This window comes from Pongo pygmaeus, chromosome X (assembly GCF_028885625.2).
Source record: "Pongo pygmaeus isolate AG05252 chromosome X, NHGRI_mPonPyg2-v2.0_pri, whole genome shotgun sequence".
NCBI classification, from domain to species: Eukaryota; Metazoa; Chordata; class Mammalia; order Primates; family Hominidae; genus Pongo; species Pongo pygmaeus.
This window is the reverse complement of record NC_072396.2, coordinates 67,157,235-67,443,578: the sequence shown is the minus strand read 5'-3', so window position 1 is coordinate 67,443,578 and position 286,344 is coordinate 67,157,235. Positions and strand designations below refer to the sequence as shown.

At 40.3% G+C, this 286,344-nt stretch overlaps 3 protein-coding genes and 3 pseudogenes across 10 annotated transcripts in view; 5 read left to right on the top strand and 1 right to left on the bottom strand.

Moving 5' to 3' along the window:
- Positions 1-48,570: 48,570 nt before the first annotated feature.
- LOC129024715 (SHC-transforming protein 1-like) lies at positions 48,571-50,317 on the bottom strand (annotated as a pseudogene).
- Positions 50,318-86,573: 36,256 nt separating this feature from the next.
- MTMR8 (myotubularin related protein 8) lies at positions 86,574-224,420 on the top strand. 5 transcript variants are annotated; one of them, XM_054471897.2, is made up of 14 exons: positions 86,579-86,723; positions 127,195-127,317; positions 130,387-130,549; positions 131,785-131,942; positions 136,641-136,769; positions 137,930-138,064; positions 141,541-141,673; positions 143,002-143,111; positions 149,346-149,471; positions 150,616-150,665; positions 154,973-155,173; positions 157,829-157,957; positions 215,565-215,691; positions 217,594-224,420. In XM_054471897.2, exons 1-14 carry the CDS (start codon positions 86,700-86,702, stop codon positions 218,116-218,118), a joined length of 2,133 nt encoding a protein of 710 aa, XP_054327872.1. In that variant the 5' UTR covers positions 86,579-86,699; the 3' UTR covers positions 218,119-224,420. The 5 variants fall into 5 exon arrangements, with proteins under 5 accessions (XP_063516042.1, XP_054327872.1, XP_063516043.1 ...); XM_063659971.1 differs by lacking the exon at positions 137,930-138,064 and having other exon boundaries at positions 86,608-86,723; XM_063659970.1 differs by lacking the exon at positions 157,829-157,957 and having other exon boundaries at positions 86,608-86,723.
- Positions 186,275-187,923, top strand: LOC129024714 (importin subunit alpha-3-like; annotated as a pseudogene).
- Positions 224,421-253,583: 29,163 nt separating the features above from the next.
- ASB12 (ankyrin repeat and SOCS box containing 12) lies at positions 253,584-259,857 on the top strand. Of its 3 annotated transcripts, none has more exons than XM_054471900.2 (3): positions 253,584-253,627; positions 258,384-259,230; positions 259,590-259,754. In XM_054471900.2, exons 2-3 carry the CDS (start codon positions 258,408-258,410, stop codon positions 259,721-259,723), a joined length of 957 nt encoding a protein of 318 aa, XP_054327875.1. In that variant the 5' UTR covers positions 253,584-253,627; positions 258,384-258,407; the 3' UTR covers positions 259,724-259,754. The 3 variants fall into 3 exon arrangements, with proteins under 3 accessions (XP_054327875.1, XP_054327874.1, XP_054327873.1); XM_054471899.1 differs by lacking the exon at positions 253,584-253,627 and adding an exon at positions 257,218-257,341 and having other exon boundaries at positions 259,590-259,857; XM_054471898.1 differs by lacking the exon at positions 253,584-253,627 and adding an exon at positions 257,255-257,368 and having other exon boundaries at positions 259,590-259,857.
- Positions 259,858-261,360: 1,503 nt separating this feature from the next.
- LOC134739012 (uncharacterized) lies at positions 261,361-269,875 on the top strand (annotated as a pseudogene).
- An 8,466-nt stretch (positions 269,876-278,341) lies between these two features.
- Positions 278,342-286,344, top strand: part of AMER1 (APC membrane recruitment protein 1) — a 20,641-nt gene continuing 12,638 nt past the window's right edge. The window contains exons 1-2 of one of the 2 annotated variants that reach the window (XM_063659965.1): positions 278,368-278,528; positions 283,097-283,176. The gene's annotated coding sequence lies outside the window, so the exon portion shown is untranslated. Of the gene's footprint in view, positions 278,529-283,096; positions 283,177-286,344 lie in introns of both variants that reach the window. The other variant, XM_054471896.2, reaches the window with a different exon arrangement.

Here is a 286,344-nt window from a genome sequence, read left to right as displayed (position 1 = left end):
ACACCTTCCCAAGACTAAACCAGGAAGAAGTTGCATCCCTGAATAGACCAATAACAGGATCTGAAATTGTGGCAATAATCAATAGCTTACCAACCAAAAAAAGTCCAGGACCAGATGGATTCACAGCCGAATTCTACCAAAGCTACAAGGAGGAGCTGGTACCATTCCTTCTGAAACTATTCCAATCAACAGAAAAAGAGGGAGTCCTCCCTAACTCATTTTATGAGACCAGCATAATCCTGATACCAAAGCCTGTCAGAGACACAACAAAAAAAGAGAACTTTAGACCAATATCCTTGATGAACATTGATGCAAAAATCCTCAATAAAATACTGGCAAACCGAATCCAGCAGCACATCAAAAGCATATCCACCATGACCAAGTGGGCTTCATCCCTGGGATGCAAGACTGCTTCAACATACGAAAATCAATAAATGTAATCCAGCATATAAACAGAACTAAAGACAAAAACCACATGATTATCTCAATAGATGCAGAAAAGGCCTTTGACAAAATTCAACAACACTTCATGCTAAAAACTCTCAATAAATTAGGTATTGATGGAACGTATCTTAAAATCATAAGAGCTACCTATGACAAACTCACAGCCAATATCATATTGAATGGACAAAAACTGAAAGCATTCCATTTGAAAACTGGCACAAGACAGGGATGACCTCTCTCATCACTGCTATTCAACATTGTGTTGGAAGTTCTGGCCAGGGCAATCAGGCAGGAGAAAGAAATAAAGGACATGCAATTAGGAAAAGAGGAAGTCAGATTGTCCCTGTTTGCAGATGACATGATAGTATATCTAGAAAACCCCATCATCTCAGCTCAAAATCTCCTTAAGCTGATAAGCAACTTCAGCAAAGTCTCAGGATACAAAATCCATGTGCAAAGATCACAAGCATTCTTAAACACCAATAACAGACAAACAGAGAGCCAAATCATGAGTGAACTCCCATTCACAATTGCTTCAAAGAGAATAAAATACCTAGGAATCCAACTTACAAGGGATGTGAAGGACCTCTTCAAGGAGAACTACAAACCACTGCTCAATGAAATAAATGAGGAAACAAAGAAATGGAAGAGCATTCCATGCTCATGGGTAGGAAGAATCAATATCATGAAAATGGCCATACTGCCCAAGGTAATTTACAGATTCAATGCCGTCCCCATCAAGCTACCAAGGACTTTCTTCACACAATTGGAAAAATCTACTTTAAAGTTCATATGGAACCAAAAAACAGTCCTCATTGCCAAGTCAGTCCTAAGCCAAAAGAACAAAGCTGGAGGCATCATGCTACCTAACTTCAAATTATACTAAAGGCCACAGTAGTCAAAACAGTGTAGTACTGGTACCAAAACAGAGATATAGACCAATGGAACAGAACAGAGCCCTCAGAAATAATGCCACTTATCTACAACTATCTGATCTTTGACAAAGCTGATAAAAACAAGCAATGGGGAAAGGATTCCCTATTTAATAAATGGTGCTGGGAAAACTGGCTAGCCATGTGTAGAAAGCTGAAACTGGATCCCTTCCTTACATCTTATACAAAAATTAATCCAAGATGGATTAAAGACTTAAATGTTAGACCTAAAACCATAAAAACCCTAGAAGAAAATCTAGGCAATACTATTCAGGACACAGGCATGGGCAAGGACTTCATGTCCAAAACACCAAAAGCAATGGCAACAAAAGCCAAACTTGACAAATGGGATCTAATTAAACTAAAGAGCTGCTGCACAGCAAAGAAACTACCATCAGAGTGAACAGGCAACCTACAGAATGGGAGAAAAATTTTGCAACCTACTCATCTGATACAGGTCTAATATCCAGAATCTACAATGAACACAAACAAATTTACAAGAAAAAAACAACCCCATCAACAAGTGGGCAAACAATATGGACAGACATTTCTCAAAAGAAGACATTTATGCAGCCAAAACATACATGAAAAAATGCTCATCATCACTGGCCATCAGAGAAATGCAAATCAAAACTACAATGAGATACCATCTCACACCAGTTAGAATGGCAATCATTAAAGAGCAGGAAACAACATTTGCTGGAGAGGACGTGGAGAAATAGGAACACTTTTACACTGTTGGTGGGACTGTAAACTAGTTCAACCATTGTGGAAGTCAGTGTGGTGATTCCTCAGGGATCTAGAATTAGAAATACCATTTGATCCAGACATCCCATTACTGGGTATATACCCAAAGGATTATAAATCATCCTGCTATAAAGACACATGCACACGTATGTTTATTGTGGCAGTATTCACAATAGCAAAGACTTGGAACCAACCCAAATGTCCAACAATGATAGACTGGATTAAGAAAATGTGGCACATATACATCATGGAATACTATGCAGCCATAAAAAAGGATGAGTTCATTTCCTTTGTAGGGACATGGATGAAATTGGAAATCATCATTCTCAGTAAACTATCGCAAGGACAAAAAACCAAACACGACATATTCTCACTCAAAGATGGGAATTGAACAATGAGAACACATGGACACAGGAAGGGGAACATCACACACTGGGGACTGTTGTGGGGTGGGGTTAGGGGGGAGAGATAGCATTAGGAGATATACCTAATGTTAAATGATGAGTTAATGGGTGCAGCACAGCAACATGGCACATGTATACATATGTAACAAACCTGCACGTTGTGCACATGTACCCTGAAACTTAAAGTATAATAATAATAAAATAATAGCATTGAATATAAATGGACTAAACTCTCCAAACAGAATACATAAACTGTATAAATGGATGAGAAAAACAAAACTCATTGATCTGTTGCCTACAAGAAAGACATTTCACCTGTAAACACACACATAGACTGAAAATTTAAAAATATAAAAAGACATTCCATGGTGATGGAAACCAAATAAAAAAGAAAAGGAAAAATCACTATACTTAGACAGAATAGATTTCAACATAAAAACTATAAGAAGAGGAATCCATGTAGGAGGCAGTTCCAAAATGTCTGAATAGGGACAGCTCTGGTGTGCAGCTCTCAGTGTGATCAATGCAGAAAATGGGTGATTTCTTTATTTCCAACTGAGGTACCAAGTTCTTCTCACTGGGACTGGTTGGACAGTGGGTGTAGCCCATGAAGGGTGAGCCAAAGCAGGGTAGGGTGTCACCGCACCTGGAAAGTGAAAGCGGTCTGAGGATTTCATTTTCCCAGCCAAGGGAAGCTGAGACAGACTGTCTGGAAAAATGGGAAACTCCCACCCAAATACGGTGATTTTCCCACAGTCTTAACAACTGGCAGACCAGAGGATTCTCTCCTGTGCCTGACTCAGTGTGTCCCACACCCACTGAGACTTGCTCACTACTAGTGCAGCAGTCTGAGATTGACCTGCAAGGCTGCAGCCTGGTGGGGGGAAGAGCATCCGCCATTGCTGATGCTTGAGTAGGTAAACAAAGCTTCTGGGAAGCTCAAACTGTGCAGAGCACAACACAGCTCAGCAAAGTCTACTCCCTCTATAGACTCCACCTCGATGGGGAGGGCATAACTGAACAAAAGGTAGCAGAAACTTCTGCAGACTTAAACGTCCCTGTCTGACAGCTCTTAAGAGAGCAGTGGTTCTCCCAGCATGGCATTTAAGTGCTGAGAATGGACGGAGTGCCTCCTCAAGTGGGTCCCTGACCTCCATGTAGCCTAACTGGGAGACACCTGCCAGTAGGGGCCGACAGACACCTCATATTGGTGGGTGCCCCTCCAGGACGAAGCTGCCAGAGGAAGAATCAGGCAGCAATATTTGCTGTTCTGCAGCCTCCTCTGTTAATACACAGGCAAACAGAATCTGGAGTGGACCTCCAGCAAACTCCCACAGACCTGCAGTTGAGGGACCTGATTGTTAGAAAGAAAACTAACAAACACAAAGAAATAGCAACAACATCAACAAAAAAGACATCCACATCAAAACTACATCTGTAGGTCATCATCAAAGACCAAAAGTAGATAAAACCACAAAGATAGGAAGAAACCAGAGCAGAAAAGCTGAAAATTCTAAAAATCAGAGTGCCTCTTCTCCTCCAAAGGATCTCAGCTCCTCACCAGCAATGGAACAAAGCTAGATGGAGAATGACCTTAACAAGTTGATAGAAGTAGGCTTCACAAGGTTGGTAATAACACATTTCTGAGCTAAAGGAGCATGTTCTAACCCATTAAAAGGAAGCTAAAACCTTGAAAAAGGGTTAGATGAATGGCTAACTAGTATACGCAATGTACAGAAGACCTTAAATGACCTGATGGAGCTGAAAACCACGGCGTGAAAACTTTGTGACACATGCACAAGCTTCAATAGCCGATTCAATCACGTGGAAGAAAGGATATCAGTGATTGAATATCAAATTAATGAAACAAGGTGAGAACACAAGATTAGACAAAAAACAGTAAAAAGAAATGAACAAAGCCTCCAAGAAATATGAGACTAAGTGAAAAGACAAAATGTATGTATGATTGGTGTACCTGAAAGTGATGGAGAGAATGGAACCAAGTTGGAAAACACACTTCAGGATATTATCCAAGAAAACTTCCCCAACCTAGCAAGGCAGGCCATCATTCAAATTCAGGAAATACAGAGAACATAACAAAGTTGCTCATCGAGAAGAGCAACACAAAGACACATAATCATCACATTCACCAAGGATGAAATGAAGGAAATAAAGTCAAGGGCAGCCAGAGAGAAAGGTCAGGTGACCCACAAAGGGAAGCCCATCAGACTAACAGTGGATCTCTTTGCAGAAACACTGCAAGCCAGAAGAGAGTGGGGGTCAATATTCAACATTCTTAAAGAAAAGAATTTTCAATCCAGAATTTCATATCCAGCCAAACTAAGCTTCATAAATCAAGGGGAAATAAAATCCTTTAGAGACAAGCAAATGCTGAGAGATTTTGTCACTACCAGGCCTGCCCTACAAGAGCTCCTGAAGGAAGCACTAAACATGGAAAGGAACAACCGGTATCAGCCACTGCAAAAACAGGCCAAATTGTAAAGACCATCGATGCTATGAAGGAACTGCATCAATTAACGGGCAAAATAACCAGCTAACATCATAATGACAGGATCAAATTCACACATAAGAGTATTAACCTTAAATGTAAATGGGCTAAATACCCCAATTAAAAGACACAGACTGGCAAATTGGATAAAGAGTCAAGACCCATCAGTGTGCTGTATTCAGCAGACCCATCTCACATGGAGAGACACACACAGGCTCAAAATAAAGGATGGAGGAAGATCTACCAAGCAAATGGAGAACAAAAAAAAAAAGCAGGGGTTGCAATCCTAGTCTCTGATAAAACAGAACAAACAAAGATCAAAAGAGACAAAGAAGGCCATTACATAATGGTAAAGGGATCAATTCAACAAGAAGAGCTAACTATCCTAAATATATATGCACCCAATACAGGAGCACCCAGATTCATAAAGCAAGTCCTTAGAGACCTACAAAGAGACTTAGACTTGTAGACAATAATGATGGCAGACTTTAACACCCCACTGTCAATATTAGACAGGTCAACCAGAGAGAAGGTTAACAAACATATCCAGGACTTGAACTCAGCTCTGCACTAAGTGGACCTAACCATCTACAGAATTCTCCACCCCAAATCAACAGATTATACATTCTTCTCAGCACCACATCGCACTTATTCTGAAATTGACTACATAATTGGAAGTAAAGCACTCCTCAGCAAATGTAAAAGAACAGAAATCACAACAAACTGACCTTCAGACCACAGTGCAATCAAATTAGAACTCAGGATTAAGAAACTCACTCAAAACCACACAACTACATGGAAACTGAACAACCTGCTCCTGAGTGACTAATGGGTAAATAATGAAATGGAGGCAGAGAAAAAGATGTTCTTTGAAACCAATGAGAATGAACACACAACACACCAGAATCTCTGGGACACATTTAAAGCAGTGTGTAGAGGGAAATTTATAGCACTAAATGCCCACAAGAGAAAGCAGGAAAGATCTAAAATTGACACCCTAACATCACAATTAAAAGAACTAGAGAAGCAAGAGCAAACACATTCAAAAGTTAGCAGAAGGCAATAGATAACTAAGATAAGAACAGAACTGAAGAAGATAGAGACACAAAAAAATCCCTCAAAAAAATCAATGAATCCAGGAGCTGTTTTTTTTTGAAAAGATCAACAAAATTGATAGACCACTAGCAAGACTAATAAAGGATAAAAAAGAGAAGAATCAAATAGATGCAATAAAAAATGGTAAAGAGGATATGACCATCCATCCCATAATAAACTAGAAAATCTAGAAGAAATGGATAAATTCCTGGACACATACATCCTCCCAAGAATAAACCAGGAAGAAGTTGAATCTCTGAATAGACCAATAACAGGCTCTGAAATTGAGGCAATAATTAATAGCCTAACAATTAAAAATAGTCCAGGACCAGATGGATTCACAGCCAAATTCTACCAGAGGTACAAAGAGGAGGTGGTACCATTCCTTCTGAAACTATTCCAATCAATAGAAAAAGAGGGAATCCTCCCTAACTCATTTTATGAGGCCAGCAACTTTACCTATTGTAAAGGTGCTACAACAAACATAAGAGTGCAGATATCTCTTCAATATACTAATTTTCACAACATTTGTCAGGGTAAAAATTTCTTAAGCAATACCCCACAAGCACAAGTAAACTAAACAAAAAATGGACAAATTGGATCACATCAAGTTATAAAGCTTCTGCATAGCAAGGAATACTGTCAACAAAGTGAATAGACACTCGACAGAATGAGAGAAAATATTTGCAAACTACCCATTTGACAAGGTATTAATAACCAGAATATATAAGGAGCTTAAACAGCTCTATTGGAAAAAAAAATAATAATCCTATCAAAAAATGGGCTAAAGATTTGAATAGACCTTTCTCAAAAAAGGCATGTAAATGGTTAGTTGACATATGAAAATGTGCTCAACATCATTGATCATCAGAGTAATGCAAATCAAACTACAATGAGATACCATTTTACACCAGTTAAAATGGCTTATATTCAAAAGACAGGCAATAACAAATGCCAGCGATAATGTGAAAAAAGGAGAACCTCTGTACCCTACTGGTGGAAATACCAATTAATACAATCACTCTGGAGAACAGTTTGGAGGCTCTTCAAAACACTAAATATTGAGTTACCATATGATCCAGCAATTCCACTGCCTGGTATACACCCAAAAGAAAGGAAATTAGTATATTGAAGAGATATCTGCACTCTTATGTTTGTTGTAGCACTGTTTACAATAGGTAATATTTCAAAGCAACCTAAGTGTTCATCAACAGATTAATGGATAAGGAAAATATGGTATGTGTACACAATGGAGCACTATTTAGCCATAAAAAGAATGGAATTCATTTATTTGCAACAGCATTGATGGAACTGGAGATCATTTTGTTAAGTGAAATAACCCAGGCCCAGAAAGACAAACAACCCATATTCTTACTTACTTGTGGGACCTAAGACTCAAAACCACTGAACTAATGGACATAGATAATAGAAGGATGGTTACCAGAGTCTCAGAGATATAGTGGGTGGCCAAAGTGGGGAAGGCAGGGATAGTTAATGGGTACAAAAAATAGTTAAAAAAATAAATAAGACCTACTATTTGATAGCACAACTAGGTGACTGTAGTCAATAATAGTTGTACATTTTAAAATAAAGAGTGTAATTGAATTGTTTGTAACTCAATGGATAAATACTTGAAAGGATGGATACCCCATTTTCTGTGATGTGCTTATTTCACATTGCACGCCTATACCAAAATATCTCATATAATTCATAAATTTATACACCTACTATGTACTCCCAACAATTAAAAATAAATAAATAAAAGGAAAATATGGTACATATATACCATGGAATACTATACAGCCACACAAAAAAATGAGATCATGTCTGACATGGTTTGGCTGTGTTCTCACCCAAATTTCATCTTGAATTGTAGTTTCCATAATCCCCATGTGTCCTGGGAGAAACCTGATGGGAGGTAATTGAATCATGGGAGCGGTAACCCCCCTGCTACTGTTCTTGTGATAGTGAGTTCATATGAGATCTGATTGTTTTATAAGGGGTTTTGCCCCTTTGCTCAGCACTCATTTTCCTTCCTGCTACCATGTGAAGAAGGATGTGTTCATTTTCCCTGCCCCAATGATTGTAGGTTTCCTGAGGCCTTCCCTGCCATGCTGAACTGTGACTTAATTAAACCTCTTTCCTTTATAAACTATCCAGTCTTGGGTATGTTTTTATGAGCAGTGTGAGAACAAATTAATACAATGTTTTTTGCAGCAACATGGATGGAGCTAGAGGTTATTGTCCTAAGTGAACAATAATGCAGGAACATAAAACCAAATACTGCATGTTCTCATTTATAAGTGGTAGCTAAACTTTGAATACACATGGATACGTGTGTACTTGAAGGTGGAAGGTGGGAGGATGGAGAGCCTTGAAAAACTACCAGGTACTATGTTTATTATCTGAGTGATGAAATAATGTGTACACCAACTGTTACACTCAATTTACCTATATAAAAAACCTGCACGTGTACCCCTTAACCTAAAAGTAAAAAAAAAAAGGAAAGAGAAAGCGGTGATGGTTGTACAGTTTCATACATATACGAAAAATGATCAATCTTATACTTTAAGAGGGTAAATTTGATGATATGTAAATTATATTTCTATAGAAAAATTATATGAATGTTCAAATCAGTCCTGAAAAGCCACATATTGTAGAATTCCATTTATACAAAATTTCCAGAATAAACAAATCTATAAAGGCAAAAAGTTAACTAGTGATTGCCAAGTTCTGAGCTTGTGGGGAAGGTCTCAGGGAGACATAGTGAGTACTTGATACAGTGTTTCATTTTGAGTTGATGGACATATTCTTAAACTGATTGTATACTGTGAGTATACAAAAAAATTATCGAATGTTACATCTTAAAAAGGTGAACTTTCATTGGCAAGGACTTCATGTCTAAAACACCAAAAGCAATGGCAACAAAAGCCAAAATTGACAAATGGGATCTAATTAAACTAAAGAGCTTCTGCACAGCAAAGGAAACTACCATCAGAGTGAACAGGCAGCCTACAAAATGGGAGAAAATTTTCGCAACCTACTCATCTGACAAAGGGCTAATATCCAGAATCTACAATGAACTCAAACAAATTTACAAGAAAAAAACAAACAACCGCATCAAAATGTGGGCGAAGGACATGAACAGACACTTCTCAAAAGAAGACATTTATGCAGCCAAAAAACACATGAAAAAATGCTCACCATCACTGGCCATCAGAGAAATGCAAATCAAAACCACAATGAGATACCATCTCACACCAGTTAGAATGGCAATCATTAAAAAGTCAGGAAACAACAGGTGCTGGAGAGGATGTGGAGAAATAGGAACACTTTTACACTGTTGGTGGGACTGTAAACTAGTTCAACCCTTGTGGAAGTCAGTGTGGCAATTCCTCAGGGATCTAGAACTAGAAATTCCATTTGACCCAGCCATCCCATTACTGGGTATATACCCAAAGGACTATAAATCATGCTGCTATAAAGACACATGCACACGTATGTTTATTGCAGCATTATTCACAATAGCAAAGACTTGGAACCAACCGAAATGTCCAACAATGATAGACTGGATTAAGAAAATGTGGCACATATACACCATGGAATACTATGCAGCCATAAAAAATGATGAGTTCACCTCCTTTGTAGGGACATGGATGAAATTGGAAATCATCATTCTCAGTAAACTATCGCAAGGATAAAAAACCAAACACGGCATATTCTTACTCATAAATGGGAATTGAACAATGAGAACACATGGACACAGGAAGGGGAACATCACACTCTAGGGACTGTAGTGGGGTGGCAGGAGGCAAGAGTGATAGCATTAGGAGAGATACCTAATGCTAAATGACGAGTTAATGGGTGCAGCACACCAGCATGGCACATGTATACGTATGTAACTAACTTGCTCATTGTGCGCATGTACCCTAAAACTTAAAGTATAATAATAAAAAAAAATAAAAAAAGTAGAAAAAACATTAAAAAAAATCTAACATCACAACTGAAAGAATTAGGGAACCAAGAGCAAACTAACCCCAAATCTAGCAGAAGACAAGAAAAAAAGCAAAATCAGAGCTGAACTGAAGGAGCCTGAGACACAAAAAAAGATTCAAAAAATTAATGAATCCAGGAGCTGTTTTTAAAAAAATAATAGTAATAAAACAAATAGACTGCTAGCTAGAAAAATAAAAATAGAGAAGATTTCAATGAACATAATCAGAAATGACAAGGAAGATATTACCACTGAGACGTTAGAAACACAAACAACCATCGGAGAATATTATGAACACCTCCATGCACACAAACTAGAAAATCTAGAAAAAAATGATAAATTTCTGGACACATACACCCTCTCAAGACTGAACCAGAAAGAAATTAAATCCCTGAACAGAACAATAATGAGCTCTGAAATTAAGGCAGTAACACATAGCCTACAAACAAACAAACAAAGAAGCCCAGGACCAGACAGACTCACAGCTGAATTCTACCAGATTTACAAAAAAACAGCAGTGCAATTCCTACTGAAACTACTCCAAAAAAATGACGAAGATGGACTTCTCCCTAACTTATTCTCTGAGGCCAGCACCATCCTGATACCAAAACCTGACAGAGATACAACAAAAAAGAAAACTTCAGGCCAATATCTTTGATGGACATTGATGTAAAAATTCTCAACAAATACTAGCGAACTGAATCTAGCACCACACCAAAAAGTCTATCCACCATGACCAAGTAGGCTTCATCCCCAGGATGCAAGTTTGGTTTAACATACACAAATCAAGTAACATGATTCATCACATAAACACAACTAAAGACAAAAACCACGTGACTATCTCAATAGATGCAGAAAATTCTTTCAATAAAATTAAACATCCATTCATATTAAAAGAAAAAAAAACTATCTTCAAAGTAATAAGAGCCATATATTACAAACCCAAAGAATGAGCAAAAGCTGAAAGCATTCCCCTTGAAAATCAACACATGACAAGGATGCCCTGTCTCACTGCTTACATTCAACACAGTATTGGAAGTCCTGGCTAGAGCAATCATGCAAAAGAAAAAAAAATAAAGGGCATCCAAATTGGAAGAGAGTAAGTCAAACTATCCCTGTTTGCAGATGACAAAATCCTATATCAAGAAAACTTTACAGTCTCAGCCCAAAAGCTTCTTAAGCTGATAAACAACTATAGCAAAGTCTCAGGATACAAAATCAATGTGCTAAAATTACTAGCATTCCTACACACCATCAACAATCAAGCCAAAAGCCAAATCAGGAATGAACTTCCATTCACAATTGCCACAAAAAGAATCAAATACCTAGAAATTCAGCTAACTAGAGAAGTGAATGAAAGATCCCTACAAGGGGAAGTAAAAATCAATACTCAAAGAAATCAAAGTTGACACAAACAAATGAAAAAAAATTCCAAGCTCATAGGTAGAAATGAATCATATTGTTAAAATGGCCATACTGCCCAAAGTAATTTACATATTCAATGCTTTATTTCTAATAAACTATCACTGCGATTCTTCACAGAACTAGAAAAAAAATCTTAAAATGTATATGGAGTCAAAAAAGATCCCAAATAGCCAAGGCAATCCTAAGCAAAAAGAACGAAGCTGGAGGAATCATGCCACCTGACTTCAATCTATACTACAGGGTAGTATAACCAAAGCATCATGATACTGGGACTAAAACAGGCATGTAGACCAATGGAACAGAATGGAGAACCAGAAATAAGATAGCACAACTACAACTACCCGATCTTCAAAAAATCTGACAAAAACAGGGAATGGGAAAATAATTTCATATTTAATAAATGCTGCTAGGAAAACTGGCTAGCAATATGCAGAAGATTGAAACTGGATCCCTTCCTTACACCATATACAAAAAATAACTCAAGATGGATTAAAGACTTAAGTGTAAGACCCAAAACTAAAAAAAGCCTTTAGGACAACCTAGGTAATAAAATCCTGGGCATAGGCACAGGCAAAGATTTCATAACAAAGACACCAAAAGCAATTGAAATAAAAGCAAAAACTGACAAATGGAATTTAATTAAACAAATTAGCTTCTGCACAACAAAAGAAACTATCAACAGAGTAAACAGACAACCTACAGAAAGCAAACAAATATTTGCAAACTATACATCCAACAAAGATCTAATATTCAGCATTTATAAGGATCTTAAATAAATTTACAATAACAAAAAAACAAAAAACTCCATTGAAAAGTGGGCAATGGACATGAACAGACACTTTTCAAAAGAAGACATACAGAAGGCCAACAAGCATATGAAAAAAAGAAAGCTCAACATCACTGATCATTAGAGAAATGCTGCTCAAAACCACAATGAGATGCTATCTCACACCAGTCAGAATGGCTATTATTAAAAGCCAAAAAAATACAGATGCTGTCAATGTTTTGAAGAAAAAGGAATGCTTATCCACTGTTGCTGTTAGTGTAAACTAGTTCAACCATTGTGGAAGACAGTGTGGTGATTCCTCAAAGACCTAAAGACAGAAATACCATTTGACCCAGCAATCTCACTACTGGGTATATACCTAAAGAAATATAAATCATTCTATTATAAAGACACATTCATGTATATGTTCATTGCAACACTATTTACAATAGCAAAGGCATGGAATCCACACAAATACCTATCAATATGAGACTGGACAAAGAAAATGTGGTATGGGTACACCATGGAACACTATGCAGCCATATAAAAGAATGAGATCATGTTCTTTACAAGGACATAGATGTAGCTAGAGGCCATTATTCTTAGCAACCTAACACAGAAACAGAAAACCAAATACCACATGTTCTCACTTATAAATGGGAGCTAAATAATGAGAACACACGGATGCATAGAGGGGAACAATACACACTAGTGCCTATTAGAGAGTGGAGGGTGGGAGGAGGTAGAGGATCAGGAAAGATAACTAATGGGTACTAGGCTTAATACTTGGGTGATTAAATAACCTGTAAAACAAGCCCCCATCACCAAAGTTTACCTGTGTAACAAACCTGCACATGTACCCCCGAACTTATAATAAAAATTTAAAAAAATCACATTGTACTCTATAAATATATGCAAGGAAAATGGTGGGTCTAAAAAAAATAGAAATCTGGAATTGTTGGGAAAGGGGTTGTTAATTGTTTCACAATGGGTGTTTAAAAGGTAAACAATAAGTGTCCATTACAATAAGCTATCTTTTACTGAGCATGTCCTATATTCAAGAGACCAAAGACAGATTGATAGCAAGACCCATATGGAAGACAGATACGTGAGATACAAGGAAATTCAGGCAGGTATTTGGCATTTGGGACATCTCTCAGCAGGTAGCAGAACCCCAGCCATCAACTTGGGGCTTCAAGATGGACTCCAGTAGCTAAGAGTAAATGACAAGAACAAGCCTTGACCCTTGTTCGTGAGAGCTGGTAATTTTAGGCAGATTTCCAAGGCAATGGGGGAAAAAAAGTAATACAGGAAGTGAATGACTGACTAAAACCAAGATTTAAGGTAGGGGCAGTGTCTGGAAAACAAATTGGAAGCCAGTGAATAGTATTGTGATTCAAGATTAAACAAGGTTCCCAGCAAATGACACTTGATGAGGAATCTCATGAGCCATGCTTTCACTTCCCTTGTCTCTAGTCAGTGATAGTTCCAAAGGCCAGTGTGGCCTTCGACCTATAGGCAGAGGTCATGTGGCTCTAGATGTGAGAGATGAGGAGGCCAGTAAGAGCCTGATGCTATCCAGGACTCTTCCTTCCTTCTTCCAACTCATGGAAATCTGAGGCTGTGAATAAGATAACAGGGAAGAAGGGAAGGGAGGCTAGTCAAAATTATTTTGGTCGCCAGTGACAGAAACTCAATTCTAACTGGCCTAAGCAAACAAAAAACAAACAAACAAACAAACAGACAGAAAACTATTAATTCAGATACCTAAATAGACCAAGGAAATTTGGATTCAGAAGTTCAATTACATCTTAGAACCTGGCCTCTCTCTTCATAATTCACGTTCACCCTCAGACATCTCCAGCTCCACCCTCAGCAACTTCAGGCTTTTATCACACATTTATCTACAATATACCATTGTGGTAAAGAGCACAAGCTCTGGAGTCCCACTGCTGGAGTTTGAATCCTGGTTCTGCCACTTACTCTGTATGACTTTGAATGTTACTTGACTCTGTATCCTCTATAAAATCTGGATAATACTACTATCTACCTCACCAAGTTTTTGTGATGATGAAACAAGTTAATATACATAAAGGATTTAGAACAATAATAAATATTCAACAAGTACTTGCTGTTACTATCTTAATTTGAACATCTATTAATTCCAATGGAAATAAAATATACTGTTACCAATAATCCCAAAAAAGTCTGAGAGTTGATTCAGTTTTGGTCATTTTCCATCCCTGAACATTCACTGTGAGATCTCATTGGCCAGAGCTGTATTATGTACCAGCCCATTGGAGTCAGGAGGAGGAAGTGTATTAGCCCATCTGAACCACATGGACTTACAATAAAAGAGGATGTTCCCCAAAAGGAAATTCAGGAGGCTGTTACCAAAAGGCAAAAAAAAAAAAAAAAGGTACTGGGAATGTAAAAACAAACACTAATAACAAAGATGCTCATACTAAGGTCCATCTTGGCTGAGAAAGGAAAGATCTGCAAGGATAAAGGGCATTTTCAAGTAAGCTCTGAAATACTCCTTGTTCCCTCTTCTTACTCTAAAGAAATAATAGCATAAATACGGTGGTGTCAGTGATGATGACAATAACAAAGATGACAGTGATGGGGCAAAATGTACTAGACAGCTGACATTACAAGAAAGCAATGGAGGCTTGGGAGATTTTAAACTAGAAATGTGCTTGGAATTTTTTTTTTATAAATAGCAAGCAATTCTTCCAGATTTCATGGATGCTGGGTCATTTGACAAAAAAAAATACAGATGTTTTTGGTCACAATAATTTGTCTCAAATTTTGAGAATGAGGTAGCAGCCTTTTGAGACATCTAAAATCAGGCTTCTACTCAGGTTCAGAAAAATCAAAGAGCCTAAAAAATATATTCTATATATTTTAACATCCACAAGTATTCCTGCATGGACTTTTCTGATGTTTCATTGCATTAATTCAGAAAAAGGTTAGAGTTTTTTTTTAAAAAAAAAAAAAAAAAAAACAACAACAACAAAAGTGAGACCAGTATGCTTACTGCTTGCTTTTATAAATGCACATTATTTATCTCTCTCAGGTGCCTGTTAATTTTTATTATTTGTCTAAAGAGCCAGACATCTCTCTCCCTGACCCTAGTCAGCCTTTCTCACTCACTCTAGCCTCCATCAATGCAAATTACTTTTCAGCCAGCCATCATAGACAACCTGTTTTTTGTCCAAATGTTTTTGCCATTTTTTGTGCCATTGCTTAAACTATCCCCTCTATACCCAAAATTCTCTTCTGTTTGCTGCTTCTCACCTTTGACAGTTCTGCTCATCCCCATAACCACAACTCAAATTCCATTTCCTTCAAAATGTTCCACAAATTACTTCATTCTGGATTAATTTTTCTCACCTGTGGCCTCCAATTGAACATTCTTTGGCTCTTGTCATGGCAGCTACCACATTGTACCTCAAGAGAGCTACTCACGGGTAGATTTGGCTGCCTGACTGATTTATAAAGTCTCTCTTTCAAAAACAAGATAGAGACTCTATCTCCACCTGTGATGGTTAATATTGAGTGTCAACTTCATTTGATTGAAGTGTACAAAGTATTGATCTTAGGTGTGTGTCTGAGGCTGTTGCCAAAAAAGATTATCATTTGAGTCAGTGAGCTGGGAAAGGCAGACCCACACTTAATCTGAACGGACAAAATCTAATCAGCTGCCAGCACAGCTAGAATATAAGCAGACACCAAGTTCTTCAGTTTTGAAACGCGGACTGGCTGTCCTTACTCCTCAGCCTGCAGACAGCCTATTGTTGGACCTTGTGAATGTGTGAGTTAATACTTAATAAACTCCCCTTTAAATATATGTATATTCCATTATTTCTGTCTCTATAGGGAACCCTGAATAAAACAGAATTTGGTACCAGGAATGGTTCTAGAGGAACAGAATATTAATGATGGAGTTATTTTGTTGGTTTTGGTGTTTCTGGAGTTGGCTGCTTGATATGATTAAACCCAAAAGTGCTAAGGACTCTACTTTTAATAGTATAGAGAGCGCTGTTAGTCCTTTGTGTAAACTGTTTAGAGAGTAATACAAAAAATGCATTTGACACTGAAGATTAATTGCTCATGAGAGGCGCGGAGTTTAGTGACTCTATACATAATAACTTTGACCATACTTAGAGAACCAAGGGACATAATGAAGCTGGTTGGTTGCTTCTAAGTTCAGTGGACAAAGTGATGAAACAAAATGAACTCAGAGACTCTATATCCTGGCTTCAGAGGTAGATACTGAGCCTCAAATCTGCTAAGATTGCCCTGAGTGAGAGTCTTACCTCCTGTAGAGAAACAGCTGAAATTGTAGAAAAACAGACACAGCTCTTATCATGCAAGTGGCTGACATGCAATGAAAGATGTATGCACAGCCTCACCAGGTTTCTACTGTTAAAGTGAGGGCATTGACTGAAAAAGAGTGGGAACTTGCAACTTGGAATGAGGACTTGTGGGAGGACCCGGATGAACCTGGGGACACTGAGTTTGTAAACTCTGATGAACCTTTTTTGCCAGAAGATACAGCTCCACATCTGCAGTAGTGGTAAGGTCTCCTCCCCATGCATGTTGCCATCAGCCTTTCCACCTTTGTCTTAGAAGATAAACCCCGCACTGCCTGAGGCAATAGTGGTGGCCTCCTCTGAGGCAGTTGCCAGGCAAGGTAATATTGATTCTCCTCAGGAGCCACCTCCAACACCCCTCTTTGCTTCTAGACCTATAACTAGACACGAGTCCTGGTGGTCCCTAGTGGTAAGGTTGAGAGTGTAACCCGTGAGGAGGTGTATTACATGCAAAAAGAACTGCTTGAGTTTTCTGATTTATAGAAACAGAAATCTGGAGAACAGGCATGGGAATGGATATTAATGGTTTGAGAAAATTGTGGAAGGAACATGGAGTTGGATCAGGCTGAATTTATTGATTTGGGCCCACTAAGTAGGGACGCTGCATTTAATGTTTCAGCTCGGGAAGCTAAGAAGGTTCTAATAGTTTCTTTGCTTGGTCTGCTGAAATATGGATTAAAAGGTGGCCCACTGTGAGCGAGCTGGAAATGCTTGATCTCCCTTGGTTTAATGTAGAGAAGGATCAAAAGGCTTAGGGAGGTTGGGATGGTGGAGTGGATTAGTCACTTTAGACCTACTCATCCCAGTTGGGAGGGTCCAGAAGACATACCTTTGACCAATACCTTGTGAAATAGATTTGTGAGGGCAACACCTGCATCTTTGAAGAGCCCTGTAATTGCTCTTCTCTGTATCTCAGATCTAATGGTGGAAACTGCAGTCACTAAACCATAAAATTGAAATACAATGGGAATAACTAAATCCCAAGGTGGCAGGGGCCAAGTGGTGGCACCCAACTGTCAAAAGTGAGCTGGGCATAGCTACCATAATGGACAGCAGAGGCAAACCAGCAATCAGAATAGTCTGACTTGTGTAGAGCTCTGGCATAGGCTAATTAATCACGGTGTGCCTAGAAGTGAAATTCATAGGAAGCCTAATACATTTCTACTTAATTCATGCAAGCAGAAAACTTCTAGGTCAAATGTACAAAGGACTAATTTGAATTATAAAACCAGAGAATCATGGCCTCTCAATTTCCAGACTTGAGACAGTATATAGACCCAGAACTTCTTGAATAAAGGACAGGCCGGATTCCCTTGAGAAAGGACCCCACTACATTACTGACAATTTATGCAGTGAATCTTTCTCCCATCCTTCTCCAAGGAGACCTCTGGATTTTCACCAGGGTAACTGCATTGAGGAAAAGGAAATGATCAAACATTTTGGGGACTACTGGAAACAGGCTCTGAGCTGACGTTGATTCCAAGGAGCCCAAAGCGTCATTTTGGTCTGCCAGTTAAATTAGGGGCTAATGGAGGTCAGGTAATTAATGGAGTTTTTGCTCAGGTCCAACTTACAGTGGGTCCAGTGGGTCCCCCAACTTATGTTTTGGTTATTTCCCCATTGCCAGAATGTATAATTGGCATAGACACACTTAGCAGCTGGCAGAACCTCCACATTGGCTCCCTGACTGGTAGGGTGAGGGCTATTATGGTGGGAAAGGCCAAATGGAGGCCATTAGAGCTGCCTCTACCTAGAAAAATAGTAAATCAAAAACAATATTGCATCCCTGGAGGGATTGCAGAAATTAATGCCACCATCAAGGACTTGAAAGACACAGGAGTGGTGATTCCCACCACATCCAAATTCAACTCACCCGCTTGACCTGTGCAGAAGACAGATAAATCTTGGAGAATGATGGTGGATTATTGTAAGCTTAACCAAGTAATGACTCAAGTTGCAGCTGTGGTAACAGATTTGGTTTCATTGCTTCAGCAAATTAATGCATCTCCTGGTACCTTGTATGCAGTCATTGAATTGGCAAATGCCTTTTCCTCCATTCCTGTCCATAAGGCCCACCAGAAGCAATTTGTCTTCAGTTGGCAAGGCCAGCAATATATCTTTACTGTCCTAACTCAGAAGTATATCAACTCCCCAGCTTTGCATCGTAATCTTATTCAACAAGAACTTGATTGCATTTTGCTTCCACAAGATGTTACACTGGTCCATTACATTGATGACATTATGCTGATTGGATCAAGTGAGCAAGAAGTAGCAAACACACTGGACTTATTGGTGAGACATTTGCATGCCAGAGGATGGGAAATGAATCCGACTGAAATTCAGGGACCTTCTACCTCAGTAAAATTTCTAGGGGCCAGTGGTGTGGGGCCTGTTGAGATATTCCTTCTAAGGTGCAGGATAAGTTGCTGTATTTGGCCTCTACTACAACCAAGAAAGAGGCATAACACCTAGTGGGCCTATTTGGACTTTGGAGGCAACACATTCCACATTTGAGTGTATTAGTCTGTCCCATTATTGAATGACCGAAAAGGCTGCCAGTTTTGAGTGGGGTCCAGAACAGAAGAAAGCTCTGCAACAGGTCCAGGCTGCTGTGCAAGCTGCTCTGCAACTTAGGCCATATGACCTGGAAGATTCAATGGTTCTTGAGGTGTCAGTGGAAGACAGGGATGCTGTTTGGAGCCTTTGGCAAGCCCCTTAGGTGACTCACAGTGGAAGCCTCTAGGATAACTAGATATAAAAGGAGCAGATAACTCCCCTCCTTTTGAGAAACAGCTATTGGCCTGTTACTGGGCTTTGATGGCAACTGAATGTTTGAGTATGAGTCATCAAGTCACCATTGTCATCAAGCCAGCATTGTCATTGTCTTTATTTGAAGATTATATATGATCTCAGGAGATGTGTATGGGTTCAATTTGACCAGGAGGGCACTTGCGATGGTTAATATTGAGTGTCAACTTGACTGGATTGAACGATACAAAGTATTGATCATGGATGTGTCTGTGAGGGTGTTGCCAAGAAAAATTAACATTTGACTCCATGAGCTGGGAAAAGCAGACCCACCCTTAATCTGGGTGGGAACAATCTAATCAGCTGCCAGCATTGCTAGAATATTAGCAGGCAGAAAAATGTAAAAAGAGAAACTGGCCTAGCCTCCCAACCTACATCATTCTCTCGTGCTGGATACTCCTGCCATTGAACATCAGATTTCAAGTTCTTCAGTTTTGAAACTCAGACTGGCTCTCCTTGCTCCTCTGCCTGCAAATGGCCTCTTATGGGGCCTTGTTATGTGTAAGTTAATACTTACTAAGCTCCTCTTCGAATATATATATATATATATATATATATATATATATATATATATTCCATTACTTCTTTCTCTGTAAAGAACCCTGAGTAATATACCATCCATCTCATTTTCTCAGCATAGTCTAACATAACATCTGCTGCATAGTAGGCCCTTGTAAATCTTTGTTTTTTTTTTACTCATTCATTCTTTCAACAAATATTTATTGGGTACCTATTATGTGGCAGGCACTGTGCTAGTTACAGGGCTACAGCAGTAACTATAACACTCAAACATCCATATTTGTATGTACTTACACTCTATTATTGGATGATTTGGTTTGGCTCTGCCTCCCCACCCAAATCTAATCTCAAATTGTTATCTCCATAATCCCCACATATAAAGCGTGGATCTTGGTCAGAGCTGATTGAATAATGGGGGCAGTTTCCCTCATGCTGTTCTCATGATAGTGAGTGAATTCTCACAAGACCTGATGGTTTTATAAGTTTTTGACATTTCCTCCTATACACTCTTGTCTCTCAGGCCACCATGTGAAGAAGGTATTTGCTTCCCATTCACATTCTACCATTATTGTAAGTTTTCTGTGGCATCCCCAGCCATATGAAAGAGACAATTAGACCTCTTTTCTTTATAAATTACCCAGTTTGGGGTATTTCTTTATAGCAGTGTAAAATTGGACTAATACAGTAAATTGGGGCCACAGAGAGTGGGGTACTGCCATAAAGATACTTGAAAATGTGGAAGTGACTTTGGAACTGAGTAAAAGGAAATGTTGGAACAGTTTTGGAGGCTAAGAAGAGGACAGAAAGATATGAGAAAATTTGGAGCTTCCTAGAGACTTATTGAATCGTTTTGACCAAAAATGCTGATGGTGATGTTGACAATGAAGTCCAAGCAGAAGAGGTCTCACATTGAGATGAGAAACTTGTTGGGAATTAGAGCAAAGGAAACTCTTGCTGTGCTTTACCAAAGAGACTGAAAGCATTTTGTTCTGCCCTGGAGATCTGTGGAATTTTGAACTTGAGAGAGATGACTTAGGGTATCTGGTGGAAGAAATTTCTAAGCAGCAAAGTGTTCTAGAGGTAACCTGGGTGCTTTTAAATGTGTTTAGTTACATGCATTCACAAAGAGATGGTTTGAAATTGAAACTTATGTTTAAAAGGGAAGCAGAGCACACAAGTTTGGAAATTTGCAGCCTGATGATGTGATAAGGAAAAAAAAAAAAAAAACATTTTCTGGAGTGAAATTCAAGCCAGCTGCAGAAATTTGCATAAATAATCAGAAACTGAATGTTCCTCATTAATATGAGGAATGTTAATATCCAAGATAATGGGGAAAATGTCTCCAGGGCATGTCAGAGAACTTCATGCATCCCCTCCTGCCACAGACCCAGAGGCCTAGGAGGGAAGAATGTTTTAATGGGCTGGACACAGGGCCCCATGACTGCTCTGTGCAGCCTAGGGACTTGGCACCTCACATCCCAGCTGTGGCTAAAAGGGGCCAATGTACAGCTCAGGCCATTGCTTCAGGGTGTGCAAGTCCCAAATAGTGATGACTTCCATGCGGTGTTGGGCCTGCAGATGCACAGAAGTCAAGTTGAGGTTTGGGAACCTCTGCCTAGATTCCAGAGGATGTATAGAAATGCCTGGAAGTCCAGGCAGAAGTTTGCTGCAGGGGTAGAGCCCTCATGGAGAACCTCTGCTAGGGCAGTGCAGAAGGGAAATGTGGAGTTGGAGCCCCCACACAGAGTCCCCTCTGGAGCATGGCTTAGTGGAGCTGTGAGAAGAAGACCACCATCTTCCAGAACCCAGAATGGTAGATCTGCCCACAGCTTGCACTGTGCACCTGGGAAACTCAAAGACACTCAATGTCAGCTCATAAAAGAAGCCTGGAGAGGGACTGTATCCTGCAAAACCATGGGGGTGGTGCTGCCCAAGTCCATGGGAGCCCACCTCTTGCATCAGCACGACTTGGAAGTAAGACATGAAGTCAAAGGGGATCATTTTGGAGCTTTAAGATTTATTGACTGCCCACAGATTTTGGACTTGCCTGGGGCCTAAAGCCCCTTTGTCTTGGCTAGTGTCTCTCATTTAAAACAGGAGAATTTACCCAATGCCTGTAGCTCCATTGTATCTATGAAGTAACTAACTTGCTTTTGATTTTACAGGCTCATAGGTGGAAGGGACTTGCTTTGTCTCAGATAAGACTTTGGACTTGGACTTTTGAGTTAATGCTGAAATAAGATAACAGTTTGGGGAACTGTTGGGAAGGCATGATTGGTTTTGAAATGTAAAATGGATGTGAAATTTGGGAGGCATCAGGGGCAGGATCATATGGTTTGTCTCTGTGTTTCCACCTAAATCTCATCTCAAATTGTAATCCTTATAATCCCCACATGTGGAGGGCAGAATATGGTCAGAGCTGAATGGATTATGGGGGCAGTTTCCCCCATGCTGTTCTCATGGTAGTGAGTTCTCACAAGGTCTGATAGTTTTATAAGTCTTTGACATTTTTTCCTACACACTTTCTCTCTGGCCACCATGTGAAGAAGGTACTTGCTTTCCATTCACATTCCACCATGATTGTAAGTTTCCTGAGGCCTCCCCAGCCATGCAAAACTGTGAGTCAATTAAACCTCTTTCCTTTATGAATTAACCTGTCTCGAGTATTCCTTTATAGCAATGTAAAAACAGACTAATACATGGGATACAGATAATAAACAAATAAATATAGCATATGTAAGGTAGTGACAAATACTATAAAAAGTAAGCAGTGTAAGCGGCATAAAATTACAGGGGTAAGGTCTGTGTTAGGAGAGTATGGGAAGGCCTCTCATAAAAGATGACATTTGAGTAGAAATCTACCATAAGAAAGAGAATTATATATAAGGGTACCTGGAGAAAATGTGTCTTAAGTTGTGGATTCAGCAAGTGCAAATGTCATGAGGTAAGACCATGCAAAGGGGCCAGTGTAGCTGAAGCAGAGTAAGTGGGAAAACCAGTGTCAAAATACAAGGTCAGAGTAGTGCAGAGTCAAATCTCTTAGACTCTGTTGACAACAACTGAGTTAAAAATAAATTTAAAAGATGAGGATAGAAAACTGATGGAGTAGAAGCGGCAGGGCTTGTTGAAAGAATACTAAGCCTATGGCCAGTTTAGACTCCATGGCTCACCTCAGGCACAGGGCTTTCACCTTCTAGGGTTAGCTACTCACTTTTTGCTCACTGATCTTCAGACACCCACCCCATTTCCCAGGTGCTTACTGCCTGTGTCCCAGGTAGAGCCAAGTGTATGGACTACACTAGGCACACCCAAAATTCAATCCTAAAGAAGGATCTGAAAGCTGCTTGAGGCAGGAAATTCATAGAGTTTTCTGTTTTCTAAACTGAAACAGAGATTCAGAGCAGATTTCTAGAATTGAGAAGTGGTTTGGCTTGCTCTTTGTTGAGTCAATTACACTCTGGGTTATCCTCTTGGTTTGCCTAAAGAAGGGAATTCTCCCTCCTCAAATAGGTTCAATATCCAAAGAAAAGTGCATCTCTCTCTCTCTTCTCAGGCCATGCCAGAAGTAGAATAAGACCCTGTTTTTGTGGAGGGTGTTCAGTGGAGATGGACAAAGAGAGATGGAATAGAGTCTTGCATAGTCCTGGGGTGCTGCACCAAAGGAAATAGCGAGGAAGAGAAGGAGGAAAGACCCAGACCACAAGCAGCAATGTGACTATTTTTGTTACCAGCATTCGGTATTGAAACTTATTTAGTCAAAGGAAATTGAACAGCAGATCCACAAGATGGATAGAACCCCATTAGACATAAGATCCCCCTCTCATAGACTCAGTTCCAGAAATTATCTTGAAAAAAAAAAAGACAGAGCTTAAGTTCTATATTACTCCTGGCCCCTTGGAAGTGGCAATTGGCAATACAGCTGCTTCACCCTCTGGCTAGCTGAAACCTGGATGAGAGGTGGGGGGCTATGTAGAGGAAATATTTATGAAAGCAGACTTGGCCTCAGGATGCACCTGGTGTGGGATACAGCTCATTAAGAGAAATGTCAAACAGCTTATGGTTAAGAGGATAAAACAAAGGTGGCAAACTAGTAATTAGTGTCCTAATGACCTGAGGTCATGTGTGTTTTGCCAGCATGGTGTTTTAAAAAATATTAGCCTGATGACTTTTACATGGGGTATAAACTCTGGAGTCCATACCACTCCCTATTGTCATACCTGCTTTCTGAGAACCAGTATGTGCAATAGCTAAGAATACTGGGGCTCTGGTGTCAGATCTCCTGCTTACATAGCCTGCACCTTTCACTTACTATCTGTCCTTCAATTTCGTTATCTGTATATGGGGAAGATAATAGTGCCAACTTATCGTTGTGAGCATTTAAAGAGTTAATGTAATAAGCTCTCCATGGCTGCTATTATATTTGTCTGACTCCTGAAAGCATTTGAGTTTTCAACCTCTGTTATAAAGGGGAGTACTCTAGAGTAGGTGACAAAAACACTTCACAGAGGAAATGTTTGACCTAGGCCTTTAAAAATAGGGCAGAGGGACAGGCTCGAGCAAAATCATGGATGCATCAACCCTCAAGCTATGTTTGCAGGGCAGAAAGTAGTTTTGAGAGCTAAGGCAGAATTGTGTTTTGTTTGTTTGTTTGTTTGAGATGGAGTTTTGCTCTTGTTGCCCAGGCTGGAGTGCAATGGCACGATCTCAGCTCACCGCAACTGCCACCTCCCAGATTCAAGCAATTCTCCTACCTCAGCCTCCTGAGTAGCTGGGATTAAAGGCATGCACCACCACACCCAGCTAATTTTGTATTTTTAGTAGAGACGGGGTTTCTCCATGTTGGTCAGGCTGGTCTCGACCTCCTGACCTCAGGTCAATTGCCCGCCTTGGCCTCCCAAAGTGCTGGGAGTACAGGCATGAGCCACTGCACCCAGCCCCAAGGCAGAATTGTTTTCTTAAGGAATGGCAGATCTGGATCTGAAAAGAAAGTAAAAGATGGACTGCAAAGAATTTGCTATGTTCTGCCCAGCTGTTTCATATAGTTATCTGAAATCTCGCTGCTTATACTATAAAAATGTTGGGGCAAAACATCATTTATTTCATCACCAAGTGATAACCACATATTTACTTCCTACTTTCTGGGTAATAAGATTAATGTAATTGATCGTATCCCACCATTTTCTTGCTTATGGGGAAGCTCAGAACCTAGGGTAAAACTCAACAAGCACTGCAATCTTCATTTTATATTTTTTCTTTCCCTTGATCCTCATTTTCTGTTTGTCTTCTATTATTGTGTGTTGTGACTTTATTATTTACTATAATATTGTATGAGATATTTTATAAGTTGTTGTCTTTTTTTGTTGGAAAGGCAGAGTATGAATACATAAATAAAATATACACGATTTGAGCTTTCTCCTTTAAACAATAAAAAAGTTTAAATGCAGCATGACATGATTTGGACAACACTTTAGAAACACAATTCTGACTAACTGTATTGTGAAAAAATGAACTAGAGAGGAGTGAGATTGAAAGTGGAGAGATCAGTCAAGAGATTGTTTCAATTGTACAGCTGGGAGAAGATGAGGACCTGACTCCACGTAGTAGAGGGATGGAGAGGAGAGGGTAGAAATAGAAGAAATTAGAAACAAGGTAGAATTGATATGATGTAGTGATTGAATATGGGGAGAGAGGAGAAAAAGGATGCAACTAAGCAGATGATAGTCAAAGTAGGAAGAATTCTAAGATGACCCCCAAAACCTTTGTTCCTTGGTATTACTCCCATAATTATGTGACATTACATTGCTAAAGGGATTTTGCAGATATTGCTAATGTTACTAATCAGTTGACCTTAAGAAAGAAGATTATTCAGGTGGGCCTAACCTAATCATATGAGCCCTTCAAAAGCAGATCCAGAGGGAAGCAAAAGAAGAAGCCAGAGAGATTCAAAGTGAGTGAAATTTAAAATGAGGAAGATTTTTCATTTCTGATGTGGGGGAGGCCATATGAAAGTGCCTGAGAATGGCCTCTAGGATCTGATAGTGACCTTCAGCAGCTGATGCCGGCAATGAAATAGGTACCTCAGTCTTATAACCATAAGAAATTGAATTCTGCCAGTAATCTGAATGATTTTGGAAGTAGATTCTTCCTCAGAGCCTTCAGAATGGAGTCCAGCCTGGTTGACATCTTGATTTGAGCATTGTAAAACTTTAAGCAAAGAACTCAGCTAAACCCATCTAGATTTCTGACATACAGAACTGCAAGTTAATAAATGAGTTTTGTTTCAAACTACTAAATTTGGACAGGTGCTGTGGCTCATACCTGTTATCTCAGCACTTGGGAGGCTGAGGCAGGAAGGTCATTTAAGCTAAGGAGTTTGAGATGAGTTTCACCAACATAGCAAAACCTCATCACTACTAATATTTTTCCTTTAAAAAGTTAGCTTGGCATGCTGGCATGCACCTGTTGCCCTAGTTACTCCAGAGGCTGAGGTGGGAGGATCACTTGAGCCTAGAAGGTTGAGGCTTCAGGGAGTTATGATGGCACCACTGCACTCCATCCTGGGTGACAGAGCAAGACCCTGTCACCAACAAACAAACAAACAAACAAACAAAACTGCTAAGATGGTAGGTAATTTGTTTTACACATCAATAGAAATTAATGCAGTAGTTGAGCAGAAACCTTTGGAACCCACATCACATCCTTTTGAGCTACCTCTGAGTCTACCTGCAGCTGTGGTGGACAGCTCTGACTCACCCGAAGCTACTAATGTCCTACCTCAAGAACACAATAAACATCTTTCTGCGTTCTTCCCCACTGCCTTTTCTGATGCTGTAGAGCTTGCTCAAAAGTAGATTAGAAATGCAGAGAAAATTAATGGTCCCAGAGGCAACATTCAATTAGTAGAGAAAGGGAACTGATAGGATAAAGTGTATCTTCTAGCCCCTGAACGATGTTCAGGAAGACAATTCTTTTCTTAATTTTTTATTTCAATAGGTTTTTGGAAAACTGGTGATGTTTGGTTGCATGAATAAGTTCTTTAATGGTGATTTCTGAGATTTTGGTGACCTGTCACCCAAGCAGTATACACTGTACCCAATTAATGATCTTTTATCTCTAACCCCCTTTCCACACTTTTCTCCAAGTCTGCAAAGTTCATTGTATCATTCTTATGCCTTTGCACCCTCATAGCTTATCTAACACTTATGAGTGAGAACATATGATGTTTGGTTTTCCGTTCCAGAGTTACTCAAATTAGAACAACGGTCACCAATTCCATCCACGAATTCTTTATCTACTTGATTGAAGGGCGTTTGGTCTGGTTCTATATTTTTGCAATTGCAAATTGTGCTGCTATAAACATGTGTCTGCAAATGTCTTTTTGGTATAATGACTTATTTTCCTCTAAGTAGATATCCAGCAGTGAGGTTGCTAACTCAAATGGTAGATCTACTTTTAGTTCTTAGGAAATCACCACACTGTTTTCCATGGGGTTGTAATAGTTTACATTCCCACCAGTGTATTGAAGTCCCTCACTGTTACTGTGTTGCTGTCCATCTCATTTCTTAGGTCTAGTAATAATTCTTTCATATATTTGGAAGCTTGAGTGTTAGGTGTATATATATTTAGAATTGTGATTTTTTCCTGTTGGACAAGTCTTTTTATCATTATATAATGTCCATCTTTGTCTTTTTAAAGTGCTGTTGCTTTAAAGTTTCTTTTGTCTCACATAAAATTAGCTATGCCTGCTCACACTTGGTTTCCATTTGCCTGAAATATCTTTTTCTGCCCCTTTACCTTAAGTCTATATGAGTCCTTATGTGTTAGGTGAATATCTTGAAGACAGCAGATTCTTGGTTGGTGAATTCTTTTTATTATTATTATTATTATACTTTAGGTTTTATGGTACATGTGCGCAATGTGCAGACAAGTTACATATGTATACATGTGCCATGCTACTGCGCTGCACCCACTAACTCGTCATCTAGCATTAGGTATATCTCCCAATGCTATCCCTACCCCCTCCCCACACCCCACAACAATCCCCGAAGTGTGATGTTCCCCTTCCTGTGTCCATGTGTTCTCATTGTTCAATTCCCACCTATGAGTGAGAATATGCGGTGTTTCGTTTTTTGTTCCTATGATAGTTTACTGAGAATGATGATTTCCAATTTCATCCATGTCCCTACAAAGGACATGAACTCATCATTTTTTATGGCTGCATAGTATTCCATGGTGTATATGTGCCACATTTTCTTAATCCAGTCTATCATTGTTGGACATTTGGGTTGATTCCAAGTCTTTGCTATTGTGAATAATGCCGCAATAAACATACGTGTGCATGTGTCTTTATAGCAGCATGATTTACAGTCCTTCGGGTATATACCCAGTAATGGGATGGCTGGGTCGAATGGAATTTCTAGTTCTAGATCCCTGAGGAATCGCCACACTGACTTCCACAAGGGTTGAACTAGTTTACAGTCCCACCAACAGTGTAAAAGTGTTCCTATTTCTCCACATCTTCTCCAGCACCTGTTGTTTCCTGGCATTTTAATGATTGCCATTCTAACTGGTGTGAGATGGTATCTCATTGTGGTCTTGATTTGCATTTCTCTGATGGCCAATGATGGTGAGCATTTTTTCATGTGTTTTTTGGCTGCATAAATGTCTTCTTTTGAGAAGTGTCTGTTCATGTCCTTCGCCCACTTTTTGATGGGGTTGTTTGTTTTTTTCTTGTAAATTTGTTTGAGTTCATTGTAGATTCTGGATATTAGCCCTTTGTCAGATGAGTAGGTTGTGAAAATTTTCTCCCATTTTCTAGGTTGCCTATTCACTCTGATGGTAGTTTCCTTTGCTGTACAGAAGCTCTTGAGTTTAATTAGATCCCACTTGTCAATTTTGGCTTTTGTTGCCATTGCTTTTGGTGTTTTAGACATGAAGTCCTTGCCCATGCCTATGTCCTGAATGGTAATGCCTAGGTTTTCTTCTAGGGTTTTTATGGTTTTAGGTCTAACATTTAAGTCTTTAATCCATCTTGAATTAATTTTTGTATAAGGTGTAAGGAAGGGATCCAGTTTCAGCTTTCTCCATATGGCTAGCCAGTTTTCCCAGCACCATTTATTAAATAGGGAATCCTTTCCCCATTTCTTGTTTTTCTCAGGTTTGTCAAAGATCAGACAGTTGTAGATATATGGCATTATTTATGAAGGCTCTGTTCTGTTCCATTGATCTATATCTCTGTTTTGGTACCAGTACCATGCTGTTTTGGTTACTGTAGCCTTGTAGTATAGTTTGAAGTCAGGTAGTGTGATGCCTCCAGCTTTGTTCTTTTGGCTTAGGATAGACTTGGTGATGCGGGCTGTTTTTTGGTTCCATATGAACATTAAAGTAGTTTTTTCCAATTCTGTGAAGAAAGTCATTGGTAGCTTGATGGGGATGGCATTGAATCGGTAAATTACCTTGGGAAGGATGGCCATTTTCACGATATTGATTCTTCCTACCCATGAGCATGGAATGTTCTTCCATTTGTTTGTATCCTCTTTTATTTCCTTGAGCAGTGGTTTGTAGTTCTCCTTGAAGAGGTCCTTCACATCCCTTGTAAGTTGGATTCCTAGGTATTTCATTCTCTTTGAGGCAATTGTGAAAGGGAGTTCACTCATGATTTGGCTCTCTGTTTGTCTGTTATTGATGTGTAAGAATGCTTGTGATTTTTGTACATTGATTTTGTATCCTGAGACATTGCTGAAGTTGCTTATCAGCTTAAGGAGATTTTGGGCTGAGACAATGGTATTTTCTAGATATACAATCATGTCATCTGCAAACAGGGACAATTTGACTTCCTGTTTTCCTAATTGAATACCCTTGATTTCCTTCTCCTGCCTAATTGCCCTGGCCAGAACTTCCAACACTATGTTGAATAGAAGTGGTGAGAGAGGGCATCCCTGTCTTGTGCCAGTTTTCAAAGGGAATGCTTCCAGTTTTTGCCCATTCACTATGATATTGGCTGTGGGTTTGTGATAGATAGCTCTTATTATTTTGAGATACGTCCCATCAATACCTAATTTATTGAGAGTTTTTAGCATGAAGGGTTGTTGAATTTTGTCAAAGGCCTTTTCTGCATCTATTGAGATAATCATGTGGTTTTTGTCTTTGGTTCTGTTTATATGCTGGATTACGTTTATTGATTTGCATATATTGAAACCAGCCTTGCATCCCAGGGATGAAGCCCACTTGATCATGGTGGATAAGCTTTTTGATGTGCTGCTGGATTCTGTTTGCCAGTATTTTGTTGAGGATTTTTGCATCAATGTTCATCAAGGATATTGGTCTAAAATTCTCTTTTTTTGTTGTGTCTCTGCCAGGCTTTGGTATCAGGATGATGCTGGCCTCATAAAATGAGTTAGGGAGGATTCCCTCTTTTTCTATTGATTGGAATAGTTTCAGAAGGAATGGTACCAGTTCCTCCTTGTACCTCTGGTAGAATTCGGCTGTGAACCCATCTGATCCTGGACTTCTTTTGGTTGGTAAGCTATTGATTATTGCCACAATTTCAGCTCCTGTTATTGGTCTATTCAGAGATTCAACTTCTTCCTGGTTTAGTCTTGGGAGGGTGTATGTGTTGAGGAATTTATCCATTTCTTCTAGATTTTCTAGTTTATTTGCGTAGAGGTGTTTGTAGTATTCTCTGATGGTAGTTTGTATTTCTGTGGGATCGGTGGTGATATCCCCTTTATCATTTTTTATTGCAACTATTTGATTCTTCTCTCTTTTTGTCTTTATTAATCTTGATAGCAGTCTACCAATTTTGTTGATCCTTTCAAAAAACCAGCTCCTGGATTCATTAATTTTTTGAATGGTTTTTTGTGTCTCTATTTCATTCAGTTCTGCTCTGATTTTAGTTATTTCTTGCCTTCTGCTAGCTTTTGAATGTTTGCTCTTGCTTTTCTAGTTCTTTTAATTGTGATGTTAGGGTGTCAATTTTGGATCTTTCCTGCTTTCTCTTGTGGGCATTTAGTGCTATAAATTTCCCTCTAAACATTGCTTTGAATGCATCCCAGAGATTCTGGTATGTTGTGTCTTGGTTCTCGTTGGTTTCAAAGAACATCTTTATTTCTGCCTTCATTTTGTTATGTACCCAGTAGTCATTCAGGAGCAGGTTGTTCAGTTTCCATGTAGTTGAGCAGTTTTGAGTGAGATTCTTAATCCTGAGTTCTAGCTTGATTGCACTGTGATCTGAGAGATAGTTTGTTATCATTTCCCTTCTTTTACATTTATTGAGGAGAGCTTTACTTCCAACTATGTGGTCAATTTTGGAATAGGTGTGGTGTGGTGCTGAAAAAAATGTATATTCTGTTGGTTTGGGGTGGAGAGTTCTGTAGATGTCTATTAGGTCTTCTTGGTGCAGAGCTGAGTTCAATTACTGGGTATCCTTGTTGACTTTCTGTCTCTTTGATCTGTCTAATGTTGACAGTGGGGTGTTAAAGTCTCCCATTATTAATGTGTGGGAGTCTAAGTCTCTTTGTAGGTCACTCAGGACTTGCTTTATTAATCTGGGTGCTCCTGTATTGGGTACATATATATTTAGGATAGTTAGCTCTTCTTGTTGAATTAATCCCTTTACCATTATGTAATGGCCTTCTTTGTCTCTTTTGATCTTTGTTGGTTTAAAGTCTGTTTTATCAGAGGCTAGGATTGCAACCCCTGCCTTTTTTTGTTTTCCATTTGCTTGGTAGATCTTCCTCCATCCTTTTATTTTGAGCCTATGTGTGTCTCTGCACGTGAGATAGGTTTCCTGAATACAGCACACTTATGGGTGTTGAGTCTTTATCCAATTTGCCAGTCTGTGTCTCTTAATTGGAGCATTTAGTCCATTTACATTTAAAGTTAATATTGTTATGTGTGAATTTGATCCTGTCATTATGATGTTAGCTGGTTATTTTGCTCTTTGGTTGATGCAGTCTCTTCCTAGTCTTGATGGTCTTTACATTTTGGCATGATTTTGCAGTGGCTGGTACTGGTTGTGCCTTTCCATGTTTAGCGCTTCCTTCAGGAGCTCTTTTAGGGCAGGCCTGGTGGTGACAAAATCTCTCAGCATTTGCTTGTCTGTAAAGTATTTTATTTTTCCTTCACTTATGAAGCTTAGTTTGGCTGGATATGAAATTCTGGGTTGAAAATACTTTTCTTCAAGGATGTTGAATATTGGCCCCCACTCTCTTCTGGCTTGAAAGGTTTCTGCCGAGAGAGCCGCTGTTAGTCTGATGAGCTTCCCCTTGATGGTAACCCGACCTTTCTCTCTGGCTGCCCTTAACAGTGTTTCCTTCATTTCAACTTTGTTGAATCTGACAATTATGTGTCTTGGAGTTGCTCTTCTCGAGGAGTATCTTTGTGGTGTTCTCTGTATTTCCTGAATCTGAATGTTGGCCTGCCTTGCTAGATTAGGGAAGTTCTCCTGGATAATATCCTGCAGAGTGTTTTCCAACTTGTTTCCATTCTCCCCGTCACTTTCAGGCACACCAATCAGACATAGATTTAGTCTTTCCACATAGTCCCACATTTCTTGGAGGTTTTGCTTGTTTCTTTTTATTCTTTTTTCTCTAAACTTCCCTTCTCGCTTCATTTCATTTATTTCATCTTCCTGGGCTGATACCCTTTCTTCCATTTGATCACATTGGCTCCTTAGGCTTCTGCATTCTTCACGTAGTTCTCGAGCCTTGGTTTTCAGCTCCATCAGCTCCTTTAAGCACTTCTCTGTATTGGTTATTCTAGTTATACTTTCTTCTAAATTTTTTTCAAAGTTTTCAACTTCTTTGCCTTTGGTTTGAATATCCTCCCATAGCTCGGAGTTATTTGATCGTCTGAAGCCTTCTTCTCTCAGCTCGTCAAAGTCATTCTCCATCCAGCTTTGTTCCGTTGCTGGTGAGGAACTGTGTTCCTTTGGAGGAGGAGAGGTACTCTGCTTTTTAGAGTTTCCAGTTTTTCTGCTCTGTTTTTTCCCCATCTTTGTGGTTTTATCTACTTTTGGTCTTTGATGATGGTGATGTATAGATGGGTTTTTGGTGTGGATGTCCTTTGTGTTAGTTTTCCTTCTAACAGACAGGACCCTCAGCTGCAGGTCTTTTGGAGTACCTGGCTGGCCGTGTGAGGTGTCAGTCTGCCCCTGCTGGGGGGTGCCTCCCAGTTAGGCTGCTTGGGGGTCAGGGGTCAGGGACCCACTTGAGGAGGCATTCTGCCCGTTCTCAGATCTCCAGCTGCATGCTGGGAGAACCACTGCTCTCCTCAAAGCTGTCAGACAGGGACATTTAAGTCTGCAGAGGTTACTGCTGCCTTTTTGTTGGTCTGTGCCCTGCCCCCAGAGGTGGTGCCTACAGAGGCAGGCAGGCTTCCTTGAGCTGTGGTGGGCTCCACCCAGTTCAAGCCTCCTGGCTGCTTTGTTTACCTAAGCGAGCCCGCGAAATGGCGGGCGCCCCTCCCCCAGCCTCGCTGCCGACTTGCTGTTTGATGTTAGACTGCTGTGCTAGCAATCAGCGAGACTCCATGGGCGTAGGATCCTCTGAGCCAGGTGCGGGCTATACTCTCCTGGGGCACCGTTTCCTAAGCCCGTCGGAAAAGCACAGTATTCGGGTGGGAGTGGCCCGATTTTCCAGGTGCTGTCTGTCACCCCTCGAAAGGGAACTCCCTGACCCCTTGTGCTTCCCGAGTGAGGCAATGCCTCTCCCCTGCTTCGGCTGGTGCAGGCTGCACTCACCCACTGACCTGCGCCCACTATCTGGCACTCCCTAGTGAGCTGAACACAGTACCTCAGATGGAAATGGAGAAATCACCGGTCTTCTGCGTTGCTCACACTGGGAACTGTAGACCAGAGCTCTTCCTATTCGGCCATCTTGGCTCCTCCCAGGTTGGTGAATTCTTATCTAGTCTGTCATTTTGTACCTTTTCAGTGGAGCATTTAGGTCATTTACATTCAACGTTATTATTGAGATATGTGGTACTCTTCTATTCATCTATTCATTGTGCTATTTGTTGCCTGAATACCTTGTTGTTGTTGTTTTTATTGTATTATTGTTTTGTAGGTGTTGTGAGATTTATGTTTTAAGAATGTTCTATTCTTGTGTATTTCAAAGATTTATTTTAAAATTTACATCTGCTTTTAGCAGTTCTTGTAGTGCTGGCTTTGTAGTGGCAAATTCTCTCAGCATTTGTTTGTCTGAAAAATGACTGTATCTTTCCTTCATTTATGAAGCTTAGTTTTGCTGGATACAAAATTCTTGGCTGACAGTTGTTTTGTTTATGGAGACTAAAGATAGGGCTCCAATCCCTTCCAGCTTGCAGGATTTCTGCTGAGAAATCTGCTGTTAATCTGATATGTTTTCTTTTACAGGTTACCTGATGCTTTTGCCGCACAGCTTTTAAGATTCTTTCCTTCATCTTGACTTTAGATAACCTGATGACTAGGTGCCTAGGCGATGACCTTTTTGTGACGAATTTCCCAGGTGTTTTTTCAGCTCTTGTATTTGGATATCTGTATCTCTAGCAAGACCAGGAAAGTTTTCCTCGATTACTTCCTCGAATATGTTTTCCAAACTTTTAGATTTCTCTTCTTCCTAAGGAAAACCAATTGTTCTTAGATTTGGCCATTTAACATAATCCCAAAATTCTTGAAGGCTTTGTTCATTTATTTTAATTATTTTTTCTTTTTTTTTCTTGTTGGATTTGGTTAATTGAAAAGCCTTTTCTTTGAGCTCTGAATTTCTTTCTTCTACTTGTTTGATTCTATTTCTGAGACTTTCCAGTGCATTTTGCATTCTTTAAGTGCATCCCTCATTTCCAGAAGTTGTTACTGCTTTTCATTTATGCCGTCTATATGTTATTTTTAACCTGCTATTTCTCTGTCTCTCTCTATATAGAGAGAAAGTGAGACATATGCTATCTCTCTGACTCTCTCTGTACATATATGTATATCTATCTGTAGATATATATATCATATACACATACATATGTGTATATCTATCTGTAGATATATATTATATACGTGTACATATATGTATATATATGTACAGAGAGAGAAAGATATAAATCTCTCTCTCTATGTGTGTGTATATATATATATATAGATTGATAGATATCTCTGTATGTACTTTGATATAGGTATATATCAGTCACTCTGCTGAGCACAAGGGTCCTGAGGGAATAAGACCCAGGAAAAGCAAATTTTGATAGGATGCAAAGGTAATGGAAATAACACATAAAAAGATATCTTATGCAAATGGAAATTAAAAGGGAGCAGGATTATAGAGATAGATAGATAGATAGACAGATAGACAGATGATAGATAGATAGATAGATAGATAGATAGATAGATAGATAATAGAGAAATTCTCACTCTATAACCCAGGCTGGAGTGCAATGGCACAATCACAGCTGACTGCAGCCTTGAATCCTGAGTTTAAGCATCATTTTGCCTCTGCCTCCAAAGTAGCTGGGACTACAGGTATGTGCCATCATGCCTGGCTGATTTTTATTTTAATTAACTAATTTATTTTTTTGAGATGGAGTCTCACTTTGTCACCCAAGCTGGAGTGCAGTGGCACAATCTCAGCTCACTGTAACTTCCACAACCTGGGTACAAGCAATTCTCCTGTTTCAGCCTCTTGAGTAACTGAGACTACAGGAGCACCACCATGCCTGGCTAATTTTTTTTATTTTTAGTATAGACAAGGTTCACCATGTTGGTCAGGCTGGTCCCAAATTCCTGACCTCAAGTAATATGCCTGCCTCAGCTTCTCGAAGTGCTGAGATTATAGGCATGAGCCACTGAGCCCAGCCCAGCTAATTTTAAAATTATCTTTTGTAAAGATGGAGTATCCCTATGCTGTCTGGGCTGGTCTTGAACTCCTGGGCTCAAGCAATTCTTCCACTTCAGCCTCTGAATGTGCTTGGATTAGGATCCTAAAAAATATTAACTCATTGATTCATTCAACAAATATCTACTGCTCATTTATTATGTGATTGTGGAGAGGTGAAATAGTGAATGAGGCAAACTAATTTCAACTCTTCTCATGCTATCAGTCTGATAGAGAAGGATGACCAATGACCAAGCTCTTTGAATATCTGAAAGACATGTGCAGGGTGCTTAGGAGCATATCCTGGATGGACTTAACCTAGTATGAATATTCTTTGAGGGCTTTCTAGAGAAAGCAACTTTTCTAATGAAATCTGAAGGCTGAGAAAGCATCATCAAGAGACACCAGAGGGCAGAAGTAAAGGAGGGAGAGAAAGAGGGGTTCAGGCAGAGGGAAATATATGCGCAAATCTCCCTAAGGTATGACTAAAGTGTACAGGAAAGGACTGTAGTAAAAAGTGAAGTTGAATAGGTAGATAGAACCTAATGTTGCCAGGCTTTTGTAGGCTATGGTGGGGTTTTCTGTTTTTATTCTAAGGGTAAGTGGAAGCCCTGAAGTGTTTTAGGTAAGAGAGTGTCGGGAGGAGCCAAGATGGCCGAATAGGAACAGCTCCGGTCTACAGCTCCCAGCGTGAGAGATGCAGAAGATGGGTGATTTCTGCATTTCCATCTGAGGTACCGTGTTCAACTCACTAGGGAGTGCCAGACAGTGGGCGCAGGTCAGTGAGTGAGTGCATCGTGCACCAGCCTAAGCAGGGGAGAGGCATTGCCTCACTTGGGAAGTGCAAGCGGTCAGGGAGTTCTCTTTCCATGGGTGACAGACAGCACCTGGAAAATCGGGCCACTCCCACCCGAATACTGTGCTTTTCCAACGGGCTTAGGAAATGGTGCCCTAGGAGATTACAGCCTGCACCTGGCTCAGAGGGTCCTGCGCCCACGGAGTCTCACTGATTGCTAGCACAGCAGTCTGAGATCAAACAGCAAGTCGGCAGCGAGGCTGGGGGAGGGGCGCCCACCATTGCCCATGCTCGCTTAGGTAAACAAAGCAGCCAGGAAGCTTGAACTGGGTGGAGCCCACCACAGCTCAAGGAGGCCTGCCCGCTTCTGTAGGCTCCACCTCTGAGGGCAGGGCACAGACCAACAAAAAGACAGCAGTAACCTCTGCAGAGTTAAATGTCCTTGTCTGACAGCATTAAGGAGAGCAGTGGTTCTCCCAGCATGCAGCTGGAGATCTGAGAATGGGCAGAATGCCTCCTCAAGTGGGTCCCTGACCGCTGACCCCCAAGCAGCCTAACTGGGAGGCACCCCACAGCAGGAGCAGACTGACACCTCACACGGCCAGCCAGGTATTCCAAAAGACCTGCAGCTGAGGGTCCTGTCTGTTAGAAGGAAAACTAATACAAAGGACATCCACACCAAAAACCCATCTGTACATCACCATCATCAAAGACCAAAAGTAGATAAAACCACAAAGATGGGGAAAAAACAGAGCAGAAAAACTGGAAACTCTAAAAAGCAGAGTACCTCTCCTCCTCCAAAGGAATGCAGTTCCTCACCAGCAACGGAACAAAGCTGGACGGAGAATGACTTTGACGAGCTGAGAGAAGAAGGCTTCAGACGATCAAATTACTCTGAGCTACGGGAGGATGTTCAAACCAAAGGCAAAGAAGCTGAAAACTTTGAAAAAAATTTAGAAGAATGTATAACTAGAATAACCAATACAGAGAAGTGCTTAAAGGAGCTGATGGAGCTGAAAACCAAGGCTCAAGAACTACGTGAAGAATGCAGAAGCCTCAGGAGCCGATGCGATCAAATGGAAGAAAGGGTATCAGCCCTGGAAGATGAAATGAATGAAATGAAGTGAGAAGGGAAGTTTAGAGAAAAAAGAATAAAAAGAAATAAGCAAAGCCTCCAAGAAATGTGGGACTATGTGAAAAGACCAAATCTACGTCTGATTGGTGTACCTGAAAGTGACGGGGAGAATGGAACCAAGTTGGAAAACACTCTGCAGGATATTATCCAGGAGAACTTCCCCAATCTAGCAAGGCAGGCCAACATTCAGATTCAGGAAATACAGAGAACGCCACAAAGATACTCCTCGAGAAGAGCAACTCCAAGACACATAATTGTCAGATTCACCAAAGTTGAAATGAAGGAAACACTGTTAAGGGCAGCCAGAGAGAAAGGTCGGGTTACCATCAAGGGGAAGCCCATCAGACTAACAGCGGATCTCTTGGCAGAAACGCTTCAAGCCAGAAGAGAGTGGGGGCCAATATTCAACATTCTTAAAGAAAAGTATTTTCAACCCAGAATTTCATATCCAGCCAAACTAAGCTTCATAAGTGAAGGAGAAATAAAATACTTTACAGACAAGCAAATGCTGAGAGATTTTGTCACCACCAGGCCTGCCCTAAAAGAGCTCCTGAAGGAAGTGCTAAACGTGGAAAGGCACAACCAGTACCAGCCACTGCAAAACCATGCCAAAATGTAAAGACCATCAAGACTAGGAGGAGACTGCATCAACTAACCAGCAAAATAACCAGCTAACATCATAATGACAGGATCAAATTCACACATAACAATATTAACTTTAAATGTAAATGGACTAAATGCTCCAATTAAAAGACACAGACTGGCAAATTGGATAAAGACTCAACACCCATAAGTGTGCTGTATTCAGGAAACCCATCTCACGTGCAGAGACACACATAGGCTCAAAATAAAAGGATGGAGGAAGATCTACCAAGCAAATGGAAAACAAAAAAAGGCAGGGGTTGCAATTCTAGCCTCTGATAAAACAGACTTTAAACCAACAAAGATCAAAAGAGACAAAGAAGACCAATACATAATGGTAAAGGGATTAATGCAACAAGAAGAGCTAACTATCCTAAATATATATGCACCCAATACAGGAGCACCCAGATTAATAAAGCAAGTCCTGAGTGACCTACAAAGAGACTTAGACTCCCACACATTAATAATGGGAGACTTTAACACCCCACTGTCAACATTAGACAGATCAAAGAGACAGAAAGTCAACAAGGATACCCAGTAATTGAACTCACCTCTGCACCAAGAAGACCTAATAGACATCTACAGAACTCTCCACCCCAAACCAACAGAATATACATTTTTTTCAGCACCACACCACACCTATTCCAAAATTGACCACATAGTTGGAAGTAAAGCTCTCCTCAATAAATGTAAAGAACAGAAATGATAACAAACTATCTCTCAGATCACAGTGCAATCAAGCTAGATATCAGGATTAAAAATCTCACTCAAAACCACTCAACTACATGGAAACTGAACAACCTGCTCCTGAATGACTACTGGGTACATAACGAAATGAAGGCAGAAATAAAGATGTTCTTTGAAACCAATGAGAACCAAGACACAACATACCAGAATCTCTGGGATGCATTCAAAGCAGTGTGTAGAGGGAAATTTATAGCACTAAATGCCCACAAGAGAAAGCAGGAAAGATCCAAAATTGACACCCTAACATCACAATTAAAAGAACAAGAAAAGCAAGAGCAAACACATTCAAAAGCTAGCAGAAGGCAAGAAATAACTAAAATCAGTGCAGAACTGAAGGAAATAGAGACACAAAAAACCCTTCAAAAAATTAATGAATCCAGGAGCTGGTCTTTTGAAAGGATCAACAAAATTGATAGACTGCTAGCAAGATTAATAAAGACAAAAAGAGAGAAGAATCAAATAGATGCAATAAAAAATGATACAGGGGATATCACCACCGATCCCACAGAAATACAAACTACCATCAGAGAATATTACAAACACCTCTATGCAAATAAACCAGAAAATCTAGAAGAAATGGATAAATTCCTCAACACATACACCCTCCCAAGACTAAACCAGGAAGAAGTTGAATCTCTGAATAGACCAATAACAGGAGCTGAAATTGTGGCAATAATCAATAGCTTACCCACCAAAAAAAGTTCAGGACCAGATGGGTTCACAGCCGAATTCTACCAGAGGTACAAGGAGGAGCCGGTACCATTCCTTCTGAAACTATTCCAATCAATAGAAAAAGAGGGAATCCTCCCTAACTCATTTGGTGAGGCCAGCATCATCCCGATACCAAAGCCTGGCAGAGACATGACAAAAAAAGAGAATTTTAGACCAATATCCTTGATGAACATTGATGCAAAAATCTTCAATAAAATACTGGCAAAAAGAATCCAGCAGCACATCAAAAAGCTTATCCACCATGATCAAGTGGGCTTCATCCCTGGGATGCAAGGCTGGTTCAATATACGCAAATCAATAAATGTAATCCAGCATATAAACAGAACCAAAGACAAAAACTACATGATTATCTCAATAGTTGCAGAAAAGGCCTTTGACAACATTCAACAACCCTTCATGCTAAAAACTCTCAATAAATTAGGTATTGATGGGACGTATCTCAAAATAATAAGAGCTATCTATGGCAAACCCACAGCCAATATCATACTGAATGGGCAAAAACTGGAAGCATTCATTTTCAAAACTGGCTCAATCCAGGGATGCCCTCTCTCACCACTTCTATTCAACATAGTGTTGGAAGTTCTGGCCAGGGCAATTAGGCAGGAGAAGGAAATAAAGAGTTTTCAATTAGGAAAAGAGGAAGTCAAATTGTCCCTGTTTGCAGATGACATGATTGTATATCTAGAAAATACCATTGTCTCAGCCCAAAATCTCCTTAAGCTGATAAGCAACTTCAGCAATGTCTCAGGATACAAAATCAATGTACAAAAATCACAAGCATTCTTATACACCAATAACAGACAAACAGAGAGCAAAATCATGAGTGAACTCCCATTCACAATTGCTTCAAAGAGAATAAAATACCTAGGAATCCAACTTACAAGGGACGTGAAGGACCTCTTCAAGGAGAGCTACAAACCATTGCTCAAGGAAATAAAAGAGGATACAAACAAATGGAAGAATATTCCATGCTCATGGGTAGGAAGAATCAATATCGTGAAAATGGCCATACTGCCCAAGGTAATTTATAGATTCAATGCCATTCCCATCAAGCTACCAATGACTTTCTTCACACAATTGGGAAAAACTACTTTAAAGTTCATATGGAACCAAGAAAGAGCCCGCATCGCCAAGTCAATCCTAAGCCAAAAGAACAAAGCTGGAGGCATCATGCTACCTGACTTCATACTATACTACAAGGCTACAGTAACCAAAACAGCATGGTACTGGTGCCAAAACAGAGATATAGATCAATGGAACAGAACAGAGCCCTCAGAAATAATGCCACATATCTACAACTATCTGATCTTTGACAAACCTGAGAAAAACAAGCAATGGGGAAAGGATTCCCTATTTAATAAATGGTGCTGAGAAAACTGGCTAGCCATATGTAGAAAGCTGAAACTGGATCCCTTCCTTACACCTTATACAAAAATTAATTCAAGATGGATTAAAGACTTAAACCTTAGACCTAAAACCATAAAAACCCTAGAAGAAAACCTAGGCATTACCATTCAGGACATAGGCATGGGCAAGGACTTCATGTTGAAAACACCAAAAGCAATGGCAACAAAATCTAAAATTGACAAATGAGATCTAATTAAACTCAAGAGCTTCTGCACAGCAAAGGAAACTACCATCAGAGTGAACAGGCAACCTACAAAATGGGAGAAAATTTTTGCAACCTACTCATCTGACAAAGGGCTAATATCCATAATCCACAATGAACTCCAACAAATTTACAAGAAAAAAACAAACAACCACATGAAAAAGTGGGTGAAGGACATGAACAGACACTTCTGAAAAGAAGACATTTATGCAGCCAAAAAGCACATGAAAAAATGCTCACCATCACTGGCCATCAGAGAAATGCAAATCAAAACCACAGTGAAATACCATCTCACACCAGTTAGAATGGCAATCATTAAAAAGTCAGGATACAACAGGTGCTGGAGAGGAGGTGGAGAAATAGGAACACTTTTACACTGTTGGTGGGACAGTAAACTAGTTCAACCCTTGTGGAAGTCAGTGTGGCGATTCCTCAGGGATCTAGAACTAGAAATTCCATTCGACCCAGCCATCCCATTACTGGGTATATACCCAAAGGACTATAAATCATGCTGCTATAAAGACACATGCACATATATGTTTATTGCAGCATTATTCACAATAGCAAAGACTTGGAACCAACCTAAATGTCCAACAATGATAGACTGGATTAAGAAAATGTGGCACATATACACCATGGAATACTATGCAGCCATAAAAAATGATGAGTTCATGTCCTTTGTAGGGACATGGATGAAATTGGAAATCATCATTCTCAGTAAACTATCGCAAGAACAAAAAACTAAACACCACATATTCTTACTCATAGGTGGGAATTGAACAATGAGAACACATGGACACAGGAAGGGGAACATCACACTTCGGGGACTGTTGTGGGGTGGGGGGAGGGGGGAGGGATAGCATTGGAAGATATACCTAATGCTAGATGACGAGTTAGTGGGTGCAGCGCACCAGCATGGCACATGTATACATATGTAACTTACCTGCACATTGAGCACATGTACCATAAAACCTAAAGTATAAAATAATAATAATAATAAAAAAAAGAGAGTGCCATCAGATTTGCATGTTAAAACCATCATTCTAGCTAATTTGTGGAGAATAGGCTGGTGGTGGGATAAATAGCCTGAAGGAGGAGACACTAGCTGGAAGGTGAAATTAGGAATGAGATGAGGGTGACATATATTAGTGTAGTGCAGGTGGCAATGAAAAGAAAGTGGACAGACTTTTGAGAAACTTAGGAAATATAATAAACCGAACTTGGTGACTGACGATGAGTGATGGTAGGTTTGCAAGAGAAGGAGTAGTTAAAGATGATCGCCAAGTGCCTGTCTTAAGCATTTGGGAAGATGGTGGTGCATTTCTGGAGAGGAGAAATACTGAAATCATATAGATCTTACTGTAGTCACTTCTATCCCCTACTGTCTTTCCATTACCCTCATATCCTATCCAAATTTGCTTTTCCTGGGTATCATTTCCTCAGGACCTTTGTGCTCAGCAGAGTAACTGACTAAAGCTAAGTAATATTAATTAGTGCTAATGAGTTAATATGCCACTCCTTATAGAACTGACCTTGGCATTTTGCCAATAGTCTTTTGAAGAGGATGCTTTATTAAAAGAGGCAGTGTGGAAAATTGAAAACTGTTTTGCAGATAGGAAGGTTTTTTTTCTTTTTCCCAACAAAGGGTGAAGTAATCTATATCCCTCTGGTAAGTAACAGTAGGCCAAATCCAAAAGGACTCAAGACTCAGATACCACTTCTAACCTCTTTTTTTTTTTTTTTTTTTTAGTACATCTCTGATTTGGCCCAAATGTCAGGAAGACTGGGACTCAGTGGAAAAGCCCATGTCTGGGATCCACATTCTATCCCAGCTGATGGTATGCTGGAACTCACCTATATCAGCTAGTGGGAGATAATTGGTAAATTTTCAGGAATTTCGTGACTAATTGGCATCACCTTGTAGCTTGAAATTGGCCACAGTAGAAGAATTTACATCACAAAAACTGGCAAATGCTACAAATTAGGGCTTCTGTCCTTTAGACAATTTGTTGTTAAACATTTATTAGCACACCACTGATTTCAGTCCTGCTGAAATGACTCTGTTGTCTGGGGTATATACCCTGGCTCTTGGTCAGTTGAGAAGGAATTCAGGACACAGACACACATGAGGAGTGGGTTTTAGAGCAGAAGGTTTAATAGAAAAAGAAAAGAGAGAAAAAAAGCTACCTCATGTTGAGAAAACCCAAAAGAGAATGTCAGATTGGAAAAAAGAACTGGCTGGTGTGAATGCGCTGAGATTTATAGTCCAGTTTGAGGAGGTTGTGTCTGATTTACATGGGGCTTATAGATTGGTTCGATCAGTTATGATGTGTACATAGTGGGTGGGGAAGACTGGTTGCCCCACCCTAATCTTATTATGTAAATGAGCATTCCAGTTGATTGGCACCATCTTGTCTGCTTCTTACTGTACACATGGCTAACAAAGAGAAGGGAAGATGGAGGCGCCATCTTGAACATGATTGGGACAACTTCTGGTATCTATGTCCGTAGCTCAATTTTACAGGCTGCTCTTTGTTAAAAAGGAAAATAACTTGGGGCTGCTTTTCATTAAAAAGAAAAGCCTTACCAAGTATTCCCATACCCTTACTATCTGCCTAGGTAATTTATTCTTAGCTCCTATATCACTGCCACAGACTAACCATGTGGCTTCTCTGTCTGCACTCACATCTTTGTTAACCTCATCCATTCTTGTGATTTTAAATACCATATATATTCTGAAAGCTCCCAAATTGATATCTCCAATCCAGACATATCTTCTGGATACAAAACATATATAGCAGACTTGTATAACCAACTGCCCATTTAAAACTTTGTATTTTCATTTGGATGTCTAATAGTCATCTTAAACTTAGCATGACTTAAACTGACCTCCCAATCTAAAATCCCCTCATGCTCCCCACCACAAAATTTCCCCTCCAGTTGTTAAGGTCTGAAACCTTGGTGTTATTGAAATTTCCCCTCCAGTTGTTAAGGTCTGAAACCTTGGTGTTATTGAAACTGCCTTTGCAAAAATATGACAGTAAGAGAAATCTGACATGGCTGACTCCATCTTGCATCTAGCCTCACAAGTTGGCTATCTTTGCTCATTCCTGGGTGTGGGCCAAGCTAACTTTGGGATAAATTTAGTTTATAGTTTAAATGATAATAACCTGTCACAAAAACTAAACTGTTTAAAACTAGTGAAAGGACACCAAGTTAGGAGAATGAGGGAAATCTGAATTTTAAATAATTGCCAGTCATTATTCTGGAGGTCATAAGATTTTCAACTTCCTCAATTACTCTTGAAGGTAACATCACTATTATAGAAACTAAGAACTGCCTTTTGAGATGTCTTTTCAGATTTTTGCATTTTTGACAACTGGATGCCTTCACCACCAGGACGCACCAACTAGTCCTGTGGCCTCCACCCAGGAGCTGACTCAGCATAAGATATAGGTAAGGCACTCCTTAACTCCAATATTTAAAATTGTAAAACTTCCCCCACTCTGCTCCAGCACTCCCTGTTTACATTTTCTGTTTTTTTTCTTTTTCTTTCTTTCTTTCTTGGAATTCATCATCATCTGACACATTGTGTATTTCATTTATTTTGTGTACTATCTATCTCCCAGGTTAAAATGTAAGTTCCGTTGGGAGAAGAGACAAAGAGACCCCCCCATATTGTTTTATAGTATTTTATACTCAGTACCTATTTTAAGAAGAAACAAGGAAGCGAAACGAAAGGCAGGCAGCCTGGCACCAGGAACCAGACCCAAAATCAGGCTTGGGCCTGCCTGACCTAACCTGGTAGTTAAAATTCAACCCATGACCTAGCAACCGATGTCATCCATAGATTCCAGACATTGTATGGAAGGACATTGTGAAACTTCCCATTCTGTTATGTTTCACTCTGATTACTGGTGCATGCAGCCCCTGTCACTTACCCCCTAGATTGCTCAATCAATTATGGCCCTTTCATGTAAAATCTTTAGTGTTGTGAGCCCTTAAAAGGGACAGAAATTGTGCACTCAAGAAGCTCAGATTTTGAGACGTTAGTCTGTGGATGCTTCCAGCTGATTAAAGCTACTTCCTTCACTACCTCAGTGTCTATGGGGTTTTGTCCGTGGCTCATCCTGCTACACCATGACAGCAGGGTTTTTTTTTTTTTTCCTATTTTGTTTACTATTGTGTTGTCAGTGCTTGCAACAGTGCCTGAAACATAGTCAACACTCAGTAAATATTTGAAAGAATAAATAAATACATTTTCTAATATCACTACATAATACTGTAATTTATCTCTTCACACTATATAATAGGCACTTAATGAATATTTGTTAAATTAATAAATAATAAAAGTCTTTTATGAACCCTAAAGCACTCACACAATGCTTTATCTTATGAAACCTGAAAATTTGAGACAGGTCTCAGTTAATTTAGAAAGTTTATTTTGCCAAGATGAGGATGCTTGCCCATGACACAGCCTCAGGAGGTCTTGATAACATGCACCCAAGGTGGTCAGAGCACAGGTTGGTTTTATACATTTTAGGGAAACATGAGACATCAATCAATATATGTAAAATGAACATTGGTCTATCCGGAAACGTGAGACAACTTGAAGTAAAAGTGGGGCAACTCAAAGCAGAGAGGGGGCTTCCAAGTCACAGGTAGATGAGAGAAAAATAGTTTCATTATTGTGAGTTTCTGATGAGCCTTTCCAAAGGAGACAATCAGATATGCTTTTGTCTGTGAGCAGAGAGATGACTTTGAATAGAATGGGAGGCAGTTTTGCCCTAAGCAGTTCCCAGCTTAAATTTTCCTTTTAGCTCAGTGATTTTGGGGGCCCAAGATATTTTTCTTTCACATTTTCCCCCTTTTCTTTTTAAAACTCTTTTAGAGAAAGCATATTAAAAGAAAATGAGTCTTTGGTCTCAGGTGTCATCTGATCTCTCATGGTTAGGATGTTTTATTCCTAGAAAGGTAGGCCCCAAGTTATTAGGAAAGCTCATTTTTAGATGGTTTTGAAGTCTCATGTCCTATGAAAAGAAAATAAGGGTAAAAAAGGGAGGAAAACAACAACAAACAAAAGAACAATCTTGGAAAATCGATATAGGCCACATAGTCTGAAGTTCATACATCAGTAGCCAGATATGAAAGTCACTTATGTATGTACATAGGATGCTATTATTTTCTTCTGAAGTTAAGTTGTCTAGCTTCAGTATTCATGGCTTTATGAAAGCACAGCTTAGTTTTCAGTAATTTCAAATTAGGAAAAATGGGGAAAAAGGAAAAAAATAAAAACATTATTTTGCAGTCTTATACTCAAGAAAAATTAGAATTTGGTTCAAACTGTAGAAAATAATAAAAATTAAAAAAAATAGGCAAGGCTAGAATCTAACAACAAGTGTACTACAGTTTTTGAAACATAACTTTTCTCTCTCCAGTTTTCCATTTTAACAAAAGACAAATTATGGTAGGACTGGTTAGCTTTATTATACTTGGCCTAATTACTTGTATACAGTGCAGCAAGAATAATTATTTTTTACATAGACTTTTAAATTGGCTTTGATGAAACTTTGTTCCATAGAAGGAATCTCAGATAATTTTTTTTTTTTTAAGAAGAAATATGGACTTTAATGAAGAGTTTTCCCTTTGGTATAAGTGAGACCATGGAAACATCCAAACAACAACAAAAGGAGGGCAGGATGAAAACAGTGAACTCCCCCTTAACCACAAGGCCAAAAGAGGGGGATCTGTTTGCTGGGGTGTGGCCACTCCAGGCCTAGGCTGTTCCAGGCTTGTAGAAGGTACTCAGGAATTGTAGGTTTTGCATTTCCCATCCATGAAACTGACAGGCATTCAGGCAAACTTCTGCCTCTCAGCCTCGCAGTAAGAGGCCCAAGTTTTTCCAGTCCTAGCTGGAAATCAATTTCATCTGCCTCAGGTCTCTGGTATAAAAGAGAATGCTGCTGGTCCCAGTTACCTCACAGGCCTGGGTGAGGAAAATGCCAAGAGCTGTAAAAGGGCTCAGAAAAGTCAAAAAGGTGATATATAAATGTAATAATTGATTATCATTTTGTGCTCAAGAATAAGCCATGGAAAACAAAATTGGAAAAGTATGTCTACAGCCCTAAAATATATGCATATAAAATTTTAAAAGAATGCAGTTCCGACTCTACAGATGGTATTTGGGGATTGTCTACTGCTTTAGAGTCTCAATGCCCCTTTTCCTACCTCCACAAAATCCACCTGGGAGTGTTAGCTGTACAAGAGGCCCAAATTCAGTCACCCCCACCCCCCTCCCAGAAAGGGAAGCAGGGCAGAGGCTCCAGGAAGGGAGGGCTACACTTTGGCTGTAGAGTACAATAGGCATGCAACATGGGAGGGTGGGCCTTATGAAATGTACATACACATGACTTGGGGTGAGGGCCCCGCACCCCCACCCCCCCCCCCGGGCTAGGAGGCACTGAGCAAGGGAGGGATCCATCTCCTCCCTGGCCAGGAGAGGGCCCTGGAGCAATCTCTAAGGGTTGCATATCCCCAGGGAGAGGGGACAGCTGCCACTCCTGCCTCTGTTCTCCCAACCCAAACCAGAGAGGGTGCTGAGCAAGGAGAAGACAGGTCCCAGAAGCCAAGAAGGTGTTGGCAACCCTGTCATTGAACTCAGGGTCCCAAAAACTCTTTGCATAAAATATCTTCAGACCTAAGAGATGGTCAAAGGCACAAAGTTTAAACATGGAGGTGGGGTTGTTGAGAGGGGTCTGGGGTACCCTGAAGCCCAGAGGTGTGATTCATTCCCCCTTACCCAGAAGGGTGACTGTTCCACTGGGCCTATCACCACAGGACATTTTCCATGACAAGCACTCAACTTCTTGGGGAAGGGGCATCAGGTTGGCACAGAAAAGGCCCAGGTAAGAGGCCACTCTGTACATTAATACTTTGATGATTAATGCTTGGGGAGAAGCAGGATTCTCCCTCCCAACTGAGGTCCTGAGAGTTAGGGAATAGGGTGGAAAGGGGTTGGAGGGCATCTTCTGGAAGACAGCACTGGGGCAGATCACAGTTTCTGCTCCATAGATTGCTGTAGACACAGTTCACTGCCCACAGAGATGATGGGCAAGTGATTGTCCATGTGGTAGCTGATGAGGTGACTGACACTCTCAAAGCAGTGATCCTTTGTCCAAACTACACCCTCAGGGTCCACCAGTAGCAGATGCTTGGGCTCCCCACTCTGCAAGCCAGTGAGCACATACTGGCCAGGTGTGGTCATGCTCTCCTGCACCAGGAAGTCCCCGTTGAGCTGCAGCTGTGCCTCAGCCTCCCGCTAGCTCAGCTTCCCATGGAACCAGGGGTCCCCTCAGAGCTGCTCAGCCATGGACACCAACTGGGGAGGAGGAGGCATGTGAAAAGCATTTTCAAAGGGCTTCATGTCAAACAGGTCCCAGGGTGTGCTGCCATTGATGGCAGGATTGGGGGTCCCAGCACCACCTCCTGCTTGCCAGGCCTTGTCTAGGTTCTGCACGTTGACATTGGAGGGATCATCAAAGAGCTCTCTGCCTGGACAGGGTGGTAGAGGTGGCATCTATTTGCAGACTTCTGGATCTCCCCCAACAGACTGTTCTACAGACAGTGTAGCTCCCAAGTGGCTGGGGGTCTGGGCACTGGGTAGAGTGGGTCGAACAGCCCCTGGAGTGGCTCCTTCCTGAAGCCTCATGTATACCACACGCCAAAGAGGGGGTTCCTTCCCAGGAAGTCATTATAGTGCTGATGGCCAGGTGGCTCTTCCTCCTCCTCATCCCAAGCTAAGCCATCAAAGCCAGTCATCTTGTCATGGGGGGTGACCAGTTTGGGTGGTTTCCTGAGGTATTGTTTAAAGTGCAACTCGAAGGCCTGGCCAATGGTGCTGATGACATCCTGGGCAAGCCCTTCAGGACACTCCAGAACGTGGCAGGCTTTCTGACTCACAGGGTCTTTGGCAACGTTGGTGACATACTTGGCTATGTCCAGATCCCCACTGAATGCAGAGATAGATTGCATATGGTGGTTAGTGATAATCTGTTTGCAGTCTGCAACCATGACGTTGAGGCTGCTGGTGGAGATGGTGAGAGTGATTGTCATTCCAGCAAATTTCAGGTTACTCCTTCCCAGGATAGAGCTGAGTGGATGGCTACAGGGCTTTCTCCTCCTTGTCGCCCCCTTGGCACCTGGCACAGCCTCACATACAAGACTGATGGCCTCCCTGGTGATCTGAGTCCAGGTGTTGAAGTCCAGAGCACTCATTGACTGCAGGACCTCCACACAGCCCATGTACCAAACCAAGTAGGAAACCCCAGGTCTCATGACTTTGTCATTGGGATGCAGCCAGCCCCACATGGGCTTACTGACAAAGCTCCCATGGTGGGTCCACTCCTTGCCCCCAAGCTGGCCCCCTTCCACCTGAGTCCTGCACCCACCACATCCACTCAGCTTGTTCATGTCCTGGAGGAGGGGTAGGGGAATGAGTCTGGCATAGTTGCCCCTACGATGCCCTCCCCATCATTGGCTGCCCTTCCTGGCTCCCCCTTAGGCCCCAGGTGTCCCCCGGCCCAATTGGCCAGCCTCAGGTTGCTCATCCAGGGGAAGAAGGAGCACAGGGTAGTGGGACTATGGTTCCCAGGCAGAGGGGGCAGGATGGGCCCCAGGGATGAGGCTGATGGGGAAGGCAGCTCCTCTGGTGGGGTGGACCCTGAAGGCCCCTCCTCCGGCGATGACAGAGACTCATTCCACAGTGGATTGTACTTGGACTTGGGGGGCAGGAGATTCATAGCTGAGGTGAGAGAGGGACTGCTGCTCAGTCTGGCCCCTCTGCCAGTTTGGGCAAGGAGGCCAGGCAGGGGGTATGCCCAAGCCCTTAGCCTGGTCAGACCTCTGTGGCCCAGGAGTCACAGAAGTCCTGGGGAATGAGAGGGACAGGTGGTTTCTGCTCCCCAGTTCAGACCCAGACAGTTTTGGGCCCCATTCCCACCCAACGTGGAGCCTCTTCCTCAGATAAAACTTTTTAAGCTGAGCCCAGCCATGGATTTGTATCATCAAATACCTATAAGTTGGATAAGTTTCCTCTCCTCTTGAGGTTCCAAGATAAACCTGGAGCTCCTGGACCTGTCAGAAAATGGCATTCTTTAACTACCACAGGTCAGAAACCCTGTACTAGGGTTGTGTAGACAAAGGTATGAGGGTAGTTTTGATTCCTTAAAGGAAAGCACACTATTCCAGTCAAAGCCCTGGTGAAATAATCAGCTTCTCCAATTGTGTCCTGTTGCAAATGAAAACAGATTCTTTATGCAAATAATTGCATTGTCATAAATTAAGAATACTTAAAAATAGTTTCCAAATCCTGGAGAAATCAGGTAGAGAGAAAAAAATATGCTCCAAATTTTGTTCAGAGGAGCATACTAAATTGTTAAAAGCTGTCAATAGCTTTAAAGAAAAGTTTCAAGACTAAAAAACAAAACAAAGGATCAGCAACGTTTTTAGTGAAAAGTCAAAAAGATTAGTCCAGTCCATACCATTAATTCCTGTTTTGCTTGATAGTCATAAAAGTTTTAGCTCTCCATGAGTCCTGAAAGTGTTTCCTCTATTCTCATGTCACAGTCTCCAAAGTTATCAGAAACCGGCATTCAAGAGCACTTGTTAAGAACTTTATAGCTAATTATAAAACCGCCTTCTAAAGAGGACCAAAACAACATGACGATTGCCTATGGATAATAAAAATTTTAGGGCAGCCATACTCAAAGATACAATTGACAATGAAATGTGTTACCTCTGTGGCACACAATAATTTTAACATAAGAATTATTATTGGGGAGGAGCCAAGATGGCCGAATAGGAACAGCTCCGGTCTACAGCTCCCAGCGCGAGCGACGCAGAAGACTGGTGATTTCTGCATTTCCATCTGAGGTACCGTGTTCATCTCACTAGGGAGTGCCAGACAGTGGGCGCAGGTCAGTGGGTGCGCGCACCATGCGCCAGCCGAAGCAGGGGCGAGGCATTGCCTCACTCGGGAAGCACAAGGGGTCAGGGAGTTCCCCTTCCAGGGGTGACAGACGGCACCTGGAAAATCGGGCCACTCCCACCCGAATACTGTGCTTTTCCGACGGGCTTAGGAAACGGTGCCCCAGGAGAGTATAGCCCGCACCTGGCTCAGAGGGTCCTACGCCCACGGAGTCTCGCTGATTGCTAGCACAGCAGTCTGAGATCAAACAGCAAGTCGGCAGCGAGGCTGGGGGAGGGGTGCCCGCCATTGCCCAGGCTCGCTTAGGTAAACAAAGCAGCCTGGAAGCTTGAACTGGGTGGAGCCCACCACAGCTCAAGGAGGCCTGCCTGCCTCTGTAGGCTCCACCTCTGGGGGCAGGACACAGACAAACAAAAAGACAGCAGTAACCTCTGCAGACTTAAATGTCCCAGTCTGACAGCTGTGAGGAGAGCAGTGGTTCTCCCAGCACGCAGCTGGAGATCTGAGAACAGGCTGACTGCCTCCTCAAGTGGGTCCCTGACCCCTGACCCCCGAGCAGCCTAACTGGGAGGCACCCCCCAGCAGGGGCAGACTGACACCTCACACGGCCGGACAGGTACTCCAACAGACCTGCAGCTGAGGGTTCTGTCTGTTAGAAGGAAAACTAACAGAAAGGACATCCACACCAAAAACCCATCTGTACATCACCATCATCAAAGACCAAAAGTAGATAAAACCACAAAGATGGGGAAAAAACAGAGCAGAAAAACTGGAAACTCTAAAAACCAGAGTACCTCTCCTCCTCCAAAGGAACGCAGTTCCTCACCAGCAACGGAACAAAGCTGGACGGAGAATGACTTTGACGAGCTGAGAGAAGAAGGCTTCAGACGATCAAATTACTCCGAGCTACGAGAGGATATTCAAACCAAAGGCAAAGAAGTTGAAAACTTTGAAAAAAATTTAGAAGAATGTATAACTAGAATAACCAATACAGAGAAGTGCTTAAAGGAGCTGATGGAGCTGAAAACCAAGGCTCGAGAACTACGTGAAGAATGCAGAAGCCTCAGGAGCCGATGCGATCAAATGGAAGAAAGGGTATCAGCCCTGGAAGATGAAATGAATGAAATGAAGCGAGAAGGGAAGTTTAGAGAAAAAAGAATAAAAAGAAACGAGCAAAGCCTCCAAGAAATGTGGGACTATGTGAAAAGACCAAATCTACGTCTGATTGGTGTACCTGAAAGTGACGGGGAGAATGGAACCAAGTTGGAAAACACTCTGCAGGATATTATACAGGAGAACTTCCCCAATCTAGCAAGGCAGGCCAACATTCAGATTCAGGAAATACAGAGAACGCCACAAAGATACTCCTCGAGAAGAGCAACTCCAAGACACATAATTGTCAGATTCACCAAAGTTGAAATGAAGGAAAAAATGTTAAGGGCAGCCAGAGAGAAAGGTCGGGTTACCATCAAAGGGAAGCCCATCAGACTAACAGCGGATCTCTCGGCAGAAACCCTGCAAGCCAGAAGAGAGTGGGGGCCAATATTCAACATTCTTAAAGAAAAGAATTTTCAACCCAGAATTTCATATCCTGCCAAACTAAGCTTCATAAGTGAAGGAGAAATAAAATACTTTACAGACAAGCAAATGCTGAGAGATTTTGTCACCACCAGGCCTGCCCTAAAAGAGCTCCTGAAGGAAGCGCTAAACATGGAAAGGCACAACCGGTACCAGCCACTGCAAAATCATACCGAAATGTAAAGACCATCGAGACTAGGAAGAGACTGCACCAACTAACGAGCAAAATATCCAGCTAACATCATAATGACAGGATCAAATTCACACATAACAATATTAACTTTAAATGTAAATGGACTAAATGCTCCAATTAAAAGACACAGACTGGCAAACTGGATAAAGACTCAAGACCCATCAGTGTGCTGTATTCAGGAAACCCATCTTACGTGCAGAGACACACATAGGCTCAAAATAAAAGGATGGAGGAAGATCTACCAAGCAAATGGAAAACAAAAAAAGGCAGGGGTTGCAATCCTAGTCTCTGATAAAACAGACTTTAAACCAACAAAGATCAAAAGAGACAAAGAAGGCCATTACATAATGGTAAAGGGATTAATTCAACAAGAAGAGCTAACTATCCTAAATATATATGCACCCAATACAGGAGCACCCAGATTCATAAAGCAAGTCCTGAGTGACCTACAAAGAGACTTAGACTCCCACACATTAATAATGGGAGACTTTAACACCCCACTATCAACATTAGACAGATCAACGAGACAGAAAGTCAACAAGGATACCCAGGAATTGAACTCAGCTCTGCACCAAGCAGACCTAATAGACATCTACAGAACTCTCCACCCCAAATCAACAGAATATACATTTTTTTCAGCACCACACCACACCTATTCCAAAATTGACCATATACTTGGAAGTAAAGCTCTCCTCAATAAATGTAAAAGAACAGAAATTGTAACAAACTGTCTCTCAGATCACAGTGCAATCAAGCTAGAACTCAGGATTAAGAATCTCACTCAAAACCGCTCAACTACGTGGAAACTGAACAACCTGCTCCTGAATGACTACTGGGTACATAACGAAATGAAGGCAGAAATAAAGATGTTCTTTGAAACCAACGAGAACCAAGACACAACATACCAGAATCTCTGGGATGCATTCAAAGCAGTGTGTAGAGGGAAATTTATAGCACTAAATGCCCACAAGAGAAAGCAGGAAAGATCCAAAATTGACACCCTAACATCACAATTAAAAGAACTAGAAAAGCAAGAGCAAACACATTCAAAAGCTAGCAGAAGGCAAGAAATAACTAAAATCAGAGCAGAACTGAAGGAAATAGAGACACAAAAAACCCTTCAAAAAATAAATGAATCCAGGAGCTGGTTTTTTGAAAGGATCAACAAAATTGATAGACCGCTAGCAAGATTAATAAAGAAAAAAAGAGAGAAGAATCAAATAGATGCAATAAAAAATGATAAAGGGGATATCACCACCGATCCCACAGAAATACAAACTACCATCAGAGAATATTACAAACACCTCTATGCAAATAAACTAGAAAATCTAGAAGAAATGGATAAATTCCTCAACACATACACCCTCCCAAGACTAAACCAGGAAGAAGTTGAATCTCTGAATAGACCAATAACAGGAGCTGAAATTGTGGCAATAATCAATAGCTTACCAACCAAAAAAAGTCCAGGTCCAGATGGATTCACAGCCGAATTCTACCAGAGGTACAAGGAGGAGCTGGTACCATTCCTTCTGAAACTATTCCAATCAATAGAAAAAGAGGGAATCCTCCCTAACTCATTTTATGAGGCCAGCATCATCCTGATACCAAAGCCTGGCAGAGACACAACAAAAAAAGACAATTTTAGACCAATAACCTTGATGAACATTGATGCAAAAATCCTCAATAAAATACTGGCAAATTGAATCCAGCAGCACATCAAAAAGCTTATCCACCATGATCAAGTGGGCTTCATCCCTGGGATGCAAGGCTGGTTCAATATACGCAAATCAATAAATGTAATCCAGCATATAAACAGAACGAAAGACAAAAACCACATGATTATCTCAATAGATGCAGAAAAGGCCTTTGACAAAATTCAACAACCCTTCATGCTAAAAACTCTCAATAAATTAGGAATTGATGGGACGTATCTCAAAATAATAAGAGCTATTTATGACAAACCCACAGCCAATATCATACTGAATGGGCAAAAACTGGAAGCATTCCCTTTGAAAACTGGCACAAGACAGGGATGCCCTCTCTCACCACTTCTATTCAACATAGTGTTGGAAGTTCTGGCCAGGGCAATTAGGCAGGAGAAGGAAATCAAGGGTATTCAATTAGGAAAAGAGGAAGTCAAATTGTCCCTGTTTGCAGATGACATGATAGTATATCTAGAAAACCCCATTGTCTCAGCCCAAAATCTCCTTAAGCTGATAAGCAACTTCAGCAAAGTCTCAGGATACAAAATCAATGTGCAAAAATCACAAGCATTCTTATACATCAATAACAGACAAACAGAGAGCCAAATCATGAGTGAACTCCCATTCACAATTGCTTCAAAGAGAATAAAATACCTAGGAATCCAACTTACAAGGGATGTGAAAGACTTCTTCAAGGAGAACTACAAACCACTGCTCAAAGAAATAAAAGAGGATACAAACAAATGGAAGAACATTCCATGCTCATGGGTAGGAAGAATCAATATCATGAAAATGGCCATCCTTCCCAAGGTAATTTACAGATTCAATGCCATCCCCATCAAACTACCAATGACTTTCTTCACAGAATTAGAAAAAACTACTTTAAAGTTCATATGGAACCAAAAAAGAGCCCACATCGCCAAGTCAATCCTAAGCCAAAAGAACAAAGCTGGAGGCATCACACTACCTGACTTCAAACTATACTACAAGGCTACAGTAACCAAAACAGCATGGTACTGGTACCAAAACAGAGATATAGATCAATGGAACAGAACAGAGCCTTCATAAATAATGCCATATATCTACAACTGTCTGATCTTTGACAAACCTGAGAAAAACAAGAAATGGGGAAAGGATTCCCTATTTAATAAATGGTGCTGGGAAAACTGGCTAGCCATATGTAGAAAGCTGAAACTGGATCCCTTCCTTACACCTTATACAAAAGTCAATTCAAGATGGATTAAAGACTTAAATGTTAGACCTAAAACCATAAAAACCCTAGAAGAAAACCTAGGCATTACCATTCAGGACATAGGCATGGGCAAGGACTTCATGTCTAAAACACCAAAAGCAATGGCAACAAAAGCCAAAATTGACAAATGGGATCTAATTAAACTCAAGAGCTTCTGCACAGCAAAAGAAACTACCATCAGAGTGAACAGGCAACCTACAAAATGGGAGAAAATTTTCGCAACCTACTCATCTGACAAAGGGCTAATATCCAGAATCTACAATGAACTCCAACAAATTTACAAGAAAAAAACAAACAACCCCATCAAAAAGTGAGCAAAGGACATGAACAGACACTTCTCAAAAGAAGACATTGATGCAGCCAAAAAACACATGAAAAAATGCTCACCATCACTGGCTATCAGAGAAATGCAAATCAAAACCACAATGAGATACCATCTCACACCAGTTAGAATGGCAATCATTAAAAAGTCAGGAAACAACAGGTGCTGGAGAGGATGTGGAGAAATAGGAACACTTTTACACTGTTGGTGGGACTGTAAACTAGTTCAACCCTTGTGGAAGTCAGTGTGGCGATTCCTCAGGGATCTAGAACTAGAAATTCCATTCGACCCAGCCATCCCATTACTGGGTATATACCCAAAGGACTATAAATCATGCTGCTATAAAGACACATGCACACGTATGTTTATTGCGGCATTATTCACAATAGCAAAGACTTGGAACCAACCCAAATGTCCAACAATGATAGACTGGATTAAGAAAATGTGGCACATATACACCATGGAATACTATGCAGCCATAAAAAATGATGAGTTCACGTCCTTTGTAGGGACATGGATGAAATTGGAAATCATCATTCTCAGTAAACTATCGCAAGAACAAAAAACCAAACACCGCATATTCTCACTCATAGGTGGGAATTGAACAATGAGAACACATGGACACAGGAAGGGGAACATCACACTCTGGGGACTGTTGTGGGGTGGGGGGAGGGGGGAGGGATAGCATTGGGAGATATACCTAATGCTAGATGACGAGTTGGTGGGTGCAGCGCACCAGCATGGCACATGTATACATATGTAACTTACCTGCACATTGTGCACATGTACCATAAAACCTAAAAAAAAAAAAAAAAAAAAAAAAAAAAAAAAAGAATTATTATTATTACTGATAATGAACACTAAATCGTATCAGAATTACAGGAGTTTCCCATAATTTTGGAAAACATACCAATAACATATTTATACAAATATACCCCAAAGAAAACCAAACACAATTTCATATTTGACAATGCTTCCTGTATACTTTTTGTACCAAATAAGTCAAATTATATCATTTTTGAACTTCAGGGAACCTAATATCTTAAAGAATTAATTAGGTCCAAAAATACATAATCTATCATTTCATTTTGGAAACCTTGTCAAATATAAAAGGTTTAAACACTTGATATTACAAAATAGAATCACAGGTCATTGTAAAATATCTCATTCTAAATGAATCATCAAAGTGATAACTCAAGGATTTCAAAAAAAAAAGGCAAAAAACATTATTTGTTGTGAGAGGAGACGTAATTTTCAAAATAACTCCTAATAACAGCATGAAGCCGATTAAATTTGTTTCTCAAAATTTTATAAACAATCTATAAAATTTTAATTTTTGACCATCAGATATAACCTCCATTAGCCTTTATAACCTTTATTAAGGAGTTGGTTAATGCTTCAAGAAAACCTTGTTAATCTGACACAGGGGCCCATATACTGGTCTTGCATCAGTGTGTCTCTGACATTAATGATTAATTTATAGTGAAACTGAATTTATTTTATCTTTCAAAATCAGCCCTTACAGTCTTCCTTGTCCAACTTTTCCATGATAGTCTCTGGGCCTTGAGTTGACATAGCTTTAATTTTTGTCCTGTATCTCAGGAATACAGTTTCCATGGTTGGTATGTTCTACGGGGCCTGAAGATGAGACTTAATTGCTCTCAGTGTTTAAGATCTAGCAAGACTTGGTGCCCTTTTTACACCCAGGAGTCAAAGCCCTGTAACTCAATGTCACAAGGACATTAAAAGCACGTACAGGAAGATACATGAATGTAATAACATTAATTAAAAAAAATTAAATCTCAGTTTTTTTCCTAAGCAAACCAAACATAATAATAATGGCATAGAAATTATTTTGATAAAGCATACAATGTATTAGGCCAGTTACCAAAAGGCTAAATAAAAGACCTTCTGCAGTGCACAGAATACTATGCTGGAAGAAAACATTTCCTTTAGACCTTTAAGAAAATGTGCCTTTTAAAAGGGGAGTGAGAGAAAGCTGAGAAACAGTGAGATGCAATAAAAGTTGAACTTTGGTTTAAAAAAAATTGAAATATCTTATAATTTATAAAGAGTAAATCAACCCCTTAAGAAAATTTCATTGTTCTAACAAATGATTTAGTGTATAAGTGTTTTTTTTTTACATCAAGCCCAATCTCTAGAAAGAGCATTAATTTAATTATATACAACTTGATCATATAAAACGGTTTTTTATTTTTTAATCCTCTTTTATGACTTACACAGACCACTCATGACATGCTAGAACTTTCTGGTTCGTCCTGAATATCACTCTTTCTAAAACAACTAGTCATTTTATTTTAGGTCTAAATTTACCATACAAGATTATTTCTCATATAAAATTATTTCTCATTAAGTTTCTTACCACAAAAAACCTCTCTATTTTCATAACTTTCTTTACACCTCTTATTTCCTGCTTCCTTTTCCTTGTTTTATATAGAACCTTTAAATAAGGTTCAAATTACACAAAACTTTTCATCATTTTAAAAAGTAAACACTTTTTTAGGAAGAATGTTTTCCTACAATATATTTTTATGGGAAAATACCCAAATAATGAAATATCTATTATTTAATTTAATATAACTGTATATTCTATGTTATGACATTTGTCTACAAGTATTTATCCCATTACGTTTACTCATTTTATTTTAATTTTTTACCTAGATTATTTAGGAAAACTGTGATAGTCATCATTTAAAGTTATTGAACAACCATTGCAAAATTATAACTGAGACAGAGAAAAATATTTGACCTAACTGACTCCATCTTGCTTTTAACCTCCAAGCTGTCCTTGTTCATTCCTGGGCATAGGCTGAATTAACTTTGGGAGGAACTTAGTTTATAGTTTAGCTTTGAAATGAATATGATAACAGTCCTTTCCCAAAACAAATCTCCTTATTGCCAGGGAACTAGACTGCCTAAAGCCACAGGATTAGAAGTTATAATAATCTTACTAAATTCAAGATGCAGCTATTTTCATTAAACCAATATCAGTCTTATAAACCAATATCAGTCTTATTTATTAAAATTACACAAACAAATATTATTCTGTTTAGGGTTGGGTTTATAGTTTTGTAATCCCTATGCCAAATTTTGACAACTTACAGTATTTGGTAGGAATAAGTATGAAATTGCTTGATTAATAAATGCAAACAAAATGTATGCTGGCAATTCTTAAGACATTTCTAATATTACTTTACCAATAATTTTAAAGCTAGCTTATTTAATACAGATTTTAACTTAAGTTACATAAACTTGAAAGTATTTGACTAGTCTTTTCTTTTTTCCTGACAAAGTATTTGATTCAAGTGCTTTTATTTTCTTAAGCCAATTAATTAGAGCTCTTTATATATTTTCAGTAGTGAAACATTTTGTACACAACACATAAATACATAGATGTATTAGGCATGCTGATAGAAGTACATCTTATAGATTTCCAAAACCTCCTCTTTTTTTTCCTGTCTTAAACTTGCAAACTCTTGATAACTTGTTTCCTTACCCTGGCAGTTGTCAGCTTCATAGTCCTAAATCTGCATATTAAAGGAAACAATTCTGGTGAAAATCAAGTAGCAAAATTTACATTATAAGGTACAAAGAGACTGTCTGGTGAGCTAGAGAGAAATTCAAAGGGATTTAATTGCCAATTGAACATAAAATTATAGTAGTCTATATAAAGGCCTTCAAATATATACACACACATATACATACACACATACTACATACACACAAAGATTCTATAGCTTTTACCTCAGTGCTTTAGCCATGAGATAAATACAAATTCACCAGCTTGTAAAAAAAAAAAAAGTTAGATCCAAACAGTGGTTTTTATTTCAGTAGAAAATAACAGCAGGCTGAAAAGAAAAATAGAGAAAATTGGGACCTACAAACTCTATAGTCTGCAGGTCAACCTTGGGACTCTTTAATGTAAATATGCACAAAAACCATATTACTTCCATTTTATTCTGGCAAGTAGAGGTTCCATAAAACTTACAGAGTGCTCAAAATGGGGTCATTCTCCTTATTTTCTCTTCATTCTTAGATTATTCATTTCCCACTTTTTTTTTTTCTTAAAAGGAGAAACTGAGCTGTGGCCTAGGGGTTTTGTGTTGTGGATCAATATGTGCTGCTTGTGGGCAGGACTCCACAGTTGGTCACAACTGAGTCAATTCCACCCTCTTACGTGTCTCAGTTTCACTCCGGAGGTCTATAAGCTCTGAGAGGGCTCAAAATGCCAGATGATCAGCCCTTATATGTGTTTCCTGGATGAGACATTTTTTAAATTAATTTTTCTTGGGGATTTCTCTACAGGGTCACTGCATGTCATGGGGGTCAACCCCCTAGAAACTCCTACAAGGCTCCTGATCACCCAGGGGTGCCTTTCAGTTTGGAGGAGCAAATGCCCTTTCTCTTTGGAGCTGAGGAAATCTCAGCCTATCATTAACATATGAAAACAACAGTTCAGTTCCTCATGCAAATGTGCACAGACAAATTGAATTAAGATTAATTCTGGGAGAAAAATCAATAGAGAAGACCCTTTAGAATGCATCTCTGAACAAGTATTAGGATCCTTAACAACTTCCTAGGAAAGAAAAGAAAGAAAAAAGAAAAAAAAAAAAAAACCCCAGCCAAGACAACTTCCTGTAAACTGTGCTCAGTCACCCATAACTTTGTAGCTCTTGTGTGCCACCATACATACCAAGGTCAAATCCTCTCACAATGCAAAAACCAAAAAGGTCAGGTCATGCAATACAGGAAAACAGAGGTTTAGGCCTAAAAATAATCTGAATTCTTTAAAGGGGTTCAAGTCATTAGAAGCCCTTTCTAGATTTTTTGGTACTGCAGATGGCAAACGGGAAAGGAGGTATAGGGTGAAAGAAAAGTAAATGAAAATAACAATTATGGAATTTTTTAAAGACAAGAAGCAAACACAGAAACCAAACACATGTTTTTTCATTTTCTCCTTTTTTTTTTTTTTTCTTTTGCAGCTGTGAGGAATTTTAGCCAAACTAGAGAGGACTTGTTACACACAATTTGGAATTCTCACTCAGATTTGACCAAGTCAGGCAGAGTAGGTCAAATCTGTTGGGAGAAACACTGGAACAAACAACAACAAAACCCAGCAATGTGATCACCGAGGAGTGCTCTAACAGTAAAGAGAAATTAAGATCAACTGGTTGTTAATCTTAACTTTAGCCAAGACAAACCCCAGTTCAGTTACTTACCTAGGGATGAGTCTCAGGGTGAAGACTGCTCTCTACCACCTTAGAAGCAGAAAAAGAACCCTTATCTTCCCTGTTAGAAGTGAGCTCAAACTCCATAATGGAGTTATCTGCCTTCCATTGTCATGGAAGCAGGAAAAACTTGCCTTTCTTGTGTTGGAAGCAAGTAACACTCCAAAAAGGAAGTGGAGTTGTACTGCAAAATAAACTTTAGATCTTCACCAAATCTGGAGAGAACAGGGATTCTTTGGAGGGGCTTCTCTCAGACCTCAGCAAAATTTCCTATTGGTTTGAGACATAAAGTTAGCTCATGCTGGTGCCAAGCACCGATAGGAGATTTGTCAAGGGTCAGGGGCATCTCCACTCAGAATCCCTTTGTGGTAACCAAATGTGAACCCAAAAATTTGAGACAGGGCTCAGTTAATTTAGAAAGCTTATTTTATCAAGGTTGAGGATGCCTGCCCTTGACAAAGCCTCCAAAGGAGGCAATCAGATATGCATTTGTCTCAGTGAGAAGAGGGATGATTTTAAATATAATGGGAGTCAGGTTTGCCCTAAGCAGTTCCCAGCTTGAATTTTCCTTTTAGCTTAGTGATTTTGGGTGCTGAAGATACTTTCCTTTCACAAACTTTTTTTTTGAGACAGGGTCTCTCTCTGTCACTCAGCTGGAGTGCAGTGGCACAATTAGCCCACTATAACCTCAAACTCCTGTGTTCAAGGGATTCTCCTGCCTCAGCCTCCTGAGTAACTGAGACTACAGGTGTGTGCCACCATACCCGGCTCATTTTAAATTTTCTTTTGTAGAGATGGGGGTCTCAATATGTTGCTCAAGCTGGTCTCAAACTCCTAGGCTCAAACCATCCTTCTGCCTTAGCCTCCCAAAGTGTGGGGATTACAGGCACGAGCCACCACACCCAGCTAAACCATGATTTATCATTAACAAATGGCCACTCTGTTTCCCTCTAGACCACAAGGATGAGGCTGTTTGCTGCTGCTCCTAAGAGCTGCTCCAACACATTACACAAAAGGCAGCACTTCATTCTACCCCTCCCCTGTCACCTTAATGTCAGTTAAAGCCTTTGCTGTAATTGGAGCTTTAAAACCAAGGTTTCTAGATTCTGTTGTCAACCACACGGGTGTTCAGTCTGCCTCCTTCCTCCTACCTGATACTGTAAACCAAAAATGAAATTTTAAGCCCCACCCCACTAATCTGAATTTCCCCCTCCTCTTGGCTAAGGGTATTTCAGAGTTCAGGCCATGATGGAAGAGAGGGTTGGACATGCCTCATTATACCCCTCCAGTATTAACATTAACACAGACCTTAAGTATGATTAAAAAAAAAAAAACACAATCTATTTTCCCTGGAGTCTGCTATCTGAAGGCTTCATCTGTATGATAAAACATTGGTCTCCATAACCCCTTAACTTAACCCAGACATTCCTATCTACTGATAATAACTCTTTCAGCCAATTGCCAATCAGAATATGTTTAAATCTATCTATGACCGGGAAGCTTCTGCTTCAAGTTATCCTGCCCTTCCAGATCAAACCAATGTAAATCTTACATGTATTAATTGTTGCCTCATGTCCCTCTAAATTGTATAAAAGCAAGCTGTACCCCAGCCACGTTGGGCACATGTTGTCAGTTCCTCCTGAGGCTGTGTAATGGGTGCATCCTTAACCTTGACAAAATAAACTTTCTTAGCTGACTGAGACCTGACTCCAATATTTTGGATTTACAATACCTACAGCATTTTTACATTTTCCAAAGCACGTTGTTTCCATTCATTCATTTTATCCCCATACCAACCCTGCAGGGACCAACATTTTCATATTCTAGGTGAAGAACCAGAGTCCAGGAGAGGTGACGTGGCTAGGATTCAGATTTCAAGCCTTTTCACTCAGTTGTAAATGCCATTGTAGACAATTTGACGTGAAAACAAATATATAAAGAAGTGAATATGCAACTTGTAGAACTCCTAATTAGCAAACAATATGTATCTTTACTGGGGTAATGTGCAAGTATTAGCAGCAGTGAATCCATATGGGTCTGCAGCAATCTCAGTTATTGCCTCCTCAGAAGAAATAATTCAACTGAGAGGTATAAAAGACAGAAGAAGAGACAAAGGCAAGTTTTATAGCAGGAGCGAAAGTTTATTAAAATGTTTTAGGGCAGGAATAAAAGGAAGTGAAATACACTTGAAAGAGGGCCTAGTGGGTGACCTGAGAGATCAAGTGCACAGTTTGACCTTTGACTTGGGGCTTTATATGTTGGCATACTTCCAGAGGGTTTTGTTTCTTCTTCCCTAATTCTTCCCATGAAGTGGGTTGTCCACATACACAGTAGCCTGCCAGCACTTGGGAGGGGTCACGTGCAGTGGATTTACTAAAGTTGTATGCATGTTCACTTGCGGCATTTTTCCCATACAAGTCCAGTGTTCCTAGAAGAAGTTCATCTGCCATTTTGCCTCTTAGTGCACATGCTTGAGCTCACTCACACAACTCCTGAGGTGTTATTGAAAAGCTGCTTATCACCAAGTTCAGATGTTCTTATCTATTGGGAGACTGCCTTTTCCTGGTGCTGGCTGTGATCAATTATTATTTTAAAGAGATAGTTACCAACTGCCTGACCATCACCTGATGGTTGCCTGACATTCTTGGTTGGAAAAAGGGCCTTCTCCTGCCCTGCTTTTGAGATATCTGTTTTATGTTATTTTCATGTCTGACACTAATAGCTCCATCTGGACTCACCAACCACTCCTGTGGCCTCACCCAGAAGCAACTTTGTGCAAGAGGACAGCTTTGACTCCCTATGATTTCATCTCCAACCTAACCAATCAGCACTCCCCATACCCTAGCCCCCTGCCAACCAAACTGTATTTGAAAAATCCCTAACCTCTCAGCCTTTGATGAGATTAATTTGAGTAATTACCCCATCTCCTGTGTGGTATGGCTGACTTCACATCAATTAAACTTCCTTTACAGCAATTCCATGGTCTTTGTTTCTGCAGCAAGTAGAAAGAACTCATATGGTGGTTACAGACATGGACTTGAGATCGTTAAAGAATGGAGGGAGGAGCAGAGACAGGCAGTCAGAAAGAATCAATTCTGAGAACACCATGGGAGAAACTGAGATGCATGTCCTGAAAACAGAGAGGAGTTCGATGTAACTGGACTGTAGAATGCTATAGAGAAAAAGTGGGTGTCAATGTGGCAGAGGAAGGTAAGAGTAGTTTCTGAAGAGACCTGAATTCCATTATGGGCACCCAAAACACCATGGGCTAATGGTGGATGGAGAGAGGAGATGGGTCCTCTCAGTGAGACTCAAGCTTTTCTATTCTGGCCTTTATCCCTCCTATTACAGCCTTCCCTGATATCCTCTGGACATAGGAGAGCCTCAGTGGTTTGTATTCACATTCAGTTCAAGCTTATTTGTACTAGAAACATTCAGTCTCCAGGGAAAGACTTCACCATAGAAACAGGCTAGGGCCATTTCCTGGTCCAGCAGTGAAATGCTTCCTTCTTGCTGGAAAAGGCAGAATTTCTGCTGGGTGGCCACCACCTGGGCTCCTTTCCCTTTCCCAGCCTACCAGTTGTGAGCCTCAGTCAGCCTTAGGCCCAATTAAGTTTCTTGTTCAATGGGGCATATGGTTGCTTTAGCTTGTCCTCTAATGATTTGGCTGGGCCTCTCCAATGAACTGGCAAGGTCCCTTTTCTTCAGTGGTTCTATTTTTGTCTCTTTATTTGGGAGATCCAGGCTTCAAATACTAATGTAGAAGGCTCAATTATCTTAAGAATTCATCTTCCTCTCTCCCCAGCTCACCTCCCTCTCCCTCCAGGGATCTGTGTCATGCCATACTGATGCTCTGTCCAAGATGAGGACTCTAGTGAAGGAAATTTCACATTAAATTATTTCTCTGGCTCATTGTCCCACCACTATTTTGAGCTCTTTTCTTAGCAGCACCAGAGCAAAACAACCTTAGGGGTTTAGTTAACTAGGAGCTCAATATGAGTCAGCAGTGTGATGTGGCTGCCAAAAAAATTAATACAATTTAATCAGAAAACAGGGCCCAGAAGGAAAGTGGCAAGAGCTTTATGCTGCTTTGCTGCTCCACCCTGGGAGGCAGTGCCTGCTGCTTCACTGCCATGATTAAGGATGCTACAGATGGAAAGTAAAAAGGGCACTGTCCTAGGAGACTGCAATGACACTGGCCTCCTGTTGGTTTCTCACCAGACCAAGAATGCTCCTGCCTTAAAGGGCTTTGAATAGGTGTTCTCTATGCCTAAAACACTTCCTGCAGTTTTTGACATGGCTCACTCCCTTACTTCCTTAGGCCTCTGTACAGATATATTTTCTCCAGAGAGGCTGGCTCAAACCCCCTATTTAAAATAGTTTCTCCCATCATTGTCTATCTTCTCTTACTCTGCATTATCTTTATAGCACTTATAATCTTCTGACTCAAATTATCTGTTTATCCCAGTAGAATCTAAGCTCATCATAGGGTTCTGTGTGTTTTGTCCACTGTTGTGTCTATAACAATACCTGACAAATATTGGAGCTGGCTGGAAATTTACCTAGGAAGCCTCTTTTTAGGCTTTCTTGACATTTTCACTAATAACTTAGCCAATGCTTGGATTGGTATGTATTGGATAAATTGATGAATGTATTGGCAATGATGTTGCATGGGGGTTTAAACATTGGATGGGGGTTTGCCTAGACCCACACCACCCAGTACGGTAGTTACTAGACACATGTGACTATTGAGCACTTGAAATGAGGCTTGTCTGAATTGTCATGTGTTGCAAATGTAAAATATACAACCGATTTTGAAGCTTTGGCATAAAAACATGTAAAATATTTCTGTAATCATGTTTTTATTGATTATATATTTAAATAATAATTTGAATGTACTAGGTTAAATAAAATATATTCCTAAATTTAAGATCACCTGCTTCTTTTTTCTTTTTAAACGTGTCCACTAGAAAATTTAGAATTACATATGTAACCAGCATCATATCTGTATTAAGTAGCACTGCTTTGGAAATTTTGATGACCTCCGTGTTTAAACTGTGACCTTTACAAGCTTGTGAGGTGTGTGTGTGTGTGTGTGTGTGTGTGTGTGTGGTAGAAGTAGCTCCTTGTAATTTACACAGAAGAGGGTTCTTCATAATCACTGCTACTAGGGACTGGTGACAGCAGGGTCAAATAAGCACTATGATTTATTACTCTATCTCATCTTTCTCATTTGTGCCTTTTGTCATCCAAGCTTGTCACAGAGCTGGTAACCAAAACCCAGAATAAATGGCTACATTTTTTTAACCTTCTTTCTTACTGCCCACCCATGTTTCCCCTGATGGTGACATTAATGAACACATAAATGGTGCAAAGGTGAGCTACAAATTGGAAGAAGAAAATCTAGCCACAAGCACTCTGAACCATCCACACCCTGCAAAATCCACCACTTCAGAAAATATATCTCTGCCTGATAAATAATTTTATACCTGTAACCAACTCCCACAGCAGATCTGTATGCTGGGTTATCCCAAGAAGGCAATAGAAAAGTAAGAGACTTTTTCTAATTACCCTCTAGGAAATTAGAAAGTCAGGAGCTAAAGCTCACGTGTGGGTGAAAAGTTAAACAAGAATAAAGAACAGTCATCCAAGAAATGATGGGAAAAAAGTGATTAAGAGGCAAACAAATGACCCAGAAAGTTGGTGCTCTAGGAGTTCAAATGAGGGATAGGTCCAAGGGCTAAGACAGTCAGAGAAAGGTTTTTGGAGGGTGTAGTACTTGAGCTGTTCCTTGAAGAATGTGTGTGATGTTTCAAGATCCAGGATTTCCAGAGCTTGAAGAACCCTACATGACATAGTGCACTTCTCATTGTACAGATAAGAAAACTGAGGCCCAGAGAGAAGTAAAATCACAGGAAAATGTTAAGATTAGAACTAAGATTATTTTCATGTTTCTCAACTTCAAATTATACCACAGGGCTACTGTAACCAAAAGAGCATGATACTGGGACAAATACAGACAAATAGACCAATGGAACAAAATAGAGAGCCCAGAAATAAGGCCACATACTTATGACCATCTGATCTTTAATGAAATCAATGAAAACAAGCAATGAAGATAAGACTCCCTATTCAATAAATAATGCCAGGATAACTGGCTAGCCATATGCAGCAGATAAAAACTGGACCATTTCTTACACCATATGCAAAAATTAACTCAAGATAGATGAAAGACTTAAATGTAGAACCCAAAAGTATAAAAACCCTGGAAGACAACCTAGGCAATACCATTCTGAACATAGAAACTGGCAAAGATTGCATAACAAAGACACCAAAAGCAATCACAGCGAAAGCAAAAATTGACAAATATCTCATTAGACTTAAGAGATTCTGCACAGTAAAAGAAACTATTAGCAGAGTAAAGAGACAACCTACAGAATGGGAGAAAAATTTTGTGAACTATGCATCTGATAAAGGTCTAATATCCAGCATCTACAAGGAACTTAAACAAATTTACAATAAAAAATACCAAACAATTCCATTGAAAAGTGGGTAATGGACATGAACATACACTTTTCAAAAGAAGACAAACATGTGACTGACAAGCATATGAAAAAAATCTCAATACCACTGATCATTAGAGAAATACAACTCAAAACCACAATGAGATACCATCTCACACCAGTCAGAATGGCTATTACAAAAAATTCAAAATAACAGATGCTGGCTAGGTTGTGGAGAAAAAGGAATGCTTATACACTGCTGGTGGGAGTGTAAATTAGTTCAGTCATTGTGGAAAGCAGCATAGCAATTCTTTAAATAGGTAAAAACAGAACTACCATTATCCAGCCATTCTATTACTGGGCATATACCCAAAGGAATATAAATAATTCTACCATAATACATATGCATGTGTATGTTCATTGCAATACTATTTACAATAGCAAAGACATGTAATCAACACAAACACCCACCAATGGCAGATTGGGTAGAGAAAATGTGGTACGTATACACCATGGAATACTATGCAGCCATAAAAAGAATACAATCCTGTTTTTTGCAGGAACATGGTTAGAGCTAGAGGACACTATCCTTAGCAAACTAACACAGAAACAGAAAATTAAATACTGCATGTTTTCACTTATAAGTGGGAGCTAAGTGATGAGAGCACATGTACACACAGAGGGGAACAACACACTGGGGCCTATCAGGGAGTGGAATGTGAGAGGAGGAGTATCAGAAAAAATAACTATTTGGGGATTTGTCAAGATGGCTAACTAAAAGCAGCTAGTGTGCACAGCTCTCACAGAGAGGAATGCAAGGGGCGAGTAGATACAGTAACGTTAACTGAAACATCCAGGTGCATGCATTGGGACTAATCAAGAGAACAACTCGGCCAGGAGTGGTGTCTCATGCCTGTAATCCCAGCACTTTGGGAGGCCGAGGCAGGTGGATCACCAGGTCAGTTCGAGACCAGCCTGGCCAAGACGGTGAAACCCCATCTCTACTAAAAATACAAAAATTAGCCAGGCATGGTGGCAGGCCTGTAATCTCAGCTACTCAGAGGCTGAGGCAGGAGAATCGCTTGAACCCGGGAGGTGGAGGTTGTAGTGAGCCGAGATTGCGCCACTGCACTCTAGCCTGGGCAAAAGAGCAAGACTCCATCTCAAAAAACAAACAAACAAACAACAAAAAGAAAGAAAGAAAGAAACAGAAAAGAAAAGAAAAAAGAAAACAACTCGACCCACAGGGAATGGAGAAAAGCAAGGCAAGATGACAGCCTACCCAGGAGTGACATAGAGCCAGGAGAACCTCTCCCATTCAGAAAAGCAGTGAGTAAATGTGCAACCCCAGAAACCTATGCTTCTCCCATGGATCTTTGCAACCCTAAGCTCAGGAGATCGCCTTGGAACCCACTCCATTAGGGCCTTCAGTCTGATATACACAGCTACATGGAGTGTCAGCAGGGCAGCCATTCAGGCACACATAGAGACCTGGGAGCCTTAGATACCCAGGGTTTCTGGGCTTCTCAGCAAAAGTAGCTGCAACTCCAGTAAAGCGGGAAGTTAAATCCCTGTACATGCCTCTAGGAAAGGGGTTGAAACCAGGGGGCTGGGTAGCAACAGTTTTCAGGTCCCACTTTCATGGCACCTCACAGGATAAGATCCACTGGCTTGGAATCCCAGCCAGCCACTGGTATGAGTGTTGCAACTCCCTGAAACAGAGCTTCTGGGGGAGAGGTGGGCCATGATCTTGGCTGTTTGAGCTACTTAGCCATTTCAGCCTTAGGACTTTGGAGAGTCCAAGCCACCTGGGGACAGAACCGGTTCCCCAGCACACCACAGCTGCTCTATGAAAACGTGACCAGACTGCTTGTTACAGTGGGTCCCCAATCCTGTTCCTTATCACTGGGTGGGACCTCCCAACCAAGGTCTCCAGCCATCTCTGCTAGTGCTCTCTGGCTTGCAGAGATTTCAAACCTCCCTGGGATGAAGCTTCCAGTGGGAGGGACAGGACACCATCATTACTGTTTGGGTAACTTAGCCATTCCAGCCTTAAGACTTTGAAGAGTCCAAGTGAACTGGGGCTAACACAGAAACCAAGCACAGCACAGCTGCTCTATGAAAATGTGGCCAGACAGCTTTTTAAAGTTCCCCATCTTGTTCTTCATCACTGGGCGGGACCTCCCAACCAAAATCTCCAGCTACCCCCACTGGTGTTCTCCAGCTGACAGAGGTTTCAAACCTCCCTGGAATGAAGCTCCAAGAGGAAGGAGTGGGCTGCCATCTTTGCTGTTTGGGTGACTTAGCTGTTTCAGTCTTTGGACTTTGGAGAGTCCAAGGTGTCCGAGGACTGGAGCAGAGTTCCAGCACAGCACAGCTCCTCTATGAAAACGTGGCCAGACTGCTTTTTAAAGCAGATTCCTGATCTCATTCCTCCACACTGGGTGAGACCTCCCAACCGAATTCTCCAGCTACACTTGCTAGTGTTCTCTAACCAGGAGAGGTTTTCAATCACCCTGGGATAGAGCTCCCAGAAGAAGGGGTGGGCCACAATCTTTGCTGTTTGGGTGACTTAGCTGTTCCAGCCTTTGAGCTTTGGAGTCTCTGATATGACCAGGGGCTGAAGCAGACCTACAGAAATGTAGCCAGACTGGTTTTTTAAAGCCGGTCCCTGATCCCGTTCTTTCTCATTGGGTAGGACCTTTCAACTGGGGTCTCCAGCCACCTCCTACAAGTGTGTTCAAGCCAGCAGCAGATGCATACCTCACTGGGACTGAGCTTGCAGAGGGAGGGGCAGGCTGTCATCTTTAATATTTTATAGCCTTCACTGTTGATACCTCTAGGTACTGGAAAATCCGAGGTAACTAGGAAGTGGAGTGGGCCACTAGCATATCACAGCAGCCCTATGGAAAATTGGCCAGACTGTTACATGGGTGCCCATTTCTATAACTCCTCATTAGGCAGGTCCTCCAGGCCTGGGCCTCCAACCAGTCCCCACCAGAGCTGTTGAGCCAATAGCAGCTCTGCAACTTCCTGGACAGAGTCTCCAGGGCAACTGAAGGCCTTTCTGCCACCACCTATGCAGTGGAATTGCCCTTGCTATCCTCGGACTAATGAAGGTGCGGCGACCCTAAGTCCACACCTGCAATAAGCTGTAGTTGAGCCAAGGAGAGAAGGCCAGTCCATCTCCCACAGGTCTCACCCACCCCCACTACTTGTCACCAGACAGGAAACCCCCAGTTTGGGCACAGAACACAGACCCTCTATCCTGGGCTGATTGCACTGAGTCTTCAAGTTCTGAGATTCTTCTCTCAGCTTGGTTTATTCAAATAAACCATTGCTGAGAAAGAACTCCAGTAACTCAAATGGGAAGAGTGTTGTATGTCCTCCAAACAACTGCACCAGTTCTCCAAGAAGAATTCTTAACCAGACTGAGCTGGCTGAAATAACAGAATTATAATTCAGAATATGGATAAGAACAAAGATTATCAAGGTTCAGGAGAATGGAAAAATGTAATCCAAGGAAACTGAAAACCACAATAAAACATTGCAGGAGATGAAGGACAAAGTAGCCAGTATAAAAAAGAACCTAATGGATCTGACAGTGCTGAGTAACACAATAGGAGAGTTTCACAATGCAATCACAAGTATTAACAACAGAAGACAGACAAATTTTATTTTTTAAAAGGAATGAACAAAACCTTCAAGAAGTGTAGGATTATGTAAAGAGGCCAAATCTGTGAATCACTAGCATCCCTGAAAGGGAGGGGAAGAAAGCAAACAACTTGAAAACATATCTCAAAATACCATCTGTGAAAACTTCCTCAATATTGTGAAAGAGGCCAATAGTCAAATTCAGAAAATACAGAGAACTCCTGCAACATTCTACACAAGAAGGTCATCACCAAGACACAGAATCCTCAGATTTTTCAAGATCAAATTGAAAAAAAGAATGTTAAAGGAAGCTAGAGAGAAAGGGAAGGTTACCTACAAAGAAAACCCCATCAGGCTAACAGCAGACTTCAGAGATGAAACACTCCAATTCAGAAGAGATTGGGGGCCTATATTCAATATTCTTAAAGCCAGCATAATAACCAGGTAACAACAAAATGGCAGGGTCAAATTCACACATATCAATACTAACCTTGAATGTCAACAGGATAAACGCCCCCACAAAGTGGCAAGCTGGATAAAAAAAGCAAGACCCAAAGGTATGCTGTCTTTAAGAGACCCATCACACATGTAATGACACCCATAAGATCAAAATAAAAAGATGGAGGAAAATCTATGAAGCAAATGGAAAACAGAAAAAAGCAAGAGTTGCAATCCTAATTTCAGACAAAACAGAATTTAAAAAAACAAAGATCAAACACAGAAGCAGCCAGATTCATAAAGCAAGTGTTTAGAGACCTGTAAAGAGAAATAGACTCCCACACAATAATAGTGGGATACTTCAACATTCCACTGCCAATATTAGATAGATCATTGAGGCAGAAAATTAATAAAGATAATCTGGACCGGAACTCAAATGTATTAGTCCATTCTTGCACTGCTATAAAGACACACCTGAGACTGGGTAATTTATAAAGAAAAGAGCTTCAATTGACTCAGAGTTCCACCTGGCTGGGGAGGCCTCAGGAAACTTATAATCATGGAAAAGATGAAGGGGAAGCAAGGCACATCTTCACATGGCCAGAGCAGGAGGAAGACAGAAAGCAAACGGGGACATGCTACACACTTTCAAATTACCAGATCTTGTGAGAACTCTATCATGAGAACAGCAAGGGGGAAGTCCACTCTCCATGATTCAATCACCTTCCACTAGGCCCCTCCTCCAAAACTGGGAAATACAATCCAACATGAGATTTGTGTGGGAACACAGAGCCAAATCATATCATTCTGCCCCTGGCCCCTCCCAAATCTCATGTCCTTCTCATATTTCAAAACACAATCATGCCTTACCAACAGTCCCCCAAAGTCTTAACTCATTCCAGCATTAACTCAAAAGTCCAAGTCCAAAGTCCCATCTGAGACAAGGCAAGTCCCTTGTGCTTATGAGCCTGTAAAATAAAACACAAGTTAGTTACTTCCATGATACAGTGGAGGCATTGGGTAAATGTTCCTGTTTCAAAAGAGAGCAATTGGCCAAAACAAACGGACTACAGGCCCCATGCAAATTTGAAACTCAGCAGGGCAATCATTAAATCTCAAAGCTCCAAAGTAATCTCCTTTGACTCCATGTCTCACATCCTGGCCATGCTGATGCAAGGGGTGCCCTTCCAAGGCCTTGGGCATCAACATTAGACCAAATGAATCTGATAGACCTCTACAGAACTCTCCAATTAAAAACAGCAAAATACACACTATTCTCATTGCCACATGGCACATAATCTAAAATTGATCACCTAATTAGACATAAAGCAATCCTCAGCAAATGCAAAAGAACCTAAACCATACCAAACACTCTCTCAGACCACAGAACAATCAATATAGAAGTCAAGACTAATATATTGCTAAAAACCATGCAATTATATAAAAATTAAACAACAAGTTCCAGAATGGCTCTTGGGTAAATAATGAAACTGAGGAAGAAATCAAGAAGTTTTTTGAAACTAATGAAAACAAAGATACAACATACTAGAATCTCTGGGACACGGCTAAGGTAGTATTAAAAGGAATATTCAAAGCACTAAATGTCCACATCAAAAAGTTAGAAAGATCTCAAATTAACAACCTAACATCACAACTAAAAGAACTAGAGAAGCAAGAATGAATCAACCCCAAAGTTAACAGAAGACAAGAAATAACCTAAATCAGAAATTAACTAAAGGAAATTGAAACACACACAAAAAATTCCAAAGATCAATAAATTCAGTTTTTAAAAAAATAACGAAATATATAGGCCACTAGCTAGACTAAAAAGGAATAAAAGAGAAAAGAGCCAAATAAACACAATTAGAAATGACTGACCCCATAGAAATAAAAGTAACCATCAGAAACTACGATGAGCTCTTCTATGCACACAAACTAGAAAACTTAGACGAGATGGATATATTCCTGGACACACACACACACACCCTTTCAAGATGGAACCAGGAAGAGATGGGTTTCCTGAAGAGACTGAAAATGAGCCCCACAATTGAATCAGTAATTTATCAGTAATAAATAGCCTACCAACCAAAAAAAAGCCTGATGAATTCACAGTCAAATTCTACCAGATGTACAAAGAAGAGATGACACCATTCTCACTGAAACTATGCCAAAAAATTGAGGTTACACTCCTCTCCAACTCATTCTATGAGGCCAGCATCATCCTGATACCAAAAACTGGCAGAGAGACAATAAAAAAAAAAAAAAACTTTAGGCCAATATCCCTGATGAACATCAATGCAAAAATCCTGAACAAAATACTTGCAAATCGAATCCAGTGGCACATCACAAAGTTAATCCACCATAATCAAGAAGACTGTATCCCTGAGATGCAAGGTTGGATCAACATAGGCAGGTCAATAAATGTGATTCATCACATAAACAGAGCTAGAGGCAAAACCCCATGATTATCTCAACAGGTGCAGAAAAACCTGTCGATAAAATTCAACACCCTTTCAGGATAAAAATTGTCAACACACCAGGTATTGAAGTAACATGTCTCAAAATAATAAGTCATCAAGGACATACCGACAGCCAATATCACACTGAATGGGCAAAAATTGGAAGCATTGCCCCTGGAAAACCAGCACAGTATAAAGATGCCCTCTTTCACCATTCCTATTCAACATTGTATTGGAGGTTCTAGCCAGAGCAATCAGGCAAGAGAAAGACATAAAAGGCATCCAAATAAGAAGAGAAGTCAAATCATCCCTGCTTGCAGATGACATGATTCCATGTCTAGAAAACCCCATAGTCTTGTCCCAAAAGCTCCTTCAGCTGATAAACAACTTCAGCAAAGTTTCAGGATGCAAAATCAATGTACAAAAATCACTAGCATTCCTATACATCCACAGTAGTCCAGCCAAGAGCCAAATTAGGAAGGAAATTCCATTCACAGTAGCCACAAAAAGAATAAAATATTTAGAAATACAGCTAACCAGGGAGGTAAAAGCGAACCCAGAAATAAAGTTGCACGTCTATTACCATCTGATCAAAGCTGAAAAAAATAAGCTATGAGGAAAAGACTCACAACTCAATAAATGGCGCTGGGTTACATATCTAGCCAAATGCAGAAGGTAGAAACTGAACCCCTTCCTTCAACATATACAAAAATCAACACAAGATGGATTAAATATTTAAATGAAAAACCTCAAACTTTGAAATCCCTGGAAGACAACCTAAACATCCTGGACATAGGAATGGACAATGATTTCATGATGAAGACATCAAAAGCAATCACATAAAAAGCAAAAAATGACAAATGGGATGTAATTAAACTTAACAGCATCTGCACAGCAAAAGAAACTATCAACAGAGTAAACAGACAACCTACAGAATGAAAGCAAATATTTGCAAATTATGCATTTAACAAAGGTCTAATATCCAGTTTCTGTAAGGAACTTAAATAAATTTACAAGAGAAAAACAAGCAGCCATATTAAAAAGTGAGCAAACAACGACAGACTCTTTTCAAAAGACACACATGCGGCCAACAACCATATATAAAAAAAAGCTCAACATCACTGATCATTACAGAATGATTTGCAAGTCAAAACCACGATGAGATACAATCTCATACCAGTCAGAATGGCTATTACTAAAAAGCCAAAAAAAAAAAACAGATGCTGGTGAGTTTGTGGAGAAAAGGGAACACTTATACACTACTGATGGGAGTGTAAATTAGTTCAACCATTGTGGAAAGCAGTATGGTGATTCCTCAAAGTGCTAAAAGTGGAAGCACCATTTGACTCAGCAATTCCATTATTGGTTATATACCCAGAGGAATTTAAATCATCCTACCATACAGACATATGTATGAGAATCTTTATTGCAACACTATTTACAATAACAAAGACATGGAATCAACCTAAATGCCTGTTAATGACAGACTGGTTAAAGAAAATGTGGTACATATATACCGTGGAATACCATGCATTCATAGGAAAGAAGATTATGTCATTGCAGGAACATGGATGGAGCTGAAGGCTGTTATTCTTAGCAAACTAATGCAGGAACAGAAAACCTATTACTGCACGTTCTCACTTATAAGTGGGAGCTACATGGTGAGAACTCATGAACACAAAGAAGGGAACAACAGACCCTGGATTCTACTTGAGAGTAGAGGGTGGGAGGAGGGAGAGGAGCAGAAAATGTAACTATTGTGTACTGGGCTTAATACATGTGCGATGAAAGAATCTGTACAACAAACCCTTATGACACGAGTTCACCTATGTAACAAACCTTGACGTGTACCCCCAAACCTAAAATAAGAGTTAAAAAAAGTAAATATTGGGTACTAGGCTTAGTACCCAGATGACAAAATAATCTGTACAACAAATCCCCATGACCTCGAATTTATCTATATAACAAACCTGCACATGTACCCCTGAACCTAAAATAAGTTAAAACTTTTTTAAAAAACAAAGGAACTAAGGATTTTGGGTTCCCAGTCCACTGCTTTGTTCACCAGGTGTTGAGAAGTGGGGTGATATGGTTTAGATCTGTGTCCCCAGAAAAACTCATGTGGAATTGATAATCCCCAATGTTGGATGTGGGCCCTGGTGAGATGTGATTGGATCATGGGGGTGGATTTCTCATTAATGTTTTAGCATCATCCCCTTTGGTATTGTCCTCATGATAGTGAGTGAGTTTTCATAAGATCTGGTCACATAAAAGTGTGTGGCACCTCTCCCATTATTCTCACTTGTTCTTGCTCTGGCCTTGTGAAGTGCCTGTTTCCTCTTTGCCTTTCACTATGATTGTAAGTTTCTGGTTGCTTCCACAGAAGCTGAGCAGATGCCAGAATCATGCCTCCTGTGCACCCTATGGAGCCATGAATGAATTTAACCTCTTTCCTTTATCAATTACCCAGTCTCAGGTACTTCTTTTTTTTCTTTTCTTTTTTCTTTTTTTTTTTTTTTTGTACTTTAAGTTCTAGGGTACATGTGCACAACATGCAGGTTTGATACATAGGTATACACGTGCCATGTTGGTTTGCTGCACCCATCAACTCGTCATTTACATTAGGTATTTCTCCTAATGCTATCCCTCCTCCAGCTCCCCAGCCCCCAACAGGCCCTGGTGTGTGATGTTCCCCACCCTGTGTCCAAGTGTTCTCATTATTCAATTCCCACCTATGAGTGAGAACCTTTGTGATAGTTTGCTGAGAATGATGGTTTCCAGCTTCATCCATGTCCCTACAAAGGACATGCACTCATCATTTTTTATAGCTGCCTAGTATTCCATGGTGTATATGTGCCACATTTTCTTAATCCAATATATCACTGATGGACATTTGGGCTGGTTCCAAGTCTTTGCCATTGTGAATAGTGCTGCAATAAACACACATGTGCATGTGTGTTTATAGCAGCATGATTTATAATCCTTTGGGTATATACCCAGTAATGGAGTCACTGGGTCAAATAGTATTTCTAGTTCTAGATCCTTGAGGAATTGCCACACTGTCTTCCACAACGGTTGAACTAATTTACACTTCCACCAACAGTATAAAAGCATTCCTATTTTTCCACATCCTCTCCAGCATCTGTTGTTTCCTGACTTTTTAATGATCGCGATTCTAACTGGTGTGGGATGGTATCTCATTGAGGTTTTGATTTGCATTTCTCTGATGACCAGTGATGATAAGCATTTTTTTCATGTGTCTGTTGGCTGCATAAATGTCTTCTTTTGAGAAGTGTCTGTTCATATCCTTTACCCACTTGTTGATGGGGTTGTTTGTTTTTTTCTTGTAAATTTGTTTAAGTTCTTTGTAGATTCTGGATATTAGCCCTTTGTCAGATGGGTAGATTGCAAAAATTTTCTCCCATTCTGTAGGTTTTCCTGTTCACTCTGATGGCAGTTTCTTTTGCCATGCAGAAGCTGTTTAATTAGATCCCATTTGTCAATTTTGGCTTTTGTTGCCATTGTTTTTGGTGTTTTAGTCATGAAGTCCTTGCCCATGCCTTTGTCCTGAATGTTATTGCCTAGGTTTTCTTCTAGGGTTTTTATAGTTTTAGGTCTAACATTTAAGTCTTTAATCCATCTTGAATTGATTTTTTTATAAGGTGTAAGGAAGGGATCCAATTTCAGCTTTGTACATATGGCTAGCCAGTTTTCCCAGCATCATTTATTAAACAGGGAATCCTTTCCCCATTGCTTGTTTTTGTCAGGGTTGTCAAAGATCAGATGGCTGTAGATGTGTGGTGTTATTTCTGAGGCCTCTGTTCTGTTCCATTGGTCTATATCTCTGTTTTGGTACCAGTACCATGCTGTTTTGGTTACTGTAGCATTGTAGTATAGTTTGAAGTCTGGTAGCGTGATGCCTCCAGCTTTGTTCTTTTTGCTTAGGATAGTCTTGGCAATGCGGGCTCTTTTTTGGGTCCATATGAACTTTAAAGTAGTTTTTCCAATTCTGTGAAGAAAGTCATTGGTATCTTGATGGGGATGCATTGAATCTATAAATTACCTTGGGCAGTAAGGCCATTTTCACTATATTGATTCTTCCTATCCATGAGCATGGAATGTTCTTCCATTTGTTTGTGTCCTCTTTTATTTCATTGAGCAGTGGTTTGTAGTTCTCCTTGAAGAGGTCCTTCACATCCCTTGTAAGTTGGATTCCTAGGTATTTTATTTTCTTTGAAGCAATTGTGAATGTGAGTTCACTCATGATTTGGCTCTCTGTTTGTCTGCTATTAGTGTATAGGAATGCTTGTGATTTTTGCACATTGATTTTGTATCCTGAGTCTCAGGTATTTCTCTATAGTAATGCAAGAACAGACTAATACCGAAAATTGCACCAGGAGTGGGGCACTGCTATAAAAATACCTGAAAATGTGGAAGCAGCTTTAGAATTGGTTAAGAGGCCAATAATTTGGAGGGCTCAGAAGAAAACAGAAAGATGAGGGAAAGTTTGGAACTTCCTAGAGATTGGCCAAATGATTCTGACCAAAATGCTGGTAGACATATGTGTGACAAAGTCCAGGTTGATGAAGTCTCAGATGAAAATAAGGAACCTATTTGGAACTGGAGCAAAGGTCACTTTTTTATGCCTAAGAAATGAACTTGGCTGTACTGTTTTCCTGTCCTAGGGATCTGTGGAACTTTGAACTTTAGAGTGACAATTTAGGGTATCTGGTAGAAAAAATTCTATCCAGCAAAGTGTTCAAGATATGTCCTGGTTACTTCTAACATCCTATCATCATATATGTGAGTGAAGAAATGATCTAAAGTTGGAACTTATATATAAAGGTGAAGCAGAGTGTAAAGCAGATTGAAAAATTTGCAGCCTGGCCATGTGGAAGAAAAGAAAAGCCAATTTTCATGGAAGTAATTGAAGCAGGCAACAGAAATTTGCATAAATAAAAAGGAGCCAAGTGCTAATAGCCAATACAATGGGGAAAAGGCCTCAAAGACATTTCAGAGACCTTTACAGCAGTCTCTCATCACAGGCCCAGAGGCCTAGGAGAACTGCATGATTTTGTATGCCAGGCCCACAGCCCCCAATGCTCTACATAGCCTTAGGATGCTGCTTTCTGCATCCTGGCCACACCTGCTCCAGCTGTGGATCAAAAACGCCCAGGCACAGCTCAGGGCTGCAGCTTTGGAGGGTGCAAGCCATAAGGCTTGGTGGCTTCCACGTGATGTTAAGCCTTCTGCTGCACAGAGTGAAAGAGTTAGTGCTTGGAAGCCTTTGCCTAGATTTCAGAAGATGTACGAAAAAGCCTAGGTGTCCAGGCAGAAGATTCCTGCAGGGTTGGAACCCCCACAGAGAACTTCTACTAGGGCAATGCAGAGGGGATATGTGGCACTGGAGCCCCCACACAGAGTACCCACTGTGGCTTTGCCTAGTGGAGCTGTGAGAGGAGGGCCATCATCTTCCAGCCCCAGAATGGTTGGTCCATTATCAACTTGCACTCTGCACCTTTAAAAGCCACAGGCACTCAACACCAGCGCATGAAAGCATCTGTGGAGGCTTAACCCTACAAAGCCACAGGGTGGAGCTGCTCAAGGCCTTGGGAGCCCCCTTCTCACACCAGTAAGCCCTGGATTTGGGACTTAGAGTCAAAGAATATTACTTTGGAAGTTTAAGATATAATGACTACCCTACTGGGTTTCAAACTTGCATAGGGCCTGTAGACCCTTTCTTTTGGCCAATTTCTCCCTTTTGGAATAAGAATATTTACCCAATTCTTATATCCCCATTGCATCTTGTAAGTAAATAACTTGTTTTTGATTTTACAGGCTCATAGGTGGAAGGGACTTCCCTTGTCTCAGATGAGACTTTGGACTTTGAGTTAATGCTGGAATGAGTTAAGACTTTGGGGGACATTTGGGAAGGTATAATTGTATTTCACAATGTGAGAAGGATATAAGATTTAGGGGCCAGGAGTGGAATGATATCGTTTGGATTTGTGTCCCTACCAAATCTAATGTCAAATTGTAATCCTCAATGTTGGATGTGGGGCCTGGTGGGAGGTGATTGGATGATGGGGTTGGATCTCTCCTGAATGGTTGATCACCATCTCTCTCAATACTGTCCTCACAATAGTCAGTGAGTTCTTGTGCGATATGGCCATTTAAAAGTGTGTTGCGCCTCTCCTCTCAATCTTTTTTTGCTCCTGCTTCAACCATGTGAAGTGTGTGCTACCCCTTTGCCTTCTGTCATGATTGTAAGTTTTCTTAGTTCTCTCCACAAGCCAAGCAGGTGTCAGCATCATGCTTCCTCTACAGCCTGTGGAACCGTGAGCCAATTAATCCTCTTTTTCTCATAAATTACCCAGTCTCATATATTTCTTTATAGAAGTGCAAGAATAGACGAATACAGAAAGGGTGGTATTCTAGGTGCACACAATTTTTAAATAACAGACCAGATCCCAAACGCTTGAAGGTGCTACTCTAACCCATATCTCTTCCCAACACACACACACACACCCACACACCCCTCCAAACCTGGTCTGGAATCTTCTATTTTCCTGAAGAACATATTAATTTAGTAGGTGAAACACATAACACTGAATTCAAATTACAGGTCAAACACCAACTATTTTTTATTTAGTTATAAATGGGCCACATGTTGCTCAATGGCCTCTCTGACATAACCTGCCATCTCAAAACTTCGAGGTTGAGAGGCCCTCCTTCTGTTCCTTTTTGTCCAATCACCACAAGGCTTACAGACTCGATCTGAACTACCGTCACTGCCTGGCTGCCCTGACTCTGGCCTTTGGTGCGCAGGTACATGGTGTTGTTGCTTTCAGTGTACAGATTGTCTCAAATCAACAAGCACTTGGTCCCTGCAAGGGTGACTCCTTGGAGAAACAATTTCTCTCTCCCCTCTCTTCCCAGTACAATCTGAATATCTTCCTGGGTCAACTGGAACAAGTTGCCTTCAGAGTAAGATGCGAATAACCAGGGTGGGGAATTGGTGGTAATTACTGCATCACAACACGTACCAGTTGGTAGAAAGAGAGTGAGGCAGTCCTGCCAGACCTCTTCACTGACATCCTGTATGCACTGAGTGATTCATGTAAGCTGTCTCTAGCAAGTTGGTCTTCAAAGGAAACTTGTTAGCACTTGGCTCAAGGAGTCTGATCAGCTGAGACTGAAATAAACTAAAAATACAGTCTATTTCTTATGACCTTTCCCCAGAAGCAAGGTAGAGGAGGTCTTGGTCTTGAATAAAGTTGTGTCTCAGCTGCCATCTGCTGTGATTTATCAAGCTACCTCAAGAATAGGAGTGAGGTCACAAAGGTTCTGTGACTTTTTAAAGAGTCATAATCAACTATATCATTGGTGATCTCTGGCAGTAGCTTTCTGAGGCTATATCTATAGCTATAAAGATAGTGGGTGCAAAGTATACTTACTTACTTCCCTGGTGTACCGTGGGAAAAATACCAACTCCCAATAGTAGGAAAGACCTTAGTAGAACATAAGTGGGAAATAATTGAGTTGAAGGCTTAGATGTGAAATAGGACAGGTGAGATTTACTGCAGTAATTAGTATCTCATATGTTGGTTAATCTTACTGAGACCTGAGCTTCAGGTACAAAGTCACAAAGCCCACAGGATTGTCAGTTCACAACTTCTTTTGAGATGATCACAACAGCTTCCTACTTGGTTTCCTTGCCTCCAGACTTCTTCCCTTTAGTTTACCCTCTGGCCTACATTAGCTGTTAGTCCAAAGTCATTCATTTAGTTATTTATCGAACATTTACTCTTTGCCAAGAACTTGTCTAGGCAGTAGGGTACAGTAGTGAACAGAACAGAGACAAACTGCTGCCCTCATGGAGCTGACATTCTACAGAGAAGAAACAAATAATAGATGCTACTAGTATCTCTTTCACTGAAAATATTTTCATTCGCGTAGTAGTTTTTTCTTCCAGATTTTCTCTCTTATTTCCAGGCTTTCTCTACTCCTATGGGGGTACATTCTGACTTGTGGCTCTTCTGTAACCTTTGGAAAGTCAGTGTGTGTGCATCAATTTACCCTGAAATGACACCAACTTGCCTTAAAAAGGGAATGTTATGAGAAATCACTAATATTAATGGTGGGAAAAATTTGAGCTACTGCTAAAAATATTTGTTGTTTTTATTCAACAAATATTTATTGAGTACCTACTATGTGTTAGGACCATTCTAGACTTTGGAAATCCAACAGTGAACAAAAAGTCCCTGCCCTCACAGAGATGACATACTAGAGAGGGAGGTAATAAATGACAAATACATCTATAATATATCAGGTAGTATTGATAACTATGAAGGAAAAAAGTTAGGAGTGTAGAGAATGTTGGAGAAGAAGTAGTGATAGTTTTATTTTATATATGGTGTTCAGGTAAGTAAGGATTCTCTGATACAGAGACATTTCATCAGAGACCTGACAGAGATGAGGGAGTAAACATATAAATATCTGGGGGAAGAGCATTCTAGGCAAAGGAAATAACAAACATAAAGTCCCTGAGGCAGAAGAATATCTGGTATATTTAAGAAACAGCAAGGAAATCAATATGACTTGAGGAGACAGAAAAAAGAGTGATAGAAGATAGATACAATAAGAGTTGTACTGGGCTTAGATATTATGTAGGGATTTATAGACCATGGTTAATGTTTGACTTTTACTCTAAGATGGAGAGCCAGTAGACAGTTTTAAATCAAGGAATGATATCATTCTAGATTCTAGATTCTAGTCCCATAGAAGATGCTATGTAGATTGTAGGTTCTAGGGGGACCAAGGCCAAAACATGCAGACCAGCTAGAGGCTGTGGCAGCAATCCAGGCAAGAGGTAACAGGAGCTTGGGGCCAGGGACAGTGGCTCATTCCTATAATCCCAGCACTTTGTGAGGTGGAGGTGGGAGGATTGCTGGAGTCCAGCAGTTGGAAACCAGCCTAGGCAACATAGAAAGACATCGTCTCTACTAAAAAAAATTAAAAAGAAAAAAATTTAGCCAGGCATGGTGGTACACCTGTAGTTCCAGCTACTTGGCAGGCTGAGACAGGAGGATCACTTGGGCCTGGGAGTTGGAGGCTGCAGTGAGCTATGATCACACCACTGCACTCCAGCCTCGATGACAGAGACATTGTCTCAAAAAATAAAAAATAAAATAAAATAAAACAGAGGCTTGGGCCAAGATACAGCAGTGAGAAGTGATTGAATTTGGAGACAATTTTGAAGGAAGAACTCATGGGATTTGATGATGAATCATGCATGGGATATGAGAGAAAAGGATGCCTCCAAGACTTTTATCCTGAATGACTGTGCTATGTTTTAATGTTTGTGTCTCCTCCAAAATTGGTATTGAACCTTAATCCCAATGCAACATTATTAAGAATTAATTATTAAGGGGCATTTAAAAGGTAATTAGGCCATGCCATGTGTGTATCTCCTGCTATGTGAGGATACAGCATTCATCACTCCAGATGGCATTTAAGATGCCATCTTGGAAGCAAAGAGAGAGCACTTCTCACCAGACACTGAACCTACTGGCACCTTAATCTTGGTTTTCCAGCCTTCAGAACTGTGATAAGTACATTTCTGTTCTGTACAAAGTATCCAGTCTAGAGTATTTAGTTTTAGCAGCACAAATGCACTAGGATAAAGCGTGTGACTAGAGTCCACACGCTCTTTCCACTATCCTAAACAGCATGGAGACAAGGTTTTGAGTCTGAGTAACTGGGTATATGGTGGTGCAATTAGTAGGGATAGGAAAAACTTGAGAAAGAGCAAGTGCTAGAGGTGGGAAAATGCAAGGGGGTTGTGAGAGAGTGTGAAAGATGAGTTTGTTTTGGGCCATGATGCCTTTAATGTGCTAGCAGGAACACGCAAGTAGAACTGTCAGAGGGCAATTGGAAGTTCTAAATTTGAACTCAGGAAAAAGGTCATGGTACTTGAGATATGAAGTCCCCTACTGCGGGTTCATTAGCCCCTTTTCACACTGCTATAAATAAATACCTGAGACTGGGTAATTTATAAAGAAAAGAGGTTTAATTGGCTCATGGTTCTGCAGGCTGTACAGGAAGCATAGTGGCTTCTGGTTCTGGGGAGGCCTCAGGAAACTTCCAGTCATGGTGGAAGGCAAATGGGGAGTGAGGCACTTCACATGGCCAGAGCATGAGGAAAGTGGGCAGGGGAAGGTGCCACACACTTCTAAGCCATCAGATCTCGTGAGAACTCACTCACTATGGCAACGACAATACCAAGGAGGCTGGTGTTAAACCATTCAGAAGAAACCACCCCCATGATCCAATCACCTCCCACCAGGCCCCACTTCCAACATAAGGGATTACAATTAAACATGAGATTTGGTGGGGACATAGATCCAAGCCGTATCCAGGAGTAAGGGTTTAACTTGTGGAAGAGATCAAGATAACCAAAAGAAAGAAAATAGAAGAGGAATGAGGATAGAAGCCAGGAAAATGGCTTAAAAAAAGGAGAAAGGAACTGGGAAGGAGTCAGAGAAGGAACAGCTGGGGATGCAGGCAGTGAGTCTGCTTATAATAAAGGTCAAGGGAAGAAAGAATGTCAAAAAGGAATATGAATCAATAGTTTTAAATGCTGTAAAACAAATAGAAAATGAGCACTGAGAAGAGCTGTTGGAATCAGCAGCTGGAATTGAGGATGATGTGAAAGAGCCAATTGAGTGGAGTGGTAGGGCGGAATGAGTTTGTTATGGAGAAGTGAAGGTGATGATAAGTAGACTATTCTTTTGAGATATTTGGCAGTAAAAGGGCTGAACATGATGGAACGATGGTACAAGGGAGAATAGGGTCATGGATCGAGGGAAGGGCCTTCAGGCTAGAGAAAAAGGCAGAATATGATAAACGAGTAGTTTTGCTAGCAAATGTTATAAGAACGCAAAGAAGAACAAAATTACTTTGTAGGGGCAGTGAGACTGCAAACCATAACACTACAATAGTAGAGCTAGAAATTACCCTGAGATAGTGGCCAATACCCTCATTGTAACCTTGGTCAACTTAAGACCCAGAGAGGTGGCATGATTTCCCCAAGGTCACATAGCAGGTTAGTGGCAGACCTGAGAGGAGTAGAACCCAGATTTCCCAACTTTCAGATTGTTCTTTTTTCCACCACAAATCTGACTTGGAGCACACCACTGAGGGTCTGCACCTATTTACCCCTCATCTGATAGCTGGTCCAGTGGGCCCTTTCTTGGTCCTCTTCCCATATCTAAGATGGCAAAAGTGATGAGGATACTGTGGTATTCCAGATTTTAACTAGGTTGATGGCAGCAGACACATAAAGGAGAGATAGAGAGGAGGATATACCTTTACATATTTCAAAAAATATTCTCTGGTGACTTGCCCAAGGTCTCACAGCTAGGAAGCTCTTCAGAAACCCAATTGCCAGCATGGGGCAGCCTGTGTTACCGCTGCAGGATGCTATCATTGTAATATTAGAGTAAAGGAGTGACATCTGTGTTCAGAGCCCTTATAACATCAAGGAGTGTGAGAAGGGTGGCAGTACTCGAATCTGGGACTTAAAGACGCGGCCAAACGTTGAACCTGAACCAGAATAATCAATTCCCCGAAGAAAAGGGCACTTGCCAGGAAGCAAGATGGCGGGAACGGCTACGGTCAAAGTGTCGCGATAGGAGCTTTCGCCGAGGATCAGGTGACGAGAGTTTGAGCCAGGACCGGGAGGGCAGGGGTAGAAACACGGGTTGGGGCAGGAGGCGTCTAGAGCGGTGGCGGCGGCATCCGGAGTAGCACTGAGATCTTCCGGTGGCGAGAACTGCGGTCATGGATCATATTACGGTACCCAAGGTAAGGAGAAGAGTTAAGCGAGGCTGACAGCTGCGAGCTTCCTCTTGGTGCTCACCTGGGAGCCCAGACACACCTCCTCAGCCTTCTCAGCCTTCTTTGACGCGTCTTTCCTGTGCGGGGTCCCGGGTTCTCTCTCTGGGTCCACACCCCCTTTCAACCAAACACCTCTTCTCAGGATCTGCTTGCGGGCGTCGGCGGCTGGGAAAGAGGTGGTCTGCGCCACTGTCCCCTTACGCGACACCGCCCCCGCTCCTGGTGCACGCCTGTTCTGGCCCTCTGACTCCAGCTCCTCCCTAGCCTTGATCTCACACTCACCCTTATCTCAGCTTTTTATACTAGCCGCACTTGTAACCGCCATTTGCGAATACCCCACATTGCTCTGCCTCTTGCAGAGTTACTTCCTTTATCGAGCGTTTCTTCACCATCCTCTTGGCTCCTCCAGCCACTAACCTTCCCCAGGGACTGCCCAGAAGCCCCACTCTCGCTCCGGCTCCACGGTATGCCTGTGAGGGTTTGTGGGGCCACAGCATCTCTTCAGCCAAAGCTGGGCAATGGAAAAGGAAGGGGAGTGGGGCAGAGTGGATCTGGCCCTGCTCAGCCGGTAGGAGAAACCCAAGAGGTTTATCTAGCCAGTTGTCGCCTGTTTTTAGCCAGTGCCGAGTTAGAGTTACTTCTACTACTTTTTCCTCTCATCTTTCCAGATCCTACTCCCTCCCTTTCCAACGCCAGCCCCTTTCTGTTTCAAATCCATTTCCCTCCTTTCTCCTGTCTGGGGCTGGGGAACAGTGAAAAGTTCACAGCTAATCTGTGGTTATTTTTTCCTGTTGATCATAACACACGTGGTCCAGGCTAATTGAAGTCCTGGTAAAAAATCCAGCGTGTTTTTAATGGAAAGAACATGGATTTTGAAGCCAGAAGACTTGAATTAAAGTGCTGCCCACTGTACCCCCACCAACTACTAGCTAATGATTTTGGACAAATTATTTAACCTCTCTGAGCCTTAGCTTTCCTCACCTACTGATAGAGTTTTTCTCTGTGTCCCCACCCAAATCTCATCTTGTAGCTTCCATAATTCCCACGTGTTGTGGGAGGGACCCGGTGGGAGATGGTTGAATCATGGGGGCAGGGCTTTCCTGTGCTGTTCTTGTGATAGTGAATGGGTCTCATGAGATCTGATGGTTTTAAAAACGGGAGTTTCTCTGCGCAGGCTCTCTCTTTGCCTGCTGCCATCCACGTAAGATGTGACTTGCTCCTCCTTGCCTTCCTCCATAATTGTGAGGTCTCCCCAGCCATGTGGAACTGTTAAGTCCAATAAACCTCTTTGGTAAATTGTCCAGTCTCGGGTATGTCTTTATCAGCAGCGTGAAAACAGACTGATACACCTACCAAATGAGGATAATGAAATTTGCCCGGCTCACTTCACAGGATGGTGGTGGGATTAAATAAGAGGATGTGTGTGAAAGAGTTTTTGTGACTAGTAATGTTTTTCCCACTTTTTAGCATGAGACTTTGATACTGCCTGATGGGCAAAGCACAAACTCCAGCCTTCAACCTTTTTTTCTGACTCCCTCCTCTTCAGGGCCTTTGTCTGTGGAGGATAACCACATCCCGTGTAAAAGCTAGCCAGCCTTGCCTTTTTCTGTGTCCCTTTGTTTCCAGATCATGTCATTTGTACGGGTCCTCTGACATGGTATAAGAAGGTAGTACCATTAAAGGAAAGGAACTTCTGTTGTCCAGACTCCCTCTTCTCCCAACCCACCTAAGCTTGGGCCACGTTACTTGTCTAGTTCAAAATCAGCTCACTTGAATACTCCTTTTTTCTCTCTTTTGACAACTGGGGAAGATGGGGAGGTAGAACTGCACCTGTCCTTGAGTGTTAAAATATTAAAATTCCCCTGTTAGGGATTGAAGCTATAAACTGGGCTGGCTGTATGGAAATTGGAAGGGAGAAGAAACCATTAACGGGCCCATATGAAAATTATAATAGCAGCTAATACGTATAGAATATTTAACGATGTGACAGGCACTGTGTTAGATATTTTACCTGAAATATGCCTTGAATCCTTACAATAACCTATTAGGAGATACTATTATTATTCCCATGTTACAGATGAGGAAACTGAGATCCATAGATGTGGAATACTTGCCTAATAAACAAAGATAGGAGTGCTCAGACTGGTGCTGGGATAGGGTTCATGCTCAAGAAAACTTAAACCTGCATCATGGTCAGACTCCATTTGTACTGCATGGATAGTGTCATTAGTCTTGAAATATAAATAAAAACTCCAAATGAAAACTTGATTCTTTAAACAGAATTAGTATTTGTTTTGGTGCCTGGCAAGGCTGTGAGTGCCCACAGGTGGTATGCTGCTGTGAGTCTGTTTTTTTCTCAGTTTCTAGAAAGGATTAGGGTTGCATTAATGGCTCGGGATTAAAATGGCCTCCCTTTTGTTAACTCACTCTTTCCACGAAAGAGAGAGACATCTGCCTTGTCCATCTCAGGTCAAAGGGATAACTTTGAGTTTGTCAGTGATTAGTTGTGTATGTCAAGTACAAAAGTGACTTTTATTTTTGGCTCTTGCTTGAGTCTTTTTCTTTACTCAGGAAGACTTTTAAAAATTATTGAAGTACAGTACACATAAAGAAAAGTGTATAGATTGGAAGTATTCATTGTGCTATAAACTTATAAACTGGACACACGTGTGCAACCACTACTGAGATTAAAAAAAATAAAAAAACCAAAAAAAAAGAACATTACTAGGAGTCTGCTTCATGCCCGCTTCCAGTCAATACCCCTCCCAAGGGTAAACCACTATACTGACCTCTAACAGGATACATTCATTTTACTCTCTTGTTGTACTTAATATAAATGGATTAATACATTCTCTTTTGTGTTTGACTTCCTTTGCTCAACATTGTTTGAAAGATTTATCCATATTATTTCTTGAAGTTATAGATCATTCTCATTGCTATATTACGTTTTGTTAACATGCCACATGTGATTTATCCATTCTTCTGTTGATGGGGAATTTCCAGTTTCTGCCTTTTACCAATAGTACATTTTGACAGATTTAAATATACATTTTTGTTGGTATATGCCATTGGAGTGGAATTTCTGGGTCATAGACTATGCATATGTTCATCTAGACACTACCAATTTTACATTCCCACGACCTATGTATGAGAACAGATCTATCTTTCTAAGATATAGCTTAGGGTTCAACAACCATTTTTGGAGCGTCTCAGACCTGCCCTAAAGTTTGGTGACTCTCCTATCTGAATCAGAATTTGTTCTATGTATTTTTCCCTACCCTCATTACATCTGTGTCAGTTGGCACCCAGAATTCTTAATTACTTTTCTTTCCTGGAATGGAACCTTAATAATAAGGTTTTATGCAATTAACATTTATTGAACTTCAACTGGTTTGACAATTTGCTGTGGTTTAAGAGTGCATACTTTGGAGCCAGGCTGTCTGAAATAAAATCTCAACTCTGCTACTTAACTAGCTTTGTGATTTTGGCAAATATGTAATCTCTTTTGCCTCAGTTTCTTCATCTATAAGACAGTGTTGAAAATAGTACCTATCTCACAGGGTTGTTATAAGAATTAAATAAGTTCGTATCTGTAAAGTGCTTAGAACAATGTCTGGCACATGGTAGATGCTTAATTTAGCTACCTGTTACTATCATTATCATTATTAATTATTATATGCAGAATATCACATTGGGAGTCAAGGATACATAACTGGATATAGATATGGCAACTGCCCTCTGGGATCTCTTAATCAACTAAGGTGATGAGATGCCAAGCATAAGGTCCAAAAATGAAAGAGACTGAAAAATATGTCTATTCTGTCTTGTGATCTGATGGGAGCAGCCTGACAGGCAGGGAGAAGCTCTTCCAAGTTTACAGCCTCTTAGACCTCAGTAACTACTCTAGAGAATAGTGTTATGTGTTTAATTCATGCATCTCTTTAATCAAGGACAAGGATAATTTAGTCAAAAATCTGTTTTCTGGACTCTCCTTCACATAAATAATTGCTAGCTCATTAAGGAATGTTTTAACACAAAAAAGTAATTTCTACATTTGTGTGGGTAGAAAAAAAATACAGTGAAAGATTTTATAGATTGTAAAGGACTTTGAATGTTACACTGAGGAATTTGAACTTGTAAATAGCCAAGGAGCTACCAAAGCTTTATAAGTCTAGAAATGGAAAAGTTAGAAAGGACCTTTTAAAAGATTATCTAAATGAGGAATGGGGATGAAGTTTCTTTTTGGAATGATGAAAATGTTCTAAAATTACATTGTGATGATGGTTGTACAACTCCAAATTTACTAAAACTAATTGAATTGTATACTTAAAAGAGTGAATTTGTCTGGGCCTGGTTGGCTCAAGCCTGTAATCCCAACATTTTGGGAGCCCCAGATGGGAGGATCACTTGAGCCCAGGAGTTTGAGACCAGTCTGGGTGACATAGTGAAACCTCATCTGTACAAAAAATTAAAAAAAAATTAGCTGGGTGTGGTGGCTTGCACCTGTGGTCTCAGCTATTGGAGAGGCTGAGGGGGGGATGGCTTGAATCTGGGAGGTCGAGGCTGCAGTGAGCTCTGATAGTGCCACTTCACTCTGGCCTAGGTGACAGAGTGACACCCTGTTTCAAAAAAAAGGGTGAATTTTATGGTATGTAAATTATAGTTCAATAAAGCTGCTAATAAACAAGTTAATTAATAAATAAAGATCATCTAGTGATGGTCCAAGCCTCTCATTTCACAGATGTGAAAACAGTCTCAGAGAGCTAGAGTTTTTTATCCAAGGTCAAACATCTAGCAAGTAGCAGAGGTAGCATTGTCTTTTAATTGTTTAGTATGCATAGCTTGTTCAGACTATAATAAACTGTGGAGTTATCACAGAAACAACATCCAAAATAATTGGAGTGCCAGATGGGTACAGAATGCTATCCTGGATAGTAATAATAAAAAATAATAACACTTTGTAGTATGTTAATAACACTTTGTAGTACCACACAGGAGATTACAATTTGTATGAAGCTTTCTTAAAAGCAGATAATTTTTGCCTTTACTTCCAGGAAACTAAGGCCAAATGTTCAGTCATGTTAACTGCATTAGCCCTTGTACTTAGCATAATTGCTTCCTCCCACTCTTCATGGCTTTGGTTTTCATTCTAATAACCTATTTGGTGATCTGTCTTTTATTATAAACAACCTGAAATGCATTTAGACAAGAAGCAGGGTCAAAATAAAGAAACATAAAACTGGGTAAAGAAGTGTTTTTCATTATGAAGGAAATGAGATTTCTAGAGGTGAGAATTGTGCTCCCCTTCCAGTTCCCAAAATTGCAAATCCAGTTGACTTCACTGTGATCCTTCCAGTCTAGGAAATAGTGTGATATAATGGAAAAAGCATGGACAAAGCTGGATTTGAATTCATTCTATATTATTTATTAGCTCTGAGTTCTTGGGCAATCACTTAAACACTCTGAGTCTGTTGGGACTATGATGAAGATTAAGATAAGGTATGATGAAGGCCTGGCACATTATAAGTGCTCTATAACTGTGTGTTTTTTCCTCTCTCCATCAGAGCCAAACAATAGTAGAGGCTTTAGTATACATTAGTCATGGGAGGTCTCAAAGATCAGCCTGTCTCAGGGAGATTTGCCTGAGCATCCAGAAAGGCTCTTGGTACTACATTGCAAGGAAAGAGGCTACCTAGGAAGCCCTGGTAGCAGTGGTCTGTCATTTTAGACACTGTTTTATAGGCATTGGAATAATTTTCCTCACCACCAAAACCCACTCCTTCAACCTCACTTTGTACTTGGGAAACCCCAACTAAGCAGTTACTCCTAGAAACCACTGGGATTTGTTTTAGGGTTGTGTCTTTTTAGATATCATTTTCTGTTTTTTTTTGTGGTAAAATACTTAAGTGCTTTAGAGAGATGTTTTGCTAAGTTCTAAAGACATTTTCATCATTTGAGACACCAATACTAAACAGAGAGTTAGGAGACCTGAATTCTGGCCCCACTTCTGATACTGACATGCTATGTGACCTTAGACTGTCTTTGTACCTCTCTAGGCTTCACTTTCTTCATCAGTAAAATAATATTTAACCTTTATAGAGCAATTGCTATGTGCCAGGTACTATTCTAAGTGCTTTACATAAGTATTACATATTTATATGCTAATTTAACCCTTGCATCAATACTATTATCTTCATTTTAAATATAAAGAAAGCATCCAGAAAGCTTAAGTAACTTGCCCAGAGCTGGAAATATGAAGCCAAACAGTCTGTGACCCAAGTTTGTGCTCTTTAACCATGTACTATAGTGCCTCAATAAAATGAGCTGAGTGGATATACCAGCATTTCCTAAACTATGTTCCTGATGAACACGAGTCCCACAAGATAATTTGTTTTAAAAAAAATGATTCTAAGGTAAAATATATTAACACCACAAACACTGTGGAGATTCATAGTGAATGTTCACCTATTAAAGGTTCCGAGAAGCCCTGCAATAAACCTGCTTATGTTTGTTTCACCCAGTGTTCCCCTATGCATGTGTGTATGTGCCTATTAACATCTGTGGAACTAGGATTCATAGAACATGCCTTAAGAAATGCTGGTATCAATCTGGAAGGTTCATTCTAACTCTTGAGTGCTTTCAGCATTTAAAAATGATAGATGTGGGGACCGCAAGATGCAGGATTCATTTCCAAGTCTGAAATTTGCTTTAGTTGGAGGGACATGGAAAAGTAGGGTGTGGAGAGGCATAAGTTCAAGGCTAGTCTGGATTGTATTTTTAACACTTACCTTCAATGACCTTGTACATTTTGACACAAAAGTATTCCACCATTCCCCTTCCTTCCTCCTGTTACATATTTTCTCACTTATTACTTTAAAGAAGAGACCTAAATTAGAGAGGCTTGTCATGAAAGCCTGCCATTTTTAATACATACAGGGCACAGCAGTTGTTTTCATGACAAATGCTCTCTGCTGTTGGAGGCAATGACACAAGGGGCAGGACTTGCTTGGGACATGGGTGTGACTGATGAATATCATTACACTGGTTGGTATTCTAGAGCCAAGTGTCACTTATTTTATTTATTATTGCAGTGCATCTAAGTTGTTACCAATAATTGTGGCAAATCATGACAGTAGATAGATTCAGAGACCTCTGAAGTACATCTGATTTCCTCTCTTCCTCCCTTCCTAGAAAGGAAATGAGAAAAACAAACAAACAAATGTGGATTATGGTTCACAGCTTCTCCAAGAGCAAAGTTCTTATAAATGTCAGAGTGCTCTATCTACAGCTCAGGAGTGGAGAAATAACAAAACAATTGGGTGGCCTGCCTGGGAATTAAAATCTGTACCGTACCTAGTGGTGGTCAGCCTCTTTTCTCTCCTTTTCTCTCTTTTTTCGTCTTTCTCTGTCTCCTTCTCTTTACTCTCCCTCTCTTCTCCTTTTTCTTCTCTCTCCTCCTGCCTCCTTTCCTCTCTCCTCCCTTCTCTTTTACCTTCCCTCTGGCATCCCCTTCTCTCCCCTTCCTTTTTGTCTTTTCCTTCTCTCTCCCCGCAATCTCTCTCTCTCTTTCTCTCTTCCCCTCACACCCAACCCCACACACATATTCTGTGAGACCTCAGTTTCTGCCAGGTAAAAGCACTACGGGTAGAGGAACCCTCTTATAACACTGTGTCAGAAACAGATGGGGCCCTGGTGCCCATGAGTAGAAAGAGGGGAGGGTCTGAGTAACTGCAAGTCTCCTAGAAGGTCCTACCTACTAATAGGCACAGGATTCCTGCCTTGGGGAGACATACTATATAGGAAGTCCAGCCTGGATATCAATAATTTTCCCCTTCCTTCAGGCTTCCTCAAAGACTGTTCTCCAAGTGTCATACAGCACTCTTTGTACTTGCATAATGTAGCCTTTTGGTAGGTAGTGCCCTTGAGCCTTAGCAGGAATTTCTTCTGAGTGGCCAGTTTTTCCTCTTGTTGAGCATCTCCTACCATTCAGGACTGCACAAGGATCTCTGGGACAGTCAGGAGAAAGCTAAAGATGCTTTGTTTTTTTCAATTCCTACTACTCATCCCTTGACCATTTTTTTCCCATGAAGTGTGACTTCTTTTCCTGAGTGTGGGTGAGTGAGGCCCTGTGCAGTTGACACTGATGTTTTTCTTTTAATCTAATCACAATACACTTTGTCTAGCAAGGGCAAGCCTAGTTTCTTCCTTTCCTTTTTTGAGACAAGGCCTTGCTCTGTCGCCTGGGCTAGAGTGCAGTGGCATGAACTTGGCTCACTGCAGCCTCAACTTCCCAGGCTTAAGCAATCCTTCCCACTACAGCCTTCTGAGTGGCTGGGACCACAAGAGCGTGGCCCCACACATGGCTAATTTTTTTAACATTTTTTTTTTTTTTGTAGATATGAGGTCTCATTATGTTGCCGAGGCTGGTCTTGAACTACTGGGCCCAAGCAATCCTCCTGCTTGGGCCTCCCAAAGTTCTGGGATTACAGGTGAAAGCCACTGTACCTGGCCCTTTTTGACTTTTAGTTGGCTGAAATGATGACATGCTTTCACCAAACTATTTCTATCATGTTTACATATCCTTCTGCATTGAGATTAGCACAATGCCTCTCTGCAGCTTCCCCATCAGGTAAGGAAATGGTTTATACCCATGGTTCTCTTGCTGTAGTTCTTTGCAGCTTTTCCCATGAGTATTTTCCATGGTGGTAGGGGGAGTGTTCCACTTATTCTGTGCCTGAAGGTTCCTGTGAGTTCTTTTTCCCCTCTCATCCCCATGTGGGTTTTTGGTTTTAAAGTGCCCCCTGAATTCTGAGAGTTCTTTTTCATTTATCTTACACTGGTCCCTCTGGCTTTTCACTTAACTGTTTAATCCTTTTCTGGCCTTGTCCCACCTTGCTCCCTCCTTTCTATAGCTGGCCCCTTGTAGCTGACTTCACTTGCCTCTTCTTCTCCAGCCACCCTTTAGCCACCTTCTATATTATCAAAAGACAAAATTACAAGAAAATTTAGTTATAGATCTAATTCATGAATTGGGGAAACTCCATTCTACAAAATAGAATGAGTGTTCCCACTGGGTATTGACAGAACGGTGTATTTTGTAAGGTGGGAACCAGAAAACAGAATAGAAGAAAAATAATTAGTTAACATGAGGTTACTTCAGGTTACTTTTTTTTTGTCAGGGGGAAAACAGAGAAGACTTCCTTATTAAGCTGATTCAGGTAGATTGGAGTCTCGTGTTTTCAGGAAAAACTGGTCCGTTTGGGGATCTGTATGTTTCTTTAAAGTTTCAGTTTGATTATGAGACATTTAACTTGAGTGACTTCCTATTGGTTTGGTCTGTCCTCTTGGGACCAAGTGCAGGAGCTCTGTCCAAAACAGTGGTCTCTGATGTGATTAGGACCTTTGTCCCCACCACATCTCAAGTTGAATTGTAGTCCCCAATGTTGAAGACGGGGCCTAGTGAGAGGTAATTGGATCATGGGGATGGACTTCTCATGAATGGTTTAGCACTATCCTTCTGGTGCTGTCCTCATGATAGTGAGTGAATTATGAGATCTGGTTGTTTAAAAGTATGTGGCACCTCACCGCCTACCCTTGCTCTTGCTTTGCCATGTTGAGATGCCTGCTCTCCCTTCACCTTCCACCATGGTTATAAGCTTCCTGAGGTCTCCCAAGAAGCTGTGCAGATACCACCACCATTCTTCCTTTAAAGCCTTCAAAACTGTGAGCCAATTAAACCTTTTGTCTTTATAAATTACCCAGTCCCAGCTATTCCTTTATAGCAATGCAAGAACAGCCTAATACAGAAAATTGATACCGAGGAGTGGGGCATTACTATAAAGACGCCTGAAAATCTGGAAGCGGCTTTGGAACTGGATCACAGGCAGAGGTTGGAAGAGTTTGGAGAGCTCAGAGGAAGACAGGAAGATGAGGGAAAGTTTGGACCTTCCTAGAGACTGGTTAAATGGTTGTGAACAAAATGCTGATAGTGATATGGACAATGAAGTCCAGGCTGATGAGGTCTCAGATGGAAACAGGGAACTTACTGGGAACTAGAGCAATAGTCACATGTGTTATGCCTTAGCAAAGAACTTGGCTGGATTGTGTCCATGCCCTAGGGATCCATGGAAGTTTGAACTTGAGAATGATGATTTAGTGTATCTGGCATGAAAAAAATTCTAATCAGCAAAGTGTGCAAGAATGGCATGGCTGCTTCTAACTGCCTATGCTCAGATGCACGAGCAATGAAATGTTCTAAGGTTGGAACTTATATTTCAGGGTATAAAAATTTGGAAAATTTGAAGCCTGGCTATGTGGTAGAAAAGAAAAGCACATTTTCAGAAGAATAATTCAAATGGGTTACTAAGCAACCACTTGCTGGATAAATTTGCATAACTAAAAGTGAGGCAAATAGTGATAGCCAAGACAATGGGAAAAAGACCTCAAAGGCATTTCAGAGACCTTAATGGCAGCCCCTCCCATCACAGACCCAGAGACTTAGGAGGAAGAATAGTTTTGTGGGTCAGGCCAGAGGCCCTGCAGCCCTAGGCATCCTTAAGACACTGGTTCTCAAATCTGAGCTACTCTGGCTCCAGCCTTGGCACAAAGGGGCCCAGATATAGCTCAGATTCTACCTCCAAAGAGTTCAAGCCATAAGCCTTGGTGGCTTCCACATGGTGTTAAGCTTGCAGGGGCACAGATTGCAAAAGAGGAAGCTTGGGGGCCTCTGCCTATATTTCAGAAGATGTATGAAAATGCCTGGGTAGCCTGGCAGAAGCCTGCTACAGGGGTGGAGCCCTCACAGAGAACCTCTACTAGGGCAGTATGGAGGAGAAATGTAGGGTTGGAGCCTACACACAGAGTCTCCACCAGGGCACTACCTAGTGGAGCAGTCAGAAGGAGGCCACCACCTTCTAGACCACAGAATGGTAGATCCACTGTTAGTTTGCACCCTGCACCTGAAAAACCTGGAGGCATTCACCTACAACCTGTGGGAGCAGCTGCAGGGTCTGAACAATGCAAAACCACAGGGGCAGAGATGCAGAAGGCCTTCAGAGTCCATCCCTCACAGCAGTGTGCCCTGGATGTGGGACATGGAGTCAAAGGATATTATTTACTTAGGAGTTTTAAGTTTTAATGACTGCCCTGCTGGGTTTCTTACTTACATGGGGCCTATAACTCCTTTCTTTTGGCTGATTTTTCCCTTTTGGAATGGAAATGTTTACCCAATGCTTATAACCCCATTGTATCTTGGAAGTAACTAACTTGTTTTTGATTTTACAGGCTAGAAAGTAGAAGGAACTTACCTTGTTTCAGATGAGATTTTGGACTTTTGAGTTAATGCTGGGATGAGTTAAGACTTTCTGGGGACGATTGGGAAGGCATGATTGTATTTTCCAATGTGAGTAGAATGTGAGATTTGGGGGACCAGGGGCAGAATGAGATGGTTTGGATCTGTCCCCACCAAACCTCATGTTGAATTATAATCTTCGGTGTTGGAGGTGGGGACTGGTAGGAGGTGATTGGATGATGGGGGTGCATCTCTCATAAGTGGTTTAGTACCATCCTTCTGGTACTGTTCTCTTGATAGTGAGTGAGTTCTAATGAAATCTGGTCATTTGAAAGTGTGTGGCTCCTTCCCCCCATTTTACTTCTTCTCTCGCAGTGTGAGTGCCTGCTCCCTCTTCACCTTCCACCATGATTGTGAGTTTCCTGAGGCCTCCCTAGAAGCTGAGTACATGCCAACATCATGCTTACTGTACAGCCTGCAGAACCATGAGCCAAATTATATAATTATATAATATATAATAAGTTATATATGTATAATAATATACATAATTTCTGATTTTGGTTTTATATATCATATATATAATTTTTGGTTTTGGAATTATATATATAATTATAAATTATATCATATATATAATACTGTCTCCAATAATTTTGTTAAAATATATCTATATCTATCTATATATCTAATCTATATTTATATGCCTCCAGCAAGGATGGCTCTATGCTGGAAATGAATGCCTTCCTAGCTTGTACATGAAAATAAGACTTCTTGGAATTGGAAAACAGTTTTAAGAATGACTTTGCAGGACAGAATCCCAGGGGCAGGTGATCAAATGAGATCTTTTTTCTTTGAAGCATAACTGCACTGTGTTGTAGTAAGGACTAAAATGAAATATAACATGTAAAGCTCAATACTTGGTGTATAGTAACTTCTCTATTTTGTTATTGTAGTTGTTGTTGTTTCTGTATTTAAGGGTGAACCTTGCAACCTACCCCTGGAAAATAAGAGGATGAATGGGATGAATGTGGTTCTCATCCTTGGCTGCATACTAGAATCATCTGGGGAACTTTTTCACTCTTGAGATCATTTATGTTAGAATATCTAGGGTGGGACCAAAGAATCAGTATTTCTTAGACTTCTCCAATTCCAATATTCAGCTAAGAGGGACAGCCATTGCCCTAAATTTGTTGTTGTTTTTAAAAAATAATTCCGTATCTCAAAATAATAAGAGCTATCTATGACAAACCCACAGCCAATATCATACTGAATGGGCAAAAACTGGAAGCATTCCCTTTGAAAACTGGCACAAGACAGGGATGCCCTCTCTCACCACTCCTATTCAACATAGTGTTGGAAGTTCTGGCCAGGGCAATCAGGCAGGAGAAGGAAATCAAGGGTATTCAGTTAGGGAAAGAGGAAGTCAAATTGTCCCTGTTTGCAGATGACATGATTATATATCTAGAAAACTCCATCATATCAGCCCAAAATCTCCTTAAGCTGATAGGCAACTTCAGCAAAATATCCGGATACAAAATCAATGTGCAAAAATCACAAGCATTCTTAAACACCAATAACAGACAAAACAGAGAGCCAACTCATGAGTGATCTCCCATTCACAATTGCTTCAAAGAAAATAAAATACCTAGGAATCCAGCTTACAAGGGATGTGAAGGACCTCTTCAAGGAGAACTACAAACCACTGCTCAATGAAATAAAAGAGGATACAAACAAATGAAAGAACATTCCATGCCCATGGATAGGAAGAATCAATATCGTGAAAATGGCCATACTGCCCAAGGTAATTTATAGATTCAATGCCATCCCCATCAAGCTACCAACTACTTTCTTCACAGAATTGGAAAAACTACTGTAAAGTTCATATGGACCCAAAAAAGAGCCCGCATTGCCAAATCAATCCTAAGCCAAAAGAACAAAGCTGGAGGCATCACACTACCTGACTTCAAACTATACTACAAGGCTACAGTAACCAAAACAGCGTGGTACTGGTACCAAAACAGAGATATAGACCAATGGAACAGAACAGAGCCCTCAGAAATAATGCCGCATATCTACAACCATCTGATCTTTGACAAACCTGACAAAAACAAGCAATGGGGAAAGGATTCCCTATTTAATAAATGGTGCTTGGAAAAATGGCTAGCCATATGTAGAAAGCTGCAACTGGATCCCTTCCTTACACCTTATACAAAAATTAATTCAAGATGGATTAAAGACTTAAGTGTTAGACCTAAAACCATAAAAACCCTAGAAGAAAACCCAGGCAATACCATTCAGGACATAGGCATGGTCAAGGACTGTGTGTCTAAAATACCAAAAGCAATGGCAACAAAAGCCAAAATTGACAAATGAGATCTAATTAAACTAAAGAGCTTCTGCACAGCAAAAGAAACTACCATCAGAGTGAACAGACAACCTACAGAATGGGAGAAAATTTTTGCAATCTACTCATCTGACAAAGGGCTAATATCCAGAATCTACAATGAACTCCAACAAATTTACAAGAAAAACACAACCCCATCGAAAAGTGGACGAAGGATATGAACAGACACTTCTCAAAGGAAGACATTTATGCAGCCAAAAGGCACGTGAAAAAATGCTCATCATCACTGGCCATCAGAGAAATGCAAATCGTTTTAAACCACAATAAGATACCATCTCACACCAGTTAGAATGGTGATCATTAAAAAGTAAGGAAACAACAGGTGCTGGAGAGGATGTGGAGAAATAGGAACAATTTTACACTGTTGGTGGGACTGTAAACTAGTTCAACCATTGTGGAAGTCAGTGTGGTGATTCCTCAGGGATCTAGAACTAGAAATACCATTTGGCCCAGCCATCCCATTACTGGGTATATACCCAAAGGACTATAAATCATGCTGCTATAAAGACACATGCACACATATGTTTATTGTGGCACTATTCACAATAGCAAAGACTTGGAACCAATCCAGATGTCCAACAATGATAGACTGGATTAAGAAAATGTGGCACATATACACCATGGAATACTTTGCAGCCGTAAAAAATGATGAGTTCATGTCCTTTGTAGGGACATGGATGAAGCTGGAAACCATCATTCTCAGCAAACTATCCTAAGGACAAAAAACTGAACACTGCATGTTGTCACTCATAGGTGGGAGTTGAACAATGAGAACACATGGACACAGGAAGGGGAACATCACACACCAGGGCCTGTTGTAGGGTGGGGGGACGGGGGAGGGATAGCATTAGGAGGTATACCTAATGTTAAATGACGAGTTAATGGGTGCAGCACACCAACATGGCACATGTATACATATGCACACCAACATGGCACATGTATACATATGTAACATATGTGCACATGTACCCTAAAACTTAAAGTATAATATGAAAAAATAATTCCAGATCAATGTATTTTTCCATGTCCTTAATTTTTCTCAAATAAAAATTTTATTTAGATGAAGTTTGGATTAATTCAGTGGTTCTCAGCAATCGCTACACAATAGAATCACCCATGGAGCTTAAAAGATTTAAATGCCTCACCTCAGACCAATTAAGTTAACCTTTGAGGGTGGAGCCCGAATATGTTTTTTTAAATCTCCCCTGGCATATAGCCCAGGTAATACCACTGGTTTAACTGAAGGAAGGTTTGTGTTGTGAGGCTAAGTCACTGCAGAGTTTAATTGCTACAGCCATAACATAATTATTTAATGGAAATCTGAAATGTGTGAGCATTTCTGGATAACGCTATTCTGCAATAATCATCTCTTGTGGTTTACAAAGTGAAGTCAGACACACATTCATTTGGTGTTTGCAATAACCTCCGTGGCAGGCATAATTGGGAAACTGGCACAGTGCAGTGAAGTCAGTTCCCTGGTTTAACTGAAAGGAGGTTTGTTTTTGTGAGGCTAAGCCACTGATGTTATCTGTAGGTTTTTTGTAGATGTTATTTATCAAGTTGAGGAAATGCCCCTCTGTTCCTAGTTTGCTGAGAGGTTTTTATCATTAATGGGGATTGGATTTTGTCAAATGCTTTTCTGCATCTAGTGGTATGACACTGTGATTTTTTTTTCCTTTTTAGTTCGTTGATGTAATGGATTACATTAATTGATTTTTAAATGTTGAACCAACATAACATACCTGGAATAAACCCACTTGGTTGTAGTGTATAATTATTTTTATACATTGTTGGATTCAATTTACTAATTGTTATGGGATGAATTGTGTCCCCTAAAAAGTTCATATGTTGAAGTTCTAACCTCCCATACCTCAGAATATGACTTTTTTTGAGATGGGGACTTTACAGAGGTAATCAAGTTAAAATGATGTCATTAGGGTGAGCCCTAACCCAATGTGACTGGGTTATAAGGAGAAATTTGGACACAGGCATGCATATTGGGAAGCTGATGTGAAAAGACAGAGGGAGAAGATGTCTATCTATAAGCCAAGGGGAGAGGACTGGGTTAGATCCTTCCCTCACATCTTTCAGAAGGAATCGGTTCTGCTGACACCTTGATTTTGGTTGTCTGGACTTCAGAACTGTGAGGTAATAAATTTCTCTTGCTTAAGCTGCCCAGTTTCTGGTACTTTGTTATGGCAACCCTAGCAAACTAATACACCAATATTTTGTTGAGGATATTTGCCTGTATATTCGTGAAAAATATTAGTCTGTACTTTTCCTTTCTAGTAATGTATTTTCTGGTTTTGGAATTAGGGTAATGCTGGCCTTATAGAATGAGTTAGGAAGTATTCTGTCTGCTTCTATTTTGAAGAGATGGTAGATAATTGCTATAATTTTTTTGTTAATTGTTTGGTGGAATTCACCACTGAAACCATCTGGACCTAAACCTTTCTGTTTTAGAAGATTGCTAATTTTGGGTTTTGTTTCTCTAATAGATATGGCCCACTCAGATGATCTGTTTCTCCTTGTATGAGTTTTGGTAGACTGTGTCTTTTGATGTATTGGTCCATTTCACCTCGATTATCAAATTTGTGGACATACAATTATTCATAATATTGTTTTTTATTATTATTATTATTATTATTATACTTTAGGTTTTATGGTACATGTGCACAATGTGCAGGTAAGTTACATATGTATACATGTGCCATGCTGGTGCGCTGCACCCACTAACTCGTCATCTAGCATTAGGTATATCTCCCAATGCTATCCCTCCCCCCTCCCCCCACCCCACAACAGTCCCCGAAGTGTGATGTTCCCCTTCCTGTGTCCATGTGCTCTCATTGTTCAATTCCCACCTATGAGTGAGAATATGCGGTGTTTGGTTTGTTGTTCTTGCGATAGTTTACTGAGAATGATGATTTCCAATTTCATCCATGTCCCTACAAAGGACATGAACTCATCATTTTTTATGGCTGCATAGTATTCCATGGTGTATATGTGCCACATTTTCTTAATCCAGTCTATCATTGTTGGACATTTGGGTTGGTTCCAAGTCTTTGCTATTGTGAATAATGCCGCAATAAACATGCGTGTGAATGTGTCTTTATAGCAGCATGATTTATAGTCCTTTGGGTATATACCCAGTAATGGGATGGCTGGGTCGAATGGAATTTCTAGCTCTAGATCCCTGAGGAATCACCACACTGACATCCACAAGGGTTGAACTAGTTTACAGTCCCACCAACAGTGTAAAATTGTTCCTATTTCTCCACATCCTCTCCAGCACCTGTTGTTTCCTTACTTTTTAATGATCACCATTCTAACTGGTGTGAGATGGTATCTTATTGTGGTTTAAAACGATTTGCATTTCTCTGATGGCCAGTGATGGTGAGCATTTTTTCATGTGTTTTTTGGCTGCATAAATGTCTTCTTTTGAGAAGTGTCTGTTCATGTCCTTCGCCCACTTTTTGATGGGGTTGTTTGTTTTTTTCTTGTAAATTTGTTGGAGTTCATTGTAGATTCTGGATATTAGCCCTTTGTCAGATGAGTAGGTTGCGAAAATTTTCTCCCATTTTGTAGGTTGTCTGTTCACTCTGATGGTAGTTTCCTTTGCTGTGCCGAAGCTCTTTAGTTTAATTAGATCTCATTTGTCAATTTTGGCTTTTGTTGCCATTGCTTTTGGTGTTTTAGACATGAAGTCCTTGCCCATGCCTATGTCCTGAATGGTAATGCCTAGGTTTTCTTCTAGGGTTTTTATGGTTTTAGGTCTAACATTTAAGTCTTTAATCCATCTTGAATTGATTTTTGTATAAAGTGTAAGGAAGGGATCCAGTTTCAGCTTTCTACATATGGCTAGCCAGTTTTCCCAGCACCATTTATTAAATAGGGAATCCTTTCCCCATTGCTTGTTTTTGTCAGGTTTGTCAAAGATCAGATAGTTGTAGATATGTGGCATTATTTCTGACGGCTGTGTTCTGTTCCATTGATCTATATCTCTGTTTTGGTACCAGTACCATGCTGTTTTGGTTACTGTAGCCTTGTAGTATAGTTTGAAGTCAGGTAGTGTGATGCCTCCAGCTTTGTTCTTTTGGCTTGGGATTGACTTGGCGATGTGGGCTCTTTTTTGGTTCCATATGAACTTTAAAGTAGTTTTTTCCAATTCTGTGAAGAAAGTCATTGGTAGCTTGATGGAGATCGCATTGAATCTGTAAATTACCTTGGGAAGGATGGCCATTTTCACGATATTGATTCTTCCTACCCATGAGTATGGAATGTTCTTCCATTTGTTTGTATCCTCTTTTATTTCATTGAGCAGTGGTTTGTAGTTCTCCTTGAAGAGGTCCTTCACATCCCTTGTAAGTTGGATTCCTAGGTATTTTATTCTCTTTGAAGCAATTGTGAATGGGAGTTCACTCATGATTTGGGTCTCTGTTTGTCTGTTATTGATGTATAAGAATGCTTGTGATTTTTGTACATTGATTTTGTATCCTGAGACTTTGCTGAAGTTGCTTATGAGCTTAAGGAGATTTTGGGCTGAGACAGTGGGGTTTTCTAGATATACTATCATGTCATCTGCAAACAGGGACAATTTGACTTCCTCTTTTCCTAATTGAATACCCTTGATTTCCTTCTCCTGCCTAATTGCCATGGCCAGAACTTCCAACACTATGTTGAATAGAAGTGGTGAGAGAGGGCATCCCTGTCTTGTGCCAGTTTTCAAAGGGAATGCTTCCAGTTTTTGCCCATTCAGTATGATATTAGCTGTGGGTTTGTCATAGATAGCTCTTATTATTTTGAGATAAGTCCCATCAATACCTAATTTATTGAGAGTTTTTAGCATGAAGGGTTGTTGAATTTTGTTAAAGGCCTTTTCTGCATCTATTGAGATAATCATGTGGTTTTTGTCTTTGGTTCTGTTTATATGCTGGATTACATTTATTGATTTGTGTATATTGAACCAGCCTTGCATCCCAGGGATGAAGCCACTTGATCATGGTGGATAAGGTTTTTGATGTGCTGCTGGATTCGGTTTGCCAGTATTTTATTGAGGATTTTTGCATCAATGTTCATCAAGGATATTGGTCTAAAATTCTCTTTTTTTGTTGTGTCTCTGCCAGACTTTGGTATCAGGATGATACTGGCCTCATAAAATGAGTTAGGGAGGATTCCCTCTTTTTCTATTGATTGAAATAGTTTCAGAAGGAATGGTACCAGCTCTTCCTTGTACCTCTGGTAGAATTCGGCTGTGAACCCATCTGAAGGTCAGGTTACCATCAAAGGGAAGCCCATCAGACTAACAGCGGATCTCTCGGCAGAAACCCTGCAAGCCAGAAGAGAGTGGGGGCCAATATTCAACATTCTTAAAGAAAAGAATTTTCAACCCAGAATTTCATATCCAGCCAAACTAAGCCTCATAAGTGAAGGAGAAATAAAATACTTTACAGACAAGCAAATGCTGAGAGATTTTGTCACCACCAGGCCTGCCCTAAAAGAGCTCCTGAAGGAAGCGCTAAACATGGAAAGGCACAACCGGTACCAGCCACTGAAAAATCATGCCAAAATGTAAAGACCATCGAGACTAGGAAGAAACTGCATCAACTAACGAGCAAAATAACCAGCTAACATCATAAGGACAGGATCAAATTCACACATAACAATATTAACTTTAAATGTAAATGGACTAAATGCTCCAATTAAAAGACACAGACTGGCAAATTGGATAAAGACTCAAGACCCATCAGTGTGCTGTATTCAGGAAACCCATCTCATGTGCAGAGACACACACAGGCTCAAAATAAAGGGATGGAGGAAGATCTACCAAGCAAATGGAAAACAAAAAAAGGCAGGGGTTGCAATCCTAGTCTCTGATAAAACAGACTTTAAACCAACAAAGATCAAAAGAGACAAAGAAGGCCATTACATAATGGTAAAGGGATTAATTCAACAAGAAGAACTAACTATCCTAAATATATATGCACCCAATACAGGAGCACCCCGATTCATAAAGCAAGTCCTGAGTGACCTACAAAGAGACTTAGACTCCCACACATTAATAATGGGAGACTTTAACACCCCACTGTCAACATTAGACAGATCAACGAGACAGAAAGTCAACAAGGATACCCAGGAATTGAAGTCAGCTCTGCACCAAGCGGACCTAATAGACATCTACAGAACTCTCCACCCCAAGTCAACAGAATATACATTTTTTTCAGCACCACACCACACCTATTCCAAAATTGACCACATACTTGGAAGTAAAGTTCTCCTCAATAAATGTAAAAGAACAGAAATTATAACAGACTATCTCTCAGATCACAGTGCAATCAAGCTAGAACTCAGGATTAAGAATCTCACTCAAAACCACTCAACTACATGGAAACTGAACAACCTGCTCCTGAATGACTACTGGGTACATAACGAAATGAAGGAAGAAATAAAGATGTTCTTTGAAACCAACAAGAACCAAGACACAACATACCAGAATCTCTGGGATGCATTCAAAGCAGTGTGTAGAGGGAAATTTATAGCACTAAATGCCCACAAGAGAAAGCAGGAAAGATCCAAAATTGACACCCTAACATCACAATTAAAAGTACTAGAAAAGCAAGAGCAAACAGATGCAAAAGCTAGCAGAAGGCAAGAAATAACTAAAATCAGAGCAGAACTGAAGGAAATAGAGACACAAAAAACCCTTCAAAAAATTAATGAATCCACGAGCTGGTTTTTTGAAAGGATCAACAAAATTGATAGACTGCTATCAAGATTAATAAAGATAAAAAGAGAGAAGAATCAAATAGATGCAATAAAAAATGATAAAGGGGATATGACCACCGATCCCACAGAAATACAAACTACCATCAGAGAATATTACAAACACCTCTACGCAAATAAACTAGAAAATCTAGAAGAAATGGATAAATTCCTCAACACATACACCCTCCCAAGACTAAACCAGGAAGAAGTTGAATCTCTGAATAGACCAATAACAGGAGCTGAAATTGTGGCAATAATCAATAGCTTACCAACCAAAAAAAGTCCAGGACCAGATGGGTTCACAGCCGAATTCTACCAGAGGTACAAGTAAGAGCTGGTACCATTCCTTCTGAAACTATTGCAATCAATAGAAAAAGAGGGAATCCTCCCTAACTCATTTTATGAGGCCAGCATCATCTTGATACCAAAGCCTGGCAGAGACACTACAAAAAAAGAGAATTTTAGACCAATATCCTTGATGAACATTGATGCAAAAATCCTCAATAAAATACTGGCAAACAGAATCCAGCAGCACATCAAAAAGCTTATCCACCATGATCATAATATTGTTTCATTATCCTTTTAGTGTACATGGGATCAGTACTGATGACCCCTCTTTCATTTCTGGTGTTATTTGTGTCTTCACTCTCTTTCTTAGGTAGCCTGGCTAGCATCTTATCAATGTCCTGATCTTTTCAAAGAGCCAGCTTTGGGTTTTGTTGATTTTCTCTATTGATTTCCTGATATCAATTTCATTGATTTCTACTCTATAATATTTCAGAAGTTTACTTTGGATTAAATTTGCTCTTGTATTTTTTAGTTTTCTAAGGTAGAAGTTTAGATTATTGACCTTAGATTTTTCTTTGTTCTAATATATGCATTCAATGCTATAGATGTTCTTCTAAGCACTGCTTTTGCTATATCCTTCAAATTTTGTTAAGGTGTATTTTCTTTTAGTTTGAAATGTTTTAAAAACATTTTTCTTGCAACTTGTTTGATCCATGTGCTATTTAGAACTGTTTTGTTACATTCAAGTGTCAGGCTGGGCACAGTGGCTCATGCCTGAGACCCTAGCATTTTGGGAGGCCAAGGCAGGAGGATCATTTGAGGCCAGGAATTTGAGACCACCCTGGAAAACATAGTAGGAACTCTTCTCTACAAAAAGTTAAAAAATTACATTGGCATGGTGATCTATGCCTGTAATCCCAGCTACTTGGGAGGTTGAGATGGGAGGATCACTTGAGTCCAGGAGGTTGAGGCTGCAGTGAGCCATGATCATATTAAAATATATGTTCTTAGAGAACTGACCCCTCTATTTTTATGTAATTCTTCTTGTTTTAGTCTGTTCAGGCTGCTATAACAAAAATACTATAGATTTATTGTATTAGTTTTTTCTTGCATTGCTGTAAGGAACTACCTGAGACTGCATAATTTATGAAGAAAAGAAGTTTAATTGACTCACAGATCCACAAGCTGTACAAGAAACATGGCTGAGAAGGACTCAGGAAATTTACAGTCATGGCAGAAGGTGAAGGGGAAGCAAGCACATCTTCACATGGCAGAGTAGGAGAGAGACAGAGCGAAAGGGGAAGTGCTACACACTTTTAAACAATGAGGTCTCGTGAGAATTCACTGCCATGAGAATAGCAAGGGGGAAGTCTGCCCCATGATCCAATTACCCTCACCAAGACCTTCCTCAAACATTGGGGATTACAGTTCAACATGATATTTGGGTGGGGACACAGAGCCAGACCATATCATTCCACCCTGGCCCGTCCCAAATCTTATGTCCTTCTCACATTTCAAAACACAGTCATGCCTTTTTAACAGTTCCCCAGAGTCTTAACTCATTCTAGCATTAATTCAAAAGTTCAAGTCCAAAGTCTCATCTGAGACAAGACACATCCCTTGTGCTTATGAGCCTGTAAAATAAAAAACAAATTAGTTACTTCCGGATACAATGGAGGTACAGGCATTGGGTAAATATTCCCATTCCAAAGGGGATATATTGGCCAAAACAAAGAGGCACCATGCAAGTTTGAAACCCAGCAGGGTAGTCATTAAATATTAAAGCTCCAAAATAATCTCCTTTGACTCTATGTCTCACATCCAGGCCACAGTGATGCAAGGAGTGGGCTCAGAAGACCTTGGGCATTTTGCCTTGTGGCTCTGCAGGGTACAGCCCTCTTGGCTGCTTTCACAGACTGGTGTAGAATGCTTGCAGCTTTTCCAGGTGCACAGTGCAAGCTGTGGGTGGATCTACCATTCTGGGGTCTGGAGGATGGTGGCCCCCTTCTCACAGCTCCACTAGGCAGTGCCCCAGTGGAAACTCTTTGTGAGGGCTCCAATCCTACATTTCCCTTCCACACTACCCTAGTAGAGGTTCTTCATGAAGGCTCTGGCTCTGCAGCAGACTTCTGCCTGGACATCCAGGCATCTCCATACATCCTCTGAAATCTAGGTGGAGGCTCCTAGGCCTCATCTCTTGCCCTTTGAGCACCTGCAGGCTTAACACCATGTGGAAGCTGCCAAGGCTTGTAGCTTGCACTCTCTGGAGCAGCATCCTGAGACGTATCTGGGGTCCTTTTAGCCATGGCTGGAGCTGGAGTGGCTGGGACACAGTAGTGTCCCGAGGTTGCACAGGGCAGCAGGGCCCTGGGCCCAGACCACAAAACCTTGATTCACTCCTGGGCCTCCGGGCCTGTGATGGGAGGGGCTGCTGTGAAGGTCTCTGAAATGCCTTTGAGGTATTTTCTCCATTGTTTTGGCTATTAACATCTGGCTCTTCTTTACTTATACAAATTTCTGCATCCAGTTTGAATTCCTCCCCTGAAAATGGGTTTTCTTTTCTACCACATGACCAGGCTGCAAGTTTTCTAAACTTTTATGCTGTGCTTCCCTTTTAAATATAAGTTAGAGTTTCCAATTATCTCTTTGCTCACATATATGAGCATATGCTGTTAGAGGCAGCCAGGGCACATCTTGAACACTTTGCTGCTTAGAAATTTATTCCACATACCCTCAATCATTACTCTCAAGTTCAGAGTTCCACAGATCCCTAGAGCAGGGGCACAATGCCACTAATCTCTTTGCTAAAGCATAGCAAGAGTGACTTTTACTCCAGTTCCCAATAGATTCCTCATCTCCATCTGAGACCACCTCAGCCTGGACTTTATTGTCCATATCACTATCAACATTTTGGTCACAACCATTCAACAACTCTAGGAAGTTCCAAACTTTTATCTTCCTGTCTTCTTGTGAGCCCTCCAAACTTTTCCACCCAAAGCCTATTACCCAGGTTCAAAGCTGCTTCCACATTTTCAGGTATCTTTTTAGCAATGTTCTTCTTTTCTGGTACCAATTTTCTGTATTAGTCTGTTCTTGCATTGCTATAAGAAGTACCTGGGACTGGGTAATATATGAAGAAAAGAGGTTTAATTGACTCACAGCTCTGCAGGCTGTACAGGAAGCATGGCTGGAGAAGCCTCAGGAAACTTACAATAATGGTGCAAGCAAAGGGGAAGTAGGCACATCTTCACATGGTGGAACAGGAAAGAGTGAAGGGGAAATGCTACACACTTTTAAACAACCAGATCGTGTGAGAACTCACTCACTATCATGAGAACAGCAAGGGGGAAGTCCACCCTCATGATCCAGTCACCTCCCACCAGGCCTGTCCTCCAACACTGAGGATTACAGTTCAACATGAGATTTGGGTGGGGACACAGAGCCAAACCATATCACTCAGTGAGACAATAGAATTTATTGCTCACAGTTCTGGAGGATGTGAAGTCCAAGATAAGATGCATGCAGATTTGGTATCTGGAGAGGGCCTACTTCCTGGCTTATAGACAGTGGCCTTTTTGCTGCCTCCTCACATGGCAGAAGGGGCAAACAAGCTCCTTTAAGCCTCTTTCATAAGAGCACTAATCCCATTTATGAGCAGAGAGCCCTCATGAGCTAATCACCACCTAAATACTCCACCTGTTAATACTATTGCATTGGTAGGGGTTAGATTTCAACATATGAATTTTTGAGGGACACCAGCATTCAGACCATTCCACCTCTCTTCATTCCTGATAACTTTCCTTGCTCTGAAGTCTTTTATGTCTTATATTAATATATGTACTTCAACTTATTTTGATTAGTGTAAGCATAGTATATCTTTCTCCATCCCTTTACTTTTTTTTTTTTTTTTTTTCTATTGAGACAGTCTCTCTCTGTCACCCAGGGTGGAGTGCAGTAGTGTGCTCTCAGCTTACTGCAGTCTCTGCCTCCCAAGCTCAGGCAATCCTCCCACCTCCTCAGTCTCCTGAATAGCGGGGACTACAGGCACCCACCAGCATGCCTGGCTAAGTTTTGTAGAGATGGGGTTTTGCTGTGTTTCCCAGGCTGGTCTCCAATTCTGGGCTCAAATGATTCTCCTGCCTTGGCCTCCCAAAAGTGCTGGGATTACAAGTGTGAGCCACCACAGCTGGCCATTCTTTCACTTTTTTTTTTTTTTTTGGCTTAAAACAATAGAAATTTATTCCCTCACCATTCAGGAGCCCAGAAGTCTGAAATTCACGCGTTGACAGGGTTGCCCTCTCTCTGGAGGCTTTAAGGGAGAATGCTTCCTTATTGCATCTTCCAGTTTCTGGTAGCTGTCAGCATTCCTGGTGGCTATATCCACTGCTCCAATCTCTGCCTCCATTTCACATATCCTTCTCTGTGTGTCGTCTCCTCTCTGTCTGTTATAAGGACACTTATCATTGGATTTGCAGCCCACCTTGGCAGTCCTGGATGATTTCATCTTAGATCTTTAACTTACTTACATCTGCAAAGAGCCCTTTTCCAAATAGGGTCACATTCACAAGGTCCAGGTATTAGAAAGAAGACTGTCTCTCAGGAGGCTGCCATTCAACCCACTATAGCTGTTCAGCAACCTTTTTCACTTCTCTTTAACTACTTTCATTCCACTCTTGGCTGAGTACAATCCTTATTCTGTTTCCTAAATACTGATGGTACTTCCTTGACTGATTTGTGAGCACTAACTCTGTTAGTCCTTTAGGGTAAAGAGCATGCTTAGACATCTTTAATTCTATAACATTTGACACAGTGCCTGGCATATAGTAGATTCTCAATGAATGTTTGTTAAATGGATGGTTGTAGGGAGGGATCATGCCTTGTTTATTTCATTTTCCCTGAAAATGCCTAACTCCATAGTCCGAAAATAGTAGATACTAGAGAAACTTGAATTAAAGAAAGAATACCTTTGAATATTCAGTTCTAGGTTTCTCTCAGGGGAATCTTTCTGAAACTTGGACCTCTGGTTGCCCTAGTGCTCTGCTCATGCACCTGTTTTGGCATTTACCACAGGGTGTCTTTTGTTATGTTGCATTGAGTTGGGTTCATGTTTGCATTCTTCAACAAATTATAAACTCCTGGGAGTTTATAATTTATAATTTATAATGTCTCATACATTCTACTTTTATTTCCCATAGGATGGTTTAGCACAGAATCTGGTACATAGTAGGCATTCAAAAAAGAATTACTGAATTAAATCTAGCTTTAGCTGTTTGTATTTTTGCTGTTGTCTGGCTCTGTGGTAGAGTGAACATCAAGATATATGGCTGAAAGAAAACTTCCTGAGTCCATTTGGCTTTCCTTCTTTGAGCCCACTGCTGTACCATCTTACTACAAGATCAGTATTCTTCAGATTGTTACTTTGGCAGGAAGTTCCCATTATTACTGCCTTGTCTCTTCTAATCTGTCCCTGCCCAAAGAGAATGTGGTGTGCTTAGATTGGGGTATCTTGGCATCTTCCCCTATCTCCATGCTTTGACTACATTTTTGTTACCTTTCCTTTTCTCTTTTAGAGGGTGGGCCACAGGGGCGGGAGGTTTTTTCAGTTCCCTTTGTCTCCCCAGCCACACACGGTTAATAAGTCTGTGGCAGTATAGTATAATGGTGTACTAGTTCATTCTCACACTGCTATAAAGAAATAACCGAAGATTGGGTAGTTTATAAAGAAAAGAGGTTTAACTGACTCATAGTTCTGCAAGCTGTATGAGTAGTATGGCTGAAGAGGCCTCAGGAAATTTTCAGTCATGGCAGAAGGTAAAGGGGAAGCAGGCTTATTTTCAGATGGCTGGAGCAGGAGAGAGGGAGAGAGAGGGACGTGCTACACACTTTTAAACAACCAGATCTCATGAGAACTCATTATCATGACAACAGCCAGGGGGAAATCTGCCCTCATGATCTAATCACCTCCCACTGGGCCCCTCCTTTAACATTGGGGATTACAATTCAACATAGGATTTAGGAAGGGACACAAATCCAAACCATATCAAATGGTTAAGAGTTTGGGTTCTTGCTTCTCACTGCCTGCTTTTACCTCACCACTTAACCACCCATGTGGTCTTCGATAAGTTAATTTACCTCTCTGAGACCCAGTTTCCACATATATGAAATGGGATTAACAATATCACCTATCTTAAATAGTTATTATGAGGATTAAATGAGATGATACATGTAGAGTATAGCACAGTGTTTATCATCTCTCTTTGTTCCCACTTTTGGCTTGGACATACTTCCTAGATTGGTGTTATTGGGGTCTGTGGATTGATTGGCCCAGCCCTGTTAGAGTTATTTGTCTGACAATGAAGTACTCTTTTCCTTTAAGTGCATACATATGAATTTTAATTTGTCATTAAAAAATATTACAGGAATTGCACTCTTGGCCATTTATCCCAGAGAAATGAAAACCTATTTTCATGCAGAAACTTGTGCACTGTGTTCATAGCAGCTTTATTCATAATAGCCCAAAACTGGAAACTACCCATATGTCCCTTCAGTGAGTAAATGGTTAGATAACTTACGATATATCCATACAGTTGCAATACTGCTAATCAATGAAAAGAGGTAAACTATTGATATAGGCAAACACCTGGATGAATCTTAAGAGAATTATGCTGGGTGAATAAGGCCAATCTCAAAAGGTTACATACTGAATGGTTCTGTTTATATAATATTCATTAAGAATTAATTGTAGAGATGAAGAACAGATTAGTGTTTGCCAGGGGTTGGATGGAGAAGGGATGGATGTGACTCTAAAGAAATAGCACAAGGGAGTTTTGTGGTATGTATGTATGTATCATGATTGTGGTGATAGTTACACAAAGCTATACGTGAGATATAATTGCATATAGCCATACACACACAATTTATAACTATGCCTGGTATACATGTATAACTACATATGTAATGGGTATAATCCAAATAAGATCTGTGGATTGTACCAATATCACTTTCCTGGTTTTGATGACATACTATAGTTATTGTAAGATGTTAAATTTTGAGAGACTGGGCAAAAGGTCCTTGGGAACGTCCTGTAAATTTTTTTTTTGCAATATCCTATGAATCTATAATTATTTCATAATAAAAAAGTTTTAAAAATCTTAACATTAAGGATTACCCCAAATCCTGTCATTCTACATTTAGGCTACCGTTTTCATTCCATTATGTTCTCATCCACTCTTTGTATGCATACCTATATTGTTTAACATATTTATAATATTTTTACTTAACTTTTAAATTATTATGTTAAATATTTTTATACAGTTCTTGAAAAATTTTTAATGGCACCAAGTTTCAGATCTAGTTAATTTTTGGACACTTAATATGTGAAAGCCACCTACCTAGGAACCATAGTATTATTTATCTACTTAATAGTCCATTTTAATATAATGTTCTTAAATTTACCTAATCCTTTCCCCTATTATTGGACATACAGGTATTTCTAGTTTTCTCCTATTATTGGCAGAATCTCAGGGAATATTCTCATGAATATAAGTTTGATTTTCTAAGGATAAACTTCTAAGTGTAGGGATATTGGGTCAAAAGATACTGGTTCATACTTATATGTTCTTGACAGTTTTTCCATATTGCTTTCTAAAAGTGAGATAGCATTGCAATCAGCAATGTATAAGGATAAATTTCTGAGGATAAACTTCTAAGAGTAGGGTATTGGGTCAAAGGATACTGGTTTATACTTATATGTTCTTGACAGTTTTTCCATATTGCTTTCTAAACGTGATATAGCATTGCAATCAGCAATGTATAAGCATGCCAGTTTTACCACAACCATGCTAGTATTTGATGTTTTGCAAATTTAATACGTATAAAATAGTAGCTCCATGTCATCTAAAATTAGCATTTCTGTCATTACTAGTGAAATTTAACTCATCACATTTTTATTTTCTCTTATGTGAATTATCTGTTCATGTTCTTTGGCTACTTCATCTGTTGAGCTTATAATGCTTTTCTTATAAATGTAAATAAGCTATTTATACTTTACAAGAGTAATAAGGAGAACATTTTTGATACTGATTGATTTGTTAATTGATTGAGATAGGGTCTTGCTGTCTCACTTAGGCTGGTGTAGAGTGGCATAGTGCAATCGCAGCCTCAAACTCCTGAGTTCAAGTGATCCTTCTGATTCAGCCTCCCAAGTAGCTGGGATTACAGGCATGCACCACCATGTCTGGCTAATTATTTTTATTGTTTTTTTGTAGAGACGAGTTCTTGCTATGTTGCCCAGCATAGTGTTGAACTCCTGGGCTCAAGCAATCCTCCCACCTTGGCTTCCCAAAGTGCTGGGATTACAGGTTTGATCCACCATACCTTGTCTGTCTTGGATATTGAGGATCCCTAATTAGAGCACATTTACAGTTACAGTCATGCATCACTTTACTATGGGGATATGTTCTGAGAAGTGCCTCACTAGGCAATTTTGTCATTGTGTGAACACATAGAGTGTACTTACACAAACCTACTACACACCTAGGCTATGTGGTATATAGCCTATTTCTCCCACCACCATTGTATTTGTGGTACATCGTGGACTGAAATGTTGTTATGTGGTGCATGACTATATAAGAGAAAGCATCAAGGCCTCAGTAGATAAATGAATATCCTTTTCTTAAATGCCTTCAGGGAAAAAGGTGATACCATTTTTGTGTTATCCCTTTTAGCTATATGTAATTTGCCTACATAATTTGTCACACTGGCAGACTTTGGGCTAATGACTTATGGAGGTCAACAAGAGAATATGTGAATGAAAAGATCATTGGGCTGGGGATTTTATGTTCACAAGCATCTCGCCTTTCCTTTTCTTTTTTTTTGCAAATGAAAATTTTCATTTTGTAAATGAAAATCATGACACCTAAGGGTATAGATATACATGTTAGAAGCATGGGTTCTGAACCACTCATTCACCTTTGAGTTAAAGAGGCCAACATCATACAACACCATTTAAATATCTAAGATTATTTCTCATGTTTCTGAAAAGGAAAGGTGGCTTTTTAGTTTGTTCTATTTTTCTAACCTCAGGTGTATTGCATTGAGTTCATAATGTGCTCCTCAATTCTTGGTACTTATCATCATTGGTCCATGAAAAGCTACCTCTTGTTTTTATTTAATTACTTAGCCCGTTTTTTTCCCATTCCACTCCCCCATCACAGGCAAGCATTCTAATATGATTAATGTGATTTGTATTAGAATGTGTCTTTCAAAACGTGATAGTTGTTTTATACACATGAATTTATAGTTCATATAATGATGCCTTCTGTATATCATTCTGTTTCTTACTTTTTTCCCTGTCATATTTATTTTGCTGTATGTACATCTAACCCATTGCTTCTAATAGCTGCATAATATCCCACCACATTTGACCTTCTGAACTGGCCTGTTCTTGCATTGCAATAAAGAAATACCTGAGACTGGATCATTTTTTTAAAATTATACTTTAAGTTCTAGGGTACATGTGGACAATGTGCGGGTTTGTTACATAGGTATACATGTGCCATGTTGGTTTGCTGCACCCATCAACTCATCATTTACATTAGGTATTTCTCCTAATGCTATCTCTTCCCCTGCCCCCTACTGCATGACAGGCCCCCATGTGTGATGCTCCCTGCCCTGTGTCCAAGTGTTCTCATTGTTCAATTCCCACCTATGAGTGAGAACATGCAGTGTTTGGTTTTCTGTCCTTGTGATAGTTTGCTGAGAATGATGGTTTCCAGCTTCATCCATGTCCCTACAAAGGACATGAACTCAGCCTTTTTTATGGCTGCATAGTATTCCATGGTGTATACTGCCACATTTTCTTAATCCCGTCTATCATTGATGCACATTTGGGTTGGTTCCAAGCTTTTGCTATTGTGAATAGTGCCGCAATAAACACACGTGTGCATGTGTCTTTATAGTAGCATGATTTATAATCTTTGGGTATATAGCCAGTAATGGGATTGCTGGGTCAAATGGTATTTCTAGTTCTAGATCCTTGAGGAATCACCACACTGTCTACCACAGTGGTTGAACTAGTTTACACTCCCATCAACAGTGTAAAGGCATTCCTATTTCTCCACATCCTCTACAGCATCTGTGGTTTCCTGACTTTTTAATGATCACCATTCTAACTGGTGTGAGATGGTATCTCATTGTGGTTTAAAACGATTTGCATTTCTTTGATGACCAGTGATGATGAGCAATTTTTCATGTGTCTGTTGGCTGCATAAATGTCTTCTTTTGAGAAGTGTCTGTTCATATCCTTCACCGACATTTTGATGGGGTTGTTTGACTTTTTCTTGTAATTTTGTTTAAATTATTTGTAGATTCTGGATATTAGCCCTTTGTCAGACGGGTAGATTGCAAAAATTTTCTCCCATTCTGTATGTTGACTGTTCACTCTGATGGTAGTTTCTTTTGCTGTGCAGAAGCTCTTTAGTTTAATTAGATCCCATTTGTCAATTTTGGCTTTCGTTGCCATTGCTTTTGGTGTTTTAGTCATGAAGTCCTTGCCCATGCCTATGTCCTGATTGGTAATGCCTAGGTTTTCTTCTAGGGTTTTTATGGTTTTAGGTCTAACGTTTAAGTCTTTAATCCATCTTGAATTGATTTTTGTATAAGGTGTAAGGAAGGGATCCAGTTTCAGCTTTCTACATATGGCTAGCCAGTTTTCCCAGCACCATTTATTAAATAGGGAATCCTTTCCCCATTGCTTATTTTTCTCAGGTTTGTCAAAGATCAGATAGTTGTAGATACGTGGTGTTATTTCTGAGGGCTCTATTCTGTTCCATTGATCTATATCTCTATTTTGGTACCAGTACCATGCTGTTTTGGTTACTGTAGCCTTGTAGTATAGTTTGAAGTCAGGTAGCGTGATGCCTCCAGCTTTATTCTTTTGGCTTAGGATTGACTTGGCAATGCGGGCTCTTTCTTGGTTCCATATGAACTTTAAAGTAGTTTTTTCCAATTCTGTGAAGAAAGTCATTGGGAGCTTGATGGGGATGGCATTGAATCTATAAATTACCTTGGGCAGTATGGCCATTTTCATGATATTGATTCTTCCTACCCATGAGCATGGAATGTTCTTCCATTTGTTTGTATCCTCTTTTATTTCCTTGAGCAGTGGTTTGTAGTTCTCCTTGAAGAGGTCCTTCACATCTCTTGTAAGTTTGATTCCTAAGTATTTTATTCTCTTTGTAGCAATTGTGGATGTGAGTTCACTCATGATTTGGCTCTCTGTGTGTTATTGGTGTATAAGAATGCTTGTGATTTTTGCACATTGATTTTGTATCCTGATATTTTGCTGAAGCTGCCTATCAGCTTAAGGAGATTTTGGGCTGAGACGATGGAGTTTTCTAGATATACAATCATGTCATCTGCAAACAGGGACAATTTGACTTCCTCTTTTCCTAATTGAATACCCCTTATTTCTTTCTCTTGCCTGATTGCCCTGGCCAGAACTTCCAACACTATGTTGAATAGGAGTGGTGAAAGAGGGCATCCCTGTCTTGTGCCAGTTTTCAAAGAGAATACTTCCAGTTTTTGCCCATTCAGTATGATATTGGCTGTGGGTTTGTCATAAATAGCTCTTATTATTTTGAGATACGTTCCATCAATACCTAATTTATTGAGAGTTTTTAGCATGAAGGGCTGTTGAATTTTTTCGACGCCTTTTCTGCATCTATTGAGATAATCATGTGGTTTTTGTCGTTGGTTCTGTTTATGTGATGGATTAAATTTATTGATTTGCATATGTTGAACCAGCCTTGCATCCCAGGGATGAAGCCGAATTGATCATGGTGGATAAGCTTTTTGATGTGCTACTGGATACGGTTTGCCAGTATTTTATTGAGGATTTTGGCATCGATGTTCATCAGGGATATTGGTCTAAAATTCTCTTTTTTTGTTGTGTCTCTGCCAGGCTTTGTTATCAGGATGATGCTGGCCTCATAAAATGAGTTAGGGAGGATTCCCTCTTTTTCTATTGATTTGAATATTTTGAGAAAGGATGGTGCCAGCTCCTCTTTGTACCTCTGGTAGAATTCGGCTATGAATCCGTCTGGTCCTGGACTTTTTTTTGGTTGATAGGCTATTAATTATTGCCTCAATTTCAGAGCTTGTGATTGGTCTATTCAGAGATTCAACTTCTTCCTGGTTTAGTCTTGGGAGGGTGTATGTGTCCAGGAATTTTTCCATTTCTTCTGGATTTTCTAGTTTATTTATGTAGAGGTGTTTATAGTATTCTCTGATGGTAGTTAGTTTCTATTTCTGTGTGATCAGTGGTGATATCCCCTTTATCATTTTTTATTGCATCTATTTGATTCTTGTGTCTTTTCTTCTTTATTAGTCTTGCTAGTGGTCTATCAATTTCATTGATCTTTTCAAAAAAACAGCTCCTGGATTCATTGATTTTTTTGAAGTTTTTTTTTTTTTTTTTTTTTTTGTCTCTATCTCCTTTGGTTCTGCTCTGATCTTAATTATTTCTTGCCTTCTGCTAGCTTTTGAATGTGTTTGCTCTTGCTTCTCTAGTTCTTTTAATTGTGATGTTAGAGTGTCAAATTTAGATCCGTCCTGCTTTCTCTTGTGGGCGTTTAGTGCTGTAGATTTCCCTGTACACACTGCTTTAAATGTGTCCCAGAGATTCTGTTACGTTGTGTGTTTGTTCTCATTGGTTTCAAAAAACATCTTTATTTCTGCCTTCATTTTGTTATTTACCCAGTAGTCATTCAGGAGCAGGTTGTTCAGCTTCCATGTTGTTGTGTGGTTTTGAGTGAGTTTCTTAATCCTGAGTTCTAATTTGATTGCACTGTGGTCTGAGAGACAGTTTGTTGTGATTTCTGTTCTTTCATATTTGCTGAGGAGTGCTTTACTTCCAACTATGTGGTCGATGTAGTGCTGAAAAGAATGTATATTCTGTTGATTTGGGGTGGATAGTGCTGTAGATGTCTATTAGGTCTGCTTGGTGCCAACCTGAATTCAAGTCCTGGATATCCTTGTTAACCTTCTGTCTCGTTGATCTGTCTGATAGTGACAGTAGGGTGTTAAAGTCTCCCATCATTATTGTGTGGGAGTCTAAGTCTCTTTGTAGGTCTCTAAGTACTTGCTTTATGAATCTGGGTGTTGCTGTATTGGGTGCATATATATTTAAGATAGTTAGCTCTTCTTGTTGAATTTTTCCCTTTACCATTATGTCATGGCCTTCTTTGTCTCTTTTGATCTTTGTTGGTTTAAAGTCTGTTTTATCAGAGACTAGGATTGCAACCCCTGCTTTTTTTTGCTTTCCATTTGCTTGGTAGATCTTCCTCCATCCCTTTATTTTGAGCCTATGTGTGTCTCTGCATGTGAGATGGGTCTCCTGAATACAGTACACTGATGGGTCTTGAATCTTTATCCAATTTGCCAGTCTGTGTCTTTCAATTGGGGTATTTAGCCCATTTACATTTAAGGTTAATATTTTTATGTGTGAATTTGATCCTGTCATTATGATGTTAGCTGGTTATTTTGCTCGTTAGTTGATGCAGTTTCTTCCTAGCGTCGATGGTCTTTACAATTTTCCTGTTTTTCCAGTTGCTGGTACCGGTTGTTCCTTTCCATGTTTAGTGCTTCCTTCAGGAGCCCTTGTAAGGCAGGCCTGGTGGTGACAAAATCTCTCAACATTTGCTTGTCTGTAAAGGATTTTATTTCTCCTTCACTTATGAAGCTTAGTTTGGCTGGACATGAAATTCTGAGTTGAAAATTCTTTTCTTTATGAATGTTGAATATTGCCCCTTACTCTCTTCTGGCTTGTAGAGTTTCTGCCGAGAGATCTGCTGTTAGTCTGATGGGCTTCCCTTTGTGGGTAACTTGACCTTTCTCTCTGGCTGCCCTTAACATTTTTTCCTTCATGTAGAGCTTGGTGAATCTGACAATTATGTGTCTTGGTGGTGTTCTTCTCGAGGAGTGTCTTTGTTGTGTTCTCTGTATTTCCTGAATTTGAATGTTGGCCTCCCTTGCTAGGTTGGGGACTTTCCCTTGGATAGTATCCTGAAAAGTGTTTTCCAACTTGGTTCCATTCTCCCCGTCACTTTCAGGCATACCAATCAAACGTAGATTTGGTCTTTTCACATAATCCCATATTTCTTGGAGGCTTTTTTTTTCTTTTTACTTTTGTCTGTAAACTTCTCCTCTCACTTTATTTCATTAATTTGGTTTTCAGTCACTGATACCCTTTCTTCCACTTGACTGAATCGGCTATTGAAGCTTGTGCATGCATCATGAAGTTCTCGTGCCATGGTTTTCGGCTCCATCAGGTCATTTAAGGTCTTCTCTACACTGTTTATTCTAGTTAGCCATTCATCTAATCTTTTTTCAAGGTTTTTAGCTTTCTTGCGATGGGTTCGAACATCCTTCTTTAGCTCGTACAAGTTTATTACTGACCTTCTGATGCCTACTTCTGTCAGCTTGTGAAAGCCATTCTTCGTCTAGCTTTGATCCGTTGCTGGTGAGGAGCTGCAATCCTTTGGAGGAGAAGAGGCACTCTGGTTTTTAGAATTTTTAGCTTTTCTGCTCTGGTTTTTCCCCATCTTTGTGGTTTTATCTACCTTTGGTCTTTGATGCTGGTTACCTACAGGTGGGATTTTGGTGTGGACATCCTTTTTGTTGATGATGATGCTATTCCTTTCTGTTTGTCACTTTTCCTTCTAATAGTCAGGTCCCTCAGCTGCAGGTCTGTTGGAGTTTGTTCGTGGTCTACTCCAGACCCTGTTTGCCTGGGTATCACCAGTGGAGGCTGCAGAACAGCAAATATTGCAGAGCAGCAAATATTGCTGCCTGATCTTTCTTCTGTAAGCTTCATTCCAGAGGGGCACCTGCCTGTGAGATATCATTCGGCCCCTACTGGGAGTTGTCTCTCAGTTAGGCTAGACAGTGGTCAGGAACCCACTTGAAGATGCAGTCCGTCCTTTCTCAGAGCTCAAACACCGTGCTGGTAGAACCACTGCTCTCTTCAGAGCTGTCAGACAGGGACATTTAAGTCTGCAGCAGTTTCTGCTGCCTTTTGTTCAGCTATGCCCTGCCCCCAGAGTTGGGCTCTAGAGAGGCAGCAGGCCTTGCAGAGTTGCAGTGGGCTCTGCCCAGTTCGAGCTTCCTGGCAGCTTTGTTTACCTACTCAAGCCTCAGCAATGTGGACACCCCTCCCCCTGCCAGGCTGCTGCTTTGCAGGTCAATCTCAGACTGCTACGCTGGCAGTGAGCAAGGCTTCGTGGGCGTGGGACCCACTGAGCTAGGCGTGGGATATAATCTCCTGGTGTGCCATTTGCTTATACTGTTGGAAAAGCACAGTATTTGGGCGGGAGTGTCCCGATTTTCCAGATACAGTCTGTCATGGCTTCCCTTGGCTAGGAAATGGAAATCTCCCACCCCTTGCACTTCCTGGGTTAGACGATGCCCCACCCTACTTCAGCTTGCCCTCCGTGGGCTGCACCCACTGTCCAACCAGTCCCAATTAGATGAACCAGGTACCTCAGTTGGAAATGCAGAAATCACTATCTTTTGTGTCGATCACGCTGGGAGCTGCAGACCATAGCTGTTCCTATTCGGCCATCTTAAAACAGAAGAGACTGAGTAATTTTTAAAGAAAAGAGGTTTAATTGGCTCACAGTTCTGCAGTCTGTGCGGAAACCATAACACAGGCATCTGCCTCTGGGTAGGCCTCAGACAGCTTACAATCATGGCATAAATTGTAGGTGAGGAGCAGGCATCTCACATGTTTGGAGCAGGACCAAGAGAGTGCAAGATGCCACACACCTTTAGACAACCAGATCTCACAAGAGTTCAGTCATTATCATGAGGACAGCACCAAAGGATGGGGCTAAATCATTCATGAGGAATTCACCCCCATGATCCAGTCACTTCCCACCAGGCCCCACCACCAACATTGGGCATTATATTTCAACATGAGATTTGAGTGGGGACAAGTATCCAAACTGTATTACCTGACTATTCTCAAAGTGATGGACATTTGCTGAGTCGTAGGAAATACATTTTTTTTTTATTAAGTAGTGCCAGATTGCCCTTTCAAATGGCCCCCACCTGTCTGTAACCCCCTGGTTGTAGTGGATGAGAATTCCTATATGCCTTGAACCCTACCAACACTTGGCATCTTCTAGCTGTCTAGTTTTTGCAAATCTTGTAGTCTTAAAGCAATATCTTATTTTAATTTAACTTTATTTTATTCCCAATGTTTTGAGCTTCTCTTCATGGTTATATGCTTCTGGGATTGCCTCTTATGCAACTTGCCTGTTCTTATGCTTCATATATTTTTCTTTTTGGGGCCTCTTTTTCTTATTGAGTTTCAAAAGTCCCTTGTATATTCTAGATAATAATTCCTTGTTAGTTTTAGGAGTGGCACATGTGTTCTCCCATTCTCTTATTAATTTTTAAAAAGTCTTTCCCTGTTCATAGATCCAAGGTACTCTTCATTTTTCCAGTAACTTTATAGTTTTATGTAAAAGTTACATATAGATACATCTAGAATCTAGTTTTGTATATGGTGTTAGGTAGGGATATGGCTTTATCTTACTGCATGTACTAATACTGTTTCCCCAATACATCTGGTAAATACTCTTTTGTCTGTCAACTTGTAGTGCCATGTTTATGCTCTATTAGACTCCCATTTTTTACATCAATCTGATTTTGAGCTCTGGTCCTTTTCCATTGGTTTATTTTTCTGTTTTTTTTGCAATAGTACTAGAGGTTTTTTTTTGTTGTTGTTGTTGGTTTTTTTCCCCCACAGCTATGAGCATGTTTTAATACCTAGTAGAGCAAATCTTCTCCTCTTTACTTTTTTTTAAGGTTGATTTAGCAATTTGTGGGGTTTTGTTCTTCTATGTAAATTTAGAATAAGTTTATTAGAAAATCCACTTTGAAATATGATTGAAATTGTATTGAATCTATAGATTAATTTGAGGGATAATTGCCATCTTTATTATATTAAGTTGTCCTATCCAAGAGCATAGACATTATTTCTTTAGATTATATTCTATATCCTTCATTAGACCTTTAAAGTTTTCTTTGTAAAGGTCTTGTATATGCTTGGTTAATTAAGCTAATTTCTAGATTCTATATAATTTTTGTTGCCATCGTGAACGGTATTTTTTAAATTATGTTTTCTAAGTGGTCATTGCTCGTATAGGAAAATGTTATTGACTTTTGTAGGTTGACATTATATTTGGTTTCCTTGCTGAACTCTTTTATATTAGTTCTGAGAGTTTGGTTGATTCTTTTCTTTCATTTTTTTCTAGTTGAATGATTACCTTCTGTAAGTGGTACCAAATATAGAACTTCCCTTCTGATCCTTGCATTTCTTAATTCCACGCCCCCTTTCCTCATAGTATTTAGCCAGGATATTTAAAACAGTAGCAGTGATAGTTAGAGTCAAGTTTGTCGTGTTCATGATTTTAAATTAATGCAGTTAGTTTCTTCATTATTCATAACATACTTTGTAGGTTTTTTGTATATAATTTTTACCAAGTTGAGATTGTTTACTTTTATTCCTTGTTTACTAAGGATTATCATTATAAATAGAATTAAGCTATATTAAATGCTTCTTTTTCTGTATCAATTGAGATAAAGCATATGATTTTTCTTTTTAGTCTTGGTGATGTATTACATTGACATTTTCTGATGTTGAACTCCCCATGCTTTCTTGTGATAAACTGCACTTGATCAAAATGTATTTTTTAAAATATACTGTTGATTCATTAACATTATTTAGCATTTTTTGTGTCTACATTTCATAAATGAAATAGCCCTAAACTTTCTTACTTTTTAATTGTCTTTATTTTGATTTTAGAATCAAGATTAAATTGCCCTCATAAAATGGACTGAGTAACTTTATTCTTTTTCCAGTGACCGGAATCAATTGGATAAGGTAGTAATTAATTATATTTTGGAAGTTTAGTAGAATAAACCTATAACATCATCTGGGCCTGAGGGTTTTGTTAGGGAAAATCTTTGACTACCATTGCCATTTTATTTTTTTCTTGATATTTAAAAACATTTCTTGTAAGTTTTCCAATTTATTAGCATATTGTTGTTCATAATAGTGATAGTTTTAATTTTTAATGTTTTCCCTTTTTCATTCTGTATTTTGTTTATTTGCATCTTTTCTCTTTTTTAGCAAAGGTCTATCCTATTAACCTTTTGAAATAATTAAATTCTGGTTTGTTAATCTTTTCTGTTCAGGCTGTGTGTGTGTATCTGTGGAGGAGGATTCTCTGGTTTTAAATTTCTGTCCTTTATCATCTTATTTCTCTGTTCTTTTGCTTATTTCCATTACATTGACTGTTTAACTAATATGTTGTTAACCTTTCTCATTTCATGATAAACTTACTTACTACTATACATTTACTTCTTAGTTCTTGTTTAACTCTGTTCTTCCAATTTTTATTTGTTGTGTTTTTATTATCATTCACTTTTAAATATTTCTTAGTTTCCTTTCGTTTTTCTTTTTAACCCAAGGTTAATTTAGTAATAAGCTATCGTGTTTTCAAACATGTGCTACATTTTGGCTATTATTTTGTTATTAATTTCTAGTGCTATTGCATTGTGGTTGGAGAACCTAAACTGTATGATATTGAATGTTTGGAATTTATTGATGTTTCATTTACAGCTGTAATCATGGTCTGTTTTTGGAAATTTTTTTTTGTTGTCTTGAATGTTCTATTTGTTGAATATAGAGTCCTACTCTGTATATAATAGCTTGAGTTTTTTAGTTGTAATGTGTAAGTGTTCCGTATCTTCATTTGATTTTTTTTTTTTTTTTTGGTCTGCTTGACGTATCAGTTCCCAAGAAGAGTATTAAAATATCCGTGTGCACTTGTTCCTTTTCTCTTTGCAGTTCTGCTAGTTGCTTGATATATTTTGAGACTGTATTATACAATATGTTCATATTTATGATGGCTATATCTTCTTGTCCTATTGATTTTTGTCACGTAAATTATATTTAGTCAGATATTGAGACTGCTACCTCAGCTTTATTTTGCTTCATATTTGCCTGGCATATCTTATTATTTTCAGTTTGTGACTCTAAAGTATATCTCTTCTAGTCTGAATATTGTTGAATCTTTTGTTTTAGTCTGTATCTTTCTTTTAATTGGTAAGTTTAATTCATGTACATTTATTGCAATTCTATATTGGGATTTAATTCTGGCATTTATTTTTATGTGTTTTATTTATGGTACTCCTTTTATTGGTTTTGTTTTTCTCCTTTTCTGTTTTTTTCTATTCTTGCCCTATAGCATAAGATCTATCTTCATGTTATTTACCCTTACTGATTTTTTTACACATACAATAACTGCACCTTCTTCCAACAAGATAAGTACCTCAGCAGGCTCTCAGGTTCTATATATTTTCCAGTTATACATACCTCATCTTATAAACTTTGTCTAGAATTTTTATCTTTTCTAGAGTACAGGTTTTCCTCTCACTTTCTTAGTTTTTCCAGCACTGATTTCAGAAAAGGTAATACGGATCATAGTAGTTTGCCACCTTGGCAGGAACTGGAAAGACTCAAGTTTTGTAGCAAATTAACAGCATTTATCTTGCTTTGAATGGCCCCACTTCAATCACAGGTGGTGAGTTGGTAACTTAATCAGTATTTTTTCCTCCAATAACAGGTAGAAAACGTGAAATTGGTGGATCGTTATGTGAATAAGAAACCAGCTAATGGGATTCTTTATCTTACTGCAACCCACCTGATCTATGTGGAGGCTTCAGGTGCAGCCCGGAAAGAAACATGGGTATGTTCATGAGAAGAAGTATCAAAGAGTCTTAAAGAGTTGTGCATACATGCTCTCTATATGGTAGTTTCTTGAAATTTCAAGTGTAATTTTTAAATTGCTATAAAACCTTTTCTTCAAAGGACCTATTCTAATAATCTTTCTATGGTCTGAATTGTATTACTCCTCTTTTTTCAAGTTATTGGCTCTGGTCATCATAGTCATTTTATTCTACATGGGAATATTCCTGGGGTTTAGCTAAATTATTTTTAGGTAGAATAGTTTCTGCTAATTTCCTGAACTATGTTTATAAGCATCTTGAAGTAATTTAAAGCCTTGCTACCCATAAAATGTAGTTCAAGAACCAGCAGCATCTGTAGCATATGGGAACTTGATAAAAATGCAGAATCTCAAGCCTAAGATTTTGAATTTCTAAAAAGGACTCAGGTTATGCTGATGCTAAGGCCTCATGGACTTTACCTTGGGCAGCACTAATTTAGACCATCTCTCTGTCCTAAGACAGGATTTTACCTGGGTATATATATGTGTGTGTGTGTGTGCCTGCATGGGCATGTGTATGTGTTTTTTTTTATACCTGTAAGTAATGTTTTCTAATTAATTCAGCACCCCAACATTACTTTATGCCTTACCCATCCTAAAGATCATAATTTAATCTTAACTTAATCATTAGTTAGATTTATGCTTAGACCTCTCCATTTATAAGAAGTACAACATGCTTCTTTTATACAGCATAGCTTAGTGATTAAAGCTTCAGAGCCAGTCTGCTCAGGTTGAAATCCCAGCTTCAACATTTACTACTTTTGTAACCTTAGGCAAGTTGTTTAACTTTTCTGTATCTCGCTTCCTTCATCTGTAAAATACAGATAAAATAATACCTTGAATTAGTTTTAAAAAGTCAAGATACAAGAATTATAAAGTGAATGTTTATAAGTGCTTACAACAATGCCTGGAACATGATAAATACTATCATATAAGTATAAAATAAATTGAATTGAGTATGCATATGAAAGAAGTATCTTAATACTTCCTTTTAAAACTGAACTTTCCCCATATGAGATTGTATCTTGCTCCTTTTGCTGTGATAAGAATGTCAAAAGAGGAATGAGAGCTGGGCTAAACTAAGCTCTGATGCTAACTGGCTATGTAATCTTAGGCAAGTGATTCTTACTCCCCGGGCTTGTTTCTTCATCTGTAAAATGAGGTGGTTAGATTATATAATTAGTAAGGATTCTTGTAATTCTAACAGTTTAGGAACCAGTTCTTTAGTACTGTGCCATAAGCCTATCTCCTATCTACCTGCATTTATAGACAGTACAGATGTCTCCAGATTTGTTCCTTTTGGGTATTATTTCAAACCCAGTGGACTGTATCTGGAAGGGAGAACTTACACTTATTTCTGCATGTCAAAGGAGGCTTATTTACCCAATTAGGGAAGTTCTTCCCAGCCTTAGTCTGCCTACCTTTCCCCGACCCTTCCCAGTTTCACCACAATTGTTTGCCTGGCCCTGATCTCGATTATCAGTATTGTACTACCAAAACACACATCTCTCATATTGACTGGAAGATCTTTGATTTTCTCGAGGTTGAATATATTAATTCATATTACATTTTGTGATACCTCCAGAACTGCCATGGCAGGACTTGAGTGTGACAAAACAGTTAAGATAGAAATTAATCATACCTGTGATCCCAGCAGTTTGGGAGGCTAAGGAAGAAGGATCGCTTGAGGCCAGGAGTTTGAGACCAGCTTGGGCAACAAAGCAATACCTAGTCTCTACAAAAGTCAAAAAATTAGCCAGGCATGGTAGCACACAACTGTATTCCTAGCTTACTCAGGAGGCTGAGGCAAGATGATCTCCTTTGAACCCAGGAGGTTGAGGTTGCAGTGAGTCATGATTAAGCCACTGCACTCTAGCCTCGGCAACAGAGAGAGACCCTGCCTTAAAAAAATAGAAAATTTATCCTAGGAATATCTGAATCATTTCCACACTTGCTCCATTCTTAGATGGTGGATATGATTGAAAGACTTCATTGAAGGGATGACTTTTCCAAAGAAATTAGGGACTGGGGCATTGAGGTGATGGGAGAGCAGAAAAGGCACTATTGATTGGAAGACCATTCCAGGCACAGGACAGGGAGTCTAGAGAATGGAAAGAGCACATCCAGGCTCCATAGTTGCAGAAACATAAGACAGGGATAGGAGGAGAACATCAAAGATCAAAATGCAAAACCATGATTCTATGGCTTTTTGAATCAATTAAGAGAGAATTATATTATTTGGACACATTTTGTTTCATCAGTTCCCTTTCCATGCATTTCTTTTTTTGCTGGCATCAGCATGAACAGAAGTAATCATCCTACATTCTTTGCTTTACTGTCACTAGAGTTTAAAATGTAGAGGAATAGTTCCTCCCTAACATTTCTAGTTAAATCCTTATTCCAGAACGAGAGTTTTTAGAATTCCCAGAGAAGAATCCTGGACTTAAGGTTAGACTGCTATGGTTCAAATTCTGTTTGTGCCACTTCTTGGCTATATGATATCTGATGAGGAATTCACTTCTCAGATCTTTGTTTTTTTTCATTCCTGAAATAAGATGATTACACATCAAATGGCTCTTCTTAAATAGCTAATGGTCATGGACTACTTTGTTTATACTAAAGCACAATACCAGCTATTAATAATTATCTTAATTAGTAATTTGATATAAGAAAAGAAATTCCTGTTTTCCTCTGTAACAGTTATTCTGATTGTGAACTCTATCACAGCATGCTAAAAGTCATCTATTCTGAGCTGATCTACCAAAATTGTCCCACAAACTTGGTAATCTCGTATCCTTAAGGAGAGAGAAGTTTTCTAACACTGCAGTTTGCTTCTTGTTGCTTTACCACTATTATGCTTTAGTTCTATTTGAGAGAACCCCAGTTGTGTCTTACAAAGAATGGTTGTAGGCTATAGATGTAGCTTACAGATCTGGTCATGCTGTTACCATTACGGAGAGTCAGGAATACTGATAGTGTTAGAGATATTGCACATCTGTATGTTTACGCTAGTTCTTTTATGTTTTTCAGATTGCACTCCATCACATTGCCACTGTGGAGAAGTTACCCATCACTAGCCTGGGCTGTCCCCTGACCCTCCGCTGCAAGAATTTCCGGGTGGCCCACTTTGTTTTAGACTCTGACCTTGTGTGCCATGAGGTTTATATTTCACTGCTCAAGCTTTCTCAGCCAGGTAGTTATGATAGTATTTTTATCTAAAACCATTTTAATATTTTTCCAAAATGGCATAATGGAAAGATCAGGGCTATGGAGTCAGAGGAGGGTTTGAATCTGGGCTGTACCACTTATTAGCTCCATTATATTTGGGCAAGTTATATAACCTCTGAACTCATTTTCTTTACCTGTAAAAATAAGGAGAGTAAAAGCTCTTCAAGGGGGTTGTTTTGAGCCTTGCATACCTTCATGTATTAGTATATAGTAGATGTTTAATAGATATTTTCTTCTCTCTCCTTCCCTCCTTTAAAGTATCAACTTGTGAATGTTTTCTCAGTTCAGGAAGGACGACTGCTTTGGAAGAAAATTTGTTTCCTGTTGTCCTGCAGACTTTTTGTTTGGCCCACAATTTCCACCCCTACTTTTGATTCCAACTAGAAGACTAAGGCAGTTCATCAAAGTCCTCATTAATGTAGGACTTAATGCTTCCTCCAGCGTCACCCTTTCATTCCCCAGCCCCTAGGCAATTAACCAGCTTCCTCTGATTTTAGTCTTTGATTTTAATCATGCTCTTACATTTTCTCTCCCATTTTTCCCCTTTTCCCCCAAAGTAATTCCTCAATATTTGCTGATTTTTATTGATAAAGTTACCTGCTGGATGGCCTAGCATTTTACAAGTCTCTGATAGGCTCCATTAATCTCTGGAGAAGTTGTTGCCATATAAATTGGTCAAATGAGTTATTTGATTGGATGCTGTATCTCGTGAAGGGAGGAAGCAGGACTGACAGAGCAAAGAGAGGAAGGGGCCATTTATAAGTCAGAAGTTGCTGTTGGTCTGACAAGTAGAATGCAAAAACATTGTTAAAGATGTGCAACATGTTACAATAAGCAGTACTATTAGGACATGGGAGCCCACTTAAAAACTTTTGGTAAGGACTCTTTTCTTAACATGTGAAACCCTGAAGCCTCAGTTCAGTCAATTATCCAGCATTCTTTTTTTATAGGAAGCCAGGCAGAAAGATCCCACTTTGTATTGATAACACAAAAAATTAAAACATTTTTCAAAAGAACCCAAACAATATTCCAGTTTTTATTCCTTACATAAAGGCAAACTTGCACACACCACAGTCCTTTTCTGGGACTATTTGACAAACATTCCCTTAGGAAAAGGAAATCTAGCCTTTATTTGCATTGTTTGATGATTTTTAGGTTTCATTCATCATTTTGTTTTCCATGCCTATCTCTCTTCTCCAGCATTACCTGAAGATCTTTATGCTTTTTCTTATAATCCCAAATCCTCAAAAGAGATGAGGGAAAGTGGATGGAAACTGATTGACCCAATATCAGACTTTGGGCGTATGGGAATACCCAACAGAAACTGGACCATAACAGATGCCAACAGAAACTTTGAGGTAATTTTGTCCTTATCGTTTGCCTTTAGGTGCATTTAATTAAAATGGCAGAATATCAGGAAACAAGATTTTGAAAAAAGAGAGAAATGACTCATAATCTCTCTCTCCTTTCCATTCAACATTCAGCCATTCAACAAACTCAAAATTTATTGAGTACCTACAGTGCAATAGTCACTGAGTAAGAGATCTCATGGCCTAAAGCATAGGGTGTTATGGGAGCATAGGTGCAGGGCATGAAAATCAGCCTAAGGAAGCCAGAAACAGCCTGATGCTTTGCGGAGTAGCCTTGTGAAGGCTAATATACTTTTAACATTTTTTATTTTTAATTATTATGGATATATAATAGTTGTACCTATTTGTAGGGTACATGTGATATTTTTATATAGGCATACAATATGTAATGATCAGATCAGGGTAATTGGGGTATCCATCACCACAAGTATTTATCATTTATTTGTGTTAGGAACATTCCAATTCCATTTTCACTTATATTATTGTTATCTGTAGTTGTCCTGTTTTGCTACTGAATACTAGATCTTATTCCTTCTATCTAACTGTATTTTTGTACCCATTGAGGATCCTCTTTTTATCCCCCCCACTCCACTACCCTTACCAACCTTTGGTAACCATCATTCTACTCTCTGTCTCCATGAGTTCATTTTTTTTTTTTTTTTTTGCTCCTGCAACATGTGAATGAGATTATGCAATATTTGTCTTTCTATGCTTTGTTCATTTCACTTAATATAATGTCCCCCAGTTCCATCCATGTTGTTGCAAATGACAGGATTACATTTTTTTGTGACTGAGTAATATTCTATTGTGCATATGTACCACAGTTTTCTTTTCTTTCTTTTTGAGACAAGGCCTCACTCTGTTGCCCAAGGTAGAGTGTAGTGGCATGACCATAGCTCAGTGTAGCCTCAATCTCTTGGGCTCAAGTGGTCCTCCCATCTCAGCATCCCATGTAGCTGGGACCATAAGCACCCACCCCCATGCCTGGCGAATTTGTTTCATTTTTTGTAGAGATGGGATTCTTGAACTCCCGGGCTCAAGCGATCCTCCCTCCTTGGCCTCTCAAAGTGCTGGGATTATAGGTGTGAACCACCACCCCTCGCCAATAGTGGCGGTACTAATTTACATTCCTACCAAATGTGTATGAAGATTTCATTTTCTTCATATCCTCACCAGTATCCATTATTGCCTTTTTGATAACAGCCATTTTAACAGGTGAAATGATATCTCATTGTAGTTTTGGTTTGCATCTTTCTGATGATTATTGATGTTGAGGATTTTTTCATATACTTGTTGGTCATTTGTATGTCCTCTTTTGAGAAATGTCTATTCAGATATTTTCTCCATATTTAATTGGATTATTTGTTTTCATTCTATTGAGTTTCTTGGGCTCCTTATATTTTCTGGTTATTAATCCCTTGTCAGATGGGTAATCTGCAAATATTTTCTCCTATTTTGTGGGTTGTCTTTTCACTTTGTTGGTTGTTTCCTTTGCCATGGAGATTTTTGGCTCAGTGTTAACCCATTTGCCCATTTTTGCTTTAGTCGGTTGTGTATGCTTTTGAGGTCTTACTCGAGAAGTCTTTGCCCAGACCAATATCCTGAAGTGTTTCTTTGCATATGGACATCCAGTTTTCCCAGAACCATTTATTGAAGAGACTCCTTTCCCCCAAATATGTATCTTTGGTGCCTTTGTTGAAAATGACTGAACTGTAAATGCCTGGATTATTTCTCCTAATTTATACAGGGGGAGAAGGAAGGAGGTCAGGAAGTGAAGCCATATCATAAAGTGCTTCATGACCAAATTCGGGAATTTGAACTTTATCATGAAGACAGTTGTGAGCCACAAGAGTATTTATGCTTGAAAGGAACATATATATATTTGTGTTTTGGAAAGATAACTGTTATTAGTGTGGAGAATTCATTTGCTGGAGCTAAGAATGCAGAAGAATGATATGTGTAGTTATGAGAACCTGAACTAAGGCAATGGCTGTAGATGGAAAGAAGGAGATGGTTTTAAAAGATATTTTGGTGGTAGAATTGAAAGCAACTGGTGACAGATCAAATGTGGCTAGAAAAGTGGAGGAATTTAATATGCATCCCAGCTTTCCTGGTTTCTGGCTTTGATGACCAATGAGTAGTGGTGATGTTAACAAAGATAAGGACCACAAGAAGAGGGGCAGATGGTGTCTTCAATTTTACACTTGACTTCAAGGTGATTAAAAAGTATTTGATTTCAAGCATTTGGGTTTGGATCTCAAGAAAGAGCTCTGGGCCAAATATGGACATTTGGGAATGTGTTGGAGGTCTCAAAGACCGTTCCTCAGGTTTTGTGATTTACTAGGAAAATTCATAGGACTCGGTGTATAGTCATACTTATGACTGTGATTTATTACAGTGAAAGGATACAAAGCAAAAATCAGCAAAGGGAAAAGGTTCAGGGGACAAAGTCAACAAAACCAGGAACAAGCTTCCAGAGTCCTCTCTCAGCAGAGTGACATAGGACACACTGAATTCCTCCAGCAGAAATTGTGACAACACTTATGAAATGTTGTCTACCAGGATGCTCATTAGAGGCAAAGTGCTCAGGAATTCTATTGGAGCCTGCCCACAAAGGCACGTTCTGCCTAGTGTATGCCACAATTCCAGAAGTCCAGAAGGAAAGCAGGTATTCAGGATAAGCCGCATTGTTTGTGCAAACAGTTTTAAGCACAATGCAAGTAGGCCTTTCTAAGGGTAGTCTGATGGTTAATATTGTCAATTTGATTGGATTGAAGTATGCAAAGTATTGTTTCTGGGTGTGTCTGTGAGGGTGTTACTAGAGGGGAGATTAACCTTTGAGTCAGTGGACTGGGAGAGGCAGACCCACCCTTAATCTGGGTGGGCACCATTCCCTCAGCTGCCAGCGTAGCTAGAAAAAGCAGGCAGAAGAAGGTGGAATGAGCAGACTTGCTGAATCTTCCAGTCTTCATCTTTCTCCCATGCTAAATGCTTCCTGCCCTCGAACATCAGACTTCAAGTACTTCGGCTTTTGGATTCTTGGACTTAAACTAGTGGTTTGCCATGGGCTCTCGGGCCTTCAGCCACAGACTGAAGGCTGCTCTGTTGGCTTCCCTACTTTAGAGGTTTTGGGACTCGAAATGATCCACTACTGGCTTTCTTGCTCCTCAGCTTGCAGACGGCCTACCGTGGGACTTTACCTTTTGATTGTATAAGTCAATTCTCCTTAATAAACTCCCTTTCCTATATCCATATATCCTATTAGTTCTGTCCCTCTAGAGAACTCTGACTAATACAGGTAGAAATCAGGCCTGCTAGGGTAATTTTTCTGCAGAGAGAGTCATTGGTGTTTAAGTGATATACCTGAATCGTTCATCTTTAACTGTGTTTTTACTATCATAATAAGACTGTAATTGCATTGACTTTCTGGTAACATAGCTTTGAATGTCTACTAGGTATGGGGATTGATGAGCTGTGACTTCGCAGGGTCATCTGTGAGGTGGCTTGTTAGGGTCATGCTTGAGAGGAATGAGTAGAGATTGGGGGTAAAATCTGTCCACCTCAAATGTGTGTCTGAGTCTCCCAAAGAAGGTCTGAAATACTCTTGTTAGTCTTTTTGATGTGTATAACCTTCTAAGCTGAATGGGGAGCTCCATTTATTTTTCTTTGTATGACTGTCTTCTCCAAAGTTTAAGTCCAGGTAAGTGGGTGGGTAGAAAACATTTTCAAATGGTCTGCATTCTGGGGACATTGACTTTAATGAGTTACATAGAGCATTCTTGATCTTATCTACCTTTAATTTTTTTATTTTTGCCTGTTCAGTTTATATTTGTTTCATCTGTTGTTAAATGTTTGGGTGTGTTCTTTAGTTAGGGGAGTGATTATAATTAATTTTGCAATGTCAGGTCTGTGGTGTTATAATATTTTGTCACTGTCTCTTTGGAAATATGTATTTTGGTAACCACTAAAAGCTGAAAAACTTGAGAAAATATGTCAGTCTTTTCATAGAGTAAGTCACACCTAAAATGTCAACACCTCCAACCCCCAGACTAGTGGTTTAAAGGCCGTCCGGATATGAACACTAGGAACCTAGTATGCAGTTTATATATATACATTTTTCACTTGCTAGCAACAGGCTGGAATTAGCAATCACTAAAGCATTAGCTAGCTGATATTTAATCATCTATTCCTCAGAAATAGAAATGAAAATATCCTTGGTATAAAAGCTTTTCCAAGTATGCTATTATTTTCTAGAAAGGAAGGGATTGAAACATATAAGAACAAAATGTACTTTTAGAATTAGAAAAACAAAAATCATAGAAACACACATAAAACCCCATCTTGAAATTCCTACGTGTGCATATCAGAGCAAAAACAATAACTGTAAACAAGTAAATTAATATGAACGGACACAAATATGAAGCAGACAGAGGAGGAGGAAATATGATGTACTCTTTCATAAACTGCATAATAGGTTCCTAGTATTCGTATCTGGACGGCCTTTAAAACACTAGTCTTGGGGTGGAGGTGTTGACATTTTAGGTGTGACTTACTCTATGAAAAGACTGACGTATTTTCTCAAGTTTATCAGCTTTTAGTGGTTACCAAAATACATATTTCCAAAGAGACAGTTATATATAAATATATAAATATATATTTAAATATATTGTGCTTATTTTCTTTTAGATATGCAACACCTACCCTCCTGAAATAGTGGTTCCTAAATCTGTTACCTTGGGAACGGTGGTTGGAAGTTCAAAGTTCAGAAGTAAAGAACGTGTTCCTGTGCTCTCCTACCTCTACAAAGAGAACAATGTAAGTTAAGCAGATTTCTCTAATGAGAATTAAACTTGGCTCTGGAAGACCTGTTTTAAGTTTCATGCTGCCACTTAGTAGCTGTGTGACCTCAACCAAGTTACTTAACTTCTCTGGACTTTCATACTTCTGAAGGTTTTTGAGAGGATCTCAGGAGGAATAATATATGTGTACTTTGTAAATTATAAAATGTTATGCAGATTTTAGTGTGTTTAAGTGGCATTTTAGTGTGTTTATTTCTTTTTCTTTTTTTTCCTTTTCTGTGGGATCCAGCTTTGTGGAAAGTTGTGAAATGACAGGAAATTAGTTGTATACAGGATTTTTTGGGGGCTGTGGCCTCCCAGTAGAATACAGATATCCTTGATACTTTCTTAGTGCTTTTCATATAATTTCAGGTAGTCGTAAGAAAGCACTTGACTCCTCTGTGTTTCAATCCCCTTACTTATGTAGTAAGTGATAATATTTATCACCTCTTGTAATCACTCTGAGATCTGGGGTTAGACAAATAGGCAAGTTGTCAGGTGGGCAACCATTCAAGTGCTAAGGAGTATAGTAATGCAATTGGGTGTCATATTATTGAAGTGAGTTGACCACTTAAAAACCACATCAAAGTGTAATGAATTTCATTAACTCATCATTACCAGACATTCATGTTAAATAGTTACGTTGTTTTTGTGTTAAAGTGGCTTGAAACAAACCACCCTTCTGATTTGGCATTAACTTCTGAAACTAGTGAACCCTGTTTTCTTAAGACGCTGTAGATCTTTGCTCTATCTTGAATTCTGCTGCCTCCGCAAGCTTATGGTTTATGTGGGCAATATTACTGGGACTGTAAAAAGTGAGGCAGTTTCAGAAAAATAGCCCATTATGTATCGAGAATAGAATTTCACTAAGGAAATACTCATGATGTGATTTTTTTGTTTTTTGTAGTCTGATTTGCCAAGACTGGGTTGGAAATTAGAGCCACATGCCCAGGGTAGGCAGGAGGTTAAGCCCAATGTCAGTGGAGAATGACTTTAGAGTCACATTTCTCTTTGCTTTGGACACTATCTTAAGTTGGCTCATCCTCTCCCTCTACTCATGGAACCTGGCCAGGGTCAAGAAAGATTTTTGACCGTTTGTGAATATAATCACTCAACTGACACACCTTTTCCTTACAGGCTGCCATTTGTCGCTGTAGCCAGCCTCTCTCTGGATTTTACACTCGCTGTGTAGATGATGAGCTCTTGTTGGAGGCCATTAGCCAAACAAACCCAGGGAGCCAGTTTATGTATGTTGTAGACACAAGACCAAAGGTATCTATTTGTCAGTGATTTCTTTGATATTTCTGCCTCTTGCAGTCTACCTCCTCATATATTGAGACATGCAGTGTTATTGGGAAAGTTAGGTTTGTGTATGTGTGTTCATTACGTCAGATATTGTGTAAAATCATTTCAGGAAGCCATTTGGGGCTCCTTTTATAAGGTTGTCATTGTCAAGTGAGGTTATGACAGGGTATTTCAAGCAACCTGGCTTTCCCACCTCAGTGTGACATCCTGCATAGAAGGCTCCTTAATATCCCTCATCTTTTTTACCAAGTCTGTTCCTTAACCAGAATTTTCAGTATTCCCATTCTGTGGTCTAAATTTACTGTTAGAGAAAGAGCTTCAACTTAGACATTGGAAACTTACTACAACCAACATGTTTTTTTTCTGTAAATGTGTTAGGCCACAGTAGTTTAATAATACTTTGGTTCTCCCAAAGCACCAGGGTTCACAAATTTTACTGCTATGCAATTAACAAAAAATCTTTAGCTCATATGGCGGTAATTCTTTTTTAGCATCTAGTACTGTTAGCTGATTAAATTTTTTCCAGTTTAGTACAGTGCAGTTTAAATCTTGGTCCCAGAGAATAAAAAAGACCAAGTTCATAAATTTGCCATGGATTTTGGCAGTGGACATGGATAGACCTAGTCAAATCCTTTGATCTTTCCAATAATCTAATGCTGCATGATTTGTTGCAATGTGTTTTCTCAGGCTTTGTCTCTTTCAAATATGAACATTGCTGAACAGAGTGTCCTCATATTAACCTAAGTATCAGCTTAAACTCCTGTCTGCATTAATTCCTTAACTGTCAAAGTTTTGTCTAGCTCTATATGGGCTGTAGAAGAACTCATTGTGTCCCACAAAGGAAGTAAAGGATAGATTCCCTATTCTTAAATGTTGTCCTTTTTACAAACAGCCCCAGAAAGAAATAATTTTGCTTGTAATTTGGTATGTAAAGTGTGGCTAACTAAGAGGTTTCATTGCTGATTCTAGTCATTGCTGATTCTAGTCATCACTAAATTGGTGATTTTCATCTAAGCCTAAGCCAGATGGTTGTGACTTAAGAGTTGAGCAGTTGGATGTACATGAAACCAGATAGTTGCGTTAGACAGCTTTCTGCCCCATCTTTGTGATTCCTCAGTGGCTATTCTCCAGAGCTACCTAGGACTGACTGAGCTCAGGAGAGAAAATAATTTCCCTTTCTGCTCAGGCCCATCCTTCAGTTTCTCAGAAGCTTGCTGTCTTGTTTCAACCATAACTGCATCTGAAATTCTGCAATTGAAAATAGTTTAATCGAGTCTGTATCTTTAAAAATTAAATAATCTTAAAATAGTAAAGAGAAATCCACCAAGCTTTTGAAGAATCAAAAGAGTTGGTGCCTTTTGTTCAAATCTAACACCAAAAAGCCCCTTTTAACAGGTTCCATTTTCCTCTCTCCAATTTGAGCAAATTAAGACAGGCCTAGAAATATCTGGCATTCCCTCTCTTCTGGATGGCTAGATTTGTACTTTTAGTAGGAACTATATTATACTGACAAAATTTTGTTCTAGGAGTCAGTCAAACCTGTGGTCAAATCCTGCTTTCGGCCTTTATCCGTATCATCTTGGGCAAATTGTTTCATCTCTCTGAGCCTGTTTTCTTATGGGGATAATATAGCACCCATTTTGAGAGGCTGTAATGAGGATTAAATGAGATAATGTACGTAAAGGATTTAGCACAGTGTCAGGCATATAGTAGGAGCTCAATAAATATTTCATTACAATAAATATTACATCTGACATTCTGCAATCGGAAAGAGTTTAATCACATCTGTATCTTTAAAGATTAAATAATCTTAAAATAGTAAAGAGAACTACACCAAGCTTTTGAAGAAACAAAAGGGTTGGTGCCTTTTGTTCAAATCCAACACCAAAAAGCCCCTTTTAACAGGTTCCATTTTCCTCTCAGTTTGCCACCTGAACATTAAATGGGTATCTGTTACTCAGATCTGCCAGACATATTTTTAAAGAGTGAATACTGGTATGAGGTAGCTAGTTATCTGCATTACGTGGCCTACCCAGACCTGGGTAGTGACTACTGTAATTATTATTATTATTGTTATTTTTGCTGAAGTATCACTCATAACAAACATCCTTGCTACTAGGTGACTATTGCTTATGCTTCCACGGGTGTTCCTTTGACATTTGTCATTAATTTAATGAAAGCTCAGTAACACTATCAATGTGATAAAAGATCAAAATTACCATCACATTTCCCCTTTTAACAGATGTCTTGCATTGTAAACAGAATATGTTTAGCACACTGACTTTTTTCCCTCTACATGTTCTAACTTGAATAGTTTGTGCTTTGAGGTTTTTGTATTCTTTTAATACAAAAATTATACGCTGTCCACATACATGCTCCTCCTACCTTCTGAAATGCACAATATTGGGAGATGAGAAAATAGGCCCAGAAAACAGAAAATCACTTAATTAGTAAGATGGTCGTTATCATAGATGGTATCTTGGCTGCCTTCTAGTTATTATATTCATATTTCCACAAGTCTCATTTACTCCCTACCCCACCCAGCATTCTTCATATGCCCTAGAGATTCTCTGATTACCACAAGCTGAACATAGTGTTAAAACAATTGGTGATGTCTCCATTTCAATTTTGTCAGTGAGTAAAAGTCATTTATCTCATGCAGTCACATTTTAGACATTTTTCTAGAATAGCTATTTAATTGGGCTGTAAGTGGCGGCTTATGCCTATAATCCCAGCACTTTGGGAAGCCAAGGCAAGAGGATTACATGAGTCCAAGAGTTCAAGACCAGTGTGGGGAACAGCGAGACTGTGTCTTTACAAAAAAATTTTTTTGTAAAAAAAATTAGCCAGGCATAGTGGTGCGTGCCTGTAATCTTAGCTGTTCAGGAGGCTGAGGCAGAAGGATTGCCTGAGCCCAGGAGTTCGAGGCTGCAGTGAACTCTGTGATTGTGCTGCTGCACTCCAGCCTTAATGACAGAGTGAGACTCTGTCTCTTAAATAAATAAATAAAATTAATTCATCCTGAAGTTCTTAGGCTTCTTTCTAGAGCTTCTCAGTTGTAAATATTTTTGAACTTTTGCATGTTTCTCAGTATAAAACCCTTTCAGCTGAGAAAACATTTGTGGTAGGCAGCTCAAAATTATTATTTCAGTTTTTTAGCTCAGATATCCTCATAGCTGCCATATCCTTTATCTCTTAAGAAAGGTTTTCATAAAGAAACAAACACTGTATCTCCCTATTTTTCCCCTATATGAGTCTGTTACTAAAAGTACCTGATGTAAAAACTAGTGAAATTCTCTCCATTCCAGAATGTATCTCATCTGATTTAACTTCTTTTTAATTGGGTAGGATTTTAAATGGTTCAGAATGAGGCATTGAGATTGATGAACTCCATTCTTTCATCATCTGGCCTATCTGCTCTATTATGTCCTCCACTATTGCAGTTGAATGCCATGGCCAACCGAGCAGCTGGGAAGGGGTATGAAAATGAAGACAACTATGCCAACATTCGCTTCAGATTCATGGGCATTGAGAACATCCATGTAATGCGGAGCAGTCTGCAGAAACTCTTGGAAGGTACAGGGATTTCACCTTGGCTAGGCAAGAGGCCATAGCTTTGCATTATTATGTAAGCAGAAAGCATGCCTGATTTGGGGTGGAATATAAAAGCAAGCAGGTGAGCAGAGTCAATAAGTGGTTAGGTGTTTAACTATTGTACGAATCTAGCTTACATAGTACTGAATTATAGCAGTGTTGGTCTGGAAAAGGGACTAAGATGTGCAGTTTCATAATTCGATAAAGTTCATCTGGGTCTAGTTGGTATGAAAATTATTTCTCTGTGTAGAAATACAGAGGTTGATTTTCAGGGATAGGCAAACCAACATAAGTATTAAATAAATTTGGGATTCATTTCATCATCCTCAAGGTAAGAAATTACCTTTTTTAATTTGGTATAAGGATTCAGTCTGATTTCATCACTGTGCTGATGAAGTTGAATTTAGACCTCAAAAGAATAAAGTTGATTTCAGACAGTTTTGGTGAACTGTTATCGACTACAAAATGATTAGGGTCAGAAAGGGGGCAAGGTGGGATTGGGGCCTTACAAGACTCTTGGGTGTAGAGCATTTCTCCTAAAACCACTACCCAGGATTCCATGATGTTCTATGTCAACTCAGGCAGAGATAGTGAAAACCTGCCTTCTTTAATGAACTCCCCATTCTTCCTCTTCTTTCTTCAACTTTGTACTTGTGTAGTCTGCCATGACCTCTCCTTTACATCACACTTGCCAGATCTCATCTGCTCAGTCTGCATCCCTTTTAAAATATTAATGTCCCTCTTCCTTAGGTCTCTTACTCCTTTCTTTTTTGCCCCAGAATATTTTATGGAAGAGGACTTTGTTTTACAGATTTTTAAGGCAAAAGATTTCCCTCTCCTGGATAATTATTGCAAAGTGCATAAAAATTAACTGGTAATTTTTTTTTCAACCTGTTGACAGAACAGGGCTACAGGGAATAGATGGGGGTGAGGGAGTAGAGACAGATGCTGAGGGCCTTCAGAGTTAGCATAAGTGGGTGGGATTAGGGTAGGGATCAAATATGTTTTCTAATCAGAGGAGGTGTGTTTTCCTGTAGATGCTGATTCAGTCTTCTGGCTCTCTTCTTGAGAGATTTCTAAGGGCTTGAGAGTGGGTTCTACAGCGTGATAAAGCAGAGGCCCAGGCGAGGAGATCTGGTAGGCTTTAGACCTAGTTCTGTCCCTGACTCACTGTGTGGTTTCTAACTAATCATTTAACCTTTCTGCCTCAGCTTCCTCACTTACGATATGGAGATCCACTTTCTCCCCTTTCTTAATGAATAAACTGAGTTGATTGTGAATTTCAATCTCTGCTTCCTTTTCTACCTTAGTTTGTGAATTGAAAACTCCAACAATGAGTGAATTTCTTAGCGGCCTGGAGAGCTCAGGGTGGTTAAGACACATTAAAGCTATTATGGATGCTGGAATTTTCATTACAAAGGTAATAATCGGACTTTTAAAATTTGCACTGACTTTAATTATGGGATATGTGAAGTAGTAGTGTGCCATAGTGGAAAGAATATTGAAAAGAAATCTAGTTTCTAGATTCAGCTCTGCTACTAATTCACTGTGTGCCCTTGGGCAAGTCTCTTTTCTTCTCTGGGTCTCAGTGTCTCCATCTTTAAACAAGGTGGTTGAACTAAAATCTAATGATGTAACTTTTAGGCGGCCACAGAATTCTTTGGGAATATGATTAACCCTCTCCCCCACTGGAAAAATGAACATATGATGATACATACAGAAAATGAACCTCAATTTCAGGGGGTCCACAGACCCCTGGACTTCACATTAAAAACTCTTAGGTGATCTCTAATTGATAATTGATAATAATTGATCTCTAGCTCAGTTATTCTGTGATATATTTTTGTGTTGATTCTAAGGTATTAAGTACAAGAGTGGGTGTGAAATAAATGCAGAGCTTATGTATCTGTGAGTTTTCAGAACTCTGAGTACAAAGACCTATTTTTTTAAACTTCTTTGTATAGATCTGCCTCCAAATGCAGTCTAGGCAGGCTTTGTCACCCTGTATTTATGCTGACTCATTTATTTTCTGATCTCTAGGACCCTAGGCTCTGTAGCCTTTGTTAAGTGGTTTGTTTTCTTACAAAAAACAAAAACAAAAACAAAATTCAGTGTATATTTTCTCATTTTGACGTTTTGTTTTTATATATTTATACATGAGAACTCTCCCTCTTCATCCCACCCCCATTATTTGGTAAAAGCAAAGGAGATAATGACTTTTCATACATCAGCTATAATTTTCTCAGTTGAAGGCAATGTTATATATAGCTTCTGGCTTAAAAGGTTTGAAGATTGTATATAATGAACTGCCTTAAATATCCAAGCCCTAATGCTTTTTGCTTTCCTAATCCTGTTGCCTGCACTTTTCATTGTTATTGATGTTCACTATGTGACCCTGTCAGTTGTTTCAAGCCCACTATTCTAACTATTCTTTGTTCTGTTCCTTTTTCATAGATTCTACATCCATATATCTATAGTCCCTTTCTGAAACCAAATTTATTAGACCAAAGAGAGTGAGGATGGATAAGAGGGAGATTTGATAGACAGTACAGCCTTATAAATATTGGTTGAATTAAAATGAATGAACCAAAAAGATAGGCTTGGATTGCACAGTGTTTCTGTGTTCCCTGTCTCTGTTACCACCTATCCAGTATCCCAAGCTTGAGAACTTCAGTCAGCCTTGAATTCTACCTCTTCTCCTCCATCTGGCTATTGCCAAGTCCCATGTGTTCTGCTTCAAAGGTGTTTCTCAAATCTGTCCTTTCTTCCCAGTCTCCACTGCTACTTCTCTAGTTAAGATAGCCACAATCCATTGCTCACAGCGTAATAACCTCTTAACTGCTTTACTTGTCTCTAGTAGTTACTCTTTAGTTCGGGAACCAAATTGCTACTAAAGTTATTTTTCTTGAACATGTCTGATCATGTCACTTTAAACTCAAAATCCTCCATTGGTTATCAATTCTATTGCCAATAAGACCCCATAAGCTTGACATTCAGAGTCTTTCACAATGTCGCCCCAGCTTGGCTGTAGTGGACCTCTTGCTGTTCTCTAACATACTATGTTACTTCTTTTTCTCTCTCTTTTTTAAATGTTTATTTTATTTACCTATTTTCTCATTACAAAAGCAATACATGTACATTATCAAAGAAGTAAACATTTCAGAAATATATAACATAAAATGTAAACATTCCCCATAGTTTGTCCCACAGTGCATACACATCACTGATAGTAGTTTAATGTTTATGTCCTTCAGTCAGCACTGTCCATTTGGACTTTTTGTGATGATGGAAATATTCTGTATCTGTACCGTCTAATACAGTACCACTACATGTGGAAAATGAGCACTTGAAATGTGGCTAGTGAGACTGAGGAACTGAATTTATGGTTTTATTTAGTTTTAACAAATTCAAATTTAAGTAGCTATAGGTGGCTGGTGACTACCATATTGGACAGTGCTGCTGTAGAATTTTTCAACATATAGAGTTACACATATTAATACTTTGTGAAAATGAGCTCATACTGTGCATACTCTTTTTTTTTTTTTTTTTTTTTTTGAGACAGAGTTTTGCTCTTGTTGCCCAGGCTGGAGTGCAGTGGTGCAATCTCGGTTCACTGCAACCTCTGCCTACCGGGTTCAAGGGATTCTTCTGCCTCAGCCTCCTGAGTAGCTGAGATTATAGGAGCATGCCACCACGCCTGACTAATTTTTGTATTTTTAGCGGAGACGGGGTTTTGCCATGTTGGCCAGGCTGGTCTCGAACTCCTGACCTCAGGTGATCCGCCAGCCTTGGCCTCCCAAAGTGCTGGGATTACAGGCATAAGCTACCACGCCCGCCCCATACTGTTCTTTAATTGACCTTTTATACTTATACTATTTAATGAGCATTTGTTAAGACAGTTTAGTCAGTACTATGTCATTCTTTTCAGCTACTATGTTATATTCAATCGTGGTAATTTAGTTGTTTCTAATTTTTCGCTAATGCAGATATTGCTGCACCAAATATTCTTAAACATATATCTTTATAGAAGTGGATTTTCTGAGTCAAAGAGTATGAATATTTCAAATTTTAATAGATGTGGCCAAATTGCCCTCCAAGTAGGTAATACCAGTTACCATTCCTACCAACAGTGCCTATTTTTCCATTTTGGCAGCAATGGTTATCATCAATCTTTTTGATCTTTGCCAATGTGATAGGTGATAGATTTTATATCATGTTTTAATTTATATTTCTTTAATCATTAGTGAAATCCAGCATCATTTTCTGTCCACCAGTGACTTTTGACTCTGTTTGGAGCCCTAAACAAAGAACATGGTTGCTGCCGTCGTGCTCTACTACTACCTGAGGTGTCTGCTTAATTGAGAAGTCAAAAAGATTGAAAAGCTTTTTTCCAGATCTCTTTAACTCCTTTTTTACCTGCAACCTGACTACCTTTCTAGGAATACCATTTTTTCTTGTACCCCTATTACAAAGATTACTCATTGTCCCACATCATATGAACCACATGGCCCAGGGCAGTTTCACTATTCTCCTTGCTCCTTACAAAAGCCCCTCCTCCTTTCAGATCGATTTCATTTAGCTATACCATCCTCTACACCTTCTAGTTACTCTTCCCCCTCCATTAAGGATGTTGGGAACAGCCTTGCCATCTTTTCCATCCTGGTTCTTCCCATCATCTGAAGAGATTTGAGTGTCAATGTACAACTTGTCAAACATTCTTCACTTACAATTCTTTGGGCTTTTTATAATTCCAGCTTTCACATCCTTAATCCAGCTAGCATAGTTCTTCTATCTCATGGAAACCTCTGTACTTTTAACTCCTCTTTTTCCAAACTTTTTTCTTCCCTATATACCAAGACTGGGTGGTGTAGCACTTCATCCATTCCACCTTGTCTCTTATCCTTCCACTGTATCCACTCTATCTGCCCTGTTAGCCACGGCCATTCTCTGCTCTTACACCCTGACCTCTAAGCATTGCTGCAAATAAATATATCCCATAGATATGTTAGTTGGTGCTATCACAGGTTTATGCCTTATAGTCTTAGCTGAGCTGAACAGTTATTTTATGTGTTCTTGGTTGGCTCCCAGTCCTGTTTCACCAAGCAGATATTCCTTGTACCTTGCTTTCAAACTGGCTACACCATGGTAACTCCCCTCTCTATAAACACATATTGAAACATGTCCTTCATGGAAAAATGTATATAATACCTCTTTTCACTATTATCCTTACCAACTTCTTTGCTATCTCAGCGGACATAGTGCCCCATCTTCTGTGTAAGGATACTCACTCTACCTATATTCGAAATTCCATCTCTTCCTACTTTAAGGAACCAGCTCTATCAGTTAAACCCTCTTTGTCTTACATTTTCAACCTGTTCTTTTCGACTGGCTTCTTCTCTCAGTAGTATGCTCAAATATTTTCTCATTCCTAAAGAAAAAGTACTTCTTCAGTCTTCTAGCTATTGCCCTCTTTCCTCTTGGTTAGAGCCTTCTGAAAAGTGGTTAGTCTTTCCTATTAGTACTTCATCTCCCTTCACCTTTCAGCCCACTGTGATCCAATTTTCATATAATTACTATTGCTCTTCCAGAGGTCTTATGACCTTTGACTTGTCGTATCTAAGAGTCACTTGTTAGTCTTCACTCTATTTTGACCTCTCTGTTGCATTTGGCACTGTTCACTCCTTTTCACTTTGAACCCTTTTTGTAGTCCTCACTTTTATCCAACTATTCCCTCCTGGCTCTCTTTTTACCTTTTGGGCTTTTTTGAACAGGCTGACTCCTATAATAATCCTCCTTCCTCTGCTTGCCCTTTAAGGGTCACTGCTTTTTAAGGTCTTTTCTTTTGTCACATTTGGTCTCTGCCTGGGCAGCGTCAACTATGCACACAGTGTATACTACTATCTCTATTCAGATAGTGGTGAAATCTACACTCTGGTTCAGATCTTTTCCTCTCCTGAACTTCAAACCCACATATCCAGTTGTCCCACTGGACTTCCCATTAGAAGTCCCCGAACTACCTCAAACTCACCATGGCCAAAACAGAAATCTTCTTACATACCCCCACTACTACCTAAAACTTGCTTTTGTGTTCGTTATTTAGTCTAATGGCACTACCATCCATCTGGTTGCTAAACCATACATTTCAGAGTTATCTTTAACTTTTCCTTTTCTTTCATCCCATGACTAGTCTCTCACTCTGTCCTGTTAAAATGTTCATAATTAAAATCCTTCTGTTTTTCAGCTCCACTGCTACTACCTTACCTCAGGCCTATATGGACTTCCACGATTTTAGTAGCTCCCTAACTGGTCTTCCTATATCCAAACTCATGTCCTCTAAATCTATTCTCCTTACTACCACCACAGTGATCTTTCAAAGATGTACATCTGATCATGGCACTCCTCTGCTTTCAACTCCCTATTGCCATCAGATAAAATGTATACTTGATTGGTCTGACCCTTGTCCTCCTAGCCGGCTCTATCTTTCCTTATTCTCTCACTTCCAGCTTAGCCTGAGCCATTAATTGTTCTTCCTCTATGTCATGCCTCCTTGCAATGTACACGCTGTTACATCATTCCCCAGCCTGGAATGTCCTTTCCTCCTGGTCCATCTGGTAAATTCTTATTCATCTTTCCAGACCCACCTTAGTTGTCTCCTCCTCGCTGGTTATCTTTTGTGCCTTTGTTATACCTGGCATGGATTTTCCCCTTTTATTTTTCATTGGTTTGCAGTCATGCATTTAAGTGTTTGTCTCTTTTGTATTCCCAATGCACATCATAGTGCTTCTTGTACAGTCACTCAGTAATTATTGGCTAGGTGTGTGGATGAATGAATGAGTGAATTAATGTCCTTCTTCACCTAAGGAAATCCAGCTCTTTCTTCAAGGGTCAAGCTTCCCTGGCTCCTGCAAAAGAATATTGTTACTACACATTACTGTATATTACCAGTAGTTTTTCCATTGTATTTTAATTATTTATTTATTTTCAGTCACCCTGACTAGTTTGTGGGTTCCTTGAAAGCAGAAACTGAGTCTTTCTAATACTGAGTATTTCTAATACCTGGCACATAGAGGCGCAAAATTGTTAGAATGAATAAATGAATGGTCAATATGTACCATTGCCAAAATTTCCCAGGTTAAATAACTGCCCAGATCTTTACATCATTCCGACTGTGTTTATACAATCGCTTGTTAAAGCGATCTAAGACAGGCAAGCACCTCCATCTTAAGTTGAAAGCTTTTGTGTTAGTAACACTAAAACAGCTAGAGGAGATTGTTGTCAGATCTGGGACTAGAATGCAGAGCTGTCTGTGTTTTTGAGTGTGAATTCTTCCTCCAGTTCACCTATTCCTCTGAGAATTGATCCTTAGTTTCTTCAGAAGTTTAGTGAATTTAGAACTCCCCTCATCTTTCTTTTTGCCCTGCATTATGGGTTAGTTTTGATATTCTTTTCCTATGTGGTAAGCTCTCCTTCTCTTGCACTCCATTGTTTTCCTTTTCATTCCCCATAGAGGATGCTAATGTTATGAGAAAAAATTAATGTAGCCCATAATGTAGCCCAGGTTCTCTGTGCTTTAGGGACTGTATTTGGCAACTTTTTAATCCAACAAGCTGTGCAAAGGTTGCTTATGGTACTTTTTTGCCTCTTGTCTTCACAGGCAGTGAAGGTAGAAAAGGCCAGTGTCTTAGTCCATTGTTCTGATGGGTGGGACCGCACAGCACAAGTCTGCTCGGTGGCTAGCATCCTCCTAGATCCATTTTATAGGACATTCAAAGGACTCATGGTAAGAGAGCACGCTACTATATTTTACTTTGTGAAAGAGACAGATTGCAACAAAATAAAAAATAACTCTCAAACAATATTTTTTTGCCAGAATTAGCTCTAAGTCTACAAAAATAGCTTTTCCAATTTAGCTTCTTTTCATTAAATTTAGGTGTGTACTATCTGTATACTTTCTTTTGTATGTTGAACATACTTCTTACCTATCAGAAGGTAAGTTATATGTAATAGACTACTGTACAGAGTAGGAAAAGCTCAAAAAGTTTGCAGAACTTAATGGATGACTGTCAAATAGACTGTCCAAGGGGCTCATCATCTTTAACATGTCAGTTGTTTGAATGTCAGACTTATGATTGTTTTCTAGTGCTGAATCTAAAGCCTCTTAGTTGATCTTTCTAAGAAACGGAACTCACCATAGTGGTTGGTTTATTCTCATTTCTTTGGAAAGCTTGTTTTTTTTTTTTTTTTTTTTTTTGGAAATAGAGTCTTGCTCTGTCACCCAGGCTGGAGTGCAGTGGTGTGATATTGGGATATTGGCTCACTGCAACCTCCGCCTCCTGGGTTCAAGTGATTCTTGTGCCATAGCCTCCCAAGTAGCTGGGATTATAGATGTGCACCACCATGCTCGGCTAATTTTTATATTTTTAATAGTGACTGGGTTTCACCACATTGGCCAGGCTGTTCTCAAACTCCTGGCCTCATGTGATCTGCCCTCCTCGTCCTCCCAAAATGCTGGGATTACAGGTGTAAGCCAACATGCCTGGCTAGAATTTTTTTTTTTAATGGTTGAAAATGGTTTTGTTACTGGTATAAAGCTAAGAGCTGCCTTTGGATTTCTGTTTTTCAAAGTTTGAGTTTAATATCGTGCTTATCAGGATTGCATTTAGTTATGGCTCAGTGGCTTGTCACACATGTGAAAGCCAAAGGAAATTTGACTCTGGATATGTCTGAGGGCATCTGAAATTTGAAGGCACCCTGTATAGGCCTGTGAATGAAATCTAAGTTACTTACTTAGTTATCATTTAGGAAATTAACTGTTTTATGATCAGTTCAACTATTTCAGCAAAGTGTTTTGACATTCTTGTGTGTATGGTTAATTCATTTTATGATTTTCCTAATGCAAACTCTTTCTTTTGTATAAAATGAAGATCTTGATAGAGAAGGAATGGATATCCATGGGCCACAAGTTTTCCCAAAGGTAAAAATATACTCATTTTGAAGGAAGGGGCTGAGGATAGTTCATTAGGGTGAAGTATATCAAAACCTCAGTATGTACATGTAAAGGAAGGAAGAGGAAGTTGAACATGGCATAAATCTCTTTTCATCAAGAAACAAGTATTCTAGATACTATGCTAGGGCACTAAGGTGACAAAAGTAACCAGAATATTATCCCTGTTTTCAAGGAGTACAAGTAATTATATCAAATTGTTAAATATTCAAGGAAGAACAAGTCATCACAGGCTACAGAAGGAAAAGTGCTTAACATTGCACGAAGAGGTCAGGGTAGGCTTCCAGGAGTACACAGCATTTGAGGATGAATTTTTGGAAATGAATAGGAATTTAACAGGAAGAACAAGGGAATGATGAGGTCATTCAGAGGGACTAATATCAAGACGATGCACCTTTTAACCTTTTGTAAGATAAAAGGTGCAGATTTGTTCTTTTTTAAGGGGTGAGGACAAGGGCTTATATTTATCTGTTGTCTGCTATAAACCAAACTGCCTCACTAAGGCTTTACCTGTGTTATCAGAACAATCGATAAATATTTGTCAAATGCCTAACAATGTGCTGTGTATTATATCAGACACTAAGCTGATTCCAAAGGCAAATAAAATTTGAGATTTGGCCGGGTGCAGTGGCTCATACCTGTGATCCTAGCACTTTGGGAGGCCAAGGCGGGCCAATCTCCTGAGGTCAGGAGTTCAAGACCAGCCTGGCCGATATGGTGAAACCCCTTCTCTACTAAAAATACAGAAATCAGCCAGACATGGTGGCTGGTGCCTATAATCCCGACTCCTTGGGAGGCAGAGGTAGGAGAATTGCTTGAACCCGGGAGGCGGAGGTTGCAGTGAGCCGAGGGCATGCCATTGCACTCCAGCCTGGGTAACAAGAGTGAAACTCCATCTCAAAAAAAAAAAAAAAAATTGAGTTTTACCCCAAGAAGATTATAATTCAGGTCTTATTTTCCCCCATTGATATGCGTTAATTTAATTTCATTTGGTTGCCACTCTCTAGCCGTTTGGGTCCGTTTATTTATTCTTCCTTCACCCGCAAACATTGGACCAGTCATTATGTTAGGTATTGAGAAGACAGAGTTGAATCAGATATAGTCCCTATCTCTTCTTTGAAAGAAAAGAAAAATCAGTGATGACGGTGTAGTATGATAAGTGCTTAAGACAGAGGAAAACATAAACAAAGGAAGTTTACCCATTCTGGGGCAAAGAAGGCTTCCTGTAATAGGTGACATTTTAACTGAGATTTAAAGTATGAGTAGATGTTATTTAGAAAGGGAGAAAGCATTCTAGCCCTGATGTGTTTGAAACCATAAAGGCATTAAACAGGATTACGTGTTTGAGGAGCTGCAAGCAATTCAGTGTGGCTGGGTCAAAGGGTGTGTAGGGAGAATAGAGGAAATGAGGCCAGGGAAGCCGAGCCATTGAGGAGAAGATCATTGCGAGCCCTGTTTTTTTTTTTTTTTTTTTTTTTTAAAGCTGAAAGATTTGAGTGTTTTGTGTACATAATAAAGCTATATTGGAGGACTTTGAACAAGGCAGTGACATGATGTTCAGATCTATATTTTACAAATATCCCTCTGACAGCATGTAGAAGATTGAAATTGGTGGCAAGGGGCTGAATTAGTAGGCTACCAGAATTGATGAGGGCCTGAAAAAAGACAGAAGCAATGATATGTATACAAGGGTATTCAGGAAGTAGAACTTACCAGAAGGTGGGAGAAACAGTCCAATAAAACTCAAAGGTTTCTGCCTGAGGTAGCTGGGTTTATTGACATAGAGGATATAGGATAATACAGGGCAGGGAAGATGGCTTCAGTTTGGGACTTATTTGGCATGGGGCATCCAGGAGAAGATATCCAGTAGGGAGACTATTCAGTAGTAATCTGGAGCTCACTAGTTCTGGGTTGGATAGAGAGGTGGTATAGAGGTTTAAGAGTTATCTGCATGTAATTGGTAGTTTAAACCATGGATTCAGATAAGGTAACTCAAAAAATTGTTTATAGAGGAAGAAGAGCCAAGGGGTGGGACAGAGCCTTGGATAATACTGACACCTGAAAGTCTAGTGAAGAATGAAGTCCATGAAGGTGGCTGTGAAAGAGTGATTAGTGAGATAAGAATAAATCTAAGGATAGGAAAGAAGAAACATAAGAGGGGAGAATCTCAAGGGAGTAGTCAGCAGTGTCATATGCCTCAGAATAACCCAAGAATCGACTTTGGCAATATGCAGGTTTTAATGATCTTTAGTGATAACTGGTTGAGTAAAGTGGTGAAAGCAGAAGCCAAATGTTTGTGAATGGAGGCATGAGTGAGGGATGAGGAAGTGGAATGTGAGTATATAAATCTCTTTCCAAGAACCTTGGCTCTGAAGGGGGTAGAAGAGAAAGAGTCAGGTTTGGGTCTGAGGAAGTGTATTTCAAGACAGGAGATATTTGAGCAGTTTCTTATGCTGAGAAGAAAGAAACATTAAAGAAGATAAGGTTGAAGATATGAAAGAGACAGTGAGTTTTTGGTAGAGTAAGACTTCTGGACAAATGGGTGAAAGTTCCAGTCCAAATGAAAGATTAGCCTGAGCTATAATGAAGAACACCTTTTCCATGGAGATTAGGTGGAAAGACAGGCAGAAAAGGTGCTATATGTGAATATTAGAGGCAGAAGTTAGAAATTTTTTTTTCTACTTAATGGCCTTGATATTTTTCAGTGGCACTGGAGTGAAGGAAGATATGAAATGGATTAGGGGTTTGACAAGGTAGTTGAAAATTTGTATGAGCTGTAAAGGTAATGAGAAAAGGTTGTTAAGGACCTACACAAAGATTATTTGAGAGCAGTTAAAACACAGCTAAATGTGGAGACTCAATTTGAATGGTGTGAATTTGTATGATTTTATAATTTCCTTGAGCATTATTAATCAGTCAGGATGTGGAAGCAGAGAACATAGCTTTTCAGGCTGATCTGTGGTTGGATTTAGAAGGAAAATAATTACAAGAAAGACCAGAAAGTTGAACAAAATGCGGAGAGAGTAGTTAATAGGGCAGATCATGGAATTTAGGATAAGGAAAAAGAGAAGCCAACAGGAATCTAGCATCTGGAGATGTCCTGAGATGAGGTCTGCAGGAGTTAAGAAGATGAGCAGCCTTTGGAAATATAATATATGGTGTTCAGAGTGGGACATTGTGATTAAGATTTCAAAGATGGAGTAAGAACTACTAGCCAGCCTGTGGCCAGTGGATTCAAAAGGCTGGAGTAGAGGTAAAGATCAGTGAAGGTAATTTGATTTGCGTTAGTTAAGGAATCTGTTGAGCTAGTGTAAGTCATCTACATCAACAAAAAAGCTTAAGACCATCAGATTATTCAGAGAATGTAGGGAAGTGACACAGAGATTCTAGAAGACAGCATTGTGGAAGGAGAAGGTAAATAAGCTAAATAGCATGACCCATAAAGGAAGTGTTTTTAAGGGCATGAAAAGAATAGTAGCTTGGAAGCAGCAGAAGCAGCAGTAGGTGCAAGGAGAAAGCTAAAACCACCTCTGCTTTGTTTTAGAATTATGGTATGTGGAAAGTGGAATGATCAGCAGTCTCCATTTTTATTTGACCCCAAGGAAAGGTGGTATCCTTGTAAGCCAGGTTGTAATTATATCAGAAGGTAGAGAACATTCAGTGTAGAAACTGAGAGTGCCGTGTTCGTTTCCAGTGGAATAGTGTTTCAGTCGATGATAGGGTTGGTAAAGAGAGCATTGTGGGGAGGAAATATTAAACAGTTCTGGGATGAGGTTTCATTCATGTACTCAATAAATGTTTCTTTAATACCTATTTTGTGCCAGGCACTATGCAGTAAACAATATAGATGTGGTCATTGCTCACATAGAGCTAAATGTAGCTATTTAAATTAAATTAATTAAAATTAAATACAATTAAAAATTCGGTTCCTCAGTCACAGTATCCACATTTCAAGTGCTTAACAGTTAGAGGCTGCTATATTGGACAACACAACTGTAGAAATTTTCCATCATTGCAGAAAGTTCTATTGGAAAGAGGGTGTATAAAAAAATAGACTAGATGACCAAAGGGTTTACAGTATGGATGACAGTGAAGGACACCAGCAGCTAAGAGGTCTGCTGGGATTGACTAGCTTTGAGATTCTGGCTGGCATTTTGGTATGAGGTGTTTTGCCACTACCAACAGAGACAAAAGATGACCCTCTTACAGCCTATTCCCAACAGTGTAATCCTTAATGCTAACTAGTGTCTTTCTTTACCTTTATTTGCATCTCTCAGGTGTGGCCACCTCGATGGGGACTCTAAAGAAGTGTCCCCTATCTTCACCCAGTTCCTAGACTGTATCTGGCAATTAATGGAACAGTTTCCCTGTGCCTTTGAGTTTAATGAAAACTTCCTGCTAGAGATTCATGACCATGTTTTCTCCTGCCAGTTTGGAAACTTCCTTGGTAACTGCCAGAAGGATCGAGAAGATCTAAGGTGAATTTACTTTGCGAGAAGACATTGAACAGGGAGAAGGGGGTCAGTACAAAAAGAATGTACCTACCACCCTGAATTTGGCATAGCAGTCAAGAAAGGGGCGGAGATAACAATAATAAAAAGAACTTTTGAAGCATAAAGCACTCAATGTTTGCACAGAGATCTCTCAGAACCCTGAGATATCTCATCTGTAAAATAGGGATAATAATGCCTACTTTTTAGAGCAATCATGAGGATCCAGTAAAATAATGGATGTACAAGCCCTTTGCAAATAATTAATTGCTGTGCAGGTATGAGTAGTCATTATCTACAGTCCTTTCTCACTCATATCAGAGATTACAAACTAGCAGCTCATTCCGAACCCAACCCAACAGGCATGGTTTGTTTAGTCTGTGGAGTATTTTTTAAAACTCCTAATTCGTTGCTGACATTTTTGTTTATTTCCATAGGTTTTTGGGGAACAGGTGGTATTTGGTTACATGAATGAGTTCTTTAGTGGTGATTTGTGAGACTTTGGTTCACCCATCTCCTGAGCAGTATACACTGAACCCAATTTGTAGTCTTTTATCCCTCACCCGCTTCCTACCCTTTCCCTCTGAGTTCCCAAAGTCCATTGTGTCATTCTTATGCCTAGTTGCTAACATTTAAATGTCAGTAGATTTCACATTAAAATCCAGTTATTTTAGGATGTTTTTTTCTAAATGTTCTGAAAAATCAGGAGCTTTGGCAACACTAGACTGTATTTTCTCATGATAATAAACAGCTAGAGCTGAATAGTAGCTGTTCCATTTGGATAAGGCAAACTCACTCTTGTTGACTGCAGTTCTTACCATTCTCTATAGTTTATTCTTAGCCCATTTCTAATGTTATCTGCCTAGTTCTAGTAGGCAGTTGAGTTTGCACCCCTCACTTAAACTAACAGCTTGGCAATATATGAGACATAAGTACTTTTCAAAATTGACAAGGTAGAGCTCCTATGAACAGTATTTTCATTATTTTAGAGACAGAGAAAAAGAAATAGGAAAGTAGCTGTTTCACAACTCACTCCTATTTCACAGCTGTTGACTGAGTTAGTAGTTAGCCCAACCCTCAGGCCCCTTTATAGCATAGCAAGATGACATTATTTCTCTGTGATTTGGTTTTCCTGTCAACATAGAGAACAATAATGAGTCTTTCTGTTTCAACATTTGTACTTACTTGGTAGTTTCTCTCTTGATGCCATGCACATTTCTCTCTCTCTGTCTTTACAACTAGACCTTTGTCACTTTCTCCCCAAATTCTTTTAAGATATTCATTCTGTCTTTGTTTACCTATGCATTAAAACCCAGAATCTTTTCCATAATCTTTTTCCTTCTCTTAAAATCAGGTCAATATATGTGGTATTTTTCACACAAATCTGAATATCCATTTAAAAAACATAACAGTTGAACATTTTAACATATTTTAAAATAGTGATTACTTAAAATAAACAGCAGTGTCATTCATTCATGAACAGAAAAGCATGGGCTTTAGAATCAGGCAGACTTGGGTTCAAACTTTGGCTCTGTCACCTACTAGCTATGTGACCTTGAGCAAATTAATATTTAGTCTCATTTTCTCATTAGTAATTTTGGGCTAAAATATCTCACACGGTTTTATTGGGAAAATTTAAGGAGGTGTTTTAGGTAAAGAGTCTGGAATAGTGTTTGAACACATAGTAAATACTCAACAAATTAGTTACCTTACCAACGCAATATTTTTTTTTCTGTTATAAACCAACAGCAAATGAGAAAGATGGACATACAAAGCCTTTGGCCTCACTGAAATGCTCTGACAATTGTAAAAGTTACAAGACTACAATTTTAGGTCTTACCACTTATATCACTCTTCAGTTCTCCTTTAGCTTCCTTTGACATGGTGTGTGAGCAAATGACCTTCTCATGGATGGTTATACAGCAACTCTCTTTGGGAACCAGTGGATCTCACGTATTTTGAGGTGTTAACTAAGGGACTTGCTTACTGGTTAAGCAGCCTCCCCATGGTCTCAACTAAAGTACAAGAATCAATTTTGTAATATAAATGCCATTATCTTTAGTTGTCCACCTGGGATAACTCATGACATTTTCTAGTATAAATTTCCAATTGTCTTTCACTGTCTTAAACCTTCTGAAGGGAGGAGAAGCTGGCTTTAAGTAAAATGAAATATAGAAGAGCCAGAAATTCACCCCATAGAACCTATCTCTTAACTTACCAGACTTGTAAAAGCAATTCCAGAATTTTTAAAACCAGAAAAGTCATTAGTTCATAAAATACTTGTTTTGGAAGATAACTTAGAGGTCACATTTAACGGTGAGGAAATAGGCCCAGAAAAAACTCGGGATTTTCTTAAGATCACACAGCTATTCCACACAGAGACTGGACTTAGAATCTCCTGTTCTCCAATATGGAACTCTTTCTAACCTCTCATTTATTTTAAAGATGGATAAATTGAAGCCCAGATAATTTGTTACTCCATCAACACTTTTTATCCACTTATTTTTCTTCTGTCATATCCTGTCCTCCTTTCTTGAGTTGGGTTACTTATTAGCAAAATTTGCTGCTTATCAGTTCCACAGGACTATTGAGATTACTTGCTTACTGCTTTTAATTTTTTGGCTTGTTTTTCTTTTCTAACAGAGTCTATGAGAAAACACATTCTGTGTGGCCTTTCTTGGTTCAGAGGAAACCAGACTTCAGGAACCCTCTCTATAAAGGCTTCACTATGTATGGGGTACTCAATCCTAGTACTGTGCCCTACAACATTCAGTAAGTTCTTAAGTTTTTCCCTCCTTTCTTATAGCAAGTCCCAGGGTCTCAGCTTCCTTGCTTCTCCTTGGATAGCTGCCACCATCTGTACAAGCCTGGCTGTGGAGTAGGATACTCTGTCCTCATATCACCCATACGTTGCTGCTTCTGAAAACAAGAGCCCAGTTCCTTTTGGTTTTCAGGGCTTTGCTGTTACCTGCTTAGGGAAATAAATAAGAAATTATAGTTGATTTGTAGGAATACAACCAGTCAAGATAACGTTTGTTTGATTCATTTACTCTTCCTCTGTATCTTCTACTTTTCTTTCCCTTCCCCAACAAAGAAAAGAAAAATGAGAGAAATCAGGAGTGTGCTGGTAATGTTTGCTATATTTTTCCAAAGCTTCTGCAGGCTGACGCACTGACAGAGTACAAAACAGAGACTAATATGTTTATTAGCTCTAATAGCTTATTTTGTGGATTCTTTAGGATTTTGTAAATATTAGATCATGTCATCTCTGAAAAGAGAATTTTATTTCTTCACTTTCAATTTGGATATCTTTTATTTCCTTGCCTAATTGCTCTGGCTAGAACTTCCAGTACAGTGTTGAGTAAAAGTAGTGAAAAGAGGCACTGGTGTCCTGTTCCTGATTTTAGGGGGAAAGCTTTCAGTCTTTCACTATTGAGTATTGATGTTAGCTGTAGGTTTTTCACAAATTTCCTTTTTCATGTTTAGGATGTTCTCTTCTATTTCCAGTTGAGTATTTATTGTATTTTTTTGCTATTATTACATTTTAAATTTTAATTGACACAATAATTGTACTACATATGATGTATAGAGTGATTATGCTGTATTTGCCTTTGTGTGGCTGGCTTATTTCACTTAACATAATGTTCTCCAAGCTCATCTGTGTTGCTGTGAATGACAGCATTTCTTTCTTTTTTATTGCTAAAATAGTATTTCCTCGTGTATGTATACCACATTCTCCTTCTCAGTCCATCCATTTATGGACACTTAGGTTGACTTCATATCTTGGCTATTGTGAATAGTGCTGCGATAAACATGGGAGTGCACATATCTCTTCGACACAATGACTTCATTTTCTTTGGATATATACCCAGTAATGGGATTGCCAGATAGATCATAGGGCAGTTCTATTTTTATATTTTTAGGAAGTCCATACTGTTTTTCATAATGAATGTACGAATTTACATTTCCACTGACAGTATGTGAGTGTTCCCTTTTTTCCACATCCTTGCCAGCACTTGATATGTTTTGTCTTTTTGTGAATAGCCATTCAAACTTGGTGAAATGATATCTCATTGTGGTTTTGATTTTTATTTTCATGATGATTGGTGATGTTGCATTTTTTTCATATACCTATTGGCCATTTGTATGTCTTCTTTTGAAAAGTGTCTATTCAGATCTTTTGCCCATTCTAAAATCAGATTGTTTGCTTTGCTATTTAGTTGAGTTTCTTATATATTCTGGTTATTAATCCTTTTTAGAAGGGTAGTTTGCAAATATTTTCTTCCATTCTGTGGGTTGTCTCTTCACTTTGTTGATTGTTTCCTTTACTGTGCAGCAGAAGCTTTTTAGTTTGATGTAATCCCATTTGTCTACTTTTGCTTTTGTTACCTGTACTTTTAGAGTCATAGCCAAAAAATTATTGCCTAGTCCAATATTATGAAGTATTTTCCCTATGTTTTCTTCCAGTAGTTTCATAGCTTTTGGTCTTTCATTTAAGTTTTAATTCCATTTTGAGTTGATTTTTATATGTGATGAGAGATATGTACCTAGTTCCATTCTTCTGCATATGGGTATCCTTTTTTTTTTCAGCACCATTTACTGAAGATTGTACTTTCCCCAATGTTTGTTCTTCACACCTTTGCCTGTATATGCATTTTTTTCCTGGGCTCTCTATTCCATTGGTCTATGTGTCTATTTTTAGATCAGTATCATGCTATTTTGGTTACTATAGCTTTGTAGTACATTTTGAAGTCAGATAGTGTGATATCTTCAGCTTTCTTTCTTTTTTTTTCCCCCACAAGTTTGCATCAGCTATTCAGGATCTTTTGTGGTTCCATACGAATTTTAGGATCCTTTTTTCTGTTTTTGTGAAAAATGCCATTAGTATTTTGTTAGAGATTACATTGAATCTGTAGATCACTTTTGGTAGTGTAGACACTTTAACAATATTAATTCTTCCAGTCCATGAAGATGGGATATCCTTCTGTTTATCTGTGTCCTCTTCAATTTCCTCCATCAATGTTTTATAGTTTTCAGTGTGAAGATCTTTCACCTCCTTGGTTAAACTTATTCCTAAGTATATGTTTTTTGTAACTATTGTAAGTGGGATTGTTTTCTTGATTTCTTTTTCAGATAGTTTACTATTGATGTATAAAAATACTGCTGATTTTTGTATCTTGCAACTTTACTGAATTTGTTTATTAGCTCTAGCAGTTTTTTGGTGGAGTCTTTTGGGTTTTCTGTATATGGTGGACCCTTAAACAACACAGATTTGAAATGTGTGAGTCCATTTATATGTGGATTTTCTTCCACCTCTGCAACCACTGAGTCAGCAAGACCAACCCTTCTTCTTCCTCTTCCTCTGCCTACTCAACACAAAGATGACAAAGATATAGATGTTTATGATGATCCACGTCCCCTTAATTAATAGTAGATGTATTTTCTCTTTCTTATGATTTTCTTAATAATAATTTTTTCTTTAACTTATAAGAATACAGTGTATAATACATATAAAATACAAAATAGGTGTTAATCAATGATTTATGTTATTGATCAGGCTTCTGGTCAACAGTGGGCTACTGGTAGTTAAGTTTTTGGTAAGTAAGAACTTATATATTGATTTTCCAGTGTGCAAGGGTCTGACACTTCTAACACTGGTATTGTTTGAGGGCCAACTGTATACACTCATGTCATCTGCAACCAGGGATAGTTTAACTTCCTCCTTTCCAGTTTGGATAGCTTTCATTTCTTTCTCTTGCCTAATTGCTGTGGCTAGGAATTCAAATACTAAGTAGAATAGAAGTGGCAAAAGTAGGCATTGTTGTCTTGTTCCCTATCTTAAGGAAAAGCTTCCAACTTTTCCCTGTTCAATATGGTGTTAGCTGTGGGTTTGTCATATGTGGCTTTTATTTGTAGTGAGGTACATACTTTCTATACATAATGTGTTGTTTTTATCATGAAGGGATATTTAATTTTGCCAAATGCCTTTTCTTCATCTATTGAAATGATCATACAGTTTTTGTCCTTCATTCCATTAGTGTTCTGTGTCACATTTATTGATTGGCATATGTTGAGCCATTCTTGCATCCCTGGGATGAGTTCCACTTGATCATAGTGAATAATCTTTTTAATGTGCTGTTGAATTCTGTTTGCTAGTATTTTGTTGATGATTTTTGCATTTGTGTTCATCAGGGATATTCTTTTTTAATTGTGTCCTTGCCTGGCTTTGCTATAAGGGTAATGCTATCCTTATAAAATGAGTTTAGAAATATTGTCTCCCCTTCAGTTGTGCCGACTAGTTTGAGGAAAATTGGTATTCGTTCTTTAAATGTTTGGTAGAATTCATCAGTGAAGCCATCAAGTCCTGGGCTTTTCTTTGATGCGAGATTTTTATTACTGCTTTGGTTTCATTACTCACTATTGGTCTGTTCAGATTTTCTATTTCTTCATTCTTTAATCTTGGAAGGTTGCATATGACCAGTAATTTATCCATTTTTTATAGGTTATCTGGGTTTTCTGGCATAGAATTGTTCCTGATACTGTCTTGTGATGCTTTTTATTTCTGTAGCATCAGTTGTAGTATCTCTTTTTTTGGTATCTAATTTTACTTGAGTCTTCTCTGTTTTTTCTTAGGCCAGCTAAAGGCATCTCAATTTTGTTTATCTTTTCAAAAAGAACAACTCTTTGTTTCATTGATCTATTTTATTTTAAGTCTCTCTCTTTTTTTTTTTTTTTTTTTTTTTTTGTGAGCAACAAGACTGTTTATTTCACCTGGGTGCAGGCGGGCCGAGTCCGAAAAGAGAGTCAGCGAAGGGAGATAGGGGTAGGGCTGTTTTATAAGATCTGGGTTTCTTTTCTTTCCTTTTCTTTTTTTGAGACAGGGTCCTGCTCTGTCACCCAGGCTGCAGTGCAATGCCACAATCATGGTTGACTGCAGCCTTGACCTCCTGGGCTCAGGTGATCCTCCTGCCTCAGCTCCCTGAGTATCTGGGACTGCAGGTGCATGCCACCACATCTGGCTAGTTGTTTAATTTCTTTGTAGAGATGGGGGTCTCACTATGTTGCCCAGGCTGGTCTTGAACTCCTGGCCTCAAGCAGTCCTCCCTCTTGGCCTCCCAAAGTGCTGGGATTACAAGTGTGAGCCACCAAGTCCATCCTCTTTCTTCTCCTCTCTTTTCTTTATTTTCTTTCTTTCTTGAGGTAGGATCTCACTCTGTTGACCAAGCTGCAGTACAGTGATGCAATCATAGCTCATTGTAGCCTCAAACTCCTGAGCTCACATGATCCTCCTGTTTCAGCCTCCCAAGTGGCTAGGACTACTGGTACATGCAACCACACCTGGCTAATCTTAATTTTTTGTAGAGATGGGGTCTTGCTTTGTTGCCCAGGCTGGTGGAAACTCCTGGCTTCAAGTGATCCTCCCACTTTGCCCTCCCCAAAAGTGCTGGGATTATAGGCATAAGCTACTGTGCCTGGGCACTTTCATTTATTTCTACTCTTTATTATTTCTTTCCTTTTACTAGTTATAGGTGTACTTGGGTTTTAAAATGTTTAATTCCTTTGGTGCATTGTTAGGTTTTTATTTGTGATCTTTCTTCTTTTTCAATGTAGACATTTATTGCTATAAGATTTCCTTTTAGAACCGCATTAGCTGTGTCCCAAGGATTTTGGTATGTCGTATTTCCATTTTCATTTCTCTCAATAAATTTTTAAACTTCCTTTCAATTTCTTCATTGACCTGTTGGTCATATAAGAGCATGTTGTTTAATTTCCATGTATATTTGTGAATTTTCAGAAGTTCCTATTGTTACTGATTTCTAGTTTTATACCATTGTGATAAAAAAATACTGGAAATGATTTTGATTATCTTAAATTTGTTAAGGCTTGTTCTACAGGCTACCATATGATCTGTCCTAGAGAAAGTTTCATGTTCTGTTGAGAAGACTGTTTATTCTGCAGCTGTTTGGTCGAATATTCTGTAAATGTTTGATAGGTCCATTTGATTTAGTGTGTCATTTAAATGTGATGTTTCTTTATTTTCTGTCTGGATGATCTGTCCATTGCTGAGAGTGGCATGCTGAAGTCTCCTTATATTATTTTATTGCAGTCTATTCCCTTAGATCTATAATAATTGCTTCATTTATTTGGGTACTCTGGTGTTAGGTGTATACATATTAAAAATTTTCATATCATCTTGTTGAAATAACTCCTTTTCATTATATAATGAACTTCTTTTCTCTTTTTATAGTTTTTGCCTTAAAGCCTATTTTATCTGTTATGATTATAGCTACTCCTGCTCTCTCTTGGTTTCCATTTGCATGGAATATCATTTTCCATGTCTTCACTTTCAGTGTACATGTCACTCTGAGCAGGTACCCCCTGGAATTGGTATGCCTGGCTGGTAAGTATGTAGGCAGCAGAAGTCTGCCAGTTTGGGGCAGGGCTCCATGGAAGCAACATGTCTGGCTGGTATGCCATTGTCACATGGGGGACAAATCACCAACTTGGGGCAGGGGCACCTGGAAGCAACATGCCTGGCTAGTGAGCGCACAGGTTGCACATGGACAGTGAACCTGGCTGGTGAGTGTGCTGACTGTGCACATCATTGGGCAGTACTCAGTTTCTTTACTTGGCAAGATTACCTATTTCTCTAGGGACAGAGTACCACTTGCCTTTGTGCTGGAGCAGTGGACTTAGGCTCTGAGAGGCTAGGGTTGGTTGCTGCAGTCACCCGAATGTGCATGACAGAGCCCTTCCTAGGCAGCTTGTTCTCAGAGGATAGAGTGCTGTAACAGCTTGGCTGGGGAATGGTGCACCACCACTAAGGTGGTGTAATGGCAGTGCAGCTTCAGCAATGAAAAGATGCAGTTATTGGTGGCTTTTGGAGCAGGATACACGCTAGCTGTGGCTCTGTTTTCAAGATGGCACTGTATAGCTGCAGCTTGGGTTTTGGTGAGGGAAAGGTGTACAGTGAGTAATTAAATTGAAACCATAATAGAAAGTCTCCAATCAAAGAAAAGCCCAGGACTCAATGGCCTCACTGCTGAATTCTACCAAACATTTAAAGAATGAATACCAATTCTTCTCAAACTAGTCAACAAAATTGAAGAGGAGAAGAGGAGACAATACATCCAAACTCATTCTATAAAAACAGCATACTCTAATACAAAAACCAGAGAAGGACATAACAGTAAAAGGAATATCCCTAGCCAATACCCCTGATGAACACGAATGCAAAAATCCTCAACAAAATACTAGCAAACAGGGCCTAGTCACGGTGGCTCACACCTGTAATCCCATTACTTTGGGAGGCTAACATGGAGGATCACTTGAGCCCGGGAGTTTGAGACCAGTCTGGGCAACATAGTGAGACCTCGTCTCTACAAAAAAAAAAAATCAAAAAATGAGGCAGAAGAAAGACTGAAGCCTAGGAGATCAAGGTTGCAGTGAGGCATGGTTGCACCACTGCACTCCCACCTGGGTCACAGAGCAAGACCCTGCCTCAAAAAAAAAAAAAAAATACTAACAAACAGAATTCGACAGCACGTTAAAAACATAATTCACTATGATCAAGTGGAATTCATTCCAGAGATACAAGAATGGCTCAACATATGCAAATCAATAAATATGATACAGAATGCTAGTGGAATGAAGGACTAAACCATATGATCATTTCAACAGATGAAGAAAAAGTATTTGACAAAATTTAACATCTCTTCATGATAAAAACTTAACAAATTATGTATGGAAAGTATGTACCTCAATACAATAAAGGCCACATATGACAAACCCACAGGTAATACTATATTCATCAGGGAAAAGTTTAAAGCTTTCCTACTTGGAGTTTATTGAGCTTTGTAGATATGTAGATTAATGTCTTTTATCAAATGTGTGATATACTCTGTCATTATGTCTTGGAATATTCTTTCTGCTCCTTTCTATCATTCCTATCCTTTTAGGACTCTCTCTGTGCACTTATTGGTCTGCTTACTAATCTTCTACAGGCCCCTGAGGCTCTTTTCATCATTTTTCTTTCTTTTTGTCTCACAGACAGGGTAACCCCAATGGACCTATCTTCAAGTTCATTAATTCATTCTTTTACCTGCTGAAATCTATTGTTTAACTGTTCTAGTGAGTTTTTCATTTCAAATATTGTACTTTTCATATCCAAAATTTCTGTTTTGTTTTGTTTTTGTTATTTCTGTCTCTTTATTGATGCTATCTATTTGGTGAGATACTATTCTCCAGGTTTCCCTTAGTTATTTTTCTACGGTTTCCTTTAGCTGTTTGAGCATATTTAAAACAGCTGATTTAAATTTGTTGACTAGCAAGTCTAATATCTGGGTTTCCTCATAAACAGTTTCTATTAATTGTTTTTCCTATGAACGGGGCATACGTTTTTGTTTTTTTTCTGAATGCCTCATAATTTTTTGTTGTTGTTGTTGAAAACTGGGCAGTTTCAATATTATAATGTGGTAGAAATCAGATTTTTACCTCTCTCTAGGGTTTTTTGTTGCTACTTGTTGTGGGTTGTAATTGTTAGTTTAGTAGCTTTTCTAAATTATGTTTGTAAAGGTTGTGTTATTTGCCACATGTAGTCAGTGAATTCTCTGTCAGTTAGCTTAGTTCTCAGATAGTGATTTCACAGAGATTTCCTTAAATTCCAGAAAAATAACAATAGTTCTCCTAGTCTTTGCAGATTGGCTTTTTGTTGGTGTATTATCTTCAATGCTTAGCTGGGCCACTTATATCTTAGCCATGTCCTGCTTCTGTAGAGCTTAAAAGTAAGCCACAGGTGAAAGCTTAGGGTCTTCTCACATATTTTCTGAGAATAGGTCCGACCCTCAGCATGTATCTGACCTCCTACATTCCCTGATATTTGCAGGAGCTTTCCAGAGCCTTTTTTTTTCTCATGTGTCTGCTTCCCCAGCCTTTTCCTTCCCAGTCTTTTTATTCTGTCTGCTCCTTGCTCCATCTATTATCCCTTGCCTCAGTTGGCTGTGGCTAGTACATTTGCCTTTAAGTGCTTTCAACAAATATTATGAAAAAGGCCACTCTAGCTCTGAGAAAGTTCCAAGGCGGGCAAAATAAAGTCAAGGTCCTGAGCCCATACCTTAGGGAGCTACGAGGCAGGCCAAAATATATAACCATAGTTTTCTGAGATGAAGATGTATATTGCTTCCCTTGCAGCAGCGAGCCACATCAGTAATGTAGACTACCATCTCCAAGGCCGCCACTAAGCTGGGGAATAGGGGATGGGAGAGAGGGAAGTCAACATGTTGCAGCCTCTTACCAAAATTTAGTAGTCTCTTAAGTCTCAGGATACAAAATCAATGTGCAAAAATCACAAGCATTCTTATACACCAATAACAGACAAACAGAGAGCCAAATCATGAGTGAACTCCCATTCAGAGTTACTTCAAAGAGAATAAAATACCTAGGAATCCAACTTACAAGGGATGTGAAGGACCTCTTCAAGGAGAACTACAAACTACTGCTCAGTGAAATAAAAGAGGATACAAACAAGTGGAAGAACATTCCATGCTCATGGATAGCAAGAATCAATATCGTGAAAATGGCCATAATTCCCAAGGTAATTTATAGATTCAATGCCATCCCCATCAAGCTACCAATAAGTTACTTCACAGAATTGGAAAAAAACTACTTTAAAGTTCATATGGAACCAAAAAAGAGCCCGCATTGCCAAGTCAATCCCAAGCCAAAAGAACAAAGCTGGAGGCATCACGCTACCTGACTTCAAACTATACTACAAGGCTACAGTAGCCAAAACAGCATGGTACTGGTACCAAAACAGAGATATAGACCAATGGAACAGAACAGAGCCCTCAGAAGTAATGCCACATATCTACAACTATCTGATCTTTAATAAACCTCACAAAAACAAGCAATGGGGAAAGGATTCCCTTTTTAATAAATGGTGCTGGGAAAACTGGCTAGCCATATGTAGAAAGCTGAAACTGGATCCCTTCCTTACACCTTATACAAAAATTAATTCAAGATGGATTAAAGACTTAAATATTAGACCTAAAACCATAAAAACTCTAGAAGAAAACCTAGGCAATACCATTCAGGACATAGGCATGGGCAAGGACTTCATGTCTAAAACACCAAAAACAATGGCAACAAAAGCCAAAATTGACAAATGGGATCTAATTAAACTAAAGAGCTTCTGCACAGCAAAAGAAACTACCATCAGAGTGAACAGGCAACATACAGAATGGGAGAGAATTTTTGCAATCTACTCATCTGACAAAGTAGTCTCTTTTTTTAACTAAGCATTTCCCTGGTTTTTGTAGTTGTTGTAAGTTTATTTAAATTAGATTCTAGAATTTGAAAATGTTTATTCTTATAGTTTCTTTCTGCTTAGTTATTGCTTTCATGGAGGACAGAGTTCCCTACTCCACCATTTTTGGTGATATCACCAATGATAGGTGTTTTTCATTGCCACCAATTATTCTTTTTAGCTTTGAGTATTTCAAATGGGAACTTCTCAGTGAAGCGAAGGTAGTTTACATGTACTTATTGACAACTGTAGTTCTAGAAATTCTGCATTTCCTTAAGATATAAAAACCAGATTTAGGCTGGGCGTGATGGCTCACGCCTGTAATCCCAGCACTTTGGAAGGCCAAGGCGGGTGGATCACCTGAGGTCAGGAGTTCGAGACCAGCCTGACCAGTATGGTGAAACCCTGTCTCTACTAAAAATACAAAAATAACCCCAGCTACTTGGGAGGCTGAGGCTGGAGAATTGCTTGAACCCCGGAGGTGGAGATTGTAGTAAGCCAAGATTGCGCCACTGCACTCCAGCCTGGGTAACAGAGGGAGACTCCATCTCAAAACCAACAAGAAAAAGCAAAACAAAGCAAAACAAAAAACGAGTTTTAAGGGAAGATGGAGTCAACATATTTTTCCTCCTGCCCCCACTATGTAAAACTAAAGCCCATGGATATTATGAAACAAATATTAACCCATCATGAAAAATTCAGAGTAGAAGGCAGATTGACTAGGGTCCACAGGACCTAAGGAACAACACGATGGTGAGTTTCATGGGTTTTCTTTTTGCCTCATATAACCCAGACTTGGAGCTGAAGAAGCTGGCAACCCATGAATAACATGGGAACAGAAAAAAGCCACAAATAGAAGCCATCTCTTTCTAACCAAAGGACCAGAAAAGAGCCTAGTAACACAGAAAACTTGAGAAAATAACTGCTCTATGTCAAATACTACAGAAAACACTATGGCTCTACTTAGCCAGAAAAGGCCATGTCAGGAGTCTAGATTTCTGGCCTCATCAAGCTATCACAAAATACCCAAATGGCCCTCTGCCAGGGTGGTGTCAGAAAAGGCCAAGTGGGGAGTTGGAATTTAAATCCCTAAAAGACACTTCTGTTCCTGAGGTGTCAGTGGAGACCATATGGAAAGTCTGGACTTCCACTAAGTGGTAATAGGGTAACTCTTCCCCTCTCCACTTGGATATGATCAGAGGAAGCCTAGTGGAGAGTCTGGACTTTCACCTAGCATTAATGTGGCCATGCCCTGTGTTGTCATTGGAGGTCATATGTGGAAAAGCAATGAGCCACTTTTATCCAATGCAGCTAGGGTGTTATTAGCGTAGACCGAGTGGGGAGCCTGAATCCCCACTTCTACCCAGTAGTACTATGGGGCACCTCCCCAACTCAAGTGTCAGTGGAAACTAAATGGAGAACCTTGACTTATATTCCCACCTGGCAATAATGAGGAGGCACTCCTCCTTCTTTATTATCCCCTGCCAAAACAGTTTTATAGTAAGCCTGCTAAAACAGCAGAGCTAAATGCAATCCAGAGTCTCTTCACAAAATTACCTAAATATTTAGGTTTCAGTTGAAAATCAGCCATCAGATCAAGAACAAGGAAACTATCAACTTGAATGAAAAAAGGCAGTCAATGGATGCCATCATTACGTTGCCTCAAGAAACAATTGCAAACATGATTGAAACAAATGAAAAAAGTCTCAGCAAAGAAATTCAAGATATAAAGGAGAACCAAATGAAAATTATTCAAATGAATAATATAGAAATGAAGAAAACTAAATGGATCAGCCCAACAGCAGAGTGGAAGAGAAAGAGGAAAGAATACGTGAGCTTGAGATATAAAAATAGAAAGTACCCAGTCTGGGAGAAAACTGACAGAAAAAAATAAATCAACAGAGTCACAGGGGTCTGTGGGACAATAATGAAAGTTCTAACACTTGTATAATTGGAAACTTGGAAGGAAAGAGGAAAGATGGAAGACCTCAAAAAGCACTGAAATAAATAATGGCTGATAATATTCCAGTATGGCAAAAGGCTTATACGTATAGATTCGAGAAGCTGAGTGAACATCAAACAAGATAAACCCCAAATAAAGTTACATGAAAATACATCATAGCAAAACTTATGAAAACTAAAATATTATTATTTTTTTTTTTTTGAGACAGAGTCTCGCTCTGTCATCCAGTCTGGAGTGCAGTGGCATGATCTCGGCTCACTGCAACCTCTGTCTCCCAAGTTCAAGTGATCCTCCCACCTCAGCCTCCTGAGTAGCTGGGACTACAGGCACGTGTCATCACACCTGGCTAATTTTTTGTCTTTTTAGTAAAGACAGGATTTTGCTATGTTGGCCAGGCTGGTCTCGAACTCCTCACCTCAAGTGATCCACCTTCCTTGGCCTCCCAAAGTGCTATGATTACAGCCGTGAGCCACTGCACCTGGCCTAACAAACTATTGAAAGCAGCAGGAGAGAAATGACACCTTACTTATAGGGGAAAAACAGTTTAAATGACAGTGGATTTCTCATCAGAAATCATGGAAGCCAGAAGGAAGTTGCACATTTTTAAGTGCCAAAAAAAAATATCAATGCAAAATCTTATAAATGGTGAAAATAGTCTTTTTTTGAGACTGGGCCTCGCTTTGTCACCCAGGCTAGTGTGCATTGGTGCAATCATGGCTCACTGCAGCCTTGACCTCCCAGGCTCAAATGATCCTCCTGCCTCAGCCTCCTGAGTAGCTGGGACAACAGGCATGCACCAATCATGCCCACCTAATTTTTGTGTTTTTTCTAGAGTTGGGGTTTTGCCACATTCTCCAGGCTGGTCTTGAACTCCTGAGCTTAAGTGATTTGCCCACCTTGGGCTCCCAAAGTACTGGTATTAAAGGTGTGAGCCACTGCATCTGGCCCAAAAATATTCTTTAGGAATGAAGGAGAAATGATGATATTCTCAGATGAAATAAAATGTGTTTGTCACCAGCAGACCTACCTTAAAAGGAAGACTTAAGGAAGTTCTCTGAAGAGAATGGAAATGATAAAAGAAGGAATCTTGGAACATCAGAAAAGAGGAAAGAATAGAAGTATGTATAAATACAATAGACTTTTCATCTCCTCTTGAATTGTGTCAAATGTATGACAGTGGAAGCAAAAATTATAACACTATCTGATATGATTCTAAATGTATAGAGAGGAAATGTTTAAGATAATTATATTATAAATAGGGGAGGGAAAAGGGATATAAAAGGAAGGAGGATTTGTAGACTTCATTCAAACTTATAAAATGCTGACACCACTACCCCATGATACACGGACACACAGAGAGAGTATGTGTAGGCACACATAAAATACACTGCCTAGAGAAACCACTGAAAGACCTATACAAGGAGATACACTCAAAAACACTTTAGATTAATCAAAATAAAATTGTAAAAAAGTAACCCACAGGAAGGCATGACAAGAAAACAGAAATGACAGATTGAACAAACAAAAACAATAACATGGGGAATTAAGCTCTAACATATATAATTATCTTAAATGTAAATGATTTTAATACACCAATTAAATGAAAAAAGTTAGCAGAGTGGATAAAAAATATATGCTGTCTACAAGAATTGCACTTCAATTATAATGAAATAGACAAGTTGAAGGTAAAAGGGATGGAAAGAGAAGCATTATGAAAACGTAAATGGAAGCAGCAGAGGCCATATCACATAGTATCAGATTAAATAGACTTCAGAAGAAATTTATTTGGGCAACATGGCTGATGACACAGCCAGGTGGAACAGCTGCCACCAAGGGAACTGGGACAACTGGTGCACTCCTAGAAGATCTTCAGAGGGAAAGCACTGAGAGTAGGCAGAGGGAAGGCACTGAGAGTAGGCAGAGGGAAGACACAGAAGCTGGGCTGAAGTGGGAGGAAGCTGGGGACCCTGCACGGGGCCACTATGCCTGGGACTTGTTACTGGCTCCTAACAACAATGGAGGAATGGGTGAGTTGAACTGGCAAGGAGCAACCCTCTCCTGCCATGGGCCTCTGGAATCCTGGCAGGAGGAGACCCTCAGACCACGATGGACACTTGAGTTGGCAGTGAGAGCAGTTCAGAGAAGTGTTAGGGGCAGCATGCCAGCCAGATGTGGAGCACAGAGGGTTTGGTGCAGGAACATCTGTATTGGAGCAGAGCCAGGGATGCCCATCCCCCTAGGCTCGACTTGCTCTCATAGCAGACTTTAGTCCTAGGGGAACTAGTGGGCCTGAACTCTGCAGGGTGGTCTTGCCCATCACTCAGGCCAGTCCGATCTGTGCACCCCTTGGTCTTCTGGCCTCTCTTAGGGCCCCAGCCTGGCCACATTGGTTTGCAGTGCAGTCTCGGTACCCTGGGGGTCTGCATCGTAGCTTCTGAGCTGGTGGACTGCACCTGACTTTGATGAGCTATAGCAGGGTGGCCCCCGAGGTCACATACCATCCCACCCACTTGATACCCACAATACAGCTTCCCCTGGGCCCAGGGCCACTTCCCACATTGCCTTGACAGCACATGTGTATATGGGGCCAATCTTGCCTTCTTCCCTGCCTGGCCAGCACATATATGCACTGAACCATGCTGTGCCACTGCTGCCAGCAGGAGTTCACTACAACCCTCTACCCTCCACCGCTGCTTTACCGCCATTGCAGTTGGAGCCTTGGCAGGCACAAAGCCAGGCAGTTCCGCCCCTGCAAGTGAAACTAGGCACAGAGACTAGCAGACCCTCCCCTGCCCTGAACCTGCATGAACATGCACAGAGGGTGGACACAGTCCTGCACTCACCAGTGCCCTACCCCCATGCTAACACCACTAGCAGGACCACACACACAGTCACCAGTCAGGCCCCTGCCCTCCTGAGCCTCCACCGCCACTACTGTGAATGCCTGCATGGAGGCAGGCACTCTGGCACCTCGTAGCACCCTGCTGCAGCAAACAAGCATGCACCCCGCTGTGCTGCCACTGCCACCACAGCTGACACATGCAAACAAAGATGAATCCCACTACCATCACCCTATGAAACACTTTAGCTGTTACCACCCATTAGAGTGTAGTGACCAGCGGTCTGTGAGCACCTCGGCCCTTCTAGCACAGCAGGTTCATAATTTCAAGGAGCCAAAGAACAAAGCAGAGGCTTGATAGCAGTCATCCAGAGTTAGCACATGCAGTTCAGGAGTCCTGAGCTGAGGCTTGGCCCCCTAAAATCTTCCAGAAATGAACCCAGTCAACTGAACCCACCTTTTGCCACAATCAAACCCCAAGGTCATCAAATAGAATAAAATTTTAAAAAATCCAAAGGACAGTGACTTCAAAGGTTGAAGAAATGTCAGCTGATAAAAATGAGAACCAGTGCAAGAACTATGACAGCTCGAAAAGCCAGAGTGTCTTCTTTCCTCCAAATGACAGTACTAGTTCTTCAGCAGGGTTCTTAACCAGGCTAAGATGGCTGAAATCACAGAACTACAATGCAGAATATGGAAAGAAATGAAGATAATTGCTTCATCTTTTCAGTCTTCTGGATTCAAGACACAACAATATTGAAATTAGGCCAACTAATAACCATACAATGGCCTTTAAGTGTTCAAGTGAAACGAAGAGTCACGTTTCTCACTTTAAATCAAAAGCTAGAAATCATTAAGCTTAGCAAGGAAGACACGTCAAAAGCTGAGAAAGGCCAAAAGCTAGGGCTCTTGCACCAAACAGCCCAAGTTGTGAATGTGACGGAAAAGTTATTGAAGGAAATTAAAAGTGCTACTCTAGTGAAAACACAAACGATAAGAAAGCAAAACAGTCCTATTGTTGATAAAAGTTCCTAACTGTCTTCAATTCTTTGAAGGCTGAGAAAGGTGAGGAAGCTGCAGGAGAAAAGTTGGAAGCTACCTGAGGTTGCTTCATGAGCTTTAAGGAAAGGAGTCATCTCCATAACACAAAAGTGCAAGGTGAAGCAACAAGTACTGATGTAGAAGCTGCACAAGTTATCTAGAAGATCTAGCTAAGATAATTGGCGAAAATGGCTACACTGAAGGACAGATTTTTCAATATAGATGAAGCAGCTTTCTATTGGAAGAAGCTGCTACCTAGTACTTTCATAATTAGAAAGAAGAAGTCAGTGTCTGGCTTCAAAGTTCCAAAGGACAGCCTAACTTTTGTTAGGGGTTAATGCAGCTGGTGACATTCAGATGAAGCCAGTGCTCATTTATCATTCTAAAAATCCTAGGGCCCTTAACAATTATAATAAATCTATTCTGCCTGTGCTCTATAAATAGAACAAAAAAGCCTAGATGATAGCATGTCTGCTCACAGCATGGTTTACTAAATATTTTAAGGTCACTGTTGAGATGCACTGTGCAGAAGAAAAGATTTCTTTCAGAGTATTACCACTCATTGACAATACACCAAGTCATCTAGGAGCTCTTATGGAGATCTGCATGGAGATGAATGTTTTCATGGCCACTAACATAATATCCATTCTGCAGCCCATGGATCAAGGAGTAACTTTGACTTTCAGGTCTTATTATTTAGGAAATACACTTTGTATGGCCATAGCTGCCATAGATTGTAATTGCTCCAATGGACATGGGCCAAGTAAATAAATTTCTGGGAACGATTCACTATTCTAGATGCCATTAAGAATATTCATGATTTTGGGCTGAGACAATGGGGTTTTCTAAATATACAATCATGTCATCTGCAAACAGGGACAATTTGACTTCCTGTTTTCCTAATTGAATATCCTTTATTTCTTTCTCTTGCCTGATTGCCCTGGCCAGAACTTCCAACACTATATTGAATAGGAGTGGTGAGAGAGGGCATCCTTGTCTTGTGCCAGTTTTCAAAGGGAATGCTCCTTAAGCTGATAAGCAACTTCAGCAAAGTCTCAGGATGCAAAATCAATGTGCAGAAATCACAAGGATTCCTATACACCAATAACAAACAAACAGAGAGCCAAATCATGAGTGAATTCCCATTCAAAATTGCTACAAAGAGAATAAAGTACCTAGGAATCCAACTTAAAAGGGATGTGAAAGATCTCTTCAAGAACAACTAAAAACCACTGCTCAACAAAATAAAAGAGGACACAAACAAATGGAATAACATTCCATGCTCATGGGTAGGAAGAATCAATATCGTGAAAATGGCCATACTGCCCAAGGTAATTTATAGATTCAGTGCCATCCCCATCAAGCTACCAATGACTTCCTTCACAGAACTGGAAAAAACTGCTTTAAAGTTCATATGGAACCAAAAAAGAGCCTGCATTGCCAAGACAATCCTAAGCAAAAAGAACAAAGCTGGAGGCATCACACTACCTGACTTCAAACTATTCTACAAGGCTGCAGTAACCAAAACAGCATCGTGCTGGTACCAAAGCAGATATATAAACCAATGGAACTGAACTGAGCCCTCAGAAATAACACCACACATCTAGAACCATCTGATCTTTGACAAAACTGCCAAAAAAAAAAAAAAAAAAAAGCAATGGGGAAAGGATTCCCTATTTAATAAATGGTGCTGGGAAAACTGGCTAACCATATGTAGAAAGCTGAAACTGGATCCCTTCCTTACACCTTATACAAAAATTAATTCAAGATGGATTAACGACTTAAATGTTAGACCTAAAACCATAAAAACCCTAGAAGAAAACCTAGGTAATACTATTCAGAACATAGGCATGGGCAAGGACTTCATGACTAAAACACCAAAAGCAATGGCAACAAAAGCCAAAATTGACAAATGGGATCTAATTAAACTAAAGAGCTTCTGCATGGCAAAAGAAACTACCATCAGAGTGAACAGGCAACCTACAGAATGGGAGAAAATTTTTCCAATCTACCCATCTGACAAAGGGCTAATATCCAGAATCTACAAATAATTTAAACAAACTTACAAGAAAAAAACAACCCCATCAAAAAGTGGGCAAAGCATGTGAACAGACACTTCTCAAAAGAAGACATTTATGCAGCCAACAGACATGAAAAAATGCTCGTCATCACTGGTCATCAGAGAAATGCAAATCAAAACCACAGTGAGATACCATCTCACGCTAATTAGAATGGTGAACATTAAAAAATCAGGATACAACAGATTTTAGGGAGGATGTGGAGAAATAGGAATGCTTTTACACTGTTGGTGGGAGTGTAAATTAGTTCAACCATTGTGGAAGACAGTGTGGTGATTCCTCAAGGATCTAGAACTAGAAATACCATTTGACCCAGCAATCCCATTACTGGGTATATACCCAAAGGATTATAAATCATGCTACTATAAAGACACATGCACACGTATGTATATTGTGGCACTATTCACAATAGCAAAGACTTGGAACCAGCCCAAATGTTTATCAATGATAGAGTAGATTAAGGAAATGTGGCACATATACACCATGGAATACTACGCAGCCATAATAAAGGATGAATTTATATCCTTTGCAGGGACATGGATGAAGCTGGAAACCATCGTTCTCAGCAAACTATCACAAAGACAGAAAACCAAATACCGAATGTTGTCACTCATAGGTGTGAATTGAACAATGAGAACACTTGGACACAGGGTGAGGAACATCACACACCAGGGCCTGTCGGGGGGTGAGGGGCTAGGGGACGGATAGCATTAGGAGAAATACCTTATGTAAATGACAAGTTGATGGGTGCAGCAAACCAGCATGACACATGTATACCTATGTATCAAACCTGCACATTGTGCACTTGTACACTAGAACTTAAAGTATAATTTTTTTTAAAAAAAAGAATATTCATGATTTATGGGAGGAGGTCAGAATATCAACATTAACAGAAGTTTAGAAAGAGTTGATGCCAACTCTTATGGATGATTTTGATGAGTTCAAGACTTCAGTGGAGGATATAATGGCAGATATGGTGAAATACCAAGAGAAATATAAATAGAAGTGGTTCCTGAAGATGTGACTGAATTGCTGCAATCTCCTGATAAAACTTGAATGGATGAGGAGTTGCTTCTTATCGATGAGCAAAGAAAGTGATTTATTTGATGAAATTTACTCCTAGTAAAGATGCTGTGAACATTGTTGAAATGATAGCAAAGGATTTATAATATTATATAAACTTAGTTGAAAAAGCAGTGTCACGGTTTCAGAGGATTGTCTGCAGCTTTGAAGGAAGTTCTGCTGTGGGTAAAATGCCTGAAAGAGCATCACATGCTACAGAGGAATCTTTCATGAAAGGATGAGTACATCGATGTGGCACACTTCATTGTTGTCGTATTTTAAGACATTACCACAGCCACTCCAACCTTCAACCACCAGTACCCTGAGCAGTCAGCAGCCATCAACATCGAGGCAAGACTTTCCACCAGCAAAAAGATTACTACCTGCTGAAAGCTCAAACGGTTGCTGGCATTTTTTAGTAATAAAGTATTTTTAATTAAGGTATATACAGTTTTTAGATGTAATGCTGTTGCATACTTAATAGATTATAGTATAGTGTAAACATAATTACATGCCAAAAAATTGTGTGACTGGCTTTATTGTGATACTCACTTTACTGTGACAATTGCTTTATTGCAGTGGCCTGGAACTGAACCCACATTATCTCCAAGGTTTGACAGTAATTTAATTCATAATTTGTGACTTCAAAATCTTAATTAGTATTGGAAATCCTAGCCATAGAATTAAGGCAAGAAAAATAAATGGAAGACCTACAGATTGGAAAGGAAGAAATAAAACTGTCTCTATTTGCAGATGACATGATTGTTTATATAGAAAAAATCCCAAGGAATCTAGAAAACCAGAGAACAACTCTTTTTTTTTTTTTGTTGCATTTACAGGTTTAATATAATATACACAAATCAATTGCTTTCCAACATACTAGCAATGAACAACTGGAATTTCAAATTAAAAACACAATACCATTTACATTAGCACACAAAAAATGACATACTTAGCTATAAATCTAATGAAATATATGCAAGATCAATGCAAGGAAAACTATAAAAATCTGATTAAATAAATCAAAGAACTAAATAAATGAAGAGATATTCTATGCTCATGGATAGAAAGATTCAATATTGCCAATCTGTCAGTTCTTCCCAACTTTATAGATCCAATAAAATCTCAGTCAAAATCTTAGCAAGTTACTTAGTGAATACTGACAGGCTGATTGTAAAGTTTATATAGAGATACCAAAGACTCAGAGTAGCCAACACAATATTGAATCAGAATAACAAAGTTGGAGAACTGAAACTACCTGACTTTAACACTTACTGCAAAGCTACAATAATTAAGACAGTGTGTTATTGGAAACAAACAACAAGTACGAATAGATCAATGGAAAAGAATGGAGAGCCCAGAAATTGACCCACAGAAATATAATCAGCTCAGCTTTGACAAAGAAACAAAGACAATTCAAAAGAGAAAGGAAACTCTTTTTAACCAATAGTGCCAGAACAACTGAATATCCACATATTAAAAAAGAAAAAAATTGGATCTAGACACAGAGCTTACACACTCCACAAAATTTAACTCAATATAGGTTATATAACAAAACATAAAACACAAAACTATCTGTATACGCCATGCCACGTATACGGCACATGACATTTATAGAAATGGTATTATTAATCGTTATGTAGAAATAGTTTATGGACTGGAATCAAATGAAAATATTGTTTATAAAATTGGAAAATAAAAAAATTAGGAAATATTGTCAGAAGAGCATAGGTATAACTATAATAGATGATACTATATTCTGAATTATAAATAGGAAAGCCAAAAGACTAAAAAATAAAGAAATCATAGACTGGCAGCCAAGATGTCCGCATAGGAACAGCTCTGGTCTACAGCTCCCAGCATGAGCAATGCAGAAGACGGGTGATTTCTGGATTTCCATCTGAGGTACTGGGTTCATCTCACTAGGGAGTGCCAGACAGTGGGTGCAGGACAGTGGGTGCAGTGCACCGTGCACGAGCCGAAGCAGGGCGAGGCATTGCCTCACTCAGGAAGCGCAAGGGGTCAGGGAGTTCCCTTTCCTAGTCAAAGAAAGGGATGACAGACAGCACCTGGAAAATCGGGTCACTCCCACCCTAATACTGTGCTTTTCCGACGGGCTTAAAAAACGGCACACCAGGAGATTATATCCCGCACCTGGCTTGGAGGGTCCTACGCCCAAGGAGTCTCGCTGATTGCTAGCACAGCAGTCTGAGATCAAACTGCAAGGTGGCAGCGAGGCTAGGGGAGGGGCGCCCGCCATTGCCCAGGCTTGCTTAGGTAAACAAAGCAGCCGGGAAGCTCGAACTGGGTGGAGCCCACCACAGCTCAAGGAGGCCTGCCTGCCTCTGTAGGCTCCACCTCTGAGGGCAGGGCACAGACAAACAAAAAGACAGCAGTAACCTCTGCAGACAAATGTCCCCCTGTCTGACAGCTTTGAAGAGAGCAGTGGTTCTCCCAGCACACAGCTGGAGATCTAAGAATGGGCGGACTGCCTCCTCAACTGGGTCTCTGACCCCTGACCCCCAAGCAGCCTAACTGGGAGGCACCCCCCAGTAGGGGCAGACTGACACCTCACACGGCCGGGTACTCCTCTGAGACAAAACTTCCAGAGGAATGATCAGACAGCAGTATTCGCGGTTCACGAAAATCCGCTGTTCTGCAGCCACTGCTGCTGATACTCAGGCAAACAGGGTCTGGAGTGGACCTCTAGCAAACTCCAACAGACCTTCAGCTGAGGGTCCTGTCTGTTAGAAGGAAAACTAACAAACAGAAAGGACATCCACACCAAAAACCCATTTGTACATCACCATCATCAAAGACCAAAAGTAGATAAAACCACAAAGATGGGAAAAAAACAGAGCAGAAAAACTGGAAACTCTAAAAAGCAGAGCACCTCTCCTCCTCCAAAGGAACACAGTTCCTCACCAGCAACAGATCTATAAAGCTGGATGGAGAATGACTTTGACGAGTTGAGAGAAGAAGGCTTCAGACGATCAAACTACTCCGAGATACAGGAGGAAATTCAAACCAAAGGCAAAAAAGTTAAAAACTTTGAAAAAAATTTAGACGAATGTATAACTAGAATAACCAATACAGAGAAGTGCTTAAAGGAGCTGATGGAGCTGAAAGCCAAGGCTTGAGAACTACGTGAAGAATGCAGAAGCCTCAGGAGCTGACGCGATCAACTGGAAGACAGGGTATCAGTGATGGAAGATGAAATGAATGAAATGAAGTGAGAAGGGAAGTTTAGAGAAAAAAAGAATAAAAAGAAACGAACAAAGCCTCCAAGAAATATGGGACTATGTGAAAAGACCAAATCTACGTCTGATTGGTGTACCTGAAAGTGACGAGGAGAATGGAACCAAGTTGGAAAACACTCTGCAGGATATTATCCAGGAGAACTTCCCCAATCTAGCAAGGCAGGCCAACATTCAGTTTCAGGAAATACAGAGAACGCCACAAAGATACTCCTCGAGAAGAGCAACTCCAAGACACATAATTGTCAGATTCACCAAAGTTGAAATGAAGGAAAAAATATTAAGGGCAGCCAGAGACAAAGGTCGGGTTACCCACAAAGGGAAGCCCATCAGACTAACAGCGAATCTCTTGGCAGAAACTCTACAAGCCAGAAGAGAGTGGGGGCCAATATTCAACATTCTTAAAGAAAAGAATTTTCAACCCAGAATTTCAAATCCAACCAAACTGAGCTTCACAAGTGAAGGAGAAATAAAATACTTTACAGACAAGCAAATGCTGAGAGATTTTGTCACCACCAGGCCTGCCCTAAAAGAGCTCCTGAAGGAAGCACTAAACATGGAAAGGAACAACCGGTACCAGCCACTGCAAAATCATGCCAAATTGTAAAGACCGTCACGGCTAGGAAGAAACTGCATCCAACTAATGAGCAAAATAACCAGCTAACATCATAATGACAGGATCAAATTCACACATAGCAATATTAACTTTAAATGTAAATGGACTAAATGCTCCAATTAAAAGACACAGACTGGCAAATTGGATAAAGAGTCAAGTCCCATCAGTGTGCAGTATTAAGGGAACCCATCTCACATGCAGAGACACACATAGACTAAAAATAAAAGGATGGAGGAAGATCTACCAAGCAAATGGAAAACAAAAACAGGCAGGGGTTGCAATCCTAGTCTCTGATAAAACAGACTTTAAACCAACAAAGATCAAAAGAGACAAAGAAGGCCAATACATAATGGTAGAGGGATCAATTCAACAAGAAGAGCTAACTATCCTAAATATATATGCACCCAATACAGAAGCACCCAGATTCATAAAGCAAGTCCTGAGTGACCTACAAAGAGACTTAGACTCCCACACAATAATAATGGGAGACTTTAACACCCCACTGTCAACATTAGACAGATCAACGAGACAGAAAGTTAACAAGGACACCCAGGAATTGAACTCAGCTCTGCACCAAGTGGAACTAATAGACATCTACAGAACTCTCCACCCCAAATCAACAGAATATACATTTTTTTTCAGCACCACACCACACCTATTCCAAAATTGACCACATAGTTGGAAGTAAAGCTCTCCTCAGCAAATGTAAAAGAGCAGAAATTATAACAAACTGTCTCTCAGACCACAGTGCAATCAAACTAGAACTCAGGATTAAGAAATTCACTCAAAACCACTCAACTACATCGAAGCTGAACAACCTGCTCCTAAATGACTACTGGGTACATAACGAAATGAAGGCAGAAATAAAGATGTTGTTTGAAACCAACGAGAACAAGGACACAACATACCAGAATCTCTGGGACACATTCAAAGCAGTGTGTAGAGGGAAATTTATACCACCAAATGACCACAAGAGAAAGCAGGAAAGATCCAAAACTGGCACCCTAACATCACAATTAAAAGAACTAGAAAAGCAAGAGCAAACACATTCAAAAGCTAGCAGAAGGCAAGAAATAACTAAAATCAGAGCAGAACTGAAGGAAATAGAGACACAAAAAACCCTTCAAAAAATCAATGAATCCAGAAACTGAGTTTTTGAAATGATCAACAAAATTGATAGACTGCTAGCAAGATTAATAAAGAAGAAAAGAGAGAAGAATCAAATAGATGCAATAAAAAATGATAAAGGGGATATCACCACCGATCCCACAGAAATACAAACTACCATCAGAGAATATTACAAACACCTCTACACAAATAAACTAGAAAATCTAGAAGAAATGGATAAATTCCTCAACACATACACCCTCCCAAGACTAAACCAGGAAGAAGTTGAATCTCTGAATAGACCAATAACATGCTCTGAAATTGTGGCAACAATCAATAGCTTACCAACCAAAAAGAGTCCAGATCCAGATGGATTCACAGCCGAATTCTACCAGAGGTACAAGGAGGAGCTGGTACCATTCCTTCTGAAACTATTCCAATCAATAGAAAAAGAGGGAATCCTCCCTAACTCATTCTATGAGGCCAGCATCATCCTGATAACAAAGCCCGGCAGAGACACAACAAAAAAAAGATAATTTTAGACCAATATCCCTGATGAACATTGATGCCAAAATCCTCAATAAAATACTGGCAAACCGTATCCAGCAGCACATCAAAAAGCTTATCCACCATGATCAAGTGGGCTTCATCCCTGGGATGCAAGGCTGGTTCAACATATGCAAATCAATAAACTTAATCCATCACATAAACAGAACCAATGACAAAAACCACATGATTATCTCAATAGATGCAGAAAAGGCCTCGAAAAAATTCAGCTCTTCATGCTAAAAACTCTCAATAAATTAGGTATTGATGGAACGTATCTCAAAATAATAACAGCTATTTATGACAAACCCACAGCCAATATCATACTGAATGGGCAAAAACTGGAAGTATTCTCTTTGAAAACTGGCACAAGACAGGGATGCCCTCTCTCACCACTCCTATTCAACATAGTGTTGGAAGTTCTGGCCAGGGTAATTAGGCAGGAGAAGGAAATAAAGGGTATTCAATTAGGAAAAGAGGAAGTCAAATTGTCCCTGTTTGCAGATGACATGATTGTATATCTAGAAAACCCCATTGTCTCAGCCCAAAATCTCCTTAAGCTGATAAGCAACTTCAGCAAAGTCTCAGGATACAAAATCAATGTGCAAAAATCACAAGCATTCTTACACACCAATAACAGACAGATAACAAAATCATGAGTGAACTCCCATTCACAATTGCTTCAAAGAGAATAAAATACCTAGGAATCCAACTTACAAGGGATGTGAAGGACCTCTTCAAGGAGAGCTACAAACCATTGCTCAAGGAAATAAAAGAGGATACAAACAAATGGAAGAATATTCCATGCTCATGGGTAGGAAGAATCAATATCGTGAAAATGGCCATACTGCCCAAGGTAATTTATAGATTCAATGCCATCCCCATCAAGCTACCAATGACTTTCTTCACACAATTGGAAAAAACTACTTTAAAGTTCATATGGAACCAAGAAAGAGCCCGCATCGCCAAGTCAATCCTAAGCCAAAAGAACAAAGCTGGAGGCATCATGCTACCTGACTTCAAACTATACTACAAGGCTACAGTAACCAAAACAGCATGGTACTGGTACCAAAATAGAGATATAGATCAATGGAACAGAATAGAGCCCTCAGAAATAACACCGCATATCTACAACTATCTGATCTTTAACAAACCTGAGAAAAACAAGCAATGGGGAAAGGATTCCCTATTTAATAAATGGTGCTGGGAAAACTGGCTAGCCATATGTAGAAAGCTGAAACTGGATCCCTTCCTTACACCTTATACAAAAATTAATTCAACATGGATTAAAGACTTAAACGTTAGACCTAAAACCATAAAAACCCTAGAAGAAAACCTAGGCATTACCATTCAGGACATAGGCATGGGCAAGGACTTCATGTTGAAAACACCAAAAGCAATGGCAACAAAAGCCAAAATAGACAAATGGGATCTAATTAAACTAAAGAGCTTCTGCACAGCAAAAGAAACTACCATCACAGTGAACAGGCAACCTACAAAATGGGAGAAAATTTTCACAACCTACTCATCTGACAAAGGGCTAATATCCAGAATCTACAATGAACTCAAACAAATTTACAAGAAAAAAACAAACAACCCCATCAAAAAGTGGGCAAAGGACATGAACAGACACTTCTCAAAAGAAGACATTTATGCAGCCAAAAAGCACATGAAAAAATGCTCACTATTACTGGCCATCAGAGAAATGCAAATCAAAACCACAATGAGATACCATCTCACACCAATTAGAGTGGCAATCATTAAAAGTCAGGAAACAACAGGTGCTGGAGAGAATGTGGAAAAATAGGAACACTCTTACACTGTTGGTGGGACTGTAAACTAGTTCAACCCTTGTGGAAGTCAGTGTGGCGATTCCTCAGGGATCTAGAACTAGAAATACCATTTGACCCAGCCATCCCATTACTGGTATATACCCAAAGGATTATAAATCATGCTGCTATAAAGGCACATGCACACGCATGTTTATTGCGGCACTATTCACAATAGCAAAGACTTGGAACTAACCGAAATGTCCGACAATGATAGACTGGATTAAGAAAATGTGGCACATATACACCATGGAATACTATGCAGCTGTAAAAAAGGATGAGTTCATGTCCTTTGTAGGGACATGGATGAAATTGGAAATCATCATTCTCAGTAAACTATTGCAAGGACAAAAAACCAAACACCGCATGTTCTCACTCATAGATGGGAATTGAACAATGAGAACACATGGACACAGGAAGGGGAACATCACACTCTGGGGACTGTGTGGGATCGGGGGAGGGGGGAGCGGGGAGGGAGAGCATTAGGAGATATACCTAATGCTAAATGACAAGTTAATGGGTGCAGCACACCAGCATGTCACATGTATACATATGTAACTTACCTGCACATTGTGCACATGTACCCTAAAACTTAAAGTATAATAATAAAGTAAAATAAAAAAAGAAATCATAAAAAGTATTATGCCCTGTCAGCTGGGCACAGTGGCTCATGCCTGTAATCCCAGCACTTTGGGAGGCCGAGGCCAGCGGATCACAAAGTCAGGAGATCGAGACCTTCCTGGCTAACACAGTGAAACCCTGTCTGTACTAAAAATACAAAAAAGAAAAAAAAATTAGCTGGCCGTGGTGGTGGGCACCTGTAGTCCCAGCTACTCGGGAGGCTGAGGCAGGAGAATGGCATGAGACTCTGTCTCAAAAAATAAAAAAAAAAAAGTATCGTGCCTCGTCGAAAGTTTTTTTGAATTCTTAGCTAATTCCCTTTTATTATTATTATTATTATTATTATTATTATTATTATTATACTTTAAGTTTTAGGGCACATGTGCACAACGTGCAGGTTTGTTACATATGTATACATGTGCCATGTTGGTGTGCTGCACCCATCAACATAGGTGACTTCAACACAATCATAGGACACAATATCAACATACAGAAATCACTTGTGCTTCATATACTAGCAATGAACATACAGACATTGAAGTAAAAAAATATCATTCACAATCATTCAAATAAATACATAAATGCAAATGTAGCAAAACATGTATAAGATCTGCTGACAACTAGAAAATTCTGGTAAAGAAATTAAAGATCTAAATGAATGGAGAGGCGCATTGCATGTTCGTGGATTGTCAGAATCAACATAGTAAAAATGTCAGCCCTTCCCAAATTGGTATGCAATTACAATACATTTCCTATCAAAATCGCAGGCAGATTTTTTTTGGAGATGTAGTCAATGTTATTCTAAAATGTATATGTAAAGTCAGCAGAGGTAGAATAGCTAAGACAATTTGACAAAGAAATATAAAGTGGGAGGAACCATTATACTCAATTTCAAGACACTTATATGGCTATGGTAATCAAGTCTGTGCGGTAGTGGTAGAGGGATAGATACAAAACTCAATAGAAGAGAATAGAGAACCCAGAAGCCAACCTGCACAGATACGCCTAAATTATTACAGAAGCAATTAAATGGAGGAAGGATAGTCTTTTCAACAAATGATGCTGAGCAATCCATTGCCCTCTCCCCTCAAAATTAACCTTGACCTACACCTCATACTTTATACAAAATGGATCATAAATTTAAATGTAAAATGCTCAAACTATAAACCTTTTAGAAGAAAACTTAGAAAAAATTTCAGGTGAGTCACTTGATACTAAAAGTATGATTCATAAAAGGAAAAGTTGATATATTAGACCTCAATAAAATTAAAAACTTTTCCTCTACAGAAGCTACAGAGCTACAGACTGGGAGAAAATACTACAAATCACATATCCAGTAACAAACTAGTATCTAGAATATATCAAGAACTCTTAACACGTAATAGTAAAAACAAGCCTAGTTAAAAATAGGCAAAAGACATAAACAGTTCATTGAAGAATATATAACAGATGAAAAATAAGCACATGAAAAGGTGTGCAGAGATTGAGGCCATCTCACTCTCTCAGCATGCATTACATTCCACCACTGTTGCTGCCATTCTGCTCCCGTAGTTGTCTCCACCTGATCTGCTCTCATGCTGGGGTTGGGGAAGGGAGTTGTACAGGGAGAGGAGAAGGCCTCAGCTCAGGCAGTTGAGGAGGAGGAAGGAAGCAGTGGCACAGCCGGCATAGCAGTGCAGGCAGCCTGGTTCCTGGGAGTGTCGGTGTGGCATGGTGGTTGGGGCAGATCCTGTGGGGTCTGGGTAGGGGAAGGAGTCATCAGCTCGGCCATAGTGGACAATGAAAAACTAGACAGCCAATGGCTCAAGAATTTTAAGAACAAAGTCCACAACTTGGGGATTATGAGAAGACAGCAAAATGAAATTGTAGTTGAATTAAGGAAGAATAAAAGAGATGAACATCTCTAAAGAGAAGGAACGTACTGAATGAAGATACCTGTGAAGACTGATACAAATGATGATTATGGAGTGTAAAATACCTCTCTAGTAGCTATTATTCAAAGTGCTTCAAGTGATAACTAAGAAATTCAATTAAATGCAGTTCAGGCTGCTAGGAAGCTTTGTCCAGTGATTGAAATCTACCAATTTATAAAAATAAAATCTGGAATACTGCCTGTTCTAGTCTATTGTCTTGAAAGAGATGACAATGCTTTACAGTTAGAAGCTGCATGGCCTTTGACAAACATTGCATCTAGAACCTCTGAACAAGCTCAAGCAGTAGTTCAGTCCAATGCTGTGCCACCTTTCCTGAGGCTCCTCCATTCACTTCATCAAAATGTTTGTGAGCAAGCAGTGTGGGCATTGAGAACTATCATAGGTGATGGTTCTCCCGATGTAGAGATTATGTCATAAGTCTTGGAGTTGTGAAACTTTTATTTTACTTCAAAACATTTTTTTTCTGTGATAGGGGTTCACCCAGGCTGGAATGCAGTGGCACAAACACAGCTAACTGCACCCTCAACCTCTGGAGCTCAAGAAATCATCCTGCCTCAGCCTCCCGAGTAGCTGGAACCACAAGTGCGTGCCACCACACCCAGCTAAATGTTTAAATTGTTTGTAGAGACAGGGTCTCACCATGTTGCCTAGGCTGGTCTCTAACTCCTGGGATCAAGAATCCTCCTGCCTCAGCCTCCCAAAGTGCTAGCATTCCAGGTGTGAGCCACCATGCCCAGCCTGGGTTATGGCCAATTTATGTCACCACAAAGACCCACCACCACCAATGGAAACCATACAGGAAATGCTTTCAGCTCTTTGTGTTCTAATTCATCATACATTTGTAAATATATTAGTAGATACAGACTGGGCCCTCTCTTACCTTACTGGTGCTGGCAATGAACAAATACAGATGGTAGTAGACTCTGGAATAGTTCCTCATTTGGTTCCTCTGCTCAGCCGCCGAGTAGTTCAGACTGCTGTACCTCAAGCTGTGGGCAACATGGCTACTGGAATTGAAGAGCAAACAGAAGTAGTTGTGAATTATGATGCTCTTTCATACTTGCGGGCAAGCCTGACACATCCCAAAGAGAAAATTAATAAAGAGGCAGTATGGTTTCTCTGTAACATCACTGCAGGTAATCAGCTGCAGATACAGGCAGTAATTGATGCCAATATTGTACCAAGAATAATAAACCTTTTCGATAAGGGGGATATTGGCACTCAGAAGCTGACTGTAAAAGATGCACAAGTTGTACAAGTAGTACTGGATGAACTAAGTAATATATTAAAAATGGCTAAAAACGAGGCAGAATCCATAGCCAATCTTATAGAAAAATGTGGAGGACTGGAGAAAATTGAACAACTTCAAAATCATAAAAATGGAGACATCTACAAATTAGCCTATGAGATGATTGCTCAGTTCTCTTCAAATGATATTGATGAAGATCTTAGCCTTGATCCAGAGGCAATTCAAGGTGGAACATTTGGTTTCAATTTATCTGCCAGTATACCAATAGAACAGTTCCAGTTTTAGAACAGTATTGTGGAAGTTAGGTACAATTTATATACATACATACATACATATATATATATATATATATATATGAAGGTTTGCTCCATCAAGCTTAGCTCATGGGATCTGCTTCTGCATTAATTTGGGAAAGAAAATGTGAAGATTTCATTTAGAATCACAGAAAATGCCCAAATGTGGTCAAGATGGTGAATGGGTATGAGTGAGAATGAGTGGCAAAATGTAATGAAAACTTTACATGAATGCTTATTTAGACTGTTCATAGTAAAAAGGGCTACAGGTCACAGATCTTCAGTGCCTGAGAAAGAACATTGACTTACTCTATATAAACTGAGGGGAAAGTGTAGTACTATTATCTTCAAGGCTTGTAAGCATAAAAGAGAATTGGATGCCCATATAAGAAAAAGGAAAATGAGCCTAGGCCTTGCTATGAAGCAGTGTCCAAATGGAAAATGTTGAATGAATGTCTGGCTCAGTGATGGACAGTCAGTATCATCTTTAAAATCTAGGGCTGTCATTCATGAATTAGACTCCTAGTCCTGGAGTGACTATGTACAAGAGTGTGGTAGTGGTGCTGTATATGAACACATGCAAGCTTGATTTGCCTTCAGGTGGCTGATAACCTAGTAAAACATCAAAATGAGATCCTGAGTGTTAATGTACACTGGACGTAAAAACAAATACTGGATCAGCAGCAGACATTTGTTTACTCTGCAACTTATGTTTTCTATTTCCCCTTACCCCTTTTCCTCCCCACCCCTGCAAGTTTTTATTTACCTAGTATGGCTTTCTTTTTAGTTGACTCTCAAGTCAGAAAACATTTCAGGAAGGTTTTCCTGTGCATTTGCACTGAATGAATGTTTGATGCTATGAATGTCTTTCCTTATCAAAGCTAATTTGTGTAGATTTTTGCATGAAAAAAATCATAACTTTTTCTCAAAACAGACTGTGCTGCAGTACACAAGTTGCCATAATAGTATAAACAGTAAAATGTGCTTAAAAGGCCATGCTTTTCACTTTCAGAGAGAACATAAAGATCTTTGCATGAGGTAAATTTACAGCATAGTTCATTTTCAGATTTTGTTGGGTCCTGTAGAGAAGAAGAAGAAAAAAGTTTCAGTTGTGGTAGAATACCATGCTGTATTTAAATGTTACTTTTTTTCAAACTTTGTTTTATATGAAAATGATGTGGAAACTTCTAAAATGGAATTTGGCACATATGTACTGCTTCATAAAGACTGATCAAGTAGTTTTTATAAATTGAATAATGCCTCAGTTTTGAGGTTATGTACAGTAAATGTGATGTAATTTGTATAGTAAGAACTCTTTATAAGGTGGCTCATTTTAGGAAATCCTGTGCCTTCCCCTTTGAGCACAAGTATTGTGTGAACCACAGTTTGCTATAAGAAATATATCCCATTAACCACCATTAGCCTCTATATCTACTTTGTGTTTAAAAATCAACTAGTAATTCTGAAAACTGTAGAATGGATAAAAATTGTTTTGTGAACATAACTCTGTTGAACTAGAGTATTTTTGCAGCATGTCTTGTCATCAGAAATATAAAGTTTAAAACTAGTAACAGCAGAAAACTAGCTTATGAAATTTATCCAAGTAGAGTACAAGCTAGGCTGTCTTGGGGAAATAAACATTAAAACTTAAAAAAAAAAAAAAAAAGAAAAATGTTCAACATCATTAGCCAATTTGGTAAATGCAAATTAAAAGCTCAATCAGATACTACTACACATTTATCAGAATGGCTAAAATAAAAAAAAAAAATGGTTACAATACAAAGTGCTGTCAAAGATACTGAAAAGCTGAATTTTTCCTGCCTTCCTGGTGGGGATTATAGTGACTTTGAAGGATTTTACATCTGATAAGAATCACGAGATGGCATTAACACACAGCAAACTTTAAGTGATCCTTTGACAGATTTGCACCTGGGAAAATCCTTCACAGCACGAGGCCATCCAGACTCTCTGGTATAGGCCTGAGGGCACAACCCATAAGGGGAGGAGGGCTAAGGAACTCATGAAGGAGACAGGGCTGACATGTCTATTAATATATGATGTTGCTAGGCAGCACAGCGGGGAGTCTGTGGGTCAGGGAACTCTGAAGACCAGCAGCAGCTTGGGGTCTTTATTGCCCTACAGTTTTTCTTGTCTATGGGTAGTAGATACTTTGTGAAGTTTTGTAGTGTATGTAAAGCAGGCAGGCTCTAATGCCTAAAAATATACTCACGTGGGCTATATTTAAAACAATTGGCTGTGTAAAATTTTCAGATTGGTACTATCAATCTTTTCAGCTAATGGGTTCCTAACCTGTAATGAAGAAGTAAACAGCATAGGGTCCGTATACAGAGGCTATCTGTGGTTCATTTATATAACAGTCCGTCCTCTGGCCCCATGGTATTTTTTGCTTGTTTTGGTTTTTGTAAAATATGCATAACATAAAATTTACCATTTTAACCATTTTAAGTATACAGTGTCAGAAGTTGTGCATCTACCATCATTATCCATTTCCAGAACTCTTTCATCATCCCAAACAGAAACTCCATAGCATAACAAAATAACTCTCCATTTTCCCCTCCCAGCAGCCCCTGGCAACCCTCTATTCTACTTTCTGGTCTTTATGAATTTACCTATCCTAGGTAGCTCATGTAAGTGAAGTCATATAATATTTGTTTTTGTATGTGTTTGTGTCTGGCTTATGTCACTTAGCATGGTGTTTTCAGGGTCCATCCATGTTGTAGCATGTATCAGAACTTCATTCCTTTTTGAGGCTGAAAAATATTCTATTGTATGGATATAGCACATTTTGTTTAGTCATCCATTGATGGACATCTGGGTTGCTTCCACCTTTTGGCTTTGGTTAATAATTTGTCTATGAATATTGGTATTCAACTGTCTGTTTGATTTCCTGCTTCGAGTTCTTTGGGGTATATACCTAAAAGTGGATTGTTGGATCATATGGTAATTTTATATTTAACTTTTTAAACGACTTCTAAGTTGTTTTCCACAGTGGCTGTGCCATTTTACATTCCCATCAGCAATGCACAAGGGCTTCATTTTTTCTGTATCCTCACCAATAATTATATTTTTCCTTTTTTTTTTTTAGATAGTGTCCATCCTAGTGGGTATGAAGTACTATCTCATGGTTTCAATTTGCATTTTCCTTATGAATAGTGGCATTAAGCATATTTTCATGTGCTTATTGTCCATTTGTATATCTTCTTTGGAGAAATATCTATTCAAGTCCATTGCCCATTTTTGAATTGGGTTGCTTTTTGTGGTTGAGTTTTAGGAATTCTCTATATATTCTTTATATCAATCTCTTACCATATATATGATTTGCAAATATTTTCTCCCATTCTCTGGTTACCTTTTTATTCTCTTGATAGTATCTTTTGATGCACAAAATTTTGATAAAGTACAGTTTATCAATTTATTCTTTGTTGCCTGTGCTTTTAGTGTCATGTTGAGGAAATCATTGCCAAATTCCATGTCATGAAGATTTCCCTCTATGTTCTCTTCTAAGAATTTTACAGTTTTAGTCTTGTAAATCTTCTTGTGAGAGAAAAAAAGAATTTTACAGTTTTAGTTCTTGCATTTAGGTTTACCTCAAGAGAATCTAGGAAACAATTTTGTGTGTGTGTGTGTGTGTGTATCAGAAACATCTCATTTTAAGTTTTATTCAGGTGCACTAACGGGAGAGCCAAAGTAATAGCTTCTTTTAGTTTATCTAGTACCTCGTTGCTCAGGTTCTCACTGAAAAGTGAGGCTTACAGGTGACTCAGTAGCAAATATTGGAGGTGAGGAGTGTGTTGGAGCCAGAATATAAACATTCCTATCAAATGTTGGATCTTCTTTACCAGTGTGGGAGGTTGGAGCACTAGGAGCTTGTCTTACCAGACTGAGAATAGTTCACCCTTCTGAGTTCCAAAGGTAACCCCAAGATTTAATAGAGAGGTCTTGTACCTTATGTAGGGCAGTTGCCCATCTGCTATAGGCGATATTTATGTTCTCCCAAATTCATAGGTTGAAATCCTAACTCCCAATGTGATGGTATTAGGAGTTGGGGCCTAGGCATTAAGAGAAGGCAAAGCCCTCATGAATGGGATTAGTTCCCTTATAAATGAGACCCCAGAGACATTGTTTTCTCCTTCTGCCATGTGAGGACACAGCAAAAAGACAGCCATCTATGAAGTAGGAAGAGGACCTTCACCAGATGCCAAATCTGCTGGCATCTTGATCTTGCACTTCCTAGCCTCCATGACTGTGAGGAATAAATATCTATTGTTTATAAGCCACCCAATCTATGGTACTTTGTTATAGCAGCCTAAGTGGACTAAGACACCATCCCCTCTCATTGAAGTGTTTGCTCACAGTTGTGATAGCCTCAGAGACAGAATCTTGGTAAGATTCAGTAAGGAGGATTTTATCAATATAATGCCAAAGCTGAATTTCTGGTGGAAATAATGGGGCAGGCATCTAGGTCATATCTGCATAAGTTCGATCACAGGGCTATTTGAGTATCCCATAGGTGGCTGGGAAAAAATATACTCTTCACCGTCAAAAGTGAAGGCAAATTGTGATTAACTCTCCTACAAAATATTTCCCAATTGGAGCGTGTTAGGCAAGTCATAACTCCATGCCATTTATCTATGTTGTTTTGAATGTCATCCATTAAGGTGATGATATCTGGTAGAAGTGCTCCAATAAAAAGGTGCTCTTATTTAACTCTCTATAGTTAGCCTCCATTTATTAATAGTGGCTTTACACATAGGCTATACCAGGGGATTGACAGGTGAGATGGTAAGAATCAGTACGTGTTATTTAAATAAGCTATGATAGCCTATAATCCTTCAGGGTCTTGCCTTAGCTTGTACTGTGCCGTATTTACCACCTGCACTGGTAGGGGAAAGTTAACTGGTTCCCACCAGGTTGTGCCCACCAATACCATAAAAGCATTAGGTTCTATGGAGTTACTAGCTGATTGAAGAAGTCCATTCAAATAAGGAAAGGGATAGTCTCAGGGGTACAACCAGAATCAAAGCATCTTTCAGCAGAACTGGATCAATTTTAATAGTTAAGTAAGTAATTGCTCCTTTACATAATCATCCTCCTAGACAGGGTGAGGGGTGAGGGGATTCCTGTAGAGCATGAGTGATTCTTAGGATTAGGGAGATTTGGGCACCCATGTCCAACAAAGCCAGCCAATGTTGTAGAGCCAAACTACAGTTAATATGGTAAAAGGGTGATTGTCTACTGGAAGTAGCCACCTTCTGCAACCACCAGATCCCTATGTGGAGGTGGGTCCCTGCCACTGGAGGAGATCAGGAGCAGGCTTCCCAAGTGAGGCTGACTTTGAATACCTGCTGCAGATTGTAATCTAACCCTAGTAAATGTTAATACTTGCTTCACCAATGTATGAGAGAACATCCGATTTGGCCCCCTTTGTCCCTTAGGGTCCAATGTAACCCCTTTTGTTTATCTCAGGGTTCAAGCTAAACCACAGACCTGGCTCTACGTGGTTTGCTTGGTCTAGAAGGGTGCAGCATAACTGTTGATAGTAATTTTGATTTAGGCTAGATGGGGTTATAGTCATAGAATTAACAGACAACACTTGAGTTTGTCTTTCATGTATTTCTACTAAATCCAGTGAAGCTAGAAACTCTTCAGTTGTTTTAGCATTAGCCATTATTGCCCAAAAAGAGGACTTACACTTGTCAGGAGCCCTCCTGAGAAATAAGTGGTTAGACAAGGGATTGAATTCTGTTTCCTCTGGACTTGCCAAGTCATCATGCTGCAGGTCATCTGTTGCCTGATAAACCCACTTCAGCATCCCCAGCTGATGTAGGAGATCTTTGGCCTTGGTTAACATTTTCCATTGACAGTCTTCCGATGCCTTTATAAGGCCTAATGTAGGATGGAAAGCCCACCAAGCCATAAAAATCCACATCAACAAGGTATATGTGGACTGAGGCACAAAGCCTCTTTTGAGGGTCACTCCGACCTTCCATGCTTATTATGCGGGATACTTTGGCAGTGACACCATTTTTTTCCATCTTGTACTATGGCAGCCAATTGTTTAATTCCCCTATTAGGTGGGGAATTAAAATTGCTCCCTGCCAGATACATTCTGTATATATAGTCAGGCAGCCCCTTTTTCATTCAGTTCCTGGGTCAGGTCCTTAAGGAGAGACTGGACGTAAGGGCAAGAAAGATGATGCATTTTCTGCTCCAAAAGAGAAGTGGCCCTCTTCTTTTGTTTTTCTGTCTTTATGACATTGCCGGTGGTTACTGGCAAAGCAGAGGGTAAATGATCCTAGTCCCTAGCATGATGACACCATGCTGCTGCTTTCTTCTTTAGAGGTCACCAATTCTCTTCCCCAGGATCTTCCCTTCCAACTCATTTCCTGCAGGAGTTTGAGTTTCTACCTCCTCTCTGCACAAACCCTGGTGAAAAGCAACCAACAGTGAGGTCCAACATGCACCTACTTTATGGTTTGGAGCATCCCTTGAGTAGGATAGCCACTTCCTTTGGTGTCCTGGAATATAACTTTCCTTGATTTAGTCACTTGAAATAATGCTTTAGTCGGCTCAGCCAAAAGATGGAGAGCTCAACATACTTCCAACAAAGGACTAGAAGGAGAGTATCTAAAGCATAATTGTCATGATAGCAGAGGACTACTAGCTGCTTGCAAGTGTCTCCCAATTGTGCTTAGGAGACCAGCATCGGACTGACATCTCTGCCTTATCAGCTTGTTTGCCTGCCATAGTAGTGTCCAAGGACAAGAATATTCTCTCATCTCAGAGTATTCTCATCACATATCACCAGTCTGGCCATGGGGAACTCTCCTACTATAGCCCATTATGGGATCTGGGGTAACCCACATGTAGTCCAGAGGTATGTACTTTCCCTTTTTCTATTCAGGCCCACAAGTGCCTACCTAGCGCCTTTCTAGTGGGAGACCCAGGTGATCAGGCTGACCTTCCGTGGGCAGCTTGGTGCCTCTCTCTCAAAACTCAGTTCTGATGGCGAGGATTTACTCAAATACTGGCACTACCACTTGTCCAGGCTCATGAGGCATGGGGGAGACCATAGAAAATATAGAGTGTAATTCAGTACAGAAGAATGCCATGCCAAAGTTATGTGAAGGTGTTCCAAATTCTGAGTCCCAAGCACTTAAGGTCGTCCAGGGTTGTTTTGACAGTTAATCCTCCTATTGACTTGGTAGGTCCCATATTGATTTCCTGATCATCACCAAAATTCCATCCTGGTTGCCACTTGTAATGAGTTCAGGGACTTCAGGACTGATCAAGGAAAAAAGGAAAAGATATGACCACAGTAGCACACAACAAGCTTTTTGAGGGGGGTGTGGGGTGTTCAGCAGGCAACACTTTGACAGGTTTGCATGAGTGTAGAGGCCGGCACTCAGAAGCGGAGGAAGGCAAGGAAACTTCTCTTCAAGAAAGAGGAATATCAGAGGGGCTTACGTGTTTAGATCACTGGGCAGCATGTCAGGAAGTTGCTGGGTCAGAGGGTTCTGAAGGGCAGCAGTGATGTGGGGACTTTATTACTCTGGGGTTAATCTTATCTTTGGTTAGCAGATGTTGGGTGCAGTTTTGTGGGGTATGCAAGACAGGCAGGCTCTAAAGGGTTAAAAATATGCTTAGTTTGGTTATTTAAAACAATTGGATGTGTAAAAATTTGAGTTTGGTACTGGTAGGCTTTTGAGTGAATAGGTTCCCAGCCTGCTAAGAAAAAATAAACAACATAAGGTCCATATGCAGAGGCTACCTTTGGCTCATTTATGTAATAGAAATATGAAATAGTATGGACCCACTTTGAAAAACAGTTTGTCAGTTTTCTAAAAAACTGAATATGCAAATGCCATATGCCCCAACAATTGTACAAATTGTACTCTTGGCCATATATGCCAGAAAAAAATCAAACTTTCTGTTTATATGAAAACCTCTACATGAATATTTATAGCATTTTTATTCATATAGTCAAAAACTGAAAACAACCCAGATGTCCTTCAACAGGTAAAGGGTTAAACAAACTGTGGTCCATCTGTACCATGGAATACTGCTCAGCAATAAAGAACAAACTAAATATATGTAACACCTTGCAGAGAATATGTTAAATGAAAAATGCCAATTTCAAAATGCTATGTACTGTATGGTTTCATTTACATAAATTTCTTGACAAAATTAAAGAAATAGAGAACAGATTAATGGATATGAAGGGCTAAGGACAGAGTCCACACTCCGAGGAGGTGGTGGGTATAAGGGGGAGGTGGGTGTGGCTACTAAAGGAGAACAGAAGTTTGCCTAGTGGAATTGTTGGTATCTTGACTATCAGTTTCAGTATCCTGGTTGTGATCTTGTACTGCAGTTACCCATTGGGGAAACTGGGTAAAGAGTCCATGGGAACGCTATTATTTCTTTTTTTTATATATATACAAAATGTTTAATGTGCATCTGGTCAGAGATGGTAATAAATGTAATAAGTAAAAAACAAGATAAAATAAAAAACTAAACATCATGTGCAAGATCCTCAGGTTCATAAGGTGATCAGGGACTTGGTCTTGGGTCCCACGACTCCCAGTTTAGTGCTCTTTGTCCTACTATGTAATTTACTTTTAAGTGTAATAAAATACACTTAAAATTTACCTTTTTGACCATTTTTAGGTGTTAGTTCACCTTTTTAGGTTTTAGGTTAGTTCCAAGAAACTCCATTACCTTCTTGACCATTTTTAGGCGTTAGTCCACTTTTTTAGATTTTAGGTTAGTTCCATTTTTAGATTTTAGTTATGTAGTGTTAGGTCAATCTTTAGAACTTTTTCATCTGAAACCCTACCCATTAAACAAATCATTTCAAATGAAACCCTAACCATTAAACAAATCATACCACCTAGCCCCTGACAACCACCAATCTACTTTCTATCTCTGAACATGACTTGACCAGGTACCTCATATAAGAGGAATCATACAATGTTTTTCCTTTTGTATCTGGCTTATTTTACTTAGCATAGTGTCCCCAAAAGTCATCCATACTGTAGCATGTGTCACAATTTCCTTCCTCTTTAAGGCTGAATAATATTTAATTGGTTGTTTATACCATTTTTTTTTATCATCTGGCAGTGGACATTGGGTTGCTTCCTCCTTTTGGCTTTTGTGAATAATACTGAATGGAACATTTTTGTAAAAGTATCTTTTTTGAGTCCTTGCTCCCAACTTAATTTTTTTGTGTGTGTGTGTGTGTGTGTGTGTGTGTGTGTGTGTGATGGAGTCTCACTCTGTCACCCAGGCTGGAATGCAGTGGCACAGTTATAGCACACTGTAACCTCTAATTCCTGGTCTCAAGTGATCCTCCCACCTCAGCCTCCCAAGTAGCTAGGACTACATACATGTGCCACCACGCCCAGCTAATTATTTTATTTTTGTAGAGACAGGGTCTTGCTATGTTGTTCAGGCTCCTATTCTTTTGATACGTATCCAGAAGTGGAATTTCTGGATTATATGTCAAATCTGTTTTTACATTGTTGAGGAAGCACCATAGTGTTTTGAATAGTGGCTGCATCATTTTATATTCCCAACAGCAGTGGACAAGGTTTCCAATTTTTCCATATCCTCACCAAAACTTGTTATTCTTTGTTCTTTTTTCCTCTTATTGGGATAGTAGCCATTCTAATGGGTGTGAGGTGATATATCATTGTGGTTTTGATTTTCATTTCTCTATTAGTGTTGTTGAACATCTTTTTATGTGTGTCTTGTCCATTTTAATTTCTTTGGAGAAATGACAAAGTCCTTTGCACACTTTATAATTGTTTTTTATTGTTGTTGTTGTTGTAGGAGTTTTTAATATATTCTGGATATTTTTATATATATATATTTGTATTATACTTTAAGTTCTAGGGTACATGTGCACAACGTGCAGGTTTGTTACATATGTATACATGTGGCATATTGGTGAGCTGCAACCATTAACTCGTCATTTATATTAGATATATGTCCTAATGCTATCCCTCCCCCCTGGCCCCATCCTACAACAGGCCCCGGTGTATGATATTCCTCACCCTGTGTCCAAGTGTTCTCATTGTTCAATTCCCACCTGTGAGTGACAACATGCGGTGTTTGGTTTTTTGTGCTTGGCGATAGTTTGCTGAGAATGATGGTTTCCAGCTTCATCCATGTCCCTACAAAGGACATGAACTCATCCTTTTTTATGGCTGCATAGTATTCCATGGTGTATATGTGCCACATTTTCTTAATCCAGTCTATCATTGTTGGACATTTGGGTTGGTTCCAAGTCTTTGCTATTGTGAGTAGTGCCGCAATAAACATACGTGTGCATGTGTCTTTATAGCAGCATGATTTATATTCCTTTGGGTATATACCCAGTAATGGGATGGCTGGGTCAAATGGCATTTCTAGTTCTAGATCCCTGAGGAATCGCCACACTGACTTCCACAAGGGTTGAACTAGTTTACAGTCCCACCAACAGTGTAAAAGTGTTCCTATTTCTCCACATCCTCTCCAGTACCTGTTGTTTCCTGACTTTTTAATGATCACCATTCTAACTGGTGTGAGATGGTATCTCATTGTGGTTTTGATATGCATTTCTCTGATGTCCAGTGATGATGAGCATTTTTTCATGTGTCTGTTGGCTGCATAAATGTCTTCTTTGGAGAAGTGTCTGTTCATATCCTTTGCCCACTTTTTGATGGGGTTGTTTGTTTTTTCTTGTAAATTTTTTTGAGTTCTTTGTAGATTCTGGATATTAGCCCTTTGTCAGATGAGTAGGATGTGAAAATTTTCTCCCATTCTGTAGGTTTCCTGTTCACTCTGATGGTAGTTTTTTTTTTTTTTTTTTTTTTTTGCTGTGCAGCAGCTCTTTAGTTTAATTAGATCCCATTTGTCAATTTTGGCTTTTGTTGCCATTGCTTTCGGTGTTTTAGACATCGAGTCCTTGCCCATGCCTATGTCCTGAATGGTATTGCCTAGGTTTTCTTCTAGGGTTCTTATGGTTTTAGGTCTAACATGTAAGTCTTTAATCCATCTTGAATTAACTTTTGTATAAGGTGTAAGGAAGGGATCCAGTTTCAGCTTTATATATATGGCTAGCCAGTTTCACCAGCACTATTTATTAAGTAGGGAATCCTTTCCCCATTGCTTGTTTTTCTCAGGTTTGTCAAAGATCAGATAGCTGTAGATGTGTGGTATTATTTCTGAGGGCTCTGTTCTGTTCCATTGGTCTATATCTCTGTTTTGGTACCAGTGCCATGCTTTTTTGGTTACTGTAGCCTTGTAGTATAGTTTGAAGTCAGGTAGCGTGATGCCTCTAGCTTTGTTCTTTTGGCTTAGGATTGTCTTGGCAATGTGGGCTCTTTTTTGGTTCCATATGAACTTTAAAGTAGTTTTTTCCAATTGTGTGAAGAAAGTCATTGGTAGCTTGATGGGGATGGCACTGAATCTATAAATTACCTTGGGCAGTATGGCCATTTTCACGATATTGATTCTTCCTGTCCGTGAGCATGGAATGTTCTTCCATTTGTTTGTGTCCTCTTTTATTTCATTGAGCAGTGGTTTGTAGTTCTCCTTGAAGAGGTCCTTCACATCCCTTGTAAGTTGGATTCCTAGGTATTTTATTCTCTTTGAAGCAATTATGAATGGGAGTTCACTCATGATTTGGCTCTCTGTTTGTCTGTTATTGGTGTATAAGAATGCTTGTGATTTTTGCACATTGATTTTGTATCCTGAGATTTTGCTGAAGTTGCTTATCAGCTTAAGGAGATTTTGGGCTGAGACAATGGGGTTTTCTAAATATACAGTCATGTCATCTGGAAACAGGGACAATTTGACTTCCTCTTTTCCTAATTGAGTACCCTTTATTTCTTTCTACTGCCTAATTGCCCTGGCCAGAACTGCCAACACTATGTCGATTAGGAGTGGTGAGAGAGGGCAACCCTGTCTTGTGCCAGTTTTCAAAGGGAATGCTTCCAGTTTTTGCCCATTCAGTATGATATTGGCTGTGGGTTTGTCATAAATAGCTCTTATTATTTTTAGATAAGTCCCATCAATACCTAATTTATTGAGAGTTTTTAGCATGAAGGGCTGTTGAATTTTGTCAAAGGCATTTTCTGCATCTGTTGAGATAATCATGTGGTTTTTGTCTTTGGTTCTGTTTATATGCTGGATTACATTTATTGATTTTCGTATGTTGAAACAGCCTTGCATCCCAGGGATGAAGCCCACTTGATCATGGTGGATAAGCTTTTTGATGTGCTGCTGGATTTGGTTTGCCATTATTTTATTGAGGATTTTTGCATCGATCTTCATCAGGGATATTGGTCTAAAATTCTCTTTTTTTGTTGTGTCTCTGCCAGGCTTTGGTATCAGGATGATGCTGGCCTCATGAAATCAGTTAGGGAGGATTCCCTCTTTTTCTATTGATTGGAATAGTTCAGAAGGAATGGTACCAGCTCCTTCTTGTACCTCTGGTAGAATTCGGCTGTGAATCCTTCTGGTCCTGGACTTTTTTGGTTGGTAAGCTATTAATTATTGCCACAATTTCAGAGCCTGTTATTGGTCAACATCTTCCTGGTTTAGTCTTGGGAGGGTGTATGTGTCGAGGAATTTATCCATTTCTTCTAGATTTTCTAGTTTATTTGCACAGAGTTGTTTATGGTATTCTCTGATGGTAGTTTGTATTTCTGTGGGATCAGTGGTGATACCCCATTTATCATTTTTTATTGCATCTATTTGATTCTTCTCTCTTTTCTTCTTTATTAGTCTTGCTAGCAGTCTGTCAATTTTGTTGATCATTTCAAAAACTCAGTTTCTGGATTCATTGATTTTTTGAAGAGATTTTTGTGTCTCTATCTCCTTCAGTTCTGCTCTGATCTTAGTTATTTCTTGCCTTCTGCTAGCTTTTGAATGTGTTTGCTCTTGCTTCTCTAGTTCTTTTAATTGTGATGTTAGGGTGTCAATTTTAGATCTTTCCTGCTTTCTCTTGTGGGCATTTAGTGCTGTAAATTTCCCTCTACACACTGCTTTGAATGTGTCCCAGAGATTCTGGTATGTTGTGTCTTTGTTCTCATTGGTTTCAAAGAACATGTTTACTTCTGCCTTCATTTCATTATATACCCAGTAGTCATTCAGGAGCAGGTTGTTCAGTTTCCATGTAGTTGAGTGATTTTGAGTGAGTTTCTTAATCCTGAGTTCTAGTTTGATTGCACTGTTGTCTGAGAGACAAAATTTGTTATAATTTCTGTTATTTTACATTTGCTGAGGAGAGCTTTACTTCCAACTATGTGGTCAATTTTGGAATAGGTACGGTGTGGTGCTAAGAAGAATGTATATTCTGTTGATTTGGGTTGGAGTGTTCTGTAGATGTCTATTAGGTCTGCTTGGTGCAGAGCTGGATTCAATTCCTGGATATCCTTGTTAACTTTCTGTCTCGTTGATCTGTCTAATGTTGACAGTGGGGTGTTAAAGTCTCCCATTATTAATGTGTGGGAGTCTAAGTCTCTTTGTAGGTCACTCAGGACTTGCTTTACGAATCTGGGTGCTTTTGTATTGGGTGCATATATATTTAGGATAGTTAGCTCTTGTTGAATTGATCCCTTTATCATTATGTAATGGCCTTCTTTGTCTCTTTTGATCTTTGTTGATTTAAAGTCTGTTTTATCAGAGACTAGGATTGCAACCCCTGCCTTTTTTTGTTTTCTATTTGCTTGGTAGATCTTCCTCCGTCCCTTTATTTTGAGCCTATGTGTGTCTCTGCACGTGAAATGGGTTTCCTGAATACAGCACACTGATGGGTCTTGACTCTTTATCCAATTTGCCAGTCTGTGTCTTAATTGGAGCATTTAGCCCATTTACATTTAAGGTTAATATTGCTATGTGTGAATTTGATCCTGTCATTATGATGTTTGCTGGTTATTTTGATCATTAATTGATGCAGTTTCTTCCTAGCCTCGATGGTCTTTACAATTTAGCCTGTTTTTGCAGTGGCTGGTACTGGTTGTTCCTTTCCATGTTTAGTGCTTCCTTCAGGAGCTCTTTCAGGGCAGGCCTGGTGGTGACAAAATCTCTCAACATTTGCTTGTCTGTAAAATATTTTATTTCTCCTTCACTTATGAAGCTTAGTTTGGCTGGATATGAAATTCTGAGTTGAAAATTCTTTTCTTTAAGAATGTTGAATATTGGCCCCTACTCTCTTCTGGCTTGTAGAGTTTCTGCCGAGAGATTCGCTGTTAGTTTGATGGGCTTCCCTTTGTGGGTAATGCAACCTTTCTCTCTGGCTGCCCTTAACATTTTTTCCTTCTTTTCAACTTTGATGAATCTGACAATTATGTGTCTTGGAGTTGCTCTTCTCGAGGAGTATCTTTGTGGTGTTCTCTGTATTTCCTGAATTTGAATGTTGGCCTGCCTTGCTAGGTTGGGGAAGTTCTCCTGGATAATATCCTGCAGAGTGTTTTCTATCTGGGTTCCATTCTCCCTGTCACTTTCAGGTACACCAGTCAGACGTAGATTTGGTCTTTTCACATAGTCCCATATTTCTTGGAGGCTTTGTTCATTTCTTTTTATTCTTTTTTCTCTAAACTTCTCGTCTCACTTCATTTCATTCATTTGATCTTCAATCACTGATACCCTTTCTTCCAATTGATGGAATCGGCTACTGAAGCTTGTGCATATGTCGCGTACTTCTTGTGCCATGGTTTTCAGCTCCATCAGGTCCTTTAAGGACTTCTCTGCATTGGTTATTCTAGTTAGCCATTTGTCTAATCTTTTTTCAAGGTTTTTAACTTCTTTGCCATGGGTTCGAACTTCCTCCTTTAGCTCAGAGAAGTTTGATCGTCTGAAGCCTTCTTCTCTCAACTCGTCAAAGTCATTCTCCATCCAGCTTTGTTCTGTTGCTGGTGAGGAGCTGCGTTCCTTTGGAGAAGGCGAGGCGCTCTGATTTTTAGAATTTTCAGTTTTTCTCTTCTGTTTTTTCCCCATCTTTGTGGTTTTATCTACCTTTAGTCTTTGATGATGGTGACATACAGATGGGGTTTTGGTGTGGATGTCCTTTCTGTTTATTAGTTTTCCTTTTAACAGTCAGGACCATCAGCTGCAGGTCTGTTGGTGTTTGCTGGAGGTCCACTCCAGACCCTGTTTGCCTGGGTATCAGTAGCAGAGGCTGCAGAACAGCAAATATTGCTCAACAGCAAATGTTGCTGTATGATCGTTCCTCTGGAGGTTTCGTCTCAGAGGGGTACCCAGCTGTGTGAGGTGTCAGTCTGCCCCTACTGGGGGATGTCTCCCAGCTCTGCTATTCTGGGGTCAGGGACCCACTTGAGGAGGCAGTCTGTCCATTCTCAGATCTCAAACTCCATGCTGGGAGAACCACTACTGTCTTCTAAGCTGTCAGACAGGGACATTTAAATCTGCAGAGGTTTCTGCTGCCTTTTGTTCAGCTATGCCCTGCCCCCAGAGGTGGAGTCTACAGATGCAGGCAGGTCTCCTTGAGCTGCGGTGGGCTCTACCCATTTCGAGCTTCTAGGCTGCTTTGTTTACTTACTGAAGCCTCAACAATGGCAGGCACCCCTCCCCTAGCCTCGCTGCTGCCTTGCAGTTCCATCTCAGACTGCTGTGCTAGCAATGAGCGAGGCTCTTTGGGCGTGGGACCCTCTGAGCCAGGTGCAGGATATAATCTCCTGGTGTGCCGTTTGCTATGACCATTGTAAAAGCGCAGTATTAGGGTGGGAGTGACCCAATATTCCAGGTGCCATCTGTCACAGCTTTGCTTGGCTATGAAAGGGAATTCCCTGACCCCTTGTGCTTCCTGGGTGAGGCGTTGCCTCGCCCTGCTTCAGCTTACGGTCAGTGGGCTGCACCCACTGTCCTGTCCCCACTGTCCAACAAGCCCCAGTGAGATGAACCCGGTCCTCACTTGGAAATGCAGAAATCACCCGTCTTCTGCGTTGCTCACGCTGGGAGCTGTAGACTGGAGCTGTTCCTATTTGGCCATCTTGGAGCTCTCCCCTTCTGGATATTAACTCCTTACTAGATATATGATTTGCAAATATTTTCTCCCATTCTGCAGGTTGCCTTTTCACTCTTCTGATAGTGTATTTTGATACATGAAAGTTTAATTTTGATGTAGCCCAATTTATCCATTTTTATTCTTTTGGTCTTATGTCTGTGATATAAGATTGCTGAATTCAATATCATGATGTTTTATCCTGTGTTCACTGTAAATAATTTTACAATTTTCACCCTTATCTTTAGGTCTTTTATACACTTTGAGTTAATTTTTGTTTATGGTGTAAAGTAAGGGTCCAACTTTATTCTTTTTTTCTCTCTTTTTTTCTAATTTTATTTTATTTTAGGTTCCAGGATACATGTACAGAATGTGCAGGTTTGTTACATAGGTAAACGTGTGCCATGGTGGTTTGCTGCACCTATCAAGCTGTCATCTAGGTATTAAGCCCCACATGATGCTCTCCCTACCCCCGCCCCTTCTGACAGGCCTCAGTGTGTGTTGTTCCCCTCCCTGTGTCCACGTGTGGTTCCAAGTCTTAGCTATTGTGAATACTGCTGCAATAAACATACATGTGCATATATCTTTATAATATAATTATTTATATTCTTTTGGGTATATACCCAGTAATGGCATTGCTGGGTCAAATGGTATTTCTGGCTCTAGATCATTGAGGAATCTCCACCCTGTCTTCCACAGTGGTTGAACTGATTTACATTCCCAACAACAGTGTAAAAGTGTTCCTATTTCTCCCCAGCCTTGCCAGCCTTGTTTCTTGACTTTTTAATAATTGCCATTCTGACTGGTGTGAGATGGTATCTCGTGGTTTTGATTTGTGTTTCTCTAATGATCAGTGATGTTGAGCTTTCTTTCATATGTTTGTTGGCCGCATAAATGTCTTTTTTTTTTTTTCTGAGAAGTATCTGTTCATGTCCTTTGCCCTCTTTTTGATGGGATTGTTTTTTTCCTTGTAAATTTGTTTAAGTTCCTTGTAGATTCTGGATATTAGAACTTTGTCAGATGGGTACATTGCAAAAATTCTCTCCCATTTTGTAGGTTGTCTGTTCACTCTAATGATAGTGTCTTTTGCTATTCAGAAGCTCTTTGGTTTAATTAGATCCCATTTGTCAATTTTAGCTTTTGTTGCAACTGCTTTTGGCAATTTCATCATAAAATCTTTGCCCATGCCTATTTTCTGAATGGTATTGCCTAGATTGTCTTCTATGGTTTTTATGGTTTTGGGTTTTATATTTAAGTCTCTAATCCATCTTGAGTTAATTTTTGTATAAGGTATAAGGAAGGGGTCCAGTTTCAGTTTTCTGCAAATGGCTAGCCAGTTTTCCCAGCACCTTTTATTAAATAGGGAATCCTTTCTCCATTACTTGTTTTTGTCAGGTTTGTCGAAGATCAGATGGTAGTAGATGTGTGGTGTTTTTTCTGAGATCTCTATTCTGTTTCATTGGTCTATGTGTCTGTTTTGGTACCAATACTGTGCTGTTTTGGTTACTGTATAGTCTTGTAGTATAGTTTGAAGTCAAGTAGTGTGATACCTCTAGCTATGTTCTTTTTGCTTAGGATTGTCTTGGATATACGAGCTGTTTTTTGATTTCATATTAATTTTTAAGTAGTTATTTCTAATTCTATGAAAAATGTCAATAGTAGTTTGATGGGAAGAGCATTGAATCTCTAAATTACTTTGGGCAGTATGGCCATTTTCATGATACTGATTCTTCCTATCCATGAGGATGCAATGTTTTTCCATTTGTTTGTGTCCTCTTTCATTTCCTTGAGCAGTGGTTTATAGTTCTTCTTGAAGAGGTCCTTCACATCCCTTGTTAGCTGTATTCCTAGGAATTGTATTCTCTTTGTAGCAATTGTGAATGGAAGTTCATTCATGATTTGACTCTCTGCTTGTCTATTGGTGGTGGTATAGCAATGCTTGAGATTTTTGTGCATTGATTTTGTATCCTGAGACTTTGCTGAAGTTGCTTATCAGCTTAAGGAGCTTTTGGACTGAAACGATGATGTTTTCTGGATATAGGATCATGTCGTCTGCAAACAGAGACAATTTGACTTCCTCTCTTCCTATTTGAATACTCTTTATTTTGTTCTCTTGCCTGATTGCCCTGGCTGGAACTTCCAATACTATGTTGAATAGGAGTAGTGAGAGAGGGCATCCTTGTCTTGTGCCTATATTCAAAGGGAATGCTTCCAGCTTTTGCCCATTCAGTATGATATTGACTGTGGGTTTGTCATAAATAACTCGTATTATTTTGAGATATGTTCTGTCAGTACCTAGTTTATTGAGAGTTTTTAACATGAAGGACATTGAATTTTGTTGAAGGCCTTTTCTGCATCTATTGAGATATTTATGTGGTTTTTGTCATTGGTTCTGTTTATGTGATGAATTACGTTTATTGATTTCTGTATGTTGAACCAGCCTTGCCTCCCAGAGATGAAGCCAACTTGATTGTGGTGGATAATCTTTTTGATGTGCTACTGGATTCAATTTGCCAGTATTTTATTGAGGATTTTTGCATCAATGCTCATCAGGGATATTGGCCTGAAGTTTTCTTTCTTTATTGTGTCTCTGCCAGGTTTTGGTATCAGGATGATGCTGGCCTCATAAAGTGAGTTAAGGAGAAGTCGCTCCTTTTCAATTGTTTGGAATAGTTTCAGAAAGAATGGTACCATTTCCTCTTTGTACCTCTAGTAGAATTTGGCTGTGAATTCATCTGGTCCTCGGCTTTTTTTAGTTGGTAGGCTATTTATTACTGCTGCAATTTCAGAACTTGTTATTTGTCTATTCAATAATTCGACTTCTTCCTGATTTAGTCTTGGGAGGGTGTATGTGTCCAGGAATTTATTCATTTCAATTTCATTCTTTTGCATGTGGATATAAACTTTTCCCAGCACCCATTTGTTTGAAAGACTGTCCTTTCTGCATTGAATTATCTTGGCACTGTTATCAAAAATCACTTCATTGTATATGCAATGGTTTATTTCTGGGTTCTCTGTTCTATTCCATTGGTCCATATGTGTGTCTTCATGCCAGTACAATATTGTATTGATTACTGTAGCTTAATAATATCTTTTGAAGTCAAGAAGTGTGTGACCTCCAACTTTGTCTTATTTTTCAAGATTGTTTTTGCTATTCAGGGTCCTTGCAATTCCATATGAATTTTAGGATGTATTTTTTCCATTTCTGTAAAAAACCACCATTGTGATTTTGATGGAAACTGCATTAAATCTGTAAATCACTTTGGGTAGTATTGACATCGTAACAATATTAAGTCTTTCAATTCATGAACAGGGAATGTCTTTCCATTCATTTGTGTCATCTTTAATTTCTTTCAACAATATTTTGTAGTTTATTGTGTATAAGCCTCTTACCTGCATGCTTAAGTTTAGTGAAAGCAGGCTTTCTTGTCTTATTCCCAATCTTAAAGGTAAAGCTTTCAGTCTTTCAACATTGAGTATGATGTTTAGTATTTTCACGAAGATTTTTGCATCTATATTCAAGAACAGCAATATTAGCCTATAATTTTCGTTGTTATAAGGGTAACTCTGGCTAACATGAAATGAGTTTGGAAGCATGCCCTCCTTTTTGATTTCTTGAAATAATTTGAGAAGTGTTAGGGGGAAGGGGTGGCTTTGGGCACAGCTTCATCAGACTTAAGTGTTCCTGCCTGCCAGTTCTGAAGAGAGCAGTGGATCTCCCAGCACAGCGCTTGAGCTCTGCTAAGGGACAGACTGCTTCCTCAGGTGGGTCCCTGACCCCCATGCCTCCTGACTAGGAGATACTTCCCAGCAGGAGTCGACAGACACCTCATATAGGAGAGCTCTGGCTGGCATCTGGCAGGTGTCCCTCTGGGACGCAACTTCCAGAGGAAGGAACAGGCAGGACTCTTTGCTATTCTGCAGCCTCCACTGGTGATAACCAGGCAAATAGGGTCTGGAGTGGACCTCCAGCAAACTCCAGCAGACCTGCAACAGAGGGGCCTGAGTGTTAGAAGGAAAACTAACAAACAGAAAGAAGTAGCACCAACATTGGCCGGGCATGGTGGCTCATGCCTGTAATCCCAGTACTTTGGAAGGCCAAGGCGGGCAGATCACAAGGTCAGGAGTTTGAGACCAGCCTGACGAACATGGTGTAACCCCATCTTTACTAAAATACAAAAAATTAGTTGAGCATGGTGGCGCCCACCTGTAGTCCCAGCTCCTCAGGAGGCTGAGGCGGGGGAATCACTTGAACCTGGGAGGCGGAGGTTGCAGTGAGCTGAGATCTCACCATTGTACTCCAGCCTGGAGGACAGAGTGAGACTCCGTCTCAAAAAAAAAAAGAAAAAAAAAACAGCAAAAGAAATAGCATCAACATCAACAAAAAGGACATCCACACAGAAACCCCATCTGAACCTCACCAGCTACAAAGACCAAAGGTAGATAAATCCACAAAAATGAGGAAAAACCAGCACAAAAAGGCTGAAAATTCCATAAGCCAGAACGCCTCTTTTCCTCCAAAGGATCACAACTCCTTGCCAGCAAGGGAATAAAACTGGAGGGAGAATGAGTTTGACGAATTGACAGAAGTAGGCTTCAGAAGGTGGGTAATAACAAACTCTTCCGAGCTAAAGGAGCATTTTCTAACTCAATTCAAGGAAGCTAAGAACCTTGAAAAAAAGTTAGAGGAATTGCTAACTAGAATAACCAGTTTAGAGAAGAACATAAATGACCTGATGGAGCTGAAAAACACAGCACGAGAACTTCGTGAAGCATACACAAGTATCAATAGCCGAATTGACCAAGTGGAAGAAAAGATATCAGAGATTGAAGATCAACTTAATGAAATACAGCATGAAGACAAGATTAGAGAAAAAAGAATGAAAAGAAACGAACAAAGCCTCCAAGAAATATAGGACTATGTGAAAAGACCAAACCTACATTTGATTGGTGTACCTGAAAGTGATGAGGAGAATGGAACCAAGTTGGAAAACACTCCAGGATATTATCCAGGAGAACTTCCCCAACCTAGCAAGACAGACTGACATTCAAATTCAGGAAATAAGAGAACACCACAAAGATACTCCTCAAGAAGAACAACACCAAGACACATAATCATCAGATTCACCAAGGTTGAAATGAAGGAAAAAATGTTAAGGGAGAGAAGGGTTGGGTTACCCACAAAGGGAAGCCCATCAGACTAAGCAGATCTCTCTGCAGAAACCCTGCAAGCCAGAAGAGAGTGGAGGCCGATATTCAACATTCTTAAAGAATTTTCAACCCAGAATCTCATATCCAGCCAAACTAAGCTTCATAAGTGAAGGAGAAATAAAATCCTTTACAGACAAGCAAATGCTGAGATATTTTGTCACCACCTGGCCTGCCTTACAAGAGCTCCTGAAGGAAGCACTAAACATGGAAAGCAACAACTGGTACCAGCCGCTGCAGAAACATACCAAATTGTAAAGACCATTGGCACTATGAAGAAATCGCATCAACTGACAGGCAAAATAACCAGCTAGCATCATAATGACAGGATCAAATTCACACATAACAATATTAACCTTAAATGTAAATGGGCTAAATGCCCCAATTAAAAGACACAGACTGGCAAATTGGATAGAGTCAAGACCCATTGGTGTGCTGTATTCAGGAGACCCATCTCACATGCAAAGACACACATAGGCTCAAAATAAAGGGATGGAGGAATATATACCAAGCAAATGGAAAACAAAAAAAAAAGCAGGGGTTGCAATCCTAGTCTTAAAACAGACTTTAAACCAACAAAGGTCAAAAAAGACAAAGAAGGGCATTACATAATGGTAAAGGGATCAATTCAACAAGAAGAGTTAACTATCCTAAATATATATGCACCCAATACAGGAGCACCTAAATTCATAAAGCAAGTTCTTAGAGACCTACAAAGAGACTTAGACTCCCACAGAATAATAGTAGGAGACTTTAATACCCCACTGTCGATATTAGATCAGTGAGACTTGAACTCAGCTCTAGACCAAGCCAACCTAATAGACATCTACAGAACTCTGCAACCCAAATCAACAGAATATACATTCTTCTCAGCACCACATTGCACTTATTCTAAAATTGACCACATAATTGGAAGTAAAACACTCCTCAGCAAATACAAAAGAATGGAAATCATAACAAACAGTGTCTCAGATCACAGTGCAATCAATTTAGAACTCAGGATTAAGAAACTCACTCAAAACTGCACAACTACATGGAAACTGAACAACCTGCTCCTGAATGACTACTGGGTAATTAATGATCCTGAATGACTACTGGGTAATTAATGAAATTAAGGCAGAAATAAATAAGTTCTTTGAAACCAATGAGAACAAAGACACAGCATTTAGAGGGAAATTTATAGTACCAAATGCCCACAGGGGAAAGCAGGAAAGATCTAAAATCAACACCCTAACATCACAATTAAAAGAACTAGAGAAACAAGAGCAAACAAATTCTAGCAGAAGACCAGAAGTAACTAAGATCAGATCAGAACTGAAGGAGATACAGACATGAAAAACCCTTCAAAAAAATTAATGAGTCCAGGAGCTGTTTTTTTCAAAAGATCGACAAAATAGATAGACCACTAACCAGACTAATAAAGAAGAAAAGAGAGAAGAATCAAATAGACACAATTTAAAAAGCATTAATTCTTTAAATATTTGGGAGAATTCTTCAGTGAAGCCTCTAGCCCTGGGCTTTTCTTTGCTGGGAGGTTTTTGATTCCTGATTCAATTTCTCTACTCAATATTAGTCTGTTCAGTTTTTCTTTGTGATTCAGTCTTGGTAGGTTGTATGTTTCTAGGGATTTATCCATTTATTCTAGGTTATCCAATTTATTGGTACATTGTTGTCCTTATGATCTTTTGTATTTTTGTTGCATCAGTTGTAATGTCTCCTTTTTTGTTTCTGATTTTATTTATTCAAGTCTTCTCTTTTTATTTCTTAGTCTAGCTAAAGTTTTATCAGTTTTGGAATTTTTTTTTTCCCAAAAAATAAACACTTCTTAGTTTCTTTCTTGCTTTTTTTTTTTTTTTTTTTTTTTTTTTTTTGACAGACTCATTCTGTTGGCCTGGCTGCAGACTGGACGAGGCTCAAGCAGTCCTCCAAACCCAGCTCCCAAGTAGCTGGGACTACAAGCATGTGCTATTTTCTAAATTTTTTTGTAGAGATGGGGTCTCTCTATGTAGTCCAGGCTGGTCTCGAACTCCTGGCCTCAAACAATTCTCCTGCCTTGGCCTCCCAAGGTGCTGGAATTATAGACGTGAGCCACTGCACCTGGCCCCACCTCTTAGTTTCTTTGATTTTATATTCACTATTTCATTTATTTCTTCTCTAACCTTTATTATTCCTTCCTCCACTACCTTTGGGCTAGTTTGTTCTTTTCCTAGTTCCTGAGATATAAAGTTAGGTTTTTGATTTTAGATCTTTCTTCTTTTTTAGTATCACTATAAATTATCACTATAATTTATCACTATAAATTTCTCTTTTTATTAACATTTTAATTGGCCAGTCATAATTGTATATATTTCAGGGGTACAATGTGATGTTTTGATATATGAATAAAATGTGGAATGATTAAATCAAGCTAATTAACATATCCATCACCTCATTTAGCCATCATTTTTGTGGCTAAATTTTGAGACACTTGAAATTTACTCTCTTCTCTTGAGTTTTGAAATATGCAATACATTATTGTCAACCATGGTCACCATGCTGGGCAGAAGACCTCAAAAAGTCATTCCTTTTATCTAACTGCATCTTTCTACCCTTTGGCCAATATCTCCCCATTCTCTCCTATCTCAACCTCTGATAACCACGATTTTACTCTCTGTTTCCATGAGTTTGATTGTTTTAGATTCCACGTATAAGTGAGAACATACAGTTTTTGTCTTTCTGTGTCTGGCTTATTTCACTTACATAGCGTCCTCCGGTTCCATCTACGTTGTCACAAATGACGGCATTTATTTCTTTTTTAAGGTAGAATAGTATTCCATTATGTATGTATATATCACATTTTCTTTATTCAGTCATCTATTGATGGACTCTTAGGTTGAGTCCATATCTTGACTCTTGTGAATAATGCCAGAATGAACATGAGAGTGCAGATAGTTCTTCAAAATACTGGTTTCAGTTCCTCTACCCAGAAGTGGGATTGCTGGATCATATGGTAGTTCTGTAATAGCTGTGCTAATAAATTTCCTTCTGTAGGATGCCTTTGCTGCATCCTACATGTTTTGGTATGTTGTGGTTTTGTTTGTTTCAAGATACTTTCCAATTTCCCTTTTGATTTCTTCTTTGACCCATTGGTAGTTTAAGAGTGTTTAAGTTTTTTAATTTCCATATATGTTTTAACTTTCTAGGTTTCCTTTATGCTATTGATTTCTAGTTTCATTCCATTGTTAACAGAAAAAAATACTTGGTATGATTTTAATCTTCTTAAATTTGATAAGCTCTCTTTTATGACCTAACATGTGATCTGTCTTGGAGAATGTTACATGTGCTTTTGAAAAGAATGTGTATTGTACTGTTATTGGGTTGAATATTCTGTATATCTGTTAGGTCCATTTGGTCCATAGACTTGTTCAAGTCTGCTATTTGTTTTTTGATTTTTCTCCCTGATTGTTCTATCCATAATTGAAAGTAGAGTATCAAAGTAATCTATTACTGTATTTCTGTCTGTTTCTCCCTTCAGTTCCATCAGTGTTTGCTTTACATATTTAGGTATTCTGATGTTGAATGCATATACATTTATAATTGTTATATTTTCCTGGTGTATTGATCCTTTCATCATTATATAAAATTCTTCATTGTCTCAGTGACATTTTTTGACTTATAGTTCATTTTGTCTGATATTACTATTGCCACACCTGCTTTTTTTTAAGTTACAATTTGCATGGAATATCTTTTTTTATCCCTTCACTTTCAGCCTATGTGTGCCCTTAAATCTAAAGTGGGTCTCTTATAGACAGCATATAATAGGATGTTTTTCTTAAACTATTCAGTCATTCTGTGTATTTTTATTGGGGAGTTTAATCCATGTATATATTTCAAGTAATTATTGATAGGGGAGGATTTACTGTTGCCATTTTGTTCATTGTTTTCTGTTTGCCTTGTAGGGATTTTGTTGTTCTTCTTTTCATTTCTTGCTTTCTTCTTTTATGTTTTGTTTTTGTTTGTTTGTTTAGTTTTTATATTAGTATGCTTTGATTCCTTTCATGTCTTTCTTTTTTTCTTTAACTTCTGTAGGTATTTCCTTTGTAACTACCATGGGGCTTACATAAAATGTCTAACAGTCTAACACTCTGTCTTAAGCATGTAACAACTTCAATTATGCACACATTACATGTTTTCTTCTTCTGTATGTTATTCATGTCAAAGTTTACATTTATTTATATTGTATATTCATTAGCATACTTTATAATTATTTTAATACTTTTTTAAACTTTATACTACAATTAAAAGTGATTTACCCACAACCATTAGAGTAATATAGTATTCTTTATTAGTTTATATACTTACCTTCACCAACAACATTTATACTTTTTTATGCTACTGTGTTGCTATTTAGCATTTTTTCATTTTCATTTTCATTTCCCTTTCAATCTAAGAAGACTTCCCTTTAGATTTCCTGTAAGGCAGATCTATTGTTAATGAACTCCCTTAGCTTTTGTTTGTCTGGGAGAGTCTTGATCTCTCTTTTGTTTTTGAAGAACAGTTTTGCTACATATATCATTATTGGTTCATAGTTTTAGTTTTCCTTCAGTGCTTTGAATATATTATCCCACTCTCTACTCTCTTCTGACCTGAAAGTTTTTTTGCTGAGATGTCTGCTGATGGTCCTCATGGATTTTCCTGCATATGACAAGTTGGTTTTATCTTACTGCTTTCAAAATTCTCTCTATCTTTGACTTTTGACAATTTGATTATCATATGTCTTAGTGTGGATTTCTTTAGATTCATCGTATTTGGGTCATTTTGGCTTCCTAGATCTGGATGTCCATTTCCTTCCCCAGATTTAGGGGGTTTTCAGTCATTACTTCTTTAAATAAGATTTCTAGTCCTTCCTATATTCTCTTGGGACTCCCATAATGCATATATTGGTCTGCTACTTAATGGTGTCCCATAGGTCCTTTAAGCTATTTTTTTTTATTCTTTTTTCTTTGTGTCCCTCTGACTGCATAATGACAAATAATCTGTGTTTGAGTCTGCTTAGTCTTTTTTCTGCTTGCTCTAGTCTGTCGTTGAACTCCTCTATTGGATTCTTTACTTCAGTTATTGTATTCTTCAGCTTTAAGACATCTGCCTATTCTTTTACATTTTCTGTCTCTTTGTTGAAATTTTCATTTTGTTCATGGATTGTTCTCCTGAGCTTGTTGAGATTTTCCATGATGGATATTTTGAATTCTATGTTGGCTAATTCATATATTTTCATTAGAGTCAGTTTCTGGAGTTTTAGCTTGTTTCTTTGTTCAGATTGTGTTACCCTTTTTCTGCACATCAGAAGAATCCACTCTCACTCCAAGTCATATGGATTGGCCTTGTATAGGAGAAGACATTCACCAGCCAACCAAGCCAGAGCTTCTGTGGGCCTTTCAACCCATTGTCCTAGTTTAAACTGCTGTCTTTGTTATTAGTGTCCCCCAGGCATCCAGAGTATGTCCAGTTTCATCAATGTTCCTAGACAGGTGGCACAAAAGCCATTCCCTTGGTAGCTCCTGGAGAATTTGGAATGCTGTGTGCATGTTCCAACTCTTTCCCCTTCCCAGGGAGAAGCTGGAAACTGGGATTTTCCCCCTACCCTGTGTTGAGCCAGGTACAGGAGCTGTGGTACATGCCTACATGCTAGTTGAAACTGCCACTTTCTTCTCCGTAGCCCTCAGGATACTATCACATGCCAGACCCTTTCAACTCTTGGAAATAGGTGAGAAAGAAGCCAGTCTTTCAGGTGGCACCTGGAGAAGTTGGGATGTTAGATGTGCAGTCCAACTTCTTCCATTCTGAGGTAGAAGCTGGGAATGGGGGTTTCCTCCTGATCCTATGGCACTGTGCTGGAGTTGGGATTATGATGAATGGATGTTTCTGTGTTTTCTACAGATGTTTTGTTTATAATCTGGTTGGTTTCATACTTATCCAGGGTGCAGAAGCCTCTCCATGAGTTGCTGGATTTCTCATAAAGGGAATTGATCCTTGTGTTGCAATTAAATCAGTGTATCCATTGGGGGAAGGAGAGTCCAGGGCTTCCTATTCTGCCATCTTGCTGATATCACTCCTCTCCCTTATTATTTCATAAAACTACATGTGAGTCTATAATTATCTCAAAGTAAAATCATAATTTGATTGTTTAAAAGAACCTCAAGTTTGCTTAAGTCTAAAATGTCTCCTTCAGCTGAGATTTTTCTGCTGGTATCTTTACTCTTCCCAATTATGAGCATGTCCAGGCTTTTTAATGTCATCAAATTACAGTACTCATGAGATTTTCCCACCTACTAAGCCAATATTTTCTTGGCACAAGGAAAACATTGGTAATCAGTTACTCCAGCTAAACTAACCTACTTCTCCCCCCATTTTTATCTATTTGAGGTTCTGGTGTGGGATGTATAACCGCTTTGACAAAGGGCTGCAGCCCAAGCAGAGTATGCTAGAGAGCCTCCTGGAAATTAAGAAACAGAGAGCAATGCTGGAGACAGATGTGCATGAACTAGAAAAGGTGAGGAGAAAAGTCCCAAAAAGAGATCTTCTTGCCCCTTCTGGGTAGGTCCAGCCTGCTTGGAGTTGAATTGATACCTGTGGAAAGCTGACTGGCTGGCTTTTTTATACTCTTTGGCTTTTCATGTATCCCGTCTCTACAAAGCTTTGAGCATAACTCCTTTTCTTACTTCCCAAAATGTGGTAAATATGTCACTCAACTAGATAAACAAGTGAATTTGTTCCCTTTATCTCTTTTTGGATCTGGATGGAATGAATAGGAGGAACAAGAGGGAATGACTAGGGAAATCACATAGCATTTGTTATCCATCAAGAGAATAAGTATAACATCTTGGGTATACTGATAAGAACAGTGCAATTGCTGTTTTCCAATTAGGAAAATCTTATAAAAGAAGATTCTTATTTCCTTCCCATGTAGACTGCAAACTCTGCTTATTGAGTGACCATGTTGGACACTTGTTTTTTAATTACAGGTTACAGAAGTCAAAAAGTATTTCTTGTTGATGTCATAAACTGAGCTGCTTATGAAATGTAGGAATCCCTAAGGGTTTGTTTGAAGGACAGGGGAAAGGTACCTCTTAGAAAAGAATTATTGGAAATGGTGTGCTATTTAGGAACTGGGTGTGAACCCACTTTAAGCCAGATAAGGCATAGCTTTTCTGCTCCCTGTAAATAAACAAATGTCATTTTATTGTGAAAATAAATGTGTTGTGATTACATCAGATCCCAAACTTTTTAATGTCCTCTTGGGAGGCAACAGCCAGTTACTTGGTTCCATTTTTTAAAAAGGTGGAGGGGGGCAAACTAACGCATAAGTTAAAATCGTAGGAAACATGCATCCCCAAGAAGGCCCAGTCCTAAGTAGATTAGATGTAGTAGAGAAACTTCTTACGGCTCCTCTTTTAGCTACTAGCAGATTCTTCCACAAGGCCAGGGAAGGTGCCCTATTATTGACCCAGCCCTCTCACTTATCCCTGCCTGACTCCTGAGAGAGAATCAGATTCATTTCACATTTACCCAGATCACTCTGGAAAGACTTCCTTTTGAAGTGTGTATGTGTTTTTATGTATGTGTGTTATTAACTTTCTTTTTTTAATTCAGAGCAGAAAAACAAAGCGGCTGATAATATCACCCAGACGACCCTGTTGACTTTTTTTAAAAGGCAATATAAGTGTAAAGTTAGAAAATACAGATTACAACAAGGTAAAAAATGAAAAGTTTAAAAGACCCCCCCCACCACCTTCAGAAAAATGTATGCATTTTTCTGAAGAGAAGGTCCATAATTTTCATCAGATTTTCAATGGGGACGTATGACCCCAAAGAATCACTGTTGTAAAGTATCAGTGAATCATTATATTATCTCTGAAAGTGAAAATATCTGTTAGAGGTAGCATGATGTAGACGACAGGTCATAGACTTTGGCGTTAGGCAGATGCAGGGTCAGATCCCAGTTCTTTACTTTGTACATGTGCGAATTTGGGTGACTTACTTAACTTCTCTGAGCCTCAGTTTCTTCATCTGTAAAATATAGCTAATACCTAAACTAATAGGTTTATTATAAGGATAAAAGGAAATACTGTGTGTAAAGTGCCTAGCACATAGAGGTATTCAATAAATATTAGTGATCTATTCCCCTGCCCTCTCCCCGTCTCATGAACAAAATTGCACTTATCATAAAAGAGGACTTTTATAGATATAAGACCTTTGAGATTCTTCAATGGTAGGGCTTCTAAAGTACTATGGCATGTGATGAGGGAAAGATGTTGTGGGGGAGGGGGCGAGCAAAAGGTCATTTGCTACCATTATAAGTGACAGCAATAGGATCTCTGCAGATCAAGGTGATGTTTGCCTAGTTTTTCTCCTGTTTCTAATTCTTCTCAACCCTTTCTTGCTCCTGAGGCAGAAACTAAAAGCCCGTGATGAGCCACCAGAAGAGATCTGTACCTGCTCTCAATTAGGAAACATATTATCCCAGCATCTGGGAAGTCCTTTGACCAATCCTCTTGGCTTTATGGGTATCGATGGAGACCTGAATACCTTGATGGAGAATGGCACCCTATCCAGGGAAGGAGGCCTCCGAGCTCAGATGGATCAAGTAAAAAGCCAGTGTGCAGACCTCCACCATAACTGTTGTGAGATTGTGGGCAGCCTTAGGGCCGTAAATATCTCTGGGGATGTGGGCATCTCTGGAGGGACAGGCATCTCTGAGGCCGTGGGCATCTCTGGAGACATGAGCACCTTTGAGGCTACAGGCTTCTCTGAAGACTTAGGAATGTGTGGGGCCATGGACATCTCTGAGGCCACTGGCATCTCTGAAGACTTGGGTATTTCTGAGGCCAGGGGTTTCTCTGGGGACATGGACATCTTGGGGGACACAGGCATCTCCAAGGCCAGCACCAAGGAGGCAGACTACTCCAAGCATCAGTGAGTTAGTTACTCATCTTCCATGCTAGGTATACCTACAGCAGCTACAATGATTCTTGTCCCAGAGAGGGCTATGCTGCTTTTCCAATTGGTTTAAGTGGGTGAAGCCAGGGCACCCCTCTCCCCACTTAAGTCTGGAAGGGAATTACTTTACTGATTAAGTGACCAATATGTTCATATTAAGCAGTACAGAGTGTAGGCAAGAGAAAGAATATGTTATTGTTCTAAAATGGGATTTAACTATAGAAATGTTGCCTCTCAGCTGAGACATATATTAAGCTGGTTCTACTGTCTGTTTTCCTTAATGATCGACCTGCCCTATTTTCTATCCTCACTGCTGTAATGTGAAAGTGAAGTGGAAATATTGTCACAATGGTCAATAATGACCCTTTCGAGGGTATGGAGAGATGGTATACAGCAGGTAACTGTGAATTGCAGAATAAATTAAAAGAAAATTTTACTTTCAGGTATGCTTGGTCATGGGATGTTAGCTAACATTATTGCCAATGGAGACATACAATATTTTCCTGAGAAGGAAATCAAAATGATGCTTAATTGTTAGCATGAGTGCATGGGTGCTTGGTGGTTTGAAACATGTAAGGAAAGTTTTCTTAAGTTTACAACACTTGCTTTCCCCAACCCACACCCCAGCTACGTCCTGTAATAATACTTAGCCAATTCCTTTTTTCATAGATAGCCCATAGGTAAACTTAAATCTACTACAGTCTAAAATTATAAATTTCAAATTAATGGGATTTGAATTAGTAACATTAATTGCATCAGTTCAGGAAGTAACTGAAAATCTCAGTGCTTCAGACTCAGACTGAGACATGGTCTGTGTGCCCATCTGGGTTTGTGCAAAATAGGACCCTTTTTAGGTCTTTTTATGAAGACAAGTGGTTTTGCTTATCTAGATATCACATGAGGTTTGTGGATTTTTTAGACACAATTGGCACTACTTTTAAATCTGGTAGGTTTATCACCTTGTGCTAATGTATAGTTTTGAAAAAAGTCCATTCTGATAGCAGATCCAGATACTCCTGGGGAGAAGGATGTATTTTGATTTAAACACCAGTTTTTCTCCTAGGGGTTGATATACTTGATGGGCTTTTCATCTGTCCTATTGGATATTCAGTCATGATTTTGCTACTTCCACATACTGAGAGTAGGATAGGCCTCAGTCAGTTTGGGTCATGCTCTGTATATTCTCAGCAATTCCAGAACTCTTAATGCCAACAGAATCCAGGTCTTCACCCAAAATCTGTTCCAAATATTCTATATTTGGCTTAAGCTAAAACAATAGATGACTTAAAAAGGCATCCCTTGATTATCACATCCAGTTGTGCACATAGAAATCTCTAAAGGATTACCTCATTAGGTGCTTTTCTTTGAAAGAAAGAGGTGGCTTTTAAGGGTTTAATTTAAACATAGGAGAGGAGTGCCAGCATAGCTCCTTGATTTCTTATCTCTAGCTATAAACTGTAGACCAAAAACATCCTCTTTAGTGGAAGAACTCTAAATCATTTTGGTTGTCTTTTTTTATATGTAAGCAGGAGTCATTTTTCTATTTACTTCCTCTTGGTAAATTTTTAATTTTTTGATTTTGAAGAACTCGTAATTTATTTGGGTCTTTCCCATTAATAAATAAGGGCCATATTTTACTTACATATTCTTGATAGCTGCCTTGATCCTATAATTTTAAAGCATCAAGATGATTTCCTTTTCTTTATCTCTCTGTTCCTCCTCTTTCCTTGCTTTAGTCCTTGCTTTATATAACCTAAATCATCAGATGTTGCCAGTTGTCATTTGACTTCTTTTGGAAAGAAAAAAATGGGGTTTGTGCACACCATTTTAATCTGGAGGCTACATCTACTCCTGGCTTTGTGAAGGAAGTTTCCAAAAAGGATGACGGTACCAATCTGCCTCCAGTGAGCCATTCTGGATCTTGCTCCCAGATCTTTCTCCCATATCTCAATCTGTATTTTGCAGTTTACTAACTAGCATGATGTTCTGGATAGAGTGTGTTTAGTTTTCAGGGAAGCTGAAAGTAAAAAGGTAAATGGCAAGATGTAGTAGTTTTTGCAAATTCTATAAAAAACTAAACAGTCTTGATTTATTCCTAAAGATCTGTACAGGGACAGTACATAGTACCTAATCTTATTTCTTAGATCAAAAACAAAATTAGTCAATAGTGAAAGGAAGGTCTTTTCAATATAATTCTAAACTAAGAAGTAGTAAACCACAACCCTGGTATTTCCAAAAGCGAAAACAACATTTTTAAAAGACTGGATTATTTTGTTAATTATCTAAGGCCATGGGATCAATCTCAGTCTCAAAATCTGTGAAGTCAATTTGTTTTGTCTTTGATATTTTTATTCCCCAACATGCCACATTATTGCTTACATATAAAATATACAGAACTTAAAAAAAAAAACTTCATGAAAATCAACTATTTATTCTCAGCACCAAACACCTTTTAGTTTTACAGTTGGATTTAAAAATCTGAGAGAAGAAAAAGATGGAATCCAGGTATTTACACACTATTAAAAGCAGATTAGCTATCTATAGGTAGGAGCCCAGCAATAGTGAGGAGACTCTTGAAGGCAAGTTGCCGGGAGTACTAGAAAAGATGATCTATTAATGGCTTTCACTTCATACTCTGATATAGCACCTATCCTGTGAAAGAAATGTGACTCCCTTCACCCACTGTTCTACCTTTCCAGTTCCCCAAGCAGAAATTCCATTCTCATGTGACTACTCTACTTAAATAGGAAGGCATTTAACCACCTGCCACTGTCATCCACTAATCTGACCTCTGCCTACTTTCTACACAAGTTTCACAGGCCTGGGGTTACTGCTTATCTTTTCTATGCATGAGGCAGGCTCTGTTCCTGTGCTTGTGACCATGCTCAGATTCTACTGTGGCCACCACTTTAAAAATTCATTAATTATTTACTTAGCTTATGGAATGACAGATTTATCACAGTAATAAATAAAACAATTTTAAGTAACAAATAACAGCTAACAGTTTGACTTTTTAAAGAATAAATTCACGAATAAGGTTTGCTCTAGTAAAGAAAACCTGAAACTCTATATAGAACTAACTACAAGAATCTAAAGCTTATGGTGCATATATTAGACATGTGTATCTTTGGAAAGTACCCTTAGAAATTATGTTCAATTACCAGCAAGTCAGTTGTCATTGCCTGCCAACATGCATGAAACACCTTTTGTCTGAGATACCCCTCACACTTCACTGGCAGTGAGACCTTTCTCAGAACACTTCCAGCCAAAAGGAATCCAAGTCTTTTTAAGAGGTGCTTTTCAAACCTAATTGGTAACTATTTAAGCTTGGTCTTAATTTAGTAGAAAGAGAAGTTTAATAACTAAAGATGATCATGTCAGTTCTTTGTTACATACTGGCTTTTATTAAACACCCAACTCTTCTTGATGCTAATTAGGCTTTGATATACTATTGGGAAGTCTTTCTATGAGAGTATTTTATTAAGTGTCCTTTTTCTAAACAATTGTATAGGGTAATGTAAATTACCTTTATGTTAAAATATCCTTCTTAAAAGGGGTTTACTGTACTCCAGATTGGTTTATACCTAGGAAGATAATTCTCACTTTATTAATTTCCAATGTGTATGATTTAGTGATATCTAAACCAAATCTTTACCCCACCTTTAGGCGTCTCACTCTGAGAATTCTTTGTGTGATACAGGCAGATATGATTCCAACCAAATCTGGTTGCTTTATTCTAAGTGCCAAATCTAAACCTGCCTTTTTCTGTACACATTTAAAAACAAACAAAAAGACAAGGCTTAAGCCTTACATGTTATTCCTGTTTTTTTTTTAAATATACTGTGAAGAAATGGTTGAGCTGTCAGGCAAAAACAGACAAATGGAAAGATGTGAGGTCATAACGGACTCTTGTTTTCTTGTCCTTTTAAAGGCAGTGGTGATTTCAAAGTATTTGATGGTGGCATAGAAACTTTTCCAAAGCAAAAAACAAAAACAAAAAACTTGCTTTTCAAGCCCTATAAAACATGTCTTCTCTGATTCCCTGGCTGTGATACTGACAGTCTTTGCCTTCCCCTTAAATAGGAAGTACTAGTATTGTCACCAGTCTTGGCAGCCCATGTCTCCTTTACATGTCAATGCAAGTAAAAGCATGTTACATTCTCTGTGATTTGTGACTGTTTTCACAAAAGAGAAGTGTGCTTTGAAAGCACCTGTCTCCATGCACACGTATGTTTATTGTGGCACTATTCACAATAGCAGAGACTTGGAACCAAGCCAAATGTCGAACAATGATAGACTGGATTAAGAAAATGTGGCATATATACACCGTGGAATACTATGCAGCCATAAAAAATGATGAGTTCATGTCCTTTGTAGGGACATGGATGAAGCTGGAAACCATCATTCTCAGCAAACTATTGCAAGGACAAAAAACCAAACGTCGCATGTTCTTACTCATAGGTGGAAATTGAACAATGAGAACACATGGACACAGGAAGGGGAACATCACACACCGGGGCCTGTTGTGGGGTCGGGGGAGTGGGGAGGGATAGCATTAGTAGATATACCTAATGTTAAATGATGAGTTAATGGGTGCAGCACACCAACATGGCACATGTATACATATGTAACAAACCTGCACATTGTGCACATGTACCCTGAAACTTATAATAATAATAATAATAAAGAACATATTCCAAAAAACCAAAAATAAAAAAGAAAGCAGCTGTCTCATTTAGACCCACGGGTCTTGCAGAGCTGAACAAAAATATGCTCAGAAGTTGGCATGTGTGAAACCAATGGCTTCCATGTTAACTCTGGTGTCCTGTCTCTTGGTGCTTTTTAAAGAATTGGGGGTAGCCTAAAAACTTTTCTCTCTTCCAAAGCTTTATTAACCTTTCAAACATTTTCATGGCTTCGTACTCTTAACTTTTTAGAGGGCTCTACACCAGCCTTTACAGAATCCCAGTTGTGGAGAAGGAGGTGGGAAGGGTCGGGGGAAGAGAGTAATACAGAAATATACCTGGCCAGTTCAACAAAAAAAGTATATACCTATCCATGATTACCAGCATTCCAGTTGTTTAAAATTTCATGTGCTCCTTGAGATTAAATTGTTCACAATAAGGTCCAAAAGTCTTTTCCAAGTGGTACTGGGACTAATATATTTTCTTTTTAAGGCTTTTACACTGGTAGAAACTGTTTCCTTAAGAATGCTATGAGTTGTGTATTTTCTTTGTCAACATTTTTCTCTGTTGTGATATGTAGTCCTGGGTTTTCTCTTCTTTTAGAGAGTGAAGGATGATGGGTGGTATTCTCTCCCCTTAATATATCCCTGAGGCAGATCAGTCCTTAGCTCTCTTTTGCTTCTTTTGCTGAAGCAACATTGGATTTCTCACCTGTCAGGTGAGAAACATACACCATAGTCATAGATAATCAGTGTTCAAAGACCCATGTCTTCACATGCATTTGGCCATACCAGTTCACATAAAGTGCCTCCAAGTCTCCACTTCACTTGCATTTGCAGACAGGGTGGTTTCTTCATTTTGTGAATGCCAATGAGAATGCAGGGCACATATTCTTCTTCTTAAGCAGAACATGTTGTATATTATAGTTTGACAATGCCTCTGGCTTAGGACCAGCTAACAAGTTCAGTCCTTTTGGAATATAGCTCATAGTATAGCTATTTGTGTGTGTGTGTGTGTGTGTGTGTGTGTGTGTGTATGTGTGTATGTGTGTGTGTTTACTAGAACTTTAGTAGCATCTGGTCTCGTAGATTATTTGGGCATTCAGATGAAGAAGATTTGTCCCAGAAATTAGAAACTCTTTTAGTGCTAAGCCTCTTACTTTGATATTGTCTAGCTAAGTTTAATGAGTACTTTGGGACATGCCAAGCCAGAAATACAAACCAAAGTGAAGCAATTGGCCTTTTCTCTGGGATATATTATCAGGCAGCTTTAAAAGTAAGATTCAAGTATATGACTAGTGTTATCTGTAATATGTTAATGTCAGCCACATACCTGCATGAAGATCATGCAACTGATGTATAATTCAGAACTGAACCGTATAGGTTCTTTGAGAACCTGACTTTTTATTAGCTCCAGGTTTACAGACTGACACTGTCACAGCAGCTCAAGTCTGAACTTGCCAAGGTACAACAGTGTGAATGATTGACTTTAATTCCCTGTCATGTGTTTTCTTGAGCCTGTTACACCACTGTGGTATGGATGTGTGACCCAGTGATGATGTTCACTGCCAGTTGTTTTGTCCAGTGCCACAGAGATCATTGGCCCTCTACTGTAGTTGTGTTACAATTTGCAAATGTTTGGATGATACCTTGTTTTTTATCCAAAATTAAAAACCTTCAGTCTTTTGCATGTGTGAGGTTACTGTGTATTAGCTACAAATAAAAGAAAAGATGGCATGCCTCCAAAAATGGTATGCTGACCTAGCCTCAACAGATGAACCACCTTACAAAGACAGGATCTGCAGGTAGGTTAAAATACTCTCTGTTGATGTTAAAATAAGACAAGAAAGGTATCAGGGCACCCGGTTCTGAAGAGCACTGTCAGTGACCAGCTGTGAGGGCAAGACTGACACCAACTTAACTCACAAAAAAGCGCTGACAGTATACCAGTTTGTTCATTCACATTGGGGACAGACACCTGTTTACAGACAAAGCTCTTCATCCCCTTTCAGGGCCTTCTCTCCTTCCCCCACTGCCCCCTCTCCCAGCAAGAATTCTCACTCATGAACTTGGGGGTTATTTCCTCCAGGCCTCAAAAGAGCTTCCCTCTCTGGGGACTATGTGATCTGGGCCTCTAGTGGGTAGAACACAGAGAGACCTGCGTTCTAGTCCTGGCTCTGCCATTCACTGGCCCAGTGGTTTTGGGCAAGTCATTTTCTCTCTCTTAGCCTTAGACGTCTTATCTATAAAATGGGAATGATAATTGTACCTACCACACAGGGTCGCTGTGCAAGTTAACAGAGCTAACATGTAAAGTACTACCTGGTAAAGTCCCTGGCACATAAAAAACAGTCAAAATGCATTAGTCAGCCTCCTCCCACTTTCAGCCCTGATGCTGCTGATTACACTGATAAGTTCTCACTCTTATGCTTCTTTTTTCAACTCTATTCAGCCCCTTCCTACTCTGGACATATTGTCTTTAGACAGATTATAATATAATATATTATGCTAAATTAACCAATAAATCTTTGTTCATTATAGAATGTTTTTAAAATATAGAGAACCAAAAAAGAAGACATCATAATTTTTCTATGCAGGGAGAAATCTACATGCAGAGAACAAAATAGGACTGTACTGTTCACTCTTATGTAATAGTCTCACTTAATTTTGAACATCTTTTCATTTCTATAAATATAGGTTTATTTTGCTATTTTAATGGCCACATAGTATCTCACTATATGAGCTATAGTTTATTCAACCACCCTCCTATTTTTAAACACGCTACAGCCCTCTTCTATATCAAATTTCAATCTTGCCTTTCTGAGCTATACCCTATTTTCGTTGGTTAGAATTCAGCAACCTGCTTTCTAATTTGAGGTAATCACCTTCCCTGAGGTGACCTATACAGATGGGTAATTTCATCTATTCTGGTAGGATTTTTTTTTAACCAACAAACTCTATATTAGTCCTTTCTTCCATTGCTATAAAGAAATACCTGAGAGTGAGTAATTTATCAAGAAAAGAGGTTTAATTGGCTCACAGTTCCACAGCCTGTCCAGGAAGCATGATGCTGGCATCTGCTTGGCTTCTGAGGAGGCCTCGGGAAAACTTACAATCAGGGCATAAGGCAAAGTGGGAGTGAGGCATCTCACATGGAAGGAGCAGGAGCAGGAGAGTGAAGGGGGAGGTGCTACACACTTCTAAACAACCAGATCTCACAAGAACTCACTATCAGGAGAACAACACCAAGTGGATGATGCTAAACCATTAATGAAGGATCCTCACCTCCAACACTGGGGATTACAGTTGAACATGAGATTTGGATGAGAACACAGATCCAAACCATATCAAACCCTAAGGGTAATTTGAGCTCTAAATTTTCATGGTACTTTGTACAGAACATAAGCCTGATCTTGGAATTTCTTCACTCTGTAGTCCCAAGGTAATGCACTGTGTTAGCTGTGGCTGAGGGTGTGGCAAGCTGGGCACTCTGAAATCAACTACGTTCACAGCCCCCTGTCATTCAGTAAAGGCCTAGTTTCACAGGAGAGAGGGTGTCAAAGGAAGCCCCTAAATGAGAAAGTGCTTCTGGATTAGTCAGCCCCCTGACTTACTGTGCTTCCTTATTTGCAAAACAGGAATGATCTCTACCCTGCCAGACTCATGCTGTGATTGTGACAACCAAGGGAAATTGTAACTGCAAAAGCACTTTGCAAATTTGGAAGTACTTTTCAAATATAAATTGGTATGATTAGTTTCAATCGTCAAATCCTCTCCAACTGAACTAGAACTACATATAGAAGTAAGGAACAAAATCAAGAATTAATGGAGTATGCTTTTGGCCTTTGGGAGGAAAATGCTACTTGGGTATATGTAAGGCACAGCACATTTGAAAGGCTACCTTGTTTCTCTAGGCCTCTGTTACCTTATATTTAAGACAGGTGGTTTGAACTAGGTGATTTCTAGGAAAAGACTGAATACCTATTGAGTGGTTCATCTGTGCCAGGTCTTGGGCTGGGAGGTTTAAATATATGTTGTGTGGATGAAATAACTGAAGTCCTGTTCAAAGTCACCAAGCTAGTATGTAGGCTACTGAAACACAAGACTGACTAAAATATTGTCTATCTTGAGAATTTCATACTCTAAAACCCTATTGACTGATTGGAATTCCAGTCCAGACAAGACAGTGGAGATTCATTTCTCACTATTCCTTCCCACTAAGTACAACCATAAGGCCTGGAAGTAACACAAGTGGCAGCCAAAGGAGAACTCTGAAAGGTGGTATGAAGGAGAGCTGTTTTGGGATCCCAGGGCTGGAGTAAATACAACAGCAAGATGTTTTATGTCCTGTCACCCAACAAGGTGGCAGTCCAGGCTGGGTATTTCTTGACCCCCAACCTAACAAGAGAAGGCAGCCCAGGTAGGCTTATTCCTCCCCTAGATCAAGCAGGATTCCCTCCAACAAGAGGTGAGCCTGACAGCATCATCAAGGGGGATTAATCAAGACATCAAGAACTCCCTCATTCCCCACTAACAATAAGCAGCCAGGCGAAGGGCTCTCCATTTCTACCCTTTCCTACTCAGAGACATGGGCAACCAGGAGACGTCAGCAAAAGAGGCCCTGCCACAAGTGCTCATCCCAGGACGACCACTTCATCTCCACAGCCAGATGGGGAGCCTGTCAAAACAAGGGACTAGGCAGGGAAGCCTTTTTGTCACTGCAAGCCTGAAAGTTCCATGCCCAACTGAGAGACATTGGGCAACAGGCCTAGGGAAACCATTTCTGCTCCCCTCAGGCAGCACAAGCAGAAAACAGGAGGAACCCCAGTGGCAACAGACAAACCAATCAGGCCAAAACAGCACCAAAAAGCTTTCAAAAACAACTTCCCTGGAATGATAGCTGACAAAAGTAGGAGAGGATCTGCATGCTACAGCTAAACAAGATGACTGCCTGCTAAAATAGAAAGTTTAAATAGAGACTCCTAACAGAATAGACAAAATGTCCAGGATATAATAGAAAACTCACAATTTAAGTAAGAAAAGACAATCAAGTAACGTTAACACTGAGATAAATCAGATGTTGGAATTACTAGGATTTTAAAACTGCCATCATAAAAAGATTCAAAAAGGAATAAAAAATCATTTGAAACAAATGAAAAAAATGGAAAATTTCAGCAAAGAAATAAAATTTATTTTTAAACAGAACCAAATGAGGATGGGCACAGTGGCTCACGCCTGTAATCCCAGCACTTTGGGAGGCCGAGGTAGGTGGATCACCTGAGGTCAGGAGTTAGAGACCACCCTGACCAGTATGGTGAAACCCCATCTCTACTAAAAGTACAAAAATTAGCTGGGTGTGGCGGTGTGCGCCTGTAGTCTCAGCTACTCAGGAGGCTGAGACAGGAGATTTGCTTGAACGTGAGAGGCAGATGTTGCAGTGAGCCAAGATCATGCCACTGCTCTCCAGCCTGGGTGACAGAACGAGACTCCATCAAAAAAAAAAAAAAAAAAAAAAACAGAGAACCAAATGAAAATGGGGCATGGTGCCCTGATTGCTTGAGTCCAGGAGTTTGAGACCAGCCTGGGCAACATGGCGAAACCCCCCTTCTCTACAGAAAATACAAAAATTAACTGGGCATGTTGGTGTGAGCCTGTAGTCCTAGCTACTCGGGAAGCTGTGGTGGGAGGATCACTTGAGCTGAGGAGGTTGAGGCTACAGTGAACTGTGATCGCACCACTACACTCCAGCCTGGGTGACAGAGTGAGGCCTTGACTCAAAAAAAAAAAAAGAACCAAATGAAATGGAAATAGTACAAGTGAAAGATACAATAATGTTACAGTAGGTAACTAATCAGGTATAAGCAGGGCAGGACAGGGCTCCCCACCACACACACACCAGGTGTGTTGGGTGACCTTCAGCTGATGGTCAGGTGGTTAACAGTTTCTCTAAAGTAATAATTGTTCACAGCCGGTGCCAGGGAAAGGCATTCTCCTAATAGATAGAAAACACCTAAAACTGATCAGCAGCTTCCCAATAAGATCCTGGAAGTATGCCAGCATATAAAGCCCCAAGTCAAGAGGTCAAGCTGTGCACTTGGTTGCTCAAGTCAACAACTCGGCTCTCTTCTAAGTTGTACTTTCCTTCTTTCCTTTCCTTTTTTTCCTTACTGTTCTAAAGCTTTTTAAATAAACTTCCACTCCTGCTCTGAAACTTGCCTTGGTCTCTTCTTCTGCTTTATGCCCCCTCAGTCAAATTCTTTCTACTGAGGAGGACTGAAGTTGCTGCAGACCCATTCGAATATGCCACTGGTAACTTGGGATAACTTGGATCTCCTCCACCAGTAACAATAACAGAAGAGAAACAAAAAACTCACTGGATGAGCTCCTAGTAGAATGGAGATAACAGATAAGAGAATCAGTGAACTTGAGGATATATAAATGGAATTTACCCAGTCTTAGGAGAAAACAAAAAGTCAAGCATCAGGGGCTTGTGTAATAAAAAAATAATTAAATTTAAATTTAAAAACCATTCACATATTTGGAGTTCAAGAAAGGAGAAAGAGAGCAGAGCTGAGTCTTTGAAGAAATAATGGCTGAAAAATTTCCAAATTTAGTGAAAGATACAAACCTATAGATTCAAGAAGCTGAGCAAACCCTAAAGGGAGCAAACCGCCAAAAGACTCACACTAGGATACACGATAATTAAACTTCTGACAACTAAAAAGAAAGAAAATTATTGAAAACACCCAGAGAAAGATGATGTATTATTGACAGGAGAATATCAAATGAAAGTGGATTTCTCATGTGAAACTGAAAGCCAGAAAAAAAAAAAAAATGGGACAAAAGTTTTTAACTGCTGACAGGAAACAAAAAACTATCAGCTTCAAATTGCATTATCAGTGAAACTATCTTTCAGGAATAAATGGGAAATAAAGATATCCTCAGTTGAAGGAAAACTAAAATAATTTGTTGCTTGCAGACCTACTCTTAGAGATTGGCTAAATGAAATTCTTCAAACAGAAAGGAAATAATGAAAGGAGAAAAAATAAAGTATCAGGAAAGAAGAGGAACAATAGAGAAGAAATATGGGTATGTACAATGACTTATTCTCCTAAGTTTTATAAATCAAACTTGATTATTAAAACAAATTGTAACACCATCTGGTACGCAAGACAATGGCATTTTAAAAGTGAATAAATAAAGGGACCTAAATGGATGTAAGGTTTCCACACTTCACAGAGTGGTAAAACGTTAATACTCAGAGGCTAAGTCACATAGATATGTTTTAATACCCTGAGTAACCACTACAAAACTATACAAAGACATACATTCAGAAGCACTATAAATAAATCTAAATGAAATCCTTCAAATGTTCAAGTAATGCACAGGACATTGAGAACAAGAACCAAAGGAAACAAATAGAAAACAAATACTAAAATGTCTGACTTAAGTGCTAAAATACCAACAACTACCTTAAATGTATATGGTCTAAATACACCAATCAAAAGACAGATGAGAAGAGTAGAAATCATTTCAAATTTAACAACATATGTAGATTAAAAGTAAGAGTGGGAAAACATTGCCTATATTAATATCTAATAAAATATACTTTAGAGCAAAAAAGTTATTAGAGGGATATAACATAATGATTATAGGATCACTCTATCAGAGTGGCATAATAATCTTAAATGTGTACAAACCAGAATCTCAAAATACATAAAAGAAAAACTAGTGAAATGAGAGAGAGAAACCCACAATTATATTTGGGGACTCCAACATCCACCTCTCACCAGCTTATAAAACTATTAGGTAGAAAATCATCAAGAATATAGAACTGAAAGGCCAGGCATGCTGGCTCACACCTGTGATCCCAGCACATTGAGAGGTCAAGGCAAAAGGATTGTCTGTGGCTAGGAGCCAGGAGTTTGAGACCAGTCTGGGCAACATAGCAAGACCCTGTCTACAAAAAGTAACAAAATTTGCTGGGTATGGTGGCACGTGCCTGTAGTTCCAGCTAGTTGGGCGGCTGAGGTGGGAGGATCACATGAGTCCAGGAGTTTGAGGCTGCAGTGAACTATGATCATACCAGTGCTTTCCAGCCTGAGTGACAGAGATCCTGTCTCTTAAAGAATATAGAAGTGAAAAATACAGTCACCCAACACAATCTAATTGACATATATTGAGTGCTACACTCAGCAGCAGCACAGATATTCAAGCTCAGATAGAGCATATACAAAGAAAGAAAGACCATATCCTGGCCCTAAAACAAGCCTCAACAAATTGAAAGTAAGTGTAATCATTACAGACTGTGCATTATGACCACAATGTAAAACAACTAGAAATTCAAAATGAAAAGATAGTAATAAAACTCTCTGGACACTTTGACAACATGTTTCTAAATAATCCATGGGACAAATAGGAAGTCTCAAAGAAAATTTTAAAACACACCATAAACCTTCCTCTGTCCAGTCTAGCACGTAAAGAGCTTGGAACTCATCGCTCCCATCTGAATAACAAGAAAAGAGCTAACAATCTGAAAATTAACAACTTTTCTTAAATCTGTCAGAGTTCACAGAACAAACTGCTACCCTCAAAATTAGAGACAGACAGGTAAATACAGAAGAACCACAATTTACCAAACAGAGCAGAAATCCATGAGCAGAACGCTCCAACAGGAATCAGTACAAGAGTAGGGAAAACTTAAATTGAACAATTATTGGAGGCTCAGTGTGGACAAATTTAAGAATTAAAACAACAGCAAAAAACAAAGAAACCCTCCAGGAGACCATCTTAGGGATGACTCCATTGTTTTGTGAGCATTTTCACGAAGAGCACTACCAGACTCTCACAGTGGAAAAGAAAAATCCATTTTGAAAGTAACCATTTTGAAATACACCGAGGTTTCTGTTCTTAAGAAGGCCTGACATCAAACTACTTCACTGGAATGTAACTGGCTTGAGTTTTGCCACAGTCTAATCGAACTGAGAGAAGGGTAATACCCATCTCCAGTCCTCTCTAGCCTTCCACATGTGGGGGAGGAAAATACTTAGCCTTTCTGTCTCAACAAAGCAGGTGGAGAAGTATAAAAAACATTTCTGAAAGTCACAGCCCTGGGGTATAAGCCCACTAAAACACTGTGACCCAATCATGGGACCACAGAGCATCTCCACTTCCTCCATATCTTACCACCACATCAGTTAGGCTCCTACATAATAACAGGGTAATATATCTGAAAGAATTTAGAAGGTTTATGATTAATATACTCAGGGGACCAATGAAGAAAATGGACAGTGTGCAAGAACATAAGAATGAAAACTAAATGCTACAAATCAAATGTAATAGAAATGAAGAATGGCTTTGATGGGCTGACCAATAGACTATTAGGCTGAACATGGCCAAGGAAAAAGAAAATCAGTGAGTTTAAAGGAATCTCCTAAGCTGAAATGCAACAAGAAAAAAAAATGGAAAGACATAACAATATCCAAGAAATGTGGGACAATTAGAAATAACTTTATGTAGTGTAGCATAACATTACATAAAGATGTAATGACAATACCAGAAGAAGGAGAAAGGAAAATGAAGAGAAGAAAAATTTGAAGCAATAATGACTGAGAATTTCCCAAAAGTAATGATAGACACCAAACCACAGATCTAGGAAGCTCAAAGAACTACAAGAAGAGTAAATACCCAAAACTCCATACCTAGGCATATCATATTCAAACTGCAGAAAATCAAAGACAAAGAAAAAATCTTGAAAGGAGCTTTAGAGGGGGAAGAAAACTTAAATTTAGAGTAGCAAGGATAAGAATTACATTGGACTTCTCAGAGCCATGCCAGAATGAAGGTAGTGAAGCAAAAATTTAAAGTATCAAAAGTAGAAAAACCCCAGTCTAGAAATTTGTGTCCAGTGAAATTATCCTTCAAAAGTTAAAAACTTAAAGAAGAATGGTGAACTAGGAAGATTCAAGCCATCTTTCCCCCATAAAAAACATTAAAAGAAACTACTAAAAACTATATAACTGTACAGGAGTTCTGGAAATCAGTCAGAGATCAATAGAAACCAAGCAAATGCCCAATGAGGAAGAAGTCACATTCAAAAACCTAGGAAATTTCATGGCATTATTACTTGCCTTTGACCCACGCCTTGCCTGGTGTTACATGCTTTGGGGGAAGAGGTGGCTCAGCCCCCAGCTCTCCTTCAAACCAGAGAGAGAAGAGTAGACCTAATTTTCCATGTTCTAACCTGTCTGAGGGAAACCTGATGGATTGATTTCTGTCACCTAAAATGGAGCTTAGATGGCCAAAACTGATACGGCCCAGATCTCAAGCTAAGAAAAGTCATGAGAAGCAGTGAGTACAGCTCATGAAAACCACAGGGGGACTATAGACCCATAGAACCCAAGGGCAGGAGATTATTGGTAGGGGAATACAATTTAACTGCCATGTCCCCAAAAAGTAGCAGCAGTGAGACTCGTAGGGAAACTAAGACACATAAAATTTGACTATATGTGGAGAAATTGGAGAAAAAGAGCTCAGGGAAAATACAGGCTGAGAAAAGGCCTGCAAAGGCTGGGATTGCCTGGGCCAATCCCAAGGACAAAAATATACCCTGCTAAGTAACAAAAGTCTATCCCTGCAAGTAGCCATTCTGCAAAGACTGGAAAAAGTGGCTGGGATTTTTTTTTTTTTTTCAAATGCCTAATTTTCAAAAAATATATAGCAAGTCATAGAAAAAAACACAAAAGCATAGTCTATTTATAGAAACAAAATAAATCTACAGAAATCATCCAAAAAGAGACATTAGGCATCAAATGTACTAGATAAAGACTTTAACACACTTCCTCAAATATGTGAAAAGAACTCATTCTTAGCAAACTATCGCCAGGACAAAAAACCAAACACCGCATATTCTCACTCATAGGTGGGAATTGAACAATGAGAACACATGGACGCAGGAAAGGGAACATCACACTCCGGGGACTGTTGCGGGGTGGGGGGAGGCGGGGGAGGGATAGCATTTGGAGATATACCTAATGCTAAATGACGAGTTAATGGGTGCAGCACACCAACATGGCACATGTATACATATGTAACAAACCTGCACATTGTGCACATGTACCCTAAAACTTAAAGTATAATAATAATAAAATAAAATAAAGAAAACAGTATGTGAGCAAAATTTTAAAAATCAATGAAAGATAGAAATTATTTTTTAAAATTGTGGTTTAAAAAAATACAAAAACTGAATTGAAATACTTGTTAGAGTGGTTCAACATCAGACTCTAATAGACAGAAGAAAGAATCAGAGAACTTGGAGACAGGTCATTTAAAGTTGTCAAATCTGAGGAGCAAAAATTTTAAAAGAATGACGAAAAGTGAACAGGGTCTAATGGATTAATGAGACACCATGAAGGAGACAAAAATAAATAAATAAATAAAACACCTTATAAAATTTCCAGAAGAAGAGAAAGGAAAAGGGTCAAGGAGATTATTTGAAGAAATAATGTCCAAAGCCCTCCCAAATTTGAGGAAAGAAATGAATATATAAATATAAGAAGTTCAACAAATTCCAACTAGGATTTAGCCAAAGAGACTCACACCAAGATACATTATTATCAAATTGTTGGATGAGAAAAATCTTGAAAGGAGGAAGAGAAAAGCAATTCATCACATACAAGGTATTCTCAATAAGATCATCAGTTTGTTTCTCAGCAGAAACCTTCAAGACCAGAAGACAGAAAATTCATACATTTAAAGTGCTGAAAGAAAAAAAAAAGTACCCTGAAAATTGAGAATTCTATATCTGGCAAAACTGTCCTTCAAGATTGAGAGTGATAGGCCAAATATGGCCAACTAGACACAGCCAGGAGGAACATCTACCACTGAGAGACTGGAACATCAGGAAGACTGGCAAATTCCAAGCAGATCTTCAGAGGGAAGGCATTAAGAGTAGATGGAGGGAAGGAGCAGATGCTGGGCTGAATGGGGGGGTATCTGGAAACCCTGCAAGGGAATACAAAGCACTGGGACTCATTCCTTATGGGGATGAGCAATGGGGGGAACAGGCAAGAAGCAGCCTGCTCCTATCATGGACCTCTGAAATCTGGGCAGCAGGAAATGCCATGACCCCCATGGACACTTGAGCTGGCAGGGAGTACTTCTTAGAGAGGGGCTAGGACCTTGTCTCCAGCTTGCACAGAGCCCAGAGGGTTTGGTGTGGGAATATCTGCATGGGAGCAATGCCAGGTATGCCCATCCTCCAAGGCTTCCCATGCTTTTCTAGGATACATTGGCCATAGGATGAATGTCAGACCTGGACAGAACAGGGCTATCTTGCTTGTGAAATGAGGCCAGTCCAATCTGAGTGCCCACCTGTCTGTTGCCATCTCCCAGGACCCCAGGCTGACTGCACCTGCTGGCAGTGCAGCCTTGGATGCCCAACCAGGGTGCTTCCTGGGGACCCTCATTATATCTCCTTCACCAGCAGACCGTGCCTCACCACGAGAGGGCCCCAGCAGAGCATCCACTGACAGAGTACACCAGCCCCCCACACACCCTCCCCATTACAGCCTTCCCCACACCACTTTGCCAGCACACTCTCGCTCATGGCCACCCTGCAACTGCTTTGCTGGTGCACATGTGCAAGTGGACGTCACCTCCTTTCCTCTGCCAGTGTGGAAGTGTGCATGCACCCCACCACTGCTGCCAGTGTGAGTGCAACCCATTGCCCCACCACCACCACTAATGTTTCAGCATTCAGCTGAGCAAGAATTTCGTGTGAATGTGCACACACACTGGCGATCACAACTCTCCCACGCTGCCACCACAGCTGGTATGAATAAGTGCTGAATGCTGGCAGCCCCATACCCTGACACTGCCAACAGTGCAAATGCACACATGGAGGTCAGCAGCCCCACATCCACCAGTGCCCCACTGCCACTGCCACCAGCATAAGTGCAAGCACAGGCACTGGCAGCCTTTCCCCTGCCTGTGGTCCACTGCCAGCAAGAGTATGCACAGGAATGCTTCAACCTCGCTTCTGCCAGCATCCCACTCCAGCCAATATACAGGCACTCCACCATGCTGCCACAGCTGCTGGCACATTCAAGCAGCCACAGCTTGTGCTGTCACTGCCCCAGTGAAGTGCTTTGGTTGGCACCAGCCTTTAGAGTGTTGTGGCCAGTGGAGTGGGAACACCTCAGCCCCTCCAGCACAGCAGGCTTCTAACTGCAAGGAGCTGGAGAAGAAAGCCAGGAGCCTGGTACCTGCCCCTCAGAGTCAGAGCATGCAGATCAGGAGTGCTGAGCTGAGCCTGAGCCCCATAAAATCTTCCAGAAATGAAGACAGTCAAACCGACCTTATACCACAATCAAACTCTCAAGGGCATCAAAGAAGATAACAGCAAAAACACCAAAAGGATAGCAGCTTCAAAGATAAAAAAAAATTAGTCTACACAGATAATAAATAACCAGTGCAAAAACTGTGGCAACTCAAAAACCCAGAGTGTCTTGCCTCCAAATGACTGCACCATCTCCACAGCAGTGGTTCCTAACAAGGCTGAAATGACAAAAATGAATTCAGAATATGGAGAGGAATGAAGATTACCAACATTCAGAAGAAAGTGGAACCCCAATTCAAGAAATCTAAGAAATACAATAAAATGATACAGGAGATAAAAAACAAAATGGCCATTTTAAGAAACAACAAAATTGATCTGATAGAGCTGAAAAACTCCAAGAATTTCAGAATACAATTGCAAGTATTAACAGCAAGAACAGACTAAGCTGAGGAACAAATCTCAGAGCTTGAAGACTGGTTCTACAAAGTAACTCAGACAACAACCACCACAACAAAAAGTAAACACAAGAATGAACGAAAGCTCTGAGAAATATGGTATTATGTAGACACCAAATCTATGAATCATTGGTGTCCCTGGGAGAGAGGAAGAAATAGCAAGCAATGTGGGCAACATATTTAAGGATATCATTCAAGAAAATTTACCCAACATTGCTACAGAGGCCAACATTCAAATTCAGAAGATGCAGAGAACCCCTCAAGATACTATACAAGATGACCATCCCCAAGACACATAGATTTTCCAAGGTCAAAATTAAAGAAAACACATTAAAGGCATCCAAAGAGAAGGGACAGGTCACTTACAAAGGGAACCCCATTAGGAAAACAAAGGACATTTCAGCAAAAACCCTATAAGTCAGAAGAGAATTAGTGCCTATATACAGCATCTTTAATGAAAAGAAATTTCAATCAAGAATATCGTATCCAGCCATACTAAGCTTCATAAGCAAAGGAGAAATAGGATCCTTCTCAGACAAGCAAATGCTGTGGGAATTTGTTAGCTCCAGTCTTGTGTTACAAGAGGCCCTGAAGGGACTACTAAATATGGAAAGGGAAGACTGTTACCAGCCACCACAAAAACACACTTAAATGCATAGTACCATGTACTTGGTCTATGACACTAAGAAGTGACCACACAATCAAGTCTGTATAATAACCAGCTAACGACTTGATGGCAGGACCAAATCCACACATATCAATATTAATGTTGAATGTAAGCAGGATAAGTGCTTTAATTAAAAGGCACAGAGTGACAAGTTGGATAAAGAAGGCAAGACCAACAGTATGCTGTCTTCAAGACACCCATCCACCTGCAATGACACCCATAGGCTCAAAGTAAAGGGATGAAGAAAAATCTACTAAGAAAACACAAAGAAGTAGGGGTTGTTATTCTACTTTTAGTCAAAACAGACTTAAACCAACAATGGTAAAAAAAATAAATAAATAAAAGAAGGGTGTTACATAATGGTAAAGGGTTCAATTTAACAAGAAGACCCACCCTTCATAAATATATACACACCCAACACAGGAGCACCCAGATTCATAAAGCAAGTTCTTGGAGCCCTATGAAGAGACTTAGATAACCACACAATAATAGTAGGAGACTTCAACAACCCACTGACAATATTAGACAGGTCATCAAGGCAGAAAATTAACAAAGATATTTGTGACCTGGACTCGACACTACAGACATCTACAGAAATCTTCCCGAAAAAACAACAGAATATACGTTCTTCTCAGAAGCACATGGCACATACTCTAAAGTCAACCACACAATCAGCCATAAAACAATCCTCAGCAAATTCAAAAAACCCCAATATCTTACCAAACACACTCTTGGACCACAGCACAATAAAAATAGAAACCAATACTAAGAAAATCACTCAAAACTATACAATTACATAGAAATTAACCAACCTGCTTCTGAATGACTTTTGGGTAAATAATGAAATTAGGGGAGAAATTAACAAATTATTTGAAACCACAAAGAACAAAGATACAACATTCCTTCTTAACACTGCTTTAGTTTTGTTCAATTTGGGGACACAGCTAAAGCAGTGTTAAGAAGGATGTTTATAGCACTAAACACCCACATGAAAAAGGTAGAAACATCTCAAATTAACAACCCAACATCACACCTCGAGAAACTACAAAAACAAGCTAAAACCAAAGATAGAAGAAGACAAGAAATAGCCAAAATCAGAGCAGAAGGGAAGGATACTGAGATGCAAAAAAACAAAAAAACAAACAAACAAAAAATCAACGAATCTATGAATTGGTTCATTAAAAGAATAAATAAGATTGATGGACTGATAACTAGACAAATACACATAATCAGAAATGACAAAGGGCATATTACCACCAACCCCAGAGAAATACAAAAATCCTCAAAGGCTGCCACAAACACCTCTATGTAAACAAACTAGAAAACCTAGACAAAATGGATAAATGTCTGAAAAAATACAGCTTCTCAAGATTGAACCATGAAGAAATTGAATCCCTGAACAGGCCAATAATGGATTCTAAAACTGAATCAGTAATAAAAAGCCTGCCATCCAGGACCAGGCAAATTCACAGCTGTATTCTACCAAGTGTATAAAGAAGAGCTGGTACCAGCATTCTTACTGAAACTATTCCAAAAAGTTGAGGAAGAGTGATTCCTCCCTAACTCATTCTTTGAAGCCAGCATTATTCTGACTGCAAAACCTGGCAGAGACACAACAACAACAACAACAAAAACTTTAGGCCAATGTCCTTGATGAACATATGCAAAAATCCTCAACAAAATACTACCAAACTGAATCAAGCAGCACATCCAAAAGGTAATCTACCACAATCAAGTAGGCTCTATCCCTGAGATCCAAGGTTGATTCAAGATATACAAATGAATAAATGTGACTAATTACATAAATAGATCTATTTTTAAAACCACATAATTATCTCACTAAATGAAGAAAAGACTTTTGATAAAATGCAGTATCATTTCATGTTAAAAGCCCCAAGGAAATAGGCATTCAAGGAAATACCTCAAATCAATAAAAGCCATCTATGACATCGCAGTAGCCAAAATCATACTGAATGGGCAGAACTTGGAATAATTCCACTTGAGAACTGGAACAAGACAAGGATGTCCACTATCACCACTCCTATTCAACATAGTACTGGAAGTACTAGCCAGAGAAATCAGGCAAGAGAAAGGAATAAAAGGCATCCAAATAGAGAGGAAATCAAACAATCTCTGTTTGCAGATAATATAATGCTATACCTAGAATATAGTGCTAGATATAATGCTATCCCATAGTCTCTGCCCAAAAGCTGCTTAAGCTGACAAACAACTTGATCTGATATACAATTTCAGCAAAGTTTCAGGATACAAAATTAACATAGAAAAATTAGTAGCATTCCTATACACCAACAACATCCAAGCTGAGAGCCAAATCAAGAATGCAATCTCATTCACAATAGCCACAAAAAGAATAAAATATCTTGGAATACAGCTAACCAGGGAGATGAAAGAACTATACAATGAGAATTATAAAACACTGCTCAAAGAAATCAGAGATGAGACAAACAAATGGAAAAACATTCCATCCATGTTCACAGACAGGATGAGTCAATATCTTTAAAATGTCCATACTTCCCAAAGCAATTTGCAGATTCAATGCTATTTCTATCAAACTACCAACGAAATTCTTCACAGAATTAGAAAAACTATTTTGAAATTTATACCAAAAGAGAGCCCAAATACCTAAGGCAATCCTAAGCAAAAACAAACAAACAAAACAACAACAACAAACAAAACCAAAGCTGGAGGTATCACGTTACCCAATTTCAAACTATACTACAAAGCTACACTAACCAAAACACAAAACAGCATATTAGAAAAAACAAAACAGACATAGAAAACTGGAACAGAATAGAGAACCCCAAAATAATGCTGCAGACCTACAACCATATGATCTTCGGCAAAGTTGACAAAAACAGGTAATGGGAAAAGGAGTTCCTGTTCAACAAACAGTGCTAGGATAACTGGCCAGCCATATGCAGAAGACTGCAACGGGATGCCTTCCATACACCATATACAAAAATCAACTCAAAATGGATTAAACACTTACATATAAAACCTAAGACTATAAAAATCTTGGAAGACAACCTAGGAAATAACATTCTGGACATAAGGTCTTGTAAAGAATTCATGATGAACATGCCAAAAGCAGTAGCAACAAAAACAAAAATTGACAAATGGGATCTAACTAAACTAAAGAGCTTCTGCCCAGCTAAAGAAACTATCAACATAGTAAATTGACAACCTGCAGAATGGGAGAAAATATTTGCAAACTATGCGTCTAACTAAGGTCTAATATCCAGTATCTACAAGAAACTTAAATTTACAAGTTAAAAAAAAACATTAAAAGTAGCAAAGGACATGGACAGTTTTCAAAAAAAGATATACACACAGCCAATAAGCATATGAAAAAGTGCTCAACATTGCTAATCAGAAACCTGCCCATGTACCCCTGAACCTAAAATAAAAGTTAAAATAATCATAAATGAAAGAGAAGACGTTAGTATCACATATAAAACAAGATTATAAGAGACTATTATGAATAATTATATGCCAAAAATTGGATAACCTAAAAGAAATGGATGAAGTCCTAGCCGCATACAACCTACCAAGACTGAATCATGAAGAAATAGAAAACCTGAACAGACCAATAATGAGTAACCAGATTTATTCAGTAACTAAAAGTCTCCCAACAAAGAAAACCCAGTACTGGGTGGCTTCACTGCCTGTTTCTACCAAACACATGAAGAAAAACACCAGTTTTCTTCAAACTGTTGCAAAGGCTATTGAAGAGGACATTCTCCCTAACTCATTCTACAGGGCCAGCATTACCTTGATATCAAAACCAGATAAAGATACAACAGAAAAAGAAAACTATAGGCCAATATTCCTGATGAACATAGCTGGAAAAATTCTCAACAAAAGAGCAAACTGAATCTAACAGGACAAGAAAAAGATAATACATCATTATCAATTGGGATTTAATCCAGGGATGAAAGGATGGTTCAACATACACAAATCAGTAAACATGATAAAACACATCAACACAAGAACAAAAGCCATATGATTATCTCATCAGGTACAGAAAAAACATTTGATAAAATTCATCATTCCTACATGATAAAACTCTCAACAATGTAGGCATAGCAGGAGCATACCCTAACATAATGAAGGCAAATATGAAAAATCCACAGCTAACATCATACCAGATGGGGAAAAGCTAAAAATATTTCCTATAAAAACTAGAATAATAAAAGGATCCCAACTTTTACCGCTCTCATTTAACATAGCACTGGAAATTCTAGGCAGAGCAATGAGGCAAGAGAAAGAAATAAAAGGCATTTGAATTGGAAAAGACGAAGTCAAAAATTTCCTCTTTTCAGATGACATGACTTTATATTTAGAAAACCTTAAAAAGTCCACCAAAGAATTCTTAGAACTAATAAACTCAGTAAAGTTGCAGAATACAAAATCAACATACAAAAATCAGCAGTGTATCTATATACCTATTATGAATTAGCTGAAAAAATAAATCAAGAAGAAAATCCTATTTATACTAGCTACAAAAAAAAAAAAATACCTAGGAATAAATGTAACCAAGGAGGTGAAGGACCTCTTCAAGGAAACTACAAAATACCAATGAAGCAAAACAGAAGAGGACACCAACTAGTGAAAAGATCATCCCATGCTCATGAATAAGAGTTAATGTTGTTAAAATAATTATACTATCCAAAGCAATCTGCAGATTCAATGCAGTCCCTATCAAAATATCAATGACATTCTTCACAGAAATGGAAAAAAATCAATCCCAATATTCTTATAGCAGCAAAAAAGGGCCCAAATAGCCAAAGCAATCATGTGCAAAAATAACAAAGCAGGAGGTATCACACTACTAAACTTGAAAATATATTACACAGCTATGGTAACCAAAACAGCATGGTATTGGTTTAAAAATAGTCACATAGACCAATGGAACAGAATAGAGAACCCAGAAATAAAACCACATATTTGCAGCCAACTGATCTTCAACCAAGTCAACAACAACTTACATTGAGGGAAAGACACCCTCGTTAATAAAAGGTGCTAGAAAAATTGCAAAGCCACATGCAGAATAAAACTGGGCAAAGAACATGAATAGACATTTCTTAAAAGAATATATATAATACATATATATATATCCAACAGATATATAAAAAAATTCTCAACATCACTAATCATTAGAGAAATGCAAATCAAAACCACAATAAGATATTATTTTACCCCAGTCAGAATGGCTATTATTAAAAATACAAAAAAATCATATGCTGTCAAGGATGCAGAGAAAACAGAACTCTTATACACTGTTGGTGGGAATATAAATTAGTACAGCCGCTGTGGAAAGAAGTAGAGAGACATCTCAAAAAATAAAAGTAAAATTACGATTCAATCCCACTACTATGTATCTATCCAAAGGGAAAGACATATATCAAATAATACATGCACTCCATCAATATGTCCATCAATGGATGAATGGATAAAGAAAATGTGCTATGTGTACACAATGGAATACTATTTAGCTATATGAGAGAATGAAGTCATATCATTTGCAGCAAAGCATGGACGGAACTAGCAGTCATTATCTTAAAAGAAATAAGCCAGGTACAAAAATACAAATATCACATGTTCTCACTCATATGTGGGAGCTAAAAAGTTTGATTACATGAAAGTAGAGAGTGAAAAGATAGATAACAGATACTGATGCCTTAGTCCATTTGCATTACTATACCTGAGGCTAGGTAATTTATTTTAAAAAATAGGTTTATTGGGTTCCTGGTTCTGCAAGCTGTACAAAAAGCATGGCACTAACATCTGCTTCTAGTGAAAGTTTCAGGGAGTCTCCAATCATGATGCAAGGTGAAGCAGAGCAGGCAACACATGATCAGGGATGAAGAGGAAAGAGAGGGTGGGGAGCAGTGTCATACTCTTTTAAACAACCAGCTCTCCCATGAACTGATAGAGTAACAACTCATGCATTACCGTGGGGATGGAACCAAGCCATTCATGAAGGTTCCATCCCCATAACTCAAACACCTCCCATGAGGAACCTCCTCCAACATTGGAGATCAAATTTCAACTTGAGATTGGAAGGGACAAATATCCAAACTCTATCTGGGAAGGGTGAATGGGAGAATTGAGGAGGATGAAGAGAAGTGGGTTAATGAGTACAAACATACAGTTAGATTGAAGAAATATGTCCAATATTTGATAGCAGAGTAGGGTGAGTACAGTTAACAAAACTGTATTATACTCACTTGATGGAAACCCTAAACACCCTGAATTGATCACCACACAGTATATATATGTAACAAAATTTCACATGTACCCTATAAATTTGTATAAATTTTTTAAAAGTGTGATTTTCACATAGTGATAGACATATGGACCAGTGACATAGAACTGAGAGTCCTAACAAACCAACACATCTATGGCCATTTTTTTTTTTTTTGACAAAGCTTCCAGGTATATTCAGTGAATGAAAAAAAAAGTCTCTTCAAAAATGATGCTAGAAAAACTGAATTCGCATATGCAAAATCACAAAGTTGGATCTTTACCCCACAACATATACAAAAATTAACTCAAATGGATCAACGACCCAGATATAATAGATAAAACTGTAAAACTGTTGTTAAAAAAAGATATAAATCTTCATGTCCTTGGGTTTAGCAATGCATTTGTAGAGGACACAAGAAGCACAAACCACAAAGTAGTAAATAGATAAATTGAACTTCATTAAAATTAAATACTTTTATGTATCAAAGCTCATTATTAAGAAAGTGAAAAAGAGACATTATCAAGATGGCTGATTAGAAGTATCTCATGCTCTTTTCATTCACAAAGAAAGACCTTAGTAACAAATAACCACACTTGAGATAACACTGTAATTCCAGCAAGGAAATGATAAAAACATTCTCAAATATGGAAACTTGGGATGGCAGTGTAGAAAGAGAACCAAATAAAGTGAAAAGACAACCCACAAAATGGTGGGAAATATTTGACAACTTTTATCTAATAAGGGTCTACTGTCTCAGATATATGAACTCCTAAACTTCACAACAAATAGACAAAAACCTAATTTAAAAATGGGAAAAGTACACAGCTAACATCATACTCAATGATTAAAGATTGAAAGCATTTCATGTAAGGTCAGGAATAAGACAAAGATATTCATTCTCACCATTTCTATTCAAAACAGTACTGGAAGTCCGAGACAGAGCTATAGTAATTAAAACAATGTAGTACTAGCATAAGAACAGACATGCAGACCAATAGAACAAAATAGAAATCCCAGAAATAAATCCTCACATATGTGGTTAAACTATCTTCCACAAATGCTAAGGCCACTCGATGGGGAAAAGGAGAGTCTTTTCAAAAAATGGTTCTGGCAAAACTGGATATTTGTTGCAGGAAGTCAGGGACCCAGAATGGAGGGACCTGCTGAAGCCATGACAGAAGAACATAAATTGTGAAGACTTCATGGACATTTATCACTTCCCCAATCAATACTCTTATAATTTCCTTTGCCTGTCTTTACTTAAATCTCTTAATCCCATCATCTTCATAAGCTGAGGATGTATGTCACCTCAGGACCCTGTGATGGTTGCATTAACTGCACAAATTGCTCACAAAGCATGTGTGTTTGAACAGTCTGAAATCTGGGCACCTTGAAAAAAGAACAGGATAACAGCGATGTTCAGGGAACAAGGGAGATAACCATTGGGTCTGACTGCCTGGAGCCGAGCAGGACAGCCATATTTCTCTTATTGCCAAAAACGGGTGAGAGAAATATTGCTGAATTATTTCCCCAGTAAGGAATATTAATAATTAACAGCCCTGGGAAAAGAATGCATTCCCAGGAGGAGGCCCCTAAAATGGCTGCTCTAGGGGTGTCTGCCTTATGCAGTTGCAGATAAGGCATGAAACACACCCTGGCCTCCTGCAGTGCCCCCAGGCTTGCTAGGATTAGGAAATTCCAGCCTGGCGAATTCTAGTCAGACCGGTTCTCTGCTCTTGAACCCGGTTAAGATGTTTATCAATGACAATGCATGCACAGTGGGACATGGAACTTCACTAGTAATTCTAGTTTCACCCTGACCTTGTGATCTCACCCTGACCTTCTGCCTTATGATCTTTAGTTGCCCTATGAAACATGTGATCTCTGTGACCCACACCCTATTAGTACACTCCCTCCCCTTTGAAAATCACTAATAAAAACTTGCTGGTTTTGCAGCTCAGGGGGCATCACGGAACCTGCCGACATGTGATATCTCCCCCGAACACCCAGCTTTAAAATTTCTCTCTTTTGTACTCTTTCCGTTTATTTCTCAGACCAGCCGACACTTAGGGAAAATGGAAAACAACCTATGTTGAAATATCGGGGGCTGGTTTCCCCCGATAGACATTCACATACAAAAGAACCCTTATCTTATATCATATACAAAAAATAACTCAAAATGGATTAAAGACCTAAATGTAAGACCCCAAAATATAAAAATCCTAGAAGAAAACATAGGCCAAATCTTCGTGACATGGGATTTGGAAGTGATTTCATGGCTATGACATGAAATGCACAGGCAACAGAAGCAAAAATAGACAAATGGTAATACATCAAACTTAAAAACTTTTGTGCATCAAAAATTAATATCAACAGAGTGAAAAGGCAACTTATAGAATGGTAGAAAACATTTACAAATTATATATCTGATAAAGGGTTAATACCCAGAATAGTAAAGAACTCCTACAACAAAACAACAATAAAACAAACCAAATAATAAATTTAAAATGTGCAAAGAACTTGAATAGACATTTCTCCAAAGGTAATATACAAATGACAAAAAAGCACATGAAAAAATCCTCAATATCATTAATCATTAGGGAAATATAGACTGAAACCACAATGAGATATTATCTTACACCCATTAGAATGGCTACTGTAAAATAAAAATCAGAATATAACAAATGTTGGTGAAGATGTAGAGAAATCTGAACCCTTGTGCATTGTTGATGGGATTTTAAAATGGTGCAGCCGATATGGAAAACAATATGGCAGTTCCTAAAAACTTAAAAATAGGGCTTCCACATGATCCAGCAATCCCACTTCTGGGTATATACCAAAGAGAATTGAATGAAAGCAGGAACTCAAATAGATGCTTGTAGACCAATGTTCGTAGCATCATTATTAACGAAAGCCAAAGGTGGGAGCAACCCAAGCATCCAGTGATGGATGAATGAACAAAATGTGATATATACATACAATGGAATATTATTCATCTTTAAAGAGGAAGAAAATTCTGTAACATACTATGATATGGTTTGGATTTTTGTCGCCACCCAAATCTTATGTTGAATTGTAATCCCCAGTTGTGATGGTTAATACTGAATGTCAACTTGATTGAGTTGAAGGACTCAAAGTATTGATCCTGGGTGTGTGTGTGAGGGTGTTGACAAAGGAGATTAACATTTGAGTCAGTGGGCTGGGGAAGGCAGACCTACCCTTAATCTGGTGGGCACAATCTAATCAGCTGCCAGCAAATATAAAACAGGCAGAAAAACGTGAAAATGTGAAACTGGCCTAGCTTCTCAGCCTACATCTTCCTCCCAAGCTGGATGCTTTCTGCCCTCGAACATCAGACTCCAAGTTCTTCAGTTTTGGAACTCAGACTGGCTCTCCTTGCTCCTTAACCTGCAGACAGCCTATTGTGTGAATCTTGTGACTGTGTGAATCTTGTGATTGTGTGAGTTAATACTTAATAATCTCTCTCTCTCTCCATATATATGTGTGTGTGTATATATATATATGTTCTATATGTATATTTTCTCTATATATATGTTCTATATATATATATATATTTATGAATATATATTCAATTACTTTTGTCCCTCTAGATAACCCCGACTAATACACTGGTGTTGGAGGAGGGGCCTAGTGGGAAGTGACTGGATCATGGGGCAAATTTCCCTTTTTCTGTTCCCATGATAGTGAGTGAGTTCTCATGAGATCTTGTTTAAAAGTGTGTAACACCTAACCTTTTGCTCTCTTCCTGCTGCTCTGGACATGTAAGATGTGACTCCTTCCTTTTTGCCTTCTGGCATGATTGTAAGCTTCCTGAGGCCTCCCCAACCATGCTTCCTGTACAGTCTGTGGAACTGTGAGCCAATTAAACCTTTTTTCTTCATAAATTACCCAGTCTCACGTAGTTCTTTATAGCAATGTGAGAACGGACTAATACATACTACTAATGAAAACTTTGATGAACCTTGAGGACATCGGCTAAGTGAAATAAGTCAGTCACGAAAAGACAAATATCACATGGTTGCACTTATATTACATATTTACAGTAGTCAAATTCATAGAAATAAAAAGTAAAATAGTGCTTTCTGGGAGTTGGGGGAAAGGAGAGTTGGAGAGTTGTTTAATGAATATAGAGTTTCAATTTTGCAACTGGGAAAAAGTTCTGGAGATCTGTTGCACAAACATGTAAATATACTTAACACTACTTAAGTGTATACTTTAAAATGGTTGAAATGGTAAATTTTATGTTATCTGTTTTTACCACAATAAGTGTTGTGTTATAGGTACTTGATTTGGCATGAATGCACAGGCTTTGGCAAAGGAAGGAAATAAGTTGGAAGCAGCTCATAAGAGCCTATATTTTATAAGAGCATGTAGTTTACAAAGTATTCAAAGCTTGTTGTTTTTCTGACCATTCTATTACGTAATTAGTATTTGCTAGTTACTAACATTCAAATTTGACATTTAGAACTAGTGCTTTTAGTGTTTAATGGACCACTTCTTTGATACTAGATGCACACAGGCCTGCACTCTGTGCGCAATACAACAGCAGTGCAATGTCATAAACCAAATGGTTGCATTCCAGAGGACAGTCACCTAGAAGTGGATGTAAGTGCCCTCTGAGTAGGGCAGACAGATAAATACTATTATTTTTTGATATCTGAGACTTTGTCAAACAGCTCTTTGTGCACCTACCTTTGCTTTCTCAAGTATAAACCAGCTAATAAACATGAGTATGTTCTAAAATTTGAAAAAAGGCAAAGTACTTGAATAGACATATTTCCAGAGAAGATGTATAAATGACCAATAAGCACATTAAAAGAGACCAACATCATTAGTAATTAGAGAAATGAAAACCAAAACCACAAGATGCCGCCTCACACCTACTGGGATGGCTATAATCAAAAACAAGGAAAATGACAAATATTGGCTAGGATATGAAGAAATTGGAACTCTCATACATTGCTGGTGGGAATATAAAATGCTGCACCTGTAATGGAAAAACAGTGTGTCTCTTTTCCTCAAAAAATTATAGAGCTACTATATAACCCTGCAGTTCTACTCCTAGGTATACACACAAGAGAAATGTATGAAGACAAGTTCATACAAAAACTTACACGTGAATGTTCATAGTAGCATTCATAATAGCCCAAAAGAAAAAACAATCTGAGCGTCCATCAAAGGATTAATGGATAAACAAAATATGGTACATACATAAAATGGAACACTATTCAGCCTTAAAAATGAATGAAGTTCTGATATATGCTGCAGCATGGACGAATCTTGCAAGCATTATTCTATGTGAAATAAGCTACACGCACACACACACACACACACACACAACCAAATTATTGTATTATTCCATTCACATGAAGTACCTAGAATAGGCAAATTCATAGAGACAGAAATTTATAAGATGCTGAAAGGAGGGGGGAATGGGGAATTTTTATTTAATGGGTACAAAGTTTCTGTTTGAGATGATTAGAAAAAAACTCTGGAAATGGATAATGATGGTGTTTGCACAACACCATGAATGTAGTCAGTGTCACTGAATTATACACTTATAAATGGTTAAATCGGTAATATATATGTGTGTGTGTATGTGTATATATATATATATTTATAAAACCATAATAAAATAACTAATTACAAATAAGAATACAAGGAATAACTTTACCATCATAAATTCAACAACTTAGAAAAAATGGACCAATTTTTCAAAAACCACAAACTATCAAAACTTTAAAAGAGGTGAAATAGGTTATATGAATAATCCTATACCCATTAAAGAAATGCAGTTTATTATTTAAAGTTTTTGGAAAAAGAAATCTCTGGATCCAGACAGTTTCACTGGACAATTCTACCAAAAATGTAAAGAATAATTAACACCAATTTTACACAATTTCTTCCAGAAATAGAAAAGGAGAGAACATTTCCCAACTCATTTTATGAGGTCATTATTACTCTGATACTAAAACTGAAGACAGAACAAAAAAAGAAAACTACAAACCAATATTTCTCATCAAGTCAGATGCAAAATTCCTCACCAAAAGTATTAGCAAACCGAATCCCACAATGCATAAAAAAGAGTTATACGGCATTACCAAATGTGGATCATTCCAAGAATGCAAGTCTGGTTCAACATTTGAAACTAACAAACATAATCCACCAGTCAAGAGATTAAAGAAAGAAAAATGAAATGATCACATCAGCTGATGGAGAAAAAAAGCATTTAACAAAATTTAACATTCATTCCTGATAAACTCAGAAAACTATGAAGAGATTCATAAGCTTGATAAAGGGCATCTTTGAAACATGTACAATTAACATCATACCTAATTGTGAACAACTGAATGCTAATGCTCTAAGACTGGGAAAAAGTACACATGTCCACTCTCACAACTCTTATTCAACATAGTCCTGGATGTTCTGGCTATTGTATTAAGGCAAAGAAAACAAATAAGGCATACAGATTGGAAAAGGAAAAATAAAATTGCCCTCATTTGCAGATGGCATGATTGACTATGTAGAAAATCCCAATAAACTTACCAAAAAACAAAAACAAAAGTAAACAATCAACAACTACAAAATCTTTCCTGTGACTAAGGAGTTCAGTTAGGATACAAGATCAACACACAAAAAAAATCGCATTTCTTTTTTTAAAATTTAATTTAATTTTACTTTAAGTTCCAGGATACATGTGCAGAACATGCAGGTTTGTTATATGTGCCATGATGGTTTGCTGCACCTATCAACCCATTATCTAGGTTTGAAGCCCCACAAGCATTAGATATTTGTCCTCATTCTCTCCCTCCCCTTGCCCCCCACCTCCCAGCAGGCCCCGGTGTGTGTTGTTCCCCTCCCCGTGTCCATATGTTCTCACTGTTCAACTCCCACTTATGAGTGAGAACCTGCAGTGTTTGGTTTTCTGCTCCTGTGTTAGTTTGCTGAGGATTTGGCTTCCAGCTTCATCCATGTCCCTGCAAAGGACATGATCTCACTCTTTTTTACGACTGCATAGTATTCCATGGTGTATATGTACCACATTTTATTTATCCAGTCTATCATTGATTGGCATCTGTGTTGGTTCCATGTCTTTGCTATTGCAAATAGTGCTGCAATAAACATACACGTGCATGTGAACCAATTGCATTTCTAAGAAGAAACAAACATATGGAACAAGAAGAACCAAATACATGGAAACCCAAATCAAAATCCAATGCCATTTACATTTGCACCACAGAAATTGAAATATTTAGGTATATTCTTAACAAAACATACAATCCATATGCTGAAAAATCTGAAATGCTGATAAAAGAAATCAAAGAAGACCTAAATAAATGTAAAAACATATCATGTGCATACACTGGAAGACTCAGTATAACAAAGCACTCAATTCTCCCCAAACTGATATGTAGATTTAACACAATTTCTATCAAAATCTCAAAGAGGTTTTTTGTAGGCATAGACAAGCTTATTCTAAAATTTATATAAAGAGGTGCAGATACTAAAATAGCTAAAACAATCTTGAAATGAAATATTAAAGCTGTAAGGAGTCACTCTACTCTACTGTAAAACTACAATGATAAAGACCTGTACACAGATGTTCATAGCAGCTTTATTCATAGTAGACAAATAGTAGATAGAACACACATGTCCTTCAATCGGTCAATAATTAAACAAATTATGCTACATACCTACTATAAATCACATTTAGCAGTAAAAATAAACAAACTTGATACATACAGCAACTTGAATTAATTTCAAGGACATGCTGAGTGAAAAACCTAATTCCAAATGTTTATATAATGTATGGTTTCATTCATATAATTTTGAAATTATAGATATGAAGAACAGATTACAGGTTTCCAGGGGTTAGGTACCAAGGTGGGAAGAATGGAAAGGAAGTAGGAAGGAAGTAGATATGGCTATAAAAGGCAATGTGAAATATCCTAATTGGGATAGAACTATTCTGTATATTGTCTAAGGTGGTATACACAAGCTACATGTAATAAAATTGTATAGAATTAAATGTACGCACACAGACACAAAAAAGTACAAGTAAACCTGGGGAGATTTAAATAAGATAAGTGGATTGTATCAATGCCAATGTCATACTTGAGTTATTGTACTATAGTATTGCAAGATGTTAGCATTGCGAGAAACTCAGTAAAGTGTACTTTGAATCTGTATTAATTCCACAACCACATGTGAATTACAATTATCTCAACAAAAACTTACGTTAAGAAATCCTGCAAATCTTTTTTTCAAGAATAACACCTTACTCTGTCATCTTTAGCATCATAATAGCTTATTTGTTGACTGCTAATTGGGCTTGCATGAGGCCTCAGACAAAGTCCCCTGGCTCAAGCTAAGCTGAAACTGGTATGCTTTTTGATGTTTCTGATCTTCAGAGTCACTGATCACACTAGGACATTCCAACATTTTCCAGAGGAGTTCTCTGGTCTTCTGTGAGCTCCCTGGCACTATCAATGTGCAAGCAGGTTGCTTGACCACTTCATGAGTGAGGTAGACGAGACTGGGGAGGGAACTAAATAGATAACAGATTGAAAGAAATAGATGAAGGAGCTGGGGCTGTTTTCCCTGAAACAAGGTGACATGGAGGATATAATATCTGGGTTCAGATCCCTAGAGGGCTGTTTTGGGGCAGAAAAAGTGAGAGCTGAGTTTTTGACAAAGTTCTCAGTGCTGGACACATTAAACTAATGATGATGCTTTAGGGTGAGGAGAGTGGGAGGTTGTGGGCATTTTCTTCAGTCTGAGCCTGGTGGGTCAGTGGACTGGGAAGGTCTTTATAAATGACCAAGGCCTTCTTAAGCTTTAGAAAAACTGAGTGAGAACACATTCTGTTATGGAGGCTTCTCCTTCCTACCCTCCTCCTCACTCTGAGCAGTGGGGGAAGGGGAGGGGCAATGAGTTGGAGGATATGCAGAGAGGCTCAGTTCAGAAGAGAAAAAAGAAGAGATTCCTCAGGGATCTAGAACTAGAAATACCACCTGACCCAGCAATCCCATTACTGGGTATATACCCAAAGGATTATAAATCATGCTGCTATAAAGACACATGCACACGTATGTTTATTGTGGCACTATTCACAATAGCAAAGACTTGGAACCAAGCCAAATGTCCAACAATGATAGACTGGATTAAGAAAATGTGTCACATATACACCATGGAATACTATGCAGCCATAAAAAAGGATGAGTTCATGTCCTTTGTAGGGACATGGATGAAGCTGGAAACCATCCTTCTCAGCAAACTATCGCAAGGACAAAAAACCAAACACCACATGTTGTCACTCATAGGTGGGAATTGAACAATGAGAACACATGGACACAGGAAGGGGAACCTCACACACTGGGGCCTGTTTGGGGTGGGGGGAGTTGGGAGGGATAGCATTTGGAGATATACCTAATGTTAAATGACGAGTTACTGGGTGCAGCACACGAACATGGCACATGTATACATATGTAACTAACCTGCACGTTGTGCACATGTACCCTAAAACTTAAAGTATAATTTAAAAAAAAAAAAAGAAAAAAGAAGAGAAAAAAAAGAGTGTGCTAGGCTGAGGCTGGGCCTTCTCAGTGCCCCCTGGTGGAGGTGTGGGAACAACCGCAGCTCTGGGGCCTCACCCTGGCTCCCATTTGAGTGGCAGGGAGGGATATAGGAGGATAGGCTGGGAGCAGGAACCCTAGCCTCGCCAGGCACCTGTCCATCTGTCAGTCAGTCCTTCCAGGACTTCCCCATGGGAGAGCCCCTCCTCTTACTAAAATCGCTCCCAGAATGGCACTGGTAAGATAACACGGCCTGGGAAGAGGGGGTGGAGGGTAGCCTAAAATTAGCCCCTTGGACCAAGACTAGGGGCTGACTCCTAGTCTTTCAGAGGCATTGTTAACAGTGGGAACCGAGAGCCCCAGCTGCTCCAGGTTGGGGCCGTAGGGGCTCCCTCAGGAGGGGACACCAGGACCCCAGTGTTTCACAGAGGGGCGGGGGCAGCGACCCCGGGCAGCACGGCCTCAGGCTGAAGCCCGGTGAGTACCTGGAGCCTAGTACTGGTTTGAGAAGAGTGACCACTGCGGGCCCGGAGACCTGTGATCACCCACTACCCGTTGTAGGCTGTTTCCGCTGCGTCTGGGACGTGGTGGGAGTTGGGGGAGGCGCTTGGAAGGTCGTTAGGGCAACCCACCAGGAGGAGGGAGGAGGGATATAATGCCAGCTCCCTGCCTTGTGTGTCCCAAGAGGGTATGTCTGCCTAGGACCTCGGGTCTAAACAGACCTGCTTCTTGAGAGCAATTGTGATTTTACACTACAGGAAGTGTGGAGATTTGTCTTTGTGTCCCTGTGTGGTGTAGGCTAGTCTGTGTGTATGGGTGCCTTAGAATGGGTTTAAGGGCATAAGGACAGAACTCCTAAGGGTGGGAGAAGGAAGATGAGGCTTAAAAACGTTCTACTAATGCCTGAAGGAATGATCTAGGATGCACGGAAACCAACCACTTTCCTGTAGGAGTACTTAACCTGGATTCACAGACACCAAGAGGGCCTTAGATAGAATTCAAGGGGTCCAGAAATTTGGATGAGTAGACAATTACCTTTTTTCCCCCTAACCCCTAACTAAAATTTACTATTTCCTTCAAGGATGAATGCAGGTATCAAATGGCAGTAGCATAACCAGTTCATGTAATTTGGTTACCAGAAGAAACCACAGATATTTCATATCATATTACAGTTGTGGCAGAGATCTTGAAATGTCATTTATTACCACTTAGAAATTATTACTAGACCTTTTTATTTAATGTGTTACTAAAGAACATCTCTTACTATATCAGGCATTTAAAAATATTTTGACAGTCACATTTTAATATAATTGGTTTCCTTTAATTTTATGTGTTTTATGTAGTAAAAACCATTCTGAAAGGCGTTTACAGACTTCGCTAGTTTGTCACAGGAACCAGTATCACAAAAAAAGGTTTAAAACTCCTACATCTTTAGGATCAGTAAGGAGCTATGTGCACATAACAGGCACATAGTAACTCTTTGATTAATAAACTACAGCAAAGTGAGGTTAGACAACAGGCTAGCTGGATTTCCTTGTCCTTATATAATGGAGGCACAATTCACTCCAGTGCCACAGCCAGCTGGAGAGCATGGCTTGGTCTCCCTCTGGAGGCTCATTATATGAGCTCTGCTGTGGGCTCTTGGTATGACTTAGCAAGAGCTTCAGCATTTCCCTCTGCCACTCCCTGCCAATTATCTCCCCAGACCCCAGTCCCTAAAATAAAATGTTAAGGAGGGAATTCCTACCAGTTATCAGAATAAATTATTTGTAAAGGAACCTTCCATTACTGAAGACCCTGGAATTCAGCATGACACTCAAAAGCTGAAGATCCTGGGAGCTGCAATGTGACTCTGCTGGAGTCAAGGGAGAGGGGTATGTGTTTGTGTTTCATCTTGTAATAGAAAGAACAGGAGGAGGAGTAGAGAAACCTGGATTCTATTTCTGACTCTGCTTTTGCCTTGATGTAAGGCATATGGCAAACCCCTTACCCTCTCTGGACTCAGTTTCCTCCATCCAAAAAATGGGGATAATATTACCTATTTTGTTACATGAAATTGCTTTGAAAAGCACAGGATTATAAGTGTGTTATGAGTTCTTGTTAATGAGACAACTAAAAATAACAACCATGTGACCTTACTAAAGTCCCTGCTCTGCTCTGAACCTTGGTTTCCCCATCTCTAAATTGCAAAAATTAAATTAAATGATCTACAAGGTCCCTGGCAGCTCTGAGGTTCTAGAACATTAAGTAGGGAGCAATAGCCTTAGAAAACGGAGACATAAGTAATAATCATCATCATAGTAAAAATAGTTACTGAGAACTTCTTTCAGGCACTATTCTGAGCACTTACTATGTACTAACTCATTTAATCCTAACAACCCTCCAAGGCAAGTACTATTGTTATTTTGTCTTTACAGATGAAGAAATGGGCACAGAGAGATTAAGTGACCTGTGCCCTTAATGCTACTAAATGCTAGAGCTGGGGTAGAAGCAGAACTCCCATGTTTTGCCACTACCACATATGGCCTCTTTATCTGCACTAGGGGCAAACAAAGACCAATATAGAAGTTACAATACAGTGTGATGACGGCTATAGTGCTATAACATAGACTCTGGAGGAATTAACTTGGCAGAAGGAGTTGCATGTGGCAGAAAGAAACATGGTGTATATGGAGAGCCATCACTTCTTGTCTCTTGTCACTGGATCTCAGGATATAAGTCAAGGAGTAGTAGGAAGTGAGGCTGGAGATATTGGCCAAGATTTGTTCATGAAGGACCTCTGAGCTGGGCTAAAGTATTTGGGCTGTAGCTGGAAAGAAAGGGGAGCCATTAAGGTATTTAAAACAGAGGACTGGTAGAGATGAGATATGTATTTTTAAATTACCACTTTAGCAACAATGTGGAGAAAATATTGAAAGGAGAAACTACCTATGAGACCACTATAACTGCTGAGGCAAAAGGCAGTGGGGGCCTAGATAAAGCATGGTCAATGAGAATGGTCCCTGAAGAGCACAGATGGTCGGGAGAGGTCTTTAGTAGGTAAAATCCACAGGACTTGATGGGATTTTATGAGAGTGGGATAAAGAGGCAAGAGGATTGACAGGAGTCTTGGTTTTGGTTTGGTTGACCAGGTAGATGGTGAGGAAATGATATATGGATCAAGTTTAGTCATGGTGGTAGTGGTGGTGATGTGATACTGCTGTCTTTGAAATGCTTGAAGAAACTCAGTGAATACATGCCTGGAGCTAAAGAGAGAGCTAGGGGCTTGGATAGAGATGCTTAAAATAATCAGAATAAAGGTGAGAGCGACTGGAGAGAAGAGGATGGAGAAGAGAACATAAATATTTCAGGGGAGAATGGGAAGGGAGAAAAATCAGAAGAGTGTGCTGGCAAGGAAGCTGATGGAGGAGTTTGTAGGGAGGAGTGGTCTGTAGGGATAGATATTCCAGAAAAGTCAGGGAAGAAAAGATCTTCAAGATATCCACTGGATTTAACCACAAAGATGACCTTTGGAAGAGCTTTCTCGGTGTATGTTTGAGGGTGGGTGAAGCCATACTGCAGAGAATGGATAAGTGAATGGAAGGTGGTGAAGTACATAGTAGAAAACTATTTGGATATGTTTGGTGTAAAGAAGGGAGAGAAAGAGAAAGATAGCTAGAGTGGGACAAAGGACCGTAGAAGTTTATTCTCCTAAGTTTTGTCTCCTAAGATGGAGGCTGAAGGTGCAGAGTATGTAGTAGCTCTCTTACTCCTAACAACCTCATGAGAAAGGGACTTCCATTTCTGTCTTATAGATGAGGAAACTGAGTCCCAAAGAAGGGAAGAGACTTACCCAAGGTTACTCAGCAAAGAACTGAGAGTGCTGAGCTGCAAACCTGGGTCTGCTGGATTTCCAAAATCCTGTCCTTCCCATTGCACCCCAAGAATGAATAAATAATAAGACCATATATGGAGCTGATGCTGGTGGGTGGGGAGGGGCCTAAAGTTTAGGGTGACCCTACCCACCCACCTCATAATTTTCTTTCTATGAGGTAGGTACCTGAGGTCCCAGACTAACAAAGAGGGGTGGGGGTAGACAGTGAATAAAAGAAAGTATGAGGCCCTGAGACCTCGGCTGCAGGGTATGGGAGAGTAGGGGAACTTAAGCTCTGAGAAACCTGCCAGCTCGCCCTGATGACATTACAAACTGAGGTGGGCGACCTTGACACTGAAGCACTGGTAAGGTCAGAGGTTAGGTTGAGTCAGACATTGAGCCATGAGTGGTTTTGTAGGGCCTGAGGATTATGGGAAGAGAAGAGCTGAAGGTTGAGTCAAAGGCTCTAGCCTGGGTCAGACAGACAGGATGGAAAAAAGCTTAAGCCAGAGGAATGGGGAGGCAGTGTTGGTAATCAAAGGGACTCCTGGATTAAATTGGTCCTGGGGTAGAATTTAGTTGTAATCAGAGAGGAAACTTGCCCTGGGAGCCTCAACTGTTTCCTGCCATCTGTCTTCATTTTACTTGAAATATGTTCTTTGTAATACCACCTCTTCATTTAATCAGTAAATATCATTCAATACCAATCTCCTGAATACTTCTGTTCCTGAAATGTGGGGCCTTCATCTGAGGGAAGGTTACAGAAGGCTCGGATGAGGGAGCTTTGGTCATATATGAGGGGCTGTGAAGAGTTAAACTATCTGAAAATGGAGTTAAGGGCTTGCCCCAAAAGATTGATGTCAGAAAGCTCAGGGATGACAACTTGACACCACAAAGTATGGTTCTATTGGCCTAGCCAGTGCCAGGTCAGAGCCACCTTACTAATCCACACATTCTGAACTGAGGAAAATGCATCTACCAAATTTCCAGCCATGATATAACCCTACTAGGGGTAGAGGAATACAAGATGAATACAGGGTCCTTGCCCTGGAGTTTATACACTAATGGAACACAGATAAGCGGAAATGTGGTGTGAAAGTTCATAGCTGAAGTTGTGATCCTTCAGAATCCCTGAGCAGGAAGAGGAGATTAGAGAAGGCTTCCTAGAAGTAGGAGTTTGAGGGGTAGGCAGAAGAGTGTATACAAAGGTATCAAACTGTAAAATGCCATGACCTGCCAAGATAGTGGGATTGGGAGTGAGAAGTAGGAGACCCATGAATGAGTAGCCTGATGGTGAAATGGAGGGAGATTTCAAGGGGGGTGCGTGGTCAGGCTTTTGATGGGTACCCTCATTCTCTCCCACTTGTTTGTCACCCACAGATCTGGCATTTCCTTGTGCTCATAATGAGAATAGTTCTCCAATTAGCCAAGATGAACTTCATGGACATCACCAAGATCTTCTCCCTCCTGCAGCCCGACAAGGAGGAGGAGGACACTGACACAGAGGAGAAGCAGGCTCTCAATCAAGCAGTGTATGACAACGACTCCTATACTTTGGACCAGCTTTTGCGCCAGGAGCGTTACAAACGTTTCATCAACAGCAGGAGTGGCTGGGGCGTTCCTGGGACACCATTGCGCTTGGCTGCTTCTTATGGCCACTTGAGCTGTTTGCAAGTCCTCTTAGCCCATGGTGCTGATGTTGACAGCTTGGATGTCAAGGCACAGACACCACTTTTCACTGCTGTCAGTCATGGCCATCTGGACTGTGTACGTGTGCTTTTGGAAGCTGGTGCCTGTCCTGGTGGTAGCATCTACAACAACTGTTCTCCCGTGCTCACAGCTGCCCGTGATGGTGCTGTTGCTATCCTGCAGGAGCTCCTAGGCCATGGTGCAGAGGCCAACGTCAAAGCTAAACTACCAGTCTGGGCATCAAACATAGCTTCATGTTCTGGCCCCCTCTATTTGGCCGCAGTCTACGGGCACCTGGACTGTTTCCGCCTGCTTTTGCTCCATGGGGCAGACCCTGACTACAACTGCACTGACCAGGGCCTATTGGCTCGTGTCCCAAGACCCCGCACCCTCCTTGAAATCTGCCTCCATCATAATTGTGAGCCAGAGTACATCCAGCTGTTAATCGATTTTGGTGCTAATATCTACCTTCCATCTCTCTCCCTTGACCTGACCTCACAAGATGATAAAGGCATTGCATTGCTGCTACAGGCCCGAGGTGAGTGGTGAACAGGCCAGCCTCATAGGCCACCTGGCTTGCAGGTCCCAGGGCCCCAAATCATTGTATAAGCCAATCCTCTGAGGTGCACTGGAGAAAACTCCATCTTCCTCCCTCTCCTGGGGCCCCAGTAGAGAAGAGGTTATGTATTCCATGTTAGAGAAAGGTCACTAAGATAAGGTTGAGTGGGGGTGGGGAGCATTAGCCCAATTTCTGGTTCTGGCTCTGCCAATGACTGTTTTATTTCTTGGGAAGGATAGAGCATTAGGGCTGTAGTAGCCAGGGGAGGGTGGATGTAGGCTTGTGTGGGAGAATTTTGCTGATAATTGCTCCTCATGACCTGTTTCTTCTTGCTGTAGCCACTCCACGGTCACTTCTATCACAGGCCCGTTTAGTCATCCGCAGAGCCTTGTGCCAGGCTGGCCAGCCACAAGCCATCAACCAGCTGGATATTCCTCCCATGTTGATTAGCTATCTAAAACACCAACTGTAATCTTGCAGTCTCCCCAGGAACTTATGATGCCTCCAAAAACCACCTGGGGACTCAGGTAGCTGGAGGGCATTACAGCCTCATCCACTTACCTGGAGCTGCTCTCCTGTATTATCCTCCACAATAAAATTCTCCAGAAAATAAGTCCCAGTGTCTGCTGTGTCTGGTGTGTGTGGGCATGGATAGGGGCATGGGTGTTATTGAGGGAAGGGGTATGATTGGCCATGGGGAAGGATAGCAAATGGTCTGGTATCTGACAGGCACAGGAGTCTGTAAGACCAAAAGAGGAAACTAACCTAATGGCCTTTACCTCCCCACCAAGATCCTTTAGAGAGTTTTGGGAGCTGTGTTGCCCTGGAAGCAAGGTCCTGAATAATACAAATAGGTAGAAGGGTAGCATCAGCTTGCCCAGCCCTGTGCCTCCCTTCAATTCTCTGGCTGCTACAAGACACCTTTTCATTGCCTGTCCCCCAGTCCCATATTACTTTGAGTCAAGTGACTGAGGAGCCTCCCATTCACTCACCTTGAATCATAGGCTGCATTTCCATTAGTCCAGTTTATATTCAAGATCTGCCTGGGTAAACAAACTATCAAATATTTATGACAGAATAGCTAATGTGAAAAATAAATTGGTTACATAGGTGATAGGCTGAGAATCCAAGTAAGACAAGCAGATAACCTAGAGATTAGCAAGTGCAGGAAGCCAACATAACTTCTAGGCTTCAGGGGTAAGGGAGGAGGGACAGGGGTCATCTGATTGAAAGTGAAATTGCAGGCCTGCCCACAGGGGCTAAAGCCACAGATGAGAAATGCGCCTGAGCTAGAGGATGGGAAGAGGTAGCCTCTTCTTTCCCTCATTCCTGCCCTTCAATCTGCCTCTGAAGTCTCTCATTGAGGAAACCAGAAGTCAATTAATATTAGAACCTGAGAAACACAGCTTACAGGGGTCAACCCCCTTGCAATCAGAGTGAGGGTGAGGTGGTGAAGAATGGAGGGACCATGGGAGGAGGTAATATGACCTAAACCAGGAGCTGGAATCACACAGCAGAATTGGAAGTATGCTGATAGCAGGAACCACAGAGGAGACACAGCAGGGGCACCACTCAAGGCAGAGAAGGCAGAGGCTAAGTACGCTGGCTTCTCCATTTTCCCTGCCTTCCCACCAGTGCCTTCTATCGGTTAAACCCAGCCAGTAGGTGGTTGACTTGGAAGCCTGGGAAATGCAGCCCGTAGGGGTCAGACCCCCTATAATGTGGAGAACAGGGGAAGGAGGCAAACAGACCCTGGACCAGCACAGATATCCACTTAAATCCAGGGAAATTCACTTTACTAAATTTTAATCCCTCCACAGGACCTTCTTGTATTTCTCCTGTACAACTGTGGGTGAGGACATGGATGAGCAGTTAAAGGGACACAAGATTAAGGGGTAGAGGAGGAGAGCTCAGATAATCTGTCCCCAGGAAGCACTTTACATATTTAGAGCCCTTCCTGGGAGCTGCTTTGATGGTCTCCTATATCATGCTCCCCTATCACTGGGAAAGGGAGGCAGAGCACAGAGTCTTAATCTGATTTGCCCCTCACCTCTCTCACCTCCCCCACTCTCCCTAGCTACTTCTGCCTGAGAGACTTTAAGAAGGAAGATGAGAAAACTGGACATCTATCTCCATGCTCCCACCCCACCTAGCTTTCAGATTTTCATTCTTAGGCACTTTGGGAAACAGTGCAACTGTTTTTCTCCAAGGAACATGATAACTAAAGAACTGAGGGCTTCAGGGTAGGCATCCTCAGCTCTCTTCTATCTTTCTTTCAATCTGGGCTCCTAAGTGGTAGTTTATGCAAAACCCCACCCCTAGCCCTGCCTGCCATTCCCTTAGGGACCTTGGGGACTGAGTCAACCTCAGCAGCCCTATCTGCTATAGATCCCCAGGAAAGTACACACTTCGAATGGGGCCTGGCCAAGGTGGCCTCCTCCATGGCATCTGGGACACAGACTCTGGTTGACCCAAGAAGGCACATGGACACTCTGGGCATTTCAAAGTACATGTGCTTGAGGAGGTTATAGGAATGTACAAAATTCTAGGTAAAGAGGAAGGGCCAAAACTCTTAGCTTCAATTTCCCAGATAAGGGAATTGAGAACCCAACTAAGGTAAGTGCCCATGTTATTATTTATGGTCCAGCTCTTCAAAGTACTTCTAGCTGTTCTTTCTCTGGTTGCCTGTGCTGTTAGTGAGAAGAGACAACTTTAAGTCCTGGTGCCTTAATCTTTTCCCCTCCCCAGGCCTCATCATTCCCATCCAGAAAATGGGCCATGAGTTGGAATGAATCACCTCAAATTCTGATGATGACTTTTCCAAGGCAATTTTGCCTAGGAAGTGTGAGAAGAAAGCAGAGATGCTATTACTGCACCTAGAGTGAAATCTTCCTCTTGGCCTTTAGTGTCTTGTTGGCACTGACTCCAGGTGAAAGCTCAGTTTCCTCAAGCCCCCTTACCCCCAGCACAGTCACTAGCTTTCAGAAGGCCAAATCTTAACTACGTCAGGTAAGCTAGGCCCCTTATCTCCCTTTTATCTCTCCTGACCTCCCTTTCCTTTCTGCCTTACTTCCTTCCTCTCTCCCTCATTTCTTCTCTCTGGCTATCATCTTAATGTTGTACTTCCCAAATTCATATGTTGGAACGTAATCCCCAGTGTGACAGTATTAGGTGGTGAGGCCTTTGGGAAGTGATTAAATCATGAAGGCTCCAGTTTCGTGAATGGGATTAGTGACCTTATAAAAGAGGCCCCAAAGACATCCCTCACCCCTTTCACCATATGAGGACATAGCAAGAAGATGCTGTTAATAAACTAGAAAGTGGGCCCTCACCGGACACCAAATCTGCTGGCACCTTGATCTTGGACTTTCCAGCCCCCCAAACTGAGAGAAATAAATTTCTGTTGTTTCTAAATTGCCCAGTCTAAGGTATTTTGTTATAGTAGTGCAAGCAGACTAAGACACCTCCCTTTCTTCCTTCCTGACATTGCCATTATCCTGGATCTTGGCTCTGCTTTGTACATGCCATTATCAGTCTGCACTCTCTCCTGCAATGGGAAAATTATTTTGCTTTATTCAAAAAGATGGCCCCCAAGGACTACATCCAAAGTGTAAAATGGCCCATGGGACTCCAGAAACCAGAGAGATCCCCATTCAGCTGCTAACTTGACAGAAAGCCTGATGGAGAAGGTGGTATTTGATCTTTGCTTTGAAAGGTGGAAAGAATTTTAATCAGCAGAGAGGAAGCAAAAGGTATTAGTGGAGGGAACTCTATGAGCAAAAGCATAGAAGTGGGAAAATGCAGGGCAGCTTGGTTTCAGTTCAGTGAATTTGAACGGGAGCTAGGTTGCAGACTAGACCAAAGACAGCCATGAATACCTTGGTTTTTTAGACTTGAAGGTTTCAGTTCTTAGAATGGGACACTTACACTCACAGGAATGACTTCCTGAGCATATGGAGAACATGCTCCCTGATTTCCCAGGACATATCTGCTAGCATTAACTAAACCACTGTTGTGTGTGCACATATCAATTTACTTACAAGTTATTTGCACACCTATAGTTTCATTTACTTCTTAGAAAAATTCTGTGAGGTAAGCAGAACAGTTTTTGTACAGATGTTGCAACTAAAGCCCAGAGAAGGGAGGGGACTTGACACAGTGAGGCAGTGGCAGAGCCAGGACTGAACCCACAAGACTCCTGATGCCCAAGCCAGTGTCCTTTCCCAGGATGCTGCTTTGCTTCATATGTGAATGTCAGCACTGAGGCAGGGGTGGTGCATGGAGGTTGCAAGCTCTGACTTCATTTTCCAGGCCTGGGTCCCCGCCCTCCCGCCAATAGAACTTAGCACTAAGGAGTGATGTAGCAAGGTAGGAAAAGGTGGCAGCCCCAGTGACTGGGGATAAGCTAAAGGGGCTGGGCTAAGCCCACAGTGAGGGGCTGGGCATATGGGAGGATCACAGGCCTCCCCCTCCCTGCCTATGGGTCAGAGGGTCCCCGATTCTACTTTGCTGGTTATTTCCAAACTCTAAAGGGGTTTCATTGTTCCCTCAGCCTTGAGGAAAGCCTGCTCCTAAACAGTCAAGCCAATGACCATCTGTTTCATCCTGGTATCTTCTGAGCTCTATCCACCTACAGGCACAGAAGACATTAGCTTCCAGCTACTAGCCTACTTGCTAGCTCCTACTTTGCCAGTCTCCAAGTAGGCTGCTTCTTCCCTGGAGAAAATCAGAGGCTAGGCTGGTGGCAGAATCTGGTCCAGTGATACCTCCAATGCTCTGGCTTGCAGTTCCTTCACCTCCTTGACTCTTGCACTACCCCTCACTCTCCATTTTAGTATCCTTGGCCTTACCTGGAAATGTAGGTTCCCCTTTCTAGTCAGAATTGCTTGCTTTCCCTGAAGTTACATTCCTGGAACTCCATGGTTTGATTCCACAGAATCTATTCGACAGATATTTATTGAGTACCTATTCTGTGCCAGGAACTGCATTTCAGGCACCACATAAGCCTAATTTATCTGCATTTCCCCTCTCCCCTGTCTTCCCTTCCCTCACTGTCCATCTTTGACTCTGTCTTCAGTCACTTCAGTCTCCACACTAACTTTGGATCAAGCCATTGTCCTCTCCTAAGCCTGGTCTAAGGAACACTATAGAAGAAATAGAAATAACTAATCATCATAGAAATCTAAAGAATCGAGAGAAGAGTGATGGTCACCAGAGGCTGGGGGACTTTGGGGGAAAAGAAATGGGGGGATTATTCATCAAAGGGTACAAAGTTTCAGATAAAGAGGATGTGATGGTTAATATAGAGTGTCAACTTGATTGGATTGAAGGATGCAAATTATTGTTCCTGGGTGTGTCTGTGAGGTGGCTGCCAAAAGAGATTATTAAAATCTGAGTCAGTGGACTGGGAGAGGCAGACCCTGCCTCACACAATCTGGGTGGGCACAATCTAACCAGCTGCCTGCTCGGCTAGAATAAAGCAGGCAGAAGAACGTGGAAGGAATAGACTGCCTGAGTCTTCCAGTCTTCACCATTCTCCTGTGCTGGATGCTTACTGCCCTCGATCGTCAAACTCCAAGTTCTTCAGCTTTTGGACTCTTGGACTTACACCAGTGGTTTGCCAGGGGCTCTCAGGCCTTCGGCCACTGACTGAAGGCTGCAATGTTGGCTTCCCTACATTTGAGGTGTTGCGACTCAGACTGGTTTTCTTGCTCCTCAGCTTGCACAAGGCCTACTGTGGGACTTCACCTTGTGATTGTGTGAGTCAATAATACTCCTTAATAAACTCCCTTTTATATATACATATATCCTATTAGTCCTGTCCCTCTAGATAACCCTATTACAGATTTTGGTACCAGACGTGGGGTGGTTCTAGAGAAACAGAATATTAAGGATGGAGTTCTTCAGTTGGTTTTGGGGTTTCTGGGGTTGGTTGCTTAATATGATTAGACCCCAAAATGCTAAGGACTCTACTTCTAATAGTATGGAAAACATTGATAGTCCTTGGTGTGAACTGTTTAGAGAGTTATGCAAAATAAACACATTTGATACTCCTGATTCACTGCTTGTGAGAGGCAAGGAGTTTAGTGACTATACATAATACCTTTGACCATATGTGGAGAACCAATTAATATAATAATGTTGGTTGGTTGCTCCTAAATTAACTGGACAAAATGATGAAAGAAAATGATGAACTCAGGGATTCTAACTCTCAGCTCCAGAAGTACATACTGATCCTCAAATCTTCTAAGATTGCCCTGAGTGAGAGTCTTATCTCCTATAGAGAAACAGCTGAAATTGTGTAAAATCAGACACAAATTCTTGCCATGCAAGTGGCTGACTTGCAATGAAAGGTGCATGCACAGCCTCACCAGGTGTCTACTGTTAAAGTGAGGACATTGATTAGAAAAGAGTGGGACCCTGCAATTTGGAATGAAGACATGTGGGAGGACCCTGATGAGGCTGCGGGCACTGGCCCCTAAATAGTGATGATCCTTTTTTTTGCCAGAGAAAACAGCCTCCTTACCCCCAGTGGTGGCAAGATCCCCTCCCTATCCATGCTGCCATCAGCCTTTCCACCTTTGTCTGAGGAGATTAACCATGAACTGCCTGAGGCAACAGTAATGTCCTCCCTTGAGGCACTTGCCAGGCAAGACAATGTTGATTCTCCTCAGGACCCACCCGCAACACCGCTGTTTGCTTCTAGTCCTAACTAAACTCAAGTCCCAGCGTGACCCTAGAGATGAGGTTTAGAGTGTGACACACAAGGAGGTGCACTACACACTCTAAAAGAACTGCTTGTGTTTTCTAATTTACATAAGCAGAAATCTGGAGAACAGGCATGGGAATGGATACTAAGGGTGTGGGATAATGGTGGAAGGAACATGAAGTTGGATCAGGCTGAATTTATTGATATGGGCCCACTAAGCAGGGATCCTGCATTTACTGTTGCAGCTTGGGGAGTTAATAAACGTTCAAATAGTTTATTTGCTTGGTTAGCTGAAATGTGGAGCAAAGGATGGCCTACTGTGAGCAAGCTGGAAATGCCTGATCTTCCTTGGTTTACTATAGAGGAAGGGATCCAAAGGCTTAGGAGGATTGGAATGCTAGAGTGGATTAATCACTTTAGACCTACTCATCCCAGCTGGGAGGATCCAGAAGACATACCCTTCACCAGTAGTTTGTGAAACAGATTTGTGATGGGAACACCTGCATCCTTGAAGAGCTCTGTGATTGCTCTTCTCTGTATGCCAGATCTTACATTGGGAACCGCAGTAACTAAATCAGAAAAATTTAAATGCAATGAGAATAACTGGATCCTGAGGTGGCAGGGGTCAAGTGGCAGCACTCAACCATCAAAGGCAAGATGGGTGTAGTTACCGTAATGGAGAGCAAGGCAAAGCAGCCATCAGAATAGTCTGACTTGTGCAGAGCTCTGGCTTTGGCCAATTAAACACGGTGTTCCTGGAAGTGAAATTGATAGAAAGCCTACTGCATTCTTTCTTAATTTGTAGGAGCAGAAAACTTTGAGGTCAAGTGGACAAAAGACTAATTGGTAGTGTAAAAATATAGAATCACAGCCCCTCAATCAATTTCCAGACCTGAACCAGTTTATAGACCCAGGACCCCTTGAATGAAGGTGAAGCCGAATCCCCTTGAGGAAAGACTCAACTACAACACCAACAATTTATGCTGTTAATCTTTCTCCCATCCTTCCCCAAGGAGACTTCTGGCCTTTTACCAGAGTAACTGCATTGGGGAAAGGGGAATGATTAGATTTTTTGGGGACTACTGGACACTGGCCCTGAGCTGACATTGATTCCAGGGGGCCCAAAATGTCATTGAGGTTCTCCAGTTAAAGTAGGGGCTTATGGAGGTCAGGTAATTAATGGAGTTTTAGCTCAGGTCTGACTTACAGTGGGTCCAGTGGGTCCCCAGATTCAACCTATGGTCACCTCACCAGTACATGAATGCATAATTGGCATAGACATACCTAGCAGCTGGCAGAATCCCCACATTGGTTTGCTGGCTGGTAGGGTGAGGGCTGTAAATCAAAAACAATATCACATCCCTGGAGAGATTGCAGAGATTAGTGCTACCATCAAGGACTTAAAAGATGCAGGGGTGGTGATTCCCACCACAACCCCATTCAACTGTCTTATTTGGCCTGTGCAGAAAAAAGATGAATCTTGGAGACTGACAGCAAATTATCATAAGCTTAGCCAAATGGTGACTCCAATTGCAGCTGCTATACCAGATGTGGTTTCATTGCTTGAGCAAATTAACACATCTCCTGGTACCTGGTATGCAGCCTTTGATTTGGCAAATGCCTTTTTCTTCATTCTTGTCCATAAGGACCATATGAAGCAATTTGCCTTTAGCTGGCAAGGCCAGAAATATACCTTCACTGTCTTACCTCAGGGGTATACCTACTCTCCAGCTTTATGCCATAATCTTGTTCACAGAGATCTTGATCACATTTCCCCTCCACAAAATATCACACTAGTCCATTACATTGATGACCTTATGCTGATTAGATCCAGTGAGCAAGAAGTAGCAAACACATTGGACTTATTGGTGAGACATTTGCATGCCAAAGGATGGGAAATAAATCCAACTAAAATTCAGGGAGCTTCTACCTCAGTAAAATTTCTGGGGGTGCAGTGGTGTGGGGTCTGTTGAGATATTCCTTCTAAGGTGAAGGATAAGTTGCTGCATTTGGCCCCTCCTACAACCAAGAAAGAGGCACGATGCCTAGTGGACCTATTTGGATTTTGGAGGCAACACATTCCTCATTTGGGTATGTTACTCTGGCCCATTTATTGAGTGACCTGAAAGGCTAGCAGTTTTGAGTGGGGTCCAGAACAGGAGAAGGCTCTGAAATAGGTCTAGGCTGCTGTGCAAGCTGCTCTGCCACTTGGGCCATATGACCCTACAGATCCAATGATGCTCAAAGTGTCAGTGGCAGATAGGGATGCTGTTTGGAGCCTTTGACAGGGCCCCACAGGTGAATCACAGTGGAGGCCTCTGGGATTTTGGAGCAAGGCCCTGAAATCTTCTGCAGGTAACTACTCTCCTTTTGAAAGACAGCTCCTGGCCTGTTACTGGGCTTTGGTGGAAACTGAATGTTTGACTCTGGGTCATCAAGTCACCATGCGACCTGAACTCCTGTCATGAACTGGGTGCTTTCTGACCCATCTATCCATAAAGTGGGGCATGCATAGTAGCATTCCATCATCAAATGAAAGTGGTAGTATATACAAGATTGGGCTTGAGCAGGTACTGAGGGCACAAGTAAGTTACATGAAAAAATGGCTCAAATGTCCATGGTCCCCACTCCTGCCACCCTGCCTTCTCTCCTCAAGCCTGCACCAGTGGCCTCATGGGGAGTTTCTTATGATCAGTTAACAGAGGAAGAGAAGACTAGGACCTGGTTCACAGATGGTTCTGCATGATATGCAGGCACCACCCAAAAGTGGACAGCTGCAGCTCCTTCCTAGGACATCCCTGAAGGACAGCAGTGAAGGGAAATTTTCCCAGTGGGCAGAGTTTGGAGCAGTGCACCTGGTTGTGCACTTTGCTTGGGAGGAAGAATGGCCAGATGTGCAATTTTTTACTGTTTCATGAACTATAGCCAATAATTTGGTTAAATGGTCAGGGACTTGGAATAAGCATGATTGGAGAATTGGTGACAAAAAAATTTGAGGAAGAGGTATGTGGATGGACCCCTCTGAGTGGTCTAAAACTAAGAAGATATTTGTATCTCATGTGAGTGCTCACCAAAGGGTGACCTCAGCAGAGGAGGATTTTAATAATCAAGTGGATAGGATGACTCATTCTGTGGACGCCACTCAGCCTCTTTCCCCAGCCACCACTGTCATAGCCCAATGAGCCTATGAACAAAGTGGCTGTGGTGTCAAGGATGGAGGTTATGCATGGGCTTTGCAACAAGAACTTCCACTCACCAAGGCTGACCTGGCTGCAGCCACCACTGAGTGCCCAATTTGCCAGCAGCAGAGACCAACACTGAGCCCTCCATATGACACCATTCCTCTGGGTGATCAGCCAGCTACTTTGTGGCAGGTTGATTATATTGCACCTCCTCCATCATGGAAAGGGCAGTGGTTTGTCCTCCCCAGGACAGACACTTATTCTGGATATGGGTTTGCACATTCTGTGTGCAATCATTCTGCAAAGACTACCATCCGTGGACTCACAGAATGCCTTATCCACAGTCATGGTATTCCACACAGCATTGCCTCTGACCAAGGCACTCACTTTATGGCTAAAGAAGTGCAGCAGTGGGTTCATGCTCATGGAATTCACTGGTCTTACCATGTTTCCCATTATCCTGAAGCAGTTGGAATGATAGAACGGTGAAATGGCCTTTTGAAGTCACAAGTACAATGCGAACTAGGTGACAATACTTTGCAGGGCTGGGGCAAAATTCTCCAGAAGGCTGTGTATACTCTAAATCAGTGTCCAATATATGGTACTGTTCCTCTCATAGCCAGGATTCACGGGGTCCAGTCATCAATGGGTGGAAGTAGCACCATTCACCATCACCCCTAGTGACCCACTAACAAAATTTTTGCTTCATGTTCATTACTTTCTACTGGCCTAGAGGTCTTAGTTCCAGAGGGAGGAATACTGCCACCAGGAGGCACAACAATGATTCCATTAAACTGGAAGTTAAGATTGCCACCTGGACACTTTGGGCTCCTCCTACCTCTAAGTCAACAGGCTAAGAAGGGAGTTCCAATGTTGGCTGGGGTGAATGACCTGGACTTTCAAGATGAAGTCAGTCTACTACTCCACAACGGAGGTAAGGAAGAGTATGTGTGGAATACAGGAGTTCCCTTCAGGCGTCTCTTAGTATTACCATACCCTGTGATTAAGGTCAATGAGAAACTACAACAACATAATCCAGGCAGGACTACAAATAGCCCAGACCCTTCAGGAATGGAAGTTTGGGTCACTCCACCGGTAAAAAACCACGACCTGCTGAGGTGCTTGCTGAAGGCAAAGGGGATGCCAAATGGGTATTAGAAGATTATAGTCATCAATAACAGCTGCAGACCAGTTGCAGAAATAAGGACGGAAATTGTCATGAGTATTTCCTTCTTATTTTGTTAAGAACATGTTTGTGTATGTATACACTTGTACTGAGAGAATATCTTCACTTTATTTCCTTTCTTTTTCCTTCATCATGTGACATAAGATTTACTGACTTCCTATCAGCATTTAAGTGTTGTTATCTTTATGTAATAGCATTTCGGCTAAGAATGAGTCAGCTTCCGGTTGTACAAAGGATAGCTGTATTATGTTAGGCTTAATTTTGACATTATTATTGTCTTTATTTAAAGATTATATACGATTTCAGGAGATGTGTATGGGTTCAAGTCGACAAGGGGTGGACTTATGGTTAATATTGAGTGTCCACTTGATCAGATTGAAGGATGCAAAGTATTGTTCCTGGGTGTATCTGGGAGGGTGTTTTCAAAGGAGATTAACATTTGAGTCAGTGGACTGGGAGAGGCAGACCCACCCTCAATCTGGGTGGGCACAATCTAATCAGCTGCCAGCTCAGCTAGAATATAGTAGGCAGAAGAACTTGGAAGGAACAGACTGGCTGAATCTTCCAGCCTTCCTCATTCTCCTGTGCTGGATGTTTCCTGCCCTAGAACATCAGACTCCAAGTTCTTCAGCTTTTGGACTCTTGGACTTACACCAGTGGTTTGCCAGGTGCTGTCAGGCCTTCACCATTCACTGAAGGCTGCAATGTCAGCTTCCCTACCTTTGAGGTGTTGTGACTCGGACTGGCTTCCTTGCTCCTCAGCTTGCACACGGCCTATTGTGGGACTTCACCTTGTGATCATGTGAGTCAATTCTCCTTAATAAACTCCCTTTCATATATACATATATCCTATTAGTCCTGTCCCTCTAGAGAACACTGACTAATACACAGGAGAAATAGGTTTTGAGATCAATTGCACAGGAGGGTGACTATAGTCAATAAGAATGCATGATTTATCTCAAAGTAAGAGAGTAAATTTCAAATGTCTCACCATAAAACAATGACAGGTAAACAAGGTGATGGATATGTTAATTAGCTTGATTTAATCATGCCACATTGTATACATATATCAAAACATCATATTATATCCCATAAGTGTATACAATTATGATTTGTCAATCAAAAATAAAAATAACTCTAAAGAGTTGATTTCCATCAAGCACTTATATGTTCCAGGCAGTATCCTCAGTAATCACTTCACATGGATTAACTCATTTATTTCAATGGCTTTGTTTTACTCATGCCCATTTTATAGATGAGGAAATTCAGGTGCAGTGAAGTAGGCTAAGTGAAGTTGCTCTAGGTCACACAGCTAGGAAGCAGGATGTCATAAAACTACAGAATGGGGTCGCTATACTTTCCTGGGTGGCAGCCTAGCTGGACCTTTACCAACTAGCCCATTGTCTGCAGTGGCTATTTCAAACCTTGTCCAATATTAACAGACTTCCTTGAAACTCCGTCTAGTACTGCTTTTCCTCTCACTGTCAACTAGGAATTTTGCCTCCTTCCTCCCAGAGCAGGTAGAGGTCATAAGGAGTGACATCTTCAACCTTCCATAACAACAAACTCTACTGAGTCCACCCATTTTTCCCTCTTGTCTTGATCCCTCATCCCAGCAAAGGTTAATTCATCTGTAAGGGCTCTGGATTCCATCCCCCACTCCCACCCGTAGCCCCCACCCATCAATTATCTTGTTTCCTGTATCTTCTACTTGATTGATTTCTTTCCCTCTCAGCACATAAACAAACTCACATCCTTCCATCTTGTAAAAACAAACCTGAACACCAGGGCTCCCTCTAGCTACCACATCTTTGCGGTCAAACTTCTAGAATAAGGAAGCTGTATACATTCTCCGTTTTCTCACAGACCATTCTCTTGACACCCCTGCGCAGTCTGGTGTATATCTACAGCTCTGTCCTGAACTGGCCTTGCCCATATTACCAGTGACTTGCCAGATCCACATCCAATGGTATCTTTTCTGCCTGTATCTTGCTGGATTTCTGGGCAGCATCTGACACATACACTCTTGGTAACTCTTGTCTTTTATAAAATCCCAGTACTTTACTTGGCTTCCAGGAGAGCCAGTTCTCTTTGTTCTGGTTTCACATTGCCAATCCCTCTTTCTCCGGGCCTTGTGGGCTTCTATTCCTCACTCTTCTCTTTCCCTCACATCATTCATCTAAGGTGTCAACACCAAGTCCAGCCAGTTCTATCTTCCAAATACATCCAGAGTCCAACCAGTTTCCACCACCTCCACTGTCTCTATTCTGATATGGATCACTATCAGTGCCTCCTTCCTGGCCTCTCTTCTTCTTCCTCTGTTGCTATAGCTCCCTAAATGTTTTACTAAGGTCATGTAACTCCTCAGCTCAAAATCCTGCAAAATCTGAAGTCTTTAAAATGACTCAGAAAACTATACATTGTCTGTTTCCCTATGTCCTCTCTGACCTCCTCTCCTACCACTTTCCTCCTCACTCACTGTGTTCCAGGTGCACTGGCTTGCCTAGATGCTCCTCTTACATTTCAGTATGTCACCACCTCAGGGACTTTGTATTTTCTGGTCTCTCTACCTGGAATGCTCTTCCTCCAGATATCCTCATGGTTTGCTCTCTCAGTTCCTCTAGGTCTTTGCTAGAATATCAACTTCCCCAACTTCCTTGTTTAAAACAGCACCCCTCAGTACTCTCTATACCCATTCCCTGCTCTATTTTTCTCCATCACATTATTTTTTCAAGAGACAAGGTCTCACTATGTTGCCCAGTCTGCAGTGCAGTGGCTATTTGTAGGCGCAATCCCACTACTGATCAAGATGGAAGTTTTTATGTGCTCCGTTTCTGATCTCGGCCAGTTCATACCTCCTTAGGCAGCCTGGTGGTCCCTTGCTCCTGGGAGATCACCATGCTGATGCTGAACTTAGTGCAGACACCCTATCAGCATAGTGCACTACAGCCCAGAACTCCTGGACTTAAGCTATCCTCCTGCTTCAGCCTCCCAAGTAGCTGGGACTACAGGCATGTGCCACTGCCCCAGGATATCCATCACATTTATTGCCATCTGACCTACTGTATATTTTATGTATATATTTGTTCATTGTCTATCCCTCACGGAGCTTCCGTTTTCATGATAAGAAAGAGAAAATGTAAACATGACCCTAAAATAAATAACAATAAGAAATATACCAAGAGGCGGTAAATGCTGTGGATAAGAAACAAAGGCCTATTAAATAATTGGAGAGTGAAGGGGGTGGAAATGGGGATTGCTATTTTATACATCAACTGTTCAGTGAAGGTGTCACTATTAATGACATTTGAGCAGCCACCTGAAGGAAATGAGGTGCAAACTATGCCAATATTCAGAGGACAAACACTGTAGGCAGAGGGAGCAACCAGTGTGCAAAGGCCCTGAGGTGGGATTTCTGACAAGTCAAATTCAACATGTCCTAAACAAAATCATTACATTTTCCTAATAAATCTTTTTTTTTTTTTTTTTTTTTTGAGATGGAGTCTCGCTCTGTCACCCAGGCTGGAGTGCAGTGGCGCGATCTCAGCTCACTCCAAGTTCCGCCTCCCAGGTTCACGCTGTTCTCCTGCCTCAGCCTCCCAAGTAGCTGTGACTACAGGCACCCACCACCACGCCCGGCTAATTTTTTGTATTTTTAGTAGAGATGGGGTTTCACTGTGTTAGCCAGGATGGTCTTGATCTCCTGACCTTGTGATCCACCCACCTCGGCCTCCCAAAGTGCTGGAATTACAGGCATGAGCCACCGCGCCCAGCCACATTTTCCTAATTCTGTTCCTATATTCCTCAGTTCAGTAGATGACAACACCATCCAGCAGTCCCTTGCCCAAGTAAGAAACTCAGGAGTTTTCTTCCTCTTCCACTAGACTGGTTGCCCTTGAGACCAGAAGCTGTGTGTAATCCATCATTCTGGGTAATGAGTGTGTCACTTAACACAGGGCCTGGCACAAAGGAGATGCCCAATGAGTGGTAACATCACACTTCATTGGTGGATGCTGGCACTTAAGCTTGATATTAGGCCTGAAAATGCCTTATTTCATGTTCAGTAAATACATGCTTGTCAACAAGTTTGTGCCAAACTCTCTGTTGAGTGCTGAGGATATGAAGATGAACAAAATAGTCTGCCCTGGGAAACTGAGTCTGGGTCTGCACAATAAAGTGAATCTGTGCATAAGGAATCACAGGCTTATGTGTGTTTATATTAAAAACTGGTTTCGGCCGGGTGTGGTGGCTCACGCCTGTAATCCCAGCACTTTGGGAGGCCGAGGCGGACGGATCACGAGGTCAGGAGATCTAGACCATCCTGGCTAACACAGTGAAACCCCGCCTCTACTAATAGTACGAAAAATTAGCTGGGTGTGGTGGCAGGTACCTGTAGTCCTAGCTACTCGGGAGGCTGAGGCAGGAGAATGGCGTGAACCCGGGAGGCGGAGCTTGCAGTGAGCCGAGATCGCTCCACTGCACTCCATTCCGGGCAACAGAACGAGACTCCGTCTCAAAAAAACTCAAAAACAAAACAAAAACTGGTTTCAAAGTCATATTAGCAGTTCCATAACTTTGAAGATCTGTACATTGGATCAGAAGGATAGCAATAATAATAACAGCATCAATAACTAACATTTATTGAGACCATCTTATGTACTAGCCTCTGTGCCACTTCATATGGACTACTCAATTCTTACCACAATTCTGTGACATGGGTGCTATTATTTTCATTTTGCAGAAAATAATGTTGAGACTCAGAGAGGTAAATTAACCTGCCCAGATCATACTGCTCCTAAGTGGCGAGCTTGGCATCCCAGCCCAGGCAGTCTGGTGGCAGAGCCACTACAATATACCACTTCCCTGGAAAAGATGAACTTAGCTAGTTGAGCCTCAATTTACCCAGGCAGTCATGGTCTTTTACACTTTGGCCCCGGGCCTTTCTTTCTAGTCTAATGTCCAGCTCTTCCTCTCCCCACCACAAAAATACTTAGCCACAGCCATCCAGAATTGTAGCTCTTGCCCAACCCACCATACCCTCTCACTGATGGACTTTGGCTTGGGCAGGAATCCTTCCCCTACTTTTCTGACTTGACCCAACCGTCAAAGCTATCCTCCATAGAACTTTTCTCTGATACCCCTTGCCACCCTGGGGAGAAGGAGTCTCTTCATCTGCAATGCTCCAGAACACCTTTGCTAGACCTCTAGTGTAGCTTTCAGTTCCTCTCAGAACTCCATACCCAGGTGCCTCAAAAAGGTTAACACTGTACTGCTTCTCCCAATAACTATCAACAGGCCTGGCATAGAGGAGATGACTATGGAAAACTTGGTGAAGAAAGAAATGAGCATTGTAATGATGTGCCCTGTAATGATGTGTCTACTTGAGTTTATGAAGTTGCCTCCACACAGCCCACACATCTGTTCTTACGGGCTTTTCACCGCAGCCACAAGACACTAGGCAGCACGAGGATTATCTCCATTTTGCAGGTAAACAAACTTAAGAAAGATTTCCAGCTCCTCACCACCAGTGCCTGTCTTGACTAAGCAAGTTGACCACGTGTCAGTCAGCATGTGGAATGGGGTCTTACAGTACTCTCTCTATGAGGAGGCATTTTGAGGTGCAAGTTTATGCACACACTTGGTCTTTCCATACATCATCCCTAGGGAGAAGTGAGCTATACAAACAAGAAGCTGTGTTGTCCCCTCCCACATCTTTTCCCCTTTAACACACACACAAAATATCCTCCTAAGACTCAGTAATATCCAGACCATAAAGAAGGGTGCTCAGCTGGGAGTTCTCTAGGATCACAAAGAATATATATATTTTTTCCTGAAGCCCCATTTCTTTTGGGTTTAGATCAATTTCTCATGAATTGTTCCTCCCACACTAGTCACTCCAAAAACTCACTGGTGTGACAGAATGTTTGGTGGCTGAGCAGAAGGCATAGAAGACTAGCTAGCCCCTGTGACCGGAGCAGCACAACAGTGCCTGGGACTATTTCAAGCCTGCCACCTGACTACTTTGCACACCTCCTCTCTGCCTGCTTCCACAACTGAGACTGCTCTGGCCCTTTGTTTCCCTGGACCCCAGGTTTGCAAACTGCCTTCTCATAATCTTGGTCTAATTCAGAGAATCAAGGTTCTGAGTGAAATGTGAGCAAGTGGCAGTGACCAGAGGCACGAGGTAGGGAGGAAGTCTATAATGGAGATTCTGGAAAAGAAAATAAACTTCCAAATCAGGCCCACAAATGAGAATCAGGACTTTGCAAAGCAGGAAAGCACAGCCCCAGGGAAACTTTTATAGTCCACCCATCCAGATGGGAAAAAAAGTTGCATAATGAGCCAGCAGCAGCTCCCTACTCCTCACCATTTATTTAGACTCGGTACTAGGATGGGAGTCTGATGTTCAATATTGATTTTTGTTGGCAATGTATAGAATGTCATGGAAGGTCATGGAACATCTATATTTTCTATAATATTCCGTGGAAGGTCATGGAATATTATAGAAAAAAATGAGTTGAACTGTCGGATCTCAAAGATATCAAGGGAGCCTGATGATGCTTACCCTCTCCTTGTGGAGGCGGGGTGATGGACTGGCCCAGAGAAAAAAATGAATTGGCCAAGGTGTCCAGCAAGTCTGAGGTAGAGCTAGAGTCAGATCCCTAGCAGCCATGTCAGTTCCTGTGCTCTACACATGCAGAGGCAGCAGTCCACCTCTTACCAGTTCAGCAGCTGGATCTTTTCAAGACCGTCAGGACCCAGAAGTAGCAGAAAACACTCCTGCAATGCAAAAATAGCACGCATTGTTCTCTAATCCTTCTCTCTATCCTCAGCTTTAATCCACCCACCTCCCTTTTTAGACACACACAGAGTTTTAGGGCTGGGCCTTCTGGATATTCTTGAACTAGTGGTGGAACTAGGTTCTTTGTTGCCTCAGCTCACCTGGCTCTGGCAGCCGCTGATGCCACTTAATGTCCTTAGACTAGAGACCCAAGTTCGGCTGACTCCCTGCCACATCCCACACACAGTAGCAGACAAGGCTGGTACAGGCCTCCTCACTTTGTCCTCAGCCTGACCTCCGGTTTGGGCCCAGACAAGATTTTCCTCTCAATATTTAGACATTTCAGGGAAAAAGGCCTGCAGAAAGCCAGGCTCACAAAGGATAGGGGGAAGGGGGACTCTGGAGACCTTGGGGATTCCCTCCACATTCCACAGAAGGTGGGAAATTTGGGTGAGGGTCAAACTATGGAAACAGGTATCATCTCAGAGAAGAAAAGTGAAAGCAATCCTGGAAGGGGAGCCCGGGGCTCTGGATTCCAAATTGGCCCTTGTCGCCGGCAGGCTGGGTAACTGTGGGGAGCGGCTTTCCCTACTCTGGGCAGCGGAGGGCCCGTCGGTAACGGGTGGAAGTTGGCCTCTATGGTCTCTAAGGGCACTGGTGTGCCAGAGAGGCAGACGAAGTTAGGGCGCAGGCGCTGCAGCTGGTTTTCCTGGCAGGTGAGTCCCTCCTCTGGGTGGCCTGGCGGCGCGATCCGCAGGGCCTTGTCTCTACGACTAAGGATAGGCCGGCCGAGGTGCTAAGGGTTTCTGCAGTCTTCCCAGATTCCTCAACCTCTCTGCCTCGTTACTCCCCGCCGGCCTCTAGCTCAGGAATAAATGTCCTGGTGGCGGCCAGGGCACAGTACAGCGAATGCACAGCGGCCACGGAAATGGGAGTGCGTGAAAACCAAAACCGACCCGGCGAGCCCCATTCGGGCAGGACCGGCTCCTTGAGGCCACGGTGTAGCCACGCCACTACCAGCCCGGCGTGGGGGCAGGAGTGGGGAGCCCCAGCCAGTGGTTCCGCACCCTCTCCGCCCCCTGCCAACACCACGCCTGCACTTATTTGCATTTAAAGAGAAACGCACCAAGGAAAACAGTGGGCGGGCCGGGGCACGCCTTCCCACCATAGCGATTGGGCCATATGCCTGCCAATCAGGACGCAGATGCCCCACCCGGTGGCCTCGGAGTACTGGGGGAGGGGGTATGGGGGAGCTACCCAAAGCCTGGGGAAGGGGAGTCAGTGCTGGAGGTGACTGGAACCGCGGCGACGGCGGCAGCAGCTGCGGTGGCGGCGCTCTCAGCCGTGGCAGCCGAGGCTGCAGCCCGGCCCAGGGCGGCTCAGCGGACAATAACCGGGCTAGGAACCTGACCGGGCCGGGTAAGCGTTGCGTACAGCCAGGAGCCTCCGCCTGCCCGCGGTAGGGTGCATTCCCGCGTGCTCTGCTCCTATGGACTGCAGGAGGGCACTAAGGACTAGGCGGGTCGGAGTCCCGGTCGCTCGCCCCTCTCCTTTGGAACCCGCTTTGCGGACTGTCGCGTGGAGAGGCAGAGCGGCCTTGAGTCCCCTGGGCACAAGCGACCACGGCTGGGGGGAGGGGGGGTTAGGGAGGGCGGGTAGGAAGGCAGGCTAGCCTGGGCCATGCCTCCCGGCTTTCGGGGGGGCGGGGATGGGCCCGCACGTGCTGCCGCACAGTCCCGGGAAGGGCGCCGCCAGCCAGCACCCCAAGCCGTGCATTTGTAGGCCAGGAGCTCTGCAGCTTTGTTGTAGCACATTTGCTGGAACAGCTGTGTAACGCGGGTACCTCCTCACCCCTCTCCCCGGCTGCCTGGCTGCCGCCCCTCCCCTCCCCTGTGCATCTCCAGCCTCTCCCTCCTTTCTGCGGACTCAAGCTGGCGTGCTGGCTTGGGACCGACGGAGACCGGCTTTGGCGTGGATTGGGACATCCACAGACTGCCCCCTCCCCAGAGGAGCTCAGTTGGGCCTGTGGGCTGAGCTCAGTCGCACACTTCCCTTCAGAACCTTGGCCTTGCGGCCCCAACTAGCCGCGCCCCTCCTCCTGGGCCTCCGGGCGCATCTGGCGCCCGCCCCCGCGGTCGGGCAGGCTGGCTGGCAGCCGGGCTCTTGCTGGTCCTTGGGTTAGAGCAGCGGCGCAAGCTAGTCCTTGAGTTAGAGCTGCAAGGCCGCTTTGTCTCCCGCCTCGCCTCGCCTCGCCTCACCTCCTTTTGCCTTGGAGAATACTGGCCCCGTTTTCCTCTCCAGCCTCCCGTTTAAAAATAGCGATAGGCACGGTGTTTGGGGGACATTTCCTTGCCAGAGGCCGAAGGAGCCCTCATTGTAGTACGGAACGTATCATACCATCTCTGTGTACAGGAGAGCTAGCGAGGTGGCCAAACCCTCCAACTTCGCAGTTACTTAACATACCCAGCCCGCCAGGCCCCTGTCATTGTCTGCTGGAGACACTTCTGACACTGGTGACCGCCCGAACGCTGGACTTTGCTTGGCTCCCCCAGTGGTGAGGGGCTGCGCCCGCTACATGCGTCACAGCCCAAGCGCCTAGGCGGCAGCTGGACTGGCCCTGCGGAGCTGGTCTCCGTTTGGCCAGGCTCCTTTCGGCAAGGGCCGCGGGGTCAAGGCGAGCCTTGTTCCACACACAAACATCTCCCTCTGCGGCTCTGCCTGCCTGCTGCAGCGGCGTGGGCATGGGCAAGGCAGAGGGCACTGCACTGTTGGACTGCCTGCCCCACCGGGATTCCAGCAGAGCCCCCTCCCCCAGTGTGGCTCCCCTCATTCGGCACCATCCACTGCACAGTCACTGCACCACGGTGCAACTCTGGCAGTGGGCTCTCTAGGCCTTTTTGAGGAATAGGACAGAAGAAGCCACTGAGGGGCTTGGTAGGCTCTTCTTGGACCTTTGATTAACCTCTGGTGTGGAGAGCCCTGTGGGCTGCAGCGCCCAGGCAAAGCTTGGGCACTTTGAGGAGGGGCAACGAGAACCAGTAAATTCCTCACATGGGGGAAGGCTAGCTCTGGACCTTTATGACAGGAGCCAGGACCACAGATATCACACTACAGTCACCTCCTCCCACCTTGATTAGGCCCCAACACAAACCTCTACTTGCAGCTGGGCATCTCTAGCCCAGGGCTGGACCTGCCCTCTGCCTTGTCTCAGGCCAACAGGCACCTAATGTATCTGCTCTATGTAACTCCTTTGCCCATACCCAAACCCACTCAGCCTACACCTGTCCAAATCTTCTTCCTTCTCAGACCTCAGTTCTGGGCCTACCTTTTCCTTGGTGCCTTTCCTGCCTGGCTCTTGCCCACCCATGATGACTTCTTTCTTCTCGGAACTCCTCCAGGGCTGCCTACTTCTCCTGGGCATATTCAGGCTTAAATTATAATAGGATGCAGACTATAATTAAGTTGGCCTGCCTCTGTTTTGTCTGATAACATGGATGTCTGGGTTCTCTCAGAACCCTTTGGAGGAGTAAATAAAACCTGGACCTCAGCCACAACCCTCTCAAAGCCAAGCAGTGCAGAGCAGTTAGTGATTGTTCCGGAACGACTTGCTTTCTTTGTAGAGTTTTCCAGAAGACCTTTACCTTTCCAACTTGCGCTTGTCGTGATTCATATGAAAGTGACTACAGAAATGGTACTCAAGGCTCAGATATGTATTAAGTGTGCCTAATGAGGATGGATTAGAAGGGGGATGATTGCAACTACAAGAAAAAAATCATGATATATCTTCCCCCAACAACAGGCCCAGGATTTGGAATGCTCAGATCCCAGACCATGCATATCTTTGGTTGCTGATTCGTGAGCCTAGAGACAAACTACGTGGAGAGAGATGAAAGATCTGTATAAGCAGGGGGATCATCCTTGGAAGCTGCCAGAAAGTAGAGGGGTTTGGTAGGCAAAGCATAAGCAGACCCAGGAATGGGAGGGGAGAAAGTGATTGACAGGCAGGGTGAGGGGAGTGAATGAGTCTATTCTGGTTGAGATGGTGTGGCTCAGAGGTAGAGAAGAGATTGAGGCTCAGTGATGGGGTTTCCCAGATGCCAGGCTGTGGAATGAGAATCTGATCCTTTTAGGGGAAGGGGGCATGAAAGAGTAGGGAATTGGCAGGGAGTTGCTATTTTTGTATATAAATATACGGTAATAAAAACGAGGTTTTTGAATGAGTTTTAGAATGGGGTCTTAGAAAGGGATCAGAAGCATGCTGCAAAGTCAGCCAGTTAAGAGGCCACCTTTGGATCTGGAAGTAGAGCTGCGGGCAGGCTACCTCCAAAGGAAAGTTTTACTATGTTAGCCTCCCTTTGGCATTGCAGGGGAAAGGGCAGGAAGAGGTGGGAAGCAGGGCCTAAATACCAACATGGTTGGGGCTGAGAAGTGTTCCCCAGGCCTCTGCTGAACACCTTCCTCTCAGATGGACAGTCCTTGGGGAGCACCAGTTTGAACTGCTATGCTTAGAGATGAGAATCCTGAGCCTTGGAAAGCAACAGGGGCTCGCTTAAGGTCACACAGCTATTTAAGGATAGGCTCCTGCTTCCCGTGCAGTGGCTCTTTCCACTATGTCCCATGGAACCAGCAGCCTCCAATCAATGCAGATTTCATTAACCATCCCCCTCATCTTACCTCCCTCATTCCCTAAGAGGAAAGGGGGGCTGAGTTAACTTGGGAGCTTCATAAGGGGAGCCTCTCACTCGTTTAATGTCTCTTTTGCCTCTTGGTCTTGGCCTGCAGTTTTGCTGGGACTGAAAATTTCAAAAGGAGAGGAGGTAGTTGGAAGAATTTGGCAGTCTAATGATCTGCTTCTAGTATAGTGGAGGTATTAAAAATTCCTTAAGGGCCGGGCCTGGTGGCTCACACCTGCAATTCCAGCACTTTGGGAGGCCTAGCCGGGTGGATCACTTGACCCCAGGAGTTCGAGACCAGCCCGGGCAACATGGCAAAACCTCATCTCTACAAAAAATACAAAAATTTAGCCGGGTGTGGTGGTTTGCACCTGTAGTCCCAGCTACTTGGAAGGCTGAGGCAGGAGGCTCTCTTGGGCCTGAGACATCAAGGCTGCAGTGAGCCATGATCACGCCACTGCACTCCAGACTGGGCAGCAGAGCAAGACCCTGTCTCAAAGAAACACGAAATTTCCTGAAGAACTGTTACATCTCCACTTGTAGATAGTGTGTATGGAAGAAACAACCCTGCTCCACTAGGAAACAGCAGCAAGCCTGGCAGGTAGAACCAAGAGGGAGAAGGGGTTTCCAGCCCCTTTGCTTAACAGATGGGCTATCTAAGGCTACAAAAGAGAATGTCCAACGTTATTTCAATTTCCCTACCTGAATCCTGTCTAGGCAGATACAGCGGGTGATAAAGGGTTAAGCCCCTGAGGCAATATTTCATAGCCTTTCTGTGTTACTCATTCCTGGGTCACCTGCCTCATTGCCCAGTTCTTTCTCAGGGATAATCTGAGCCTGTCATGCTGTAGTTAAACCTTGCATATGTGCGTGCATGTGTGTGCGTGTGTGTGTGTGTGTGTGTGTGTGTGTGTGTGTGTGTTGGGGGAAGGAGTTGCAAGCAGCTGGCCACCATTGCTCTTCTGCTTAATGATCTATTGGAGATTTCATAGGCATTAAACTCTCTCTCCACCCCCAACTTCTGTTCTCTGAATTAAATAATCTCAGAGTCTTCCATCTCCCCTGCTTTGTCTTATTTTTCAAACCTGTGCATGTGTAAGTGTATTTCTAGCAAAGGCAGGCAGGGGAAGCAGAACCACTACAGAGGTACAGGTGCTAGCCCAGTAAGAGTACGTTGCTCCCTCCACCTCCTTTTGGAATTAGGGGAAAATATGAACAGTGGAGAAAATGACCTGAGGGGCTTGGTGTGGTCATAGGCAGGCATACTGTTGCTGCAGTGGCCTTTGTGACCCTTTGATCTGCATTTTTTTTCAGCATAGAGATTTCATTGGTTTCATCTCCTACGGTTTTTCCCCCTGCTGGGCTTCTAAGTGGATACTAACCCTCCATCCCTAGTGAGTATGCCTCAACCCTCCCTCTCCATCTGCTCAGCCCTTCTTGCTGGGGGCTGTGGCTCTTTTCAGGGGAATGAGGAATGGCATGACCAGTTCTGGCCCCCCTCCTTTCTGGATATGTTGGAAATATTCACAGGCCAGACTCAGTGCATTTTGAAAGAGCAAAATGTTGAGGGGTGGTGCAAGGAGTGAGGCTGGGCCACAGTGCACCTCTGTCCTGAAGTGGTGAACTAGGTCCAACCAGCTAGGTAACCAGGCCTAACAGTAAGACCTAGGACCCTCAAAGCCAATCCAGTGCCCCCTGCTATGCCGTCTGACTCAGCAGCCATTAGAAAACTGGGCACAGGACCACTCCTCCCCCAGCCTCTCAGGGCAACCTGGAGCAAGCAGACTCCCTGGTCCAATCTCCCATTTCTATATGAAGAAACTGAGGTCCAGAACAGGGAAAGGATTTGCTCAAGTTAACTCAGAAGTCCAAAGCTCCTGGTCCCCAATTCAATTCCAGAGTTCTTCCTCAAATCACACTCTCCTTGTCCCCTCCCAAGCTTCAGTTTCCTCACTTAGCTTCTCACACAGGGCATGGTTAGTAGAGGGGAGTGGACACATAGGAAAGTCAGAGGTATCCGTTGTTCACTTGACCCAGCTGCTCCTCTGTAGGGTTTCCTTGGCTGTTCTGTCACATCTGTTTCTCTGGAGTTAGCTCCTCTCCTGTTCTTCATTTGAACGGGGGGTGGGGAAGGGTTGGCACCTGTCTGATCTCACTCTAGCTGGGCTAGTACTGACTTAGTGGAAGCCTATGCAGGCAGGCATGGTATCCACTTCAGATACACTTCTCTCTAAGAAAGTTTGGGAGCCTGAGATGGGAGTGGCAAGTAAGTGGCTCCCAAAGTCCCTGTCATTCAAGGCAAGCTGGGCAGGGAGGGGACCTCAAGAGCCTGAGGAGAAACCTGGGGCACTAAGAAGACTCACCAGGAAAGCCCATTTCTAGGGAGAGGTGGTATCTGGGTGACCACATCTCCCAGACTGGGCAAACCCCTGTGTATTTGGGGCTGGGGCCAAGAGGCAGAGAAACAAGGCTGAGAAACTTGTGAGGAGCACTCAGGCAGAGCAAGCCTTTAACATCAGACATAGGGTTTTGGCCCTTATCCTGTAGGCAATGCAGAATAATTTGGTAAGTGGAGGAGTGAAGTGCTGAAACAGGAGTTGTAAGAAAATGAATCTGGCAACAACGTACAGGATGAATGAGATGGGAGAGGGGAGCCAGGGGGTGCTGCGGCAGGGAGGGGCTAGAGGGGCTCAGCTAAGAGGCTTGTGTCATCTTTGGAGAATGTGGGGTGGCAATTGGGGAGCTGGAGAGGAAAAGGTGCCTGCAAGTGGCCTCATCACAAGAGCCCTTTATTGAATATCTGCTTAGTATGTAGTTACCAGTTTGCTTTTACATTGATCATCTCTAATCCTTACCACAATCCTCATGGTAGATAGCATTTTCTTCATTTTACAGATAAGGCATTTGAGTGTCAGAGAGGTTAGGCCACTTTCTCAAACCACACAGCCTATAGAAGGTGAGGCTGGCATTCCAGTTCCGGACCAAGAAACTTCAGCTGAATTAGAATTCAATTGAATCAGCATTGTTTGAGCTCCTGCTGTGTGCTAGATGTAGTAACTGTAAGATGAAGGAGGGTCAATTTGAGAGAGATGAATGAACAGACCAAAGCCTGTCAGGATGAATTACACAAAGCTCAGTATGTGAACAAATCAGTTGAGGGGGGCTGGTGGGGGAATTGGGACAGAGAGAGAAGTCCCAGTTTGGGGTCTTGCTGCATCTGGAGTTGGTGAGATGCCCTCTGGGCAGGAGGTGCCCCTCAGCAGGAAGGCTGCAAATTAGGGGAGGAGTGGATGAAGGGGTAGGCTGAGGGGGCTTTGCCAGCTGCCTCTACAACTCCATCAGAGGGTACCAAGCCAAGCAGCCCTTCCTTTAGGCTCTGACCAAATAGTTTTGAGAGCAGTGGGTGTTAGAAATGGATCATTCAAGTTCCAGATCATCTGATAAGTCATTTTCCTTAAATAGCTCAAATTCTGCATCTTTGTCCACGTTGGCAGGTTTCTGGTTTTTGGGCCACTCAAACCTATCTCTTAAGGAAAAGGGGAGTAGAGTGACATGTCCTGTAGTTTGAGAGGAGTGGTGGTAGGGTTGCTGATGAGGAGAGCAGCCACAGGCTGGGTTGTTGGCCCCTAGATTCTGATGTCAGCAGGCTTCCTGGAATGTGTTTGGTAGGACCCAAACAGTGGCAACCAGTGAGGACTGAAAATGTGGCAAAGAAGGCTTAGCAGGGCTGGGACAGAGGTGGGATGGGAGTGGGAGATTATAGTTCTTGCTGGTGTGAGGGGAACCTTTGCAGTTCTCTTGCTCAGTCTTCCTCCTTTGATTGGTGGCCTGCACAGTGCAGCAGAATGGCATGAAATTGAGACTCAATAGTTCTGGGAGCTAGTGTGGCTCTGTCACCATTTCACTATGTGACCTTGGACAAGTCTTTTCCCAAGTCTAGGCACAGTTTCCTTCTCTGTGACAAGGAGTTGCCATCCCCCACCAGGCCTGAATAATGGGTGACTGAGGAGGGCAAATGTGGGGTATGGGAGTAGGGAGTGCTTTGTAAAGTGGTAAATACCCTGAGGGTGAAGGATATCTGTTGATTTGCATTTCCTTTGATGTTGGTACTTTTAGCTGAGTTTGACCTGGGCTAGAGAACCTGGCTAGTTGAAAGTCCCAGATAATCCTTGGCTGCTAGCCAGTAGCTGACTCTTTTAGGTCCCTGAATATCAAATTTGGCTAAATGAGCAAGTAAAGCCTCCTATGACATGACCACACAGTTATCCTCATTTACCATTTGCCATTTGGGGAAACTGAGCCCCAAGGAGGTTTGGTGACTTACCCACAGAGCCCTAGGGAGCACCCTACTCAACCTGACTGAGATGATTTTACTTCTAGAGATTGTTCTACCACAGTTTGAATAAAATATGAATAAAAGTTAGTTACTATAATGTTTTTAGCTTCTGCTATGTAATGCACTTGATTTGGTACATTATGTGCATTGGTTTTACTTCTTACAATAGCCCTAAGAGGTAGACACTCTCAATGGCCTCATTTTACAGTTAAGGAAACTGAGGCAT

Excerpts from the sequence above, each read along its gene's own strand:
- MTMR8 (XM_054471897.2), top strand. The coding sequence starts at position 86,700 with ATGGATCATATTACGGTACCCAAG. Across the intron at positions 86,724-127,194 it reads ATCATATTACGGTACCCAAG|GTAGAAAACGTGAAATTGGT; the intron begins GTAAGGAGAAGA and ends CTCCAATAACAG. Across the intron at positions 136,770-137,929 it reads ACCTCTACAAAGAGAACAAT|GCTGCCATTTGTCGCTGTAG; the intron begins GTAAGTTAAGCA and ends TTTTCCTTACAG.
- ASB12 (XM_054471898.1), top strand. The coding sequence starts at position 257,324 with ATGACATTACAAACTGAGGTGGGCGACCTTGACACTGAAGCACTG. Across the intron at positions 257,369-258,383 it reads ACCTTGACACTGAAGCACTG|ATCTGGCATTTCCTTGTGCT; the intron begins GTAAGGTCAGAG and ends TGTCACCCACAG. Across the intron at positions 259,231-259,589 it reads ATTGCTGCTACAGGCCCGAG|CCACTCCACGGTCACTTCTA; the intron begins GTGAGTGGTGAA and ends TTCTTGCTGTAG.